This window comes from Aquarana catesbeiana, linkage group LG06 (assembly GCF_042186555.1).
Source record: "Aquarana catesbeiana isolate 2022-GZ linkage group LG06, ASM4218655v1, whole genome shotgun sequence".
Taxonomy (NCBI): Eukaryota; Metazoa; Chordata; class Amphibia; order Anura; family Ranidae; genus Aquarana; species Aquarana catesbeiana.
In genome coordinates this window covers 313,339,782-313,628,139 of record NC_133329.1, presented here as the reverse complement: position 1 = coordinate 313,628,139, position 288,358 = coordinate 313,339,782, and the positions used below count along the sequence as shown (strand labels likewise).

Sequence of the window (288,358 nt, the reverse complement as noted above, 5' to 3'; positions counted from 1 at the left end):
CATACTCACATTAACTCAACCCCACATTACTCTCCCGATTTTGCAAGCAGAACTAGATCATTTTCGTGCTCTCTCAGGGTATAAAATAAACGCATCAAAGTCAGAGGCTCTTCCAATCAATATTCCTCCCACGGAGGTCTCGCTATTAAAATCCAATTTTCCATTCACATGGAAAACGACTTCCCTGAAGTATCTAGGTACATTTATCACATCTAAATTCAATACTCTATACCAAGAAAACTTTCCACCACTGTTCCGATCTATAAGATCCTCACTGCTTCAATGGAAAAAACACCACATCTCCCTACTAGGTCGAATAGCCTTGATCAAAATGACTATCCTCCCGAGGCTTCTATACCTCTTCCAAACACTCCCCATACCAATCCCGACTGCCCAACTGAAAAAACTCCAATCCGACCTACTTCATTATACATGGAATTACAAAAGACACAGGGTTCCGAGATCGGTGCTGATGGCGTCCCGCAATGAGGGGGGATTAGCACTCCCTAATATTATTAAATATTATTACGCAGCTGAATTACGAGCAATAGCCTCATGGTATACCCACAAATCTTACAATAAATGGACAGAAATTGAAAAATTATGGCTTGCTCCCATACATCCAAACAATTTGCTGTGGAGCGCGAGTGCGGACATAGCCCCTGAACGTATGCTGGGTCCCATGTCCCATTTGAGACGGACGTGGCGCACTCTGGCTCCTAAACATGAACTCTCATCAGATAAATCGCTTCTGACCTCTTTCATCTGTAACCCCAAAGTGCCAGATAGTCTAACTTACCAAATGTCCCATCCCTGGAAGTCCCGGAATTTGTTCCACTTTGGGAACCTGGTGGACCCTAGGACTAGGAAACTATTGCCATTCGCCGAATTATAAAACAAACATGACCTCCCCGGGCATTTTATGGGTATTTACAAATTCGGCACTATGCACTTACTATAGCACCCACCCTGCAATTTTCACCACCATCCCCGTTTGAAACCACAATCCTGGCAGGTAACAGCCAGAAGGGGCTCATATCGAGCATATACAAGATCCTAAACGTCTTTTCTGGGGATGGTCAGGGTAAACACTTATATATGACTAAATGGGAAGGGATCCTCGGTGAGAAACTTTCTATCTCACAATGGCAGATCATATGGAATCAAACAGCAAAGAGCTCACTATGTTCTCTATACAAAGAAAACTCTTATAAAATCCTCTTGTTGTGGTACATGACTCCAGATGTTCTCCATGCCATTTTCCCCAATAGTTCCGATAGATGCTGGAGATGCCAGGGAGCAAGGGGCACCTTCATACATATATACTGGAACTGCCCACTGTTAACTCCTTACTCCTTACCAAAATTCTTCCTATTGGGCCTATCGCCACTTAAGCTTCCCACTCCATATAAGAAGCTGGTACACCACATACTAACGGCGGCTAGATGCCTTATAGCATTACACTGGAAACATTCTTCCCCCCTTCTGCTGAGGATCTATATGCTAGAATAAAAGATATAGAGGTGATGGAGAAGATGACGGCCAGACTACAAGATAGACTGGAGGCACATAACAGGGTCTGGGAGCTATGGCACCTCCGGGAGGATCCACCATGACCAGGTAACACCACCGTTGATATATCTACTATACCCCCCTCTACTTTCCTCTCTCTCTGCTACCCCCTTCTACTCTCCTATACTATGTAAACCTGTGACTTCTATAGTTACAGATAACTAAGTTATGGTTCTGCAACCACATTAAAGTTATAAACCTGCCAATAGATATACTAAATGACAGACGATGACACTCAATTGGCATTTTGCAAAGTTTTAATATTGGAACACAGCAATTTAATACCAGCATTGTATACAAATGTACCACTGTTACATTTACCATTTGTTAATGCATTATGTATTGCAAAATAATAAATAATAAATAATAATAAAAAACGTTATTTGAAAAAAAAAATGATAAAAAAAAATGAAGGGAACAGTTTAAAATATAATAAAAAAGCAAAATAAATCATTAAAAAAAAAAGAAAAAAAAGCATCCCTGTCAACCCCCCCCTCCCCCCGCAAATGCGTCAGTCTGGTGTCATATGTAAACAGCAATTGCACCATGCATGTGAGATATCACCGTGAAGGTCAGATCGAGGGCAGTAATTTTAGCGGTAGACCTCCTCTGTAAATCTAAAATGGTAACCTGTAAAGGCTTTTAAAGGCTTTTAAAAATGTATGTAGTTTGTCGCCGCTGGACGCTTGTGTGCAATTTTAAAGCATGCTGTGTTTTTTATCCATGTACTCGCCATAAGATCATCTTTTTTATTTCATCAAACATTTCTGCAATATAGTGTGTTTTAGTGCATTCAATTTAAAAAAAGTGTGTTTTTTCCAAAAAAATTTTGTTTAAAAAATCGCTGCGCAAATACTGTGTGAAAAAAAACATTGCAACACCCACCATTTTAATCTGTAGGGCCTTTGCTTTAAAAAAATATATAATGTTTGGGGGTTCAAAGTAATTTCCTTGCAAAAAAAAAAAATGTTTTTTTCATATAAACAAAAAGTGTCAGAAAGGGCTTTGTCTTCAAGTGGTTAGAAGAGTGGGTGATGTGTGACATAAGCTTCTAAATGTTGTGCATAAAGTGCCAGGACAGTTGACCCCCCCCCCCCCCCAAATGGCCCCTTTTTGGAAAGTAGACACCCCAAGCTATTTGCTGATAGGCATGTTGAGTCCATGGAATATTTTATATTTTGTCACAAGTTTCGGGAAAATTACACTTTTTTTTGCACAAAGTTGTCACTAAATGATATATTGTTCAAACACGGCATGGTTATATTGGTTATATGTGGAATTACACCCCAAAATGCATTCTGCTGCTTCTCCTGAGTATGGGGATACCACATGTGTGAGACTTTTTCGGAGCCTAGCTGCGTACAGAACCCGAAAACCAATTACCGCCTTCAGGATTTCAAAAGGTGTACATTTTTTACTTCACTCCTCACTACCTATCACAGTTTTGATAGCCATAAAATGCCAATATAGCACAAACCTCCCCCCCCCCAAATGACCCCATTTTGGAAAGTAGACACCCCAAGCTATTTGATGAGAGGCATGCGGGAGAATGAATTTTTTTTTTTGCACAAAGTTGTCACTAAATGATCTATTGCTCAAACAAGCCATGGGCATACGTGAAATTACACCCCAAAATACATTCTGCTGCTTCTCCTGAGTACGGGGATATCGTATGTGTGAGACTTTTTTGGAGCCTTGCAGTGTATAGGACCCCGAAAACCAATAACTGCCTTCAGGCTTTCTAAGGGCATAAAATGGTGATTTCACTTCCTCACTGCCTCATAGTTTCGGAGGCCCTGAAATGTCAAAATAGCACAAAACCCCCCCAAATGACCCCATTTTGGAAAGAAGACATTTCAAGCTTTTTACTGCGAGGCATGTTGTGTCCATGGAATATTTTATATTTTGCCACAGGTTTCAGGAAAATTACACTTTTTTTTTGCACAAAGTTGTCACTAAATGATATATTGTTCAAACATGGCATAATTATATGTGAAATTACACCCCAATATACATTCTGCTGCTTCTCCTGAGTACGGGGATACCACATGTGTGAGACTTTTTGGGAGCCTAGCCACGTACAGGACCCCAAAAACCAAATTGTAATTTTCCCGAAACTTGTGGCAAAATATAAAATATTCCATGGACTCAACATGCCTCTCATCAAATAGCTTGGGGTGTCTACTTTCCAAAATGGGGTCATGAGGGGGGGGGGTTGTGCTATCTTGGCATTTTATGGCCATCGAAACTGTGAAAGGTAGTGCCAAAAAGTCTCACACATGAGGTATCCCCATACTCAGGAGAATCAGCAGAATGTATTTTGGGGTATAATTCCACATATAGCCATGCAATGCTGAGCAATATATCATTTAGTGACAACTTTGTGTAATTTTGTTTTTTTTGTGTCCTTTTTCAATCACTTGTGACAAAAAAATAAAATATTCAATGGGCTCAACATGCCTCTAAGCAATTTCCTTGGGGTGTCTACTTTACAAAATGGGGTCATTGGGGGGGGGGGGGGGGGTTGTGCTGCCCTGCCATTTTAGCACCTCAAGATATGAGATAGGCAGTCATAAACTAAAAGCTGCATAAATTCCAGAAAATGTACCCTAGTTTGTAGATGCTATAACTTTTGCGCAAACCAATAAATATATGATTATTGACATTTTTTTTACCAAAGACATGTGGCTGAATACATTTTGGCCTAAATGTATGACTAAAATTGAGTTTATTACATTTTTTTAATAACAAAAAGTAGAAAATATAATTTTTTTTTTCAAAATTTCGTTTTTTTTTCCGTTTATATATTGCAAAAAATAAAAATCGCAGAGGCAATCAAATACCATCAAAAGAAAGCTCTATTTGTGGGAAAAAAGGATGCAAATTTCGTTTGGATACAACATTGCATGACCACGCAATTATTATTACCAGTTAAAGCAGCACAGTGCCAAATTGTAAAAAGTCCTCCGGTCATTGAGCTGCCAAATCCTCCGGGGCTGAAGTGGTTAAACACTTCCTGTTTTTGGGGTGAGGGGATATTTACCTTTTATCCTCTTGGATATAGTTTGCAGGAGCATCAATTCAGATTGATGTTGCATCTAAACGTGCACTCCTGTTTTGCTTGCGTCTATCTAGCAAGGTTCCTCTGTGGTATAAGAAAGGAAGCTGAGATTTCTGCAGTGTGTAAATGTGCTTTACTATACAAAGATGCTGTACATACAAAAACTATTACAATATTAGGAATACAATACAAGACTGACAGATATCTATAACAAGAAAAATGCCTAGCAAACTGAACAGCCTATGGTCTATAATAGTACAAATACGCTTAAAGGTTACTTATCTTCTGTTACTGTATGTTCGTGATTTCCATTGGCAATGATTCTCCTGGAGCATCAGGCAAGTTTCTTCTATCATGAGTGGCGTCAGATGTTATAGCATGATGGTGTGTGTCCCTAGCTTATGCCTGAATCCCCCTTTTATGTGCCAGGCTGTTTACCATAGTTACCAAACAACAGAAAACATACCTGTTTGCTGTAGCTGTGTAGACAATGGACTGTTGAAAACTGTATCTACGTACCCATTGTCTAATCTAGCCAACACCTGACAGTAATCTAACAGTCATTCTTTCAGTTTGAAAACCTCAAACAACTAAATCTCTTTCTTGTGTACTGTAGCTATAGAGACAATAGCCTGTTGAAAACTGTAACAATACAACAATACCCATTGTATCCAGCATTTGTTTGAGAAAGTCTGTCTCTGTGACACCAGAATGCTATGAGTCTTATAGAAAAATTATATTTGATATCAAACGCAACACATTCCGCCCTTGATTTTTCTCTCAGCCTACACACAGAAAATCTCTTCATTACTAAACTCATTCTAAACATTAATTTTCCTTGAATGCAACACCTCCCATTTCTGTCATTGAGAAGGTCTTTAACTTAAAAGTTCATTAGAAAGTCCATTCTAAAGTTCTTTAGAAACAAGTCCAGGATTGTAATACATCAAAGGCCTTGCTCTCCACAACTCTCGCGATCTTCTGTCATTCTTTCCATCATGTCCTATGGATCAAATCGGAGACAGCCTGTGGAGTGGAAAACAAAGCGGATTATCTGTTCCTTCTAATAATACATAAATAGTAGATCCAAGCCCTTCAGCTACAATCTCTCCTCTAAATGGCTTCTTGCCTGGATATCTGACTAACACTTTGCCCCCTACCTGTACCCACTTCTGACTCTCCCAAAGAACATCAATAGGGAGGAGAGGAAATATACTGATATTTCCCAGAAGATCACTGCTGTTTATTTTGGAAGATTTGCTGTTATGTAGCCTCACTTTCCACTCTTGCTGAGAAGTATCCACTAACCAGTCAGAGTCCCAGCCACTGTCTTGAAGCTCATCTGTCAATGCAAATGTAACTTCAAACCTTCCTGACAGATTCCCTCTCATTCCTAGATAGGCTTCAGCTTCGGATACATCACTCTTGGTTTCTATGTCATGGGAAGCAGTAACATGGTATCTGTTAAGCCCTGTTCTTTCAGGAACCTTACATAAATACTGAACTCTGCACTCCAGCTGTGGAATCTGTGCCCCAGCCCCTATCATCCTCTCATATGGTGTGCTTTTGGCTATTGGCCTAGAATTTAACAACATGACTGCCTGTGTGAGGACCCGATCCCACCCCCTTAGTGTATGTGTGGGTGTAAGTTTGCGTATCTGGTCCTTCAATAGCACATTGTATCTTTCAATCAAACCAGCTGCCTCTGGATGGTATGGGATGTGGCACAACCAGTATACTGCTGTACTGTTGATCCGGTGAAGTGTGAGCCGTTATCACTTTGGACTTGTTTGGGACAACCATAAGCAACGACACGTTTCTGGAGCAGTTGAAACGTTGTGGCTTGATCTGCACGTTTCCATGGATGAACAAGCATAAGTCCTGAATAGGTGTCCACTGCAGTGCAACAATATCTCAGTCTATTGTTTCCCCGGGGCAGGGGACTGATGAAGTAAATCTGCCAGATCTCTGCAGGCCTCTCACCCCTCTTAATCGACCCGGTGGAGTACTTTTGCAATGGCCATTGTCGCACTTCTCCACACACTGTACAGTTCCCTATTACAGTCTTTATCATGTCCATGGATATAGGCAATCCTCTCTGCTGTGCCCATTCATACGTTGCTTTCTGCCCCAAATGTCCAGATTGCTTGTTGGCCCAGTTGGCCAAGTTCATCAACACAGGATCAATTGGCACAACTGCCTTCACTTTGGCGATTTCATCTGCAACTCTGTTATAGTTCTCAAAGTCTGGGACTAGGGGCACATGTGCATCAACATGCCCCACTTTTATAGTGCGGGAGTGAGCTTCCTTCCACATGTAGTCCCAGACTTCCTTGCCTCCCCACACCACCTTTCCATGAATCATCCATTCATTGGACTTCCACGTGGGCATCCAAGTTGTCAGTCCTTCAAAAACCGCCCAGCTGTCAGTGTAGATAGTGACATGGGAATAAGGATCCTCCTGAAGAATCATCACCACAGCTTTCAACTCTGCATACTGACTGGACCCTCCAATTCCGGTCTCCTGCAGGACTGTGTCTGTACTTGGGTTGTAGGCTGTTGCTGTCCATTTACGTCCAGACGAGGTGACTATGGCTGAACCATCAGTGAACCACGCTGACTCCTTCATGTCTTCTGACAGAAACTCAAATGGTGGAGCCTCTTGAATGGGGGATGACTGCAGCACAGGAATTTCTTCTTCTGGCCGGGTGCTGGTAAAAATAACAAACCCTGCCAACTGTTTTGAAATGTCTCTAACATCCCCAGCTGCAATACCCCCTCTTTCTTGAAGGTACCACTTCCATTTCATCAGTGTCTGGTTCTGGGCTACAGCTGCCCTAGTGGTCAGTCCATTATCTCTCACCCATCCTGCTATTGGCAATGCAGTATGGATGGTGACTGTGTCCTTTCCTGTAATAGTCTCTACATGTTGAAGTGCTGTGTAGGCCCCAAACGGGTACTTCTCTAGGGGCGTGTATCTCTTCTGTGCCCCTGTCAGTTGTTTGGACCAAAATCCAATGGGTATTGCTCTCAGTCCTTTCTTTTCATTTGGCTGCCACAGACTCCAAGATATGGTACCATTCTGCTCCACTACATCCAGCTGAAATGGTACTCCTTGTCTCACGGGTCCTAATCCCTGATGCTGCAAAATAGCTTCTTTAGCAGCCAGGAATGCAGTCCGCTGCTCTGAACCCCATGAGAACTCAGTCTTTTTTCTGGTGACATTATATATAGGCCTCAGAATCAGTCCAAGATGTGGCATGAACGATCTCCAGAACCCCACAACTCCAATGAACTTCTGTGCCTCCTTTTTGGTAGTAGGGGGCGACAGCGCCTGGATAGTTTGCACAACTGTCTCTGGAATTTTCCTCTGCGGCCCAGTCCACATCATTCCCAGGAATTTCACTTCTGTGGCAGGTCCTTGGACTTTGTCTCTGTTGATAGCCCACCCTCTGTTCTCCAAGTGCTCTAACAGCGGGTGCAGTGCTTCAGTTACATCTTCTTTTGTCCCAGAGATCATGATGTCATCAATGTAATGAAACACAGCGACTTTCAAATTCAGGGTACTTAAATCTCGGGCAATCAGTCCATGACAAATTGTTGGAGAATGAAAATAGCCTTGCGGAAGGACAGTGTACTGACAGTGTACTGACAGTGTACTGATGGCCGTCCGACACCATAGCAAACTGGTCTTGACACTCTGGGTCTATTAAAATCAAAAAGAAAGCATTAGCCAGGTCTATCACAGCATGATATTCTCCTGCATTTTTAGCAATTTTGACAACAATTGAGATCATATCTGGTACAGCTGACTTCAATGGAGGTGCCACTTTGTTTAGACCTCTGTAATCCACAGTCATTCTATATGTCCCATCAGGTGTTTTTACTGGGAACACCCGAGACGAGAAAGGACTTACAGCAGGTCTAAGGATCCCTACTCTCAACAGTTCTTGAATAGTCTCCCCAATTTCTTTGTGGCCTCCAGGAAATCTGTACTGCTTGAGACAGACTGGCTTCTCTGGTGGAGGAATGTAGACAGGGGTCCATTTCGCATGACCTCTGACCACAGCCTTTACCGCCCTAACCAGATACGCTTTATCAGGATACCCGAATGTGAATGTACCTCTTTCAGTCTGAATTGACTGACCTTGAAGTACATCCATCCCAAGAATATTTTTGGGTAACTCTGATACCAAAACATTTGTCATAAATCCTGATCCCTTGCCAATAGCCAATTTCACCCGTATCCTAACTGCTGGTCTAGTTTGCCCTCCCAAACCTTCTACATAAATCAATTCTCCTTTGTGATGGGAAGGATTTCCTTGCAAAAGTGTAACTTTGGCTCCGCTATCAACTAAAGCCATTACATGTGTAGGAGAAGATGACTTCCCCCACCATACAGTGACAGGTGCATATGGGCGTCGGTCTCCTGCTGTCACTGCCCTCACGGCTATTACAGGAGACTCACCTTCCCTTCATAAAGGATAAGGAACCTCCCAATCCCCTTTTCTGATTCTCTCCCCAGGATAAAGGGATTTGGGTTTGGGTTCATGTTCAGTTTTGGGAATTGGTTTGGGGCTAACAGGAGGGGTCTGTTCTGTTTCCTCTAAGTCTAGGCTGATGTTATCTTCACTAGGAGTAGTGTTTCTAACCCTGACAGCTTTCCCTACTAAATGTTTGCACCTCTACAGCATTTCTGCAGTAGAAATCCCATCTATCTCATCTTTAGGTACTCCTGCCTTTAATAGGTCCACCCACATTTCTTTCCTAGAAATAACTAGCCTGGTTTTCTCTTCACCTCCTGTCTTCTCTACCCCATTCCCTTTCTTCTCTATTCTTTTCTGCTCGTATTCTTCCTGTCTGGCCTTGACCTTATCTACTGCCCTGACAGGTTTTGTTTTAGTCTCCTCTAGCTCCCCCAACTGGCTTAAAAGGGTTGTGGCTTCATGAATCTTGCTGTTTAATCCCAGGCCTCCCAACAAGGCTAATAATGGAGCCCTGAGATTAAATGGCGCAGACTTAGAGCACAGAGCAGATGTAAAGGGTTCCATATCTGGACCCATCCATTCTGGAAACGTATATTATCCGGTTATACAACCCATCTCACGTAACCTGGAAATACCCTCTCCTATGGCTCTCCATGAGTAGGTATTTTCCAGGTCAGTAGTACTAGCGTATACTCGGACTATTCCATCTCTCACGAGGTCTAACAGTGAAAAATTGACGCTAAACTCTCTGGCTTTTCGCATTGCCTGATGCAATTATGAATCATTGGTTAACACTCCCATAGTCACTGCTTCCTTATCTGACAAAACAACACTGTCCACCCCTTTATCCCATAAGCATAGGAGCCAGGTCAATAGGGGCTCCCCAGACCTTTGTTTGTTTGTATTGTTTTGCCAGCTCATGGAGTTCAGTTTGTGTAAACTCCCGTACTTCTTCAAATTCAACATCTCTGCATCTCAGCATCGATAATGCACCTCCCCATCTGCCATATCCTCTCTATCATGTTGCCGTTTCCTATGCTTAGCAATGAGAGGTCTGGCATACATTTTCTTTTGCACACACACACCATCATGCTGTAACATGTGATGCCACTCATGATAGAAGAAACTTGCCTGATGCTCTAGAAGAATCGTTGCCAATGACAACAGTACAGTAACAGAAGATAAGTAACCTTTAAGTGTATTTGTACTATTATAGACCATAGGCTGTTCAGTTTGCTAGGCATTTTGCTTGTTATAGATATCTGTCAGTCTTGTATTGTATTCCTAATATTGTAATAGTTTTTGTATGTACAGCATCTTTGTATAGTAAAGCACATTTACACATTGCAGAAATCTCAGCTTCCTTGCTTATACCACAGAGTAACCTTGCTAGATAGACGCAAGCAAAACAACTCCCAGCTCATTTTTCATCTATTAGAGTTTGAACCAATGTGCTTTTGCTACCCCTCTTTGCAGGTTAGTGCAGCAGTATTCAGGTTTTTTTTACCATCTCAAGTGTTGTTGGTAACACAGCTATATGGCTAGTGAAATGGAAACTCTGGTTCATCACTGATACACTTTCTTGATTTATTCCCATTAGGTGTGCTCTTTATTATAATCTACACCATATACGGTGACCAAGTCTAATATATGCTCCATATCAGTGAGGTGAAGTGGCTTTTCCTTTCTTGTTCTCCCCTTAGCCTGAACACATTCAACTATATAGGTATGCTTTTGTGGTGTGATCTTTCATATGTGGGCTGGATGGTTGGGCGGGGTTTTTTTTTTGTGTGTGTTGGATGGTCGGACGGGTGTTGTGTTTTTTTTTTCTTTCTTGCATGAGGACAATTGTGTGTGTGTGTATGTATGTGTATATATATATATATATATATATATATATATATATATATATATATATATATATATACACAGTCGGGCAAAAAAAGTATTTAGTCAGCCACCAATTGTGCAAGTTCTCCCACTTAAAAAGATGAGAGAGGCCTGTAATTGTCATCATAGGTATACCTCATTTATGAGAGACAAAATGTGGAAACAAATCCACACAATCACATTGTCTGATTTTTGAAAGAATTTATTTGCAATTCTCATCTTTTTAATTGGGAGAACTTGCACAATTGGTGGCTGACTAAATACTTTTTTGCCCAACTGTGTGTATATATATATATATATATATATATATATATATATATATATTCAAACTTTGGGTGGGTTACTGCCTTTTCTTTGTCCTTGCTGTAATGCCCCGTACACATGGTCGGATTTTCCGACGAAAAATGTGTGATAGGACCTTGTTGTCGGAAATTCCGACCGTGTGTAGGCTCCATCACACATTTTCCATCGGATTTTCTGACACACAAAGTTTGAGAGCATTCGATAAAATTTTCCGACAACAGAATCCGTTGTCGGAAATTCCGATTGTGTCTACACAAATCCGACGGACAAAGTGCCACGCATGCTCAGAATAAATAAAGAGATGAAAGCTATTGGCCACTGCCCTGTTTATAGTCCCGACGTACGTGTTTTACGTCACCGTGTTTAGAACGATCGGATTTTCCGACAACTTGTGACCGTGTGTATGCAAGACAAGTTTGAGCCAACATCCGTCGGAAAAAATCCTAGGATTTTGTTGTCGGAATGTCCGAACAAAGTCCGACCGTGTGTACGGGGCAGTAGACTGGAGTGGTGTCAAGGTGGACTCCCTGTTCTCCACTGATATCCATTAACATAAACGAAGGGACACATTTTCCAATGCAAATATATTTACTGAATCTTCAAATCATCAAAGTCGTCATGTACATCAATTGCAGCTACTGTATACAGTTGCGAGCATTCCTGCTCTTCCTCAGGCTGTATGGCTTTGTGTGAAAATTCTATGACCGATTCCCTCTTTTGTTCAAAAACTCTAGTACAAGTGGGTGTTACCCCACAGGTGTGTCCCATGCTTCCAAAATGAAAGACCCTGGGAGAAAAACATTAACCCCATATCAGTTCCAATTTGTTTCCTACCTAGGCAAACAGATGCCTGCACAAGCCAAATAGATTGAGAAAGAGATAAAACAAATTTTTCAACTCATAGTATCACAATCAAAACATCAATGATTCCATATAAACATATTTTCATTCATCATCTAGATAAAAATATCTTAAATGAAAAAAATCGCATACAGGTGCAATAGACATGTAGTCCACAAATTCCAATCAGGACTTCATAGGATTTTCATCCTTCTGATCAATTCCCACTTATTCCCACGTGTGAAGATGCGACTGTCTGAAAATAGAAAATGTAAAAAAGTCGCTAACTGGATCGTCATAAAAATAGGTACAAATCATAGTCCCTATTCATCCCATCTGGATAGAGGGATCGTAACCTGTTGATCTACCAAACCTCTCGTTGCTTAAGTCTCAATATTCTGTCACCCCCTCTTCTGTCTCGGGGAACCTTCTCAAGCACCATAAATCTTAAATCTGAATCCTGATGCCCTTTCTCCAAAAAATGTCTTGATACTGGCAGCCCTGGTTGTTTCAATCTAATGGTGCTGCGATGCTGTGCGATTCAGTCTTTAATCTTTTGGGTTGTTTCACCAACATACAACAGTTTGCATGGGCAGGTCAGAATATAGATCACATGGGAGGATTGGCATGTAAAAAATCCTTTAATCGCAACCTTATCTCCATTTTCAGGATGGACATACTGGTCACCTTTAAGTAAAAGCTTACATTGAATGCAACTCAAGCAGGGAAAGCACCCTTTCCTTTTCTTACCCAGAAATGTAATTTTAGATATGTTTTCCCTTGGTCTATATTCTGATCTCACCAATGCGTCTCGCAGCGATTTATTCCTTTTAAAGGCTTTAAATGGTGTTTGTTGAAAGACCTCAATCTGTGGATAGGAGCGTTTTAAAAGGGGCCAATGTTTCTTGATGACTCTAAAAACCTGCACGCTGTAACTGTGAAATTGCATCAAAAACGGTAATCGTCTCGTCTGTGGTCTATGTCTCACTGGAGCTGTACCTATCTCCTCCTGCTCTATCTTTTTTACTTCTTGTGAAATTATGTAATTGGGATATCCTCGTTCCTGAAACTTAGAACACATTTCTTTCATTCTTAAATTCCTCACGGTTTAATTACTAACTATTCTCCTGACCCGCCAAAGTTGGCTTCTTACAATGGAACGGAAGACATGGGGGGATGAAAGCTGTCAAACAATAGTAGCTGATTCCTATCAGTCGGCTTGATATACAAATCGGATTCCATCCGATTGTTATCAGTGTAAATCCTGGTATCCAAAAACGGAACCGATTTCCCCCCAATGTTGATTTTGAATTGGATCTCATGAGAAAAATCGTTCAGCATCACATCAAAGGCAAGTAGCGATTTGTAAGAAGCCAACTTTTGCGGGTCAGGAGAATAGTTAGTAATGAAACCGTGAGGAATTTAAGAATGAAAGAAACGTGTTGTAAGTTTCAGGAACGAGGATATCCCAATTACATTATTTCACAAGAAGTAAAAAAGATAGAGCAGGAGGAGATGGGTACAGCCCCAGTGAGACATAGACCACAGACGAGACGATTACCGTTTTTGATGCAATTTCACAGTTACAGCGTGCAGGTTTTTAGAGTCATCAAGAAACATTGACCCCTTTTAAAACGCTCCTATCCACAGATCTTGAGGTCTTTCAACAAACACCATTTAAAGCCTTTAGAAGGAATAAAATGCTGCGAGATGCATTGGTGAGATCAGAGTATAGACCAAGGGAAAACATATCTAAAATGACATTTCTGGGTAAGTAAAGGAAAGTGTGATTTCCCTGCTTGAGTTGCATTCAATGTAAGCTTTTACTTAAAGGTGACCAGTATGTCCATCCTGAAAATGGAGATAAGGTTGCGATTAAAGGATTTTTTACATGCCAATCCTCCTATGTGATCTATATTCTGACCTGCCCATGCAAATTGTTGTATGTTGGTGAAACAACCCAAAAGATTAAAGACCGAATCGCACAGCATCGCAGCACCATTAGATTGAAACAACCAGGGCTGCCAGTATCAAGACATTTTTTTGGAGAAAGGGCATCAGGATTCAGATTTAAGATTTATGGTGCTTGAGGAGGTTCCCCGAGACAGAAGAGGGGGTGACAGAATATTGAGACTTAAGCGAGAGCGAGAGGTTTGGTGGATCAACAGGTTACGATCCCTCTATCCAGATGGGATGAATAGGGACTATGATTTGTACCTATTTTTATGACGATCCAGTTAGCGACTTTTTTACATTTTCTATTTTCAGATAGTCGCATCTATTTTTATGATGATCCAGTTAGCGACTTTTTTACATTTTCTATTTTCAGACAGTCGCATCTTCACACGTGGGAATAAGTGGGAATTGATCAGAAGGATAAAAATCCTATCCTATGTATGCGATTTTTTTCATTTAAGATATTTTTATCTAGATGATGAATGAAAATATGTTTATATGGAATTATTGATGTTTTGATTGTGATACTATGAGTTGAAAAATTTGTTTTATCTCTTTCTCAATCTATTTGGCTTGTGCAGGCATCTGTTTGCCTAGGTAGGAAACAAATTGGAACTGATATGGGGTTAATGTTTTTCTCCCAGGGGCTTTCATTTTGGAAGCATGGGACACACCTGTGGGGTAACACCCACTTGTACTAGAGTTTTTGAACAAAAGAGGGAATCAGTCACAGAATTTTCACACAAAGTCATACAGCTTGAGGAAGAGCAGGGATGCTCGCAACTGTATACAGTAGCTGCAATTGATGTACATGACGACTTTGATGATTTGAAGATTCAGTAAATATATTTGCATTGGAAAACGTGTCCCTTTGTTTATATTAATATATATATATATATATATATATATATATATATATATATATATATATACCGTATTTATCGGCGTATAACACGCATCTTTTCCCCCTTAAAATAGGAGGTATATCGTGTTTGCGTGTTATACGCCGATATAGGCTGTCACTGAGAGGTAGGAGGGGACGAGCGCTGCCGAAATAGAGGCGGATCTCCTGTGTACTCGGCTTGCAGTCACACTCAGTCCCGTCCCCTGGACATCTCCTAGCATTGACATCCCGGCATTGGACCGGCGTTATGTCCATCATAGGATCTGGGCCAAGGGGCCAGACTGGGCGTGACGACGAGCTAAGTACACAGGAGATCAGGCTCTATTTCGGCAGCGCTCGTCCCCTCCTTCCCCTCGGTCAGCCTATATTTCAGCAAGGCTGCAGATGGACACTGATCAGGCTGCAGTGAGGAGCAATGCTGCAGGTGGGCACTGATCAAGCTACAGTGAGGAGCAATGATGCAGGTGGGCACTGATAAAGCTGCAGTGAGGAGCAATGCTGCAGGTGGGCACTGATAAAGCTGCAGTAAGGGCAATGCTGCAGGTGGGCACTGATCAAGCTGCAGTGAGGAGCAATGCTGCAGATGGGCACTAATCAGGCTGCAGTGAGGAACAAGGCTGCAGATGGGCACTGATTAGGCTGCAGATGGGCACAGATCAGGCTGCATTGATGCTCACTGACAATTATTTTGCTTCAAAGTGGTTTATTTAAAAAAAAAGTTATTTTTCCTGAAACTTCCCTCTTAAATTGGGGTACGTGTTATACGCCGGCGCGTGTTATACGCCGATAAATACGGTATATAAAATGTGTGTGTTCAATTGTATGTTAATAATGAAATGATTAATTATGTCTTGTTTGTACATAGATGTTTTGTGAATCACATATAGAGGATTAAGCCTTGAAGCGGTAATGACAACAAAACACGTTGGCAGATCCCGTACAAGTCATGTGATACCATATTCGATATATGTGCGATATGCTCTCTACATATATTTGGGCTTTAGTTGCCCCTTTTGTTTGTTTCTTTTTTATGAATATATATATATATATCTATATATATATATCTATATATATATATATAGATATATATATATAGATATATATATATATAGACTTTTTTTTATCTTTATGATAATGATTGGTGTATATATATGTTTTATACAACTTAACCATGAGGACTACCATTTAAAAGCCCATTTTCTACAATTTTGTTTTTGGTTTTGGCTATAGATTAAAATAGTTTATTTTGGTGCTACTGTATGTAAAATTTTAATAATTTTATTTTGTTCTTATTTTAACAGGCCAGTTCCAGTTCCAGATCCAAGCCCATAGGACAGATAACAATTATATATTTTTATTGTTTTTGTAAATGTTCGTATTCATATTTTTATAAATGTTTTGTTTTTCATGTTTTGTTAAATGTTCAACCTAATCAAAAAAACAAAACTGTTTGAAAGATGTAATACAGTGTTATGTATTGATTTTATTAACCACTTCAGCCCCGGACCATTTGGCTGCCAAATGACCGGGCCACTTTTGCGATTCAGCACTGCGTTGCGACGTGGCTCCCAAACAAAATTGACGTCCTTTTTTCCCACAAATAGAGCTTTCTTTTGATGGTATTTGATCACCTCTGCGGTTTTTATTTTTTGCGCTATAAACAAAAATAGACAATTAAAAAAACAAAAAAAGCAATATTTTGTACTTTTTGCTATAATAAATATCCCCAATTTTTTTAAAAAAAGCTAATTTTTTCTCAGTTTAGGCGTATACATATTCTTCTACATATTTTTGGTAAAAAAATCGCAATAAGCGTATATTGATTAGTTTGCGCAAAAGTTATAGCGTCTACAAAATAGGGGGCAGTTTTATTGCATTTTTATTATTAATTTTTTTTTTACTAGTTATGGCGACGATCTGCAATTTTTTTTTTTATCGTGACTGCGACATTATGGCGGACACATCGGACATTTTTGACACTATTTTGGGACCATTGTCATTTATACAGCGATCGATGCTATAAAAATGCATTGATTACTGTGTAAATGACACTGGTAGTGAAGGGGTTAACCACTAGAGGAAGGGGTTAAGTGTGTCCTAGGGAGTGATTCTAACTGTTAGGGGGCGTGGCTTACTGTGACACGTCACTGATCGCTGCACCCGATGAGAGGGAGCAGACGATCAGTGTTGTGTCACTAGGCAGAACAGGGAGATGCCTTGTTTAAGGCATCCCCCTGTTTTGCCGTTCTGAGACCCCATCACGGGACACCGGCTGACATCGAGTCCGCGGGTCCCGAGGGCAGGGTCAGGCCCCGCTAGGGGGCAGGTTCAAAGCAACGTATATATACGTTGCTTTGCCTGCCCGTGCCATTCTGCCAACGTAAATGTGCGTGAGGCATTCGTCAAGTGGTTAAAATATTTTGTAGCACACCCCCTAAGGAAGTAGAAAGGGATACCCCACCCTGCACAGCCAGGCACAGCACATTTTTCACAGCACACTTGAGCCAGGAAACAGTCCAGTTCTTTGTTTTTCATTTTATTGAGGGGAATAAACTTGGATGGGGATAGGGGTATTATGGGATGCCCACTTGACTTGAATAACTTCTTCAGGTACACCTAACTATATACAGTCTCTATGTACAATTTCTACACACACTCCTCTTCTGCCTCCTGCACAAACTTGCTTGCAGAACAAAAACCACAGATCCAGCTAGAACACTGTTTGGATGGGATCTGACAGATGTAGCAAAAGCCCATTACAGGCAGAGACCGTGGGCCACTTTGGTGTGCTAGACAAGTGTAGACAAAGTGCTCACTGGTTTCTGCTGTGCTCACACTTTCTCCCACGCATCCAGGAAGGATTCCTCCATGTGTTGTAGAGGGTCCCTCCAGTACTAGAGGCCAAAACCCGAGGTCACCCCCCCCCCCAGACTAGGGGAGTACCCTCATGGGTCCGCCGGCAGCCTCCTCAGCACTCCATCTCCAGCTTCCACCTGAACTCTGCTGCCCCTGCTGGGCTGAGTATTTATGTGGTGGCCTGCCCCTGCCAACCCATCCTGTTGGGGATTGGTCAGGGCTCTCATAAATACTCCAAGCAGCTTCTCCTAACCTTCCTCCCATTCTTCTGGGAGTTTTTCAAAAGTTCCATAAGTAGGTGGAGGTACCAGAGATGCTGCCTGCTGAGTCATCCAGCCTGTCACTCACCCTGACCCAGATTAAAAACATACAGGCCTGGCTGCCTGCCAAGCCTAAATTTATCTACACAACAGAAAAACAAAAAACTATTTACACTTCTAGGACACTAGAGGGTGCTACCGTTTTAATAAATGATTTTATTTAGATCGGTTTTGTCTTAAAGTGATTGTTAACCCACTCATTTAACTTTATAGAATCCTGTGTGTTTGGTAAAGCTGTGTGCTTCTATCTCTGTGATTAAAAAAAAGCAGTATATACCGTATTTCAGGGCGCTGTTTGACGCTGTTTGGCGCTGACGTGACCATCCCACTCTCTCCTCTCCCCGTCTGACAGCTGTAGTGTCAGGGCTGGGCTCAGCTGTCGGCTAATTGCCAGCTCCCATTTCTCTCCACAGCTACCCAGCTGTTTTTGATTCTGCTCGTTAGTCCTGCCTACTTAAAGTCGTCCAGCTCACTTGATCTCTGCCTTCACCTTTGTCAACATCACAGAGACTTTTCTCCTGTGTTCCTGTTGAAGACTTGCTTGGCTGACGTTCCTTCTGGCACCTGATCCTGCTTGCTGTACTACTACGTTTATCTCTGGCTCTCTGACATTTGCTTGGCTGACTACCCGATCCGGTTACTGAACTCTGGCTTGTTTTGACTACGCTTACTCTTTTTACCTTATTATTATTATTATAAAACAAGTGTGATTTAGCTAGACTTCTGTCTCGGTCTGATTCATGGTTCCTGATATTTAGCAGGCGGGGCCAAGATTTCCCCGCTGACGTCATTCGGGAGAGGAGGAGAGAGCTGGCTGGTCACGTGAGCTCCGAGTGGCGCACTGAAATACGGTATTTACTGCATTTTATTTTATAATTCACAGAGATGGGAGCACACAGCATTAGCAAACACACAGGATTCTATACTTTTTTTTAATGTTATTTCAACAGCAGGGAAGGGGGTGGGCAGAGAGCACTTGACAGAGCAGACAGGCAGGGAGGACAGAGGAGAGACAGGAGAGCTGCGGATGATGGAGGCATGTAAACTGACCATGGTGTCAGGGCTCAGCAGCCATGATATACCGTGGGCCGTTTACAGGGGGGAGGGGCAGAACCAGTCAGGATCGGCCAGGTATTTCAGCTGATACAGGGGGCCAAATGACATAGCACAAGCACTGTGCTGTATAACATGCTTTAAGGGAACAGGATTTTATTTTTATTGTTTTAAGGTAATAAACGCTTTAATGCACTATTCAATGAATTGAGGTAAATTTTCAGGGAAATTTAGGCCAAAAAAGCTGAACTAGAAATATTTGAATGGGAGATTTTTTTTCTACTTCAGCCACTTTGGCTTACATTTTGCAATTCTCTTACTTCACTTTCTAGTGAATAGACCCTATAAAAACTGACTTGCATAACTCATTGTTGTAGACTTGCGGGGCGCTTGCTATAGACTTGCAGAGCTGTTGCTATAGACTTGCGGGGCTCTTGCTATAGACTTGCAGAGTTTTTACTGTAGACTTGCAGAGCTCTTGCTGTAGACTCACCGCTGCAACTTTGCTCCTGCTAGACCAGTGGTTCTCAACTCCTGTCCTCAGGACCCCTCAACAGGCCAGATTTTAAAGTGATTGTAAAGGCTATTTTTTTTTTTTAAATAACAAACATATGATACTTACCTCCACTATGCAGCCCGGAACATCCTCTTCTGGGGTCCCTCGGCAGCTCTTGCGGCTCCTCCCCGCATCAGGTAACCCCCTAGGAGAAGCGCTCTCCCGGGGGGGTTACCTTGCGGGCGTGCTCCCAAGTCCAGCATTTGCATCCATAGACACGAATGCCGAACTCCGCCCCAAACCCCCGGCGCCTGCGTCATTGGATTTGATTGACAGCAGAGGGAGCCAATGGCTGCGCTGCTATCAATCTATTGTAGCGCTGACAGCTTTTGTTTCTAGTCATATGCGTTGTTGTAAAGGTAATAAGTTGATATAGTGCCATCTAGTGGCAAACTATAAGGGTACAATTACTTTATTTTTCATCATTTTGAGAAGTGACATGGAAGTGATTGTTTACTCCTGGACATTAACTATGACCTACCCACAATGCTCATGGACCAGAGGAGAACTGAACTGCATTGTGGGGAGGATATAAAAGGGCTGGGAGTGGCCATCTTAGGTCTCTTGTTCCGGGGACGCGTGGCCTGCCAGCAGAACTCTGTGGGTGTGTGTGTCCCACAGGGTTGCGGCCTACCTTGTGAAGGAGCGAAACAGCAGCAAGGATCCTGCCACTGATCACAGTGTGCTGGAGCAGCAGAAGTGATCCTTCCGGAGACCCGTGGAGGAGGTAACTGAGGACTCCTGGTCTTTAGTAAACGGGACAGCGTGATAGCGTGGTTGTGGCTCCATACGGACTGAGAACTGCTGAAACGGAGACATCCATCTGTTCGGATCCGGTGCAGTGAGAGGGTTAACGCCCCGAGAAGTTTGTTCAACACTACACACATTTAGAGCTGTTACAGAGTGTTCCTGGGACTGGTAGTCCCACGGAACAATTTAGTTGGAAAACATTACATTTACACAGACTTCAATATCCAGGGATTGATACTAGATGTCTGTCTCCTTCAAGTAAGAACACTCAATCAATTTGCCTGATTATAATTGCTTTTGTGCATCACCTTGCACTATACAATACTTCAGAAGAACTCTCTTGTGGATTACAAATACTGATTTATAGCTAGCTGAAGACTAAAGAAGACAGGACTATCTCTTCTATTGCAGGGCCCTGCATTTAGTCATAAAGGATAGTGACTTTACTGTTTAAAGCAGGGGGAGCTCCCGAGTATCTATATTGTGGGATATTCACATTCCTGTGTCTTTGCGCTTGCTACAGTGTGCTGGAGGTGGGAAAGTGTCCAGAGTTAAGACGATTTAACTTTGAACACTGGTCCCACCTGGAGACGCACCCATAAGGGGACTTTTCAGAAAAACTCTGTGTGTGAGGATATATCTATGTATATCTGTGTATGTGTACAAAGACTGTTGTGAATATTTACTGTACTGTCACACTACGTTGGTGTGATAGTGTAGTCACTGTAATAACTTTTATATATACATATCATTTCAGTAAAAGAAGTCACTTTGGTTATCACAGAAGTTTGTGTGCAGTGTTGTTTTTCTCCTGCAGGTGGAGCCACAAGCACCCAGGTAGAGGTGTATATATATATAAGTGTCATATATATATATATATATATATATATAGATTGTGAAGCTATAATTGCTATTAATGTCACTACAACACTGCACTACAATTGTGTCAAGGGGATTGAACAAGTTAAAGAGGGGTGAAGATATCAGAGAACAGGCCAGATCAAAATCAGCAGCTCCTAAAAGAGTTATTGCTACATGTGGGGGCTCGTCCGGGATTACTGTCTCTCTGAAGCCAAACAACCCCTTAAGAACACATTAATCGAGTGGTAAAAATGCTGTCCCCAGAACAAAGAGTTAAGGTGGTTGCCGTCAGACCCAATCATGAGACATTCTGCACTTACGCATTATTAGAATGGAGGAAGGGAGTTCTGGAAAATTTCAAGGGTACAAGTGTTGAACTTGCTGATAAGACCAAATTTTATCTGACCCACCCAGGGGAACAAGGGGAGAATATTACCACCCTCCCACAGATGGGATCAGCGGAAGTCAAGGTTCCATCACTGTCAGTCCCGGCTGCAATTGAACCAGAACTCTTCACAGCCCTGGGGAGCTTTGTGTCCCAATGTCAAAAAGGAAACCCAACATACTCAGGGACTGGGTATCGAAAACTGGGCATTTTCTCGGGCAGACGGACTGTACCCAAAGAGGAAGACACCTTTGAAGAGTGGTTGGAACAGGCCACGCAAGCTTTGGATGAGTGGGATATCCCTGAAACGCACAAAAAACAGCGGATTACTGAGGGTTTGAGAGGGCCTGCTTCCGAGGCTTTCCGAAATTTGAAGCTCAGCAAGCAGAACTGTGTAGCCCAAGACTACTTAGATATCCTGCAAGATATGTTCAGACGTACTGAAAAGGTTTCTGATTTATCAACTGGAACACACCTATCAAGAAGCAGGGGAGAAACTGTCAAAATATATGAGACGGTTGGACAAGGTCATTCACCAGATCTTGTTGAAGAAGGGGCTAGATCCTCGTGAGGTGCATAAAATTCAAGCCAAACAAGTTTTAAGAGGTGCCCAGCCTTTGGACCCCATCACGCTCCAGTTAAGAACTCGTCAAGACGGAGGCATATTGAAGTATCTCGACCTGATTCAGATTGTACGGGAAGAAGTCAGGACAGTTAGTGTGATGGATGATGATCCTCAGATTGAGCTCCTTAAGACTCAGGTGGCACAGTTAATGGAGATGATGGCTCTGCTGACCGCAAAATCCCCTATTCCACCCGACGTAAGAACTAAAAAAAAAATGAAAAGGTGTCAGACTTCACCCTTAGAAGGAAGTCTGGGCTCTGTTTCAACTGTGGAGGGACTGGACATTATGGAAAAGTGTGCCCAAGCCCAAGGGCAGCAGTACAACGCCAAAAGCCGGCAGAAAACTTCAAAGGGCCCCAGTGAAGGAGTCAACTGGGTGCCCTGTAACAGCCGCCAACTCCAACATAACCCAGGCCCACAAAGTTCTGAGGGTAAGAGAGGGAACGAAGTTGAGTAAGCGCCCATGGAAACAAGGAGACAAGATGCGCACTAGCAAGCAAATTAAGCCAAACACTCATGGTGGATTCCCTCCCAAGCTAGTAGGACCCTCTCCAATCATCCCAATCCAGGTGGAAGGAATCTATGCCAAAGCACTGCTGGATAACGGAGCCCAAGTGACTTTATTATACAAAGATTTCTATGCAAAGCATCTCAAACATCTGCCCCTGCAAAAGTTGGAAGAATTAGAGATATGGGGCCTGGGTACCCAGAACTTCCCTTAGGAAGGGTATATCCCTATCAAACTCACCTTTGACCCGAGTGTGGCTGGAAAGTCGGAGACTTTTGACACCTTGGCAGTAGTGTGTCCTCGGCCCCCTGGGGCTCACAGAAGTTCCCTTATCATCGGGACAAATACTGATCTGGTCAGAAGACTCCTGACACCGCTTGTATGAAAGGAAAGTGCCCCGGCCATGAAGGTACACCCCATGCTAACCCAAGTGTACAAGGATATAGTACATGAACAAAAGGCCCCACTGGAAGGGGTGGGAAAAATTTGCCGTTTAGACCGGGGTGAAGTGATATGCTTGAGGGCCTCTGTCAAGTTGAGTTGGAGAAAACCTGGTCCTTTTATTGTCTTGGAAATGGAAACTCGAGAAGAAGATGTCGGTCTGGAGATAATCCCAAAAGTGTTATCAACCAAGGCACTTAAGAGAAGCAGAGGGAGAGTCTTAGTCAGTGTTTGAAACATGACAGCTTTGCCTGTGAAGATACCAGCAAGGATGCTGCTTGGACAGGCAAATCAAGCGACCCCGGTCTCACCATGTGATGTCAAAAGAGGACCAGAGGGGGAGATTCCCATAGAAGACTTCTACCCGAAGAACACCTCCCTTACGCCTGTTTGGATGGAAAGGGTCAAAACCCAGCTCATGAGATGGAGAGAGGCTTTTTCAAGGAGTGAGTTTGAGTATGGGGTATGCCAAGAGTGCTGAGCACAAGATTCGGCTGGAGGAAGACAAACCTTTTCGAGAAAGGGTCAGGAAGATCCCATTTGGAGATCTTGAGGACCTCCGAGAACAGCTGGCTGAGCTGAAAAGGACTGGGATTAGCAGGGAGTCCAGGACAGGAGTCCATACGCCTCCCCGATAGTGGTAGTGAGGAAAAAGAATGGGTGGCTACGGCTGTGTATCGACTATAGGACCCTGAACCGACAGACCATTCCCGATCAATACACTACCCCACATATAGAAGATGCCTTACAGAGCCTGTCAGGGGCGAAGTGGTTCAGTGTATTAGACTTAAAGAGTGGTTATTACCAGATTCCCATGAGTCCTGAAGATAGGGAAAACACAGCCTTCATCACCCCCGTGGGGTTCTATGAATTTAACCGGATGCCACAAGGTCTGTCTGGGGCTCCGGCAATTTTTCAGCGGCTCATGGAAAAGATGGTAGGCGACATGAACTTGATTGAGGTCCTAGTATACTTAGATGATATCATAGTATTTGGCCGAACTCTTGAAGAGCATGAAGAGCGACTGGAAAAGGTCCTGAAGAGATTACATGATGAGGGCTAGAAACTTTCAATGGAGAAGTGTCAGTTCTATCAACCTTCGGTGAACTATTTGGGGCACATTGTGTCTGAAGAAGGGATAGCAACAGACCCCGAAAAGTTGGAAGCTGTTACCTCTTGGCCCAAGCCCACGAATTTGACTGAGCTCAGGTCATTTCTGGGATTCTGCTCCTACTATGAGAGGTTTGTGGAGGGGTTTGCAAAGATAGCTCAACCACTCACTGAACTATTGAAGAATCAAGAAGAGGCTGATGTGGATTCAGATAAACCTGGGAGGCGGAAAGAAGGGCCTAGAAAGAAGAAGGAGTCTATTCAGGATCAGTGGACTCCGCAATGTGAGGAGACATTCAGACAGTTGAAGTGGAGCCTTACTACTGCTCCAGTGTTAGCTTACGCGGATCCTACCAAGCCCTATGAACTGCACGTGGATGCCAGCCGAGATGGGCTCGGTGGAGTGCTCTACCAAGATCATAATGGACAATTAAGGCCCATTGTCTATGTGAGCCGAAGTCTATCCCCTGCTGAGAAGAACTACCCCACTCATAAACTTGAGTTTCTGGCCTTGAAGTGGGTCGTGGTGGACAAGTTGAGCGATTACCTGTATGGTGCGGAATTTGTGGTCAAAACAGACAACAACCCCCTCATATACTTGCTCACCACCGCAAAGTTGGATGCCACAGGCCATAGGTGGTTGGCTGCTCTTTCAGCATTTTCCTTCAGCCTGAAATACAGACCAGGAGCGGGTAACAGAGATGCAGATGCGCTGTCGAGAAGACCCCACAGTCCCCTGAGCTCCCAAGAGGATTGGACTCAGCTTGCCCCCGAAGGGGTAAGAGCCCTTTGTGAAGAAGCAGAGCGAGAGGAGAAGGGTGGAGCCAGAGCTGAAGAGGTCAGAGTGACTACAGCAGGGGTGCCCAGGTATTACTGTAATGTCTCTCAGATTGCAGCAGAAGGTCTACCTAAGTTATCAAGAAAAGACCTTAGGAGAAATCAACAGGAAGACCCACTCTGTAGCTTGATACTTGGAGAGTCAGCACCCCGATTTACTTCTAAAAAAGTGCTCGGAGGGAATCTCAGTTGTTGCATAAAGAGAGGAGTTGGTTGCAGTTGCAACAAGGGGTGGTCTACCGAAGGGGCCCCTCTGAAGATCTAAAGGAGAAGTGGCAACTGTTTCTGCCAGAGAAACACAGGAAGAAAGTGTTAATCGCCCTGCATGATTATCATGGCCATCTGGGGTCAGAAAGAACTCTTCAACTGATAAGGGATAGATTCTATTGGCCTTACATGAGGAAAGAAGTGGAGAGTTACTGTCACTCCTGCCATAGGTGTATCCAGAGAAAGACTTTGCCGCAACCAGCTGCCCCAATGGGTCATTTATCAAGCCAAGGTCCCATGGATTTAGTTTGGATAGATTTCCTGTGTTTAGAATCCGACTTGAGTGGACAAGGAAATATCTTGGTAGTCACCGACCATTTTACCAGGTATGCTCAGGCCTTCTCCACTAAAGATCAGAAAGCAGTCACAGTGGCGAAGACGCTAGTGGAAAAGTTTTTCGTCCATTATGGCTTACCACAGAGGATTCACTCAGATCAGGGGCGGGACTTTGAGAGTACGCTCATCAGGAGATTGTTGGATCTATTGGGAATTCAGAAGTCTAGAACTACACCTTATCACCCACAAGTAGATCCTCAGCCGGAGAGGTTTAATAGAACACTTCTTAATATGTTGGGGACACTGACCTCTGAGCAAAAGCCCAATTGGAGTAAGCATATCACTGCTTTGGTACATGCGTATAATAGCACCAAGAGTGACGTCACAGGATATTCACCTTATTGGTTGATGTTTGGGCGAGAGGCTAGATTACCAGTTGACCTGGCTTCCGGAACTTCTCTGGACCACACCTCAGAGACCTCTCATCGAGGATATACAAATAGGCTGCGGAAGAGTCTGAAGATTGCTTATGAGAAGGCTCGGGCTATGTCAAACAACAGAGGGAGTCGAAATAAGAGGAATTTTGACCTCAAAGTAAGGATTTAAGATCTACAACCTGGTGACCAAGTTCTATTAAGAAATTTGGGTATTCCTGGGAAACACAAGCTGGCTAATCGCTGGAGGTCACAGCCATACATTGTATGTAGACAGCTTCCAGGGCTTCCAGTATTTGAAATTAGACCAGAAGGAAATGCTGGACCAATTAAAACTTGGCATCAGAATCACCTTTTACCCCTCACTGATGCAGTCAGGATAAGGAGGAGGAGTTATCATCTACATCAGATGTTGCACGTCGGCCTGTAACTAGGTCTCAGTCTGGGTCTTTAACAACTGAAGATAATGAGGAGAGAGACATGGACATCAGCTGGTTGTGGTCGTCTGATACACCCGAAGCTGAAAGGAGTGTTTCATTACCGACAACCAGAGAAGATAGTGAGGCCCTTAGGCCAGAAGCTCCAGAGTTTGTACCACTGTCTGAACGGTCTGAAGAGTGTTCGTCTCTCACTGACTTGGAGGAACCAAGGTCTGTAATAGAAGAAAACAGTGTTTGCCCAGAAATAGAGGACACACCAAGAGATCAAAGAGGAAAGAGGAGCATTCGCCCACCCAAAAGACTAACATATGATACACTGGGCGAGTGTTTTGAAGTAGCTAAGGTCACCAGTAAAAGGAATGTTGATGAGCCTAGTTCCACCTCTGTCAATCTGGAAAAGGAGAGCCCTGTTTCACCCCTTGACACATCTGTATCTGATACCAAGGTGACAGTTGTGGGTACACAGAATAGTTTCCCAACACCTGAGAATTGGTGGGAGGCTCCTCTGTCGGTCCTGTGCACTCGTCTAGAGGCCAAAATGTGTAGCAGAAACAGGGTCTTGCATATCTTTGGGGACCAAAGATTTAAAGCGGGGGGGTATGTAGCGCTGACAACTTTTGTTTCTAGTCATATGTGTTGTTGTAAAGGTAATAAGTTGATATAGCACCATCTAGTGGCAAACTATAAGGGTACAATACTTTTATTTTTCATCATTTTGAGAAGTGACATGGAAGTGATTGATTGTTTACTCCTGGACATTAACTATGACCTACCCACAATGCTCATGGAGGAGAACTGAACTGCATTGTGGGGAGGATATAAAAGGGCTGGGAGCGGCCATCTTAGGTCTCTTGTTCCGGGGACGCGTGGCCTGCCAGCAGAACTCTGTGGGTGTGTGTGTCCCACAGGGTTGCGGCCTACCTTGTGAAGGAGCGGAATAGCAGCAAGGATCCTGCCATTGATCACAGTGTGCTGGAGCAGCAGAAGTGATCGTTCCGGAGACCCGTGGAGGAGGTAACCGAGGACTCCTGGTCGTTAGTAAACGGAACAGTGTGATAGCGTGGTTGTGGCTCCATATGGACTGAGAATTGCTGAAATGGAGACATCCATCTGTCTGGATCCGGTGCGGTGAGAGGGTTAACGCCTAGAAGTTTGTTCAACACTACACACATTTACCGCTGTTACAGAGTGTTGCTGGGGCTGATAGTCCCACGAAACAATTTAGTTGGAAAACATTACATTTACACAGACTTCAATATCCAGGGATTGATACTAGATGTCTGTCTCCTTCAAGTAAGAACACTCAATTTGCCTGATTATAATTACTTTTGTGCATCACCTTGCACTGCGCAATACTTCAAAAGAACTCTCTTGTGGATTACAAATACTGATTTATAGCTAGCCGAAGACTGAAGACGACAGGACTATCTCTTCTATTGCAGGGCCCTGCATTTAGTCATAAAGGATAGTGACTTTACTGTTTAAAGCAGGGGGAGCTCCCAAGTATCTATATTGTGGGATATTCACATTCCTGTGTCTTTGCACTTGCTACAGTGTGCTGGAGGTGGGAAAGTGTCCAGGGTTAAGACGATTTCACTTTGAACACTGGTCCTACCTGGAGACGCACACCTAAGGGGACTTTTCAGGAAAGCTCTGTGTGAGGATATATCTATGTATATCTGTGTATGTGTACAAAGACTGTTGTGAATATTTACTGTACTGTCACACTTTGTTGGTGTGATAGTGTAGTCACTGTAATAACTTTTATATATATATATATCATTTCAGTAAAAGAAGTCACTTTGGTTATCACAGAAGTTTGTGTGCAGTGTTGTTTTTCTCCTGCAGGTGGAGCCACAAGCACCCAGGTAGAGGTATATATATAAGTGTCATATATATATAGATTGCGAAGCTATAATTGCTATTAATGTCACTACAACACTGCACTACAATTGTGTCAAGGGGATTGAACAAGTTAAAGAGGGGTGAAGATATGAGAGAACCGATCAAAATCAGCAGCTCATAAAGGAGTTATTGCTACACTATCCAATCAAGAGCCGAGAACCCTGGGCAAAGGAAGAGCGCGTCTCCACCGGGTGAAATTCCAGGGCTCAGGTAAGTAAAACGGGGGACGGTCACTGACAGGTGTTTTTTCACCTTAATGCATAGGAGCTCTCCAGGAGAGAAGTGCAAGCGGACTATCTCGGTACACGTAAAAGAGGGTAAACAGCAGAAATGATAAACATGTATATAAAACACAATTTTATTATACAAAAAGTAAAGGGGGTATATAATACAAACTATATAAAAATATGCACAGATGACATGGAATTTCAACTAGTTTCGCAGGGAACCTGCTTCATCTGGAAATGTATCTGTGAATAAAATACAATACTTTAAAATATATATATTTTTTACACAGAGAAGGGGGATGAAAGGAGCAATACCAAAACATGCAAAAGAGAGGGAGGGTTTTTTTTTTGGGGGGGGGTAGAAAAGATTTGTAGACAGGTAAGGGGGCTGCTTACCCATGCTGAGGTGCAAACAGAGTTCAGGCCTGACCCCGCGGGGTCTCCCGCGGCGACTGGGGAAGACACATATAAGGCCGCAAGGAGACAAACGTCTGCATGAATGAAGAATGAAGGGGTATATATAAGTGTAACAAATACATTGTACGTCTATGATCCAAACAATGAGAGTGAGTGAGCAGAACACCAGAAAAGACCACGTAAGAGTGCAAAAAGGATCCAATACCAAGGGACCAGACTAGAGGGACAAAGAAAATGATGTGATAAGAAAGAAAAAAAAAAGGTGAGAAGGGCAAATGGTGATTGGCACTGAAGGAAAGTAGTAGGTAGTGGGTAGTGACGGTGAACAAAGTGAATAAATAAACAAAAAGTGCAAGAATGAAGGGAGAGTGTGGCAGGATGAATGTGTGTGAATCAACTAAAGGGGCAAAAATAGATGAGAGAGTGCGCCAAAAGCAAAAGGTAGAGCCGAAGGCAGGCCAAAGGACCAAGGTTCATGCAGGTGATGAAAATGAAAAATGAGACCAAAATATACCTGTGCCAGGTAATATAAATGAGAGAGGGTCCGGATATTATGTTTGTTGACCAGCAGATGGATAATGATCCGGAAGAGCCAATAAATGTATACTGGGGTACAGGCAATGTGCCTGTTAGGTATTCAGTATTTAACAATCCGAGTCAAGATCTAGGAAGTGAAATAAATAAAATAGGTATGGTATCCAAACTGTCACATCCGCCTCTCAGATCAAGTGAGTGCGGTGGGCAGATTACACAAGGGTAAGATAAAGAAACTTACTATAGATGGAGCTGGTCAGAGAGCCATCCGGATCCTATGCTGGCCTGTGAAGACTGCGGAATGGAGCCGCAGTATAAGTGTCTTCCAACCCGTGACGTCACGACAACGCTGATCTCGGCGTGGAGCGGCGTCACGGGGTCAAGGTGTGCACAGCATCTCAAAGGGCCAGGAGGATGCAGTGCCCACGCAGCAAGTGCGAGCAGCTGAAAACCTCCCAGTAAGGCCATAGCGATGCGCTCATGCAGGGGACTCCCGCGCAGTGGCCGAATAGAGATAGATAGGGCAGATAGGCTCGATAAGAGGCATGTACAAGTGGCGGGTCGGTTCCCACAAGGGAGAGGGAAGGGGGAGGGGGAAGATGTGGAGCCCATCTAGCCACCAGGGAACCTACCAGTCGCCGAGGAAGAAGTGGGGCCGGGAGTGGCCATATATGTCCGAAAGCACCCCAAACATGGGACAGGAGCCTGACATATATAAAAAGCAATATTATATGGCATAAATACATACAAACAAAATTGAAACAAAGAAAGTACAATATAAATGTGAACATGTCAGGAGGACAAAATCACCAAAAATATACATACAGATATAAAGACTAATACAGTTGATATAACAAGAGGATATAACCTCAATTAAAGGCCTATAGGTGAAGTAAACATGAACGCAAATTCCATAAGGATCCCTTATGGAGTACAAGGCAGGATACATAAATAAACAAAAAAACAAAAGCAAGAAAAAGCAGCATTGCCAAATGACACGAAGGGAGACGAACAGGGGACAGAGAGTCAGTGATCATGAGTTAAGAAAAGGTTTGGAGGAATTAACTTCATTCAAGCCTGGTGGGATAGTGGCGTAAAGCCTTTCTATCCACAGGGCTTCTCTTTGTAATAAAACTTTATCACGGTCACCCCCTCTGACATCGGGGGGTACCACTTCCAGGGCAAAAAATCCAACAGCTTTAGGATCATATTTGTGATATAAACCTATGTGGCTCCCGACAGTAGTAAGTTTACCGTTGGTGGAATAATATATATGATCACCAACTCTGTCTAAACTCCCTTATCGTCTTACCCACATAGAACGCTTTACAAGTACAAAGCATGAGGTAGACAATACCAGTAGTGCCGCACTGGGCAGATATGTGAGGGGTAAATATTTTATCATTAGGAAGCCTTATAGAAGAGCAAGAGAGTATCCAGGGACAGAAATGGCACTGACCACAAGGAGAGGTGCCGAAGGGTTGAAAAGGGCCACTAATATCAGGTTTATAGTGACTACTGGTTAAAACAGTGTCTAAGAGATTTAGCTCTCCAGAAAACCAGTTCGGGTGTCTCTCGTATATGGTGTTTCAATATATGATGGTCAGTGAGAAGATGCCAATGTTTTGAAATGATTTGCCTGAATTGTTCATGATGTGTTGAATACTGGGTAACGATTTTAACTGTATTGGTATTGACATTGTGTGCAACAGGATAAAGTAAAGAAGTTCTGGTGCGGCCACAGGCCTTGTTGAAGGCCTTTCTAAGGTTGGTCTGCGAGTAGCCCCTCAAAAGGAGCCTTTCACGTAAAAGGGCTGATTGGGTGTAGAAATCTTCATCCTGTGCGCAGTTGCGACGCAGTCGCAGATACTGTGCGTATGGGATACTGCGCACGAGAGGTTTGGGGTGGGCACTGGTAGCGTGCAACAAAGTAGTTCCCGCTGTAGGTTTGCGATATAAATTAGTCCCCAATGTCCCATCGGAGTTCTTAACAATTACTAGATCTAGAAAAGGGATTTGTAAGTTATCTGAGCTGACCGTAAAACGCAGGTTCATGGTGTTAATATTGATGGCCTCAATGAATTGGTTCAGTAAGGATGGTGGGCCGGTCCAGACTACAAACAAGTCATCGATAAATTTGAACCAACAAAAATCGATCGTCCGAAAAAATCTCTCTCCCAGGCTCCGAGAAACAAGTTTGCGTATGATGGGGCACATGAAGTGCCCATTGCCACGCCTTGTGTTTGTTTTGATCTTCAAAAATGAAGAAATTACGTGCAATAAATGTTAGCACTTGTAGGATGAACTCATTGAGAGGCCAAGATGTATCCTCTTGTTCCATGAGAAAAGATCTGGCAATCGCGACACGCGACGTGACATCATCATTAAGCGATCGGACAAAGGTGGCAATATAGTGATTATGTCACATGCCCAATACCAGACTATGTGCCACGAGGTACTGAACAACTCGACCTGGTACAAACCTATTTCACCTATTAGTATGACGGGCTTTATTAATGAATTTAGAGAACTCTGCACATGGGCTTTCTGGCAGGGCCTAATTGACAAAGATACCCTCAATTATTTGGTCCCCAAACATCCACATACTCCCACCTTTTACACACCACCCAAAACACACAAAAATCTCTCCCAGCCTCCGGGCAGACCCATTGTCTCTGGCATTGGGTCTTTAACAGACAATGCCAGCAATCGCGCGCGTGCACCCTGCGGGACCCTTGACCCCATGACGCCGCTCCACGCCGAGATCGGCGTTGTCATGACGTCACGGGGTTGGAAGACACTTATACTACGGCTCCATTCTGCAGTCTTCACAGGCCAGCGTGGGATACGGATGGCTCTCTGACCAGCTCCATCTATAGTAAGTTTCTTTATCTTACCCTTGTGTAATCTGCCCACCACACTCACTTGATCTGAGATGCGGATGTGACAGTTTGGTTACTGTACCTATTTTATTTATTTCACTTCCTAGATCTTGACCCGGATTGTTAAATACTGGATACCTAACAGGCACATTGCCTGTACCCCAGTATACATTTATTGGCTCTGCCGGATCATTATCCATCTGCTGGTCAACAAACATAATTCTATATCCGGACCCTCTCTCATTTATATTACCTGGCACAGGTATATTTTGGTCTCATTTTTCATTTTCATCACCTGCATGAACCTTGGTCCTTTGGCCTGCCTTAGGCTCTACCTTTCGCTTTTGGCGCACTCTCTCATCTATTTTTGCTCCTTTGCTTGATTCACACACATTCATCCTGCCACACTCTCCCTTCATTCTTGCACTTTTTGTTTATTTATTCACTTTGTTCACCGTCACTACCCAATCACCGTTTGGTTTCCCTGGTTGATTTTCCTTCGGTGCCAATCATCATTTGCCCTTCTCACCTTTTTTTTTTTCTTTCTCATCACATCATTTTCTTTGTCCCTCTAGTCTGGTCCCTTGGTATTGGATCCTTTTTGCACTCTTATGTGGTCTTTTCTGGTGTTCTGCTCACTCACTCTCATTGTTTGGATCATAGACATACAATGTATTTGTTACACTTATATATACCCCTTCATTCTTCATTCATGCAGACGTTTGTCTCCTTGCGGCCTTATATGTGTCTTCCCCAGTCGCCGCAGGAGACCCCGCCGGGTCAGGCCTGAACTCTGTTTGCACCTCAGCATGGGTAAGCAGCCCCCTTACCTGTCTACAAATCTTTTCTACCACCCCCCCCAAAAAAAACCCTCCCACTCTTTTTCATGTTTTGGTATTGCCCCTTTCATCCCCTTTCACTGTGTAAAAAATATATATATTTTAAAGTATTGTATTTTATTCACAGATACATTTCCAGATGAAGCGGGTTCCCCGCGAAACTAGTTGAAATTCCATGTCATCTGTGCATATTTTTATATAGTTTGTATTATATACCCCCTTGACTTTTTGTATAATAAAATTGTGTTTTATATACATGTTTATCATTTCTGCTGTTTACCCTCTTTTACTTGTACCGAGATAGTCCGCTTGCACTTCTCTCCTGGAGAGCTCGGAGTTGGGGTCCCTGCTCCCAATTTTTCTGTTTCAATTAAACTCGGATGATGGTACCTTTATACATTATTTCTTTTGATATGTGAGGCCAACAAATCCCTTTCATTTCCAAGGTGTGCCTTATGCAATCCTGCATATCCTGGCCTTTCATCAGTTTGTTATATCTTTCTAATCAAATACAGTTTATTGCTGAGATTAGCTCTTTTGTGCACCTTTTGTAATCCTTCCCACGTTTCTTTAGCAGTTTCCCACTTAAATGTATCTATAATTTGATCATCTTCTATGCTAAGAGATATTGGGGCTGATTTACTAAGACAAATGCGCTGCGCCGGTTCACACCTTAAAGAGGAAGTTAACCCTGATGGGTTTTACTTCCTCTTTTGCTTGCTGGAAAGCCTGCAACTAAAAAGCATACTAGCCCCATTATATGCCACTTACCTGCAAAAGAATCCAGCGATGTCCCCTGTGTAGGCAGCGTCCATCTTCTGGCCCCTCTTCCTTCCGGGCCTCGGATTCCAGCTCTGTGATTCGCCGGAGCCGCGTGACGTCACTCCCACGCATGCGCACGGAGCCGCGATTAACGGCACAGGCTAGGGAAGAAATGGCACTTAGTTTTGTTTCTTCCCCGCGCATGTGCCGTTGGAATTTTTGGCGGACTTCAAGTGAAATATCTCTTAAACGGCGCACGTTTAGGAGATATTTCCACTACCTATAGGTAAGCCTTATTCTAGGCTTATCTATAGGTAGAAGTCCAAAAAGTGGGTTTACAACCACTTTAATTGAAACATCATTGATTGAACGTGCGAACCGGCGCACGCAGACGCGCAATAACAATAATAAATATGTAAATTGCAACTGGTGCTAAGGTAACTGCGGTTTTCTCATTGATAATAGCGCACACCCAATACATTTGGTTAATTTCATCTCATTGGATGTGTCCTGTTAAGCAATTAGTAGGTGTTCTCAGTGAATTAACTCTTTTGATGCTAATCTCATTCCTATTACTTCTAATATATCTTTGAAATGTTTTTTTTTTCTATTTTTACCCAAATCTTTCAATACATTACAAAGAACAGAGAAGTGTTTCTAAACTCAATAAATTAATATTTTCCGATCTTGATCTTTAAAGGTGACCATACAATGCAATCAGTTAGATCTTAAAAAAATAGATTTAGTGCAAGAGCCTGTTTGATTTCCTATAATTTGAATTAATTGTTAAAGTGCGTCTTCCTATTTTGCCAAAATATCGAGTTGTACAGAGATTGGCCAATCAGATTGCATATTGCATGACCATCTTAAAGGGGTTGTAAAGCTTTGTGTTCTTTCACCTTAATACATCCTATGCATTAAGGTGAAAAAACACCTGTCAGTGATCGGCCCCCTAGTCCCCCCCGTTTTACTTACCTGAACCCTCGAACTTGTCCCATGGGAATGCGCCATCGCTCTCCTAGGGGGTTCTCGGTTGTTGATTGAATAGATTGATAGCAGCAATTGGCTCCCACTGCTTTCAATCAAATCCAATGACGCGCCCGCCGGGGGGGTCTATGGACGCCAAATGCTGGACTCGGGAGTGCGCCCGCAATGTAACTCCCGGGAGAGCGCTTCTCCCACGGGGTTATCTGATGCGGGGAGGAGCCGAGAGAGGCGTTGAGGGACCCCAGAAGAGCAGGTTCGGGGCCACTCTGTGCAAAACGAGCTGCACAGTGGAGGTAAGTATCATATGTTTGTTATTTGAAAAAGAAAATAATGAACCTTTAGTGTCCCTTTAAGTGCCAAATTTGAAACGTAGATGTGCCATGACCCACTTGTATTTTGCAAACATAGTTACATAGTTACATAGTTACATAGTTAGTAAGGTTGAATAAAGACACCAGTCCATCCAGTTCAACCTGAGTGAGTGTGTGTCTACAACCCTGACCCTGACCCTTGTCCCTAACCCTGTACATCGCACACTCACATCAGTCCCTACCCTCAATCCAAGGTCCCCATTCATATACTAGGGCCAATTTTGGACAGAAGCCAATTAACCTACCAAACGATATTTCTTGGGCATTATACAAGGCACATGAGAAACCACCTTGTTTCAAGACATGTTAGAGTGATCAGGAATCCTCAAACTATGGCTCTCCAGCTGTTGCAGAACTACACATCCCATGAGGCACTGTAAAACTCTGACATTCACAGACATGACCAGGCATGATGGGAATTGTAGTTCCTGAACAACTGGAGGGCCATAGTTTGAAGACCCCTGTGCTAGACCATTATTATGCCTCCAGAATTGGGAGTGAGTTATCTACCCAACTTCTCTCTGCTGGTGGACACAAGAACCTACATCAATAGATATATACTTGGGCAGCACAGTGGTGTTGCTGATTTGAATGCCTCCTGCTACACCATCTGCCTGGAGTTTGCATGTTCTCCCTGTGCCTAAGTGGGTTCCTCAGGGTACTCGTGATTCCTCCCACACTCTAATAACATGCTGATAGGTAAATCAGATCCTGTCTAAATTGGCCCTAATATGTCTGAATGTGTTAGGGACCCACACAAACACCACCCCATGTTAAAAAACTAAAAAATTATTTTCTTAATTTGCAAATAAGAATCATCTCTTTCTCAGAGAACAGTGAGCGGGGCATGGCGGTGAGAAGAAATTAGCAGCAGTACAAGCAACTTCCTGTAGGGACGTGATGACATTCCTGTGTGCTGTCCGCCGCTTCCGGGAACCAGATATGTGCCATGGGCACATACCTACGCACACACAGCACTAGTGTATCTCACATAGACAGCAGTCGCGCATCTAGATGCAGCAATCCATATTTTGATGTAAATTAATAGTAAAGCAGATGCAGATTTCCAGTGAAAGGCAACTGGTGTTTTATATTAAACAAGGTCTAAATGGGCCATTGACATGCATCACAGCTGAACTTAGGAATGTGTCTTTGCAAAGTTAAATTAAATTAAATCGTTTCTTATTTTTGCTTGGGGATAGAGTGCAGAGGGATTAGAAGTCTTGTCAGTTTTTGGGGATGTCTGCACCCCTGATAGGGTGAAGTCACCTCCCAAATTTTGCCATTTTCTCCTTCAAATTGATTCACTTCCTGTCACATAGCCAAACAGGAAGTGAGGGTAAAACCCTACCAATGCCTTTCCTTGGGGACACACAGGTCATTCTAAATAGTTTCCCCATTAGGTAAATTGCACTCTAGCATTTTGCTCTGTACACCCCAAATTAGGTATCTTAGGCTTTGGGGTTTATTTACTAAAGGAAAATCCACTTTGCACTACAAGTGCACTTGCTAGAGATCCGAGGTGGACATGCAAGTAATATAAAAAAACAGCATCTTTGCTTCTACATGATTGAATGATAAAATCACCAGTGCTTCCCCTCAGACTTACAGCGAGTACACTTGTATTGCAGAGTGGATTTGCCTTTAATAAACCCCAAAATACCTAATAATGTGGGGTGTACACAACAAAGTGCTAGACTGCCATTTGCCTAATGGGGACACTAGTTAGATTAACCTGTGTGTCCCCAAAGAAAGATATTGGTAGGGTTTTACCCTCACTTCCTGTTTGGCTATGTGACAGGAAGTGAAGCCAATTTTCAGAAAAGGGACACAAAGCCCAACCTAAAAAAAGACAAGCAAGGGTTCTATTACTCACTTGGTTTACCTCAAATGCCCACAATTAGAATAGGATTGTCTTGAGCTAGATTTTAGCTCAGTGCTCTAAATGAGTGGTTCTCAACCCTGTCCTCAAGTACCCTGACAGGCTATGATTGCAGGTTTTCCTTCATCTTGCCCAGGTGCTTTAAATCACAGTCAATGGCTTTGTATTTTGGGCAGCTATTTTAGCTAAGACATTCCCAAAACATGTTCTGTCGGGGGTACTTGAGGACTGAAGCTGGGAACCACTGCGCTAAAATGGAAAATTGAATACTTACCTCTCTGTAATTTTCCTGTCCTGATGCCCATCCATGGCAGCAAACGCACAGTCCATGCATATGCTACCATGAAGGCGCCAGGAAAGTAGCTTGTAGACAAATCACACCTTTTTTTGTTTTGTCATGCCAATAAGCCTAGTTAAGCTGCAGCTGGGAAATCTGTTGTATGAAAATTAACAAAACACATAAAAATTGTCTATAAATTTCAATGGTCAACAAAACAGGCAAGGAAAGCAAAAAAGCATTTATGTTAATTTGAGACACTAACAGAATATGGTTTTGAGGTCTGAACATTTTGCAAAAAGAAATTAACAGGAGTGCGCCCACAAACTGACGTCTATTAAGGATTTAAACATTAATTTGTCACAACATCTTGAGGAATATTTTGAAAAATAATACAGCACAGACAATTAAAGTGAAAACAACCTAAGTGAAAACAACCTACAAATGACAAACATTGACAACATCAAAAAAAATTCAGGGTAAAATATCCCCCCCACCCCAAAAAAAAATACAATAAAACAAATTAAAAAAAACTTGCTCTAAAACACATCTGTTTTGTAAAGACATAAGAAACAAAATACAAATAGAAAATACATGTGTTACAAACTCTATAAGGACACCCAAATGTACTCTCTTGCCAGACACGGGCACACTCTTGCCTCTTTACTAGGTAAGGTAAAGAATGCTATCTGCAAGCTTGATATAACATAGGTTTGTGTGCTAATGAGGCAAATGAAAACACATGCACAGTCCATGAAACACACAAAATGCAAGTTCACCCAATGTAGAGCCAGAATTTCAAAGTGGGTACACCTGTGAAGGATGTCCTTAAATTACCAAACCAAAAAACACACTTTCTGAGCATGCCTAGAAACATCCAAGTGCTGTTCACATACAAAAAGAATAAAAAAAAGCAAAGTCTCTGAGCATGCCCAGACCAACCCAAATGCAGCTAGCACAAAATAAGCCACCCCCCTGTCCAAAATTAACCGGCTCCCCACCGCACAACGATATACTTCGGCAGCATGGCACGGGTGGGCAAATGGGCGTACCTGTACGTCCATCCCTCCCCGCACTGGGGGGCGCGATCGCGCCCCCCCCCGTGCCCGCAGCGGTCAAATTCGTTAGAGGACCGATCAGTCCCCAGGGCCAGACCAATGATTTATGGTCTGGACCTGGTGATCGCTCCTAACGGATGGAAACCTTCCCCTGTCTGTGTAGGTGTAAACACAGGAGGAAGTGATGTCATCTCTCCTCGTGGAGTCTTTTCAATTCCAGTGAGAGGAGAGATAACATCTAACCGTGAGTTGCACCAACAGTACACTAACACCAGTACACACAGGTACACTTGCCACCCCCCTATCGCCCCCCCAGTTAACCCCTTCACTCCCTGTCACCGTGTCACCAATTGCAGTTTTCAGATTTTTCACTGATCACTGCATTGGTGTCATTTGTGACTTAAAAGTGTTGTGGCAGTTAGTAGTAGCCCCCGTTAGGCCTAAGTTACCCCCCCAACCCCTCTAATAAAGGTTTAACCCCTTGGTCGCCCCCCAGTTAACCCTTTCACCCTCTGTCGCCAGTGTCACTAATCGATCGCCGTATTTGTGTCACTGGTGGCGCTAGTTAGCCAGTTAGTTGATTAGTTTCACCGTCAGGTTTTTATAGCATCAGGTACTCCTGTATATACTACCTAATAAGAGTTTTAACCCCCTGATTGCCCCCTAGTTAACCATTTCACCCCCTGTCGCCAGTGTCACTAATCGATCCCCGTATTTGTGTCACGGGTGATGCTAGTTAGCCAGTTAGTTGATTAGTTTCACCGTCAGGTTTTTATAGCGTCAGGTACCCCCATATACTACCTAATAAAAGTTTTATCTCCCTGATTGCCCCCTAGTTAACCCTTTCACCCCCTGTCACCAGTGATCACCGTATTAGTGTTACAGGTGACGCTGGTTAGTTTGTTTTTTATAGCATCAGGGCACCCGCCCGATATTACCCAATAAAGGTTTAACCCCCTGATCGCCCAGCGGGTGATATCAGTTAGGTTTTAGCATCAGTCAGGGTCTGCGTCTCCCCAGGCAGCGTCAGATTAGTGCCAGTAGCGCTAACACCCACGCACGCACCATACACCTCCCTTAGTAGTATAGTGTCTGGACGGATCGATATCTGATCAGATCTATACTAGCGTCCCCAATAGTTTAGGGTTCCCAAAAACGCAGTGTTAATGGGATAAGCCCAGATATCTGCTAGCACCTGTGTTTAGCCCCTCCACCCAGCCCTATCCCACCCAAGCGCAGTATCAATCGATCGCTGTCACTTACAAAAACAGAAAACACATAACTGCAGAGTTTGCAGAGTCAGGCCTGATCCCTGCGAATGCTAACAGTTTTTTTTTGTAGCGTTTGAATCAGTTGCTGACAGTCAGGAGCTTTTTTCCTGTGAGTCTCACTAGTGTACCAGTAAATTTAGAGACCAAAATGTCAAATCGAAGGTACAATAGTGAAGAAGCCTACACGTTTCTCAGCATGACAGATAGTGAAGAGGAAGTCACTCATCTGTCAGATTCAAAATATGATCCTGTAGACAGCAGCGGCACCCTGACAGATAGCTCTGACGACGGAGTTGTGGTCCCTGCCAAGGTCAGGCGTACCCGACCCCGTTCTTCTGCTGTCGTTGAGGTGCAAGAACCACAGGGCTCTCATATGGAGCAGAGAGCCAGTACTAGTGCCGCTCATCCTTCTGGTGAACTGGCAAGCACCAGCAGCCTAGTACACCCTGGTTGTAGTCAAACCAGCACTGCAATAACACATGGTGACGTGGCGAGTCCCATAAGTGCAGTTCAAGCTGGTGAGATGGCTAGCACAACTAGTGTCCCGCAGCCACCAAGAAGACAAAGACAGGCCTGTCAAGCCCATAGTGTCCTTTCTGCTGCATTTGCCAATCCTAATTGCGAGCCCACCACTTCTGCAGCACCCGTAATTCCCCCATTCACTGGCCAACCCAGAATTCAGGTAGAAACAGTTGATTTTACGTCACTTGATTTTTATTTGCTGTTTTTCATGGAAGATCTCTATAGATCTATTGTGGACCAAACAATTTTTATGCTGGTCCATTCATCACCGCTAATCCCCATTTGACCCTTGCCAGAGATTGGAAACCTATTACGGTTTCCGAATTTAAGACCTTTCCCGGCATGTCCCTCCTCATGGACATAACTAAAAAGAGTGAATTGCGGTCATATTGGTCCACTGACCCATATCACCATATGCCCGTGTTCTCTGCCTCCATGACCAGGGCACGATACGAGCAGATCTTGCAGTTCATGCACTTCAGTGATAATCAACTCTGTCGTCCTCGGGGTGACCCTGGATACGATCGGCTCTACAAAATTCGGTCCCTCGTAAACCACTTCAACCCACAGTTTGCAGCCTTGTTTACTTCCCATCAAGTTGTCTGCATTGATGAGTCCCTGATTAAGTTTTCTGGCCGCTTGTCTTTCAAACCGTATCTTCCCAGCAAGTGTGCCAGATATGGGGTCAAGATCTATAAGATCTGTGACAGGGCCACAGGCTATACATAAAGTTTTATGGTTTACGAGGGAAGAGATAGTCACGTAGAGCCGGAGAACTGCCCAGACTACATAGGGAGCGCTGGTATGATTGTGTGGGACTTGGTATCACCCTTATTTGGAAAGGGGTACCACTTGTACGTGGACAATTATTACATGAGCGTGCCACTTTTTAGTCACCTTTTTGTTTATGGAATTGGTGCATGTGGCACCGTGCGATCTAATCGCTGGGGCTTCCCCCAACGGCTTCAAGAATCCTGACGGAAGGAGAGAGCCTGCTTGAAGTGTAATAATTTGTTAGCAGTGAAGTGGAGGGATTCACGGAATGTTTTCGTTCTGTCCTCCCTTCATGCAGATACAACAGTCCAAATTCCTACGGCGACTGGTGTTGTGGAGAAACCCCTCTGTGTCCACGAATACAACCTTAATATGGGAGGGATGGACCTCAACGACCAGTTGTTGGCGCCGTACCTAATTGCCCGTAAGGCCAGGCGCTGGTATAAAAAAGTGTCTGTATACTTATTTAAATTTTATATAAAAACATGTGCGCTTGCATTAAATGACATATCTCATTATATCAATGTTCATATATAAGATCATGAAGGAAAATGACTCCAAGTGAACAGTATCGCTATACTATACGGTATAGATAATGTGCAAAATCAATGCTAAGAATTCATATATATTGATTACAATAAAATTACAAGGAATTCAAAAATGAAAAAAACATACAATTCATAACACTAAATATAAATAAAAGTGCAGAGAATAGTATTCAGGCTCAGTCCAACCCAAAGTGAAAAATTGAAGATTTGGAATTGCTTAAAAAAAAATCAAAATCGCACAGGTAGAAAACGCATATCCACAGTTCATTCAATGCATCCCATATGAGTGCGGGGGAAAAGTAGAAGGACGTGAAGAGACTTCCAGCCACCAGTGGATCCAAGGGGTAATAAAAGATGTACCCTTACCAGACAAGTTGGACCTCCTTTATAGCAAGGTCGTATGGGCATGCAGATATGGCCCTCTGCAGGGACAGATGGATGACGAATCAGCCGGCATGCACCGCATACAGCAGGGAATAATTCCGGTACTTCAGCATTGAAAGAGGCACTCACTGTGGTTGACACAGTTTTGCGAACTTCACACAGTACTTCCTGCACATCAGCATCAACATCTTTTGGGTATCTGGTGAGTTGACTTTCTGTATCTTCAGGAGGTGCTGGGTTACTGATGTCCACACACAGCTCTGATGTTCCTCTTCTTTTCTCCCCTCCAGGCTATCCCCACTGGCTGGTGTCAGAGGACCGTTTATAGGCTAACTGCCATTAATTTAAACTCAATTTAATTCAATCTCAGAGAGCCTCAGAAAATTCCCACAATGCAGCTGTTAAATCAGAGGGAATGGTATATATAATAGCCTGGAATAAAAAAGCAAAATAAATATATAAATAATAAAAAAAAAATAGGCACCCCTGTCCCCCTGTGCTCACGCGCAAGCGTCGGTCGGTGGTCATATCTAAATAGCAATTGCACCATGCATATGAGGTATCACCACGAAGGTCAGATTGAGGGCAGTAATTGTAGCAGTAGAACTCCTCTGTAAATCTAAAATGGTAACCTGTAAAGGCTTTTAAAACTTTTAAAAATGTATGTAGTTTGTCGCCGCTGTACGTTTGTGAGCAATTTTAAAGCATGTCATGTTTGGTATCCATGTACTCAGCATAAGATCATCTTTTTTATTTAATTAAACATTTTGGCAATATAGTGTGTTTTAGTGCACTAAAATTTTAAAAAGTGTGTTTTTTCCCAAAAAATTGAAAAATCGCTGCGCAAATACTGTGTGAAAAAAAAATTGCAACACCCACCATTTTAATCTGTAGGACCTTTACTTTAAAAAAATATATAATGTTTGGGTGTTCAAAGTATTTTTCTTGCAAAAAAAAATATTTTTTCATGTAAACAAAAAGTGTCAGAAAGGGCTTTGTCTTCAAGTGGTTAGAAGAGTGGGTGACGTGTGACATAAGCTTCTAAATGTTGTGCATAAAATGCCAGGACAATTCAAAACCCCCCCAAATGACAATTTTTTGGAAAGTAGACACCCCAAGCTATTTGCTGATAGGCATGTTGAGTCCATGGAATATTTTATATTTTGCTACAAGTTTCGGGAAAATTACAAATTTTTTTTTTTTTTGCACAAAGTTGTCCGTAAATGATCTGTTGCTCAAACATGCCATGGGCATATGTGAAATTACACCCCAAAATACATTCTGCTGCTTCTCCTGAGTACAGGGATACCACATGTGTGAGACTTTTTGGGAGCTTAGCCGTGTACAGGACGCCGAAAACCAATCACCGCCTTTAGGCTTTCTAAGGGTGTAAATTTTTGATTTCACTTCCGCAATACCTATCACAGTTTCGGAGGTCCTGAAATGTCAAGATAGCACAAAACACCCACAAATGACCCCATTTTGGAAAGAAGACACTTCAAGCATTTTTCTGAGAAGCATGTTGTGTCCATGGAATATTTTATATTTTGCCACAAGTTCCGGGAAAATACAATTTTTTTAACATTTCTTTTACACAAAGTTGTCACTAAATGATACAGTCAGAAAGTGGGTATAGTTGACGCTACCTCAAGAACCTAAATATTAGGTATGTACAGGAATAAGTGTTGTAAGCTGATTAACTGATTACACTCTTGCACTTAATCATAGCAATAGGCATCCTAAAATCCCTTCCCCATAGGATTGTATTGATGTGGGGATAAGATAAGCTATATAAGTGTATCCACACTACTATAATAGCTAATTATGTGCAATATTAGGACCAATTCCACTATATGTATCAATATGCACTATAACGGTTAAGCACAGGCAAAAACCCAATAGAAAACCTGACGGCTATATCTCAATTAGTGCAATTTTCAAACATACCATGTACTTCATACATCCCCATACATAACCATCTACATAAACCGCACGGATGGTATGCATCAAGGGGTGGAAGTTGCCAGAAAACATTACTAATATTACACCTGGATCAGACTACATTAATCACAAGCCATATATACACCAATTTGGAAATGGAAATCGCATATCGCATTGCAGTACATAATATAGGACCTGCAACAGTTACATCTCAATAGAGTACAATAGTCCCATATAAAATCACTATGTCAGGTCAGGAACTCTCAGGAGTGACTTTGGTGCAGAAAAAGTTGTCTGGTGACTTTTGTGCTCCCCCTTCTGGTTGCCCACTCACCAGCTCCCGGAACCCCTGCAGGGGTAGTACGCCTGTAGTTTTTATAGATGGAACTCTCCGCTTTCTGCGATGGATGTCTCTGGTGTATCCTGATTGGTAGAGGTGTTGTGATACCCTCGTGCATCAAAAAATAAAAAGAGCTTCCATAGCGTGATAAAGTAAAAACAACGTTATTTTCCTTAAAAAACATGTATTAACAAAAACGATCCCAAAAACGTATGTATTCCTGCCCAGTTTGTCACTGGGACAGGATAACAACAGTTCCCGACAGATGCAGCAAGTTTAAAAAAACAGTTTAAAAAGGTCACTATATCCAGGGCATATGTCGAGCTGGGGGATATGACAGCTTTTATTTTTATCCTTGTTAATATATGTATTTGTGACACCTAGGGTTAGAGGGTTACTGATACATATTATGGGACAGAGTGTATGGTATTTAGAATAGGGTATCCATTTTAATACCTTAGGTGATAACTTGCCCAACTTCTCTCTTCATCCCCCTCTCTTTTGGAAGAGGTTATCCAGCCCACACACTATCCTTAACCACTGTAATCCTTCCATCCCCTAATTCTGATGCACATAGCACATTCCATATTACACTACACAGGTTACATGTCATATATCTATACAAGCCTTTGAGGCCTGTTTAATGGGTAATATGATGCACTTGGATGTATCACTGATACACACTTTATACCACAGAGGGTATTAAATATCTATAAGTTTACTTTAATTTAATTTAATTTCACCAATTTTCTAATAGTGAGGTGGAATACCTCATAATAGGCACAGGTAGTAGCCCTTATTTCACCCTTACATATATATATAGACACCTCATGTACAGTAAGAGCACAAATAGGATTTAATGTTGGAGATCCTATCACTACACAGATTGGTGATTCCTACAATTTAGCACATTTCTCATTATCTAGGGTATCCATTGGAATGGACTTTTGTAGGGATATGTGTGATTTATAATTTTGGATTAATTTAGAGGTCAGAGGTCCATATATGGTGGTCTTTATAAATAGTTATCCACCACGTATGGACCTATACTTACTTATTCTTCCCGCATGGCAGTAATCATGTGGGGTAATGGGAGATCTGGCCAGTTAGAATATGAGGAAGAATGTAATGCAGACGTTACAATAACCCCCCCTCTACTCTTTAGTCTCGTGATGGCCTTTTATTATGGCCAGATGTACCCCCTTATATTAGGTAATAATACATTTACATTCATATATCTTTAATATACTGGTATCTATGTAGTATTGTAGGGTGCCTACGAACGCCTTAAAATTGCTGGTACTAATATGTTATCTTCTATTTTGGAGTTTATTTTTAGTTATACAGGTGTATATTATGCTTTATCTAATATATGTGTTCAATTGCAATGGATGTCAACTTTAACTATATCCAGGTGTACCACGTTTTTACTCCTAACCACATTGTGAATAATGTTTGTCTGGGATATATGTTGTTCCACCTGTTGACCAGTAGGGGCAGCTCCCCTAATTGCATGCATTGCATATAAGTATCTCCCTTTATAATGTAGTGAAGAGCGATCCCATGTTTTTTATCTTAATTTTTTATCCTAATTTTTTTATATCCTTTTGTCCATATGGAAACACACACCTGGCACACATATTTCTATTTTGGACTGATGGGAAATTATCTTGTGGACTAAATATTTGACTAGTGGTCCCCTAGGAGATATACATGCAAACAATTGCTCGTATCCCGAGGGGCAGGACAAACATGGACGCTCACTCCCCATAAATTTCACAACACGGAGGAGTGTGGTACCGTCACTGAGGACGTCATGTGACGAAGCGCACACGACGAAACCACGCTCTGCACGTCACCTCCGGGCACACGAGAGGGTGGAACGCAATCTCAGCTTTCAGCTGTCATAGCCCCCAGCTTGACATATGCCCTGGATATAGTGACCTTTTTAAACTGTTTTTTTTAAACTTGCTGCATCTGTTGGGAACTGTTGTTATCCTGTCCCAGTGACAAACTGGGCAGGAATACATACGTTTTTGGGATCGTTTTTGTTAATACATGTTTTTTAAGGAAAATAAAGTTTTTTTACTTTATCACGCTATGGAAGCTCTTTTTATTTTTTGATGCACAAGGGTATCACAATACCTCTACCAATCAGGATACACCGGAGACATCTATCGCAGAAAGCGGAGAGTTCCATCTATAAAAACTACAGGCGTACTACCCCTGCAGGGGTTCCGGGAGCTGGTGAGTGGGCAACCAGAAGGGGGAGCACAAAAGTCACCAGACAACTGTTTCTGCACCAAAGTGAGAGTTCCTGACCTGACATAGTGATTTTATATGGGACTATTGTACTCTATTGAGATGTAACTGTTGCAGGTCCTATATTATGTACTGCAATGCGATATGCGATTTCCATTTCCAAATTGGTGTATATATGGCTTGTGATTAATGTAGTCTGATCCAGGTGTAATATTAGTAATGTTTTCTGAGCAACTTCCACCCCTTGATGCATACCATCCGTGCGGTTTATGTAGATGCTTATGTATGGGGATGTATGAAGTACATGGTGTGTTTGAAAATTGCACTAATTGAGATATAGCCGTCAGGTTTTCTATTGGGTTTTTGCCTGTGCTTAACCGTTATAGTGCATATTGATACATATAGTGGAATTGGTCCTAATATTGCACATAATTAGCTATTATAGTAGTGTGGATACACTTATATAGCTTATCTTATCCCCACATCAATACAATCCTATGGGGAAGGGATTTTAGGATGCCTATTGCAATGATTAAGTGCAAGAGTGTAATCAGTTAATCAGCTTACAACACTTATTCCTGTACATACCTAATATTTAGGTTCTTGAGGTAGCACCAACTATACCCACTTTCTGATATTTTATGTATGATTAGCAGGGCACCCAACGTGGGTACTCTGTGTAAGGGGGGCAGCAACCTGTGCTCTTTTGCCATATAGTCTTGTCCTAAAGCGCAGTTTTTATACACGAGAAATGATACAGTCAGGTCCATAAATATTGGGACATCGACACAATTCTAATCTTTTTGGCTCTATACACCACCACAATGGATTTGAGATAAAATGAACAAGGGGGTATTTATATCCAAATCAGGTGAACTGGTCATTGAGCAGCCAAATCCTCCGGGGTTGAAGTGGTTAAGCACATCATCCAGCATGCTACAAGATTACAGATGGGACAAACCCCCCCCCCCCCCGTCCAGGGGGGCAAACAAAGAGCCTAACATGGGCAAAAGTTATGCAACAAATACCATTGAAGTCTATGGGAACTGATTTGTTAATTTTGCTAGTCCCCACTTGGCTGGCTTATCTTCTAGTTATTGGCCTTAAAAGCTAGTAACTTGGGGGGGGGGGGGGGGCTTACTCTGCCTGTAAAGTGGTGCATCTGTAGTCCGCACTTGGCTGGCTTATCTTCTAGTTATTGGCCTTAAAATGGGTATGGGGGCCCAGGGCCCACCCTAAGGGACATATATCAATGTCACCAATTTGGGCAACCCCAAAAATGAAACAAAGAGAAGTGCCTTTAAATATGCAAAATTGATGAAAAGCTAGTAACTTGGGGGGGCTTATTCTGCCTGTAAAGTGGTGCATCTGTAGCATGTATCCAAAATGCTGCTTCAAAGATGTGTGGCTTTAGGAAAAGTTACAAATCTACATTGCAGCTGCAAGATAAAAAAGAAATAACCTGCCCCCCCCCCCCAATACATACAAGGTCATTTGGGTCTGTTAAGGCTTAAAAAGAGAACTCCCACGTGAAAAATCCCACCCTGAAGTAAAAAAATATTGTGCCCCTCCCAAACACTAACAAACATCTAGCCAAACACACAGCAAGCCAGCCCATGAAAGTCGCGTGTATGCTTGGGGGCAGGAGGGGCTCGGGCACCCCAAAAGTCAACTTCAGAGAGACAAGGGCCTCTTCCACACAACCCTAGGCTGGGGTTGTGGGGGGCTGCAGAGGGCTTTACGGAATGTGGAAAGCCCCTTTAAACTAGTGTGTACAAGGTGCTTTGTTGTTGATATTGGGCTGAGCCCAACATGCCCCAAAGGCAGCCAGCTATGTTGAGTGGAAGTGGCCTTGTATGGTTCAGAAGGGGGTTGGGCTATCGCTCTTCTTGCCCCTGGTGAAGGCAGCTCCCAGCCTTTGGAGAATGGAATGGAGTGTGGAGTTCCCCTTTAAAAGCAAAAGTTAGCCGAAATAAATCATATGCATTAGAAGGGGGAGACAAGAGCATTGTAGAATGGAGTGTGGAGTTCCCCTTTAAAAGCAAAAGCTAGCCCATGGAAATCCAAGGGGTTAGAGGGGGGAGACAAAAGCTAGCCCAAGGTAATTATATGCATTAGAGGGGGAAGGTTAAATACCCTTTTAGGAGGAGCTAGAGGAGCCAGAGTCTTTTTACATAATTTTAACAAGGAGTATAGACCTGGAGCTGAAGCGCAGCATAAGAGTAGGGCCGACATGATGGGGTTTTCCCTATAAGGCTATAGCAAGGTGGGGGTTGTTTAATAAATTGATACAGTTGGTAGGAGGGATAAGAATTAGGAGGGATATGATAAAAGGTACCCCATTGGAGGATAGTAGGGTGGGGCAGGGTGTGGCTGGGTGGTCCTAATGGGTTGCTAGGTGGGTGTTGGTCTTTCAGCATCACTTGGAATTTGTACAGCAACTGAGCAGATTCTCTGAGAAGATTCTCTGTGCCCTGCAGTGAACAGATTTAGGATGGAGGATCTTGAAAATATGCTGGCCACTATTCGCGCAGCGGCGGTTGCCAATGGACCGCAATGGCTGCTTGATCAACTTTCGGGACTTTTGCCGGGGTCGGGGCAGGTAATTGCTACACCTGCCCCTTCTCTTACATGCGCTAGGAGGTCACGGCCTCCTGAGCGTTTGAGCCCTGAATTGACCCCGAGGGGGTGTCGCCGCGCTGGGAGCCCAGTAATGGACCCTTCAGCTTCCGCGGCCAAGAGAACGCCTTCTCAGCAGGCTGGCGGGGCTGGGAGGAATCCCCTTCACAGGCGTGCCCCTGGGGGAAAAAGTGGGTTAGCCACCTGATCCCACCCCCCTTCTACAGATATGTGGGACAGTGCGGCTGGCTCTGCGGGTGCTTTGCCCGCCGTTAGAGCAGCCCTGCGTGGGAGAGGAAGATCGCCCAGTGCCGGCCTGATGCCTGGGACGGCCGGGACTGCCAGCAGGATAAGCGGAGGTACCAGGAGGGGAGCCTGCGCCGAGTATACTGCTCAGCGGGACCAGCGTGCCGCTTCTGTCACCACAACAAGGCAGAGAGCACAGCGGGGGAAGAGGAACGTAAAGGAGAACGGAGTGGTGGCCTCCAGTGATGTCATCGGCCGGCGCCTGTCACCGGGAAGATGTGCAGGAGGAGGCTGAGTGGTCGGAAGGTGAACTGACGTCATCGGAAGATAGAGAGGTGGGGGCGGATGACGGCTCGGTGAGAGGACCGGAGGATGAGCTACAGGGATCCGGAGCGACGGCTGCACGGTCTGGGCAGCCTGGTGAGTATAATCCCTATGTGTCTCCCTTGTCTGATGTTGTGTCGTCTTTGTCTGAGGTCGGTACAGGGATGTTGTTACAGGGGCAGGTGCAGGAAAAGGGAGGCTTGGTGGCAGAAGGAGGACAGCATTCTGTGGGGGGGGTGCTGTGACAGGGCTAAGGCAGGACACTGCTGTGAGGGAGGGAGCCTTCCAGGGCACCGCTGTGAGGGGGGTATCTTGACAGGGGTGCCTCAGGTGGTGCCGGAGCCGGAAACCGGGGTGAATAGTGTGGCCGGCTTGCTACAAGCATTTATGGCCGGTTTCAGCGAGGTGCTAGCTAGGTGCGACACGGGGACAGGTACGGCTGGGGTTGTTTCCCCAGCGTCAGCATGGTGGGCTGCGCTGTCTCCAGTAGTTTCATCAGGGGCTGTGGCCAGCCAGGGCTCGCCAGGGGGGCTAGCAAGAGGGGTGTCGGTAACGTCCCCTCAGGTGGGGGCGGGGCAAGTGGTAGTGGCTACGACCTCCGAAGTGGCATTGTCGCAGACTCCGGCAAAAGCGGCCGAGGAGGGAAAGAAGTCAACGGGGGACACCGAGGGAGTGCGTTTAGCGGACACCGCAAAATGCGAAGTCTATGTGTGCTTCGAGGGACCACTGGGATCTCATTTAAAACAGGAAGTGCGAGACCGGATTTGGAAAGGTGAGTACATGGAGATATTCTCCCTGTTACCTCTGGAAAAGTTCAACCTGGACAAGGTCAAGCCGGATGAGAGTAAGAAGGAGGAAGAGGAGAAGAGACGCTACCGGCTTATTCCCAGGACGTTTGGGAATTGGCTACAAGCGTTCAATATTCTTGCTAGCGTGATAGGCGAGTCTATCTCCAGACCAGTGCTCCACGCTGTTTTGCTATGCGGATGCTATTGGTGAGGCGCAGAGGGTGTATGGGGCAGTGTCATGGTTGCGTTACGATGAACAATTTCGTCAACGCAAGGCGCTCAGGCCATCGATTAGGTGGGACCACAAGGATATCAGCTTGTGGATGTAGTTGATGACCCAGGCAAGGGCGACCAACACTCCCTTTCAAAGGGGGGCTGATGGGGGAGCAGGAACCGCGTCACCATCAGCCGGAAAGCGGAAAGGTTTCTGTTTCTGTTCAATGAAGGGAACTGCAGATTCGGGGGATCATGTCGGTTCCGACATGAATGCTCGGGCTGCGGGGGATCTCATCTGCTCGCAAAATGCTTCAAGCAAAACAAGTCTGGTGAAGCTGGCAAGAGGGAGGACGCCGGTGAAGGTGGAAAAACTGGCTCCACTCCTAAGTAGGTATCCTGACCAAGCAGCGGCACGGCTTCTTTTACACGTTTTTTCTGTGGGTTTTGTGATCCCTTGCACTTTATCCTGTGTTCCTCCTGTCCCTGATAACTTATTGTCCGCACGACAACACCAATCGGTGGTGTTGGCGAAATTGGCTAAGGAAGTGGCCTTGGGTAGGATGGCGGGCCCTTTCGATGCACCCCCTTTAGCGGAGCTGGTTGTCTCTCCGTTGGGGGTGGTTCCCAAGAAGGAACCCAATTCATTTCGGTTGATCCACCATCGTTCATATCCGCAAGGTTTGTCGGTTAATGATGCCATTGACCGAGAGTTTTGTGCGGTCTCTTATGCATCTTTTGACAAGGCGGTTAGATGGGTTCACAAGTTCGGCAGGGGGGCTCTCTTGGCTAAGACAGATATTGAGTCGCCTTTCCGCCTTCTTCCGGTACATCCTGACAGCTTCCGTTTGTTGGGATGCATGTGGGAGGGTTATTATTTTGTCGATCTCTGCCTGCCCATGGGTTGTACCGTTTCTTTTTCAGTTTTCAAAACATTCAGCTCATTTTTGGAATGGGTGGTGAAGGACGTGTCCGGTTTGCATTCCATAATTCACTACCTGGACGATGGTGATTGGCCCTTCGGCGGGCAGGGGGTGCCATATTCTGCTGACCACTTTGAAATACGTTTTTGAGTTATTCGCCGTCCCTCTGGCGCAAGAAAAAAATGAAGGGCCGGTCACCACGCTAAAATTTCTGGGGATTGTGATTGACACGGTGCGTATGGAATGCCGGCTCCCCATTGACAAGGTGAGGACATGCGGGCAGCAGTGTCCTTTGCCCTCGGCAGCAGCAAGATTCGCTTGCGTTCATTGCAGTCTTTGTTGGGCAAGTAAAATTTTGCGTGCCGTATTATGCCCAAGGGCAGGATTTTCTGCAGGCATTTGGCTGCAGCCACATCGGGGGTCAAGGCATCGCACCATTTTGTGCGTTTGTCTAAGGCACACAAAGACGACTTACGGGTATGGCAGTTGTTCCTGGCACAGTATAATGGTAGGTCCTTGTGGATGAATGAGATGGTTTCTGCGTGCGACTTGGAGCTGTATACAGATGCGGCCGGGGCAGTAAGTTATGGAGCGATCTTTGGGAGTCAGTGGAGTGCTGGTACATGGCCAGACTCGTGGCGCAAGGCGGACTTGCTGGGCAATCTGGTGCTGTTGGAGCTATTTCCCATAGCGCTGGCGGTGCAAATTTGGCAGCAGGAATTCAGGAACAAACGGGTTCTTTTTCACTATGACTATCTGGGGGTCGTGCAGGCTATTAATAAAATTTCTGCATCTTCCCCCCCCCGGTAGTGCGTTTTCTTAGGCATTTAGTGCTTTTATGTTTGTGTCTGAATTGTTACGTTCGTGCTGTACATGTGCCAGGTGTGACCAATAATGTGGCTGATGCATTGTCTCGCTTACAGTGGGACAGATTCAGAGTGTTGGCGCCGGGAGCGGAGCAGCATGGCTGGCCTTGCCCGGACCACTTATGGGACATCACATTCGAACGGTAACAGGGCTAATTAGGGATTCAGTGTGCACTGCCACGTGGACCGCATATGAGAAGGTATGGGGGGAGTGGCTCGCACTCGAACAGGAGGTAGGAGGGTGTCCTAGCGAAGGTGACCGTTTGTGCTTGGTGCTAGAATTCATTGGCAGGAACTTGGAATTCGGAGTTTCCGTCTCCAAATTGGGTCAAAAACTGTCAGGCTTAGCATTTTGGTTTCAATTGTCGGGGGTTGGGGATGTCACTAAGCATGCGTTGGTAAAAAGGGTTTTACGGGGCTACAGATGGGGAAAGACCACACGGGATCCTCGCCGCCAGGTTTCCTTCAGCATGCTAGGTGCTATCACAGGTATCATGGGTGAGGTTTGCTCATCTCCTTATGAGGCTGCACTTTTTAGAACGGCATTTATATTGGCATTTTTTGGGGCATTTGGAGTTGGAGAATTAGTGTGCAGGTCAAAATGGGGAGGTGGTGGGTTGGACTGGGCTGATGTGGTGCTCAGGGGTGACGTGGTGTCCCTTTTCATTCGCAGGTCCAAAACTGACCAAGGTGCATGGGTTACTTTAGTAGCAGTACGGGGCTCGCCAGTGTGCCCTGTTCGGGCGGTTTGGGAATGGTTAGATATCAGGGGCACGGAACAAGGTCCTTTTCTTCAACATCGAAATGGGTCCGCGTTGTCTAGGTTTCAGTTTGGGGCAGTTTTTAAGAAGTGTCTCCTGGCTGCGGGTTTCTCGACGCAGATCTACTCCTCCCATTCGTTCAGAATTGGAGCGGCCACTGAAGCGGCCCGATGGGGGCCTAAAAGACAAGCTGGTGCGACAAATTGGTCGATAGGAGTCACAACGTTTCAAGCTGTGTGTGCGGCCTCACCTATTGTGAGATTGGGTAGGCTGTAGGAAGGCACTGGGAAGGTGGCAGAGAAGGGTGGTCAAATTTTACGTGTGTTTATGTTTCTTGTAGTTTTCGTTCATGTTTGTGGGTGTTCATTTGTTGGGTTCATGTTGTGGCGTTTTGGTGTTGGGGATTTGTGTTTATGTTTTGTGTTGCCTTACAGGTCCGGAATGTTTGGTGTGGATCCTGGGCCATTCTTACGTTTTCTGGGGGGCTAAGAGGGCGGAGGTTAGGGATGATGGTCGCCAGTTGGGCTTCTCCAGAGAACAGGTCAGGATCAGGTGGATCGGGGTCAAGGGCATGTTGTGGTCCAGGGTTCTTCCAGAAGTGCACCATTACGCCAGGCTAGACAGGCCCCCCGACGTGCTTCTGCTTCATGTGGGGGGAAATGATTTGGGGCTCCGGGCCTCCAGGGAATTATGCAGGGACATTAAATATGATTTATTAAGATTGCGTACCCTGTTCCCGGACACAATTGTAGTATGGTTGGACATGGTGGCTAGGGCCTCCTGGCGTTTAGCGGTATCTGTGGAGCGGATTAATTAAGCCAGGATCAAGATCAATAAAGCATTAGCAAAGTTCTTTGTCCGCAATGGAGGTTTCGCAATCCGTCACAGGGAATTGGAGCAGGATCCGTAGTTGTACTTGAGAGGGGACGGGGTTCATTTGAATGCGGTGGGGATTGATCTTTGGTTCCTGGGCTTACCAGACGGTATTCAAAGAGCTCTGTGGGTGTGGCGGGCCGCTCAGGCGTAAGGTTTCACGCCGGGCGTTTTGGCAGAGGTCATAGGGTTTTTGAAGGCGGGGATAGTTAATTTCTTTGGAAAAAGATGGGTTGGGCCCATCTCTGGTAGGGGTGTACCTGCCCTAATAAGGGCGGAAGTAATAGTTGGCTGTATCGGCTGGTGAATTTGCCTAAATTTGTCCCAGAGCTGGCGTAAAGCACGGCTGGGGGCCGTAATAGGCGATGTAGTGCCAGATACAGAGATTTGAGCAGTAAAGGGTGCCTTCAAAAATCTTATGCAGTTGTTCATTTCAGTTATTTCTTTTTATTAAAGTTGTTTGTTATGGTTTGTTTTTTGTGTAATAAAATAGGCTGCTATGGCCATTTTAAACCCAAAAATAAGTTGTCTGGCTTAATTATTGTAATATGGTAAGGTGGTAAGTGGGTAATGGGTGATGTCACATATTGGCAACGTAACATGCTAACATGACCTGTGTGCAATTATCCTTAAAAAAAATACATAAATACATAAATCTTCTAGATTGTAAGCTCTAACGAGCAGTGCCCTCTGATCCCTCCTGTATTGATTTGTATTGTAAGTGTACTGTCTGCCCTCATATTGTAAAGCGCTGCGCAAACTGTTGGCGCTATATAAATCCTGTATTATAATAATAATACATAAAGGTCAACTAGCATAAAAAAAAGTTGTCAAGTTTATAGGTGCGCCCGTTTAACCCACGCAATTGCATTTACGTTGCTTGACATTTACTAAGCTTTTGGCCGTGCAGTGAACAAACGCATTTGAATGAGCGCAGGAGCCGCTTGCGCATGCGCAGTGCTTACATTGATCTTGCGCAGTTCTAAACGTACTTGCAGGCACAGCAGGCTTGCTCGGAAAAAATTACTTTCTCATTCTATTTTGGGCATATTTGTTACTTGGGCAGTTGTTAATAAACATCCTCACATCACCCCACGTCACCCCATAATATTGGAACCTCCATCTTCTGTTAATATTGAATTGAAGATGCCGTGCGCCATGTCCATAGTGGCGTACAGATTGCATTCTCCCGTGTGGCGAGATCACTATAGTAAATGGGGGATTCGCGCTCTGTTCCCGACGCACCGTTTCGTAAATATGAAAATGTGCTCTGCGCCTCGATGTGCGCATCTACTGATGGCGCACAGCTTTTGTAAATCAGCCTCATTGTGCTGTGAGCTTTTTGGTCTTTATCCACTCATCTGAAGGATGTTCTGGCCTGACTTCATTTAGACCGGAGGTGTTTTTCAGGAGCTAAAGGGCTAAAAATAGCGCCTGTAAAGTGCCTGAAAAATGCCTTCCCTGTAGCCCAATTGCTTCCACACTGGATCGGTGCGCTTGCAGAACGTTAGATAAAGTCCTGCAAGCAGCATATTTGGAGCGGTTTAGGAGCGGTGTATACCGCTCCTCCACTGCCCCTACCCATTGAAATCAATGGGCACCACTGCCGAAGCACCTGAAAAGCGATTCGGCAACGGCACTTTTCAGGCGCATTTAACCCTTTCTTCGGCGACCAGCGGGGGTTGACAGCGTACCGAAAAGCGCAGCTAAAACTAACTTCGGAGACTGCCCTGCGGCCCAGTCTCCAAAGGGAGGGGATCATGCTCTTCATCAGTACGTCAAAGTACATGTTGGCATTCATGGTTCCCTCAGTGAACTGTAGCTCCCCAGTGCCGGCAGCACTCATGCAGCCCCAGACCATGACACTCCCACCACCATGCTTGACTGTAGGCAAGACACACTTGTCTTTGTACTTCTCACCTGGTTGCCCCCACACACGCTAGTAATCCATGTCCTTAGTCTGCTTGTCCTCAGCAAAATGTTTGTGGGCTTTCTTTTGCATCATCTTTAGAAGAGGCTTCATTCTGGGATGACAGCCAATTTGACCAATTTGATGAAGTGTGCGGCGTATGGTCTGAGCACCGACCGGCTGACCCCTTCAACCTCTGCAGCAATGCTGGAAGTACTCATACATCTATTTCCCAAAGAAAACGTCTGGATATGATGCTGAGCACGTGCACTCAACTTCTTTGGTCAACCATGGCGAGTCCTGTTCTGAGTGGAACCTGTCCTTTTAAACTGCTGTATGGTCTTGGCCACCGTGCTGCAGCTCAGTTTTAGGGTCTTGGTAATCTTCTTATAGCCTAGGCCATCTTTATGTAGAGCAACAATTCTTTTTTTCAGATCCTCAGAGTTCTTTGCCATGAGGTGCCATGTTGAACTTCCAGTGACCAGTATGAGAGAGTGAGAGCGATAACACCAAATTTAACACACCTGCTCCCCATTCACACCCGAGAACTTGTAACACTAATGAGCCACATGACACTGGGGAGGGAAAATGGCTAATTAGGACCAATTTGGACATTTTCACTTAGGGGTGTACTCACTTTTGTTGCCAACGGTTTAGACATTAATGGCTATGTGTTGAGTTATTTTGAGGGGACAGCAAATTTATACTGTTATACAAGCTGTACACTCACTACTTTACATTGCAGCAAAGTCTCATTGCTTCAGTGTTGTCACATGAAAAGATATGATAAATATTTACAAAAATCTGAGGGATGTACTCACTTTCATGAGATACTATACAAATACTAGATCCAATTTACCTACCAGCACCCTTTTTTTAGGGGGCCCCACACAGGTGCTCCAGTGTATACTATAGGGGTGTCTCCATCTGTGAAGCTTGTACAAAACAGGTAAGTATTCAAGCTTGCCAAAGTTACAAAATATTTCTTCATCTTGCAACTCTGCCAAAACAGACAATTGTACCCCACTTCCAAGCAATGTTTCATATTCCTATTTCTGCAATCAAATATCTGTGTGCTAAGTATACCTATTGAAATCCCTAATTTTGTTGGCTTTTTTTCCAGAAAGTTTTTTTGCACATTTTTAAATATATTCTCGAAAAGCCAAATTTTGAAGATGCACACAGTGTGTCAACATGTGCTATCTGCCATCACGGGAGATCAATGTCTGCGTTTTGTGGGTGCAACCCCTTCCTCAATAATAAAGTAGCTGAGAGGAAGGGGTTGCACCCACAAAACACATCCCTTGATCCCCCATGATGGCAGCTAGCACATGTTGACATTCAGCAATTTGTGTGCATCTTCAAAATTTGGCTTTTCCAGGGGTGACTTCACCCCATCTGTTGAACGCAATATCAAACACAGTTATAAATACTCATGTCTGATATTGCCTTAATTTCTACAAAAGTTGAACTTTGTAAGTTTCAGATTTGTGTATTTCTTGTTGGTTTTAAACATGCCTGTTTTACCTTAAACTGACATTTCTAGTTGTATTATTAATATCACCTACAAATATTTAATACAACAAACATGTTGGTTTGTTTTAAAAACCTTTTTTAAATGCACATGTGATTGTGCTTGTATAAAAAATCTTGATAATCAACAATGTGTGGCTTCTTTTTTCAATGCTCCTAAACTTTTTTGTGTGAAAATTTGTTTTCAGTGACAATGGGTGTTATTTCCTAAGGGCAAATCCACTTTGCACTACAAGTGCAGTTTCAGTGCAGTCTCAAGTGCACTTGGAGTGCAAAGTGTCTTTGCCTTTAGTAAATAACACACAACAGTGCTTTCACATTTTACACAATCACGCCATTTTCAGGACTGCCCAAATTTCAGTAATGGTCAGCTAAAAGAAATACAAGCAGTAAATGTAAGCAAATAATTTTTCTGTTAAAAATTTTTTTTTATTTAAAAAATGTCTCAGACATTGTCTGGCATATTGATGGCCCCCCTACCCTCAAAGTATTCCATGTATCTTAGACGGACCTCGCGGGCACTCAGGGGGGGCAAGCTAGGACGGCCAGCTTCAATCGCCGTCAGGGTTGGTTCATTAAGATTCATAACTCCGGCTTCAGGCCCAACTGAGCCAACATAGTTCACAGAATTTCTCCTTAAAAAGTTGTGGAGAACACAGCAAGCCAAGATGATGTGATTAAGTTTATACTCCGCCATGTGTATGGGTGTAAGAAATAGGCAGAACCGGCTGGCCATTATTCCAAACGTGTTCTCCACCACTCTTCTGGCTCTGGCCAGCCGGTAATTAAAAACCCTCTGGTCCGGGGTGAGGGTCCTCATAGGGAATGGCCACATAAGATGGTCCCCCAGCGCAAACGCTTCATCTGCAACGAAGACAAATGGGAGTCCCTCTGCATTGTCTTCTGGAGGTGGCAAGTCCAAGCTGCCATTCTGGAGATGCCTGTAGAACTCTGTGTGGGTGATGACTCCACCATCTGACATCCGGCCATTCTTCCCCACGTCCACATACAGGAACTCGTAAGTAGACGACACCACCGCCAACATAACAATACCATTTAACCCCTTGTAGTTGTAATACACACATCACAATTTTCTACATTTTAGGGGGTATTTAGGGTAAAGCACTGCTATGGAGCTGACAAAATACATAGTTAATTGAGTAGATGAGGTGGATATAGACCCAGGAGAGCATGTCGGGGAGGTTAGTGAAGGTAAATATGTATGAAGGACAAAAAAAACCCTAAAATTCCAGCATGTATGAGGACAAAGGGGACATTCACAGCATATTACAATCATGGTAATTAGGGAATGAGGAAAGAAAAACAATATATTAACAAACATTAAATACAATAAAATGTGATGTTAAAGTATAAATCTTACCTTCATATACTCCTTCTGCAGGACCTGGATGATGGCAGAATAGGTCTCTGGGATATGATCCCCAGAGCCTGGGGGGAGATGCCTGTCGAGAACTTGAGGTTCTGCAGGCTTCTCCCCGTCGCCAAGTACCGCAGGGTGGCGACTAGCCTCTGCTCCGGAGTGATGGCTTGCCTCATGCAGATATCCTGCCTGCTGATATAGGGGATCAGCAAAGCCAACAAGCGGTGAAATACGGGGTCTGTCATCTGGAGAAAGTTCCTGAAATCGTCAGGATAATTCTCACGTATCTCACGGAGCAAAAGCATGTGACAGAACTGGTCACGCTGAAGCAACCAATTCTTGGTCTATGAACTCCTCCCCACCCTCTTCATGGACTGGGCTTGTGTCAAAGTAAGGACCCCAACACCAAGCCCCCGCACAGCACGAACTCTACGAGGAGTACGTATACGCAACATGGCTAGAAAACGGTCAGCTGCTCAGAACGAAGTAACAGAACGCACTGAAGAACAGCAAGGCCTGTGAAGAGCGATCTGAAAATCAGTTACGAACGAACAAGAACACAATGACAAGTCAATGGGAACTCGCTGCACGCACTGAAGAACAGATACAAACCCACAAGCACAAACTGAACAGCAGAAATACGATCTGAAAACCACAAGTCTGAAAAAGCGTGAATCGTCTCTCACCAAACTTTTACTAACACGCGATTAGCAAAAAGAGCCCAAACGGTGCCACGCTTAGTACTGAACTGCCCTTTTATAGTCTCGTCGTACGTGGTGTAAGTGACCGCGTTCTTGGCGTTCGGAAATTCCGACAACTTTGTGCGACCATGTGTATGCAAAACAAGTTTGAGCCAACATCCGTCGGAAAAAATCCATGGATTTTGTTGTCGGAATGTCCGATCAATGTCCGATCATGTGTATGGGGCATTAGAATGCTAGAATGTGGAATTTTTTGATGTTTTGGTAAAATATATTTTTCTCTGTCACTTTCACTTGTTACTCTCCATCTCACAACCCAAACTCACACAGGTGTCTTTACAATCCACAAAAATACCATTGCTGATGCAAATTTAAAATGAATCACAATTTTTTTGTGCTGTTTATCATTTCCGAATAATCATAATTTGAGCCCAAAAAATGTGATCTGTGTACCAACATCAGAAATCAAGTAATTCCCAAAAATTTGAGGGTAATATCACTATTCACTACTAATATCACTATACACTCACCCACAAAAAAACACCAAATATCACAAAATAAATTAAGAAGAATAACTCTTAAGTAATGTAATTCCATCACCTATCCAAAGAAATGCAGTATTTATGTGTATTTATGTGTAGGAGGTTCTCACATGTGTCAGCTCTGTGGCTTAGAGGTTAGAACTTCTGCTTAGCATCCCTGAGCATCTGGGTTTGATTCCCAAACATGCTGCTTCATGTAGAGAAGTTGTCTCATCTCTCAGGTCCTAAAACTATGTCTAAATATAGTATTTATGAGTAGGAGGGTTCCACCACCATTGTAAATCTTGCCAGATACACTAGTCAAAAAATATTGGGATGCCTGCCTTTACACACACATTAACTTTAATGTCCAGCCCAGTCTTAGTCCATAGGGTTAAAAATTGATTGGGAGCTAGAACAGCTCCCGAGAAGGCTAGGAAGACTGTCCATAAGGTTTAGTGTGTCTATGGGAATGTTGGACCATTCTTTCAGAAGTGCATTTGTGAGGCCAGGCACCGATGTTGAACGAGAAGGCCTGGCTTAAGGGACCCCAAAGCACCTTCCCCATGTTGAGTGCATGTGGCCTTGTACGGTTTAGGAGGAGGGGGGAGCCACTCTCTCGTCCCCCCTCTTTTCCTGCGGCCTGCCAGGTTGCATGCTCAGAAAAGGGTCTGGTAAGGATTTTGGGGGGGACCCCCACACCATTTTTTTTTCAAATTTTGGCGCAGGGTTCCCCTTAATATCCATACCAGTATCGATTTTGGGGGGGACTCCTACGCCATTAAAAAAAAAAAAAACAGGCGTTTAAAAACATTTTTGCCAATTGACACATGTCCCCTGGGGCAGGACCCGGGTCCCCAAACACTTTTTATGGCTGGGATATAAGCCTTCAGTGAGAACTTTGGATTTTGCAGGTTCGAGCCCCATTGACTTCCACTATTCCCGCATATGTGATCTGACAGGCATTTTTTGCCCGCAATAGCCCTGCTTTCCATTTGCATTAGCGCTCAGTTTGTGAGAGTTGAAGTCTTAATTGTCCTATTTTCTGGGTCTGCATGATCATTTTTCGGCGCTATAGTAAATGACCCCCTAGGTAACTATGCAATATCAATGTTTAGGTTACAAAAAGATGGTCTTCTGATTATTTTATGTTATAGGTTACTGGACTGATGGCCAAAAAGCACCTCAGAGTTGGTGAAGTGTAAAATATTTGTGCTGCCCAGGCTGTGGTGGTTTATGTAAAAGACTACAATATAGATTTTTCATTTGCTGTGAGAAGACATGGGTATTTTAGGGGATGTGTTCTGTCTGCAGTGGAAGAACAGATTCAGAGAGTCAGCCAAAGCCAGTTTAAAGAAAAGAGTTTGCTATTTTTTTTTTTTTTTGTATTAGGTTTACTGTACCCACAAATGAGAAGATCCATAGGCTGGCTTCACATCTATCAGTTGCATTAACCAATGACAAAACAATAACATCGAGCTAACAAAGTTGCACAGAAATCTCAAAAAAATTTGTCACCCCTGACTTAGATCTCGTTGGCTCTGTACTAGTAATTTGGTAGTCCTAACACACTTCCTGTCCTAGGTCGACCCCAAAGATATAGTACAAACTACAACTATGCCCAGATGTCACATGTTCATAAATTTTGTTGTGTGAAACAAAGTTAATTGATAACTTTGTGAGTTTAATTAGATGTTTTTATGCAAGAGTGGTAGATAAAGGCAGATGAATGTAAACTGATTATGGTAACATTCACAGCAATCTTTCCGAGAAGTTCTACAGCATGGGATTATTTTCATTTTTTAGAATATGGCTGTTCTTTTTAGGAATATTTAACTTGGCAGATGGTGGTAAACTGCTAGTTGTCCCTATGGATGGCAGTCATTGGCTCAGTATGCGTCATGTGGTGGAAAGATTGGCACAGAAGGGGCATCAGGTTGTGATGGTGATGCCTGAAAGTAGTTTATCAATAAGTGGATCTGAACTTTACACAGTTAAAATTTACCCGGTGTTTGATGAAAATAAAGATATGAAGGCCCATTTACAAGAGTTTGGAAGAAAGCACTTTATTGATCCTCCATTCCCTGGTGCTGCCTATACAATGCTTAAAGACATGCAAGAATTGATCTTACTTTTCCACAAAGTTTGTGAGAGCCTGCTTAGCAACAAACATCTTATCAGTGACCTTCGAGAGGAGAAATTTGATGCTGTGCTCACCGATCCTGCATGGGTTTGTGGTTTGATTTTAGCAGAAGATTTAGGCATTCCTTATGTGGGTTTTCTAAGGGGATTGCCTTGTGCCTATGAATATGTAAGTGCACAGTGTGATAGTCCCCTTTCATATGTCCCTCGAATTTTCACTAAGAACTCGGATAGTATGACTTTTATTCAACGTGTGGAAAATGTATTGGTCAAACTTATAGAACCTTACTATTGTGACTTCCTGTTTCAGCCATTTGAGAGCCTTGCATCAAATTTCCTAAACAGAAAAGTTACTCTACTGGATCTCTACAGCAAATCTTCAATCTGGCTTCTGAGATATGACTTTATCTTTGAGTATCCAAGACCAATAATGCCCAATATGATCTTCGTAGGAGGAATAAATTGTGTCAAACAGAAGAGTCTACCTAAGGTAGGAGTCAACATTAGAAATGAGTTTTCTTGGTCAAAGCATGTGTATAAGAAAGGAAAGTTAAATTTAATAACAAACTAAAAGGTAGAAGTGTCAGTTGTATGTAAAGGAGGGAAAACCACACATATACATATAAAGCAATCCAAAATTAAAGTCGATTTAAAAACTCCTAAAAATTTAAATTATTTTCTAATACACTACCCCCCCCCCTCCTAGTTAGGGAATGCTTATAGTGATTGTAAAGTCTAAGTTTTTTTCTATAAAAATAACTAACATGTTATACTTACCTGCTCTGTGCTGTGGTTTTGCACAGGGCAGCCCAGATCATCCTCTTCCCGGGTACCTCTTCGGCTCTCCTGGCTCCTCCCTCCTGTCGAGTGTCCCCACAGCAAGCAGCTTGCTATGGGGGCATCCGAGCTGAGCAACAGCTCCCTGTGTCCATTCAGACACAGTGCCCCGGTTCGGCCCCACCCTCTCCCTCTCCTGATTGGCTAACTAACTTTAATTGACAGCAGTCGGAGCCACTGGCGCTACTGCTGTGTCTCAGCTACTCAATGGGGAGAGTCCTGGATGGCTGAGGCATTCGTGGACATCACTGGAAAGAGATGGGGCTCAGGTAAGTATTAGAGGGGCTGAGGGTGGCTGCTGCAACAGAAGTTTTTTGTCTTAATGCATAAAATGCATTAAGTTAAAAACTTTTTGCCTTTACAACCACTTTAAGGGCTAGGTCAATAATGTATTAGAAACACTCCTATAAGTTTTTTAATACATTTGCCTCTCTTAACCAGAGTTCTATCAAATTCTATGGTTCTGTATGGGTTCTGGGCCCTATCAGTTCAGCAGGGAGGCCTGGGCATCTGACAAACAGGCAAGAAGCCGGCTTCTCCTCCTTTCCCTCCTGGTGGCTTTCAGTTGCTGCATGGGGGGGGAAGTACAGGGGATTGGTTCTAGTAAAGGCACCCCCTGCCGCACTAATCAACCCCTCCTGTCAAGGATCACCTTCTCTAGGCTCCTCCTCCTGCTGGCTGCTGAGGGACACAGGAGATTGTTTCGGGATGAAAAGTAGGATGGGTCGGTAAACATGTCCTTTTCTGAATGAACACAGCGATTGATCGGTAGCCATCATTCACTGAATTTATTCATAACTGAAGCATAGTGAACTGTGTTTACTATCCAATAGTTTGTCAATGAACAAGAAGCCTTTGTATGGAGCGCCTTCTGTTCATTCATCTGCAGTGCAGCTGAGGCTGCAAAGAAAGTATTGGGGATCTATGTCCCCAATTCCTTTCTTGGTCTCAAAAGTGAGACATCATGGGTCTGTTTAGACTCCTGATATTTTACCAAAGCCCCGCTAAATAGTGTTGTGAAAAAATAAAAAAATAATTAAACATTTTAAAAAATGTTAAAACGATTAAGGACTCATTCACACAGGTTCTATGACCCATATAGTATGAATGAGCAGTTTGTTTGTGTGGCTGGAGCCAACTTTTATTCCATGTTGATGCAGTGGCTGTACAAACACAGCCACAGGTCCTAATTTGACGGATGTGCAGGTTTGGGTAAGTGTTCCCAAATACACACTGTGTTTGGGGTCGGAGACCTGCACTAGCCTGCCTCTCAAATAAGGACCTGCGGCTGTGTTCGTTCACCTGCTGTGTCCCTATAGCCTTCACCCAGCACTAGCCACATAAAAAAAACACAGACTCACACTACCAGACTGTTCAGGCCACAGTGCCAGTATGAATGAGTCCCAAGACCTCATCCACACACAGAGCTCTATTTATTAACTCAATACATTTTTATCTTTTAGGTTTAGCAGGAATTTTGTTAAGGATAGTTATGTTCACGTATGCTAATAATGATTTTGGAGTATTTTTTGTGCAGTCTCTGTGTGGAAGCGGAAGAGGAAGTGGCAGTTGTGGCAGGGCTTGCAGTTGTGGCTAGGGACTGCACATGTTCTTCCAGCTGGGCATTTTCCTCCTGCAGAGTCTTGATGGTTTGTGTGAGGGCCGCAAGGTGCTGACAGATCTTGTCCAAAGGATAGGACACATCTGTCTGATACTGTCACGCACCTTATATAGTAGAGTATAGTACAGTAGAGCCTGATGTGTAGAGGGAGGTCTCTCTTACAACCCTGGCTCAAGGACCACTGGTAGTGAGACATCAGGAATGTATCAGAGAGCCAGTACAGCAGATGGCGGCAGGAGCAGCAGACCCAGAACTTGGCAGACAACAGGCCGGCAGTTGATTGGGCTGGCAGGTGACTGGTTACAGGTGCAGAGTAGACTGGTGGCATGTGGCAAGTGGATGACCAGCAAGGACCAGGTAAGTAGCGTGCAGAGATGAACAGACGGATAGCAGGATGCATGGTCAGATGAGCCAGGTCAGCAACAGACGGTCAGATTCAGGTATGGAAAGCAGACAAGAGAATATCAGGATACAGGTAGAGCAACACTGGAGCAGGCAGATGAGCAGGAAGCAGAGCAGAGTTCAGAGACAAGCCAAGGTCAGGGCAGGTAGCGTTTAAGCATGGTCAGGGCAAGTCAGGTCAATCACAGGAGTCAGATGCAGGAACAGACGACACAGGAACACAGGGAGAGCTGTAGATCAGACAGCACTGACTAGTGCAACCGCTGCACTTAAAGTGGAGGTATGTGCAGCGGTACTGTAGCTGCTGACTTTTAACATCAGGACACTTACCTGTCCTGGAGTCCAGCAATGTCGGCACCGCAGCTGATGTTTCCATCGGCTGGTCGCGTGCTGCCGCCACCATTGCCTGGGAACCCGGCAGTGTAGCCTTTCGGCTTCACGCCTGGGCCCCTACTGCACAAGCGCGGAGCGCACTACATTCTCTCACTGGCCCGGCAGAAGGGGAGGGAGGAGGGGGTCCGAGCTTCTGACGTAATTCGCTGCGGCCCGCTCTCATGGAAGTGGGGACAGGGTACCTGTCAAAGACAGGTATCCACTCCCCCCTCCTCCACCCGAAAGGTGCCAAATGTGGCACTGGAGGGGGGAGGAATCAAATAAGTGGAAATTCTACTTTTGGGTGGAACGTCGCTTTAAATAGTCCATTTGGCGCCAGTGTTAGCAGCAAATGTTCACGCGCCCGCACATATGCGCATGGCCATGCACTGCAAAACGAGCACCCACAAGCTTGTGCCTGTGCATCTGTATGCACCTTGAACCTTCATTTGTACTATGTCTAGTGCCTTCCTGACAAACTGTTTAAAATGGTCACCTTTTATTCACCAACCCCCTTTCACTGCCTTCTAATTTGGACAGCTTGGTCTGCATGTAAATGTGGACAAATGTAAACTAGAACAAGAAGTAATATGCTGAATATATACAGTATCTCACGAAAGTGAGTACACCCCTCACATTTTTGTAAATATTTTATTATATCTTTTCATGTGACAACACTGGAGAAATGACATTTTGCTACAATGTAAAGTAGTGAGTGTACAGCTTGTATAACAGTGTAAATTTGCGGTCCCCTCAAAATAACTCAACACTCAGCCATTAATGTCTAAACCGATGGCAACAGAAGTGAGTACACCTAAGTGAAAATGTCCAAATTGGGCCCAAAGTGTCAATGTTTTGTGTGGCCACCATTATTTTCCAGCACTGCCTTAACCCTCTTGGGCATGGAGTTCACCAGAGCTTCACAGGTTGCCACTGGAGTCCTCTTCCACTCCTCCATGACAACGTCACAAAGCTGGTGGATGTTAGAGACCTTGCACTCCTCCACCTTCTATTTGAGGATACCCCACAGATGCTCAATAGGGTTTAGATCTGGAGACATACTTGGCTAGTCCATCACCTTTACCCTCAGCTTCTTTAGCAAGGCAGTGGTCGTCTTAGAGATGTGTTTGGGGTCGTTATCATGTTGGAATACTGCCCTGCAGCCCAGTCTCCAAAGGGAGGGAATCATGCTCTGCTTCAGTATGTCACAGTACATGTTGGCATTCATGGTTCCCTCTATTAGCTGTAGCTCCAGTCTTCAGTGCCGGAAGCACTCATGCAGCCCCAGACCATGACACTCTCACCACCATGCTTGACTGTAGGCAAGACACACTGTCAAGGAATTAGTAAACCAGACTGTGTGGACTGCACAGAAGAAACCAGAAACGTATATAAGTGAATAAAAATGGTGTTTATTTACATACATGACAGATAAGTGAACATAACAGTGCACAACCAACCACAAGAACCACAAACAACAAAACAGTATACACAATAAAATGGGAGACACCGGAACCGTAAACAGAAGCCAGGCCAAGGTCATACACCAGGAGATCAGCAGCATAGTTGCCAACATTGCAAAAAAAAAATTCGGGATACTTTTTTGCATGTAGGCGGAGCCTTGCTATAATTAGGGGGTGTGGTATTCTTTTGTAGGCGGGGCATACTGTAACAGAAAACTGTGTCGCACGAAGCGCACAGCCGCAAAAAAATGGGCGTGGTTTGAGTGGAATAGTGGGCGTGTCTTGAATGGCCATGGCTCGGAAGGGGTGTGGTATGAGATGAATGAGGGATGGAGGGAGAAAGAAAGAAAGAGGAAGAGAAAGAAAGAGAGAAAGAAAGAAAGAGAGAAAGAAAAAGGAGAGAAAGAAAGAGGGATGGAGTGACAGCAGGCCCAGATCCTACACAACAGTAGAAATATCTGTATTCCAGAAAGTTTAACAATCAGCAGATAAAGATACTCCAAACACCTGGTGTTAGCGCTTCAATCATCCCAACACCATGGTTGTTATGGTGTCAGGATGATTGAAGTGCATTATTTCTATTATTACATTGTAATATAGAATGAAATTATTTAACTCACTATAATGCTGAATCAGTGGAAGCCCTGAGCGTGTCACCTGCCACGTCGCCTGTCCCCCCTTACATCAGACATTGCAGCAGAGTCCCCCCTTACATCAGGCATTGCAGCGGAGTCCCCCCTTACATCAGGCATTGCCAGCAGAGTCCCCCCTTACACCAGGCATCCCCCAATAGAGCCCCTCCTTTCCTTACATCAGGCATTCCCAGCAGTGGAGCCTCTCTCCGCCACCATTACTAAAGATAATGGGACAAAATAGCCGGGTGGCTGCCAATAGCAATTGAGCTGCGGTGCCGCCCACCCCCGCCCCTTCCCACATCAGATTATAGACAGACGGCAGCGGGGCGGGAGGTGGGCGGTGCCAAAGCTCAAATTCTATAGGCAGCCACCCAGCCATTGCTAAACAGCAATTTGGTCTTCAGGAAAGTGGCGGCCGGTGGAGAAGGGGTGTGGTATGAGATGAATGAGGGATGGAGGGAGAAAGAAAGAAAGAAAGAGAGAAAGAAAGAAAGAGAGAAAGAAAAAGGAGAGAAAGAAAGAGGGATGGAGTGACAGCAGGCCCAGATCCTACACAACAGTAGAAATATCTGTATTCCAGAAAGTTTAACAATCAGCAGATAAAGATACTCCAAACACCTGGTGTTAGCGCTTCAATCATCCCGACACCATGGTTGTTATGGTGTCAGGATGATTGAAGTGCATTATTTCTATTATTACATTGTAATATAGAATGAAATTATTTAACTCACTATAATGCTGAATCAGTGGAAGCCCTGAGCGTGTCACCTGCCACGTCGCCTGCCACCAGATGCCATCAGGTGTCCCCAGCGGAGTCCCCCCTTACATCAGACATTGCCAGCGGAGTCCCCCCTTACATCAGACATTGCCAGCGGAGTCCCCCCTTACATCAGACATTGCCAGCGGAGTCCTCCCTTACATCAGACATTACAGCGGAGTCCCCCCTTACATCAGACATTGCAGCAGAGTCCCCCCTTACATTAGGCATTGCAGCGGAGTCCCCCCTTACAACAGGCATTGCCAGCAGAGTCCCCCCTTACACCAGGCATCCCCCAATAGAGCCCCTCCTTTCCTTACATCAGGCATTCCCAGCAGTGGAGCCTCTCTCCGCCACCATTACTAAAGATAATGGGACAAAATAGCCGGGTGGCTGCCAATAGCAATTGAGCTGCGGTGCCGCCCACCCCCGCCCCTTCCCACATCAGATTATAGACAGACGGCAGCGGGGGGGAGGTGGGTGGTGCCAAAGCTCAAATTCTATAGGCAGCCACCCAGCCATTGATAAACAGCAATTTGGTCTTCAGGAAAGTGGTGGCCGGTGGAGACATTGTCTCCGTCGGCCACAGACCTCTAGCGGCAGTGGCGGCGGTGAAAAAAAAAACAAAACAGTAAAATAAGAATTTCCCGGGACATTCCCGGGACATTCCCGGGATAAATGACTAAATCCTTGAAAAGGGTCTAAATCCCGGGAATGTCCCGGAAAATTCGTGATAGTTGGTAAGTATGCAGCAGATGGCAAGGACGGGAAACCAACAGGAACAGGGAGAGGATGGATGGATGGGATACAGGGCAGGGATCCAAGGCAACCAGGAACAGAAGTGACAGGACCAGGAAGGGCTCGGGATAGGGATTGGATCAGATCAGGGCAGGGCAGGGCAGATCAGGGCAGGGCAGGGCAGATGCAGGCTCAAGGTCAAAATAACAGGCAGCAAGGTCAGAATGAAGGGAGTGAGACACCAAGGCAAGCATGTGAGGGCTTGCCGGGTATTTATCAGCCTGCAGTAATTGTCCTCACGTTACACCTGAGCGCAGAAGGTGCTGTCTGCTCCATACTGCCAGAATACACCCGTTGGTGGACACTGGTACTACAGCCCAGGGATGCAACAGTGTCACCAGCAGGTGAATCCTCTTATTACAGGTCCTGGGTGATGGAAGACACCCGCTGGTGGACACTGGTACTGCGATCCAAAAGGCAGACAGTGCCAATGGGTGAACCTTTTCATGACACACACTTGTCTTTGTACTCCTCACTTGGTTGCCGCCACACACGCTTGACACCATGTGAACCAAATAAGTTTATCTTGGTCTCATCAAACCACAGGACATGGTTCCAGTAATCTGTGTCTTTTTTTTTTTAAAGGTATAATTTTATTGTTTATATACAAACAGGTACACAGATGCATATGTAGAATTATTGGAGCAAACAGCGCTCAATCATAAATGAAGTACAGTTACATAGTATCCAGTTATCGTACAGATTAATAGAGGAGTCTCATTGTTACCTTCTAAGTTCCATTATGATGACAAAGACTCAGCTAATATTTTTCAAGAACTCAAGGAGCAGGTGGTTTAGTGCGATCTTAACTCACTAACTAATTTTTTTTGGGCAACCTCTGGCCTCATACGTCAATTTGTATAAAGGTATAGCTTGATTGACTATAGTGAGCCAGAAGGCTATAGTAGGTGGGGATTGAGATTTCCAATGCATAGTGATCGTTTTCTTTGCATAGAACAGGATAATTCGAAACCGTCATCATCTATATATCCTAGCAAGCATCCCAAGGGGTTACAGATGTTAGGAAACTGAATGAGGGAGCTGATAAGGTCCGTGACCCCAACCAGAAATTCCTAATTGGCGGGCACTCCCAAATTAAATGGAAAAATGTGCCATCAGCCATGCCACATCAGGAACATGTTGCGGAGGGTAGTCTCTTTAATCTGTAGAGTAAACAAGGAGTAAAGTAGGATCTGTATAATAATTTGGTTTGAATAACTTTATGTCGGGAAGAGATGACAGACGATACCTGGTGGGGAAGCACTTCCTGCCAAACATCTTCCGTCAGCTCTGGTATGTCAGAGCGCCATTTATTTTCTGTGGTGCTAATCCTAGTTGTCGTAGTATGAAGAAGGGTTTTGTAGTACGTGGAAACGGGTTTGGTGTGAGAAGGGTCAAGCAATAAACGTTCGAGTGGGGAGGGTTGAATATTGATGTTTCGAAAGCCAAACTGTGTCACAGCGGTATGGCATATCTGCAGATATTGGAAATAGGCCGTAGGAGGAAGGCCATAGTCCCTGCGAAAGTCAGCAATAGATCAAAAAGTGTTCACTATAAATAAGTGAGAAATTAATCGAACCCCCCCGTTTGAGCCAGTACCCACTGTCTGTTCTGCAGAAGAGTTCTGGTAGACCTGGGTTTCCCCATAATGGAGCAGTGGGGTAATGTGTGGTATGTGTTTTGGATGGCAATAGCTTCGAAAGCGTAATTAACCATAGGGTCATGAAGAGAACTTTCGTACCCTCCCATCCCCTAATGGAGAGGTGATGTATTCGATTTTGGAGCGATTCATAGGAAGGGAGGATGGCTGCCCCTAATGCTGTAGCCGCATTGTTTTCCTCGGGATAGAACCACCAGTGTTCACAAACAAGCTGTGAGGCCACATAGTAAGTTTGGAGGCAAGGGAGGGCCAGTCCCCCCACCAAAATTGGTAATTGTAACATGTTTTTTGCTATACTAGATACCCCTCCCCCCCCCCCAAAAAATGTAATAAAGATTGTCTCGATTTCTTTGAATTTGCTTTTAGGGATGTATATTAGGGAGTTACTCAGAATATATAAAAAGGGTGGTAGAAAGATTGTTTTAAAAATGTTTATTCTACCCAACAGTGTCAGGGGAAGATTGGCCCAGATCTTAAGCGTAGTCCTCATTCTACTGATGAGTGGATCTAAGTTCATTTTGATGTATGAGGAGATGTATCTCAATACCTAAGTAGAGAAAAGTGAAATTGAGGTGGATTGGTCTAGCATAAACAACAAGGATTTGTCCCAGTTTACCTGGAAGCCAGAAAAGCGCCCAAAGCGCAGAATAACATCCAGTAGAGTAGGGAGTGACGACTGGGGGTCCACCAAATATATCAGCATGTCGTCCGCATATAAGGACACCTTTTCTTCCAGGCCCCCAATCCCCAGTCCCATCACCGCCACAATAGATCTGATCAGCGTTGCCAGTGGCTCTATCACCAATGCAAATAGTAGTGGCGACAGAGGGCACCCCTGCCTGGTGCCTCTGCGTATCATGAAGGGTTCAGAAATAGCTGTATTCAGTCTCAAGCTAGCTGTAGGTTTGTGATATAATATTTGAACCCATTTAATAAATGTGCTACCGAATCCAAATTTTGCCAAGACTTCCAATAGATATTGGCATTCGACCAAATCAAAGGCTTTCTGAGCATCCAGGGCTAAAACAGCCCTGGAGCCCATTGAGTCATGAGGGCCTGCATGTTGGTAAAGAGCCGTCATAAATTAATTGAAGTAGACCTTCCGGGGGATAAATCCCATCTGATCCGCTCCAATGACAGCAGTAATGACCGTATTTAATAATTTAATCTCTGGGCAAGTACTTTGGCTACAATTTTTATTTCCGAGTTAATTAGGGAAATCGGTCGGTATGATGCGCAGAGAAGATGGTCCTTGTAAGGTTTGGGGATAAGGACAATTAGTGCCTCAGACATAGAGAGCGGTAGCTGTCCTGTCTTCAGGGCATAGTTATATACCCTGAGTAGATGTGGGACCAGTAGCTCTCTAAATTGCGTATACCATTCTATAGGGAATCCGTCCAATCCTGGTGTCTTATTTCTAGCAAAGGACTTGACGGCATCTCCTATTACATCGGACGTTAAAGGGGCATCTAGCAATGAAACCTGAGAATCTAGCAATTTTGGAAGTGAGATATCCTGCAAATAATCGTCTAATTCCACAATAGTATAGTGGGCCCTGGTGGAGTAGAGAGTAGAGTAAAATGTAACGAAAGCCTCCACTACCTCCTTCGTCTGTTCCACTATTATGCCCTCAGAGTTCTTGATTCTAGGGATTGCATGGCTGATAGTCAGGCCTAGACAGGTAAGCTAGCAGGCGACTATTTTTGTCGCCACATTCGAAGAGTCGCTGATTTTGATACAACAGTTTTTTCTGGGTTCGTTCAAGTAATACCATGTCTAACTCTCTGGCCTTGTGTCGCCAGACAGTGTGTGTCTCGGGCACAGGGGATGCTGAGTAGGCAGCTTCCGCCACTCGAAGCTCCCCCTCCACATCCACTAGTCTGGAATGAGACGCCTTGCGGGCCTGCAAAGAGCCGTGCATGGTAGCCTTGAAGGCACCCCAGACCAAAGTGTAACTAAACCCAAAAATATGAATTTCATATATTGTAACAAACCGATGATTGGATGTGGTAATTGCATTTGTTTTCTTTTTTATACAGACCTTTATTCCTTTATTTTACCTGGAGATCAGCCAGTAATACACCTACTGTCTTAAAATGCTAGTAGAGGCTTATTTTTCACCTGTACCTACAGGTAAGCCTATAATAAGGCTTACCTGTAGGTACAGTAAATATCTCCTAAACTTGCACTGTTTAGGAAATAGTTACACTGCATGCACCCGGTGACGTCAGCAGCGCATGTGCTCTGAAGGGCTCTGAAGGGACGACACACCCGTGCCATCCCTTCAGAGCTCTGTTTCTTTCGACTGTGACTCCCATGCGCATGCGTTGGAGTGACGTCGTCGTGGCTCGGCCAAGCAGATGGCCGGAGCATGCGAACCTGGAAGGAAGACCTGGGTGAAGATGGAAGCCGTCAGCGGGGACAGCACGCCTCTGGTGGGCATCGGTCTAAGATAAGCATCTCACAATGTACTAATTATAAGCATTTAATAATGTGCTAGTACGCGATGCATACTAGAACATTATGTAATTGCTGACCAGCGCTGTGGTTGAACACATTGCGATTTTGTCAGCAGGTCCCGGCCAATGATTTATGGCTGAGACCTGCTGATCAGCTGTGTCCAATCAGAACACAGAGCCCTGTTTTTACTCCGGACTCTATACACAGAGCACCATCAGGCTGTTTCTTCTCCCCGCACAGCAGGGAGAAAAAACAGCCAGATCTTTCAGTAAAAGCAACACATATTACACACATTATACTTGATAGGCACACAGTTAACCCCTTGATTGCCCTAGATGTTACCCCCTTCCCAGCCAGTGTCATTAGTACAGTGACAATGTATTATCACAGATCACTATATTAGCGTCACTATTAATCTAAGTTAGTCAGTTAGTATACCTCCCAGTGAGGGTCTGTTAGCACCAGATTTTCCGCCACACTAACACAATCCCACTATAGGTTTCTGATCACCGCCATTGCCAGTATAGTGTCATATTTAACTGCATAAATTCCAGTACACTGTATTTACCATAGTTTGTAGACGCTATAAATTCCGCACAAACCAATTAACCGCTTGCCGACCAGCTCACACTGATATACGTCGGCAGAATGGCACTCCTGCGCAAACTGACGGTCCGCAAAAGCAGAACGAGGAAATGTAACCAAGGCATTTCCCTGTTTTGCCTAGTTACATGACAGGGTTCTTCTGTTCCCTGTCATCGGGAACAGTGATCTCTGTCATGTCATGTCTCTGTCATGTCAGTGGTAGCCCATCCCCCTACAGTTAGAACACGCTGAGGGAACACACTTAGCCCCTTGATTGCCCCCTAGTGTTTAACCCCTTCTGTGCCAGTGACATTTGCAGTGCCTTGCAAAAGTATTCACCCCCTTGGCTTTTTACCCATTTTGTTACATTACAGCCTTTAGTTCAATGTTTTTTTAATCTGAATTATATGTGATGGATCAAAACACAATAGTCTAAGTTGGTGAAGTAAAATTTGAAAAATATATACATAAAAAACTGATAATTGGCATGTGCGTATGTATTCACCCCCTTTGTTATGAAGCCCAAAAAGCTCTGGTGCAACCAATTACCTTCAGAAGTCACATAATTAGTGAAATGATGTCCACCTGTGCGCAATCTAAGTGTCACATGATCTGTCATTACATATACACACCTTTTTGAAAGGCCCCAGAGGCTGCAACACCTAAGAAAGAGGCACCAACCAAACACTGCCATGAAGACCAAGGACCTCTCCAAACAAGTAAGGGATAATGTTGTTGAGAAGTACAAGTCAGGGTCAGGTTATAAAAAAATATCCAAATCTTTGATGATCCCTAGGAGCACCATCAAATCTATCATAATCAAAAGGAAAGAACATGGCTCAACAGCAAACTTGGCAAGAGACGGCTGCACCCCAAAACTCACGGACTGGGTAAGGAGGGCATTAATCAGAGAGGCAGCACAGAGACCTAAGGTAACCCTGGAGGAGCTGCAGAGTTCCACAGCAGAGACTGGAGTATCTGTACATAGGACGACAATATGCCGTATGCTCCATAGAGTTGGGCTTTATGACAGAGTGGCCACAAGAAAGTCATTACTTTCAGCAAAAAACAAAATGGCACGTTTTGAGTTTGCGAAAAGGCATGTGGGAGACTCCCAAAATGTATGGAGGATGGTGCTCTGGTCTAATGAGACTAAAATTTAACTTTTTGGCCATCAAAGAAAACGCTATGTCTGGCGCAAACCCAACACATCACATTACCCAAAGAACACCATCTCCACAGTGAAACATGGTGCTGGCAGCATCATGTTGTGAGGATGTTTTTCAGCAGTCAGGACTGGGAAACTGGTCAAAGTTGAGGGAAAGATTGATGGTGCTAAATACAGGTATATTCTTGAGCAAAACCTGTACCACTCTGTGTGTGATTTGAGGCTAGGACGGAGGTTCACCTTCCAGCAGGACAATGACCCCAAACACACTGCTAAAGCAACACTTGAGTGGTTTAAGGGGAAACATGTAAATGTGTTGGAATGGCCCAGACCTCAATCCAATAGAAAATCTGTGGTCAGACTTAAAGATTGCTGTTCACAAGTGCAAACCATCCAACTTGAAAGAGCTGGAGCAGTTTTGCAAGAAGGAATGGGCAAAAATCCAAGTGGTAAGATGTGGCAAGCTCATAGAGACTTATCCAAAGCAACTTGGAGCTGTGATAGCCGCAAAAGGTAGCTCTACAAAGTATTGACTTTAGGGGGGTGAATAGTTATGCACATTGACTTTTTCTGTTTTGTCCTATTTGTTGTTTGCTTCACAATAAAAAAAAAAAAAAAAAACAACTTCAAAGTTGTGGGCATGTTCTGTAAATTAAATGATGCAAATCCTCAAACAATCCATGTTAATTCCAGGTTGTGAGGCAACAAACACGAAAAATGCCAAGGGGGTGAATACTTTTGCAAGGCACTGTATACAGTAGTCAGTGGCTATTTTTATTTCTGATCGCTGTATATATGTCAATGGTGCCAAAATAGGCCTAAACTGAGAAAGAAATGTGTTTTTTATATATTTTTTGGGGATATTTATTATAGCTAAAAGTAAAAAATATTGCTTTTTTTCAAAATTGTTGGCCTTTTTTTGTTTATAGCGCAAAAAAATAAAAACCGCAGAGGTGATCAAATACCACCAAAAGAAAGCTCTATTTGTGTTAAAAAAAGGATGTCAATTTTGTTTGGGTACAGCATTGCACGACCGTGCAATTGTCAGTTAAAGCGACACAGTGCCATATCGCAAAAAATGCTTCGGTCATTAAAGTGGTTGTAAACCCTTACAGATCACGCTGACCTACAGGTAAGCCTAGATTAAGGCTTACCTGTAGGTCCAAGAAATATCTCCTAAACCTACATGGTTTAGGAGATATTTGCAGAAAGACAGGCACCGTTGTCTACGCCGCGTGCGGCGCGCAGGCGCACAGAGCATGCCGCTGCTAACGGCGATATGCCGTTAGTGGCGGCTCCCGTGCGCATGCGCGTGAGTGACGTCATCACGGCTCCGGCCAATCACAGCCCTGGAGCCACGATACCCAAGAAGAAGATGGATGCTCTGTAGCAGAGGGGACAGCGGTGACTTCGCAGGCTCCTGTGTCAGGTAAGTGACACATAATGGGCTACTATGCGATGCATAGTAGCCCATTATGCTTTACCTTTGCAGGGAAACAAAGAGGAAGTAAACCCATTAGGGTTTACTTCCTCTTTAAGAGGGTAAAATCTTCTGGGGCTGAAGTGGTTAATATACACTTATTGGGATTTTTTTTAACCAAAGACATTTAGCAGAATACATTTTGGCCTAGATTTATGAAGCAATGTGATTTTTTTTATTTTTTTTTTTTTTATTTTCCTTTTCAAAATTTGTGGTCTTTGTTCATTTATATAATTAAAAACCCAGTGGTGATAAAATATCACCAAAAGAAAGCTCAATTTGAATGAAAAAAAATGATATCAATTTCATTTGCATACAGTGCTGCATGACTACGCAATTGGCAGGTAAAGTAGTGCAGTGCTGAATATCAAAAAATTGCCTGGTTATGAAGGGGGTAAAACCTTCCAGGGGCCAAGTGGTTAATTGTTGTTAATGACTTTTGTTGGGTACGCAGTAGTGAGGCCAAACAAGAATTAAAGTGATAACCCAAAAACAAAAATGTAATATATTGCAGCTTACCATTTCTTAGATATGGTGGCTGCATTCATGTTCTTTTTAAGGCTTTTTTTCAATTATTTTCACCTGGTGATTCTGTCAGTGGGTCTGTTATTTTTTAATTTTCTGTAAAAGTCCAAACTGTGCAGCAAAAGTGTCAGTTAGAGGGTTGGGACAAACCATTTACCACTGACGGATATTTACAATGGTCATTGTTTATTCAGTTATAAAACCTTTATCTCTAAAAAGTGTTAGCTGGAGCTTAGCTTTAATTTGTTAGTCAAGTCAATCTAAATCTGCTAGTGCAGCTAACACTACCATCTTCACAAAAAGACAGAGCTGCCATCTAAGGTCTCAGTTGCTCCTCTAATGGTGTGGAGACTCCTTAGGTTAGACAGTGTGTTATTGTGGGATCACCAGATGAAAGTAAAAGAATACATGCTAAATGAGGTGAAAGTAAGGGAATACATACTAAAAAAAAAAACTAAACTAATGTAGCCACCACATTTAGGATAAGTTCACCTTTTGGGAAAAAAATAATAAATGCACAAAGTTTTGCAAGAAAAAAATGTGCATTTATAATATTTCCCTAAGGGCTCTTTCACACGGAGGATCCGTATGTCCGTTTTTCATCCTTCTGTTTTCGGATGAAAAACAGACATACATGTATCCCTATGGAGCGTCGGATGTCAGCGGTGATATGTCCGCTGACATCTGACCCGTTCCGATCCGAAAAGTGTAACGGAGGAAAACCCTACTTTTCCATCCGTGATCGGATCGGGTGACGACGGACTCTACGGTCCGTCATCACCCGATCCCCCATAGGGGAGAGTGGCGCTCTGACAGGTCCGTCGCTGCACAATGTGCAGCGACGGACCTGTCATTTTCCTGCTCAGCGGGGATCGGTGGAGCGATCCCCGCTGAGCAAGCGGGTGTTCACGGGGTGGATCCGCCCCGTGTGGAAGAGCACTATAGAGCATGGAAAGCATTGTACACGTGATCAGTGGATAAGGGGTGCAATGCCAGACTCCTGCAGACAAGCCCAGCAGGGCTTATAAATGAACTGCAAGGCAGCTCAACAGCGACCTTGCAGTCCATTCAAAACTACAAGCCGAAATGACTGACGGTAGTTGTGGTTTGTGCACTCACAGGAAACTGTGAATGAATGAAGCAGCCATGTGGGCAGAGTCCTACATGATCACGTTATTTTCAAATAGTGACAGGAGGGAGAGGGAGAAGATACCCCGCTCGCTGTCATGGGCGGGAGGGGGAGAGGCTATAGCTGCAGCTGCTGAAACATGTTACATGTTCCACCCTAAATACCAGTGGAATATGTAACATGTTTCAAAAGTGAACTTATCCTTTAAAAAGGAATGTCGTGTATGGTATATTTTAACATAGTTACAGCTTGCACCAATGTAAATATATACTGTATATACTGTACAGTGGAACTTTGGATTATGAACATAATTCGTTCCAGAAGTATGCTTGTAATCCAAAGCACTCGTATACCAAAGCGAGTTTCCCCATAGAAGTCAATGGATACTCAGATAAATCGTTCCACAGTGACTTCTGTGGTATGCAGTACCGCATGTGGCCAGAGCTAGGGGGGCGCCAGAGATACTCGGAAACACTCGGAAACCGCTCGGAGCTGCTCAGATGCATTCGGAAACACTCAGAGAGGCTCAGTAACACTTGGGAACGGAGTGTTTCCAAGTGTTTCCGAGTGGCTCCGAGTCCATCCGAGTGCATTCGAGTGCATTCGAGCAGCTCCAAATGTCACCAGCCCCCGCACCTCTGGCAAAATGCGGTACTGCACACCGCAGAGACTTGAATCCTGCTCGTTTTGCGAGACAACGCTTGCAAACCGAGTCAGGATTTTAAAAAAATAATAGCTCGTATTGTGAAACGATTGTTAACCGCAATCCGAGGTTTTACTGTATATATATATATATATATTTACAGTATATACTATATACTATAATTGGCCAATTCCCCTGGAAGATGGAAGTCACTGAAGTAGACACTGCTACTCCAGTGATCGCCATTTGCTTTCAGGTTGCAGGCTGCTCAGCATGGATGCCACTGAGAAAATGCCAATGCCAATCAGAGAACACTGGACCAATGTAACTATGTAAAAATATACCATACCTGCAATTCATCTTTAAGGATTGGTAAACTGCAATATATTACACTTTTGTTTTTGGGTTTAATACCGCTTTAAGTATTTCTGCATTGGGCAAAACCGGTGGTTAGTTTCATCATTTCAAGTACCAGACCCATACTTGATTAGCTCCTGATATTTTAGATCTAAACACTGACGAGTCACAAACTAAACAACAGGTTAAACAGCAACTTTTCCTGACAAAATTCCAAGCTCCTCCACAAGATAAAGGGAAGCTATCAAGGTTACCAACATGATCTATTAAAGCATTTTGTGTTTTGTGGTTGATCATCTATAGCGATGTTGCCACGCAGCCTTGCTGTCTTTTTGTTCTTTTTGGGTGCTCTTAGTAAAGGCAATGGGGGCAGGCTGCTTGTTGTTCCTATGGATGGCAGTCACTGGCTCAGCATGCGTTCACTGGTAGCAAAGCTGGGTCAAAATGGCCATCATGTTGTGGTGGTCATGCCTGAAAGCAGTTTATCAATGAGAAAGTCTGATCTATACAATGTAAAGACATTCCCTGTCCCATACACCGCTGAAGAGATTGATGCAATACTTCAGAAAATGGGCAATGAACACTTTACTGCTCCCAATTATTTTCCTGGGACTGCTTTTACAATGCTCAACAGCATGATGGTTGTATTTAAGATGTTCTACACCATGTGTGAGAGAATGTTACTTAATGAAGACTTAATACGTGAACTTCAGGAAGAAAAGTTTGATGTTGTCCTTACCGATCCATTTTTACTGTGCGGAGTGATACTAGCGGAACATCTTGACCTGCCCTCTGTTAATTTCTTAAGAGGGTTGCCCTGTTCTTTGGACTATGTAAGTGCACAGTGTGAAACTCCACGTTCCTATGTACCAAGATTGTTCAGTAAGAATGAAGACAAGATGACCTTTATGGAACGTGTGAAAAATGTCATGATCAATGTGCTTGAACCATATTATTGTGGACCAATGTATGAACAATATGTGCAGCTGGCATCAAATATCCTCAAAAGAGAATTCACCCCTGTGCAATTTCTAAGTAGAAGCTCTGTATGGCTCTTGAGATATGATTTTGTTTTTGAGTATCCGAGACCTATAATGCCTAACATGGTATTCATTGGAGGCATCCATTGCAAGGAAGGGAAGGTTCTGCAAAAAGTAAGTGTACTTCAGATATTTTTATGTGTTTTTACATCACTGTTTCCAAAACTATAAGCATTTTTTTTTTGTTTTCGTTTTGGATAGAGTGGAGAGGGAATATTACAATAGTCAGGTTTTTACTGCTGTCTGTGCCCCCTGTAGGGAGATTCGCCCCCTCTATTTGTCCTATTTATCTGTCATGTACCTGGTGGAGATCAAGCTGAAGAGGGGAATTTTCCTTAATACCACTACTATAGCTGTCAGGTGGTTAATGGTATTCCAAAGAGCAAATGTCAAATTCACAGTAGAGCTATGCCCATTCCTACAACAATAGCCAGTCTCTTGATGACTTTCAATTGCAATTCGTTCTTTATTTCACTCCACTCAATATTTGTTCAGAATAAAATAATTTCTTTTTTTTAACAGAATAAAGGCAAATGGAATGATTAGCTGTAATGGCAAATTCTCAGGAGTTATTCTGTAATGGATATTGATCCCTCTCTGTCCCTTACATTAACCATTTTTGTCATAACCAATTGGCACATGATAAATGAAAACCAACAATTCTTATAGCCTGCAGTACATGATTATTATTATTTAAGTTTTGGTATCTTTCGGTACCTGACAGACCCAGCAATTAGTCTCCACCTGATATAAGCTGCTGGAAGGATACTTAGTCCCTCCTTTAGGTTTTCCCCATGTCCAAGTGTTTGTTCTCTGTGTCTTTTATGCCTGCTCCTGACCCAGTATGTCTTGTACCTGCCACCCTGTCACTGACCCAGCTGCCTTCAACCTTTCATCTTGTTCCTACTGTTTATACCTGTTACCATGATCCTGTTGTCTCTAATTCCTCCCCTTGTACCTGATCCCTGTCCTGGCCTCCTTCTTGACCCATTTCACATGTTCTACTGTACACCTCCCACCTGACTCAGCCCTACCAGATCTCTCCCCCTGATTGTATATAGTTAGTTAGATAATAAGGTTATGTTACACTAGGTTTCACTTATCACGTGTTCACTTTTACTTGTAAACGTTTGTAGTGTTGTATGGTTTTGTCACTTGCTGTGCTCCCAAAAAAATGTAGTTATAGCCTTTGTGCAGCTACACAGATGTGGTCACACCTGCTTACACCGATAAGAATACCCATAGGGTGGCTTGACATCTACAATGTATGTGTTGCATTAATGTGTAGTTAAACTCTAACAGTGAGTTAACAAAGTTGCACTGAATTCTCAAACCATGCCTGTGTTCTCTTTTGAGAGCTCTTTAGAGTTCTGTAGTTCTAACAGACTTCCTGTCCTATGTTGACCTTATTGTGTTACTTTACGAAAGGCAGATAGGCTGCTCACTTTGCAAGAGAATTTGCCCCAGAACCAAGTGAATGTGGTGAAATTTCACTTTACAAAGAATATCCAATCACCTGCAAGGAAAATAAAAGAAAAATATTGCTTGCACAATTGGATGATGGAAATCAGCAGAGCCTCATCTTAATTACTAAGCTCTGGGGTCAATTCTATTACAACTGCCCCTTGAAAAGTGAACAGCCTATTTGCCTTTAGTAAATCAACCCCCAGAGGTACAGTACAGTGATTGAGTAGTATTACCCTAGGGCAGAAAATGTGTTACTGGCAGGATCACCAGGTAAAGATAAAGAGAAAAAATCCTTCAAAAATATATTTAAAGGAGTTGTAAAGGCAGAAGTTTTGTTATATTAATGCATTCTATGCATTAAAATAAAAAAAACTTCTGTGTGTAGCAGTCCCCCCAGCACTACCTAATACTTACCTGTGTCCCCTCTCTGTCCAGCGATGTCCACGAGTCCCTCGGCCGTCCAGGACTCTCCCCCTTGATTGGCTGACACACAGCAGTGGCACCATTGGCTCCCATGGCTGTCAATCAAAGTTAGTTAGCCCATCAGGGGAGAGAGGGGGCAGGGCCGAATGGCAGCTCCATGTCTGAATGGACACAAGGAGCTGCAGCTCAGCTTGGGTGCTCCCATAGCAAGCTGCTTGCTGTGGGGGCACTCGACAGGAGGAAGGGGCCAGGAGCAGCGAAGAGGGACACGAGAAGAGGAGGATCTGGGCTGCCCTGTGCAAAACAATTTCACAGAACAGGTAAGTATGACATGTTTGTTATTTTTTTTTTTTTTAAACGAGACTTTACAATCACTTTAATTCAGCCACCACAGTTATACTTGTAAGTCAAAATATATCTAAAACGTTTTTCTTAAAGTTGAAATACAGCTATGGCCAAAAGTTTTGAGAATGACACAAATAAAAATTTTCATAAAGTCTGCTGCTTCAGTATATTTGAATCTTTTTGTCAGATGTTATGGTATACTGAAGTACAATTACAAGCATTTCATACGTAACAAAGGTTTTTATTGACAATGACATTAAAGTGTATGTAAACCCGATTCATGAAATTTGACCTGGGCACATACAGTGGGGATTTAAAGTATTCAGACCCCCTTACATTTTTCACTCTTTGTTATATTGTAGCCAATTGCTAAAATGATTTAAGTTCATTTTTTGTTCCTCATTAATGTACACACAGCACCCCATATTGACAGAAAAACACAGAATTGTTGACATTTTTGCAGATTTATTAAAAAAGAAACACTGAAATATCACATGGTCCTAAGTATTCAGACCCTTTGCTGTGACACTCATATATTTAACTCAGGTGCTGTCCATTTCTTCTGATCATCCTTGAGATGGTTCTACGTCTTCATTTGTGTCCAGCTGTGTTTGATTATACTGATTGGACTTGATTAGGAAAGCCACACACCTGTCTATATAAGACCTTACAGCTCACAGTGCATGTCAGAGCAAATGAGAATCATGAGGTCAAAGGAACTGACTGAAGAGCTCAGAGACAGAATTGTGGCAAGGCACAGATCTGGCCAAGGATACAAAAAAATTTCTGCTGCACTTAAGGTTCCTAAGAGCACAGTGGCCTCCATAATCCTTAAATGGAAGACGTTTGGGACGACCAAAACCCTTCCTAGAGCTGGCCTTCTGGCCAAACTGAGCTATTGGCTATTTACCTTCCAACAAGACAATGACCCTAAGCACACAGCTAAAATAACAAAGGAGTGGCTGCACAACAACTCCATGACTGTTCTTGAATGGCCCAGCCAGAGCCCTGACTTAAACCCAATTGAGCATCTCTGGAGAGACCAAAAAATGGCTGTCCACCAACGTTTACCATCCAACCTGACAGAACTGGAGTGGATCTGCAAGGAGGAATTGCAGAGGATCCCCAAATCCAGGTGTGAAAAACTTGTTTGCATCTTTCCCAAAAAGACTCATGGCTGTATTAGATCAAAAGGGTGCTTCTACTAAATACTTAGCAAAGGATCTGAATACTTAGGACCATGTGATATTTCAGTTTTTCTTTTTTAATAAATCTGCAAAAATGTCAACAATTCTGTGTTTTTCTGTCACTATGGGGTGCTGTGTGTACATTAATGAGGAAAAAAAATTAGCTTAAATGATTTTAGTAAATGGCTGCAATATAACAAAGAGTGAAAAATTTAAGGGGGTCTGAATACTTTCCGTCCCCACTGTATATCTGCAGTGTTTACTTATCTCTCTCCAAAGCACTAAGTCCAGTGATTTTCTGCTGCTCTGTTCTTCTATTATCAGCATGATAACTTCTGACAAGTTCTCCGACACATGAAATAAAAGCAGCTGAAAATTTGTAAATTTGTGTCGGGGAGGGTGCTATAAATATGTTAGCAGAGAGCTGGTCTATTCAAAGCACAGCTGTGCAAGTATCTTCCTTCCTCTGCTTATGTGGAGGGGGGGGGGGGTTCTTTCCTCCAATCTGCTGTCACACAGTGTAAGCCAAGACTCCCACTGCTCCCACTGCTGAAACAGGAAGAACAAAGTCTAACATGATGTTCACTTTCTAAAGAATATAGCAAGCTGAAGACAGCAGATATACATGTAAAACCTATATAGGGAGATTTGTTTCATCCCCGTGTATCATCTGAGGCTGTTCACTTCACTGGGTATATGTGAGGGTTTACATCCACTTTAAGTTTATGCAAAGAGTCAATATTTGCAGTGTTGACCCTTCTTTTTCAAGACATCTGCAATTTGCCGTGGCATACTGTCAATCAACTTCTGGGCCAGATCATGTCTGATGGCAGCCCATTCTTGCATAATCAATGCTTGGAGTTTGTCAGAATTTCTGGGGTTTTTTTTGTTCCCCCGCCTCTTGAGGATTGACCACATGTTCTCAATGGGGTTAAGGTCTGGGGAGTTTCCCGTCCATGGACCCAAAATTTTGATGTTATGTTTACCAAGTCACTTAGTTATTACTTTTGTCTTATGGCAAGGTGCTCCATCATACTGGAAAAGGCATTGTTTGTCACCAAACTGTTCTTGGATGGTTGGGAGAAGTTGCTCTCTGAGGATGTTTTTGCACCATTCTTTATTCATGGCTGTATTCTTATGCCCTGTACACACAACCGGACTTTCCAGCAGACTAGGTTCGACGGTCTTCCCGACGGACTTTCCAAACAAACGGTCTCGCACACACACTACTGGACTTTCCAGCAGAATAGGTCTGACGATCTTCCCAATGGACTTTCAACGGAGTTACGGCAGACTTCTGAACTAATGGACTTGTCCACACACGCACTAAAGTCCGTTCATTTTGAACGTGATGAGGTACGACAGGACTAGAAAAGGAAGTAAATCTTGCCGCTTTTATCGGCGAGATTAACACCTTGTGAGCCCCGTCGCAGAGCATACCAGGCCCTCAGGTCTGGTATGGATTTTAAGGGGAACCCCTTATGCCGAAAAAAACGGCGTGGGGGTCCCCCCAAAATCCATACCAGACCCTTATCCGAGCACGCAGCCCGGCCGGTCAGGAAAGGGGGTGGGGATGAGCGAGCGCCACCCCCCCTCCTGAACTGTACCAGGCCGCATGTCCTCAACATGGGGGGGTGGGTGCTTTGGGGAAGGGGGGCGCCCTGCCCCCCTTCCTCATCAACATCGGGACAAACGCCTCTTCCCAACAACCCTGGCCGTTGGTTGTCTGGGTCTGCGGGCGGGGGGCTTATCGGAATCCTGGAGCTCCCTTTAATAAGGGGGCCCCCAGATCCCGGCCCCCCGCCCTATGTGAATGAGTATGGGGTATATCGTACTCCTACCCATTCACCTGGGGAAAAAAGTGTCAATAAAAAACACACACTAGACAGGTTTTTAAAGTAATTTATTAGGCAGCTCCAGGGGTCTTCTTCCGACTTCGGGGGTCTCTTCTGACTTCTCCACTCTCTCCGGCCTCTTCTCCCAGTGTCCGGTTCTTCTCCCGCTCTCTGGCCTCTTCTCCCGGTCTCCGGCCTCTTCTCCAGGTCTCCGGTTTTTCTCTTCTGCTCTCCGGTTCTTTTGCCGGGCTCCTCCGCTATCTTCTGATCTTTTGTCGCTCTCTTGCCAGCGGTGGCCCGGTCTTCTCCATCGTCTTCTTCCCTGCTCTCTTCTTCCGATGTTGACACAACGCTCTCTCCCACTGTAATGCTTTGTTCACGGTGCGCAACGACATATATATAGGCGTGGGGCGTGGTCACCGGGTGATGTCACCCTTCTTGACACCAGGCCATCCTCAAAAAGTCTTCGCCTCACTGTGCGTGCTGATGCACTCAAACCTGCCTGCCGCCATTCCTGAACAAGCTCTGAACTGGTGGTTCCCTGATCCCACAGCTGAATCACCTGTAGGAGAGGGTCCTGGTGCTTGCTGGACTTTCTTGGACGCCCTGAAGCCTTCTTCACAAATGCAGTGGAAATTTTTTATGGGATTAAGTTCATTTTCATGGCAAAGGGGGATTTTGCAATGAATTGCAATTCATCTGATCACTCTTCATAACATTCTGGAGTATATGCAAATTGCCATCATAAAAACTGAGGCAGCAAATTTTGTGAAGATTTATATTTGTGTCATTCTCAAAACATTTGGCCATGGCTGTACACTTTAATTTAACAAATTTACATGGGGAAGAGCTAATACATAGGGTTATCTGAGATTTTCCTACTGCAAGCTTTAAATAACAAAGCCCTGCTAATACTACTAGTACAACAATATTTGCACATGAACAAATATTCACTTCTGATTAAGGCCAGGTTCACATATATGCAAATTGGATGCGGGTAAGTTCGCGTGACAGGCGAGTGTGACCGGCTCTCAATGTAGCCGGTTCACACAGGCATGGGGCGGCCGCGGCCCGCTTTCAAAAAGAGTCCTGTGGGTGTTTGGGTCCGATTCAGGTGCGAATTAAAAAAATCACACCTAAATCGCACCTGAATCAGTGAACAGACATGCATCGGACCCCAGGCATGAAACTGCAGCCACACATATACGAACCCAGCCTTAAAAAAGATTGTGCTGTGTTCTTGTTTACTATTAGAGATTTATTTTCCCATTTTGTAAGCTACATACCAATAAAATGTAATTAATGCTGGGTTCACACTATAAAAAAATCAGGCGAATGATCGTCTGGTTTTACAGCAAGTCGAACCCAAGGAAGATACTGATTATATGACAATTTTCGTTTGAAAAAGGCTTTTTTTTGTTTATATTAGATCGTTAGTGCTGTTAGAAAATTTTTAGAGCTCGTCCCTTCGGAAATTTTTGTTTGGAAAGTCTGAATCGGGTCGAAAGTTGTATACACGCTATACGGAGATCGAACAATCGTACAAAATTTTTCTTCCAATTTTTATTATAGTGTGCACCCAACTTAAAAGTAGTATCATCAGACTGCAGAGGCACAATTGATTCTGTAGTTTGTGTATGTTGTATATAGTTCAGGACATTTATGTTAGTGTACAAATGCAAAATTAGCAAATTGTACTTGGTTGCACATCATACTTCTAAAATGCTATTTGGCATGTTCCTACAAACTGCAAATATGCCCAAATGTCATGTGTTCTTGGATGTTATTTTGAGTGAGACAAAGTTCATTGAAAACATTGTGACTTTAATGCCGTGTTTTATATGCAAGTGTAGTAGATACATGCAGATGAATTTAAGGAGGAACTTATCTGTATCTGAGATCCACAAACTAAAAACGCCATTTAGTTCATTTTTAATATTTAAAGCAAACTCATCCATCAATCAATGTTTCTACCATGCTTTATTTTGTTGACAAATCGTGTTGAACCCTCTAATATTCTAGCTTTGGTTGAGTAAGGGCAGATGATACATGTAGCATTTAATTTCTGCCCTTAATCCATCTGCCCCTAGCTCAGACATGTAGGCAGGAGGAGATGCTGAGGTGAGAAATCCCCTCCTGTCCTCCTCCAGATGGAAAAATATATTATATATGGATTATATGAATGGATTATACATAGTCACTGTTGATTAAGAGAGTTTTGTTCCACTTTAAACTGATTGTGGTAACTTTCACATCATAATTTCTATGAAGTTCTGCAGCATGAGTTTGTTTTAATTCTGTAGGATATGGCTGATGTTTTTAAGAATTTTGTACTTTTGAGATGCTTGTAAACTGCTGTTAGGCTTCTGGGCAGCACACCTGCATTTGAACACACCAGCACTTCAGTAGCATCACAACACTGTGTTATTCACACAACACTACACTGTATTATATACACTGCACTACATGCATTATATACGCTGCACTACACTATTATATACGCAGCACTACACTGTGTTATATACACGGCATTACACTGTGTTATATACACTGCACTACACTGTGTTATATACACTGCACTACACTGTGCTATATACACCGCACTACACTGTGCTATATACACCACACTACACTGTGTTATATACACTGCACTACACTGTGTTATATACACTGCACTACACTGTGCTATATACACTGCACTACACTGTGCTATATACACCACACTACACTGTGTTATATACACCGCACTACACTGTGTTATATACACTGCACTACACTGTGCTATATACACCGCACTACACTGTGCTATATACACCACACTACACTGTGTTATATACATCGCACTACACTGTGTTATATACACTGCACTACACTGTGTTATATACACTGCACTACACTGTGCTATATACACCGCACTACACTGTGCTATATACACCACACTACACTGTGTTATATACACCGCACTACACTGTGTTATATACACTGCACTACACTGTGTTATATACACCGCACTACATTGTGTTATATACATCGCACTACACTGTGTTATATACACTGCACTACACTGTGTTATATACACTGCACTACACTGTGTTATATACACTGCACTACACTGTTATATACACTGCGCTACACTGTATTATATACACCGCACTACACTGTGCTATATAAACCACACTACACTGTGTTATATACACTACACTACACTGTATTATATACACTAATCTGACTGACCGCACAATACACTAACTAACCTGCCTAATCTCCACTAATACACAGCACTATACACGGCTGCCATGTAAGCAGCCTTATATAGTATGGGGGCATGGACTTAGCCCCTGAGCCATGATTGGGCAAAGGCACCCTGCCTTTGGCCAATCATGGCTCTCACAGTACATCGTTCTGTGATTGGCCAAAGCATACAGGTCAGGTGCTTGCTTTGGCCAATTAGCAGCAATCAATGCACTGCAATCTCTCACTTTGATTGGATGGCAGTTATTAGGGACACTGACTGGTAACAGTAAGTTTTAAAATGTTTTTTTACATTGCTTTTACATACTGTCACCCCAGCAGTACAGTGTCATCATAGCGACACTGCATTACTCTGTGGGAGGGTTATCAGGATTTTTTTTTAACCAGTTCCCTACCGTGCATTGTCATATGACGGCGGCAGGAACCCTTTGTCTTTCACCCGCAATTGCCCGTGAACACAGCAGGACCGTGGATCTGTGTGTGTAAACACACAGATCTACGTCCTGTCAGGTGAGAGGAGAACAATGGTGTGTTCCCAGTACAGAGGAACACCGATCGGTCTCCTCCCCTTGTGAGTCCCCGCCCCCTACAGTTAGAATCACTTTCTAGGAAACATAATTAACCCCTCGATCACCCCCTGGTGTTAACCTCTTCCCTGCCAGTCACATTTACACGGTAATCAGTGCATTTTTTATAGCACTGATCGCTGTATAAATGTGAATGGTCCCAAAATAGTGTCAAAAGTGTCCGAAGTGTCCGCAGCAGTCACAATAAAAATCGCAGATCGCCGCCATTACTAGTAAAAAAAAAAAATAACAATAAAAATGCCATAAATGTATCCCCTATTTTGTAGACGCTATAACTTTTGCGCAAACCAATCAATATACGCTTATTGCGATTTTTTATGTAGAAGAATACATATCATCCTAAACAGAGGAAAAAATTTGTTTTTGATTTTTTTTAATGGGATGTTTATTATAGCAAAAAGTAAAAAATATTGTGTTTTTTTCAAAATTGTCGGTTTTTTTGTTTATAGCACAAAAAATAAAAACCGCAGAGGTGATCAAATACCACCAAATGAAAGCTCTATTTGTGGGGAAAAAAAGTATCAAAATTTCATATGGGTACAGTGTTGCATGACCGCGCAATTGTCGTTCAAAAATGTAACAGTGCTGAAAGCTGAAAATTGGTCTGGGCGGGAAGGGGGTGAAAATGCCCTGTATTGAAGTGGTTAAACAGTGATTGTTTTACAGCCATGATGGCTGTAAAAACAATCATTTCTCACTCTCCCTGGCTGCATTCCTGCAGCCATTGAGAAATACTGTGATAGCTGTGATTGGTCACAGCTATCACATGGTACAGTGCTGCTGTGAGTGACCTTGTGCCACGTGATCTCTGTGACCGATCACAGAGATCACACAGTAATAAACTATGATGATGGGAAATGGCATTGCTTACTACTAGCTATGTGATCATTGATTGGCTACTACAGTTGTTACACAATAACATAATAAGGTACAATAACCAGTGTACTGGACAGTGGGCACAGGTTGCGCCGCTGCATGCTCCCAGGGATGGGATGTGGGGGATATATGGGTACAATTGCCTGTTTATGTACTATTGTTTTATATCCAATTTATTTCATATTAATTTTCAAGTTATTTTGCTTTAATATATAGCTAAACAACATGTGAAGATCAGCCTTATTTCAATTTCAGTTAAAATTATATTATACCATATATTGTACATCGAAGTCTTGAAGGCACCAATTTATGTACTGTACATCAATTTAACATTTTTTCCTATAAGACTAAAAAAATATAGATAAACTTTCTAAACTTAGTGTTCAAGTATTTTGCACAGTGATTTAATGAAAACTGTTAAAGATTAAATAACAAATGCTTAAAAGCAGCTTACATATCAGCTGGTTTTCAGAGGACATGGCCAAAATGTTTTACTATGTACAAGTCACGGCTGTCCTTATTTTCTTTTCTTTTGGATATGTAACATTTGTTGAGCCTGGTAACGTGCTTGTAGTACCTGTTGAAGACAGCCATTGGCTTAGCATGCGTGCAGTTATGGATGCGTTGGGGCAAAGAGGACACCAGATTTTTGTAGTAGCGCCAGACTTTAATATCCATATTCAAGCCTCTGAAGGTTATGAGATCAGATTCTACCCTGTGTCATATTCCCGTGAAGATCTACAGAGCCATTTTATCACTTTTTCAGCTGAATTTTTCACAGAAAGACCTCTTCTGCAGAAGATTCTGAAGATACATGAGAACATGAAACAAGGAGCAGCCCTAATGTTTGATACTTGTGTTAGACTATTGAACAACAAAGAGTTAATACGGACCTTAGAAGAGACCACTTTTGATGTTGTTTTCACAGATCCCGTGCTACCATGTGGCCAGATCCTTGCAGAGCATCTTGCAGTACCCTCGGTATACTTTTTGCGTTCCATATTCTGTCAGAAAGATGCAATATCTTCTCAGTGCCCAATACCACTGTCTTATGTACCACGGCAGTTATCAGGCCTTACTGATCATATGACTTTCCCTCAACGACTGCAGAACTTCTTTTTTGAAATAGTTTCACATTTTCTGTGTGATTTACTTTACTCTCCATACCAGCAACTGGCTTCTGAGTTCCTTCAAAGAGAGGTCAGTTTACACGAAATTTTAGGTCATGCAGCCATCTGGCTAATGAGACTTGATTTTGCTTTTGATTATCCAAAGCCGGTGATGCCCAATATGGTCTTTATAGGGGGAATTAACTGCGTTCAAAGAAAACCTCTAAATCAGGTGAGAATTCTAAGTATTTGAGGTGCTAGTATTTATTATGAATTTATACTGTATGTGTATTTGGTTACCAGGTCCCTGGACACATATCCTCTCCAGGCAAAGTCTTGGAGGCAACTACCCTTTTAGAAGAGCTCCTTGAATATTTATCTCCTTCCCTAGCACACAGTACTGGAATAAAGCATATAATTGTTTCTTCTATCTACTGGAGGACACCTGCTAGACAAAAGTTAATTCAGATTTTAGGGCAAATCCAACAAATGCAGAAAACAATAGCAACCAGAGCTCAGGTTGGCTATAAGCTTAGTAGTTTCCCACTAAATTTACCCTAGTGGCACTCTAACTTTGTCAAAGCTGCTCCACCTCTTTTCAGGCAATATTCTTCCTTTTGAAATCTCGGAAGGAGTGGTAGGGAAAGGAGTGGTAGTGAGGGGGAATGAGTTCCTGATTCAGTTGTTTTTAACTCCATTCACACTGCAAAGTCTATGTCGAGTAAATGCATGTGCATTGATGTGTGTTGGCATGCTGTGTTGAGTTGCATTTTTACATGAAAAGTTCACACATCCTGGAGCATGTAAAAGGGTCTATGGAATGGCTGAAATGTCAAACTTGTGCTGATTTGAGGCATGTTCCGATTCACTGGTAAGTGTTAACATGTCTTGCGTTATGCTGGGAAAAAGTGGAGCTTGCTATACTTTTTTCCACTGCAAACCATTGACATTCATTGAAAAAAATGTGTCACCGCATATGGTGTGAATGGACCCTTAATGTCAGCTTGAGCTGTTCTACTTTTAAACATCAGACTCTCTATAACAGGTGGTAAGAAGAGAATTGAAAACGTGTAAAGGGTCTTGAAGCACCATGTCCTTGCAGGTATTAACTGCGTATAAGCCATTTAACCACTTCAGCCCCGGAAGATTAGGCTGCTCAATGACCAGAGCACTTTTTACAATTTGGCACTGCGCTGCATTAACTGGTAATTTTGCCATGTTGTACCCAAACTAAATTTGCGTCCCTTTTTTCCCACAAATAGAGCTTTCTTTTGATGGTATTTGATTGCCTCTGCCATTTTTATTTTTTGCGATATAAACGGAAAATTACTGAACATGTAAAAAAAATTATATTTTCTACTTTTTGTTATAAGAAAAATCCAATAAACTCAATTTTAGTCATACATTTAGGCCAAAATGTATTCAGCCACATGTCTTTGGTAAAAAATGTCAATAAGCGTATATTTATTGATTTGCGCAAAAGTTATAGCGTCTACAAACTAGGGTGCATTTTCTGGAATTTAAGCAGCTTTTAGTTTATGACTGCCTATCTCATTTCTTGAGGTGCTAAAATGCCAGGGCAGTACAAACGCCCTCCCCCCCAAATTACCCCATTTTGGAAAGTAGACACCCCAAGGAAATTGCTGAGAGGCTTGTTGTTGAGCCCATTGAATATTTTATTTTTTTGTCAACGGTGATTGAAAAATGACAAAAAAAAAAAAAATTACACAAAGTTGTCACTAAATTATATATTTCTCAAACATGCCATGGGCATATGTGGAATTACACCTCAAAATACATTCTGCTGCTTCTCCTGAGTACAGGGATACCACGTGTGTGAAAGCAAAAATAAAAATTAAGTACAGCGCTACGTTTAGAAAAAAAGTGAAAAGCAGCCAACACACCTATAGACTCAAGGCAGAAAAAAACAAAAGAAGTGTGGCGCTTATTTAAGGGTATCTTGGCTGTGGACATTAGTCTCCATGGGTGGCTGTGAAGCAGATCCTGTAATGGATTTCTGCCATCCGAATACCTTGCCAGCCTTGTAGTCCCCGGTGTCACGGGAATACTTTTTTTGTTTTTTGTTTTTTTTGTTCCTTATCCTCCTTTATGAGATGTGCCTGCAAATTGGAGGACAGGGTATTATATTCAACTGAGTTTTTATGGGTAAGTAATTTATCCTTCAGTTCCTTAACCTCCTGATCCAAAACAGAGAGACGAATACGTTTCCTATTGATAAGGAAATCCAGGAACTTGATGCCAGCATCGTTGAAATAAGTAAACCAAGAGTCAAGATCTACTTCCCCTTGTTGGGGATAAACATCCCATCTAAGACTCTGTGGGATCATACCTTCTGTTACATATTGCTCCAAGAAGGCTAAATCCCATTACAAATGGAGTTCAGAGACCATGACATTTTTTAATCTCATGAATAACCCACCAATTTCTGTGTCGTTGGAGGTGGCAACAAATACACCCTCTGTATTGACTACTCTGGATGCACGATAATCAAAAATATCCATATTAAGTGAAATATTATACGCTGCAGCTATACTAGATGTCTAATGTATAGAAAGCAAAAATAAAAATTAAGTACAGCGCTACGTTTAGAAAAAAAGTGAAAAGCAGCCAACACACCTATAGACTCAAGGCAGAAAAAAAACATATCTGAGTGCGGATCCCCCTTACATCAGGGTCCCCAGAGAGTCCCCCTTACATCAGACTCTCCAGAGAGCCCCTTCCTTACATCAGGGTCCCCAGAGAGTCTCTTCCTTACATCAGGGTCCCCAGAGCGCCACCCCATACATCAGGGTCCCCAGAGAGCCTCTCCATACATTAGGGTCCCCAGAGAGCCTCCCCATACATCAGGGTCCCCAGAGAGCCTCCCTTACATCAGAGTCCCCAGAGAACCCCCCCATACATCAGGGTCCCCAGAGAGCCTCCCCATACATCAGGATCCCCAGAGAGCCTTACTTACATCAGGGTCCCCAAAGAGCCTCCCCATACATCAGGGTCCCCAGAGAGTCTCCTCATACATCAGGGTCCCCAGAGAGCCCCCCCCATACATCAGGGTCCCCAGAGAGCCTCCCTTACATCAGGGTTCCCAGAGAGCCACCCCATACATCAGGGTCCCCAGAGAGCCTCCCCATACATCAGGGTCCCCAGAGTGAGAGGGGGTGGATTAAAGGGGGTGGATGAGAGGGGGGTGAGGGAGGGTGAGAAAGGGTGAGAAGGAGGGGGTGGATGAGAGGGGGGTGAAAGAGAGAGAGGGGGTGGGAAAGAAGGACTCCCTAGCCCTGCCTGCAGTCCCTACTGTCCCAGTCCCTATCTGTGTGGGTAGGCGTGTGTGATTCACCTACCGAACATCCTCGGTCAGCCTGTTTGCTTCCTGTTCCATGACAGTGACAGCTGGGAGAGGAGCTTGGAGAAGGAGTGCAGGCTCTGGGAGGTGGTGAGGCCTTTTCTTCTCTCTCTCACTCCCTCCTGGACTCTTCCCGGCTGCCCAGGCCTCCCCCTCCCTGTTTGAAGCCGCTGTCCTGCACCCCACCACCATCGGACCAGCAGTGGGACGCTTCAGTCCAGGACCATGACAAGGGGGCTGGGCTCAACTCTTTAGGCCCCACGAGCACTAGCGCAGAGGACTAGGAAGTGGAGTCCTCCTCCGCTTTGAATGCTGGGCAGGGAGGGAGTTGTGGCTGTGACATCACTGGTTGCTAGATGCTAGGCGGCTCTAGCAACCAGTGGCCAAGGGTAGAGTCAGGTGGAGGTGGGGGCAGAGCCAGAGCAAGCGCTACCACGGCTCAGTGGCTGGTGCTTCTTTACATTGGGAAGAGTCTGGCATCAATTTGAGTTGTTGGAGGATTTGTAATACATATGTTTTTTGGACTATACAGAACTTTTTTGCACTTTGCTGGCACTTTATGCACTTTTATACATATATACTTTATTATTATTGTTATATAATACTTCACTTTAGGATTGATTATATTCATGTTGATTTTTGCACTTTACATAGTTATGCGATCAATTGCTGCACTATGTGATAATTGTTGATTGGGTGGTGCTGCAGGTGATTATTTTTATGGTTTCATAGGGTATTTTTTTATATCAACCATTCTGCTATCAGCCTCTTTTTACACAGCACAGACCTTATAGTAGGTATCTGGATTACAATAAGCACTTGTAGATGCATTTTGTAAAACTTACAAGTACTCACCTTTGCAGATATTTATTTTCTGAATTGCTGAAAGGTCAGTGCTTGGTCCACTCTTACATAGAGCCCATCTGTACATTCGTTATATTCTGTGGTCATGCCCACAGAAAGTTTAAATAATAAATCCAAAAGATGTTCTAGTAAGGGGAAACATATTTCTAGGCAAGTTATTTCTGGGAAAGTTCAAAACTAAACTTAGAAAGTACCGGTATTATTTTGCAGAAAGGGTAGTTGATGCTTGGAATAGACTTCCAGCAGAAGTAGCGAGTCAGTCATCAGTAAGGTAATTCAGACATGTTTGGGATAAGCATAAGTCTATATTCAGACAAAAAAAACGCTTTTGTTATCACTCTTCTATTTCAAAAATACCGTATTATCTTTTTATTAGAAATTACCTGCTTTATTTCCAGTTTATTAATATAATTTTTCAAGTTATTTGCTTTAATATATAGCTAAACAGCATGTGAAGATCAACCTTATCTCATTTCAGTTTAAATTATAATATACTGTATATTGTACATCTAAGCCTAGAAGGCCTGTGTTGCTTGCGTCTATCTAGCAAGGTTACTCTGTGGTATAAGCAAGGAAGCTGAGATTTCTGCAAGGTGTAAATGTGCTTTTACTATACAAAGATGCTGTACATACAAAACTATTACAATATTAAGAATACAATACAAGACTGACAGATATCTATAACAAGCAAAATGCCTAGCAAACTGAACAGCCTATGGTCTATAATAGTACAAATACACTTAAAGGTTACTTATTTTCTGTTATTGTATGTTCGTGATCTCCATTGACAACGATGCTTCTTGCACACCAGGCAGTGTTCTTGTATCATGAGTGGCGGCTTCTGATCTTCAAAGCATGATGGTGTGTGTGTGTGTGTCCTTACTCACCCCCTTTTATGTGTCAGGCTGTTTGCCATAGCTACAAAACAACAGAAAACATGCCTGTTTACTGTAGCTGTAGAAACAATGGACTGTTGAAAACTGCATCTACGTACCCATTGCCTAATCAGGCCAACACCTGACAGTAATCTAACAGTCATTCTTTCAGTTTGAGAGCTGAAAGGACCTCAAACAACTAAATCTCTTTCTTGTGTACTGTATCAATAGAGACAATAGCCTTTTGAAAACTGTAACAATACATTACAACAATGATATTTACCCCAATTATATAAAACAGCATTTGTTTAAGAAATCTACTCAAGACAAAAACTGACAATATCTCTATGACCAACCACTATTGTGTAATGTTATGTCCCATGTATCGTAAGTCTGATTAATAAAAAAAAATCATATTGTAACAAACGCAACACATTCCGCCCTAGATTTTTTTTCTCAGACTACACACAAAATCTCTTCATTACTAAACTCATTCTAAACATTAATTTTCCTTGAATGCAACACCTCCCATTTCTGTCACTGAGAAGGTGTTTCAGTCTAAAAAAGTTCATTAGAAAGTCCATTCTAAAGTTCTTTAGAAACAAGTGCAGGCTTGTAATACATCAAAGGCCTTGCTCTCCACAGCTCTTGCGATCTTCCGTCATTCTTTCCATCATGTAATCACTTTTCTCTGGTCTTCCTATGGATCAAATCGGAGACAGCCTTTGGAGTGGAAAACAAATAGGATTATCTGTTCCTTCTAATAATACATACATAGTAAATCCAGGCCCTTCAGCTAAAATCTCTCCTCTAAATGGCTTCTTGCCTGGATATCTGACTAACACTTTGCCCCCTGCCTGTACCCACTTCTGACCCTCCTAAAGAACATCAATAGTGAGGAGAGGAAATATATTGATATTTCCCAGAAGATCACTGCTGTTTATTTTGGAAGGATTGCTGTTATGTAGCCTCACTTTCCACTCTTCCTGAGAAGTATCCACTAACCAGTCAGAGTCCCAGCCACTGTCTTGAATCTCATCTGTCAATGCAAATGTAACTTCAAACCTTCCTGCCAGATTCCCTCTCATTCCTAGATAGGCATCAGCTTCAGATACATCACTCTTGGTTTCTATGTCATGGGAAGCAGTAACATGGTATCTGTTAAGCCCTGTTTTTTCAGGAACCTTACATAAATACTGAACTCTGCACTCCAGCTGTGGAATGTGTGCCCCAGCCCCTACCATCCTCTCATATGGTGTGCTTTTGGCTATTGGCCTAGAATTTAACAACATGACTGCCTGTGTGAGTACCCGATCCCACCACCTTAGTGTATGTGTGGGTGTAAGTTTGCGTATCTGGTCCTTCAATAGCACGTTGTATCTTTCAATCAAACCAGCTGCCTGTGGATGGTATGGGATGTGGCACAACCAGTACACTCCAGAATCTTTGTCCCACTGCTGTACTGTTGATCCGGTGAAGTGTGAGCGGTTATCACTTTGGACTTGTTTGGGACAACCATAAGCAACAACAAGTTTCTGGAGCAGTTGAAGCATTGCAGCTTGATCTGCACGTTTGCAAGGATGAACAAGCATAAGTCCTGAATAGGTGTCCACTGCAGTGCCACAATATCTCAGTCCATTGTTTCCCCGGGGCAGGGGACCGATGAAGTAAATCTGCCAGATCCCTGCAGGTCTCTCACCCCTCTTAATCAACCCGGTGGAGTACTTTTGCAATGGCCATTGTCGTACTTCTCCACACACTGTACAGTTCCCTATTACAGTCTTTATCATGTCCATGGATATAGGCAATCCTCTCTGCTGTGCCCATTCATATGTTGCTTTCTGCCCCAAATGTACAGATTGTTTGTGGGCCCAGTTGGCCAAGTTCATCAAGACAGGATCAATTGGCACAACTGCCTTCACTTTTGCGATTTCATCTGCAACTCTGTTATAGTTCTCAAAGTCTGGGACTAGGGGCACATGTGCATCAACATGCCCCACTTTTATGGTCTGGAGTGAGCTTCCTTCCAGATGTAGTCCCAGACTTCCTTGCCTCCCCACACCACCTTTCCATGAATCATCCATTCATTGGACTTCCAAGTGGGCATCCAAAAAACCGCCCAGCTGTCAGTGTAGATAGTGACATGGGAAGAAGGATCCTCCTGAAGAGTCATCATCACCACAGCTTTCAACTCTGCATACTGACTGGACCCTCCAATTCCGGTCTCCTGCAGGACTGTGTCTGTACTTGGGTTGTAGGCTGCTGCTGTCCATTCACGGCCAGACGAGGTGACTATGGCTGAACCATCAGTGAACCATGCTGACTGCTTCATGTCTTCTGACAGAGACTCAAAGGGTGGAGCCTCTTGAATGGGGGATGACTGCAGCACAGGAATTTCTTCTTCTGGCCGGGTGCTGGTAAAAGTCACAAGCCCAGCCAACTGTTTTGAAATGTCTCTAACATCCCCAGCTGCAATACCCCCTCTTTCTTGAAGGCACCACTTCAATTTCATCAGTGTCTGGTTCTGGGCTACAGCTGCCCTAGTGGTCAGTCCATTGTCTCACCCATCCTGCTATTGGCAATGCAGTATGGATGGTGACCGTGTTCTTTCCTGTAATGGTCTCTACATGTTGAAGTGCTGTGTAGGCCCCAAACGGGTACTTCTCTAGGGGCGTGTATCTCTTCTGTGCCCCTGTCAGTTGTTTGGACCAAAATCCAATGGGTATTGCTCTCAGCCCTTTCTTTTCATTTGGCTGCCACAGACTCCAAGATATGGTACCATTCTGCTCCACTACATCCAGCTGAAATGGTACTCCTTGTCTCATGGGTCCTAATCCCTGATGCTGCAAAATAGCTTCTTTAGCAGCCAGGAATGCAGTCCGCTGCTCTGAACCCCACGAGAACACAGTCTTTTTTCTGCTGACATTATATATAGGCCTCAGAATCAGTCCAAGATTGGGGATTAACGATCTCCAGAACCCCACAACTCCAATGAACTTCTGCGCCTTCTCTTTGGTAGTAGGGGGCGACAGAACCTGGATAGTTTGCACAACTGTCTCTGGAATTTTCCTCTGCGGCCCAGTCCACATCATTCCCAGGAATTTCACTTCCGTGGCAGGTCCTTGGACTTTGTCTTTGTCGATAGCCCACCCTCTGTTCTCCATGTGATGTATCAGCAGGTGCAGTGCTTCAGTTACATCTTCTTTTGTTCCAAAGATCATGATGTCATCAATGTAGTGGAACACAGCGACTTTCAAACTCAGGGTACTTAAATCTCGGGCAATCAGTCCATGACAAATCGTTGGAGAATGAACATAGTCTTCAGGAAGCATGGTGAAAGTGTACTGGCGGCCGTCCCACACTATAGCAAACTGGTCTTGACACTCTGAGTCTATCAAAATCGAGAGGAAAGCATTAGGCAGGTCTATCACAGCATGATATTCTCCTGCATCTTTAGCAATTTTCTCAACAATTGAGATCATATTTGGTACAGCTGACTTCAATGGAGGTGCCACTTTGTTTAGACCTCTGTAATCCACAGTCATTCTATATGTCCCATCGGGTTTCTTTACTGGGAACACCGGAGATGAGAAAAGACTTACAGCAGGTCTAAGGATCCCTACTCTCAAATATTCTTGAATGGTCTCCCCAATTTCTTTGTAGCCTCCAGGAAGTCTGTACTGCTTGAGACAGACTGGCTTCTCTGGTGGAGGAATGTAGACAGGGGACTATTTCGCATGACCTCTGACCACAGCCTTCACCGCCCTAACCAGATACGCTTTATCAGGATACCCAAATGTGAATGTACCTCTTTCAGTCTGAATTGACTGACCTTTAAGTACATCCATCCCAAGAATATTTTCGGGTAACTCTGATACCAAAACATTTGATCCCAAAACAATCCTGATCCCTTGCCTATAGCCAATTTCACCTGTATCCTAACTGCTAGTGTGGTTTGCCCTCCCAAACCTTCAACATAAATCAATTCTCCTTTGTGATGTGAAGGATTACCTTGCAAAAGTGTAACTTCAGCTCCGCTATCAACTAAAGCCATTACATGTGTAGGAGAAGATGACTTCCCCCACCATACAGTGACAGGTGCATATGGGCGTCGGTTTCCTGCTGTCACTGCCCTCACGGCTATTACAGGAGACTCACCTTCCTTTCATAAAGGATAAGGAACCTCCCAATCCCCATTTCTGATTCTCTCTAATTCCTCCCCAGGATAAAGGGATATGGGTTTGGGTTCATGTTCAGTTTTGGGAATTGGTTTGGGGCTAACAGGAGGGGTCTGTTCTGTTTCCTCTAAGTCTAGGCTGATGTTATCTTCACTAGGAGTAGTGTTTCTAACCCTGACAGTTTTCCCTACTAAATGTTTCCACCTCTTTCTGCTTTAGAAATCCCATCTGTCTCATCTTTAGGTACTCCTGCCTTTAATAGGTCCACCCACATTTGTTTCCTAGAAATAACTAGCCTGGTTTTCTCTTCACCTCCTGTCTTCTCTACCCCATTCCCTTTCTTCTCTGTTCTTTTCTGCTTGTATTCTTCCTGTTTGGCCTTGACCTTATCTACTGCCCTGACAGGTTTTGTTTTAATCTCCTCTAGCTCCCCCAACTGGCTTAAAAGGGTTGTGGCTTCATGAATCTTGCTGTTTAATGCCAGGCCTCCCAACAAGGACAATAATAGAGCCCTAAGATTAAAAGGCGCACACTTCATCAGCTTAGAGCGCAGAGCAGACGTAAAGGGTTCCATATCTGGACCCAATCCATTCTGGAAACTTATTTAATCCAGACTATTCCATCTCTCACGAGGTCTAACAGTGAAAAATTCACGCTAAACTCTCTGGCTTTTCGCATTGCCTGACGCAATTGTGGATCATGGGTTAACACTCCCATAGTCACTGCTTCCTTACCTGACAAAACAACACTGTCCGCCCCTTCATCCCATAAGCGTAAGAGCCAAATCACTAGGGGTTCCCCAGACCTTTGTTTGTATTGTTTTGCCAGCTCATAGAGTTCAGTTTGTGTAAACTCCCGTACTTCTTCAAATTCAACATCTCTGGGGTTGTGATAATGCACCTCCCCATCTGCCATATACTCTCTATCATGTTGCCGTTTCCTATGCTTAGTAATGAGAGGTCTGGCATACTTTTTCTTTCGCACTAGCAGATCATCATGCGAAATATCAAACTCTGTCTCCTCATCATCATTATCATTTGAGGAAAGCACATCCTCACAATCCCAATTTTGGGATGTGACAATGGCACGTACCCTGGCTTTACTAACAGGTTTACGGCCCTTCCTTTTCCTTAAGGCATTAATTGATTTGGTCATGAGGGCTGCACACCGGTCTTGTAAATCATCAGCCCGACTAGCAGTTGAACGCACACACTCTGAAGCAACTGCTAGCTGGTCTTTTAATACCTTAACTTCTGCCTCTGCCTTCTCCCTTCTTTGTGATTCAGTGTAAATAGCATTAAGGAAATACCAGCCCACTGTGGACACTGTCCTCTTCTCTTTTTTACTTAAATCCAACCTCTTAAGGCTAAAATCTGCAAAATGATCTGAGACTTTGACACCCCAAGTCAGCTTCAAGGGAGAAGCATACTTCACAAATTCTTTAGCAAGAGGCTCACACTCATTGTCTCTGGCCCAGATAAGTAAGCTGCACACTTCCTTCTGGCCACCAGAACCCTCTGCAGCCTTGCTTTTCCTAAACAGCTTACACAGCATTTTACCTAGCACAAGCTACACAACACAGTTGAATTATAGCACAGATCCCGGACGAGCCCCCACATGTTTTGCTTGCGTCTGTCTAGCAAGGTTACTCTGTGGTATAAGCAAGGAAGCTGAGATTTCTGCAAGGTGTAAATGTGCTTTTACTATACAAAGATGCTGTACATACAAAACTATTACAATATTAGGAATACAATACAAGACTGACAGATATCTATAACAAGCAAAATGCCTTGCAAACTGAACAGCCTATGGTCTATAATAGTACAAATACACTTAAAGGTTACTTATCTTCTGTTATTGTATGTTCGTGATCTCCATTGGCAACGATGCTTCTTGCACACCAGGCAGTGTTCTTGTATCATGAGTGGCGGCTTCTGATCTTCAAAGCATGATGGTGTGTGTGTGTGTGTGTGTGTCCCTACTCACCCCCTTATGTCAGGCTGTTTGCCATAGCTACAAAACAACAGAAAACATGCCTGTTTACTGTAGCTGTAGAAACAATGGACTGTTGAAAACTGCATCTACGTACCCATTGCCTAATCAGGCCAACACCTGACAGTAATCTAACAGTCATTCTTTCAGTTTGAGAGCTTGAGAGCTGAAAGGACCTCAAACAACTAAATCTCTTTCTCGTGTACTGTATCAATAGAGACAATAGCCTGTTGAAAACTGTAACAATACAATACAACAATGATATTTACCCCCATTGTATAAAACAGCATTTGTTTGAGAAATCTACTCAAGACAAAAACTGACAATATCTCTATGACCAACCACTATTGTGTAATGTTATGTCCCATGTATCGTAAGTCTGATTAATAAAAAAAAAAATCATATTGTAACAAACGCAACACAAGGCCCCAGGATATGTTCTGTGCATCAAGTTAACATTTTGCCAATACAAATATACACATGAACTGTTCAGGTTTATTACATAGTGATGTAATGAAGACTGTTAAACATTAAACAATAAATGCTCAAAAGCGGCTTACAGATAAGCTTCTTTCAGAAGAGACGGACAAAATGTTTCACTGTGTACAATTCACGTCTGTCCTTATATTATTTTCATTTGGATGTGTAAAGTTTGTTGAGCCTGGTAACGTGCTTGTAGTACCTATTGAAGGCAGCCATTGGCTTAGCATGCGTGCAGTTGTGGATTTGTTGAGGCAAAAAGGACACCAGATTTTTGTAGTAGCGCCAGACTTCAATATCCATATTCAAGCCTCTGAAGGTTATAAGATTAATTTCTACCCTGTGTCATATTCCCGTGAACATCTACAGAATCATTTTAAAAGTTTTTCAAGTGAGCTTTTTACAGAAAGACCTCTTCTGCAGAAGATTCTGAAAATCCATGAGGAATTGAAACAAGGAGCAGCCCTAATGCTTGATACTTGTGTCAGACTACTGAACAACAAAGAGTTAATACGGAGCTTGGAAGAGACCACTTTTGATGTTGTTTTCACAGATCCCCTGTTTCCATGTGGCCAGATCCTTGCAGAGCATCTGGCAGTACCCTCTGCTTACTTTTTGCGTTCCATACCTTGTCAGAAAGATGCAATATCTTCTCAGTGTCCAATACCACTTTCTTATATACCACGGCAGTTCTCAGGACTTACTGATCATATGACTTTCCCTCAAAGACTACAGAACATCTTTTTTGAAATAGCTTCACATTTTGTGTGTAATTTACTTTACTCTCCATACCAGCAACTGGCTTCTGAGTTCCTTCAAAGGGAGGTCAATTTACATGAAATGTTAGGTCATGCAGCCATCTGGCTAATGAGAATCGACTTTGCTTTTGATTATCCAAAGCCGGTGATGCCCAATATGGTCTTTATAGGAGGAATTAACTGTGTTCAAAGAAAACCTCTAAATCAGGTGAGGATTCTAAGCATTTGATGTGCTAGTATATATTTTGGAGTTATATGTGTAAGTAGCTACCAGGTCCCTGGACTCATATCCTCTCCAGGCAAAGTCTAGGAGGAAATGACCCTTTTTGAAGAGCTCCCTAACTATCCCCTTCCCTAGCACACAGAACTGGAATAAAACCTCTTAGTGATTGGACAGGGCGAAAAAATATATAGCATTGTTTCTTCTTCTATCTACTGGAGGACATCAGCTGGACAAAAGCAAACAATATTCAGAGTTTAGGACAAACCCAACAAATTGGCTTAGTAGTTTCCCACTATATTTACCCTAGTGGCACTCTAACTTTGCCAGAGCACCTCTTTTAAGGCAAGATTTCTCCATTTGAAACCTCAGAAGGAGTGGTAGGGAGAGGAGTGGGAGTGAGAGGGAATGAGTCCCTGATTAGATGTATTCAATTGTGTTTAAGGGTCCATTCACACTGCAAAGTGTATGATGAGTGTAGGTAAATGCACATGTGTTGATGTGTGTTGGCATGCTGCGTTGAGTTGCATGTTTAACAGGCTAATTTCTCCTAACTTATTGGAGCATGCAAAGGGTCTACGGAATGGCTGAAATGTCAAACTTGTGCTGGCCTGCTGATTTTCCTCTTCGTTGAGGCATGTTGTGCTGCGCTCGTAAGCGTTACCTTGCGTTACCTCCCATTACGGCGAAAAAAATTGACGCTTGCTTTACTTTTTTTCCACTGCAAACCAGTGCATATCAGCGCAATGCACCAGTCTGAGCTGCTCCCATTCACATACCTCATTTTTTACAGGTCCTTGCATTGATATGCATTGAACAAAATCTGTGAGTGCATCTGGTGTGAATGGATCCTTAATGTCAGCTTGAGCTTTTCAACTTACACAACTTACACACTGTAAACAACAAACTCTCCACAACAGGAGGAAGAAAATTAAAAATGTGTAAAGGGTGTTGAAGCACCATCTTCTTGCAAGTACTGTGTATAAACCATTTATAAACCATTTAGAATTAGAAATCTGTGCTTAGTGCCAGATACCAAATGTGAAATTGGACAGCTGCATTCACTCAATATTTGAAAGGAAATATTGATATAGCATGAGAGTCCATTCACACCAGATGTGTTGGGACTACATTGGGCGGCTATTCCAGTGCAGTCTCACCACACTCCCACTGCAAGACAAGACCAGGCAAAATGCCTTGTCTCCAATGTGCCTGTTTAGACCACTTTGTTGTGATGATGTGCAGAAAGTGTGTGCTGAAAATAAGTACTGTGTGCAGTAGTACCTTTTTCCAGTGGAGCAGCAGGGGTCATCGAACAGCGCCCGATCTTTGTGGGTTTTACTCTCGATCTTTGTGGGTTTTACTCTGGTGCATTCATGTATTTTAATGGACATTTATTTTGTGTTTTTACCAATAATTTGTTTCACACACTGAATGTGCACTTGTGAAATGTCTATTTGTCACTTGCATTGTGTTTCACAAGTACGATTTATGCAATACTGATGCACTACTGATTTGTTCATAAGAGATATTTGTTTTAGGGACAGCACAACACTTTTTAGTTTTATGATACATCAATATTTTTTAATAATATTAGTGACTGCGGCTGTCTAATTTTACATTTGTTAGTTTGCACTAAGTGCACATTTTTTCTTAAATTTTTTTTTGACAAATTGAATATACAGTTTCTTGCTGCTGATGCGTTAAATTATGGATATTTTTTAATATCGCAATAACAGAAAAATTGATGCAGAAAAACTTTTTGAACATCACAATGAGACCAATTGGATATCAGGGGTACCTTCATTTGGTTAAAAAAATATTATAGTGACTGAAATGCACACATGGATATTATGTTCCTTGAAAAATAAATTTCAGATGGAATGGTTTCTAGAAGCTTGAGGTGGAATGTTTTTTTCAAAAAAACAAGATAAAGAACTTAAAGTGGTTCTAAAGCCTTGTGTTTTTTATACCTGAAAGGGTAACTCCACTTTTGTAGGGGAAAAAATAGCAAATAATGAAAAAGTAATATAGCACATACAATTGCGACACAAGTCATATTGTAGTTGAATGTGATTAAAGATGACCTTTCCTTTTCAATCTGTAGCCGCTGTAAATTTCTGAGAATGCAATATGGCTACCCGGAGTTGTTCTATACACAGAATGTATACTGGACACACCCCAGAAACATAATTTCCTGCTTGTGTGATTGGCTCACCAATTTTCCCAGAAGTCTGCCTAAAATACAAATCAAATTTAGGCATCCCCTGCAACAAAAATGTCCTTTTTGAAGAGCTACTTTCAATAGGAACACGTCTAAAGGGATGCAGGCCCAGCAACTTTCCTCATTAGAGCCCTGCAGGTGCACAGCTGACAGTTAATTATGAAACCCCTCCCATTAGACCCACTCAGTACAGAGGCACAGAGAAACACACATGGATTTCTTCAGAATAACAAAAGGTAGGAATCTGCAACAAAGGTTGTTATAATCCTTGTAGTGTACATAGACCACCGAGAGGGGAATGTTTTTTTCTCAACAAAAGTGGAGTTACACTTTAGTGTATTCTATGCATTAAGGTAAAAATCCTGTGATCAGGACCCACCAAAAATACTTACCTGAGCCTGATTTCGATCCAGTGCTGTGCTTGAGAGAAGCAGTTTTCTCCACTCTCTCCCTCATAGGGCAGATTGATAGCAGCAGGAGCCATTGGCTCCCACTAATGTCAAGCAAATTCTGTGACGAAGGACCTGGGGGTGGGGCCAAGCTTCGCTGTCTGTGTCTATACATAGATATATATGGATTGGGATGGGGCCCACATGAGCTTGCTATGGGGGCACTCACAAAGGAGGAGGAGGAGCCAGGAGCGCCAGCAGGGGATCCCAAAAGAATAGGATCAGGGCTGTTCTGTGCAAAACCATTGCACAGAGCAGATAAGTATGGCAGGTTTTAATATTTTCATTTAAAAAAAATAAAGCTTTACAATCATTTTAAAGAATGGTTTCAATATACTGTAGATGAAGAAATTAATAACATTAAAGTGATACTAAACACACACACTGTTTCATTTACATTGTCCCTTCCTTTTCTGTATATGGATGATAGCACTGTAGTTATTTAAAAAAAAAAAAAAAATATATATATATATATATATATATATATATATATATATATATATATATATATATATATAATTTACAGCTGTCACATGACCCAGCTCTTTCCCAGCCTGTCTACAGTGAAACATAAGCAGGAGGAGCTTCTAGTCACAAAAAAAAGCCTTTAGAATGCAGAGTAAAAATAAATAATTAATAACAATAAACTGTTTTAAGTTGTCATACAAATATGCATGGGCTGCTCAGATATGATAGGGAGGAAATGTTCTGCATAGAAACTCACTGAAAACTATACATGTGCAGAGCTGCCAACACTGCTCTGCAAAATCCCTAGCTGAATTGAGGACATGGACAGAAGGGGGAGATAGATAACAGCAGGATAAACCAGGTTTTTTTGCAGAATACAGAAAACAAATCTCTAGTGACAGAGTGAGTATAAACAGCATGTAATACAGCATTTATTGATAGTTTTTTTATGATTTGGGTTTAGTGACACTTTAAAGCAGAAAAAAAAGTTTCCACCTGCAAGACAATATCATAATGTGCTAGTATGCGTCACATACTAGCACATTATGAAAGGCTTACCTTAAAATGAAGCCCTCCAGCGGCACGCTGTCACCACTGCAGAGGCTTCCATCTTCCCCTGGTCTTCCTTCTGGGTTCGCAGACTCCTGCCGTCTGACTGGATGGCGTCACTGCATGCGTGCAGGAGTCTCACCCATAGCACACAGCTCCAAAGGAACAGGACAGGCCTGTTCCTTCAGAGCACATGCACAAGTAAAGTCACCGACTGCTGCTCTCTAGAGAATCTCCTAAATAGTACACAAAAAAAAGGGTTTACTAAAACCTTAAGGTACAATTAGGTGGCAGGGGGATGTAGAAGCTGATTCAGGTCCCAGCAAAATAGAGAAAGTTGCTTCAGAATTGGAGCCGATAAAAAATTAAAAACAAAATTATATTGAACAGAGAAATGTTCCCTTTACTCCAATTCAGAAACATAAATACTCCCATAAAAATGTAATGATGGGGAGGGAGGGCACTGTAGATCCCCTAAGGGGAAGGGCGTTGTGGATCATAGGGATACTTTTATGTGGATGGAAAGAATAGCTTCCTCATCCAATTATAGCCCTATCCATTTAACTAACAGATTTGCTTTATTTCTGAATGAAATGTCAAGGGGAGAAATAGTGCCTGTATTTATTATACTAATGGGACCACAGAGTAGCAACACTGGAGATGACAGCAATCCCCTAGGGCAGAGGTTCTCAACCTGGGGGTCGGGACCCCCTCGGGGGTCAAATTACGATTTGCCAAGGGTCACCGAATCCTGGGCTGTTCCTGAAGCCCACGTGGCTCTCCCAGCCTTTTCGCGGCCACCCAGCAGGGCTGTCCCTGGAGCCTGTGGCCGCCCAGCTGGTCTGTTCCAGGAGCCCGCAGTCACCCACTTAGCCTGTTCGTAGCTGCCCATTCAGTTCACGGCATGGCTGGGGGGGCAGCAACTAGAGGTCAGCTGATTGGTGAGGAATGTGAAGTGGGAGGGGCTGGAGGAGACCCTATCGCCTGATTTCAGCATAGGTGTCACTGCTACGAGACACCGCAAAGTCAGACACAGTGAGTGACACTACCTGTGATTATAGTTGCCGTTAAAGTCCCCACTACAGTTCTCAGATCAGCAGATGACCTTGATCAAGAGCACCTAGGTTGGCAGATCAGAACTCCCCCCCAGCACTGCCACTCATCTCAACTCCCTGCCAGAACTGCCACTCATCCCATTACTCCCACCCACAAAGGATTACCAGAAGGAATAAAAATAGTGAATACATGGAAGGGAGAGGAAAAGAGGGGGAGGAATAAAGAAAAAGGGAGAGGAAAGAATAAGAGAAAGAACAAGAAAGATGGCTAGAGAGGGGGATGGGGGAAAAAAACAAGAAATTAGGACAGAGAGAGATAAAATGAGAAGAAAGAGAAAGAGTGGTACATCCTAAAATGTACCATAAGGAGTTTTAATATTGTATGAGTGGAAGGGACTCAGGGAGCGCTAAATGTCCGTGGGTTAGGGGGCGCAAAATACTTGTCTTGCCTTGGGTGCTGACAACCGACGCAACGAAAATAATTTTACTGTTAGGGGTCCCCACAACTTGGGAAATTTTATTAAGGGGTCACGGCACTAGAAGGTTGAGAACCACTGCCCTAGGGGAACACAGTATAAAAATAAGGCCTGGTCAAGTTCAAAGGAAAGGATAAGAAGAGAGGTAGCTGAGGAGGAAGAAGGAGCAAACATAAAAAAGAGGACTATGGTTTTGGTTCCGAATACGGGTAAAACACCCTAAGAAATAGGCACCACATCCCTGGACATGATTATAAGTTACAAAAGGAATAAAGGGATTTTAACGGTGCAGGCAAACTTGACATGAAAGAATTTTTTTTTTCTCTTAAAAAACAATTTTTTAATTCAAATCATTAAAAGACATACAGTTTGCACAAAATTCATGAAATTTCAATTTTGATAAAAACACGGTGGTCCAATGGGATATGAGTGTATATAAAGTTTGGGAGATGATATTTATTGCATACTAGTCCGACATGTTTCGCATTGTCGCTTTTTCAAGGGATATGCAAGCTGAAGGTGATATCATCCAACACTCCTATTGATTCTAGAGAAATACAAATTAACAAAAATGACATTGTGATTTACATGGGGAGACAAAGTAACACAATAATTGAACATAAAACAGGGTGGGGCGTGACCGGATGCTGGAGTGAGAGGCAGTGCTGGCGCCTCCCTCTGACCTGAAGCCTCCGTGACTATCCGCATCAGCTTCATGGCTTAAGCCCAGCCAGAAGCTCTTTCGCCGGCTGTATATATCGCTCAGCCGCCTGGCTCCTCTCACCCCGGCTCAGGCTGTATATTTCATCGGAGTCCACAAGACAGGTGCCGCCAGCGATCCCCCGGTGACCCCCCTCCCTGGAGCGGCGAGGAGAGTGTGTAACGCCGGCCGGGATCGGAGGGTTGCCGGGGCGACGGATCCGACGCTAGTGACCGTGACGGCGCCTATTAAACAGCGGCGGCAGCAATCAGTGGGGAACGTCCCAGCACTGCCCAGACAGTTTGGCAGCACTAAGGTATCGAGTGTTTTTTTTGATATAAGACTGTTTTACTTGTCTGGCCCTCTATTCTCCCTCTTCTTGAATAGCTGCTTGAAGCAGAGGGGGTCTATCTGGTGAGGAGAAAGCGGCTTGCCCCTGTGGGGGAGGGGGATGCTGGCTGGAGCTGGGAAACATAAATATTAACGTATATCCATGGCAGTGAAATAAAAGGGCCGATTATATCAAGTTACCCGCCAACTGCTGTACTAGGTGTAGTGCTAGGCTAGGTGCTAGCCCTGCTTGCAACCTAGTACGTGAAAGATACAACTGGGACTGTATTAACATCTCTGACCTGGGAAAGGGAAGGGAAAGATTAGTCTGATTGGCCACTAAAACCCCACAGGCATTTCCCTTTGGACTGCATATTAAGCCATGACTAGAAAAAAGGGAGAGGAGCCGCAGCAACAGGAGAACAGTAGCTCTCAAAGTACCCGCGCTTCAAAAGAAAAGGGAAATCAGACTGCAGCAGCAGCAGCGGCCAAGCTGGAAAAATTTGCGCACCCCTCTGCCTCTTCCCCATCCAAAAGTACCCTCCAACAGCAGGAGAAATCCTACGTGGGGGGCCTTGGGGACAGGAAGAGTCTAGGAAAAGGGTCGTCGGTATCACACACGACAAAAGCTACGAGTAATAAAAGCTTAGCGGGTGAACCCTCAGGAATGGCTACCAGCAACGCCGCCGAGCTAAATATATCCTTAACAGCGGAGCCGACATTGAAAGATGTTTTATGTGCCGTCAATTCCTGCAAAGCCTCCCTAAATGTATTATGCGACCAGTTGAAGGGGTTAAAGGAAGAGCTAAGTACAGTAAGCCAAGAATTACAAAGGACTGCTGCAAGAACAGCCACACTAGAGGTGAGGATGAGCCAGGCTGAAGACGATCTGTTCCCATTGAAGCAAGAGCTTAAGGCAATGAAAACGCAGATTGACCTGCATAAAGCCAAGATGGAGGAAATGGAAAATAGGTCTCGTAGGGGCAATGTGCGGGTGGTGGGCCTACCGGAGAGGTGCGAGGGTCCCCACCCCGAAGAGTTCATAGAGAAGTGGCTCAAGGGAATATTTGGAACCGAAACCTTTTCTCACCTTTTTTCTATCGAAAGAGCCCACAGAGTGCCAACTAGGCCCCCGCCATCAGGAGGACATCCCAGACCAATAATCATGAAACTCCTGAATTATAGAGACAAGGTTACATTGATGCGCAGGGCTAGAGAGAAAGGGGCTATTCTATACAACGGGGCGAAAATTTCATTCTTCCCTGATTATTCCCCAGACCTGCAGAAACGTAGGGCAGAATTTAGGGATATTAAGCATAAATTACGGGACTATAAAATTGAATATGCCCTGCTATATCCGGCACGCCTGCGCATCACTGCCCTAGGGGCTACCCACTTTTTTGATACAACAACAGGGGTAATAAAATGGCTTGAAGATAACAAAATGGCCCTGCAGAGCTAGGGGTCACATAGGACTTGCTGAATTTTTATGTTTCATTCTGCCTTTTTTTTTTTTTTTCTCTCGTTTTTTCTTTTTTTGGGGTTTGTTTGCAGCATATAGCGGATGGCACGGGGAGGGGAGGGTAAGAGGGGGGTGTGTTGGATGGAAGCACGGATGAAAGATGTGATTTCACCAGGTTTACATTTCTTGAATATCGCTCTGGTGTTTTGGAATTGGGTGGGGGGAGGGGGAGAGGGGGGGAGGAGTTTGGAAGTATGTTACAAAGCACTTGGTCAACATGTGAGTGAAATGGTTTTTTTTGAATGGTTGGAAGGGAATAAAATGGTCACACGCATAGCCCCTAGGGCTAGCCTAGTTAGGCAGGAGGGGGGGACACAGAGGGGAGTGGGGGGAAGGGGGTCAGGCCAGGCAAAAGCTGAGGGGGGGGAAGGGGGTAGGCTAAATAGAGGGGGGGGAGGGGGGCTCACAAAAAATAACGGGGTTAGATATTGCGGTGAACGAAAGGCACACGCACTCAAGAGGAGAGAGTCTGCAAAAATTAAGCACATTGGCACAGGTTGGACACGCTTGCAACTAGATAACACGGGAGGAGGGGAGGGAGTGGTTCCTGGATGCGGGGGCCCTTACCCCCTCACCCTATATTTTTTACTTATTTTTAACACAACCTTAGATATTATGGCAAGGTTTGTAGACACAAATGCACAAATGAATTGTTCTTATTCCCCGGGGGGTCAGCCATTCCCCCTGTTGTTTTTTCTTTTCTTTTTTTCCCTTTCTTTTTTTTTTTTTTTTTTTTCTTTCTTTTTGTATTTGTTTTTTTCTTTTTTAGCAGATGCCCTCTAAAACTTTAAAAATAGGCTCATGGAACATTAGGGGCATGAGCGATCCCGCTAAGAGAGCAGCTGTCTTTTCGATGATGGAAAACTATGGTGTGGGACTGGCTTGCCTGCAGGAAACTCACCTCACTAATGAGACGAAAATACATGCTCGGAGTAAGAAATTCCAAGAACAGTACCACTCGGTCCACACCTCCTACTCAAGAGGGGTGAGCATTTTGGTGGGGAGAGGTATTTCATTTTCCTGCAGGAAAGTCAGGATAGACCCGTTGGGAAGGTATGTTTTTCTGAGCTGTGTGGTAGAAAATAAACCTTTGGTGATAGCAAGTATTTACATCCCTCCTCCGTTTAAAACAGAGTGCATTTTGGAATTGTTAGAGTTTGTGGATGGTATGGTGGACATTCCCATAATAGCGGTAGGCGATTTTAATGCAGTTTTAGATAGTAGCATGGACCGATTCCCACCCGTGACCCACGTGGAAAGAGTACCAGAGGGGAGATTGGCCCAGCTGCTCGCTGAGATCGGATGGTGCGATTTCTGGAGATCTTATAATCCAAATACTCGGCAGTACTCTTGCCACTCAGGGTCACATTCCACTCTCTCGCGTATAGACATGGCAGTGGGTAATAGTGAAGCCATGCGAATAATAGGAAACATAGAGTATAGACCGAGGGGAATATCGGACCACTCTCCCCTGACTCTGACTCTAAACCTAAGCACTAGAACTAGTCGGAAGAGGTGGACAATAAATCCGTTATGGCTGGATCTGATCAGCAGTCCAACAGAAATCTCTTCTAAGTTAAAAGAGTTTATAACATTTAACACAGGTACAGCACCGGTGGGGGTGGTGTGGGATACCTTGAAAGCATATCTTAGGGGACTGCTGCACCAGCAGGTCGTCATGGTAAAAAAAATATCAAGGGATCGGGAGGTAAGGGCTAGCAGGGAAGTCATGGAAGCAGAAGCACAATATGTGGCAGACCCAACCCGAGAAAAACAGGAGACTTGGCTCAATAAACAACAAGAGTATAAAGAGGTAATTAATAGAAGAGTAGAAAATAAGAGACTTTTCCAGAAGCAAACTTACTTTGGGGAGGGAGAGAAAGTAGGCCGGATGCTTGCTCTCCTAACTAGGTCCAATCTATTCTCACCAGCCATCTCTTCAATTAAAACGTCAGCTGGAAATATTACATCTGACCCGACCGAGGTCTTAGAAACCTTCTCCACATTCTATCGAGACCTGTACAGGTCCTGTCAGGGCTTGAACCAGTGCGAGATGGACAGGTTCTTGGAAGGAATAGACCTGCCCACACTCTCGGAGACCGATAGAAGCGAGGTAGATTCCCCCTTGACCCTAGAGGAGTTACAAAAGGCAGTTGCGGAGATGTCAGGGCAGAAATCTCCGGGCCCGGATGGGCTACCATTGGAGATCTACAGGAAATATGGGGAGACTCTGCTCCCGGAACTTCTAAAAGTACTAGAGCAGGCGACCAGGGATGGTAGGCTGCCCCTATCAATGTCAGAGGCTGATATAATAGTAATTCCAAAGGAGGGGAAAGATCAATCGGAAGTTGCCTCATACAGACCGATATCGCTGTTGTGCACAGATGCCAAGATTATTGCAAGGGTGCTTGCATCTAGGCTAAATAAATGCATCGATAAACTGGTGCATCCGGACCAATCGGGGTTTATCCCCGGTAGGTCCACTAGTATAAACATTAGAAGGGCCTACCTGAACCTACAGGTACCAACAAAAAATGCGGAATCCAGAGCCATATTGTCTTTGGACGCCGCCAAGGCCTTTGACAGCCTGGAGTGGGAATACCTTTGGAGGGTGCTAGAGAAGTTTGGATTCGGCCCCGTATTTATCAGCTGGCTAAAAACCCTATACAACCATCCAAGGGCAAGGCTCATGATCAACGGCGAATATTCGGAATGCTTCTCCCTCGAAAGAGGGACAAGGCAGGGATGTCCCCTGTCCCCATTGCTGTTTGTTCTGGCTATGGAGCCATTGGCGGGAGCAGTGAGATCATCCACGGAAATACAGGGATTTCAAAGAAAAGAGAGAGAAGAGAGAATAGCGCTTTTTGCAGATGATGTTATATTTTTCCTGGGGGACACGACCTCTTCGTTGGAGAAAGTGGTGCACTTAGTAGAAGACTTTGGCAAGTTTTCAGGACTAGTTATCAACTGGGAGAAGTCATCGCTTCTACCGGTAGATCCACTGGCCAACTCCATTCCGATGTGTTTGCCCCACTTGAAGATCACAGAGAAAATGAAATACCTAGGTGTTGTGCTGGCTAAGGACCCCGGTATGTTTATTCAGGATAATTTGATCCCCCTCTTAACGAAATTCAAGAGGAAATGCGATATTTGGAGTAGACTCCCTTTGTCGGTGGCAGGTCGAGCCAATTTGATAAAAATGGTTTGGATGCCCCAGCTGTTATACTTACTTCACAACTCCCCAATTTGGATCGGAGAAAAGTGGTTTCAAAAAATCCAATCCCTCTTTAGGGAACTAATATGGAAAAAAGGGCAGGCTAGGATTGGCTTACGAAAGCTGCAGCGCCCTGACACAGAGGGGGGACTGGGGGTCCCTCAGCCATTTATCTACTTCTTGGCAGCCCAGCTGCAGCAGTTGGGCGGCTGTGCTGCCGAGGGTGGGGGAAACAGCAATATTAAAATCATTCTGCAGGGGAATCCGCACGCCTCATTAGTGGGAGCATTGGAGGCAGACTCGCTACAAGGAGAAATTCCAACATTTAAAATGATCACCAAGGTCTGGCAGACTACTAAAAAAATAATGGGGTACAAAGGTATATCAGAATATGTGCCACTATGGAATAATAAGCGACTGCATGAATTATCAACAGTAGAAAGGAACAGACTGTGGGAAAACTGTGGGGTAAGCCGGCTGATACAATTATACGAAGGGGACACTCCGAAACCCTTTGAGGACCTAAGACGCGAGTACGGGATGCCAAGCCAGGCGCTCTACAGCTACCTGCAGATCAGGCATGCTTTGAGTAAGCAGTTTGGTAGACAACCCCCAATATGGTGTGGGATCCCACTACTACAGACAATAATCAAATCAGAGACTACCAAGGGCTTAATCACAGTGGCATACACCCAATTAACAAAGAGAGGTAATACGAAGGCAGGTCTATTAGGGGGAAGGGGCAGATGGGCGGTAGATGTGGGGACGATAACAGACGAGCAATGGGAGAGAATTCTTGAGCTTGGTTCAGAGGTGTCAGTTTCTCCTTCACAAAAAGCCTCTCACCTGATGTTGCTACACAGATCCTATTACACACCAAAAAAGCTGTTTATGTTTGGCCGTAGAACCAACGACGAATGCCCTAGATGTAGAGGAACAGGTGACCTAATTCACATGGTTTGGAGATGTCCTAAACTAGTTAGGTATTGGACCGAGATTATAAAGAAAATAAATGCTACGTTTAGAGTGGACTTAGAACCTGATCCCAAAATCTGTGTGCTGGGTTATATCGGTAGAGAAATGAGGGACAGGAGCACGGCCATATCGATAGTAAGATGCCTGTTTCAGGCCAGAAAATTAATCGCTCAAGCATGGCAATCAAGCACACCTCCAACCCCGGAAGCCTGGGTTGGAACGGTTAACTCCACAATACAGAGCGAAAGGACTTTCTACATCAGGTTAGGCAACTATAACCTATTCATGAAACTATGGAACCCATGGGTTCAAGCAATGCCGCGCCCTCTATCAATAATACCTTAGTGCCGAGGGCAACAGCCTCCCTTCCAGGGTGGGGATGCTGTTCCATAGCTTATTGACAAGAAGTCAAGAGAGAATGTGAGAGGAGGAGGAGGGAAAACATAGATACTAGCTTAAGAGGAGGAGAGGAGGGAAGGGAGGAGAGAAAAAGGAAAAAGAAAGAAAAGAAAAGGTGTGTAATGGAATAACTGGGGTGGGTCACTGGGGGGAGGGGGTGGGGGAGGGATCACTAGTTCTAAAAGCATTAAATATAACCATGCATGTAAATAGCAAGAGTTTGTGTGGCTGAGATGTACAGCGTTTAGCGTGGGTGTTTCTTCTTTTTTTCTTCTCTTTCTTATATTACACTTTTATATAAATGCAACTCTATATATTGAATGCACAAATCTAATTAAGAAAAAAGTTTTAACGGCCACAATGATGTGACTTGGCAAGAGACAACCATGACTATCAATCTGAAAGATGTCTCTGATTAAAGTAACTGAAGTGGTTAAAAAAAAAAAAAAAAAAAAAAAAAAAGAACATAAAACAGCGCAGTGTCATCTCTGAAACAGCATTGATATAATGCTTACCCTCAAAATGACCCAAAAACCTTTTGTCACTCCCAGCGTGTACCAACCAAAACCGGGACAGCGATGAGGCCGGAAATGCAGCCACAGGGAACAGAAGGGTGGAGCTATATATGAATTATAAAATACAGTATGTCAAAAAGGAGACTATTTGGTGAGGAGGAGGTTTTATAGGGGAGTGGCATTTTGAATTTAGTTGGTACTAGTCTTAAGCTGCCCATACATGGATTGAAATCTGGTTGGTTCAGCAGTGACTTGCCAAGTTTTGATCTATGTGTGATTACTTTGTTTAACCGCTTCAGCCCCGGAAGATTTTACCCCCTTCCTGACCAGAGCACGTTTTGCGATTCGGCACTGCGTCGCTTTAACTGACAATTGCGCGGTTGTGCGACGTTGCACCCAAACAAAATTTACGTCTTTTTTTTTCCACAAGTAGAGCTTTCTTTTGGTGGTATTTGATCACCTCTGTGGTTTTTATTTTTTGCGCTATAAACAAAAAAAGAGCGTCAAGTTTGAAAAAAACGCATTATTTTTTACTTTTTGCTATAATAAATATCCCCCAAAAATACATAAAAGAAAAAATGTTTCCTCAGTTTAGGTCGATATGTATTCTTCTACATATTTTTGGTAAACAAAATCACAATAAGCGTATATTGATTGGTTTGCTCAAAAGTTATAGCGTCTACAAAATAGGGGATAGTTTTATGGCATTTTTATTATTAATTTTTTATTTTTTTTTTCCTTTTTAGTAATGGCGGCGATCTGCGATTTTTATCGGGACTGCGACATTATGGTGGACACATTGGACATTTTTGACACTATTTTTTGACCATTGTCATTTATACAGCTATCAGTGCTATAAAAATGCATTGATTACTGTGTAAATGTGACTGGTAATGAAGGGGTTAACCACTATGGGGCAAAGAAGGGGTTAAGTGTGTCCTAGGGAATAATTCTAACTGTGTGGGGGGGATGAGCTTCAAGTAACATAGTAGTGATCACTGCTCTCGATGATAGAGAGCAGTGATCTCTGTCATGACACAAGCCAGAACGTTGAAATGCCTTGTTTACATAGGCACTTCCCTGTTCTGAGGCTCCGTGACACGATCGTCGGGAGACCGGCAGACATCGAGTCCGCCAGTCCCGTGGGCACAGTCACACTGTACGCGGAGGCGCGCGCGTCTGCTATCCCCGGCTCCTAAAGGGAATGTACAGGTACGCCCATTTGCCCACCGCTGCCATTGTGCCAACGTATATCGGCAGTCGGCGGTCGTCAACTGGTTAAACAGAAGTCGTTCTACCAATTGATTTCTGTTCAACAGCCCTGTCGAATTTTAGCTGCTCGATCAGTGCCATCTGTGTATTCATATAAGTTTTCTGCTGGAAACATTGAGAGGGCACTTAAGGAGGTTTTCACTCCATTTCTGGAGATTTTATCTAGAAATTGACTCCCAAATTTAGATTGGTGGCTGACTTGCCCTCCATTGGATATCTCTGTGCTAAAGATCAAGGTACACAACATATTTCAAGAATGTATAAACTTTTCCTTACACATTCAGTCGGATTCCTTACTTTGTCCGGGAAAGGGAAAGAAAACTTAACATGGAATTCACTCCTAAACAACAGCAACACATATTACGACATTCTCATGTACAGTATCTCACATAAGTGAGTACACCCCTCACATTTTTGTAAATATTTTATTATATCTTTTCATGTGACAACACTGAAGAAATGACAGTTTGCTACAATGTAAAGTAGTGATAGTACAGCTTGTATAACAGTGTAAATTTGCTGTCCCCTCAAAATAACTCAACACACAGCCATTAATGACCAAACCGCTGGCAACAAAAGTGAGTACACCCCTAAGTGAAAATGTCCAAACTGGGCCCAATTAGCCATTTTCCCTCCCCGGTGTCATGTGACTCGTCAGTGTTACAAGGTCTCAAGTGTGAATGGGGAGCAGTTGTGTTAAATTTGGTGTTATCACTCTCACTCTCTCATACTGGTCACTGGAAATTCAACATGGCACCTCATGGCAAAGAACTCTCTGAGGATCTGAAAAAAAGAATTGTTGCTCTACATAAAGATGGCCTAGGCTATAAGAAGATTGCCAAGACCCTAAAACTTAGCTGCAGCATGGTGGCCAGGACCATACAGCGGTTTAACAGGACAGGTTCCAATCAGAACAGGCCTAGTCATGGTCGACCACAGAAGTTGAGTACACATCCTCAGCCTCAAATCAAGAGGTTGTCTTTGGGAAATAGACGTATGAATGCGGTTGAAGGGGTGGGGGAGTCAGCCTGTCAGTGCTTAGACAATACGCCGCACACTGCATCAAATTGGTCTGCATGGCTGTCATCCCAGAAGGAAGCCTCTACTAAAGATGATGCACAAGAAAGCCCACAAACAGTTTGCTGAAGACAAGCAGACTAAGGACATGGATTACTGGAACCATGTCCTGTGGTCTGATGAGACCAAGATAAACTTTTTTGGTTCAGAAGGTGTCAAGCGTGTGTGGCGGCAACCAGGTGAGGAGTACAAAGACAAGTGTGTCTTGCCTACATTCAAGCATGGTGGTGGGAGTGTCATGGTCTGGAGCTGCATGAATGCTGCCGGCAGTGGGGAGCTACAGTTCATTGAGGGAACCATGAATGCCAACATGTACTGCGACATATTGAAGCAGAGCATGATCCCCTCCCTTCAGAGACTAGGCCACAGGGCAGTATTCCAACATAACGACCCCAACACACCTCCAAGACGACCACTGCCTTGCTAAAAAAGCTGAGGGTAAAGATAATGGACAGGCCAAGCATGTCTCTAGACCTAAACCCTATTGAGCATCTACGGGGCATCCTCAAATGGAAGGTGGAGGAGCGCAAAGTCTCTAACATCCACCAGCTCCATGATGTCATCATGGAGGAGTGGAAGAGGACTCCAGTGGCAACCTGTGAAGCTCTGGTGAACTCCATGCCCAAGAGGGTTAAGGCAGTGCTGGAAAAAAATGGTGGCCACACAAAATATTGATACTTTGGGCCCAATTTGGACATTTTCACTTAGGGATGTACTCACTTTTTTTTGTCAGTGGTTTAGACATTAATGGCTTTGTGTTAAGTTATTTTGAGGGGACAGGAAATTTACACTGTTATACAAGCTGTACACTCACTACTTTACATTGTAGCAAAGTGTCATTTCTTCAGTGTTGTCACATGAAAAGATAGAAGAAAATATTTACAAAAATGTGAGGGCTCTATTCACTTTTGTGAGATACTGTATCTTCTATTAGCACCAAAACTCAATTGCTATAACATTGTGTCAAGATGGTATAAGTCTCCCTCCCGCTTAGCAAAATTCTTTCCAGGCATGAATTCTAATGCCGCATACACACGGTCGGAATTTCCGACAACAAATGTTCGATGTGAGCTTGTTGTCGGAAATTATGACCGCGTGTAAGCTCCATCGGACATTTTTTGTCGGAATTTCTGGTTCTCAAATTTTCCGACAACAAAATCCGTTGTCGTAAATTTCCGAGCGTGTGTAGACAATTCTGACGCACAAAATTCTACGCATGCTCTGAATCAAGTATGAGAGGGAAGCGCTCGGTCTGGTAAAACTAGCATTTGTAATGGAGATATCCATTCGTCATGCTGCAAAGTTTTTAATCTTTTAATGCAGCGCATTCTCTTCTTCTTTATAATGCTAGAATAATGAAGTTGTTTTGCTGCTGATATTCACACAGAGTTCTGACAAACTTATTTCTTTATTATTTCTCGTGATCTCATGAATAATCTTTATTATTTTTTTTTTGCCAGATCTCCAGAATAATGTTTATATTTTTTTTCTAGTGATCTACTTTTTTTTTTAATCAAGATCTCCTGATTTTTAATTTTTTTTCCAGTGATCTCCATAATATTTTTTTTTCGTTTTGTGTGTCAAGTTACCACAACACCATTATTATCTTATATTTTTTAACCTCAAGGAGATTGGTTGTTGTCCCTTGTTAATTTGCCATTGTCTTTTTGAAATGTACCTGCCTACTCAGAAACAAACTGTCCTTTTTGAACTAAAACACATAGTCAAGTATTTGTGATAAAAAAATAGACATTTATTAGGGGTCATAACAAAATAAAGAGGAAGGCAACGCTGGATAAACTGGTGAAATTGGCGAAGCCTTTGTACCTCAGGGCACACATCAATTATTTGACAGGCAAAATTGGTAGCCCGAGGAGTCCATTTAATAGGGAGTACAAGTGCAAGTGCACAAGTCCTCAATGGGGAGATAATGGTGTACAATCGTGAATTACAGAAGATCAAGGAAGACATCAATGATGTTGAAAAATGACTCAAAAACATCATTGATGTTTTAGGCAGAATCTAAAACACCCCAAAATTATTAAAGATTGATGTAAAATTTGTGATTTTTCAAACAATTTTAATGTAATTTGAATGCCAAATTTTGCCAAACATGTGCTATCTGCCATCATGCCATCATGGCGTTTTGTGGGTGCAACCTGTTCCTCGCAACTAAAGCAGATGAGAGGAACTGGTTGCACCCCTGAAACACGTCCATTTATCCCCCATGATGGGAGCTAGCACATGTTGACATTAGGCATGGGATCAGGAGAGAAATCCCCATTTTGACTCCCAATTTGTGTACATCTTCAAAATTTGGCTTTCACAGGGGTGAGATCACCCCATCTGATGAAGGCAAGATCAACACAGTTTGGACATACTAATGTCTCCTTTTGCCTTCACTTTGTCAAAGTTGAACTTTGTAAGTTCCTGAGTTGTGTATGTTTTATGGTTTTAAACATGCCTGTTTAACCCAAAAAAGGCTATATACTGTCAAACCTAAAAATGTTATACAACAAATATGTTGGTTTGTTCAAAAACCCTTTTCTAATGCACATGTGAATGTGCACGGAGTAAAATGTTTTATACTCAACAATGTGTGGCTTCTTCTTTCAATGCTCAATACCAGTTTTTGGAGTAAGTTGGTGTTTACAGTGACAATGGGGGTTATTTACTAAAGGCAAATCCACTTGGCACTACAAGTGCACTTTCAGTGCACTTTCAGTGCACTTTCAAGTGCACCTGTAGTGCAAAGTGGAATTTCCTTTAGTAAATAACCCCTACAGTGCTCTAAAATTTGCCCCCAATCAGGCCATTTTCGGGACTCAAAACAATTAATTCATGGTGCTGAAAAGGCTGATTATTTTTATAATTAATGCATTACCTACATTAACAACAAAAACAAGGTGTGTGTGTAGCAGACCCACAACATAAAATAGTTAGCTGAAGAAGAGATTGTCACCTCATATATCAAATAAATTCGGTTTGCACTATTGAAGAAAATGGCCAAAAAGAAAAGACCATTGGAGAACCTAGGAGACATAGGAGACAGCTAAAAGAAACACAAGCAGTAAATCAAATGAAATATGAGTTCAGTTTAAAATAAAAATGTATTTGAAAAATGTTTCTTAAACATTTGCTGGCATATCAATGGCCCCCCTACCCGCAAAGTATTCCATATATTTTTGATGGACTTTCGGGGGGCAAGCCAGGACGGCCAGCTTCAAGTGCCCTCAGGGTTTGTTCTTGAAATCCGGCCTCAGGCCCAACTGAGGCCACATAGTTCATAGCATTTCTCCTTACAAAGCTGTGTCGAATGCAGCATGCAAGTATTATATGGTTTAGTTTATATTCTGCCATGTTGATTGGCGTCAGGAATAGGTGGAACCAGCTGGCCATTATGCCGAAAACATTCTCCACCACTCTTCTGGCTCTGGCCAGCCGGTAGTTAAAAACCCTCTGGTCCGGGGTGAGGATCCTCATGGGGAATGGCCACATCAGGTGTTCGCCAAGCCCAAACGCTTCATCAATGACAAAGACGAACGGTAGACTAGCCACGTTGTCACTCTGGAGCTGTCCGTAGAACTCGGTCTGGGCGATGACACCATCTGACATCCGGCCATTCTTCCCCACATCCACATACAAAAACTCGTATGTCGCCGCCACCACTGCAAAATACATAATACTATTAAACCCCTTATAATTATAATAGTATGACCCGAGTTGGGGGGTGGGATGATGTGGACGTGTTTCCCATCAATTGCCCCTCCGCAATTGGGAAAGTCCCACCGCTAGGCAAATTGGGAAGCCGCAGTCTGCCATTCCTGTGGCGTTGAAGGAAACTGTGGAGTGCAACAAGAAAAAAAAAATTAGTACTTTTGCGCATAACGTTGCAAGCAGATTAGACAAAAACATTCTTGGCCAACATCAGTATAACATTGATTTTAAGGAGTATTTAAAGACAAAAGTATAAGGTCCACTTATCAGATTCCTCACCCCCTCTGAAGGCCCATTGTAAAAATTTTAGGGGGGGGTTATGATTTGGACAGGTAACCCTCTCCACTTCATTGAGAGCTGAATGCATAAATAATGTGTTTTACTTTGGCCAGTCCCTCCTTATTTACACTATTGGCAGCCCACTGGATAGGTAAGAAGTGTCATAATACAAAAATATGAATACACACTGTACAAATTGAAGCACATTTTTACATTCTGCAATTACCTATCAAGATAATAGGAGAACAAAACTTTAAACAATACCATTTGAAAGTATTCAGGCAGGCCCTTTTACTACATGCTTTGGTGAATTCATCCATAAATCTCACCACAAAAGAGGTAGATATAGTGTGTATAGGTTTGGCAAAGTCAGCAGATAGAATATTGGTATCGGTTGACTTAGGGATTGGGGGGTGGGGTTCCAAATGAGTTTGGGAGCCCAAAAAAAGCCTCTGGCACTATGCCTGAATTTAAGGACAACAATAACATTTAAACACATTTTAGGGGGTGTTTAGGGTAAAGCAGTACAATGGAGCTGACAAAATACATTGTTAAGTGACTAGGCTAGGTGTGTATGGGCCCAGGATAGCATGCTGGGGAGGTTAGTGAAGGCAAATATGCATGAAGGACAAAAAAGGTACTTTAAAAACTTCCAGCATGCACGAGGATAAAGAGGACGTTCACAGCATATTACAATCATGGTAATTAGGGAATGATGAAAGAAATACAATACATTAGCAAACATTAAATACATAGAATGTGATGTTAAAGGATAACACTTACCTTAACCACTTGACGACCACCTCACGCTGATGTACGTCAGCAGAATGGCACGGGCAGGCAAAATCACGTACCTGGTACGTGATTGCCTTCCCGCGGGCGGGGGTCCCCCTGGTGCCTGAGGTGGTCACCGTTGGTCTGGCAGCGATCAGAGATGAGGGGGAGGATGTGATGTCATCTCTTCTCGGCTCGGCAGTTTCCGTTCCGGCGCCGAGGAGAGAAGACATCTGAGTAAGTGCACAAACACACACACACAGTAGAACATACCAGGCACACTTTACACCCCCGATCCCCCCCCGATCGCCCCCCGATCACCCCCCAATCACCCCTCCCCCCGTCACACTGACACCAAGCAGTTTTTTTTTTCTGATTACTGCATGGTGTCATTTTGTGACAGTTAGAAGTGGTAGGGCAGTTAGTATTAGCCCCCTTTAGGTCTAGGGTACCCCCCTAACCCCTCCTAATAAAGTTTTAACCCCTTGATCACCCCCCGTCACCAGTGTCGCTAAGGCCCCTTTCACACTGGGGCGGTGGGGGCGTCGGCGGTACAACAGCGCTATTTTTAGCGCTGCTGTACCGTCGTTCTTGCAGCGGTATTCGGCCGCTAGCGGTTCGGTTTTAACCCCCGCTGGCGGCCGAAAAAGGGTTAAATCCGCTCGTACAGCGCGGCTATAGCCGCGGTATTACAGCAGTATAGCCGCGCTGTCCCATTGATTGCAATGGGCAGGAGCGGTTTAGGAGCGGTGAATACACCGCTCCTTCCCCGCTCCAAAGAAGCGGCTCACAGGACTTTTTTTACCGTCCTGCGAGCGCACCGCTTCAGTGTGAAAGCCCTCAGGCTTTCACACTGAACAAACAGCGGAGGCTGTTTAGGGGCGGTTTTCAGGCGGTATTTTTAGCGCAATACCGCCTGAAAACCACTCCAGTGTGAAAGGGGCCTAAGCGATCATTTTTCTGATCGCTGTATTAGTGTCACTGGTGACGCTAGTTAGGGAGGTAAATATTTAGGTTCGCCGTCAGCGTTTTATAGCGACAGGGACCCCCATATACTATCTAATAAATGTTTTAACCCCTTGATTGCCCCCTAGTTAACCCTTTCACCACTGATCACCGTATAACCGTTACGGGTGACGCTGGTTAGTTCGTTTATTTTTTATAGTGTCAGGGCACCCGCCGTTTATTACCTAATAAAGGTTTAGCCCCCTGATTGCCCGATGGTGATATGCATCGCCCCAGGCAGCATCAGATTAGCGCCAGTACCGCTAACACCCACGCACGCAGCATACGCCTCCCTTAGTGGTATAGTATCTGAACGCATCAATATCTGATCCGATCAGATCTATACTAGCGTCCCCAGCAGTTTAGGGTTCCCAAAAAACGCAGTGTTAGCGGGATCAGCCCAGATACCTGCTAGGACCTGCGTTTTGCCCCTCCGCCCGGCCCAGCCCAGCCCACACAAGTGCAGTATCGATCGATCACTGTCACTTACAAAACACTAAACGCATAACTGCAGCGTTCGCAGAGTCAGGCCTGATCCCTGCGATCGCTAACAGTTTTTTTGGTAGCATTTTGGTGAACTGGCAAGCGCCAGCGGCCTAGTACACCCCGGTCATAGTCAAACCAGCACTGCAGTAACACTTGGTGACGTGGCAAGTCCCATAAGTGCAGTTCAAGCTGGTGAGGTGGCAAGCACAAGTAGTGTCCCGCTGCCACCAAGAAGACAAACACAGGCCGTCGTGCCCATAATGCCCTTCCTGCTGCATTCGCCAATCCTAATTGGGAACCCACCACTTCTGCAGCGCCCGTACTTCCCCCATTCACATCCCCAACTAAATGCAGTCGGCTGCATGAGAGGCATTTTCTTTATGTCCTCCCGAGTACCCCTACCCAACGAACCCCCCAAAAAAGATGTTGTGTCTGCAGCAAGCGCGGATATAGGCGTGACACCCGCTATTATTGTCCCTCCTGTCCTGACAATCCTGATCTTTGCATTGGTGAATGTTTTGAACACTACCATGCATTAGTTGAGTATTAGCGTAGGGTACAGCATTGCACAGACTAGGCACACTTTCACAGGGTCTCCCAAGATTCCATCGCATTTTGAGAGACCCGAACCTGGAACCGGTTACCGTTATAAAAGTTACAGTTACAAAAACAGTGTAAAAAAAAAAAAAACCACAAAAAAAAATAAAATAAAAAAAAATAGTTGTCGTTTTATTGTTCTCTCTCTCTCTATTCTCTCTCTATTGTTCTGCTCTTTTTTACTGTATTCTATTCTGCAATGTTTTATTGTTATGTTTTATCATGTTTACTTTTCAGGTATTCAATTTTTTATACTTTACCGTTTACTGTGCTTTATTGTTAACCATTTTTTTGTCTTCAGGTACGCCATTCACGACTTTGAGTGGTTATACCAGAATGATGCCTGCAGGTTTAGGTATCATCTTGGTATCATTCTTTTCAGCCAGCGGTCGGCTTTCATGTAAAAGCAATCCTAGTGGCTAATTAGCCTCTAGACTGCTTTTACAAGCAGTGGGAGGGAATGCCCCCCCCCCCACGGTCTTCCGTGTTTTTCTCTGGCTCTCCTGTCTCAACAGGGAACCTGAGAATGCAGCCGGTGATTCAGCCAGCTGACCATAGAGTTGATCAGAGACCAGAGTGGCTACAAACATCTCTATGTCCTAAGAAACCAGAAGCTACGAGCATTTTATGACTTAGATTTCGCCGGATGTAAACAGCGCCATTGGGAAATTGGGAAAGCATTTTATCACACCGATCTTGGTGTGGTCAGATGCTTTTAGGGCAGAGGAAAGATCTAGGGTCTAATAGACCCCAATTTTTTCAAAAAAGAGTACCTGTCACTACCTATTGCTATCATAGGGGATATTTACATTCCCTGAGATAACAATAAAAATGATTTAAAAAAAAAATGAAAGGAACAGTTTAAAAATAAGACAAAAAAGCAAAAAAATAATAAAGAAAGAAAAAAAAAAAAAAAAAAGCACCCCTGTCCCCCCCTGCTCTCGCGCTAAGGCGAACGCAAGCGTCGGTCTGGCGTCAAATGTAAACAGCAATTGCACCATGCATGTGAGGTATCACCGCGAAGGTCAGATCGAGGGCAGTAAGTTTAGCAGTAGACCTCCTCTGTAAATCTAAAGTGGTAACCTGTAAAGGCTTTTAAAGGCTTTTAAAAATGTATTTATTTTGTTGCCACTGCACGTTTGTGCGCAATTTTAAAGCATGTCATATTTGGTATCCATGTACTTGGCCTAAGATCATCTTTTTTATTTCATCAAACATTTGGGCAATACAGTGTGTTTTAGTGCATTAAAATTTAAAAAAGTGTGTTTTTCCCCAAAAAATGCGTTTGAAAAATCGCTGCGCAAATACTGTGTGAAAAAAAAAAATGAAACCCACCATTTTAATCTGTAGGGCATTTGCTTTAAAAAAATATATAATGTTTGGGGGTTCAAAGTAATTTTCTTGCAAAAAAAAATAATTTTTTCATGTAAACAAAAAGTGTCAGAAGGGGCTTTGTCTTCAAGTGGTTAGAAGAGTGGGTGATGTGTGACATAAGCTTCTAAATGTTGTGCATAAAATGCCAGGACAGTTCAAAACCCCCCCAAATTACCCCGATTTGGAAAGTAGATACCCCAAGCTATTTGCTGAGAGGCATGTCGAGTCCATGGAATATTTTATATTGTGACACAAGTTGCGGGAAAGAGACAATTTTTTTTTTTGCACAAAGTTGTCACTAAATGATATATTGCTCAAACATGCCATGGGAATATGTGAAATTACACCCCAAAATGCATTCTGTTGCTTCTCCTGGGTACAGGGATACCACATGTGTGAGACTTTTTGGGAACCTAGCCGCGTACGGGACCCCAAAAACCAAGCACCGCCTTTAGGCTTTCTAAGTGCGTAAATTTTTGATTTCACTCTTCACTGCCTAAAATACTCACCATGCCTCTCAGCAAATAGCTTGGGGTGTCTACTTTCCAAAATGGGGTCATTTGGGGGGGGTTTGTGCCATCTGGGCATTCCATGGCCTCCGAAACTCTGATAGGCAGTGAAGAGTGAAATAAAAAATTTACACCCTTAGAAATCCTGAAGGCGGTGATTGGTTTTCGGGGCCCCGTACGCGGCTAGGCTCCCAAAAAGTCCCACAAATGTGGTATCCCCATACTCAGGAGAAGCAGCTAAACGTATTTTGGGGTACAATTCCACATATGCCCATGGCCTGTGTGAGCAATATATCATTTAGTGATAACTTTGTGCAAAAAAAAAAAAATTGTCACATTCCCGCAACTTGTGTCAAAATATAAAATATTCCATGGACTCAACATGCCTCAAATCAAATAGCTTGGGGTGTCTACTTTCCAAAATGGGGTCATTTGGGGGGGTTTTGTGCCATCTGGGCATTTTATGGCCTTCAAAACTGTGATAGGTAGTGAGGAGTAAAATAAAAAATTTACGCCCTTAGAAATCCTGAAGGCAGTGATTGGTTTTCGGGGCCCCGTACACGGCTAGGCTCCCAAAAAGTCCCACACATGTGGTATCCCCGTACTCAGGAGAAGCAGCTGAATGTATTTTGGGGTGCAATTCCACATATGCCCATGGCCTGTGTGAGCAATATATCATTTAGTGACAACTTTTTGTAATTTTTTTTTTGTCATTATTCAATCACTTGGAACAAAAAAAATTAATATTCAATGGGCTCAACATGCCTCTCAGCAATTTCCTTGGGGTGTCTACTTTCCAAAATGGGGTCATTTGGGGGGGTTTTAACACAAGATTAGTAGAAGGAGCCCAAAGGGTGGCGCACTTGGTATTGAACTTCCTTTTTCTAGTCCCGATGTAGGAGTATTGTCCCAGGCACAGTGGGAGAGAATTTTGGAGAAGGGACCCCTTCTATCAGTTTCCCCCCCACAGAAGATCTCGCACCTGATGCTGTTGAATAGAGCCTATTATACACCTAAACGTCTCTTTAAGTTTGGAAGAAGACCTAATGATAGTTGCCCCAGATGCCGGGGGACTGGGGATTTCAGGAAGAACACCACTCTGACAATTTTGAGATGTTTGTTTCAAGCTAGGAAAATGATTGCATCAAGGTGGCAATCAAAGGAACCCCCCACAGTAAAAGATTGGATTGCTACAGTAAATATAACTCTTTGTAGGGAAAGAATAGAGTACATTAAGAGAGGCAACCTCCAGGAATTTGACAGAATGTAGAGGCCATGGTTGGAAAAGATGGGCCGCCTTAATAGGGAACATAGAAAATAATGGAGCAATAGGCTTAATAATTGCTAATAGAAGTCTAGTGGTAAAAATTCCTTTTTTTTTTCTTTTTTTTCCCCTTTTTGGATTTGTATTTAAACCACGAGTATTTTGAGAGGAGAGGGGGGTGGTGGTAGGGGAGGTGGGAGGGAAGGGTGTAAAATGTAGGAACCACGTTATTTATTTAGTTTGTATAATACTTTTTTAGATATGTAGGCTCGCATATGAAAACTCTACTATACTTTACTTTAATTTAGACAACGCTTAATTATTTTCTTGTTTTCTGTCTGTCCAAAGTTTTTAAAGAGAGGGAAAAGAAAAAGAGAAAAGGAAAAAGAAAAGAAAGATAAATAAATTAAACAAAATAAATAAATAAATAAATAAATAATATGCAAGAAAGCAAATATAATAAAGTTGTAAGTATTTACCACAATGATGTGAAATCGTGAAGGAGACAGTAAAATGAACGTTTAACTGATTATGCTTCTTGATAGTGTTTGCTGAAGTGGTAAAATAAATAAATAAATAAATAAATGAGGCCAAAAGTTTAACTCCTAAGTTTTGGAAGCAGTCAATCCACTTGTTGGTAATATTTTTTCCAAATTGGATGAACTGGATCACCGCATGGATCAGTTTGCCATAGCGTTACAAACGCTCCTGAGTCGCACGGCTTACCTGGAATCTCCCACTGTGGCCGCCCCGGTACAACCTATGTTGCAGGCCGACCCTGCTGCTGCTCCAGTCTCTTTGCAGGCACTGCCTCAAGTATTACCTCTATAAGAGCCATGTCTGGTTCCGCTCCACTTCCCCATTAATTTGGGGGCGATCCAGTCCAATGCAGAGGGTTTCTCAACCAGGTTGGGATATACTTTGAGATGCTGCCCCAGGCGTTTCCCACGGACAGAAGCAAAGTAGGTTTCGTGATATCTTTGCTTTCTGAGAGAGCCTTGGCCTGGGCAAACCCTCTATGGGAGACGCAAAAACCTGTTGTCTTGAGCTACCCTGAGTTTGTGTCTTTGTTTAAAAGGGTATTTGACGTTCCGGCATCCTCCACTTCAGCTGCCAAGTGCCTCATGTCCATCAAACAGAGTACGAGAACTGTTGCTGACTACACCATTGAATTCTGTACACTGGCAGCAGACATTGCGTGGAACAATGAGGTCCTCGTGGCTGCTTTTTCTCATGGTCTCTTGGATACCATCAAGGATAAGATAGCAGCCCGAGATATACCCACTGAGATAGAGAGGTTGATCACGTTTGCCATCCTCTTTGACTCCAGACTCAGAGAAAGACTCTCTTTCAAGGAGCGCTTGCGGAAGCCTCCTGTACGTTTGTCTCTGAGCTTTGCGGTCCCACCCGTGCCTCCCTCACCTCCCATGTTTCCTGGTACGAAGTCGGTCAGTGAAGGTTAACCCTTGCACTTGGGTTTTACATGTCTCTCTGCGGATAAGAGAGCCTTTAGGAGGAGGGAGAGATTGTGCCTTTATTGTGGCCAGGCAGGTCACTTTTTGAAGTCTTGTCCTACCCGTCCAGGGAACGCCCAAACCTTGAGATCCTGTCATGGACAGACCTTAGGTGGAGTTGTTTCATTCCCAGTTATCCAGAAGGATAAGCCCCTGCTTTTGGTCACCCTTTCTTGGGCTGAGTTGTCCGTCGAGATACAGGCTCTAATCGACTCTTGGGCTGCAGGCATGTTCATTGATGCTGCCTTTGTATCGAAGGACTCAATTCCGCTGCAGCTGCGTGAGACTCCACTTGCCATTGAGGATCTTGACGGGAGACCTCTACAGCCTGCCCATGTGACTCATGAGACGGTTCCGTTGTCCATGGCCATAGGGGCTCTTTACCATGAGATATTCCAATTCCAAGTTATTTCCTCACCTAAGTTTCCACTGGTTATTGGTTATCCTTAGTTACAGAGGCACAACCCCCTTTTGATTGGCTCTGTGCTGAGGTTCTCTACTGGTCACCACAATGGAGTGAGACATGCTTCCAGGAGGTAGCCAAGGTCCTGTGCACCTCTTCACTCTCCTCCCTCCCGGAGGAGTACCTTGATTTTAGCAATGTCTTTGACAAAGGTCAAGCCGATAGTTTGCCTCCACACCGGTCGTATGATTGCTCAATTGACCTTCTCAATGGGGGGGGGTCGTTGAGGAGGGGGTACTGTCAGGGCTGGGCTCAGCCCTTCCTTCTCTGAGTTGGCCGCTCAGCTATCAGCTAATTGCCAGCTCCTATCTCTCCACAGTGACTCACCTGCTGATGATCCTGCTTGTCGGTCCTGCCTACTTAAGCTGTCCAGTCCAGATGATCTCAGCCTTCACCTTGGTCACATCTCTAGAGGCGCTCTCCTGTGTTCTGATTAAAAGACTTGCTTGGCTGACGTTCCTTCTGGCTCCCTGACATTTTGGCTTGTCTGACTATCAGTTCCGGTTCCTGAACTATGGCTATGTTTTGACTACGTTTACACTATTTACCTTTTTTATTATTATTAAACAAGTGTGATTTAACTGTACTTCTGTCTCAGTCTGATTCATGGTTTCTGATACTCTCGGACTCAACATCAGAATTTTCTCTCACTGAAGGTTGCTCAAAAGCCTCAGGTGCATGAGTATAATACCCTCAGGGTCAGGTATAATACCCTCACCTGGGTCAACAATTGCATCCCCAAAGGAATCCACAGGCTCAACAGGACACTCAGGTTCCTCACTTCAGTCCGTGGCCCAATCCTCAAGAGGAACGGTGGGGTCTTCTCCTACAGGACCGTCAGGATCCAGAGCTGTAGCCTCTACAGGGGCAAGTACTATTCTGTAGGAACCTCTTGGATAGGAGGAAGGTCTATAGTGTAGAAATCCTTCCAATCCAAGGGGGTAGCTGACAGAACAATCCCCACTCAGCACACAGGACCTTAGTAGGTTTCTATGAAGATGTTTCCTGTCAGCTTCGGGGCCTTCAGACACTGCATCATATATGGGGAATGGTGGGAACAGACGTTTTTCTACTCAATACGGGGTGATCTCCCACAGAGGCTCCAGTTTGCTTCCTCTTTCGAAATTTGGATTTTTCACTAACACCCTATTCTGCTCTCTCAATGAGACCTGCCAATACCCATTAGCCAAGACCAGAGTGGAGAAAAAACTGGTGCAACGATGCACAGATGAGCTCAAATGCTGGTTGGGACTTCATAATGCAGTGCTTGGGTACCACATAAATGTCAATGATGATCATGCGCTTTGGCAGTGGAATTAGGGCATTTCCCAGCCACGTACAAGTCCATGTGTTTCTTGGGACTGTAAATGATCCCTTAAAGACTGCTGCTGATGGCGAGTGCCAGGCTCCACCTCCATACTGACACAATCCTCTCCCTCCTCCTCCTCGCCCTCTTCCTGTGTGATCGGTGGGCACGCAGGAATGCTGTCTGGATAAAGGGGGCCTTGAGAGCTAAGGAAGTCCTCCTCTTCCTGCCTCTGTTCTGCCTCAAGTGCCCTGTCCATTATTCCATGCAGTGTGTGCTCCAACAGGTGGACAAGAGGGACAGTGTCACTGATGCATGCAGTGTCACTGCTCACCATCCTCGTGGCCTCCTCAAATGGTGACAGGACAGTGCATGCATCCCTGATCATGGCCCACTGACGTGGGGAAAAAAAACAAGCTCCCCTGACCCTGTCCTGGTGCCATAGTCGCACAGGTACTCATTGATGGCCCTCTGCTGCATGTGCAGGTGCTGCAGCATGGCCAACGTTGAGTTCCACCTGGTGGGCATGTCACAGATTAGGCGGTTCTTGGGCAGATTAAATTCCTTTTGGAGGTCTGCCAGCCGAGCACTGGCATTATATGACTGGCGGAAATGCACACAGACTTTCCTGGTCTGCCTCAGGACATCCTGTAAGCACGGGTACCTGCCCAAGAACACCAAGTTGTCCCTGTCGGAGGGCAGAGAGGAGGTTGGTGCCATTATCGCAAACCAATATTCCTGCCTTAAGTTGGTGTGGCATCAACCACCTCTAAACCTGCCCCTGCAGAGCTGACAGAACCTCTGTCCCCCAAGCACACCAGCTCAAGCACCGCATGGCATCTTTTGGCCTGCGTACTTGCGTAGCCCCTTGAACGCCTACGGAGCACCGCTGGTTCCAAGGACAAAGCACAGGAAGAGGCTATGGAGGAAGAAGGAGAGGGGGGGTGGAGGAGAGAGGTGTGTCAGAATCACTAGTAGTGGCATTTTGGAGGCCTGGTGGCGGAACAACCTCCAACACTACTGCACCTTGTCCTGCATCCTTCCCAGCTGCCAGAAGAGTCACCCAATGCGCCGTGAAACTTAGGTAACGTCCCTGTCCATGCCTGCTGGACCAATAGTCAGTGGTAATATGCACCTTACCGCCCTGTCCAGCGAGGCCAAGACATTGCCTTCCACATGCCGGTAGAGAGCCAGAATCGCCTTCCGTGAGAAAACGTGGCGTTTGGGAACCTGCCACTGAGGAACCACACATTCCACAAACTCACGGAAAGGGGCAGAGTCTACCAACTGAAAAGGTAGCAGTTGAAGTGCTAGCAATTTTGCCAAGCTAGCATTCAACCACTGGGCATGTGGATGGCTGGGAGCGAACTTCTTTTTGCGGTGCAGCAGCTGGGGCAGGGAAATTTGCCTGGTACAATCTGATGTCGGTGTACCGATAGCAGATTGCCCGCAAGTACTTGGCTGTGACACACCTAATTTTACACCTTCATTCCTCTCAGTGCAGGTCTCAGAGAGGACTGAAGGTATAGTGGGGTTGGAGATCCCAGCTGATGAGGAGTAAGAAGAGGTCCTCTTTGTTTTTTGGTGTGGGTCTTTTAGGTATGCTTGCCAACAAACTGCATGGCAGGTCAACATATGTCTGGTCAAGCATGTGGTGCCCAAGCGGGAGATGTTTTGGCCACGCGAGATACGCTTGAGACATATGTTGCGAATAGCAGCGGTGCCATCTGATGCACTTGTCTCAAAAAAGGCCCACACCAAAGAACTTTTGGAATAACGCGCAGAAACAGCAGCGCCCTGCACATGCGGAGCTCTGAGGTGTGATGCAGTCAGTGTGCTGCTCTTAGGCTGGCCCCTGGAGGGCATCCTACCTCATCGGTGATGTGCCTCCTCCTCCTCCTCCTCTCTCCTATCAGGCACCAGTCAGTGACCTCATCATCCCCTCCCTCTTCATCACTGGAGCAAACCTGGCAGTATGCTGCAGCAGGGGGAACATGACTGCCAGATTGCTGTCCTTCTTGGGCACCCCCTCTGTCTGTGCTCACGTAACTGCCTTCATCTAGCTCAGTATCATCATCAGAGCCTTCTAAACGCTGGGAAACCTCCTGGAGCATGTACCCAACACTGTGGTCAAACAGTTCGAGGGACTCCTCAGGAGGACATGGTGGGACTAGGGAAGGAGTCACTGATGCCATTGAGCCGAGGGAAGAGGCCGCGTTGGCAGCTGCTTTGCCAGACAAAGTACCCTGAGCATGGGTGAGAGAGGATGAGGAGGATGATGACGGCTTGGTCATCCACTCGACCAAGTCTTCCGCATGTTGCAGCTCCACACGGCCAGCTGCCGAAAAAAAGGCCAAGCGTGTCCCACGGCCACGTGCTGATGAGGATGCACCATGTCCAGGCCTGCTTGCCCTCTTTTATTGGCTTGTGACTGTCTGCCTCTCCTTGTTGGCCTTCCAGACATACTAATGGCCTGCAGTGAGATGTAGCTGCACTAAGCTGGGATATATACTGTATATATATGTATATACTGATACTGCAGCTAGCAAATTCAACTGCCTGCCTGTAGTATTATTAGTATGAAAACTCCACCAATCTTCTGCAGATAGCTTTAGCTGAACACTGTGCAGAGGTCGCACTACACTAACTTGTAGCTTTAGCTGAACACTGTGCAGAGGTTGCACTACACTAACGTTTAAATAATGTAGCTGCCTGCAGTAGAGATAGGATCAGGAAAACACCACCAACCTTCTACAGGTAGCTTTAGCTGAACACTGTGCAGAGGTCGCACTACACTAACGTGTAAATAATGTAGCTGCCTGCGGTAGTGATAGGATCAGGAAAACACCACCAACCTTCTACAGGTAGCTTTAGTTGAACACTGTACAGAGGTTGCAATACACTAACGTGTAAATAATGTAGCTGCCTGCAGTAGTGATAGGATCAGGAAAACACCACCAACCTTCTACAGGTAGCTTTAGCTGAACACTGTGCAAAGTACGCACTACACTAACTTGTAGCTTTAGCTGAACACTGTGCAGAGGTCGCACTACACTAATGTGTAAATAATGTAGCTGCCTGCGGTAGTGATAGGATCAAGAAAACAACACCAACCTTCTACAGGTAGCTTTAGCTGAACACTGTGCAGAGGTCGCACTACCCTAACGTGTAAATAATGTAGCTGCCTGCGGTAGTGATAGGATCAGGAAAACAACACCAACCTTCTACAGGTAGCTTTAGCTGAACACTGTACAGAGGTCGCACTACACTAACGTGTAAATAATGTAGCTGTCTGCAGTAGTGATAGGATCAGGAAAACAACACCAACCTTCTACAGGTAGCTTTAGCTGAACACTGTGCAGAGGTCGCACTACGCTAACTTGTAGCTTTAGCTGAACACTGTGCAGAGGTTGCACTACACTAACTTGTAGCTTTAGCTGAACACTGTGCAGAGGTCGCACTACACTAACGTGTAAATAATGTAGCTGCCTGCGGTAGTGATAGGATCAGGAAAACAACACCAACCTTCTACAGGTAGCTTTAGCTGAACACTGTGCAGAGGTCGCACTGCACTAACGTGTAAATAATGTAGCTGCCTGCAGTAGTGATAGGATCAGGAAAACAACACCAACCTTCTACAGGTAGCTTTAGCTGAACACTGTACAGAGGTCGCACTACACTAACTTGTAGCTTTAGCTGAACACCGTGCAGAGGTCGCACTACACTAACTTGGAGCTTTAGCTGAACACCGTGCAGAGGTCGCACTACACTAACTTGTAGCTTTAGCTGAACACTGTGCAGAGGTCGCACTACACTAACTTGGAGCTTTAACTGGACACTGTGCAGAGGTCACACTACACTAACTTGTAGCTTTAGCTGAACACTGTGCAGAGGTCACACTACACTAACTTGGAGCTTTAGCTGAACACTGTGCAGAGGTCGCACTACACTAACTTGGAGCTTTAGCTGAACACTGTGCAGAGGTCGCACTACACTAACTTGGAGCTTTAACTGGACACTGTGCAGAGGTCACACTACACTAACTTTAGCTTTAGCTGAACACTGTGCAGAGGTCACACTACACTAACTTGGAGCTTTAGCTGAACACTGTGCAGAGGTCGCACTACACTAACTTGGAGCTTTAGCTGAACACTGTGCAGAGGTCGCCCTACACTAACTTGGAGCTTTAGCTGAACACTGTGCAGAGGTCGCACTACACTAACTTGTATCTTTAGCTGATCACTGTGCAGAGGTTGCACTACACTAACTTGTAGCTTTAGCTGAACACTGTGCAGAGGTCGCACTACACTAAAAAATAATGTAGCTGCCTGTGGTAGTGATAGGATCAGAAAAATACCACCAATCTTCTACAGGTAGCTTTAGGTGCACACTGTGCAGAGGACGCACTACACTAACTGTAAATACTGTAGCTAATAAGACTAATAGGATCAGAAGAACACCAGCAATTTTCTTCAAATACTGTAACAACACCTGCCTGCCTGTCAGTAGGAAGATAATAACAGGAACGGATCTAGCTAAACTGAATACAGTGTATAGATATATATACAACACCTGGGATGCATATATATATACACAATACACTGTAAGTGCAGCTAACTGACTGCCTAATCTATCTAACTTAAATCAAATGACACTGTCTCTCTGTCTCTGTCTCTCAACGCCGGTACACACTACACAGGGCCAAAGTGCAGGCGGCCTTATATAGTGTGGGGCGTGTACTAAACCCCCTGAGCCATAATTGGTCAAAGCCACCCTGGCTTTGGCCAATTACAGCTCTCTGTACAGACGGCGCTGTGATTGGCCAAGCATGCGGGTCATAGTGCATGCTTGGTCAATCATCAGCCAGCAATGCACTGCGATGCCGCAGTGAATTATGGGCCATGACGCGCCACTTGAATTTGGCGCGAACGGCCCATATCGTTCGCAATTCGGCGAACGATCGAACAGACGATGTTCGAATCGAACATGGGTTCGACTCGAACACGAAGCTCATCCCTACTCTTGATACATTTTGAGTGCTGTTAGACCTCTTGAGTTAAAGGGTTTGTCTATCAGGTAAGCGGAAGTGTTTGATGGTGGTGGAATATTGAAGTACTTTGAATAGAAGCACTGCATCTATGTGTGTTTTACTCTGGTGCATTCATTGGTTTTTATGGACATGTATCTGGTGTTTTCACTAATGATTTGCTTCACACATTGAATGGGCACTTGTGGAATGTCTATTTGTCATTTTCATTGTTTTTTGCAAGTACAATTGATGCACTATTGATTTGCTTGTAAGAGGTATTTGTTTTAAAGGAACAGCGCAACACTTTTCAGTTTTAAGATATGTATATAAATACATATAAATTTATATGGAATATTTTATATTTTCCCACTTATAATTCTTATTCTTGGGGTATCCTTAGTCTAAAAAACATTTAAGCTAGAACAATTCACTTAATACAAATATTGTAGTAAACCTAATAAGTAACCTATTACAGAAAGAGATATTATTAATTCCGATTGCTCCCATCGCCTTTTATCTTCTTGGCAGTTTTTCATGAACTATAATTCCAGGAAAAAAAAAAACTGCCTAACAAAAACAAATCAGCATTTTTACAACATTTGAAAGTGTATGTTTAGTATTAAAATGAGATTCTCTTGCATTAGAAAAACATAAAAACACACTATATTAGCCATTATTTTAGTTGGTAAAAACACTGTTAAAGCTTGCTTTCAAAATAGAAAACACAAAAATGTTCTGCTTGCCGTTTCAGTGAACCTACATAATATTTTTTCTTAAAATTTTACAAAAATCTGTGTATAAACATAGAAAAAAAAAAAGCAGCTGGGGTTACAAAATCAGCCAATTATAATTTTGTAACACCTTGCTCAAATATTTTTAACAATTAAAAAACACATAAAGTATTGAATAGTTGTATGGCTTGAACTGCTTTGAGGGTACATAATGGCCTTATAGCAGCTCATGGATATTTTTGATATACGGAAATCTGTTTATTTTGATATTTTATGATATGTTGGTTCGAATCCCAACCACAACACTACCTGCCTGGAGTTTGCATGTTCTCCCTGTGCCTGCGTGGGTCTCCTCGAGTTTCTCCAGGCACTCCGGTTTCCTCCCACATTCCAAAGACATGCCGATAAGTTATTGGCTCCTGTCTGAATTGGCCCTAGTATATGTATGTATGAATCCTGGAGGGCAGGGACCGATGTGAATGTACAATATATATGTAAAAGAGCTGAGTAAATTGATGGCGCTATAAGTACCTGTAATAAATAAATAACAATGTAATTTGTACATCATTACACTGCTGTGCTACATACCTGTGAAATGTTTTCTCTTTTCCTACATTTTTTTCTTATAAAAACGTGGAACATTTTCTTACTTAAAGGATAACTCCACTTTTGTGGGGAAAAACAAAATAGCAAATAAAGAAAAAATAATATAGCATATATAATTACGACACTAATCATATTGTGATTGAATGTTGTTAAAAATGACCTTTCCTTTTCAATCTGAAGCCACTGTAATTTTCTGAGAATGCATTGCAAAATGGCTACATGGAGTTGTTCTGTACACAGAGTGTGTGCTGACCACTCCCCAGAAACATAATTCCCTGCTTATGTGATTGGCTCATCAATTTTCCCAGAAGTCTGCTTAAGATACAAGTCAGATTTCAGGCATTCCCTACAACAAAAATGTCATTTTTGGAGAGATACTTTCAATAAAAGCACATCTAAAGGGATGCAGGCCCAGCAGATTTCCTCATTAGTGCCCTGCAGCTGCACACCTGACAGTTAATTATGAAACCACTCCCATTAGACCCACTCAGTACAGAGGCACAGACTGACACACATGGATTACTTCAGAATAACAAGAGGTAGGAATCTGCAACAAAGGTTAGTATAATCCTTGCAATGTACATAGATCACCCAGAGGGGAATGTTTATAGATCACCCAGAGGGGAATGTTTTTTTCTCAACAAAAGTGGAGTTACGCTTTGAATAAACAGTTATGTAAAAAAACACAATAGGTTAAAATAAGTAAATAAGAAATCCCCTTTGTACATAGTTGAGTCGCTTAGCCTTGTTTCCATGTTCTATGCATGAAAACATAGGAACTGTGGTGCAGAAAAATGGCAGCAGGTGCTCTGGACTGATTAGTCAAATTTTGAATTATTTGGCTGTAGCAAAAGGCAGTTTTGGGGGAAGGGGGGGAAGGAGAGTGATACAATAATAAGTGTCTGTAAGCAGTTTGGGGGGAGGAGAGCGGTACAACAATGAGTGTCTGCAGGCAACAGTGAAGCATGATGGAGGTTCCTTGCAAAGTTTGGGGCTGCATTTTTGCAAATGGAGTTGGAGATTTGGTCAGGATCAATGGTGTCCTCAATGCTACAAAATACAAACAGATACTTATTCATCATGCCATAGCATCAGGGAGACATGTAATGGGCCCCAGATTTATTTGGCGGTAGGACAATGACCCCAGCCATGCAGCCAATGTCATTAAGAACTATCTTCAGTGTAAAGAAGAACAGGGAGTCCTGGAAGTGATGGTTTGGCTCCCATAGAGCCCTGATCTCAACATTATCGAGTCTATCTAGGATTACAGGAAGTACCAAAAGATTTGAGACAGCCTACATCCACAGAAGATCTGTAGTAAATTCTCCAAGATGTTTGGAACAACTTACCTCCTGAGTTCTTTCCAAACCTGTGTGCAAGTGTACCTAGAAGAAATAATGAAGTGATCCTGTTTTGAAGGCAAAGGGTGGTCACACCTGATTTTGATTTGGATTTCACTCCTGTTCATTTACTTTCCATTTTGAAAGCATTCTTAATTTACTGCTTTTTTCACACCTGCCTAAGACTTTTGCACAGTACTGTATAAAAGTGCATAAAGTGCCAGTAAAAAGTGCTGCATCAGTGTTAGAAACCAGAGAGGAAAGCACTGTGGATGGATGCACAGGCTTCCCTGGATGACAGTAAGAGCCCATTCACACAGGGGCAACTTTGGATCCGACTTCAAGTTGCCCCAAGTCGCCCCCTAGTCGCCTCAAGTCACGCTACATGAAAAAATCAATGTAAGTGAATGGATTCGTCTTAATGCACACTACTGCAGTCGCTCCGATTTCAGAAAAGGTTCGCAACGGTTCACACTAGGGGCGGCAAGACTTGCAGGTCGCCTCACCGAGGCAACCTGCACACGACTGCCTGGGCGACTTGCAAAATGACTTCTGTATAGAAGTCTATGCAAGTCGCCCCAAGTCGCCCCCAAAGTAGTACAGGAACCTTTTTCTAAGTCGGAGCGACTTGCGTCGCTCCCCTTAGAACGGTTCCATTGTACAGAACGGGACGCTACTTGTCAGGCGACTAGGTCGCCTGACAAGTCGTCCTAGTGTGAACCGAGCCTGTACTACTTCAATCGGACTTGAAGGCAACTTGTACCCACTGATTTCAATGGAAGTTGTCTCCAAGTCTGATCACTGTTCATACTGAGGCAACTTTACAGGAAGCAGAAAGGAAACAGAAAGTAATTTCCTCCACTAAACAGCCAGCCCCCTCCTTCTCACACACAGCTGATAAGCTCTGATTGGCCACTTGTAAAGTTCCCTGTCCTGCATGCGACTTCAAGTTGTGTTGTAAGTTGCCCCAAGTCGTGCTGTGATTCATACTCAAGTCGTGTCCAAGTTGCCTACCAAAGTTGCGCTGGAAGTCGTGTTGCCCCTGTGTGAATGGGCTCTTATCGATGATGACATGTTAAGTTTGCCACACATTTTGCAGTACATTTGGACTGACTGAGCTTTGGCGCTCAAAAAACCCCACCGATAGATGTTACTTGCACCTCTCGATGTCTCATCACTCATCAGCCAGGATAGATTTAGCTTTTGGCAATTCAGCCCTGTTACTATTTATACAAGGGATTGAATATTTGGTTGGGGGCATATCTGATCATAATCCTCTTTCTCTCTCCTTGGCCTTCCCTTTGGGGAAGAGGTCAGGGGGCTGGAGTCTTTCTCCTGGCTGGTTGCAAAATGATCAGGTATCCTCTCATTTACTGGACTCGATTTCCCCTACTAGAATTATAGTGTCAATCGAAAAAGCTTTCAAATCGATCGATTGGCAGTATATGCTTAAAGTTCTAGAGAGGATGGGCTTCGGCATGGTCTTCCGACAATGGATCTCTCTTCTGTATAGTAATCCTAGGGTGGCGATTCGGTTGGGCATCTCTACTTCCACTTTCTTCTCAGTGAATAGAGGTATTAGGCAGGGTTGCCCTCTGTCCCTCTTCCTCTTTGCTCTTATGATGGAGCCACTGGCAGTTGCACTTAGATCATCACGGGAGGTTGAGGCTATCAGAGTAGGAAACATTGATGAAGGTCTAGCACTTTATGCGGACGACTTGTTGCTGTTCCTAAAACACCCGGGAGAGTCGCTGAAAGCGGCACTACTTTCTCGGGTTTGAAGGTTAACTGGAACAAGTCATCTATCTTGCCTTTAGACCCAGGGGCGAGGGAGGTAGCTGACCCTGACTTACCATTGCGGTGGGTTTGGCAGAGGCTTCCTTTGTCTCTGATAGTAAAGGATAAACCTACTTAAGATGAAAATTCTCCCGGTTATATTATATTTTTTGAGACATGCCCCCTCATGGATTCCTAAATCCTATTTCAAAAAATTGGATGGCATCACAAGTTCATTTCTATGGTCCCCTAAACCACCCAGGATAGGGCTGAAGGTACTGCAGGAGCCATGGGGACAGAAAGGTTTAGCCTTGCCAGATTGGAATCTGTATTGAAATACTATTTAGCAAGTCAAATGGTGTTTGCTCACCACTGGTTAATTTCAGATGATGGGGACTCGGCTACGGTATTAGAGGCGGCTCACTTGGGGTCGTATGAGTCCTTACGATTGGCCATTCATACAGGTACTAAGTCGGATCTTCCCCTTACGTTGTCTATGAAAGCCACCATCAAAGCTTGGGACGAAGCGGTCAGGATAGCTTGTCCCAATCATCTGGACTTCTCTCCCTTAACTCCCTTGTGAATGAATCCCAGACTGCCTCACTTTTATACTTTTGCAGATCCCATAGTGTGGGTGATTAAAGGAATCAAACTACGTAAGGATCTCACAAGAGATGGGGAATTTGATCAGCTCAAGCACAGACATGACCTTCCCAATTCGTATTATTTCAGGTTCCTACAGCTGCATCATGTTTTTCAGGTCCAGTTTAGGGACAGAAGCATTGAGTCCTTTCCTTCAGATTTAGAAAACCTGCTTATGTCTGAGGAACTTCCTAAAACACAATCTGTCACATACAAAGAGTTATTTCAAAAGCGACTGTTGGCAGTGACTAAATGTAGGGAACGTTGGGAGGCAGGGCCGATCCTGGCCGGGGTGCACGGGGTGCACCGCGTCCCAGCGCTGTAATGTGCCTGCAAAAGAGGGGCGCCGCTGCCGAAACTGACTGCACTGGTTGCTCACTTGGCTTGCTAGAATCGCCGGCCACCCGGCCGGCGTCTAGCTAGCAACCAGTCACGTCAGTGAGAGACCGCAGCCGCCCCAGCATTCATTGCACGCAGCCTCTGCGGCTAGTGGGCAAGCTCCGCCCACCTCTGCCATGTTCTTCAGACAGCATGGCTAAGAGAGGGAGCGGAGCGGATGGAGCGTGTCTGAAGAGAGAGCGCTGCTGCTGCTGTGCCTTGCTGTGACTGTCTCCAGTCTCCAGTCCCTGCACTGCACCAGGCCGGTCAAGGAGGTAGGTGACAAAGTTGTGCCCATTTAAAGCAGCCACTGTGCCCATCAAACGCCCACTGTGCCCATCAAAAGCTGCCACTGCCCATCAACCACAGCCACTGTGCCCATCAAACGCTGCCACTGTGCCCATCAAACGCTGCCACTGTGCCCATCAAACGCTACCACTGTGCCCATCAAACACAGTCACTGTGCCATAAAACACAGCCACTGTTCCCACCAAACACAGTCTGAGTCACAGTGCCATCAAATGCTGCCACTGTGCCCATCAAACGCAGCCACTGTGCCACCAAACGCAGCCACTGTGCCCATCAAACGCAGCCACTGTGCCCATCAAATGCAGCCACTGTGCCCATCAAACGCAGCCACTGTGCCATCAAACGCAGCCACTGTGCCATCAAACGCAGCCAATGTGCCCATCAAACGCGGCCACTGTGCCCCACCTAAAAGCAGCCACTGTGCCCATTAAAAGCAGCCATTGTGCCCATAAAACGCTGCCACTGTGCCATAAAACGCAGCCACTGTGCCATCAAACGCTGCCACTGTGCCCATCAAACGCAGCTACTGTGCCCATTAAAAGCAGCTACTGTGCCCATCAAACATAGCCACTGTGCCCATCAAATGCAGCCACTGTGCCCAATAAAAGCAGCTACTGTGCCCATCAAACGTAGCTACTGTGCCCATCAAACACAGCTACTGTGCCCCACCTAAAAGCAGCCACTGTGCCCATCAAACGCAGCCACTGTGCCCATCAAACGCAGCCACTGTGCCCATTAAAAGCAGCTACTGTGCCCATCAAACACAGCCACTGTGCTCATTAAAAGCAGCTACTGTGCCCATCAAACACAGCCACTGTTCCCATCAAACGCAGTCACTGTGCCATCAAATGCTGCCACTGTGCCCATCAAACGCTGCCACTGTGACCATCAAACGCAGGCACTGTGCCCATCAAACGCAGCCACTGTGCCCATCAAAAGCAGCCAGTCTCTGACCATCTCCTGTAGTATTTCTGCAGTCTCTGATCATCTCTTGTACTATGTATGCAGGCTCTGACCATCTCTTGTACAATGTATGCAGGCTCTGACCATCTCTTGTACTATGTATGCAGACTCCAACCATCTTTTGTACTATGTATGGAGTCTTTGACCATCTCTTGTACTATGTATGCAGTCTCTGACCATCTCTTGTACTATGTATGCAGTCTCTGACCATCTCTTGTACTATGTCTGCAGTCTCTGACCATCTTCTGTAGTATGTCTGCAGTCTCTGACCATCTCTTGTATCATGTCTACAGTCAGTGACCATCTTCTGTAGTAGAGGACATAAAGGGGGGGGGTTTAAATGGTAATCCTAAGAAACAATCAAGGGAGATCAGCCACGGTATATGAATGAATTAATAGAAGCTTTATTGGTGAAGTTACTTCACCTTTTAACCCCCCCCCCATGTCCTAGGCTGCATGCTTTCTGGGAGATAAACCGCCCTAAGGGTGAATCGGTGGGTCAGTTTACCTTTATGGTTCACTAACCAATAATGTAGGATTCCTTTTTTGCCTTTTCCATCTTCTGTAGTATGTCTGCAGTCTCTGACCATCACTTGTAGTTTGTCTGCAGTCTCTGACCATCTTTTGTAGTATGGCTGCAGTCTCCCACCACTTCTTGTGTATCATATCTGCAGTCTCTGACAATCTTCTGTAGTATGTCTGCAGTCTCTGACCATCTCTTGTATCATGTCTGCAGTCGATGACCATCTCCTGTACTATGTCTGCAGTCTCTGACCATCTCTTGTATCATAACTGCAGACTCTGACCATCTTCTGTAGCATGTTTGCAGTCCCTGACTATTTCTTGTATCATGTTTGCAGTCCCTGACTATTTCTTGTATCATGTTTGCAGTCCCTGACTATTTCTTGTATCATGTTTGCAGTCCCTGACTATTTCTTGTATCATGTTTGCAGTCTCTGACCATTTCTTGTATCATGTTTGCAGTCCCTGACTATTTCTTGTATCATGTCTACAGTCTCTGACCATCTTATGTATCATGCCTGCAGTCTCTGACCATCTTATGTATCATGTCTGCAGTCTCTGACCATCTCTTGTATCATGTCTGCAGTCTCTGATCATCTCTTGTACTATGTCTGCAGTCTCTGACCATTTCTTGCATCATATCTGCAGTCTCTAACCATCTCATGTAGTATGTTTGCAGTCTCTGACCATTTCTTGTATCATCTCTGCAGCCTCTGACCATCTTCTGTAGCATGTCTGCAGTCTCTGACCATCTCTTGTACTATTTATGCAGTCTCTGACCATCTCTTGTACTATTTATGCAGTCTCTGACCATCTCTTATACTATGTCTGCAGTCTCTGACCATCTCTTGTATCATGTCTGCAGTCTCTGACCATCTCTTGTACTATGTCTTCAGTCTCTGACCATTATCATGTCTGAAATATCTGACCATCACTTGTACTATGTTTGCAGTCTCTGACCATCTCTTGTACTATGTCTGCAGTCTCTGACCATCTCTTGTATCATGTCTGCAGTCTCTGACCATCTCTTGTACTATGTCTGCAGTCTCTGACCATTTCTTGTATCATGTCTGAAATCTCTGACCATCTCTTGTACTATGTTTGCAGTCTCTGACTATGTCTTGTATCATAACTGCAGCCTCTGACCTTCTTCTGTAGCATGTTTGCAGTCCCTGACTATTTCTTGTATCATGTTTGCAGTCTCTGACCATTTCTTGTATCATGTCTGCAGTCTCTGACCATCTTATGTATCATGTCTGCAGTCTCTGACCATCTCTTGTATTATGTCTGCAGTCTCTGACCATCTCTTGTACTATGTCTGCAGTCTCTGACCATCTCTTGTACTATGTCAGCAGTCTCTGGCCATTTCTTGTATCATATCTGCAGTCTCTAACCATCTTATGTAGTATGTTTGCAGTCTCTGACAATTTCTTGTATCATATCATCTTCTGTAGTATGTCTGCAGTCTCTGACCATCTCTTGTACTATTTATGCAGTCTCTGACCATCTCTTATACTATGTCTGCAGTCTCTGACCATCTCTTGTACTATGCCTGCAGTCTCTGACCATCTCTTGTACTATGTCTGCAGTCTCTGATCATCTCTTGTACTATGTCTGCAGTCTCTGACCATCTCTTGTATTATGTCTGCAGTCTCTGACCATCTCTTGTATCATGTCTGCAGTCTCTAACCATTTCTTGTATCATGTCTGCAGTCTCTAACCATTTCTTGTATCATGTCTGCAGTCTCTAACCATTTCTTGTATCATGTCTGCAGTCTCTAACCATTTCTTGTATCATGTCTGCAGTCTCTAACCATTTCTTGTATCATGTCTGCAGTCTCTGACCATCTCTTGTACTATGTCTTCAGTCTCTGACCATTTCTTGTATCATGTCTGAAGTCTCTGACCATCTCTTGTCCTATGTTTGCGGTCTCTGACCATCTCCTGTATTATGTCTGCAGTCTCTGACTATCTTGTTCTCTTTATTGTTAAGAGATCATGGGAGGATCCCAGGTTAACAAAGACTCCTTAGGGGAGCACATCTGTGTTTGAGTCGTTGCCATAGAAACATTTGCAAAGGGGAGGAGTTAGTAAGATGACCACACCCCCGTGGGGGTGCCCAAAATATTTCTGCACCCAGGCGTCTGTGACCCTAGGATCGGCCCTGTTGGGAGGCAGAAATATCTGACATCCAGGGGAAGAGTGGGATTACATTTGAGATCACCCCTTTCAGCATCTGGTCTCTGCAAGAGATAGACTGATGCACTTTAAGTTTTTGCATAAAATTTATTATACACCAGCTAGGCTGGCTGCAATTTATCCATCTGTCCCGGTGGACTGTTGGAGGTGTTCCTTCTCACTGGCGGCTGCTGACCACATCTTCTGGAGGTGCCCGCAGATCCAAAAGTTCTGGACTGAGGTTACCTCCTGCATTGCAGAGGTCCTAGTGGTGCCAATTCCATTGACAATCAGGGTGTGTCTTCGGGGTCTGGTGGAGGAGGTGGTTCCATCACGGGCACATAGAACTCTGATTAATATCCTACTATTCTATGATAGGAAGGCCATTTTGTTACACTGGAGGAAATTGGAGGCCCCTAGCTTGCCCTTCTGGAAAGGGCTTGTGAATTCAATGATGCCATATTATAAGGCAACTTGCTTATCAAGAGGATGTGGGAAGAAATTGGATAAAGTGTGGCAGACATGGTATAACTCTGATTTAACAGTGGGGTAAAAAGGATTGAAGAAATCAACAGTTTTTGAGTTTTCATCCCCTCAATACACTGGTTAGAGGTTGGAGATACTTAACGTCCTGCATATACTGGGGTTGAAAATGCATCTGTGGTTTTTCAGCTGCAATAGATGATAGAGTTTATTGTGGGAGGTGAATGAGATACCCACAAACAATCCTCAAAGGTTTTATATCAAGTTTTATATATTAGGTGCACTTTTCTTTGGATGATTATGACATATGGGAGCATGAGAGTACTGAGCTTTGGGATGTTGGAGGGTGTGGGAGGGGGGCACTGGGATTGTTCTCTGAATTTTAAGTCAGAGTTTATGTTAGTTAGATTGACTGTCATATGTAACTTGTTGGGCCATGCTTAGCCGTGTGAGTGACTTCTAAAATGTTATAAAAAGAAATTTTCCAAAAAAAATTACAAAATAATAAATCCAAAATCTGATATTCTAGTAAGGGGAAACATATTTCTAGGAGAGTTATTTAGAAAAGTTCAAAACTAACCTTAGAAAGTACTATTTTGCAGAAAGAGTAGTTGATGCTTGGAATAGATTTCCAGCAGAAGTAGCAAGTCAGCCAACATGAAGTGAATTCAGACATGCTTGGGATAAGCATAAATCTATATTCAGACAAAAAAATTGTTAAAAAAAAAATGGGGCAGTCTCGATGGACTACATGGTCTTTTTCTTTCGTCACGCTTCTATTTCAAATATAAAATCTTTTTACTCAAAATGATCTGCTTTATATCCAATTTATTAATATTATTTTTCAAGTTCTTTGCTTTAATATATAGCTAAACAACATGTGAAGATCAGAATTATTTTTATTTCAGTTTAAATGATAATATACTGTATATTGTACATCAAAGTCTTGAAGCCTTGGGATATGACCTGTGCATAAAGTTAACATTGTTGCCCTTTAAGACCAATACAAATATACAAATGAACTTTCTAAACTCTATGTTCGGGTTTATTACATAGTGACGTAATGAAGACTGTTAAACATTAAATAAAAAATGCTCAAAAGCAGTTTACAGATAAGCTTCTTTCAGAAGACACGGACAAAATGTTTCACTATGTACAAGTCACAGCTGTCCTTATATTATTTTCTTTCGGATATGTAACGTTTGTTGAGCCTGGTAACGTGCTTGTAGTACCTATTGAAGGCAGCCATTGGCTTAGCATGCGTGCAGTTGTGGATTTGTTGAGGCAAAAAGGGCACCAGATTTTTGTAGTAGCGCCAGACTTCAATATCCATATTCAAGCCTCTGAAGGTTATAAGATCAAGTTCTACCCTGTGTCATATTCCCGTGAAGATCTTCAGAGTCATTTTAAAAGTTTTTCAGCTGAAATTTTTACAAACAGACCTCTTCTGCAGAAGATTCTGAAAATCCATGAGGAGATGAAACAAGGAACAGCCCTAATGTTTGATACTTGTGTTAGACTACTGAACAACAAAGAGTTAATACGGACCTTGGAAGAGACGACTTTTGATGTTGTTTTCACAGATCCCATGCTTCCATGTGGCCAGATCCTTGCAGAGCATTTGGCAATACCCTCTGTGTACTTTTTGCGTTCCATACCCTGTCAGAAAGATGCAATATCTTCTCAGTGTCCAACACCACTTTCTTATGTACCACGGCAGTTATCAGGCCTTACTGATCATATGGCTTTCCCTCAAAGACTACAGAACATCTTTTTTGAAATAGTTTCACATTTTCTGTGTAATTTACTTTACTCTCCATACCAGCAACTGGCTTCTGAGTTCCTTCAAAGGGAGGTCAATTTACATGAAATGTTAGGTCATGCAGCCATCTGGCTAATGAGAATCGACTTTGCTTTTGATTATCCAAAGCCAGTGATGCCCAATATGGTTTTTATAGGAGGAATTAACTGTGTTCAAAGAAAGCCTCTAAATCAGGTGAGGATTCTAAGCATTTGATGTTCTAGTATATATTATGTGTATATATATATATATATATATATATATATATATATATATATATATATATATATATGTGTGTGGGTGTGGTTACCGGGTTCCTGGAGTCACATCCTCTCAAGGCAAAGTCTTGAAGGCAATGACCTTTTTAGAAGGGCTCTCTGAATACTTATGTCCTTCCCTAGCACACAGTAGACTTGTGCACAACGGAAAATTTAGTTTAGTTTAGTTTCCTAGTCATTGGTAAAATACATAATTTCATTCTCCTATATTCGTTATGTTACGTTAATTTGTTTTCGGATAATTCGTTATTTCTGTAGAGTGCCGATGTTCGTTATACTGAATCTCGAATCATGTTGAATTCATTCATTATATCTACTATAATTTCTTTCGTATTAGTTGAAATTCGATATTTATGTATGTATATATATTCGTGATAATGATTCGTAGTTTGAAAAGTCATTTGTTTATTGAATCTTTTAACACACACAATGACAATATCTCTTCTCCTCTGCTCAAATACAATACAACACACTTCTCACTCAATTCTCAGGAATGCACTTTGCCAGTAATCCAATAATGAATCATGTCGAATTCATTAGTTATATCCGCTATAATTTCTTTCGTATTAGTTGAAACTCGTTACATTTTTTTATTTTTTTAAATTCGGCCGAATTTCGATTTGTTATGAAACAAATTGCACATGTCTAGCACACAGTACTGGAAACAAATCTCATGGTGATTAGCCACAAAATAAATCTTCATAACTCATAACATTATTTCTTCTTTTTCTGTCTACTGGAGGACACTTGCTAGCAACAGGCAAAAGCAAACAATATTCTGAGTTTAGGGCAAACCCAATGAATGCAGAAAACAATACCAATCAGAGCTCAGGCTGGCATTTAGCTTAGCAGCCTCTTACTAAATTTGCTATAATGGCACTCCAACTTTGGCAGAGCAGCTACATCTCCTTTCTGGTAAGATTTCTCCTTTTGAAACATCTGAACACATAGTAGGGAGAGGAGTGGGAGTGAGTTGGAATGAGTCACTGTGTAAACTTATTTAGTTATATTTAAGGGTCCATTCACACTTGTCCAAAAGTGTACACTGAGCGCAGGTAAACACATGTGCATTGATGTGTATTGGTACGCTGCATTGCAGTGCATTTTAACATGCACTTTTCTGCCCACTTTCTGGAACATAAAAAGGGTCTACGGAATGGCTGAAATGCCAAACTTGTGCTGGCCTACTGTTTTTTCCATTCGTTGAGACAAATTGCTCTGCACTGGCAAGCGTTACCATGTGTTGCCTTGCATCACGCTAAAATAAAGTTATGCTTGCTGTACTTTTTTCCACTGCAAACCAGTGCATATCAGAGCAATGCACCAGTATGAGCTGCTCCCATTCACATACCTTATTTTTTACAGGTCCTTGCATTGAAAAAATGTATGAATGGACCTCTAAGGTCAGCTTGAGCTATTCAACTTTCTGCAACAGGGCATAACAAGAGAATTGAAAACATATAAAGGGTCTTGAAGCAAGATCTGCCTGCTGGTATATACTGCATATAAACCATCTAAATAAAAATCTGCACCTAGTGCCAACTACCAAATATGAATTTAGACAGCCGCATTCACTAAATATTTCAATGTAAATATTGATATACCATGAGGGTCCTTTCACACCAGGTGTGGTGGGACTGCGTTGGGCGGCTATTCTAGCGCAGTCCCACCACAAGACAGAACAAGGCAGAAAAGACAAACTTGTGTTGGCCTGCTGTGTCTCCTGTGCATTGAAACATATTGCGCCAACAAGCAATATCACGCTTTGCTTCACGTTTCACTGAAAAGAAGTAGGGCTTGCTCTACTTTTTTCCACTGCAAACAAGTACATATCAGTGCAACGCACCAGTGTGACCTGCTCCCTTTCACATATCTTATTTTTTACAGGTCCTTGCATTGCCAACGCATCTGGTGTGAATGATTACTTAAAGTAGTAGTAAACCTAAAGACAAAAACATATTAAATTGCAGCTTATCAGTGCTTAGTTGTGGTGGTTGGATTAGATTTATTTTTATTAAGCTTTTTTCCTTTTATTTTATTCTTTATTTAAGCATAGCATTCAGCAAAGCAATACAAAGCGGCCAGCACATATTACATTACCAGGTAACATTGTCCTGAGTGGGAACCAGTCAATAGAGGAAAAAAGATAGGTAAGGGACATCCATCATAACAGGACATGTTTGTATACAGGAAAATAATAATAATAATTTAAAAAAAGGGAAAAAACAACATATGTCTCAGTAAATACAATAGGCTGTATGACCCAGCAAAGAGCTGCCAGAAATTAGTAAAAAATGTTGCATTCCACCATATTTTGTTTGTTTTACAAGAGACAGCAATACATATGCATTAGGCACACAAAGCCTCCGGCACTCAACTCCCGCCCCATCAGCAGAGCAGTGCAGGGAAGTGTCACTGAGACACTAATGCATTCCAATTTCAGAATCTCCCACATCGCACCTGCACTGAGGGGGAGGCACTGTGCCGCCACACATTGTAATAGATGGGAAACATTGTTTGGTTCTCTAACTTTGTTGAAGCTGCGATCGTCAGCTTTTGTGATGGAGAAGAGATTGGGTGCAGTTCTGCTAGGGGGGGAGTCCCTGTTTCCACGAGGAGGAGGACTGTCTTGGCTACTGCTAAACCCAATCACAGACCTGCTAGCCCCGTCCACCATCTGGAGGAAGATGACTCGCTTGGTTGCCACTACCAATCTCAGAAAGAAGGGATTTCACTGTGATTGAGAAAACCACAATCAGGTGACAGTTTGTGGAATTACTGTTGAGCTTTTGGGAACTTTGTTGAAATTATTCCTGAACCTTTGCGTCACTTACTACTGAACCCTGGCACTCTGTGTCCCTTTAAGCCACAGCCAGTATTCAGCGCAATGAAAATCACAACCAACCACTTTTTCTCAGCTGCGGGGGCCAAACTTATGATCCTGCACACAGGACCACTGCTTTCATTGCCCCTGACCTGAGCTCATCAATGTGCTTCCATTCCAGATGCTTATATGTGACATCACATACATCACATACAAGCACGTGGGCTGGATGCAAGAGTTGGATCAGCAGGATGCATGTGCCAGAGCAGGTAGATGTGTCTCATCTCTGCTTCCTTTCACCATTCTGCATATCATGCATATCATAGATGAGAAGAGGGTACAGCGGTGGAACAGATGAGCAGGAGGGTACAGCTGTGGAAAAATAAGCAGGAGGGGTTCAGAGGTGGAACAGAAGAGCAGGAGGGTACAGCGGTGGGGCAGATATGCAGGGAGGTACAGTGGTGAAAGAGATGAGAAGGGGGTTTAGCAGTGGGACAGAAGGGCGGAGGGGTACAGTGATGGGCCAGATGAGCAGGGGGGTTCAGTGTTGGGTTAGATGAGCAGGGGAGTTCAGTGTTGAGGCAGAAAAGTAGGGGAGTAGAGCAGTGGGGCAGATGTGAAAGGAGGTGTATTGGTGGGGCCGATGAGCAGGGGTTACAGTGGTGGGGCAGAAGAGCAGGGGGAACAGTGGTGGGGCAGAAGAGCAGGGGGAACAGTGGTGGGGCAGAAAAGCAGGGGGGTACAGAGGTGAGACAGATGTGCAGGAGGTACATTGGTGGGGCAGATGAGAAAGCGGGTTACAGTGGTGGGGCAGATGAGGAGATGGGTTCAGTGTTAGTACATATGAGAAGGTGATTCAGTAGTGAGACAGAAGAGCATGGGAATACAGCAGTGGAGCAGATGTGCTGGGAGGTACAGTGGTGGGGCAGATGAGAAAAGGGGTACATTGATGGGGAAGATGAGCAGGGGGGTTACAGTGGTGGAACAGAAGAGCAAGGGGGTACAGTGGTGGGGCAGATGTGCAGGAGGTACAGTGGTGGGAGGGATGAGAAGGGGGTTCAGCGGTGGGACGAAAACGCAGGGGGGGTACAGTGATGGGGCAGATGATCAGGGGGTTACAGTGGTGGGACAGATGAGCAGGGGGGGTTCAGTGTTGGGTCAGATGAGAAGGGGGTTACAGCGGTGGGAAAGATGAGCAGGGGGTTCAGTGTTGGGGCAGAGGAGAAAGGAGGTACATTGGTGGGACAGATGAGCAGGGGGTTACAGAGGTGGGGCAGATGTGTAGAGGAGTGCAGAGGAGAAAGGAGGTACATCGGTGGAACACATGAACAGGGTGTGACAGTGGTGGGGCAGAAGAGCAGGGGGAACAGAGGTGGGGCAGATGAACAGGAGGTACAGTCGTGGGGCAGATGAGAAAGGGGGTTACAGTGATGGGGCAGATGAGCAGATAGGTTCAGTGTTAGGACAGATGAGAAGATAGTTCAGTGGTGGAGCAGATGTGCAAGGAGGTACAGTGGTGGGGCAGATGAGAAAGGGGGAACATTGGTGGGGCAGATGAGCAGGAGGTTACAGTGGTGGGACAGAAGAGCAGTGTGGTACCGTGGTGGGGCAGATGAGCAGGGGGGTACAGAGGTGGGGCAGATGTACAGGGTAGTACAGTGGTGGGGCACATGTGCAGGGGGGTACAGTTGTGGGGCAGATGAGCAGGGAGTACAGTGTTGGGGCAGATGTGCAGGGTAGTACAGTGGTGGGGCAGATGTGCAGGGTAGTATGGTGGTGGGGCAGATGTACCGTGGTGGGGCAGATATGCAGGGGGTTACAGTGGTGGGGAAGATGTGCAGGGGGCTACAGTGGTGGGGCAGATGAGCAGGGGGGTACAGTGGTGAAACGGAATTGCAGGGGGGGCAGTGATCTGAGGTGTGAAGGTGAATGAATTGGGGCTCATCTGAAGTGTGGATTTGCAGGAATTGGGGCTGATCTGAGGCGTGAGAGTGCAGGATGTTAATTTCTCACTACTAAAGTAGTTTACAGCATTTACTTTATTAAAAAAATACTTTTTGTGATTGAGAGTGTGAAGTTGACATTTTTTTGTTATAAAATCGGCACGCTCAATTTCTTTGAAAACATTTTTTGGCACACTGTGCTCAAAAGGTTGCCTACCCCTGCATTAGTACATATAACACAGAAAGAAGTAGTAGGCCGAGATGTGAACTAGTGGCTGGGTTAGGAAAGTAGGGGTTGAGGGAAATTAGAGAAAAAAAAAAGAGAAAGACAGGAGAGGAGAAGAGGAAGGTGGGAGGGAGGGAGATCTACCCTCTTGTGGATTTTCGGCACATAATATATAGAATCTGATACTAGATAGTCAGATTCATTCTTGCTCAGTATTGAGTTGAAAAATGAAAAAGAAAGTGGACAGAAATACACTATTGATCAAAAAAGATAAAAAAGAAGAAAACCATACCGATGTGGCCTATATTACTGGGTTTAACACACAATACCAGTCTATAGAACACATCATCAGAAAATACTGGCCTATCCTAAAAGAAGATAGGGTTCTATCTAAAATCTTACCAAAGAAACCTAGATTTGTGTACAGAAGAGCTCCTACTCTTATGCCCCGTACACACGGTCGGACTTTGTTCGGACATTTCGACAACAAAATCCTAGGTTTTTTTCCGACGGATGTTGGCTCAAACTTGTCTTGCATATACACGGTCACACAAAGTTGTCAGAAAATCCGATCATTCTGAACGCAGTGATGTAAAACACGTACGTCGGGACTATAAACGCGGCAGTGGCCAATAGCTTTCATCTCTTTATTTATTCTGAGCATGCGTGGCACTTTGTCCGTCGGATTTGTGTACACACGATCGGAATTTCCGACAATGGATTTTGTGTGTCGGAAAATCCGATGGAAAATGTGATGGAGCCTACACACAGTCGGAATTTCTGACAACAAGGTCCTATCACACATTTTCCCTCGGAAAATCCGACCGTGTGTACGGGGCATTAGAAACCATCTAGTCCATAATGTAATCCACCCCCCAAAACCTGTCAAAATATTCTCAGAAATGAAGGGATTCTACAGATGCTAAAAATGTCTTCCATGTAGAGTGAGCAAGAAGCAACCGTGGAAGAGAGAGTCATTTAAATCTAGGGTCTTTAATAAGGGATACCAAATAAGGGAGCTTATAACATGCAATAGCACCCATGTCACCTACGTTATTGAATGTCCGTGTCACCTCCAGTATGTAGGTAGGACCACTCGGCCCCTATGTGTGAGAATCAGGAAACACATTAACAACATAAGGAAGGGGTTCCCAAAACATAGCATTTCCAGACATTTCAAGGAAGTATATCACAGGGACCCGACAGGACTGATATTTTATGGAATAGACCATATTAAAGACCACGGGGGGGGGGGCAATAAGAAAATTCTGGTTTCACAGAATGAGACTAAGTGGATATATAGATTGGGGTCTCTGGCGCCTGGGGGCCCCAATCTCGATATAGACCTCAATTGCTTTATATCCAACTTCTAAATATGAATTCCACTAGTTTCTAACCAACACCTATTAGTTTATTGTTTTCTTCTGTAGGAAATAAATAGATATAACAGAGCCTACTTTCTACAACCATGAGCCAAACCCTATAAATGATAAAGAGGGGTGTATGAAAAGATTGGAGGACTAAATTAGGGCATCTAGTCACAACACACATAGGGGGATTGGTTGCTGCGTACTTTCATGTGGAACATGCACCTAGGAGGGGCGTTGTACAAATAATAACTATTCATCAATGAGATACATGTGTATGAACATCAATGAGATATGTATGCACATATGCTTTTTATGGATGCTGTACATATGACAGCAGTAAGAGAGCCATCAACCAAAAAGATACATGAAATACTTGTGTGTATATATACATATTTCCCTTTTTTCCCCCCACAAAAGTTGCAAATTTACCTTATGTAGGGCATTAGTATATTGCGGGCCTTGCCTGAAAAATGTCTGTGTGGCAATAATAAATACAAGCATGTGCCGCTTAGCTGTCTAGCATGGCCAATGCATATAGAATTATAACAACAGGACTAATAATAACAACACTCTTTCCTTTTAATCTGGGTATACTATGATTTTAGAACGATTTGAATTTGAAAAGTTTTACTTAGTAGTATCTGGATTGTAATGGAGAGCGCAATTGCAGGGTGTAAATACAGAATCTGACCACCGGGGGCGCAGGGCCCCTAGCATACACAGATCTCTATGGAGAGTAGACTATTTGAGGCGATACGGCGGAATGTTCCTCTCCGGTATCTGTGGAGCTTTGTGTGGGACGTGTAGGATAATTAGATACAGGGGGTGTGTAAAACTAAATATCCCAATTTGTGAACCCGCCTACGGGGGCTGGACCCCGCAAGACCACTCACTATAACTGACGTGAGGTGCACCAGGTTGGTACCGCCTCAGATGCCGTCCTATGACAAAACGCGTAAGGCGGGGCTTGGTACGCACTCACATCATTTTCGGTTGCGGAGCTCCGGTTAGTGGAACTCACGCCGGATCCAAGCTCCTGTATTGCAACCAAGCTGTGCTAGTTTACACACTTGACTGCATCAAGGGGTTGGTGTTTTTTAAATTTTTTAAATATTTTAATCTCAATAAAACCATCCGGATTTACACGTTTACGAAGTACCCATCTTTTTTGTCCATGAGGATAATCTGTGGTTTACCACAGAGGAGGCAACTACTATAATCTAATCTATCGGGAACAGCTTATACCTGGAGGAGTACAAAGATCTGGATACCCCATCACGTGTGGAGCTAAGGAGGAGGTGAATGCCCTGAGAACTGCCACTACACTCACTGCATGCGATTTACCCCTGCAGGGGTGCTGGGATCTGGTGAGTGGGGAACTGAAGGGGAGCACAGAAGTCACCTAAGCTGTTACATAGGCACGACTCACTTTTGGACAAGCACAAGTCACTTCAAACCTTGCCACTTTTTGTACCACTAAAAGACTGAACTTATATCAACCACCATTTTTATATGTTTTTTATATGTTTTTTAGGTGTTTTTTCTATGTCTTTTTCTATGGAAAATTCTTTATAATAGAATTATGTTGCAAGTTGCTGAGAAAAATTGTTTAGGATAAAATCTAAACACAATTGCTGATTGGGCGTGAACACCCATTATTACACTAAGCACATTCACTTTATATTGCAGGCTGACACACCAGCTTGCAGTTAGTGTCACCTTTAGGGATTTTCTTATTTGTATTTTACTAATACACTATATATATATATATATATATATATATATATATATATATATATATATATATATATATATATATATATATATATATATATATATATAATATATATATATATATATATATTTGTTTTGTATAAACCTGTCTCAAAAACAAAGTGAGAACACCCGCCATAACGTTTATCTTGTGTGGGAACAACCACACTACTCAGCACCCACCACTTAAAAGAGTGATTCACTGTTTACGGTTTACCCTCAGGTGATGGCAGTATCTTTTCACCTATTTTTTCACTAATTTATTGCACATTCACCTGGGAAGAGTGATCCATTGGAGGAGCACTCTTCAGGTGAGGGGCAGCGCCCTCACCCCTATTTGTTATACATGTAGCACCCTCTACCATAGGTAGGTGCTAGAGTGAGGATTTTGTAAGGGAAACTGTCAGTGCAGGTAAAGTTGGGCAGGCCTATGCTTCAGGCTAGGCCTGCTTGTTTTGATCTGGGGGACAGGGAGTGGTTAGTGCAGCAGTGGGTGTGACCACCTGTGCTTTACTTCTGAGGCACCCCCCCTGCTTCCAGGAAGAATGATCTGGAAGAGGGGCAGGGCCTGGAACTGGAGTGGCAGGCAGCTCATACGAGGAGCTCTGACCAATCCCCAACTGGAATTGGCAGGGGGCAGGCCTCCCATATAAGCTGGGGTAACAGCCCACTAGGGGAGGAGTTGTAGGCAGCAGCAGGGGCCCCATCCCCATCTGGGGGAGGGGTGTGAGGCCTAGCGAAGGAGCCCGGGAGAGCTGTGAGGGAGCTTTATCTTTACATGGTTATGGATGAAGTGTTCTAGAACAGAGGGGCTGGAGAAGCTGCCGGAATGTATGTCCAGTTAAAACTCTCCATCATGGACTCGGGGCAGGAGAAGGTCGGTGAATGGACCACAGTGGAGTTCTGGATGAGGCACGCCAGGGGAGCTGGGTGCAAGCCAGAGGAGAGACTGTGTGGAGATAGTGTCAAATCGCTGCGGCCTGAGGGAGCGCAGGATTTGCAAGCCACACTAGCTGGGAGCAGTAGTCCACCAATCAGCACATGCTACTAAATGATTAGGCCGCCGGGGAGAGGTACTGCAGACCTCTGACCTAGTAACAGTGCAAACAATTCTAGCCAGCAACGGAGACTGTTCAGTGTGGTCTCTTTTGTCAAAAGAGGAGGACAGAAAGAGTAATAATCTACAGTGGGCGTTTGTGCAGGAGGGTGGAAGTCCTGAGAGCAACAGTCTGCAGGAGATACGCAGAGGAGGAGAAAAAGTCTGCATGGTGTTATGCAGGGGAAGCGCCTGTAGATATTACCTGTACATCAGTGCTTCACAGCTCAACCTTTTGTTCTAATTCATAAATATGACGGCAAAACAATTGTTCAATGGGCATCCCATATTTCCTCTCCCCCAACCAAGTTATATTCCCCAATAAACAAAACAAAAAAAAAACAACGTAAAATGACTGTTCATTGTCTCAGAAGGGATATATGGAGGTCTGGTAGCAGGGTGACATGGTGGATGTTAGTTACTAGTAGCAACCAAGCGCTACATACACTTTTACTTTTGGTACTCCGGTTGGAGCCCCTTGGGGGAGACAGCAGCCTAACTTACACCTAAGCATGGAATTTAACAAATATTATTACCTCTACTAGTTTGTGTTACACACATACTGTACATGAGGTTCTGTGGCGTTGCTCCAGTGTATCAGTGCTGGTTGATCCACATAAGGAATCTTTGTTCAGTTTATTGCTTTTTGGATTCTGTCTTTTTGTGTGTTTTTGTGCACCTTTTTTGGAATGCACACTGAAGGAGGTTTATAACATCTCTGGACTATTAGGTAAGGAAGGTTTTTATGGGCCTTGGCTGCCCCCCCCCTCCATGTACCTATTTGGTGTGTGTGTGTGTGTTTGGGGGTGTCTTTAATGTGAAAACATCTAAACTTTGGCTCACCATGTGGTTGGGTTAGCCCTGAGGAAGGGGGCTTGTCCCCCGAAACGTGTAAGCCTCTCAACTGTGTGGCATTGTTTTTTTTTAATATTTGTGAGTATGATATTGTTTTTGCTTTTAATAAAAGGTTATGATGGTAATGCGCTAGGCATTTGTGCCCTCCTGTGTGTGTTTTTTTCACTGTTTAGGAGATATTCACATGTTTTTCAGACGGTCACGTCACCAGCATATGTGCACTGCGCTCTGAAGGGATGGCATACTCAGTATGCCATTCTTTTCAGAGCGCTGTGCTGCAATCGCATGTGCAGGAGTGACATCATTGTGGCTTGGCTATTCGAATGGCTGGAGCCCGCAAACCCAGGAGGAAAACTGGTTGAAGATCGAAGCCCTGTGATCTGTGTCAGTGTGCTGCTGGAGGGCTTTGTTTTACAGGTAATATTGGCTAGTATGCAATGCATACTAGCACATTATGCCATTATCTTGCAGGGGGGGCGGAACTTTTAATTTTTTTCAGGATACACTACCGCTTTAACAGAGTGGTGGTAAGGGGGTACAGTAATGTAAAAGTGTTACAAGGGGGTGCCATAGTATAAGAGAAGTTCAGTGGTAGAATATAGCTGCAAAGGGTTGCAATGCTGAACAGTAGTAGAAGAGGAGTACAGGGGTTATAGTGGAGGGTACAGTTGTGGAAGAAGTGTACAGAGGCAAGCAGTGGTGTGAGAGGAATGCAGAGGTAAGCAGTAATGGAAGATGGGTGCAAAAATGAGCAGTGGTGGACAAGCAGTGCAACAGAAGGAAAGAGTTGGACAGCCTAGGGAGATAGGAGGCTAGACTGTGCTCTGAGTACCTTGCTGCGGCAACAGTGGCAAGGAGGACTCTTAATGGCTGGGTAGGCTAGGAGGACCTAATTGGCTGCTGGCCACACTTAACCCTACCCACTACTCAGGAAAAAAGCAGAAACCCATGTGGAATACAGAGGGAGTCTGCTGAGAACTGCAGGGGAAGTTGAGCTGCCTGGGGGGGTGATCCCAGACTGTGCTGCCTGGAGCCCAGAGAGGGCTTTGGACTGTCTGTTCCTAAACTGTGCTGCAGGAGGAAAGCTGCAAGAGGACTTTACTACTGAGAGCTTATGCAGAGAGAGTGACTGGTCACTATGAATATTGTGCTACTATGTTTAGAGGCAGCTGCTTTTTCCAGTGCTGGATGAGTGAGCCTCATAGATACATGCTGCTGCAGTGGAGACTGTCTGCTGAGAGAGGGCTATGTACTGCATGTACAGTACTACACTTCTCTTGCAGTTGAATCCAGTGTTTCAGTTATCCAAAGCTTGAGAGGGAGGACCCTTTTGCTGGCCACCGAGGGACCTCTTGGGACAAAAACAGAGTTATCAGTGGTGAAAAGCCTTTTGTCATCATTTTAGTTACATTCCTGCTTAAAGGGACAACACTATCCATTTCTGGGGCCACCCGGGATCTGTTCTGTGGAGTGTTTCTCTTTTCTTGTTATGTCTTAGTTTATGAATATGTAAATGAGATTTTATATGAGGGTGAAATATTTACTTGTGTTTAGAATTAAAAGAAGAAAAGAAATAAAAACAGTTTATTCCTAGAGTTCAACTTTAAAGAGAACTTGTGCTTTGACAATGTAGGGCAAAGCAACAGATTCACTCTAATGCCCTGTACACGCAATAGGATTTTCCAACAACAAAATCCATGTTTTTTTTCCGATGGATGTTGGCTCAAACTTGTCTTGTATGCACACGAAAATTGGTTGAAAATTCCCAACGTCAAGAACGCGGTGACGTACAACACGTATGACGAGCTGAGAAAAATGAAGTTCAATAGCCAGTGCGGCTTTTCTGCTTGATTCCGAGCATGTGTGGAACTTTGTGCGTTGGAATTGTGTACACACGATCGGAATTTACGACAATGGATTTTGTTGTTGGAAAATTTGGAAACCAGCTCTCAAATTTTGTGTGACGGAAATTCCGATGGAAAATGTCCGATGGAGCCTACACACGGTCGGAATTTCCGACAACAAGCTCCCATAGAACATTTTCCGTCGGAAAATCCTATCGTGTGTACAGGGCATTATTTTGGTGAACCTGGTCCCCACAATTACTTGTATTTACCTTCTATTCATCTGCTGGGCTGAGGAAAGTAAACGCTTTCTCTGCTCCATGTGACAGGACTGGGTGCCTGAGTAGGCAATTATAGAGCACTAGCTCAATTACGTGGAAGAACAGGGAGTAAAAGACATGCATAAGACCTATGTAAAACGCGTCAATAACTACTGGTGTTGATTCCTTTTATTGGCTAGATTAACAGCTTGCGGGCAGCCACTTTGTGCCAGATCACGTACCTAGTACATGATCTGACACTTCCGGGTCTAAGGCACGCGTGCGCACTGCCGGCGACCCGCTCCCGCTGTAATTGGACACATTGGGAGCCAATCAGAGGGTCCGGCGGATGTGATGTCCGCCAGGACCCGCTGATCGTTCAGGAGACAGGCACAACTGAGGTCTGCCTATGTAAACAAGGTAGATTGCCATCCTGTGAGAGGGGAAAATGGACATCTTGTGTTTCTGCTAAGCAGGAACAAGGATCTTTACCTTCCCCCAGTCAAAGCACCTCCCCCACAGTTAGTAAGCACTCCCTAGGAGCACATTTAACCCTTTGATTGCCCCTGATGTTAACCCCTTCCCTGCCAGTGTCATTAGTACAGTGACTGTGCATATTTTTTTTAGCACTGATCACTGTATTAGAGTCACTGGTCCCCAAAACGTGTCTAAAGTCACAGTTACAGTGCCTTGCAAAAGTATTCACCTGCCTTGGCATTTTTTGTGTTTTGTTGCCTCACAACCTGTAATTAACATAGATTGTTTGAGGATTTGCATCATTTAATTTACAGAACACGTGAAGCAACCAACAAATAGGACAAAATAACAGAAAAAGTCAATGTTCATAACTATTCACCCCCCTAAAATCAATACTTTGTAGAGCCACCTTTTGCGGCTATCACAGCTCCAAGTCGCTTTGGATAAGTCTCTATGAGCTTGCCACATCTTACCACTGGGATTTTTGTCCATTCACCCTTGCAAAACTGCTCCTTCAAGTTGGATGGTTTGCGCTTGTGAACAGCAAACTTTAAGTCTGACCACAGATTTTCTATTAGATTGAGGTCTGGGCTTTGACTAGGCCATTCCATTACATTTACATGTTTCCCCTTAAACCACTCAAGTGTTGCTTTAGCAGTGTGTTTGGGGTCATTGTCCTACTGGAAGTTGAACCTCCATCCTAGCCTCAAATCACACACAGAGTAGTACAGGTTTGGCTCAAGAATATCCCTGTATTTAGCACCATCCATCTTTCCCTCAACTCTGACCAGTTTCCCATTCCCGACTGCTGAAAAACATCCCCACAGCATGATGCTTCCACCACCATGTTTTCACAGTAGGGATGGTGTTCTTTGGGTGATGTGATGTGTTGAGTTTGCGCCAGACAGAGCGTTTAGCATTTTCTTTTATGGCCAAAAAGTTCAGCTTTAGTCTCATCAGACTAGAGCACCTTCCTCCATACATTTTGGGAGTCTCCCACATGCCTTTTCACAAACTCAAAACTTGACATTTTGTTTTTTGCTGAAAGTAATGGCTTTCTTCTGGCCATCTGCCATAAAGCCCAACTCTATGGAGCGTACGGCTTATTGTCGTCCTATGTACAGATACTCCAGTCTCTGCTGTGGAACTCTGCAGCTCCTCCAGGGTTACCTTAGGTCTCTGTGCTGCCTCTCTGACTAATGCCCTCCTTGCCCGCTCCGTGAGTTTTGGTGCGCGGCCGTCTCTTGGCAGGTTTGCTGTTGTGCCATGTTCTTTCCATTTGGTTATGATAGATTTGATGGTGCTCCTAGGGATCATCAAAGATTTGGATATTTTTTTAAAACCTAACCCTGACTTGTACTTCTCAACAACATTGTCCCTTACTTGTTTGGGGAGTTCCTTGGTCTTCATGGCAGTGATTGGTTAGTGGTGCCTCTTGCTTAGGTGTTGCAGCATCTGGGGCCTTTCACAAAGGTGTGTATATGTAATGACAGATCATGTGACACTTAGGCTCCATTCACACTAGCGCGTTTTTTGATGCATTTTGCATTTTGAAGAAATGCATGGGAATTTTTTAACATGGTTTCCTATGGAACATGTTCACATCAATGCCTTTTTGTATCTCTGCATTTTTGGAAAGGGTCAGGGACTTTTTTTCATGCAAAATGCAGCGTTTTGCATGTAATACAATTCAATGGACAAGCATCAAAAACGCATGTGCACCGTTTTTGCAGCGTTTTTACAGCGTTTTTGATGCGTTTTTGCCGTTTGTTTTTTTTTTTTTTTTTTTTTTTTTTATTTTTTTTAAGACTGTAAAAAAACTGTAAAAAAAAAAAAAAAAAACGCAAATCGCAGCAAAAACGCCGCAAAAACGCTGCTCAAAAACGTGGCAAGCATGAAAAAAAAAACTCCAAAAACGCTCAAAAGCAACATGCATAGGTGTGAATCGAGCCTTAGATTGCGCACAGGTGGACATCATTTCACTAATTATGTAACTTCTGAAGGTAATTGGTTGCACCAGAGCTTTTTATGGGCTTCATAACAAAAGGGGTGAATACATACGCACATGACAATTATCAGTTTTTTATTTCTGAAAAATAGTTTTATGTATATATTTTTATAATTTTACTTCACCAACTTAGACTATTGTGTTCTGATCCATCACATATAATTCAGATTAAAAAAACATTGAACTAAAGGCTGTAATGTAACAAAATAGGTAAAAAGCCAAGGGAGAAGATACTTTTGCAAGGCACTGTAGGTGCCTGATTTGTCCACAGCAATATCACAGTCCCGCTATAAGTCGCTGATCGCTGCCATTACTAGTAAAAAATAAATAAATATATCCCATAGTTTGTAGATGCTATAACTTTTGTGCAAACCAATCAAAATACGCTTATTGGGATTTTCTTTACCAAAAATATGTAGCAGAATACATATTGGCCTAAACTGATGAAGACATTTTTTTAAAAAAAATGTATTGGATATGTTTTATAGCAGAAAGTAAAAAATATTGTTTTTACTTTAAAAATTGCCTGCCTTATTTTGTTTATAGCGCAAAAAATAAAAACGGCACAAGTGGTCAAATACCACCAAAAGAAAGCTCTATTTGTGGGAAAAAACAGACAAACATTTTATTTGGGTACAGCGTCGCATGACCGCGCAATTGTCAGTTAAAATAAACCTTCCGGGGCTGATGTGGTAAATAAAATCTTATATGTTTTATTTTTGAGACATCGTGGTGCTGGATTTTTTTCTCTGTGATTGGACGTTTGGATGCCTGAGTACTGGGGCATAGCATATGAGTCTATATCCCATCCTGCTTATCATTAAGGGCTTATTTCGTGGTAAATAATCAAATAAATTTCACGCAATATTAATGAGATGTGAATCAACATATATAAAATCCGTGAAAAAAACGAACAAAATTGTGACAATTAGGATAATGGTCAATAGGGGTACTGCTGCAGGGATAACTATCTCTGTATTGCAGCATATAGCTATGGCTACTATCTTATAATTACAGTGATATATATTTAAACATTACCGTGAATGAAAAACATGAATTCCTGTAGCCATTAATAGTTAGTAATAGGTGCCTGAGTAGATGAAGACACGTGACGGTGTCGTAACGCGTAGGGATTGGCTGGAGCGGTACACAGTTTTGAAGCACAAGTGAGAGGGCACTGAGAACGCCAGACCTTTTTTACATTACTCTGCCTTTTTTTAATGCATTAAATGTAAGAGCATTACTTAAAATAAATACCCCCCCTCCGATTTTAAAACTTTATTACGCTAGTGGAGCCTTCTTTTCTCCCCCTCCCCTATTTGTTTTATCTCCTCCACCGCTGACAGAACTAGATCGGAGATACATAGAAAGAACGATGGAGGAATAATAACAAAGAAAGCGAGGATCCCAGTGACAACCTCTACATTCAAAACCTATAATCACTTAATGCCTGTTGACTATAATTTGAAGGTGAGGGTCCTGTGAGACCATATTAGGAGACACCACCAGCAGGGACACATATCTACCACACTCTATGTGCCAGAATTGAATAAAAGAACTTTACAGACAGTTTTATGTCGCTACCCATCTATCTCCCCTAAGAACTTTCATTGCTAATGTTTGCACTAAAATTCAGCACTGAAGTGGATTTTCTTTCACCATTCTTTTTGATATTATGTTTGATATTCTATGGAAATATTTATTGCATTGTTTGCACATATCACCTATTACTAACTATTAATGGCTACAGGAATTCATGTTTTTCATTCACGGTAATGTTTAAATATATATCACTGTAATTATAAGATAGTAGCCATAGCTATATGCTGCAATACAGAGATATTTATCCCTGCAGCAGTACCCCTATTGACCATTATCCTAATTGTCACAATTTTGTTCGTTTTTTTCACTGATTTTATATATGTTGATTCACATCTCATTAATATTGCGCGAAATTTATTTGATTATTTACTATACTAAGTGTTGGTGTGAACACCCTCATTTTGCTGCAATATTGTCACTTATCTGTTATGTGATTTAATTTCACTTTAAAATAGCCCAGTTATCACTGTTATTTGCATTTTATCATCCGACGAGCGCGAAGGACACCTTTGTTTTAATTTATTTCGGGGTAGTAGCACTATTTCAATAGATGCATGGAGTAAAACACATGGGGGCTGATTTACTACTTACTTGTGGAGACCTGGGGGTTTATTTACTAAAGGCAAATCCACTTTGCACTACAAGTGCACTGCAGTCACTTTGGATCTAAAGGGAAGATCAGAAATGAGGGGAAGCTCTGCTGATTTTATCATCCAATCATGTGCAAGCAAAAATTTTGTTTTTTATTTTCCGTGCATGTCCCCTTCAGATCTACAGCGACTGCACTTCCAAGTGAACTTGCAGTGCAAAGTGGATTTGCCTTTAGTAAATAAACCCCTAGGTCTCCACACCCAGAAGTACCAGGTATTAATCTTTGCTCCTGGCGCTTGAACTGAGTGGAGTGTAAACATGAGTGAATGCTGCTGGGGGGCTGCAATAAAAATTTACCGGTTGCATTGCCCTGCTGTCCTTACTCTTTATTTTTCATTATAAAATATGTAACAGAAAGCACAATTTAAACAAAGAAATTCAAGAGGTTTGCAGAACGCCTGAATAAGGAATTTCCTACATTTCTAACCTTACCTTTACCTGTATTCAGTTTTGAATATCACTCAATGTTTACACTTTACCAGAACACTGGGCTCTCACCTGCTTTATCTTTTTAAAATGTTATTTATTATGAATAATTCTAATAGCTACTATACATTAGTTATCACATTTTATGATAAGGCTGACAAATTGTTGTTATAGAAGGGAGTGTCCAGCACTTGAGTCATTGTGATAGACACAGGCTATTTAAATTATTTGACTCACTGAAAACCAGATTAATAAGAATCTATTTCTGAGGTGGGTTCTTAGAGAGTGCAGACTACTCACTCAGACATGGCGGCCATTATTCTTTCACTGACATTCATCTGGATTGTTGTCATTCTGGGTCTTCCCACCTTGGCAGAGAGTGGAAATGTACTGGTAATTGCTCAAGATACCGATACGTGGCTTGACATGCGCACTATGGTGGATAAAATCCAACAAAACGGACATGAGATAGTGTTGGTGATACCTAGGAACATGATGGACATGGGCTCATTTGAAGGAATAACAGTGAAGATGTACAGTGCCCCTCTCCTTAAGTCTGGGCTCAGTATAAATCTGGAACCTATATCAGGTCAATCTCTGATGGACAGCTTGCTAAGTGCTATTAATACAGAATATAAGAGGATGAAGTATACTGCATCAGTTTTATCTTGTACCTGTCTGGATCTCCTGGCTGACCAGGAGTTGCTTAGTTTCTTGGAAAAAAGACGTTTTGATGTTTCAGTCATGGATCCTTTTTTTCCCTGTGGTCCAATCCTTGCAAAACATCTCCAGCTCCGATCCATTTATTTTCTACCCTCACTTCCCTGTGGCTGGGATAAAAAGGCTGCAAATTGCCCAAATTCAGATCACTCTAACCTAGGTAACAATCAGGAGGATATTTTCCAGCGAATGAGGAATGTTCTGTTTCACATTTTAGAAACCTTAGCCTGCCAGCAAATTGAGACTGAATACAACAGACTGGCCTCCAAGTTCCTACATAGAGATGTGAAGTTACTTGAAATATTTAGTCAGGCTGAACTTTGGTTATACAAATATGATTTTGTACTAGAGTCTGCTAAACCTTTAATGCCAAATATGTTGTTTATCGGGGGTCATAGCTGTCCAGAGAAGAAAAGAGCAAACCCGGTAAGTGTACTTAGTGTGTTCAAGCTCAACAGTCTAAAAAAATGTGTTGAGAGTTGTTGACCAGATACAGAGTGTGCAATGTACAAATTTAAAGAATGTGGTCTTCTAGTGTTCTTTGTAATAATGTGCCTTTTAGTGGGAATTTAAGCATTGTTTTTATGTGAAATACCAATAATTGCAAATAAGCCTGGAGTGAATCTGTGGTAAACCAGAAATCAAACGGTAACCTGTTAAATAACAGTATACACATTTTCTAAAAACATATGATCGGTGAATGGGGGACAGGGGGATGATGGATAGCTCCGCCCACTACATTAAAGTGTTACTAAACCCACAACAGTAAAATCAGTTTGTATATGCAGTAAAGCATGCTTGTTATACTCACTGTGGAACCTAAGGGGTTAATCCTCTGCCTTGTGTAAAAAGGTTGTTTGATCCTGTGTTGTCTGATCCTCCCCTTCTTCCACAGTCCCCAAACCATCTCCTGATTGAACAGAACCTTGGGGACAAACTACACATGCTCGGTTTGATGTGTGTTGCTAGAGAGTTTTTATTTTCTTTTAGAGAGTGCATGTGATCAGCACAAGGCCAATCAGCACTGTCCAGACAGAGGGTCAGGGCTCCTGCAGCCTAATAGGACAGTCACGGTAGAATGAAAACTCCTCCTACAAGCTTTAACCAGACACTGATAGAAGTCACAAGACTGCTTTAACTGCTAATGGGAAAAGATATTCAGCAGTTTATATTTATTAAACTATTGCATTTCCATGTTCTTTGTACTGTGGGAGACCAGATATAGTAAATGCAGGGTCCTGGGTTAAGTAACACTTTAATAGACCCTGTGTAATTCATAGAAGCTGTAGTATGGCTCTTTTAATGAGAACTCCTGACAGCCTTAGAACTGTATAAACTCCTGCAACACTGGAATATTATGTCAATCAAGGATGGCTAACCATGAGGACTAGATATAAAAGGGCTTAGGCCACCCAGACCAGCATAAACAGTAGCAATAACACCCAAAAATGTGATAGTGGGTGGCAGTGAGGTTTTATCTAACAATACCGAAGCTTGCCAGTGTGCTAGTGATGACAGTAGTAGTCCTAAATCAGATGGGTAAGCACAGTTATATTAGAATTAACATCAACAAAGGTAGAGGAATCTAGGGGGGGACCTGTGAGACTAATGGTAGGGGCAGTCCGTTTAGTTAGTCTTCTGCCAGCTTACATTGGGGCACTTTAACTGAGCATTGTTGCACTTGTGATAATCCTTCAACCCTGTGAGTAGTAATATGACAAGAAGTGCAGCTCAATTCAGTGCAAGTAGAAGTGGGTCGAAGGTAAGAACAAAGATTTGGTATGACTACAGCCCTGGGTTCGTAGTGGTGTAGGCTTGAGTGCGGCAAGGAGCCTGAGGCTAAAACTCATGATATTACACCAAGAGACATTTTGTTGTAAGAAGGTGAGCACCACAGCAACCTACTGAGTAGTGTTTATGGAGAACTTATAACCCTTATTAAAGCAATTGTAAAGTATTTTTTAATGAAAATAACACACAGGTTTATATTTACCAGCTCTATTCAATGGTATTGCACAAAGTGGTCCCCAACCTCCTCCTCTGATGTCCCCCACTGGCGCTCTTCACTCCTCCTCTTCCTATGGTGGCACACCTGCAGGCTCGCTCCAGAACCGGATTGTGTGCATTTATAGACACACACAGGACGCTCAGCCCTGTTCCCTTCTCAAAGGATTTGATTGACATCAGCAGGAGCCAATGGCTCCCAATGCTGCCTCTGTCCTGTGAATGCAGGGATAGAGAGGAGGAGAGAACTGCTACATATGGGCACAGCAATTGATCTAGTGAGGACTCAGGTAAGTATTTAAAAGGGCGGGGGGGGGGGGGTGATACAAATGCTGGTACATTTTTTCTTAATTCAGGGAGTGCATTAAGTTAAAAAATGTGTAGCCATTGAAACCATTATGTACTGGCAGTTTTAGCACACCGTTAGGACCTACTATTCCAAAATGTTTCCAACTGTAATGAATTAATGAAAAATAATGTTTGTAAAGATAATTTTTCAGAGAGCCTGAAAAATTATATGAAAACCATTGCAGTGACTTATTACTTACTAGGGATGGAGGTACTATATGTAATGACATGTGCGAGAAGCACAGCCAATACAGAAATGTGTATTTTAGTAGCTGGCTTAGGTCATGAGTGGGTGTGGGTCTGTAGATGACAGATCTGATAGTGGAGTGGTTGAGAAATTTGCACCGTCTATGGCCGGCTTTAGTCTGAGTGCTGCTGCTGTGCAAGAGATTAGTAGAGGCTAATATAAAGACAAATTCAAGTACTTACACTAGTTGCAGTTAACATACATTAAAGCTGAACTCCAGCATTACCGTCAGGCTTGAACAGTTGTACAGGCTCCTCTCTTGTATTACAATTGTGTACTCTGTAGTGCACACTGAGTTGCAGCAAGCCAGAAGCAGCAAATCGGATAAAGCCTTCCTCATGGCTGGAGGGCATCTAACATCTTGCCCTTTCTTCCCCAGCCCTAAAGGAGAAGTATGGCAAAGCCATACTTCTCCTGTAGGTCACAGGAGTGCAGTTTGTTCTGCATTCCTGTGACCCATTTTCAGCCGACAGCAGACTAAAGTCCACTGGTGGCTGACGCCACTCAGTTGGTCCAGGTTCAGGAAAGATCGGGCGGGATACACCCAGATGCATGGATGGGGACCTGACTCAGCCTCTCAGTGAGCCACTGAGAGCCTGAGCCAGCCCCTCCACAGCCCAGCACTCCCGTGAGCGCTGGAGGGGAGAGCAGAGAGTTGGTGACTGACAGTCATGGAGGAACCAGGGAACCAGGAAAGGAAAAATGTCAGCTGTAACATCAGTTTTCATGAATTTTGTTAATGCCATAACCTCTGTTTTTAAATCTGCCTGGAGGTCAGCTATGTCTGTTGAAAGCTTCCAATTCCATGAATTAATTTATCTCCACTGCAAATGGTAACTTTTTATGCTCACCTCAAAATACAGCTCAATAAAACTCACAGTTATTACCAGCCTGAGGTTTAGGGAGCAATAATAAATGTGGTAATGGTTTGTGAACTGAGTTTTGAAAATGTTAGAAAATAATTAAATCAAATTGTTTTGTGCAATATTGCCATAAGTGCATAAAACATTAATTTGTGTTCATACAAAAAAAAAATATTACATAAGGATTCATATACCGAATGTGTTATGCTTTTCTGAACTAAGCTTTGGAAATGTAATACAGTAGAACCTTGGAATACGAGCATAATCCGTTCCAGGAGAATGCTTGTAATACAAAGCACTCGCATATCAAAGCAAGTTTCCCCATAGAAGTCAATGGAAACGAAGATAATTTGTTCAGCATTGACTTCTATTGCATGCAACACCGCATGTGGCCAAAGGTGGGGGGAGAGCCTCTGAAAAATTTGGGGACAGCTCGGTTGAACTCGGAAACCCTCAGGAAAGGCTCTGAAACACTTGGGAACTGAGTATTTCCGAGTGATTCTGAGTATTTCCAAATGGCTCTGAACCATTCCGAGTGTCACCGGCGCCGCCGCACCTCTGGCCAAATGCGGTACTGCACACCCCGTTGGCTTGAATCCTGCTCGTTTTGTGAGACAATACTTGCAAACCGAGTCAGGATTTAAAAAAAAAAAAATTGCTCGTCTTTCAAATCGCTCATTAACCGCGTTACTCGTAAACCAAGGTTCCACTGTATACACATTAAGTTATGTTCCTGTAATAGTCTGTTTACTAAGCAACATACCATACTTGCATATTTCAGCTTTTAGAACAGTATATATTGTGATTGGCTGTAAGTGGCATAATCCAGGCTTTTGCTAATTAGTTCTTGCTAAAATATTTATTGTCCCATTTTTTTACAAAATAAATTTTAAGACAAACTTTTAAAAATCTTGGATGGAGTAGGGAATGGTAAAATTTTGTCACATTTCTCTATTTCTGTTCTGTCATCTATTTCACACTAGGGAAATGTTTTGTTACTTGTTGCACAGTAAACACAACAGCAAGTGAGAGGAAATGTCTCAAAAGTGAAAAAATATCAAATGGCCTTATTGGAAGATTTCCCCTCTATTCCTCTTTTGACGGAAATCAAAATTTTGAATATTCCTTCAATTTCTGTCCAAGTGACAGTGGTCACCAACACAAGCAGAAAGGGATTTTCCCTAATGGCAGCAATAAAGCCTGACAGGGGCTCTACCCCCTCACCACTGTATCCAAAAGATGTTTTGACTTTAGATACACTATACTTATGTGTTTGCTTTAACAAATCCTTACCGCTCATTCTGCACAGCCTTACCCCTGTGTGTCAGCGTTCTTTGTGCACAAAGTGTTCAAATATTTGTGCCATAAACATTCACCTGACATTCTGTTATCTAAGTCTCAAGGTCATTTGCTTTTGATTTTTTTTTTGTGCCATACAATGTGTATTCAAAGTTCATTTCTGAAAAGGATTTCAGCTCAGACTACAGTAACATTCATTCTGTGGAGCCTCTGGATCTAGCCATGGGGACCTGGGTCACGTGCTTCAGTTTTATTGGAATTCTTCTTTTCTCCACAGCATTTAGACTAAGTGAAAGTGGCAAATTGCTTGTTATACCACAAGATGGAAGTCCTTGGCTCGCCATGAGTAGCGTGGTTGAGAAGTTGTCCCAAAGAGGTCACCAAATTGTTATGGTAGTCCCTGAAGTACATTTGTACATAAATAAGATGGATAATGTCACAGTGAGAACTTTTACTGTACCCTTTAACAAAGAGTTTATGAAATCGATGGTAAAGGAGACTGGTCATGATATATTTCAATTCCGGCCTGTTCTGCAGGATGTGAAGTTTATGTATGATAGAATAGTAAACATAACCAGTTTTGTAGTTACTCAGTGTGAGTACATACTGCGAAATGACTCCCTTATCAAGTATTTGGAAGACTACAAGTTTGATGCTATGCTGAATGACCCCGTCTACCCATGTGGAGAAATCATTGCTGAACATCTTTCTATACCGTCCGTGTCTTTCATAAGGGGGGCTTTCTTCGGTGCAGACCTGGAAGCAACACAGTCTCCAGTTCCAGCTTCTTATGTTCCCAGATTCTTTACTGTGTACACCGATCATATGGAGTTTAGCCAGAGAGCGAAAAACTTTATAATAAGTTATATCGACCAGATTGTATGCCGCTTATTCTATGCACCCTATGCCCGTTTAGCTTCAGACTACTTGCAAAAGGATTTCACAGTTATGGATCTTTTCAGTAGAGCTTCCATTTGGCTTCTAAGATATGAGTTTGTATTTGAATTTCCTAGACCTATTATGCCAAACATGATCTTTATAGGAGGCATCAATTGTGTTCGAAGAAACCCTCTGACTCAAGTAGGTGCAATGCTTGCTACCGCTTTAAAGTCTGTGTTTCTATGTTTTTTTAACAATTGTGTTATTATTTGTTGTCAGTAAATAACAGGGATGAATTTCTCAACCAGCACACTAGGCCTTTGTGAATTAAGGTGCAACTCAAGCCAATTTTTTAAATATAATTTTGATTAGAGTGAGGAACAGTTACAGCCCCTGTAAACTTTTTTTTTACAGTTGTCTATGTTCCCATGCAGAAAGTTCTCCTCACTTCCTGTATTTTTAACGAACAAGAACGTTCAAAACCATCCTCTTTATTATTTACTGAGGGACAATTACTTTTCCTCAAAAAGTTGAATGCCTTTCTCGGTTTGCCCATGCATTATAGTTTGGAGAGTAAGTTCAAATTTGAAGTAATCTAAATCGTTTTTCTCTTACTACCTACTTTCTCAACTTTGTACAAATGCATATTTAACAATTTAGCTTTCAACTGCAAGACTGACAGATATAGTGAAACATTTGTTATCTGAAAAAGTTCAACAAAAAAGCAAAGTTCATTTGTGATAGCTGATAAGGAATTAGAGTGGATTACCAAGTGCATATAAGTGCATACAGTGCTGTGTAAAGTGTTTTGAATGAACTTCTTGGCAGACATGAGTTTTTGCAACGTTCTTAGATTTCTTTTTTTTTTAGTGACATTTAGACTGAATGAAGGTGGAAAGCTGCTAGTTGTACCGCAAGATGGAAGCCATTGGCTCAGCATGCGAGACTTGGTGGAGGAGCTGTCCCACAGAGGTCATGAGAGTGTTGTGGTTGTCCCGGATGTTAACTTTCACTTTAAGAATTTAGACCAATTCACTGTGAGAACTTTTTCTGCTCCCTACACCATAGAATATGTGGAATCAATGATGAAAGACTATGCGAATACAGTGTTTGAAGAGAGGACAGACTTACAGAAAGCAATGTATATGTATGATAGGTTGGTGAATATGAGAACATCTTATGTAGCAGCATGTCAGAACCTTCTTTACAATGAAACTCTTATCAATGATTTGGAAACATTCAAGTTTGATGCTATGTTGACTGATCCGATTTTACCATGTGGAGAGATATTAGCAGAACATTTATCTATTCCAACTGTGTTCTTCATGAGAGGGGCTTTTTTTGAGGTTGACCAGGAAGCAACCCAGTCTCCCAGCCCACTTTCCTATGTGCCACGATTCTTCACTGGGTACACTGACCACATGACCTTCAAAGAAAGAGTAAAAAACTTTCTGTTGAGATATGCTGAGCTGATTATGTCCCGAATTTTCTATGCTCCTTTTGCCCAACTGGCATCAAATTTTCTGCACAGGGAGGTCACAGTTCTGGACCTTTTTAGTCGGGCTTCAATCTGGTTATTAAGATATGACTTTGTCTTTGAATTTCCAAGACCTTTAATGCCAAGCATGGTATTTATTGGAGGAATCAACTGTGCCAAGAAGAAGCATCTAAACCAGGTAGAAATTATTGGTGTTAAAAATATTTGAGTGAAAAGAAATGCATGCAATCCAGCATGCTAAGTTGTGAATGGGCCTTAATTAAAGACCAGCAATGAATTTAACAGAAAAAAAAAAGATATTGGTGTTGAATTGCTACTTGTATCTCTTAACCTAAAGATGTGAATCGGCCTGCAAGTTTGCATTTTATTTTGGAGTTATAGAAAATCATATAGCCAAATCTTGTAAATATAAATAATTTAGTAGCAGATCACCTCACAAGCAAAACATCTTCATAAAAGACAAAAGACCTCAAAGTTTCTTCTTATTGGGGTTGAAAGGGGCTGTTCACATACTACTCTGTTATTTTCTATTCTATTCTAATCTATTCTTTTCTATTTTATTAAAATTCAAATTTATTTTATTTGAAATTCGAATTTCACAAGATGGTTATATTCTTTCAATTTTATTGTATTCTTTTTTAATCTATTCTTTTCTATTCATTTTTTTCTATTCCATTCCCTTATTTTCCATTCTATTTTACTCTCTTTGGAAATTGGAAAACAAATCGAAAACTTTTCGAATTCCAAAACTTTTCTAATTTGAAAATTAATCGAATTCGAAAACTATGCAAAATTGATTCTAAAACTATTCAAATCGTTTTGAATTCAAAATTGCGTCCGAATTTTTTTTTCATTATTTCGGATTTGTTTAAATTTGGTACTATTTTTAATTCGAAAATTCGGATACTTCCGAATTTCCGAAAACTGAAAATTCATCCGAATTTCAATTCGGATTGAAACGAACTGCACATGTCTAGCTGGTTAGAAGAAACCAGGACGGATATGTAAATGAGATTTTATATGAGGGTGAAATATTTACTTGTGCTTAAAATTAAAAGAAGAAAATAAATAAAAACAGTTTATTCCTAGAGTTCAACTTTAAAGAGAACTTGTGCTTTGACAATGTAGGGCAAAGCAACAGATTCACTCTAATTCTGGTGAACCTGGTCCCCACAATTACTTGTATTTACCTTCTATTCATCTGCTGGATTGAGAAAAGGAAACTCTCTCTGCTCCATGTGACAGGACTGGTTGCCTGAGTAGGCAATTATAGAGCACTAGCTTGATTACGTGGAAGAAAAGGGAGTAAAACACATGACTGAGACCTATGTAAGAGGCTAAAACGCGTCAATAACTACTGGTATTGATTCCTTATATTGGATGGATTAACCAAAAAGTTGAATGCCTTTCTCGGTTTGCCCATGCATTATAGTTTGGAGAGAAATTTCAAATCTGAAGTAATCTAAATCGTTTTTCTCTTACTACCTACTTTCTCAACTTTGTACAAATGCATATGTAACAATTTAGCTTTCAACTGCAAGACCGACAGATATTGTGAAACATTTGTTATCTGAAAAAGTTCAACAAAAAAGCAAAGTTCGTTTTGTGATAGCTGATAAGGAATTAGAGTGGATTACAAAGTGCATATATGTGCATACAGTGCTGTGTAAAGAGTTTTGAATGAACCTCTTGTCAGACATGAATTTTTGCAACGTTCTTAGATTTCTTTTTTTTTTGGTGACATTTAGACTGAATGAAGGTGGAAAGCTGCTAGTTGTACCGCAAGATGGAAGCCATTGGCTCAGCATGCGAGACTTGGTTGGAGGAGCTGTCCCACAGAGGTCATGAGAGTGTTGTGGTTGTCCCGGATGTTAACTTTCACTTTAAGAATTTAGACCAATTCACAGTGAGAACTTTTTCTGCTCCCTACACCATAGAATATATGGCATCAATGATAAAAGACTATACTGATACGGTGTTTGGAGAGAGGACAGGCTTACAGAAAGCAATGTATATGTATGATAGGATGGTGAATATGAGAAATTCTTGTGTAGCAGCATGTCAGAACCTTCTTTACAATGAAACTCTGATCAATGATTTGGAAACATTCAAGTTTGATGCTATGTTGACTGATCCGGTGTCCATGTGGAGAGATATTAGCAGAACTTTTATCTATTCCAACTGTGTTCTTCATGAGAGGGGCTTTATTTGGGATTGACCAGGAAGCAACCCAGTCTCCCAGCCCACTTTCCTATGTGCCACGATTCTTCACTGGGTACACTGACCACATGACCTTCAAAGAAACAGTAAAAAACTTTCTGTTGAGATATGCTGAGCTGATTATGTCCCACATTTTCTATGCTCCTTTCGCCCAACTGGCATCACATTTTCTGCACAGGGAGGTCACAGCTGTGGACCTTTTTAGTCGGGCTTCAATCTGGCTATTAAGATATGACTTTGTCTTTGAATTTCCAAGACCTTTAATGCCAAGCATGGTATTTATTGGAGGAATCAACTGTGAAAAAAAGAAGCATCTAAACCAGGTAGATATTGTTGGTGTTAAAAATATTTGAATGAAAAAAAAATGCATGCAATCCAGCATGACAAGTTGTGAATGGGCCTTAATTAAAGACCAGCACTGAATTTAACAGAAAAAAAGCTATTGGTGTTGAATTGCTACTTGTATCACTTAACTTAAAGATGTGAACTGGCCTGCAAGTTTTATTTTGGAGTTATAGAAAACCATATAGCCAAATCTTGCAAATATAAATAATTTAGTAGCAGATCACCTCAGAAGCAAAACATCTCCATAGGAGAAAAAAGACCTCAAAGTTTCTTCTTATTGGGGTTGATTTGCTTAAAGGTAAATAGGCTGTTCACTTTGCAAGGGAATTTGCCCCAGAGCCTAGTGAATGAGTTGAAGCTCTGCTTCCTTCATTGAATCATGTGCAAGGAAAAATGCTATTTTTTTTTATTTTCCATACCAGGCACTTTCCCTCCTACCTGCCCAGGACAATTTTTAGCTTTCAGCGCTGTCGTACTTTGAATGACAATTGCGCGGTCATGCAACACTGTACCCAAACAATTTTTATAATTTTCTTCGCACAAATAGAGCTTCCTTTTGGTGGTATTTGATCACCTCTGCGGTTTTCAATTTTTGCGCTATAAACGAAAAATACCGTCAATTAAAAAAAAAAAAACTGATGGGCACTGATAGGCGGTACTGATAGGCGGCAATGATAAAAATTGTGAATGTGTCTCTCGCGCTACTGAGAGTAATGATAAAAAGTAAATCTAATACAGAACTTCAAGTGATAAATCAATAATTGCAGCAAAACCTCAAAGTCTATCACTAAACACTAGAAAGTGGTAAAAATAAATAAAGTGGTCTTGCACAAAAATTGTCACTGAATAACTCTGTGATACAATGTACACACTTAATGTTATTGAATTAATACCTGAATAGGTGAAAAATAACAATATGAAGAATCAATGTGCAAAAATTGCCATGAAAACAGATATAAATAAATAAAGAAATTATAAATATCAAATATCAAAAGTAAAATGCGGCACTGATAGGCAGAACTGATGGGCACTGATAGGCAGCACTTATGGGCACTGATAGGTGGCACTGGATAGGCAGCACTGATAAGGGAGATTGGTTTTCAGCGTTAACTGAGGAAAGCCGTTTACCAGAACTTCGCTGGTTCACGTTGTGATCAGCTGTGATTGGTCACAGCTGATCACGTGGTAAGAAGCCTCTGTCAGAGGCTTCATACCACGATCGGAGTTGTGGTGTGTCAGAATGACACACCGCACCTCCGATCACTGTGCTGCGGGCGCACGCCGGCTGTGATATCCTGATCACACCATATCACGTCTGGTCAGGATATCACAACCACTTTGCCATCGTCATTCTGCTATATGGCGGGTGGCAAGTGGTTAAACTCTGGGACTAACTTCCATGCAAAGTGAACAGCCTATTTGCCTTTAGTAATTCAACTCCCTTGTGTTGTATGAGGATTGCAGACATGCTCTAAACCAGTGTCAAAATCAATAACCAGTTTGTGCTGAAAAGAATACCAGAAGGCACCCACCTACGAGCAGCATTAGAAAAACTTTAACGATAAAAAGACAATAAATAACTCGCAAAGGTAGCAAATATGGCACCTGTCATAAGCATATCACGGTACAGACCCCATGTGGATGCATGGCAGATCATTCCAATCCAGGAAACAGCCTCACTGCAGCTGGCTGGGTATAGACATGTGCAGAACTAAAAAAATAGTTTTGTTTTGTTTTGTTTCAATTCGTTGTTTGCATAAATTCGTTTAGTTAAATTAGTTTAATACTTTTAATTCGCTTTCGGAATTAGTTTAATTTATTTGTATTCAAATCGATTCAAATTTTTGCAATTTGAATTCAAATAGTTTTTAAATCCATTTCAAATAGTTTTTGAATTCAAATAGTTTTCAAATTCGAATAGTTTTCCAATGTGAAAAATTTTCTCATTCGGAAAGTTTTCCAATTCGGAAAGTTTCTATTTTGAAAAGTTTTCCAATTTCCAAAGAGAATACAATAGAAAAGAAGATAAAGGAATAGAATAGAAAAAAAATGAATAGAAAAGAATATAACAGAAAATAAAAGAATAGAATATAATAGAGTAAAACAGAACAAAATAGAACAGAAAATAAAATCACAGAATAGAATACAATTGAATAGAAACAAACAGAATAGAATACAATAGAATAAAAAATGAATAGAATAAAATAGAAAGAATATAACCATCTTCTGAAATTCGAATAGAAAAGAATAGAATACAAAACAATATAATTCAAAAAACAATAGAATAGAAACAATATAACCATTTCCCAAAATTAAAATCAATTCAAATTTGAATAGAATAGAAAATAATAAATTAGACTAGAATAGAAAATACTATAATAGTATAGAAAAACAACAGAATAGAATAGAAAGAATATAACCATCTTTCTGTTCTAATCTATTCTTTTCTATTCTATTCAAATTAGAATTGATTCTCTTCGAATTTTGGGAAATGGTTATATTCTTTCTATTGTATTGTATTGTATTGTAATGATATTCTTTTCTATTGTATTATTTTCTATTATATTCTATTCTTTTCTATTAAAATTTAAAATGTATTCTATTCAAAATTTGAATTTAAGAAGATGGTTATATTTATTCTATTCTATTCTGTTTTTTTTTGTATACTATTCTGTTATTTTCAATTCTATTCTAATCTATTCTTTTCTATTCTATTCTTTCCTATTCAAAATTCAAATTTCAGAAGATGGTTCTATTCCTTCTATTCTTTTCTGATGTTTTTTTCTACACTACTCTGTTATTTTCTATTCTATTCTATTCTATTCTATTCTAATCTATTCTTTTCTATTTTATTAAAATTCAAATTTATTTTATTTGAAATTCGAATTTCACAAGATGGTTATATTCTTTCTATTTTATTGTATTCTTTTTTTATTCTTTTCTTTTTTATTCAAATTTTTCTATTCTATTCCCTTATTTTCTATTCTATTTTACTCTCTTTGGAAATTGGAAAACAAATCGAAAACTTTTCGAATTCCAAAACTTTTCTAATTTTAAAAATTAATCGAATTTGAAAACTAGGCGAAATTGATTCTAAAACTATTCAAATCGTTTTGAATTCAAATTGCGTCCAAATTTTTTTTTCATTATTTCGGATTTGTTTAAATTTGGTACTATTGTAATTCGAAAATTCGGATACTTCCGAATTTCCGAAAACTGAAAATTCATCCGAATTTCAATTCAGATTGAAACGAACTGCACATGTCTAGCTGGTTAGAAGAAACCAGGACGGATATGTAAATGAGATTTTATTTGAGGGTGAAATATTTACTTGTGTTTAGAATTAAAAGAAGAAAATAAATAAAAACTGTCCCCACAATTACTTGTATTTACCTTCTATTCATCTGCTGGATTGAGAAAAGGAAACTCTCTCTGCTCCATGTGACAGGTCCGGGTGCCTGAGTAGGCAATTATAGAGCACTAGCTCGATTACGTGGAAGAAAAGGGAGTAAAACACATGACTAAGACCTATGTAAGAGGCTAAAACGCGTCAATAACTACTGGTGTTGATTTCTTATATTGGATGGATTAAACGCTTGCGGGCAGCCACTTTGTGCCAGATCACGTACCTAGTACATGATCTGACACTTCCGGGTCCGAGGCACGCGATGTCCGCCAGTACCCGCCGATCGTTAGGGAGACAGGCACAACTTAGGTCTGCCTATGTAAACAAGGTAGATTGCCATCCTGTGAGAGGGGAAAATGGACATCTTGTGTTTCTACTAAGCAGGAACACGGATCTTTATCTTCCCCCAGTCAAAGCACCTCCCCCACAGTTATTAAGCACTCCCTAGGAACACATTTAACCCCTTCCCTGCAAATGTCATTAGTACAGTGACAGTGCATATTTTTTTTAGCACTGATCACTGTATTAGTGTCACTGGTCCCCAAAACATGTCAAAAGTCACAGTTAGGTGTCTCATTTGTTCGTCGCAATATCGCAGTACCGCTATAAGTCGCTGATCGCCACCATTACTAGTAAAAAAATAAATAAATAAATACATACATTCCATAGTTTGTAGACGCTATAACTTTTGCGCAAACCAATCAATATACGCTTATTGGGATTTTCTTTACCAAAAATATGTAGCGGCATACATATTAGCCTATACCGATGAAGTCATTTTTTTTTTTAAATGTATTGGGTATGTTTTATAGCAGAAAATAAAAAATATTGTTTTTTCTTTAAAAATTGCCTGCTTTATTTTGTTTATAGAGCAGAAAATAAAAAAAACGAGGAGGTGATCAAATACCACCAAAAGAAAGCTCTATTTGTGGGAAAAAACGGACAAACATTTTATTTAGGTACAGCGTCGCATGACCACGCAATTGTCAGTTAAAATAAACCTTCCGGGGCTGAAGTGGTAAATAAAATCTTATATGGTTTATTTTGGAAACATCGTGGTGCTGGATTTTTTTCTCTTTGATTGGACGTTTGGATGCCTGAGTACTGGGGCTATCCAAGCACATGAGTCTATATCCCATCCTGCTTATCATTAAGGGCTTATTTCTTGGTAGTAGCACTATTTTAATAGATGCATATAGTAAAACATATGGGGGCTGATTTACTACTTACTTGTGGAGACCTGGGGGTTTATTTACTAAAGGCAAATCCACTTTGCACTACAAGTGTACTGCAGTCGCTTTAGATCTGAGGGGAAGATCTGAAAGGAGGGGAAGCTCTGCTGATTTTATCATCCAATCATGTGCAAGCAAAAATTTTGTTTTTTATTTTCCTTGCATGTCCCCCTCAGATCTACAGCGACTGCACTTCCAAGTGCACTTGTAGTGCAAAGTGGATTTACCTTTAGTAAATAAACCCCTAGGTCTCCACACCCAGAAGTACCAGGTATTAATCTTCGCTCCTGGCGCTTGAACTGAATGGAGTGTAAACATGAGTGAATGCTGCTGGGGGGCTGCAATAAAAATTTATCAGTTGCATTGCCCTGCTGTCTTTACTGTTTATTTTTCATTATAAAATATGTAACAGAAAGCACAATTTAAACAAAGAAATTCAAGAGGTTTGCAAAATGCTTGAATAAGGAATGTCCTAAGTTTCTAACCTTACCTTTACCTGTATTCAGTTTTGAATATCACTCAATGTTTACACTTTACCAGAACACTGGGCTCTCACCTGCTTTATCTTTTTAAAATGTTATTTATTATGAATAATTCTAATAGCTACTATACATTAGTTATCACATTTTATGATAAGGCTGAAAAATTGTTGTTATAGAAGGGAGTGTCCAGCACTTGAATCATTGTGATATACACAGGCTATTTAAATTATTTGACTCACTGAAAAACAAATTTATAAGAATCTATTTCTGAGGTGTGTTCTCAGAGAGTGCAGACTACTCATTCAGACATGGCGGCCATTATTCTTTCTTTTACAAAGCTTTTATTGATAGAAAAATGAGTACAACAGACATATGCAACAATGTGATGGTTACATTGGACAGAATATGAAGGGAGGATCCCCGCCGAGGGATGCTACATTAGTGGTACATTATTCATCAGTACAAAAATGTAGAAAAAATAAGAATATATATAAAGACAAAGAACAATTACATATCATAGCAAAAATGTAATCAATGTCCCAAAATATGTTATTTATTGGGTGTATATGTAGAGTAAATAATAAAGGAGGAAGAAACAACATAAAAGGGCCCATCTACTCTTATATCAACCGCCAAATAATTAGAAATAAAAGAAATAAAAATAAGAATGTGGTCTAGTTTATTAATTTTTTGTTGACTCGTATCACTGTAACCATCATAAGTGAATCGACTCCTTAATAACAAGAGTCACAAAGGAGATTACATTAAAAGACAAAAATGGTAGAGAGTAAGTTGGCAGCAGAGAATAGGGGGGAATCAAAGAGAAAAAGAGAAAAGAAACAAAGGGGAAAGGCAGAAAAGAGGGAGGAGTCCATTCTATGGGGGGGTGGTGCATCCGGAGGCCTCTAGATTGACAAAAGCAGGTTATCAAACCTGGAGGGTTGGTTGTATGATATCCATGGTTGCCAGACTCTAGGAAATTTACTGTGCGTGTCAGAAGCCAGGGACGTTAGTTTCTCATTTATCATTATATCGTTCATTCGATTTTTCACTGCTTCAACACTGAATACAGGGGTTTTCCAGGACCGTGCAGTGGTCAACTTAGTTGCATTAAAAAGGTGTAGGGCCAATTGACACTCTGGGCGAAGAAGTTCCAGGATTGATCTGCATAAAACGCTTCATATGGATCTCTCTTCAGATTAGAGTGGAGCATATTGAGTAAAAGGGTATAAACCCTGACCCAAAGTCTACAAACCTTGGGACATGTCCACCAGATGTGAGCCATGGTGCCTTTTAGCGAGCAACCCTGGAAACAATGAGAAGGATAGGAAGGGATAAAACGAGCTAGCCTAGCAGACGTGTAGTACCATCTATAGAAGACCTTGTATGCATTTTCTAAAGTAAGAACATTTCTAGAGGTCTTTGTAAGGGATATCGTCATAATCTGCCAGTCCTCTGGGTCCAACTGTTTACCGAGGTGTTCCTCCCATTGGAGGTGATATGATCTCACTGGGGGTTTCCTACTAGAGATGACGGAGGCGTAAAGTAGGGATATGACCCCCGGGGAGTGAGGGGTAGCCCTGCATATTCTTTCAAAGGGAGTCAAGGTGTATGGGGTGGGTTGAGCCCGTATAAGTTGTTGAAGGAAATGTTTGATTTGAAGGTAACTATAATGTTCTCGTAGGGGTATATCGTGAGAAGATATAAGCATTTCAAACGTGAGTATCCTCATTGGGGTGAACAGAGAATGGACATCTGTGAATCCACTATCCGCCCACCATGAGAATTGTTTAGGGTTATCACAGCTGGAGGGGGACAGCGGGCAGTGAATAAGGTGCAATAGAGGTAGATGGGAAGAAAATAGGCCTGTCGAATACTTAAGAGTCCCATAGGCGTAGAGAGTGAGCCATACATGGCCCCAACCCATGGGGGCACTTCAATGGTGGGAGCCAGGGTACAGAAGATATGGGTATAGGGTGTGATTCGGCCAGATCAATAGTGGCCCACAGCGGCATTTGATAGGTGTCATGGAGGCTGGTTAATGGAGCAATGCTCGCTGCCATATAGTATGCCTGAAGATTGGGGACTGAAAGGCCCCCATTGATCCGCCGGGCATACATAATCCGCTTGTTAATTCGGGGGCAAAAAGAACCCCATATAAATTTCAAAATTTTGCATTGATGGATTCTTAATATGTAAGAGGGGATTGGAACAGGTAATACTCGAAAAAAAATACAGCAGTTTAGGGAGGTAAGTCATACGGACAGCTGAGATCCTGCCAAACCAAGACAAAGGGAAATGGAACCAGGAGGATAACATTATAGTGAGTTTTCGAAAGAGAGGGGGAAAATTAGCCTGATAAAGGCCATCATATTTAGGAGTGAGACGTATGCCTAAATAGGGTAGTGAAGGAAGCCATTGAAATGGGAAATTTTCTTTTAAAGAGGTCAGTTCTGAAGGAGAAAGATTTACAGACATTGCCTTAGATTTTGTAGGGTTAACCTGTAAACCCGAAAGAGACGCAAAGGCCTCTAATAGGGAAAACAGGTTAGGCAGTGAGATTCTAGAAGATGTCATAGTCAATAGGATGTCATCTGCAAATAAGAAGATCTTGTGATTAGAGCCCACCACTTTAATACCTTTTTTGTGAACGAATCACCTCAGCCAGCAGTTTCATCGCCAGGACGAACAGGAGTGGCGAAAGTGGACAACCTTGTCGGGTGCCCCTACGGATAGGAAAAATAGAGGATTTAAACCCGTAGTATTTAATTTTAGCTTGAGGGGTGTCGTACAATGCTGCCAACCAACGCAAAAACGAAGTACCAAAGCCATAGTGGCGGAGTACTGTCATGAGGTATGGCCAGGACAAGGTGTCAAAGGCCTTGTTCACATCCAGCGACAAAAGCATAGTTTCTAGGGAACGCTTATGGGCGACATGCTGTAATTGAATAATTCTCCTGATAGCATTCCCTGCCTGTCTCATTGGCACAAAACCCACTTGGTCCTTTTTGATTAAGCGGGGAAGGAACTAATTTAATCGATTGGCCAAGATTTTGGTAAGGATCTTCATATCAACATTAATTAAAGATATGGGCCAGAAGTTGGCCCATGAGGTATGGCCACGGTCAGGCTTCGGCAACATCACAATATTAGATGTTAGAAGATCTGATGAAAAATTCTGGCCATTTTTGACGGAATTATACATAGCCGTCAAGGGGGCGGCTAACCTCCACCAGTTTTCTATAGTAAAGTGCCATGAAGCCGTCTGGACCTGGCCTCTTCCCTATTTTTAATTCTTTAATACATTGTCGAACTTCCGCTTCCTGAATATCACGGTCCATAAGGTCCACCTGTGTCTCAGATATTGTAGGTAGGGAAATGTGTTGGAGGAAATCCAACCTATCCCGTTCAGTCGTAAGGTTTGGGCTGAGTATAGAGTAGTGAGTCTATGGCGGAACTCGTCCAATATACGGATCAGGTTACTGGTAAGCACATTATGTCGAGTGCGTAAAGTAATAGGGGTGGGTTTGGAATTAAATGTACGTAATCTCTTGGCCAGCATCGCATTTGGTTTGTTAGCTTTAATGTACCAATGCTGACGAGACCAGCGCAAAGTGCGTTCTGCCTGGTCTGTGAGACATAAGTCTAATTCTGTGTGAGCGGGGTCCAAAAGTCTACGATTTACTGGTGTGGGGGATTGTTTCAAAGCTGCTGAAATAGAGTCCAGTCGGGATTCCAATGTCGTCCGTAATTTTTGCCTTTCTTTTTTGCGTTTTGATGCTATCTGAATGATATGCCCTCTGAGCACAGCCTTATAGGCCCTCCAGAGGGTTAATGGTGATGAGACAGAGGTGGAGTTGAGATGAAAATATTCAACTGAAGTGTTTAATAAGTCCTCGTGAATATCTTGTAGAGATAATAGCGAGTCATTCATGATTCAGGAGCAATGTTGGGGGTTATGTACTAGAGACCGGAACACTACCAGGAGGGGGTCGTGGTCCGTCCAGGGGGCCACTATGATGGACAATGATTCTATTAAAGGGAGATGTTTTCTAAGCATTATTACATGATCAATTCTAGAGTGTGAATGGTGAGGGTGGGAGTAGTATGTATAGTCTTTACTCAACGGGTGTAATTCCCGCCATGGATCCACCAGATCATGACAACGCAGGGAATGTGAAAATGTTTTCGCTGCAGAGGATGCGGCTACTCTTTCAGAGGGGTATTTATCCAATACAGGGTCCAAGGCCACATTTGAGTCTCCCGCCAACAACAGGGTCCCCCTTTGGTGTGATGTCAACAGAGAGCAAACGTGTGACAAAAAGGGTCCAGGTTAGAATTGGGAGCATAATAGGTTAGTATGGTTACCTCTGCATCTTGAATACTGCCTACAAGCAGGAGATATCTACCTTCAGGGTCAGCTATCTGTCTATCACACCGAAAAGGGACCGACTTGCGAAAAGCTATTAAAACTCATGGTCGGGCCATTGGCTGAAAACACTTGGGGGTATTGGGCGGCAAAATATTTAGGGCAAGAGGTGGAGGAAAAATGAGTTTCCTGTAAGCATACAACATCAATATGTTGTTTTTTAAGGTATTTAAATACTTTTACTCTTTTTTGTGGCAAATTTCAGCCATTATTCTTTGCGGCCATTATTCTTTCACTGACATTCATCTGGATTGTTGTCATTCTGGGTTTTCCCACCTTGGCAATCGCTCAAGATACCGATACGTGGCTTGACATGCTCACTATGGTGGATAAAATCCAATAAAACGGACATGAGATAGTGTTGGTGATACCTAGGAACATGATGGACATGGGCTCATTTGAAGGAATAACAGAGAAGATGTACAGTGCCCCTCTCCTTAAGTCTGGGCTCAGTATAAATCTGGAACCTATATCAAGTCAATCTCTGATGGACAGCTTATTAAGTGCTATTAGTACAGAATATAGTATTCATCTTGTGTTGTTTGGGGTGTTTCGCTTTAGCTCTTTGCGGGCGGTACATACCCGCGGGTACTTGGCGGTGTCCGCTATCCCGGGAGCCCAGTTGCTCGTGTCTGCGGGCGAATAGTGCTCTGATAGCCGAGTTAGTAACGGCCGGCGGCGCGGAGTGCAGGGACTAGGCAGCCATATCCCGTGATCGCGCGCATGCGCCCCGGCGGCCATTATTGTTTCACTGACATTCATCTGGATTGTTGTCATTCTGGGTTTTCCCACCTTGGCAGAGAGTGGAAATGTACTGGTAATCGCTCAAGATACCGATACGTGGCTTGACATGCGCATTATGGTGGATAAAATCCAATAAAACGGACATGAGCTAGTGTTGGTGATACCTAGGAACATGATGGACATGGGCTCATTTGAAGGAATAACAGTGAAGATGTACAATGCCCCTCTCCTTAAGTCTGGGCTCAGTATAAATCTGGAACCTATATCAGGTCAATCTCTGATGGACAGCTTGCTTAGTGCTATTAGTACAGAATATAAGAGGATGAAGTAAACTGCATCAGTTTTATCTTGTACCCGTCTGGATCTCCTGGCTGACCAGGAGTTGCTTAGTTTCTTGGAAAAAAGAAGTTTTGATGTTTCAGTCATGGATACTTTTTTTTCCCTGTGGTCCAATCCTTGCAAAACATCTCCAGCTCTGATCCATTTATTTTCTACCCTCACTTCCCTGTGGCTGGGAAGGCTGTAAATTGCCCAAATTCAGATCACTCTGACCTAAGAAACAATCAGGAGGATATTTTCCAGCGAATGAGGAATGTTCTGTTTCACATTTTAGAAACCTTAGCCTGCCAGCAAATTGATACTGAATATAACAGACTGGCCTCCAAGTTCCTACATAGAGATGTGAAGTTACTTGAAATATTTAGTCAGGCTGAACTTTGGTTATACAAATATGATTTTGTACTAGAGTCTGTTAAACCTTTAATGCCAAATATGTTGTTTATTGGGGGTCATAGCTGTCCAGAGAAGAAAAGAGCAAACCTGGTAAGTGTACTTAGTGTGTTCAAGCTCAACAGTCTAAAAAAAATGTTGAGAGTTGTTGACCAGATACAGAGTGTGCAATGTACAAATTTAAAGAATGTGCTAATCTGCTAGTGTTCTTTGTGATAATGTGCCTTTTAGTGGGGATTTAAGCATTATGTTTTTCTGTGAAATACCAATAATTGCAAATAAGCCTGGAGTGAATCTGTGGTAAAGCAGAAATCAAACTGAAACCTGTCAAATGACAGTATACAAATTTTCTAAAAACACACGATCGGTGAATGGGGGACAGGGGGATCATTGATAGCTCCGCCCACTACAGGTGTAGGTCATAGAACAGATCCCTAGATCTCTCTCGATGGCCAAATGTTTTAAAAAGCTACGTGCGAGAGAGACCTATTGGATCTACACTTTAGATACCCTCTCACCAGGGGGTATCAATGAATGCATAGAACTGGCTACTATCCTTTAATCATTAACTTTTATCCTTTTATACCTATGCATCACACTAACCATATGTCCTTCTATAAGTAATAATTTTAGAGTTTTTTTATTTAATTTTAAATTTCATATTATCATTATTGCTATCATTTCTATACCATGATAAAAATAGGGAAGGTGGGAATGTGAGGGCAGTTGCTGAGGCTGACCAATACACATAAACACCTAAGGAAGTTGAATGGACTATCTCAGTACTGATACAATTACACAATTATTATGATAAAATGCAAATTTTATTTTATAACAACATACAAAAGGTATTAAAAATGATATATATAATATACACCACATATAACTAACTAATAATGGGTTCCCCCGTAAGTTTCTGTTAGGGTGGGGTATAGAAAATTCCTCTACCGGTTTCGCGGTGTAAACCGCTTCTTCAGGAGAATAGAAGGTCTATAAGGCCCCTTTCACACTGGGGCGGTTTGCAGTCGCTATTGCGCTAATAATAGCGCCTGCAGGCTGGTGAGATGAGTATCTCATGTATTAAAGACCTATCGGGACAGCTGATCCATACACCAGAAGGGATAAATGGCTGTTTTGCGGAATTCTATGAATCCCTCTACAGCTCCAGGGTAGACTATGGAAGAGAAGATCTAGTAGCATACTTAAATGATATTGATATCCCAACCCTTACAGCTATGTACCGCGACAAGCTCGACGCCCCAATTACGTCTCTGGAAATACTCCAGGCACTTAAATCAATGCAGACAGGGAAAACACCGGGTACTGATGGCATCCCAGTGGAGTTTTACAAACAGTACGCAACAGAACTAGTTGATAAATTACAGGACCTCTTCTCTGCGTCGGGGCGTCTTGAAAAACTCCCGGACACAATGAGCGAAGCGATTATAGTGGTGATCCCTAAGCCAGGGAAGGACCCCAAGTTATGCTCCTCGTATCGCCCCATATCCCTTCTAAACGTTGATGCAAAGGTGCTGGCGAAAGTGTTGGCCAACAGACTTAATTTGGTCATTACTGCCCTCATCCACAGGGATCAAACAGGCTTTATGCCCGGAAGGGGAACTGACATTAATATCAGACGCCTTTATACCCACATATATAGAGCAGATGAGGCGACTAAAGGAATGGTGGCCTCACTCGACGCGGAGAAGGCTTTTGACTCCGTCGAGTGGGGTTACCTATGGGAGGTGCTCTCGAGATTCGGGTTTGGCCCGGGTTTTACGAACTGGCTCCGCATGTTATATCATGGCCCCTCCGTACCCCCTACGTACCAACGGATGCCTATCGGGGAAGTTTAGACTGTTTCGTGGCACGCAACAGGGATGTCCTCTCTCCCAGGGTCTATTTGCTCTGGCGATGGAGCTCCTGGCTATATTGCTGAGGGATGATCCGGGTGTGAAGGGTCTCCAGGTAGGTCCAATTGAGGAGAAATTATCGTTATACGTGGACGATGCTCTGCTCTATTTAGCGGATGCGTCGTCCTCTTTACAGACTGCACTGGACCTGATTAACCGATTTGGTGGGTACTCGGGGATATGCATTAATTGGGACAAGTCGGTTCTTTTCCTGCTCCACCCCTCGACCCCTAGGGTGCCACACCCGCAGCTCAAATGGGTAGATGACTTCAAATATTTGGGGATCCAGGTTAGTGGCAAAGTCCAAGACTACATGGATAACAATTTGCGACCACTCATGACACAGCTTACGGCTAGATGTGCTGCTTGGCGTTCCCTTCCATTGACCCCTGTTGGCAGAGTCAATTTGCTAAAAATGATCTTTCTTCCCAAGTATCTCTACTTCTTCCATAATACACCCATACACATCCCTAGGACTTTCTTTCGAAGGTTGGAGAGTCTGCTGATACATTTTGTCTGGGCCGGGAGGCCACCTAGGGTGGCCAAGCAGATTTTATATCTCCCACTTTCGGGGGGGGGGGTTGGCGCTACCGAATTTTCAAATCTACTATTGGGCAGCTGTTCTGGTCACGATTCGGTGGTGGTTCTCCCAGCCCATACAGAATCCGGCGGTCACTCTGGAGGCAGCTATTTTGGGTTCCTATGCGGCCCTGAGCAATCTCCCGTTCCGTGGACTTAGAGCCAGCCCGTCCATGACAACGCTGATGCGAACTACCGTGAAGGTATGGCAGGAGGCCAGGAAAATATATGGGAAGCCCAATCTCATCTCACCCCACATGCCCCTATGGGGTAACCCTATGCTCCCCCACTTTTACAGCATACCGGACCCCTCGCTTTGGGCAAAAAAGGGAATTCTCACATTAAAACATATAGTCAAAGAGGGTAGACTTATGTCTTTCCAAGCCCTGAGGCAATCCTTTGCTATTCCACCCTCCTTCCAATTCAGGTACTGGCAGCTGAAACACGCCTTTGAAGCTCTGTTCCCTGCCCCCCACATTCTGGAACCAGACTCCATTGAACGGCTCTTGACTTCCAGTGTGATGGGGAAGCCCCTCTCAACATTATATCTTTACCTTACAGTGGAGTATGATGCCAAATTAACCAAAACCTGGGAAAAGTGGAGGATCGATATTCCCTCTTTGAACGAGGAGGAATGGAAGGAGTGTTTAATCTCCTACATTCCCTCCATGATAGCTGCAATAGATAGGTTCCTACACAGAGCGTATTTCACCCCACAGAGACTGGCGCGCATTTACCATCAAAGAGACCCCAACTGTCAGAGATGTAGGCAGGAGGAGGGTACTTTCTGGCACATGGTCTGGTCCTGTCCCAAACTTCACCCCTTCTGGTCAACAGTGGCCTCCACATTGAGCAAGGTCATAGGCTCACACTTGCCGGTGGATCCCCAGGTACTACTGCTTAGTCATTTGGAGGAAGTGGAGGGAGATAGATATAGTAAACTGTGTCTAACCTTTGCATTATACTATGCCAGGCGTGAAATCTTATGGAAACTAGTGGAGCCTCCTATTCTGGCCTCGTGGAGACGGTCGGTGAATACGGCACTCCCCCTTTATAGACTGATGTATGAAAGTAGGCAATACCCAGGAAAGTTTGATAAAATCTGGTCCTCTTGGGTGGACGCCTCCGGGGATCCTGAACCCCCATCCCCATAACCAAGAAGTGAAACATATTAGAGGACATCCTACATCTCATGTTCATTCTTCTGATGCTCCCCCCCCCCCATCCCCTTCCTTCCCCCTCCCTCATCCCCTTCCTTCCCCCTCCCTCGGTCCCCTCCCGCCTCCCCCCCTCTTCCCCCGCCCCCCCTGCCATCCCTACTAGGTTTGACTGTATATTGGTTACCTACTTTATTCTACCTGAGAGGTTATTACGCTTTAATGCCATAAGGAGTATTGTTGGGTGAAATTTCTGACGTTTGCATAACTGGAATATCTGCTAAATAGTGGCTTTTGTCTGAAGGCAGATCCTGTTGTCACTATTCTCATCGCATTGACTGTACTAATTTATTGTATTGTAATGCTGATTTGTTCAATAAAATCTTCTGTTAAAAAATAATAGCGCCTGCAAACCGACCCGAAACAGCCGCTGCTGTCTCTCCTGTGTGAAAGCCCCTGCGGTGTGCTAGCAGGACAGGAAAAAAAGTCCTGCTAGCAGCATCTTCGGAGCGGGGAAGGAGCAGTGTATACACCGCTCCTTCCCCACTCCTGCCCATTGAAATCAGCCTCTGCAGAGGCGCTTTGCGGTGGTTTTTAACCCTTTCTCGACTGCTAGAGGGGGTAAAACCGCCCCGCTAGCTGCCGAATACCGACGGTAAAGCACTTTACTGCCGACGCCGCCCCCGCCCCAGTGTGAAAGGTGCCTTAAGAAAACAGTACATTAAAAAGGAGACAATACAGTAAAATACAGTAATTGCAAAGCGTAATATATGTTACAATCAGTGTTAATACAAGAAAGCCTGCTCACCCGAATGGACCAAAAAATGACTAGCGACAGGATTTCACAATTTCCCCCCCGCAGCAGACAAGGGGGATTGTAAGTGACTATCTCTAATTAAAGGTAATAATGATCAAAGTCAATATGGATGGTAAACGTGTGGATTCTAAGGAGTGGTAAGGTGCAGTGGTAGAAAAATCGGAATGGTGTCCATGTGTGTGAGAAGGAAGAAAGGGGGAGGAAGAGAAAAGGGGAGGGGAAGGGGGGGAAGGGGAAAGGAGGGAAGGGGAGCAAAAAAGGGGGGAAAAGAAGGGGGGAAAAAAAGGGGGGATAAGGAAAAAAAGGGAGGGAAATGGGAAAAGGAAAAAGAAAAAAGAAAGGAGACAGAAAGGGCAAAGGGAAAAGGGAGGGGGGGAGGAGGGAGTTGGAAGAGGTGGGGGGAGAGATGAGGAAAGGAGAAAGGAGGGAAGGGAGATGGAAAGGAGAGGACCCTGAAGGGGTACAGAAAAGAGGGAGAAAGGGGAGGGGAGGAATAGAAGGGAATAATAAAAAGGGGGAATCTCCCTTTTTTTCCCCTTTCTCCCTGTTTTCTGTCCCCCTTCAGGGTCCTCTCCTTTCCATCTCCCCCTCTTTCTCCTTTCTCCCCACCCCTTTTCCCTTTGCCCTTTCTGTCTCCTTTCTTTGTTCTTTTTCCTTTTCCCATTTCCCTCCCTTTTTTTTCCTTATCCCCCTCCCCCCCTTCTTTTCCCCCCTTTTTTGCTCCCCTTCCCTCCTTTCTCCTCCCCCCTTTTCTCCCCCCCCCTTCTTCCTTCTCACACACATAGACACCATTCCAGTTTTTCTACCGCTGCACCGTACCATTCCTTAGAATCCACACGTTTACCATCAATATTGACTTTGATCATTATTATTAATTAGAGATGGTCACTTACAATCCCCCTTGTCCGCCGCGGGGGAAAATTGTGGGATCCTGTCGCTAGTCGTTTTTGGTCCATTCGGGTGAGCAGGCTTTCTTGTATTAACACTGATTGTAATATATATTACGCTTTGCAATTACTGTATTTTATTGTATTGTCTCCTTTTTAACGTATTGTTTTCTTTATAGACCTTCTATCCTCCTGAAGAAGCGGTTTACACCGCGAAACCGGTAGAGGAATTTTCTATACCCCACCCTAACAGAAACTTTACGGGGGAACCCGTTATTAGTTAGTTATATGTGGTGTATATTATATATATATATATATATATATATATATATATATAATTTTTAATACCTTTTGTATGTTGTTATATAATAACATTTGCATTTTATCATAATAATTGTGTCATTGTATCAGTACCAAGATAGTCCATTCAACTTCCTTAGGTGTTTATGTGTATTAGTCAGCCTCAGCAACTGCCCTCACATTCCCACCTTCCCTATTTTTATACGTCAACTTGGATGATGGTACTTTTATACTGTATACCATTGAATAATATGTGAGGCTATACTCAAGATCTAAATAGAGAAGGCAGTACAGCGCATAGGAAATCTTAAATAAAATAAAACAATCAATAAATGTCCATAAAAAGATTAAATCCAATTCAAGTCCAGCAATTCCTTCAGTGATAATCGTGACATGCAATAGCTGATTGTGTGACTGTAGTGACATGGACCTCCACCTTCGGTAGCACAAGCCGCTCACCTCTACAGATGGACCCCTGAGTTAATCAGTCAGGTCAAATCAGCAGTTCCCTCACAGGGATAAAAGCAGGGAGTGGTGTATGCAGATCCCAGTCAAACTTCAGCAATAGATACTCTTGCAGTCATGACATGTAAAATATATAAAGGAGATCTAGTGCTCTCTGTAGATCGCTAAAAATGGTTTATTTATAAACAAGTAAAATCACTTACAAGCATCGCACTGTACCCCAGTGCAAAGGACAACAGCATATGTGAAAGGATGATCCACATCGGTTGGACGAGCGGAGCGCGGATGACGTCACGATCCAGACACGTGGGAGGTGCCGTATGCGTTACGTCCCTAAAGGGGGCGGGACTTTCTCAGCGGCAACGGCTGGCTGTGACTACACCCGCTTATATGCATATCAGGGAGAGGACAAAGCCAATCCCCGTCAAAGCGTACCTATCTCCATGGTAACACAGGGAGAGATACTAGACAGCGCAATGTAAGTAAACAGGAAACACTGCAGCTGCCCGCTTAACATTGCTTAATCAGAGACTGACCGTTTTAAAGAGCTTTAGCACGAACATAATAGAAAAAATATATATATAAAAAATTTATATAAAAAATATTTTAATAAAAAAATTAATTAATTAATTGTCATCCCGCGCTCTGGACGGCCATCCTAGAAGTCATCCATAATTCATCATACATAAAATATGTAAATTACATAAATCCCTAAAAATCAAACCCTGAAATGAAATAAAATACCGCAAGCAAGGAGGGGAGGAGGAGGGCCAGAAAAAAATGATAAATGATTTGACAGTTAACTGCTAGCGATCCGAAATAAAGCAATTAACGTCAAATTCAGCGTTCAAGCCCCCAGGGATGAGAACCTTGGTCTCATGAATCCAATGGGATTCCCTGCGACTTAATTGACGTAAAAAATTGCCCCCTCTCCAATGTTTTTTTACTCTCTCAATACCCCAAAAACTCAATCCTCTGGGGTTTTGACCATGCACTAATTTAAAGTGTTTGGAGACATTGTGTGTCTTTAATCCCTTCTTGATGTTGTTGACATGTTCTCCTAAACGCACATGTAGGGGGCGGGAGGTCCTTCCTATGTATTGAAGACCACATTCACATTGGAGCATGTATACGACCCCTACCATTGTGCAAGTGATCAGTTGGTCAATTTTATATTCTTTACCAGTGGATGTGGCCCTAAAATTCTTGCGTTTTTTATTATTGCATTTAGAATGCCTGCAGGCTGTGCATCGCCCACAGGCATAGAAACCTGAGAGGAAAGAGAACAATCGGTTTTCAGATTGTATAGGAGGATCAACCACATGTTATTTAATGACCTGGATAAAATGAAGGTTAGAAAATCAACAGACCCACTACCTATCCGGCAGGGCATGAAATCTTTAGAAAAAAGAAATGACATCGTCATTCGCCCTGCGGATAAAGGGGGAGGTCTGGTGATTCTGGATAAATCTAAATATCTGGGTGAACTGCATAGATTGTTGGAGGATCGAGACACTTATCAAATTTTGAACAAAGATCCTATGTTAATCTACAAAGATGAACTTCACTGGCTAATAGAGGAGGGGAAAAGTGAGAATATTCTCACTAAGAAAGAGGCTTCCTATTTGGATCCCTTTTTCTGCAGAACCCCTATCATTTACTGCCTCCCAAAAATTCATAAGGATATGATCAACCCTCCTGGGAGGCCTATAGTAAATGGTATCGATTCCATCTCCTCTAGGTTAGGCCAATATATAGATTACTTTCTTCAGCCCCTGGTAAGCAAAACAGATGCTTTTCTTAAAGACACCAAGCACATCATTCAAACTATTGAATCAACCAGATGTTCTCCCTCTTGTATTATGGTTACGGCCGATGTAGGGTCCTTATATACCATCATTGGACATGAGGACGCTATATCCTCAGTCCAATGGGCCTTATCTCTATATTCTGATCTTCCTGAGGCACATAAAAAGTTCCTTTTGAAATGTTTGAAGTTTTGTTTGGCCAAAAATTATTTTTGGTTCAATCGTCAATTCTTTCTTCAAAAAAGGGGTGTTGCAATGGGCGCCCGTTTTGCTCCCAGTGTGGCCAATCTCTTTATGGCCCACTGGGAGGAAGACGTGGTGTTCAAGCATCGCCCCCCTGAACTTGTCTGTTACAAAAGGTACATAGACGACCTCGTTATGATCTGGGAGGGTGATCAACTGGGTCTTGATACCTTTGTACAGAAACTGGATAGTAACACCAAAAATATCCAGTTATCCTGGGTTTACAGCAAAGAAAAGATAGTCTTTCTGGATCTAGAAATCCTGAAAGAGAGTGAAGGATTTAGATTGTGTAATTACCTGAAACCTACGGATCGTAATTCCTACATCCCCCTGGGAAGTTGCCATCACAAATCTTGGCTTTGCAACATTCCCAGGGGGCAATTTGTTAGACTTAGACGTAATTGCACGCATGCCAGTGATTTTGTTGATCAATCTGCGCTGCTTACGTCCAGATTCGTGGAGAAAGGCTATAATATACACAATTTGAACAGTGAAGTTGAGAAGGTTTTGGCGATGGATAGGGCCTCTTTGATTGCTGATAAAATCAAAGAAACTAGCCCTGATGTTTCCAGTTTCAAAATGGTGCTCAACTATAATGTTCAACATAAACAGTTTGAAAGATTAGTTTCAAAAAATTGATCAATCCTGAAACAGGATCGTGTGCTGGGTCCCCTGCTGCCACCACGTCCGATGTTCCTCTATAAGAAAGCTCCATCTCTGCGTGATCGATTAGCCCCAGGAGTGGTTGATCCTCCTATACAATCTGAAAACCGATTGTTCTCTTTCCTCTCAGGTTTCTATGCCTGTGGGCGATGCACAGCCTGCAGGCATTCTAAATGCAATAATAAAAAACGCAAGAATTTTAGGGCCACATCCACTGGTAAAGAATATAAAATTGACCAACTGATCACTTGCACAACGGTAGGGGTCGTATACATGCTCCAATGTAAGTGTGGTTTTCAATACATAGGAAGGACCTCCCGCCCCCTACATGTGCGTTTAGGAGAACATGTCAACAACATCAAGAAGGGATTAAAGACACACAATGTCTCCAAACACTTTAAATTAGTGCATGGTCAAAACCCCAGAGGATTGAGTTTTTGGGGTATTGAGAGAGTAAAAAAACATTGGAGAGGGGGCAATTTTTTACGTCAATTAAGTCGCAGGGAATCCCATTGGATTCATGAGACCAAGGTTCTCATCCCTGGGGGCTTGAACGTTGAATTTGACGTTAATTGCTTTATTTCGGATCGCTAGCAGTTAACTGTCAAATCATTTATCATTTTTTCTGGCCCTCCTCCTCCCCTCCTTGCTTGCGGTGTTTTATTTCATTTCAGGGTTTGATTTTTAGGAATTTATGTAATTTACATATTTTATGTATGATGAATTATGGATGACTTCTAGGATGGCCGTCCAGAGCGCAGGATGACAATTAATTAATTAATTTTTTTATTAAAATATTTTTTATATAAATTTTTTATACATATCTTTTTTATATATATTTTTTCTATTATGTTCGTGCTAAAGCTCTTTAAAACGGTCAGTCTCTGATTAAGCAATGTTAAGCGGGCAGCTGCAGTGTTTCCTGTTTACTTACATTGCGCTGTCTAGTATCTCTCCCTGTGTTACCATGGAGATAGGTACGCTTTGACGGGGATTGGCTTTGTCCTCTCCCTGATATGCATATAAGCGGGTGTAGTCACAGCCAGCCGTTGCCGCTGAGGAAGTCCCGCCCCCTTTAGGGACGTAACGCGTACGGCACCTCCCACGTGTCTGGATCGTGACGTCACCTGCGCTCCGCTCGTCCATGCGATGTGGATCATCCTTTCACATATGCTGTTGTCCTTTGCACTGGGGTACAGTGCGATGCTTGTAAGTGATTTTACTTGTTTATAAATAAACCATTTTTAGCGATCTACAGAGAGCACTAGATCTCCTTTATATATTTTACATGTCATGACTGCAAGAGTATCTATTGCTGAAGTTTGACCGGGGTCTGCATACACCACTCCCTGCTTTTATCCCTGTGAGGGAACTGCTGATTTGACCTGACTGATTAACTCAGGGGTCCATCTGTAGAGGTGAGCGGCTTGTGCTACCGAAGGTGGAGGTCCATGTCACTACAGTCACACAATCAGCTATTGCATGTCACGATTATCACTGAAGGAATTGCTGGACTTGAATTGGATTTAATCTTTTTATGGACATTTATTGATTGTTTTATTTTATTTAAGATTTCCCATGCGCTGTACTGCCTTCTCTATTTATGCCTTTTGGGATTTGATACATTTTTCCCTCAGTACTACAGCTGCTTATAGTTAGGTTGTATGGTTCGGGCTGGTCGACTTTGTATACTCAAGATCTGATTCTATACCACGATACCTAATTTTATATGTAATTTTTCAGCATCTATATTACATCCAACCAATGTTTTATATACACATTCTTCAGGTTGGTCTCCTCATCTTATTTAATGGGGGTGGCGGGTACTTGTAAGCATGGCTGAACCTCCCCATTCCTCTTCATTTTCCTTTTTTCCACCCCCGTTCCCTAACTAACCCCCCTCTTTTTGACACCCCTCCCGCCTCCCCCTCTTACCCTTCTTTCTGTCTCCCCCCCATTCCCTTCTTACCTCCCACCTTCTTTCCTCCCCCCCGCCCCTTCTTTCTGTCCCCCCCTCTCCCCCTCCCATAACCCCTTTTTCTCCCCCCCACTTCATGCTTCCCTTGAAGCAATCCACACATGTTCTCTACCCTTCATATGACTGCCAGGTATACCTCCACATACATACTATATGTGCTTCATATGTGTATGTATGTATGCAATTTTGAGGGGTAAACACTTATCAATATCCTAACAATAGCCTGCACGCAGGTATTTACTAATACGTGCGTGCGCGTATTAACTTCATATCAACCCTTTTTTTCACCATTCCTATCCCCCATCTGCCCACATTACCACAATTCGAATTCTTCAATTTGTCCACACCACTTCAATCCGGTACATCTATCTACACATTTTCCTTTATTATTATTTAATAGTAACAATTCCCCTACTCATTCTCATCTATGTGCACAGCAGTGACCAGTCACATAAAACCCCCACCTCCTCTCCCTTTTATTTCCCTCTTCCTCCTATATATGTACATAGTCACATATTTTTCTACTTACTGCACTCTTAAATCCGGTTTATTTAAGTTTTTTTAGCCTGTGATCGTTTCCTAATAGGTTTTTTACTATGTTGTTATTATGTTTTTATTTATGTCTTAATTCTGTAATTTATCTAATACATCGTTGCACCTTCCATATTCCGTGGGTTTGGTCTGATGCGGTGTATCCAATCACGGTGCATTCTATATACTAGCCACTCCTTCCCTTTATATCCCACTTGACCATGTCCCTGTCAATCAGCTTTGAAGAAAGAGCGCGGCCGTCATGTCATTCACGGCCTGTACGCTCAGGAAACGCGTTGCATCCCAGTGACGTCATCTCCCTTCGCCTGGATACTAGCTTGCGCTTCAAGTCTCGTGTTGATGTACACTCCACCGCGGCCGGCCGAGTTCCATCTAGCGGTGTACGAGAAGAAAACACAGCCTACATCCACAGGATAACAAGGGACTGACTCCACTGATGACATCCCCATTGTTTGGGATGATACAATGCCTGTTTTTAACTGCTAAAATGTGAGTTGCCATTTCACCATTCTATACTTTATATTAAAATCTGTACAAAATCTGCACCCAGAGGCACCTCTTCTCCCTCTTTTGTTTTCTCAGTGTACTGGGAACATGGTTTCTGTTCCCCCTGGATGGCTGCCATGAGCGTGGATGATCTCCCCTCCTAATAACCCCCCCTTTTTTTCTTCCCTCCCCTTCCTACTTATATTATTATTCCGTTTGACCCATGGACTTCCTTTAATACAATCATATAGGTTGTGGACTTGGGATTTCATTGCGTGCATATATTATTATGTCTACATAGCACATTTACTAAATATTCAAGGGATATAGATTGTTTGTTTTAGTTTTTGTACCTTCTTCTTGTATGGACCAGATGTACAGTGCTGCTGATCCCAGCAATCTCCTCTCTGCCCCCAGGCTTTCTCGGGTGGCCTTGTTTCCTCATTCTCCTGCTTGCTTTAACAGGTCTGGATGCTTAGACCCCCCAGCCCCAAGTGAGCAGACTTTCCCAGGCAATTCAATAAAAAAAAACCCTTAGGTTCCTCCTGCTTATACAGAGTCTTGTGGGATCAATTTTCCAGAGAGCTGATGAGTCCATACAGGGTTGTGGCCTCAAACTACAATTCCCAGAGTTCCAGGCATGCCACATAGAGGTCTATTAGTTCACCTGACCTGCTGGCCGGAAGAGAGCTGTGTAGTTCAACACCAACAGCACAAAATGGGAAGTAAATAAAGAGCAGTGTGTCCATCTCCATATTATCATAGTCCAACATTTGGCTACACTCATATACACTTATATTTGAATTCCCTGCCCCTTGCTGTGTAAGGTTGGGGAGAAGCTGTTCTAGATTTTGTGTCTGAAAAGAGAGTAGCCATATAAAAGATGAAGAAGGGGAGCTCTTCCCCTTGCGGTAGACACCATGAGGCTAAAGCCCATGATGTTGCACCAAGAGACATTTTGTTGTAAGTAAGTGAGCACCACAGCAACGCCTCCTGAGTAGTGTTTAGGGAGAACTTATATTCCTTATCAAAGCAATTGTAACGATTTTTTTTAATGAAAACAACAGACAAGTTTATATTTACCAGCTCTATGCAATGGAATTGCACAGAGTGGTTCCCAACCTCTTCCTCTGATGTCCCCCACCGGCACTCTTGACTCCTCCTCTTCTTGTTGTGCCACCACAGGAAGCCACTTCCTATGGTGGCACACCTGAAGGCTCCCTCCAGAGCCGGATTGTGTGCATTTATAGACACACACAGGGCGCTTAGCCCTGTTCCCTACTCAAAGGATTTGATTGACATCAGCAGGAGCCAATGGCTCCCAATGCTGCCTCTGTCCTGTGAATGCAGGGAAAGAGAGGAGAGAACAGCTACATATGGGCACAGCAATTGATCGAGTGAGGACTCAGGTAAGTATTTAAAAGGGCAGAGGGGCGATACAAATGCTGGTGCATTTTTTCTTAATGCAGGGAATGCATTAAGTTGAAAAATGTGTACCCTTTGTAACCACTATGTTCTGGCAGTTTTACCACACTGTTTGGACCTACTATTCCAAAATGTTTCCAACTGTAATGAATACAGAGAAAAAGAATGTTTGTAAAGATAATTTTCAGAAAGCCTGAAAAATTCTATGAAAACCATTGCAATGACTATTACTTATTACTGATAGTGGAGTGGTTTTATTGATGCAGTCACTAGGGTATTTGGGATACTGCAATGTGATCCCTATAAAAAGCACAGGGTTTGCCTAAGGACTAGACCTGAAACCTCTGAGGATTTTCAAAGCCCTGAGAATGCTAAGTATGTAAGTGTTGTTTACAACAAGACCTTAGGAAGAGAAGTTGCAGTGAACCTGTTCACATGTACAGAGCCGGTGGGATGGGATTGGGCCATGGTGCTCCACCCCTTCAAAGATCTAATGCAGGCACCTGGGTTGGAAACTGGCCTAAAAACCTAGCCCCTGGGTGGCCTGTCCTTCAGGCAGTCACAATGGTGAACTCCCCTGCCCCCTCACCGGGAGAATACAATGTCTCATCAGGGGGGATTCCCCTGTCAGCACTGTCTGTGGAAAGAAATTTGCACCGTCTATGGCTGGCTTTAGTCTGAGTGCTGCTGCTGTGCAAGAGATTAGTAGAGGCCAATATAAAGACAAGTACTTACACTAGTTGTAGTTAACATACATTAAAGCTGAACTCCAGCATTACCATCAGGCTTGAACAGTTGTACAGGCTCCTTAACTGTATTAAAATTGTGTACTCTGATTGTAGTGCACACTGAGTTTCAGCAAGCCAGAAGAAGCATATCAGATAAAGGCTTCCTCATGGCTGGAGGACATCTAACATCTTGCCCTTTCTTCCCCAGCCCTAAAGGAGAAGTATGGCAAAGCCATACTTCTCCTGTAGGTCACAGGAGTGCAGTTTGTTCTGCATTCCTGTGACCCATTTTCAGCGGACAGCAGACTAAAGTCCACTGGCGGCTGACGCCACTCAGTTGGTCCAGGTTCGGGAAATATCAATCAGGATACACCCAAATGCCTGGACGGGGACCTGACTCACCCTCTCAGCGAGCCACTGAGAGCCTGAGCCAGCACCCCCACAGCCCAGCACACCCGTGAGCGCTGGAGGAGAGAGCAGAGAACCGGTGACTGACAGTCATGGAGGAACCAGGGAACCAGGAAAGGCAAAATGTCATCAGTTTTCATGAATTTTGTAAATGCCATAACCTCTATTTTTAAATTTGCCTGGAGGTCAGCTATATCTGTTGAAAGCTTCAAATTCCCATTAATTAATTTATCTCCACTGCAAATGGTAACTTTTTATGCTCACCTCAAAATACAGCTCAAAAAAACTCAGTTATTACCAGCCTGAGGTTTAGGTAGCAATAATAAATGTGGTAATGGTTTGTTAACTGAGTTTTGAAAATGTTAGAAAATCATAATGTTAGAATATAATTAAATGATTTTCTTTTGTGCAATATTGCCATAAGTGCATAAAACATTAATATGTGTTCATACAAAAAACTAATATTTCACAAGGATTCATATACTGAATGTGTAAGTGCCGGTTCACACAGGGGCGGCATGACTTGCAGGCCGACTCACAGAGGCAACCTGCATACGACTTCAGCGGCGACTTGCAAAACGACTTCTGTATAGTTAATGCAAGTCGCCCCAAAAATAGTACAGGAACCTTTTTCTAAGTCGGAGCGACTTGCGTCGCTCCTATTAGAACGGTTCCGTAGTACAGAACGGGACGCGACTTGTCAGGCGGCTAGGTCGCCTGACAAGTCGCCCCTGTGTGAACCGGGGCTTATGCTTTTCTGAACTAAGCTTTGGAAATGTAATATACATATTAAGTTATGTTCCTGTAATAGTCTGTTTACTAAGCAACATGCCATACTTACATATTTCAGCTTTTATGTGATTGGTGGCTGTAAGTGGCATAATTCAGGCTTTTCCTAATTAGTTCTTGCTAACATATGAGGTTTATTTCCCATTTTTTTACAAAATAAATTTTAAGCCAAATTTTTAATAAGCTTGAATGGAGTAAGGAATGGTAAAATTTTATCAAATTTCTCTATTTCTGTTCTGTCATCTATTTCACACTAGGGAAATGTTTTGTTACTTGTTGCACAGTAAACACAACAGCAAGTGAGAGGAAATGTCTCAAAAGTGAAAAAATATCAAGATTTCCACTCTATTCCTCTTTTGGCAGAAATCAAAATTTTGAATATTCCTTCAATTTTTGTCCAAGTGACAGTGGTCACCAAGACAAACAGAAAGGGATTTTCCCTAATGGCAGCAATAAAGCCTGACAGGGACTCTACCCCTCACCACTGTATGCAAAAGATGTTTTTACTTTAGATACACTATACTTATGTGTTTGCTTTAACAAGTCCTTACCACTCATTCTGCACAGCCTTACCCCTGCGTGTCAGCGTTCTTTGTGCACAAAGTGTTAAAATATTTGTGCCATAAAAATTCACCTGGCATTCTCTTATCTAAGTCTCTAGGTCATTTGCTTTTGATTTCTTTTTTGTGCCATACAATGTGTATTCAAAGTTCATTTCTGAAAAGGATTTCAGCTCAGACTACAGTAACATTCATTCTGTGGAGCCTCTGGATCTAGCCATGGGGACCTGGGTCACGTGCTTCAGTTTTATTGGAATTCTTCTTTTCTCCACAGCATTTAGACTAAGTGAAAGTGGCAAATTGCTTGTTATACCACAAGATGGAAGACTTTGGCTCGCCATGAGTAGCGTGATTGAGAAGTTGTCCCAAAGAGGTCACCAGATTGTTATGGTAGTCTATGAAGTACATTTGTAGATAAATTAGATGGATAATGTCACAGTGAGAACTTTTACTGTACCCTTTAACAAAGACTTTATGGAATCGATGGTAAAGGAGACTGGTCATGATATATTTCAATATCCTGTTCTGCAGGATGTGAAGTTTATGTATGATAGAATAGTAAACATAACCAGTTTTGTAGTTACTCAGTGTGAGTACTTACTGCAAAATGACTCCCTTATCAAGTATTTGGAAGACTACAAGTTTGATGCTATGCTGAATGACCCCGTCTACCCATGTGGAGAAATCATTGCTGAACATCTTTCTATACCGTCTGTGTCTTTCATAAGGGGGGCTTTCTTCGGTGCAGACCTGGAAGCAACACAGTCTCCAGTTCCAGCTTCTTATGTTCCCAGATTCTTTACTGTGTACACCGATCATATGGAGTTTAGCCAGAGAGTGAAAAACTTTATAATAAGTTATATCGATCAGATTGTATGCTGCTTATTCTATGCACCCTATGCCCGTTTAGCTTCAGACTACTTGCAAAAGGATGTCACAGTTATGGATCTTTTCAGTAGAGCTTCCATTTGGCTTCTAAGATATGACTTTGTATTTGAATTTCCTAGACCTATTATGCCAAACATGATCTTTATAGGAGGCATCAATTGTGTTCGAAGAAACCCTCTGACTCAAGTAGGTGCAATGCTTGCTAGTGCCTTTAAAGTCTGTGTTTCTATGTTTTTTTAACTGTTGTGTTATTATTTGTTGTCAGTAAATAAGAGGGATGAATTTCCCAACCAGCATACCAGGCCTTTGTGAATTAAGGTGCAACTCAAGCCAATTTTTTAAATATAATTTTGAGGAACAGTTACAGCCCCTGTAAACTTTTTTTTTTTTACAGTTGTCTATGTTCCCATGCTGAAAGTTCTCCTCGCTTCCTGTATTTTTAACAATTGTTAAACCAGTAAACAAGAACATTCAAAACCATCCTCTTTATTATTTACTGAGGGACAATTACTTTTCCTCAAAAAGTTGAATGCCTTTTTCGGTTTGCCCATGCATTAAAGTTTGGAGAGAAAGTTCAAATATGAAGTAATCTAAATCGTTTTTCTCTTACTACCTACTTTCTCAACTTTGTACAAATGCATATGAAACAATTTAGCTTTCAACTGCAAGACTGACAGATATTGTGAAACATTTGTTATCTGAAAAAGTTCAACAAAAAAGCAAAGTTAATTTTGTGTAAACTGTAGGTAAACAGGTCAAAAACACCGCCCAAGCCTGCACTACCACCTCTGCGCTTGACTAAATATGATGACCCTATTGGAGCTGCCACTTAAAATATAAATTATGTGTAAACTGAATCCACCCCTAAAATGTGAAGATGAATAGTGGCGCTTTCCCCCCTTGTTGTGGGAGTGAGACAGGCACTCCCGCACACCCAGATGTTGTAAAGTGAGCTGGAAGTGCACTGAATTTAAAAGGCTGTGTATATAGGAAGAGTTTAAAGTGCACAAGCAAGGTAACCTCCCCTATTACTATAACATGTGAAAACCATATATGCACACCTTGATAAAATGTGACATTCTAACACAGGTGAAACACAAAAAATATTAATATTATATACAAATAAAAATGATGAAAACAACAGTATGACTGAACTGTGAAATGAATAGATTGAATATAATACACCCCGTGACAGTTGTGTTAAGCTGGTATATTAGTACCAGCATAAAAGACCGGACTGAGAGGAAAAAAACTAATGTGAATAAATTGATGACTCAAAAACAAAAAAAAGCAAAAAAGCAAAAAGCAAAATGAACAGTCCACATAAATCGTGAAGACATGCCAAGAGATTCCAAAAGAGAGGGTGTCTCCAATCCACTCAGCTGTGATTCAAAAACATCCACCACACCCCGTGACGTGATTCCACTCCCTTCTAAAGTTCAAACTCACCAGCTATTAAGTCCTCCCACTCTTGTATTTGGCCGGACAGAGCCTCAACCCACTCTCATGGGGGTTAGCATGCGATCATAAATAGTGCCACTATTCATCTTCACATTTTAGGGGTGGATTCCGTTTACACAAAGTTCATTTTGTGATAGCTGATGAGGAATTAGAGTGGATTACGAAGTGCATATAAGTGCATACAGTGCTGTGTAAAGAGTTTTGAATGAACTTCTTGGAAGACATGAGTTTTTGCAACGTTCTTAGAATTCTTTTTTTTCTGGTGACATTTAGACTGAATGAAGGTGGAAAGCTGCTAGTTGTACCACAAGATGGAAGCCATTGGCTCAGCATGCGAGACTTGGTGGAGGAGCTGTCCCACAGAGGTCATGAGAGTGTTGTGGTTGTCCCGGATGTTAACTTTCACCTTAAGAATTTAGACCAATTCACTGTGAGAACTTTTACTGCTCCCTACACCATAGAATATATGGAATCAATGATAAAAGACTATGCGAATACAGTGTTTGAAGAGAGGACAGACTTACAGAAAGCAATGTATATATATGATAGGATGGTGAATGTGAGAAATTCTTGTGTAGCAGCATGTCAGAACCTTCTTTACAATGAAACTCTTATCAATGATTTGGAAACATTCAAGTTTGATGCTATGTTGACTGATCCGATTTTCCCATGTGGAGAGATATTAGCAGAACATTTATCTATTCCAACTGTGTTCTTCATGAGAGGGGCTTTTTTTGAGGTTGACCAGGAAGCAACCCAGTCTCCCAGCCCACTTTCCTATGTGCCACGATTCTTCACTGGGTACACTGACCACATGACCTTCAAAGAAAGAGTAAAAAACTTTCTGTTGAGATATGCTGAGCTGATTATGTCCCGAATTTTCTATGCTCCTTTTGCCCAACTGGCATCAAATTTTCTGCACAGGGAGGTCACAGTTCTGGACCTTTTTAGTCGGGCTTCAATCTGGCTATTAAGATATGACTTTGTCTTTGAATTTCCAAGACCTTTAATGCCAAGCATGGTATTTATTGGAGGAATCAACTGTGCCAAGAAGAAGCATCTAAACCAGGTAGAAATTATTGGTGTTAAAAATATTTGAATGAAAAAAAAATGCATGCAATCCAGCATGCCAAGTTGTGAATGGGCCTTAATTAAAGACCAGCAATGAACCGTCAGCATGAACCGAGGAAAGCTGTTTATCGGCACTTCCTGGTTCACGCTGTGATCAGCTGTGATTGGTCACAGCTGATCACGTGGTAAGAAGCCTCTGTCAGAGGCTTCATACCGCGATTGGAGTTGCGGTGTGTCAGACTGACACACCGCACCTCCGATCGCCATGCTGCACGGTCCTGCGGATGCGTTCCGGCTCTGATATCCTGATCACATCATATGACGTCTGGTCAGGATATCACAACCACTTTGCCATCGTCATTCTGCTATATGGCGGGTGGCAAGTGGTTAAACTCTGGGACTAACTCCCATGCAAAGTGAACAGCTTATTTGCCTTTAGTAATTCAACTCTCTTGTGTTGTATGAGGATTGCAGACATGCTCTAAACCAGTGTCAAAATCAATAACCAGTTTGTGCTAAAAAGAATACCAGAAGGTACCCACCTACGTGCAGCATTAGAAAAACTTTAACGATAAAAAGACAATAAATAACTCGCAAAGGTAGCAAATATGGCACCTGTCATAAGCATATCACGGTACAGACCCCCGTGGATGTATGGCAGATCACTCCAATCCAGGAAACAGCCTCACTGCAGCTGGCTGGGTATAGATATGTGCAGAACTAAAAAAATAGTTTTGTTTTGTTTCGATTTGTTGTTTGCATAAATTTGTTTAGTTAAATTAGTTTAATACTTTTAATTCGCTTTCGGAATTAGTTTAATTTATTTGTATTCAAATCGATTCAAATTTTTGCAAATTGAATTCAAATAGTTTTCAAATCTATTTCAAATAGTTTTCGAATTCAAATAGTTTTCAAATTCAAATAGTTTTCCAATTTTAAAAATGTTCTCATTCAAAAGGTTTTCCAATTCGTAAAGTTTCTAATTTGAAAAGTTTTCCAATTTTCAAAGAGAATACAATAGAAAAGAAGATAAAGGAATAGAATAGAAAAAAATGAATAGAAAAGAATATAACAGAAAATAAAAGAATAGAATATAATAGAGTAAAACAGAACAAAATAGAACAGAAAATAAAATCACAGAATAGAATACAATTGAATAGAAACAAATAGAATAGAATACAATAGAATAAAAAATGAATAGAATAAAATAGTAAGAATATAACCATCTTCTGCAATTCAAATAGAAAAGAATAGAATACAAAACAATATAATTAAAAAAACAATAGAATAGAATAGAAACAATATAACCATTTCCCAAAATTCAAATAGAATCAATTCAAATTTGAATAGAATAGAAAATAATAAATTAGAATAGAATAGAAAATAATATAATAGTATAGAAAAACAACAGAATAAAATAGAAAGAATATAACCATCTTCCTGTTCTAATCTATTCTTTTCTATTCTATTCAAATTAGAATTGATTCTCTTCGAATTTTGGGAAATGGTTATATTCTTTCTATTGTATTGTATTGTATTGTAATGATATTCTTTTCTATTGTATTATTTTCTATTATATTCTATTCTTTTCTATTAAAATTAAAATTTACTTTATTCAAAATTTGAATTTCAGAAGATGGTTATATTTATTCTATTCTATTCTGTTGTTTTTTTCTATACTATTTTGTTATTTTCAATTCTATTCTAATCTATTCTTTTCTATTCTATTCTTTCCTATTCAAAATTCAAATTTCAGAAGATGGTTCTATTCATTCTATTCTTTTCTGATGTTTTTTTCTATACTACTCTGTTATTTTCTATTTTATTATATTCTAATCTATTCTTTTCTATTTTATTAAAATTCAAATTTATTTTATTTGAAATTAGAATTTCACAAGATGGTTATATTCTTTCTATTTTATTGCATTCTTTTTTTATTCTTTTCTTTTCTATTCCCTTATTTTCTATTCTATTTTACTCTCTTTGGAAATTGGAAAACAAATCGAAAACTTTTCGAATTCCAAAACTTTTCTAATTTGATAATTAATCGAATTTGAAAACTATGCAAAATTGATTCTAAAACTATTCAAATTGTTTTGAATTCAAATTGCGTCCAAATTTTTTTTTCATTATTTTGGATTTGTTTAAATTCGGTACTAAATTTCCGAAAACTGAAAATTCATCCGAATTTCAATTAGAATTGAAACGAACTGCACATGTCTAGCTGGTTAGAACAAACCAGGACGGATATGTAAATGAGATTTTATAGGAGGGTGAAATATTTACTTGTGTTTAGAATTAAAAGAAGAAAATAAACAAAAACAGTTTATTCCTAGAGTTCAACTTTAAAGAGAACTTGTGCCTTGACAATGTAGGGCAAAGCAACAGATTCACTCTAATGCCCTGTACACACGGTCGGACATTGATCGGACATTCGGACAACAAAATCCATGGATTCTTTCCGACGGATGTTGGCTCAAACTTGTCTTGCATACACACGGTCACAGAGAGTTGTCAGAAAATCCAATCGTTCTGAACGCGGTGACGTAAAACACGTACGTCGGGACTATACACGGGGCAGTAGCCAATAAATTTCATCTCTTAATTTATTCTGAGCATGCGTGGCACTTTGTGCGTCGGATTTGTGTACACACGATTGGAATTTCTGACAACGGATTTTGTTGTCGGAAAATTTTATAGCAAGCTCTCAAACTTTGTGTGTCGGAAATTTCTATGGAAAATGTGTGATGGAGCCTACACACGGTCGGAATTTCCGACAACAAGGTCCTATCACACATTTTCCATCGGAAAATCCTATCGTGTGTACAGGGCATTATTCTGGTGAACCTGGTCCCCACAATTACTTGTATTTACCTTCTATTCATCTGCTGGATTGAGAAAAGGAAACTCTCTCTGCTCCATGTGACAGGACTGGGTGCCTGAGTAGGCAATTATAGAGCACTAGCTCGATTACGTGGAAGAAAAGGGAGTAAAACACATGACTAAGACCTATGTAAGAGGCTAAAATGCGTCAATAACTACTGGTGTTGATTTCTTATATTGGATGGATTAAACGCTTGCGGGCAGCCACTTTGTGCCAGATCACGTACCTAGTACATGATCTGACACTTCCGAGTCCGAGGCACGCGATGTCCGCCAGTACCCGCCGATCGTTAGGGAGACAGGCACAACTGAGGTCTGCCTACGTAAACAAGGTAGATTGCCATCCTGTGAGAGGGGAAAATGGACATCTTGTGTTTCTACTAAGCAGGAACACGGATCTTTATCTTCCCCCAGTCAAAGCACCTCCCCCACAGTTAGTAAGCACTCCCTAGGAACACACTTAACCCTTTGATCGCCCCTGATGTTAACCCCTTCCCTGCAAATGTCATTAGTACAGTGACAGTGCATATTTTTTTTAGCACTGATCACTGTATTAGTGTCACTGGTCCGCAAAACATGTCAAAAGTCAGTTAAGTGTCTCATTTGTTCGCAGCAATATCGCAGTACCGCTATAAGTCGCTGATCACCACCATTACTAGTAAAAAATAAATAAACAAATAAATACATTCCATAGTTTGTAGACACCATAACTTTTGCGCAAACCAATCAATATACGCTTATTGGGAGTTTCTTTACCAAAAATATGTAGCGGCATACATATTGGCCTAAACTGATGAAGACATTTTTTTTTTAAATGTATTGGGTATGTTTTATAGCAGAAAATAAAAAATATTGTTTTTTCTTTAAAAATTGCCTGCTTTATTTTGTTTATAGAGCAGAAAATAAAAAAACACAGATGATCAAATACCACCAAAAGAAAGCTCTATTTGTGGGAAAAAACGGACAAACATTTTATTTAGGTACAGTGTCGCATGACCACGCAATTGTCAGTTAAAATAAACCTTCCGGGGCTGAAGTGGTAAATAAAATCTTATATGGTTTATTTTTGAAAAATCGTGGTGCTGGATTTTTTTCTCTTTGATTGGACGTTTGGATGCCTGAGTACTGGGGCTATCCAAGCACATGAGTCTATATCCCATCCTGCTTATTATTAAGGGCTTATTTCGGGGTAGTAGCACTATTTCAATAGATGCATGGAGTAAAACACATGGGGGCTGATTTACTACTTACTTGTGGAGACCTGGGGGTTTATTTACTAAAGGCAAATCCACTTTGCACTACAAGTGTACTGCAGTCGCTTTAGATCTGAGGGGAAGATCTGAAGGAGGGGATCTGCTGATTTTATCATCCAATCATGTGCAAGCAAAAATTTTGTTTTTTATTTTCCTTGCATGTCCCCCTCAGATCTACAGCGACTGCACTTCCAAGTGCACTTGTAGTGCAAAGTGGATTTGCCTTTAGTAAATAAACCCCTAGGTCTCCACACCCAGAAGTACCAGGTATTAATCTTCACTCCTGGCGCTTGAACTGAATGGAGTGTAAACATGAGTGAATGCTGCTGGGGGGCTGCAATAAAAATTTATCAGTTGCATTGCCCTGCTGTCTTTACTGTTTATTTTTCATTATAATATATGTAACAGAAAGCACAATTTAAACAAAGAAATTCAAGAGGTTTGCAAAACGCTTGAATAAGGAATGTCCTAAGTTTCTAACCTTACCTTTACCTGTATTCAGTTTTGAATATCACTCAATGTTTACACTTTACCAGAACACTGGGCTCTCACCTGCTTTATCTTTTTAAAATGTTATTTATTGTGAATAATTCTAATAGCTACTATACATTAGTTATCACATTTTATGATAAGGCTGAAAAATTGTTGTTATAGAAGGGAGTGTCCAGCACTTGAATCATTGTGATATACACAGGCTATTTAAATTATTTGACTCACTGAAAAACAAATTTATAAGAATCTATTTCTGAGGTGTGTTCTCAGAGAGTGCAGACTACTCATTCAGACATGGCGGTCATTATTCTTTCTTTTACAAAGCTTTTATTGATAGAAAAATGAGTACAACAGACATATGCAACAATGTGATGGTTACATTGGACAGAATTAGGGATGAGCTTCGAGTTCGAGTCGAACTCATGTTCGACTCGAACATTGGCTGTTCGCAAGTTCACCGAACAGCGAACAATTTGGGGTGTTCGCGGCAAATTCGAATGCCGCGGAACACCCTTTAAAAGTCTATGGGAGAAATCAAAAGTGCTAATTTTAAAGGCTAATATGCAAGTTATTGTCATAAAAAGTGTTTGGGGACCTGGGTCCTGCCCCAGGGGACATGGATCAATGCAAAAAAAAGTTTTAAAAACGGCCGTTTTTTCAGGAGCAGTGATTTTAATAATGCTTAAAGTCAATCAATAAAAGTGTAATATCCCTTTAAATTTCGTACCTGGGGGGTGTCTATAGTGTGCCTGTAAAGGGGCGCATGTTTCCTGTGTTTAGAACAGTCTGACAGCAAAATGACATTTTGAAGGAAAAAACTCATTTAAAACTACTCGCGGCTATTGCATTGCCGACAATACACATAGAAGTTCATTGATAAAAACGGCATAGGAATTCCCCAAAGGGGAACCCCAAACCAAAATTAAAAAAAAAAAATGACGTGGGAGTCCCCCTAAATTCCATACCAGGCCCTTCAGGTCTGGTATGGATATTAAGGGGAACCCCGGCCAAAATTAAAAAAAAAAAATGACGTGGGGTTCCCCCTAAATTCCATACCAGACCCTTCAGGTCTGGTATGGATTTTAAGGGGAACCCCGCGCCAAAAAAAAAAAAAAAAAAACGGCGTGGGGTCCCCCCAAAAATCCATACCAGACCCTTATCCGAGCACGCAACCTGGCAGGCCGCAGGAAAAGAGGGGGGGACGAGAGTGCGCCCCCCCTCCTGAACCGTACCAGGCCACATGCCCTCAACATTGGGAGGGTGCTTTGGGGTAGCCCCCCTCTGACGCACGGTGACTTGACGGGACTTCCCTGTGACGTCACGGGGAATGCCACAGGGAAGTCCCGTCAAGTCACTGTGCGTCAGAGGGGGGCGGGGTCACCGGGTGGCCCCGCCCCCCGTTATTTAAGAACTGTCAGACGAGGAGCGCCGTCACACAGAGGGAGCCTCCCTCCATGCCAGCATGGATTGCGGAGCGGCCCGGAGAAGAAAATGAAGAAGAGAAGAAGAGAAGAAAAGAAGAAGAGAAGAGCGGGAGCCTCCCCCCCATGCCATGGGTGCGGAGCGGCCCGAGGAGAAGAAGACAGAAGACGCCGCGGAGGAGATGCTGGACGAGAACGCCGGAGGAAGAACCAGAAGAGCCAGAAGAACCAGAAGAACCAGAAGATGAAGGAAGATAGAAGAAAGAAGAAGCATTTAAATAAAGGAATTGTCAAAAACTGTCTCTTGTCATTTTTAACATTTTTGACACTTTCTTCGTGAAATGGTAGGGGTACTTATGTACCCCCTTACCATTTCACACAGGGGGGGGGGGCCGGGATCTGGGGGTCACCTTGTTAAAGGGGGCTTCCAGATTCCGATAAGCCCCCCGCCCGCAGACCCCCACAACCACCGGCCAGGGTTGTGGGGATGAGGCCCTTGTCCTCATCAACATGGGGACAAGGTGTTTTGGGGGGCTACCCCAAAGCACCCTCCCAATGTTGAGGGCATGTGGCCTGGTACGGTTCAGGAGGGAGGGGGGGCCGCACTCTCGTCCCCCCCTCTTTTCCTGCGGCCTGCCAGGTTGCGTGCTCGGATAAGGGTCTGGTATGGATTTTTGGGGGGACCCCACGCCGTTTTTTTTTTTTTTTTTTGGCGCGGGGTTCCCCTTAATATCCATACCAGACCTGAAGGGCCTGGTATGGAATTTAGGAGGACTCCCACGTCATTTTTTTTTTAATTTTGGTTCGGGGTTTCCCTTTGGGGAATTCCCATGCCGTTTTTATCAATGAACTTCTATGTGTATTGTCGGCATTGCAATAGCCGCGAGTAGTTTTCAATGAGTTTTTTCCTTCAAAATGTCATTTTGCTGTCAGACTGTTCTAAACACAGGAAACATGCGCCCCTTTACAGGCATACTATAGACACCCCCCAGGTACGAAATTTAAAGGGATATTACACTTTTATTGTTTGACTTTAAGCATTATTAAAATCACTGCTCCTGAAAAAACGGCCGTTTTTAAAACTTTTTTTTGCATTGATCCATGTCCCCTGGGGCAGGACCCAGGTCCCCAAACACTTTTTATGACAATAACTTTCATATAAGCCTTTAAAATTAGCACTTTTGATTATTCATGTTCGTGTCCCATAGACTTTAACGGTGTTCGCATGTTCGAACGAACTTTTTTCCTGTTCGCATGTTCTGGTGCGAACCGAACAGGGGGGTGTTCGGCTCATCCCTAGACAGAATATGAAGGGAGGATCCCCGCCGAGGGATGCTACATTAGTGGTACATTATTCATCAGTACAAAAATGTAGAAAAAATAAGAATATATATAAAGACAAAGAACAATTACATTGTATCATAGCAAACATGTAATCAATGTCCCAAAATATGTTATTTATTGGGTGTATAGGTAGAGTAAATAATAAAAGAGGAAGAAACAACATAAAAGGGCGCATCTACTCTTATATCAACCGCCAGATAATTAGAAATAAAAGAAATAAAAATAAGAATGTGGTCTAGTTTATTAATTTTTTGTTGACTCGTATCACTGTAACCATCATAAGTGAATTGACTCCTTAATAACAAGAGTCACAAAGGAGATTACATTAAAAGACAAAAATGGTAGAGAGTAAGTTGGCAGCAGAGAATAGGGGGGAATCAAAGAGAAAAAGAGAAAAGAAACAAAGGGGAAAGGCAGAAAATAGGGAGGAGTCCATTCTATGGGGGGGGGGGGGGGGCGCATCCGGAGGCCTCTAGATTGACAAAAGCAGGTTATCGAACCTGGAGGGTTGGTTGTATGATATCCATGGTTGCCAGACTCTAAGAAATTTACTGTGCGTGTCAGAAGCCAGGGACGTTAGTTTCTCATTTCTCATTATATCGTTCATTCGATTTTTCTCTGTTTCAACACTGAGTACAGGGGTTTTCCAGGACCGCGCAATGGTCAACTTAGTTGCATTAAAAAGGTGTAGGGCCAATTGACGTTCTGGGCAAAGAAGTTCCAGGATTGGTCTGCATAGAAGGGCTTCATATGGACCTCTCTTCAGATTAGAGTGGAGCATATTGCATAAAAGGGTATAAACCCTGACCCTAAGTCTACAAACCTTGGGACATGTCCACCAAATGTGAACCATGGTGCCTTCAAGCGAGCAACCCTGGAAACAATGAGAAGGATAGGAAGGGATAAAACAAGCTAGCCTAGCAGGCGTGTAGTACCATCTATAGAAGACCTTGTATGCATTTTCTAAAGTAAGAACATTTCTAGAGGTCTTTGTAAGGGATATCGTCATAATCTGCCAGTCCTCTGGGTCCAACTGTTTACCGAGGTGTTCCTCCCATTGGAGGTGATATGATCTCACTGGGGGTTTCCTACTAGAGATGACGGAGGAGTAAAGTAGGGATATGACCCCCGGGGAGTGAGGGGTAGCCCTGCATATTCTTTCAAAGGGAGTCAAGGTGTATGGGGTGGGTTGAGCCCGTATAAGTTGTTGAAGGAAATGTTTGATTTGAAGGTAACTATAATGTTCTCGTAGGGGTATATCATGAGAAGATCTAAGCATTTCAAACGTGAGTATCCTCATTGGGGTGAACAGAGAATGGACATCTGTGAATCCACTATCCACCCACCACGAGAATTGTTTAGGGTTATCACAGCTGGGGGGGACAGCGGGCAGTGAATAAGGCGCAATAGAGGTAGATGGGAAGATAATAGGCCTGTTGAATACTTAACAGAGTCCCATAGGCGTAGAGAGTGAGCCATACATGGCCCCAACCCATGGGGGCACTTCAATGGTGGGAGCCAGGGTACAGAAGATATGGGTATAGGGTGCGATTCGACCAGATCAATAGTGGCCCACAGCGGCATTTGATAGGTGTCAAGGAGGCGGGTTAATGGAGCAATGCTCGCTGCCGTATAGTATGCCTGAAGATTGGGGACTGAAAGACCGCCATTGATCCGCCAGGCATACATAATCCGCTTGTTAATTCGGGGGCGAATAGAACCCCATATAAATTTCAAAATTTTGCGTTGATGGATTCTTAATATGTAAGAGGGGATTAGAACAGGTAATACTCGAAAAAAATACAGCAGTTTAGGGAGGTAAGTCATACAGACAGCTGAGATCCTGCCAAACCAAGACAAAGGGAAATGGGACCAGGAGGATAACATTATAGTGAGTTTCCGAAAGAGAGGGGGAAAATTAGCCTGATATAGACCATCATATTTAGGAGTGAGACGTATGCCTAAATAGGGTGGTGAAGGAAGCCATTGAAATGGGAAATTTTCTTTTAAAGAGGTCAGTTCTGAAGGAGAAAGATTTACAGACATTGCCTTAGATTTTGTAGGGTTAACCTGTAAACCCGAAAGAGACGCAAAGGTCTCTAATAGGGAAAACAGGTTAGGCAGTGAGATTCTAGAAGATGTCATAGTCAATAGGATGTCATCTGCAAATAAGAAGATCTTGTGATTAGAGCCCACCACTTTAATACCTTTTATATCTGGATGTGAACGAATCGCCTCAGCCAGCAGTTCCATCGCCAGGACGAACAGGAGTGGCGAAAGTGGACAACCTTGTCGGGTGCCCCTACGGATAGGAAAAATAGAGGATTTAAACCCATAGTATTTAATTTTAGCTTGAGGGGTGTCGTACAATGCTGCCAACCAACGCAAAAACGAAGTACCAAAGCCATAGTGGCGGAGTACTGTCATGAGGTATGGCCAGGACAAGGTGTCAAAGGCCTTGTTCACATCCAGCGACAAAAGCATAGTTTCTAGGGAACGCTTATGGGCGATATGCTGTAATTGAATAATTCTCCTGATAGCATCCCCTGCCTGTCTCATTGGCACAAAACCCACTTGGTCCTTTTTGATTAAGCGGGGAAGGAACGAATTTAATCGATTGGCTGAGATTTTGGTAAGGATCTTCATATCAACATTAATTAAAGATATGGGCCGGAAGTTGGCCCATGAGGTATGGTCACGGTCAGGCTTCGGCAACATCACAATATTAGATGTTTGAAGATCTGATGAAAAATTCTGGCCATTTTTGGTGGAATTATACATAGCCGTCAAGGGGGCGGCTAACCTCCACCAGTTTTCTATGGTAAAGTGCAGTGAAGCCGTCTGGACCTGGCCTCTTCCCTATTTTTAATTCTTTAATACATTCTCGAACTTCCGCTTCCTGAATATCACGGTCTATAAGGTCCACCTGTGTCTCGGATATGGTAGGCAGGGTTTTGATGCTATCTGAATGATATGCCCTCTGAGCACAGCCTTATAGGCCCCCCAGAGGGTTACTGGTGATGAGACAGAGGTGGAGTTGAGATGAAAATTTTCAACTGAAGTGTTTAATAAGTCCTCGTGAATATCTTGTAGAGATAATAGCGAGTCATTCATGATCCAGGAGCAATGTTGGGGGTTATGCACTAGAGACACACTACCAGGAGAGGGTCGTGGTCCGTCCAGGGGGCCGCTATGATGGACACTGATTCTATTAAAGGGAGATGTTTTCTAAGCATTATTACATGATCAATTCTAGAGTGTGAATGGTGAGGGTGGGAGTAGTATTTATAGTCTTTACTCAACAGGTGTAATTCCCGCCGTAGATCCACCAGATCATGACAACGCAGGGAATGTGAAAATGTTTTTGCTGCAGAGGATGCGGCTACTCTTTCAGAGGGGTATTTATCCAATACAGGGTCCAAGGCCACATTTGAGTCTCCCGCCAACAACAGGGTCCCCCTTTAGTGTGATGTCAACAGAGAGCAAACGTGTGACAAAAAGGGTCCCGGGTTAGAATTGGGAGCATAATAGGTCAGTATGGTTGAAAATATAAAGCCTTTGCGCTACTATACTATAATAGTGGATGAGGTAAATGGTGAATAATTAACTTAACGTGATCAAATCCTAAAAGTGCCTATAGTGCATAAAGTGTAATCACACAATTGAACAATAATCGCCTGCAGCAGAACCTGAAGTGTATGACAATCCACTCTCAATAATAATTATAAAGTGATTCCGCGCTACAGTGTATATAAAAAGCATATAAAATATGCACTCAATACCATAAATAAAGTGTCAAAGCTTATAAAATAATGGAAAACAGTGTAAACAATTGTGCACAATAAAAAATATATTCATAAAAAGCCAGGGCCAATGATTTAGAGTAATATTAGTCTCTTGACCCCTTTATCCAAAAAGAAAAAGAAAAATTGTCCACAAGAGGGGCAAAAATTGTAAAGAGGGGATTGCAATGCATGAAAGATGGACAAGGAGGGGTTAAAAAGTCCCACAAATTATGGTCACAGAGCTCTCACCTTCATAAACTGCTTGAAATCGCATAAAATGGTGACCTAAGGTCCGTTGTCTGATGTTATTTCAACTTCTGCCACCAGGAGGCCCTCCATGCCAGCATATGTAAAATTGCAATTATCAGAAGTGTCAGCTTATAACCATGAATAAAAGTATCATCCGCTATGTTAATGTCTACCACCAGGGGGTCCTCTACTTCATCCACTCGATCTCCCAGATATCGCTGCAGACCAAAGTCTTCTTGTAACCTCGTATCCTCCGCAGAGTGGGGGGGGAGAGGGATGGCAGCAAACAGGGGTGGGAAAGAGAGAAAAAGCCCCAATAGTGTAGTATGGTTAAAGTACACAAGCTTTATTAAAAGGTTAAAAATGGACTCTTACACTTATAAATAAGGAAATAAGCATAAACAGTTGCTAAGGTGTCTGAACGCCGCTCTCACATCACTTCCTGGTATCGCTCAGTCTCCAGCCACTCCCTACGCGTTACGTCATCACGTGACTTCTTCAAGAAGTCACGTGATGACGTAACGCGTAGCGAGTGGCCATCTGTATTTAATACCTTGAGATTGCAGGACCTGAAGATAAGGTTTTAAGTTCCTTCTTTTTGCAATCGTGACCGGGGATAGATCCGCGAACAACTGAAGAGAATGATTTTGAAAGGAGAGATCCGAGCGTTCCCTTGCTGCTTGCAAAAGTCTCTCTTTAGTGGGGTAAAAATGTAGCTTTATAATAACATCCCGTGGTGGGCCCTCCATGGGTTTAGGAGCAAGGGACCTGTGGATGCGGTCGAACTCCAGGCGCTCCAGGGGGATCTCAGGGGCCACCTCCTGGAAGAAGGCCGTGGCCGTGCCCTGCAAGTCAGTTATGACCTCAGGAATACCACGGGTTCTAAGATTGTCCTTGCGGGCCCTATTTTCATAATCCTCTAATTTGTCACGCAGGACCTCCAGCTCAGCATTGAGTTTATCGACTTCTTCTTCATGGCCTTCTAGCACTGTAGTGGTTAAGTCCATTCTCTGTTCTAGCTGATTTGTGCGGTGACCTAGCTCTTTAAGGCCTCGCATGAGGTCAGAGGAGAGCTTGCGTGAGGCTGTAGAGATCTCATCTCGCACTATGGAGCGGAACTTGTTCAGCATGTCCTCTGAAGCATGCTGCTCAGGGCTTACCAGATCTGAAGGGAACTGCTGCAGACTGTTGGATAGAGAAGCTGGGCCTGCTGCAGAGAGCCTCATCAGGCTCAGGAGGTTCGGGCGCCATCTTGCTCTTCCCCAGTGTAGTATTCATCTTGTGTTGTTTGGGGTGTTTCGCTTTAGCTCTTTGCGGGCGGTACATACCCGCGGGTACTTGGCGGTGTCCGCTATCCCGGGAGCCCAGTTGCTCATGTCTGCGGGCGAATAGTGCTCTGATAGCCGAGTTAGTAATGGCCGGCGGTGCGGAGTGCAGGGACTAGGCAGCCATATCCCGCAATCGCGCGCATGCGCCCCGGCGGCCATTATTCTTTCACTGACATTCATCTGGATTGTTGTCATTCTAGGTTTTCCCACCTTGGCAGAGAGTGGAAATGTACTGGTAATCGCTCAAGATACCGATACGTGGCTTGAAATGCGCATTATGGTGGATAAAATCCAATAAAACGGACATGAGATAGTGTTGGTGATACCTAGGAACATGATGGACATGGGCTCATTTGAAGGAATAACAGTGAAGATGTACAATGCCCCTCTCCTTAAGTCTGGGCTCAGTATAAATCTGGAACCTATATCAGGTCAATCTCTGATGGACAGTTTGCTAAGTGCTATTAGTACAGAATATAAGAGGATGAAGTAAACCGCATCAGTTTTATCTTGTACCTGTCTGGATCTCCTGGCTGACCAGGAGTTGCTTAGTTTCTTGGAAAAAAAGACGTTTTGATGTTTCAGTCATGGATCCTTTTTTCCCTGTGGTCCAATCCTTGCAAAACATCTCCAGCTCTGATCCATTTATTTTCTACCCTCACTTCCCTGTGTTTGGGATAAAAAGGCTGTAAATTGCCCAAATTCAGATCACTCTGACCTAGGAAACAATCAGGAGGATATTTTCCAGCGAATGAGGAATGTTCTGTTTCACATTTTAGAAACCTTAGCCTGCCAGCAAATTGATACTGAATATAACAGACTGGCCTCCAAGTTCCTACATAGAGATGTGAAGTTACTTGAAATATTTAGTCAGGCTGAACTTTGGTTATACAAATATGATTTTGTACTAGAGTCTGTTAAACCTTTAATGCCAAATATGTTGTTTATCGGGTGTCATAGCTGTCCAGAGAAGAAAAGAGCAAAACTGGTAAGTGTACTTATGCCCCGTACACACGGTCGGACTTTGTTCGGACATTCCGACAACAAAATCCTAGGATTTTTTCCAACGGATGTTGGCTCAAACTTGTCTTGCATACACACGGTCACACAAAGTTGTCGGATAATCCGATCGTTCTGAACGCGGTGACGTAAAACACGTACGTTGGGACTATAAACGGGGCAGTGGCCAATAGCTTTCATCTCTTTATTTATTCTGAGCATGCGTGGCACTTTGTCCGTCGGATTTGTGTACACACGATCGGAATTTCCGCCAACGGATTTTGTTGTCGGAAAATTTTATATCCTGCTCTCAAACTTTGTGTGTCGGAAAATCCGATGGAAAATGTGTGATGGAGCCTACACACGGTCGGAATTTCCGACAACAAGGTCCTATCACACATTTTCCGTCGGAAAATCCGACCGTGTGTACGGGGCATATGTGTGTTCAAGCTCAACAGTCTAAAAAAATGTGTTGAGAGTTGTTGACCAGATACAGAGTGTGCAATGTACAAATTTAAAGAATGTAGTAATCTGCTAGTGTTCTTTGTGATAATGTGCCTTTTAGTGGGGATTTAAGCATTATGTTTTTCTGTAAAATACCAATAATTGCAAATAAGCCTGGAGTGAATCTGTGGTAAACCAGAAATCAAACTGAAACCTGTCAAATGACAGTATACAAATTTTCTAAAAACACACAATCGGTGAATGGGGGACAGGGGGATCATTGATAGCCCCGCCCACTACAGGTGTAGGTCATAGAACAGATCCCTAGATCTCTCTCGATGGCCGAATGTTTTAAAAAGCTATGTGCGAGAGAGACCTATTGGATCTACACTTTAGATACCCTCTCACCAGGGGGTATCAATGAATGCATAGAACTGGCTACTATCCATTAATCATTAACTTTTATCCTTTTATACCTATGCATCACACTAACCATATGTCCTTCTATAAGTAATAATTTTAGAGTTTTTTATTTAAATTTAAATTTCATATTATCATTATTGCTATCATTTCTATACCATGATAAAAATAAAAGTACCATCATCCAAGTTGATGTATAAAAATAGGGAAGGTGGGAATGTGAGGGCAGTTGCTGAGGCTGACCAATACACATAAACACCTAAGGAAGTTGAATGGACTATCTCGGTACTGATACAATGACACAATTATTATGATAAAATGCAAATTTTATTTTATAACAACATACAAAAGGTATTAAAAATTATATATATAATATACACCACATATAACTAACTAATAACGGGTTCCCCCGTAAGTTTCTGTTAGGGTGGGGTATAGAAATTTTCTCTACCGGTTTCGCGGTGTAAACCGCTTCTTCAGGAGAATAGAAGTTCTATAAGGCCCCTTTCACACTGGGGCGGTTTGCAGGTGCTATTGCGCTAATAATAGCGCCTGCGAACCGACCCGAAACAGCCGCTGCTGTCTGTCCTGTGTGAAAGCCCCTGCGGTGCGCTAGCAGGACAGCAAAAAAAAGTCCTGCTAGCAGCATCTTCGGAGCGGGGAAGGAGCGGTGTATACACCGCTCCTTCCCCGCTCCTGCCCATTGAAATCAGCCTCTGCAGAGGCGCTTTGCAGTGGTTTTTAACCCTTTCTCGGCCGCTAGAGGGGGGTAAAACCGCCCCGCTAGCTGCCGAATACCAACAGTAAAGCGCTTTACCGCCGACGCCGCCCCCGCCCCAGTGTGAGAGGTGCCTTAAGAAAACAGTACATTAAAAAGGAGACAATACAATAAAATACAGTAATTGCAAAGCGTAATATATGTTACAATCAGTGTTAATACAAGAAAGCCTGCTCACCCGAATGGACCAAAAAATGACTAGCGACAGGATCCCACAATTTCCCCCCCCGCAGCGGACAAGGGGGATTGTAAGTGACTATCTCTAATTAAAGGTAATAATGATCAAAGTCAATATGGATGGTAAACGTGTGGATTCTAAGGAGTGGTAAGGTGCAGTGGTAGAAAAACCGGAATGGTGTCCATGTGTGTGAGAAGGAAGAAAGGGGGAGGAAGAGAAAAGGGGAGGGGAAGCGGGGAAGGGGAAAGGAGGGAAGGGGAGCAAAAAAGGGGGGAAAAGAAGGGGGGAAAAAAAGGGAGGGAAATGGGAAAAGGAAAAAGAAAAAAGAAAGGAGACAGAAAGGGCAAAGGGAAAAGGGGGGGGGGAGGGAGTTGGAAGAGGTGGGGGGGGAGAGATGGAAAGGAGAGGACCCTGAAGGGGTACAGAAAAGAGGGAGAAAGGGGAGGGGAGGAATAGAGGGGAATATTAAAAAGGGGGAATCTCCCCCTTTTTCCCCTTTCTCCCTGTTTTCTGTCCCCCTTCAGGGTCCTCGCCTTTCCATCTTCCCCCATCTCCCCCCCCCTTCCAACTCCCTCCTCCCCCCCTCCCTCCCTTTGCCCTTTGCCCTTTCTGTCTCCTTTCTTTGTTCTTTTTCCTTTTCCCATTTCCCTCCCTTTTTTTTCCTTATCCCCCTTCCCTCCCTTCTTTTCCCGCCTTTTTTGCTCCCCTTCCCTCCTTTCTCCTCCCCCCTTTTCTCCCCCCCCTTTCTTCCTTCTCACACACATAGACACCATTCCAGTTTTTCTACCACTGCACCTTACCATTCCTTATAATCCACACGTTTACCATCAATATTGACTTTGATCATTATTACCTTTAATTAGAGATGGTCACTTACAATCCCCCTTGTCCGCCACGGGGGAAAATTGTGGGATCCTGTCGCAAGTCATTTTTTGGTCCATTCGGGTGAGCAGGCTTTCTTGTATTAACACTGATTGTAATATATATTACGCTTTGCAATTACTGTATTTTATTGTATTGTCTCCTTTTTAATGTATTGTTTTCTTTATAGACCTTCTATCCTCCTGAAGAAGTGGTTTACACCGCGAAACCGGTAGAGGAATTTTCTATACCCCACCCTAACAGAAACTTTACGGGGGGGACCCGTTATTAGTTAGTTATATGTGGTGTATATTATATATATATATATATATATATATATATATATATATATATATATATATATATATATATATATATATATATATATATATATATATATATATATATATATATATATAATTTTTAATACCTTTTGTATGTTGTTATATAATAAATTTTGCATTATATCATAATAATTGTGTCATTGTATCAGTACCGAGATAGTCCATTCAACTTCCTTAGGTGTTTATGTGTATTGGTCAGCCTCAGCAACTGCCCTCACATTCCCTATTTTTATACGTCAACTTGGATGATGGTACTTTTATACTGTATACTATTGAATAATATGTGAGGCTATACTCAAGATTTGATTCTATACCACGATACCTAATTTTATATGTAATTTTTCAGCATCTATATTACATCCAACCAATGTTTTATATACACATTCTTCAGGTTGGTCTCCTCATCTTCTTATTTAATGGGGGTGGCGGGTACTTGTAAGCATGGCTGAACCTCCCCATTCCTCTTCATTTTCCTTTTTTCCACCCCGTTCCCTAACTAACCCCCCTCTTTTTGACACCCCTCCCCCTCTTCCCCTTCTATCTGTCCCCCCCCCCCATTCCCTTCTTACCTCCCACCTTCTTTCCCCCCCGCCCCTTTTTTCTGCCCCCCTCTCCCCCTCCCATAACCCCTTCTCCCCCCCCCACTTCATGCTTCCCTTGAAGCAATCCACACATATTCTCTACCCTTCATATGACTGCCAGGTATACCTCCACATACATACTATATGTGCTTCATATGTGTATGTATGTATGCAATTTTGAGGGGTAAACACTTATCAATATCCTAACATTAGCCTGCATGCAGGTATTTACTAATACGTGCGTGCGCGTATTAACTTCATATCCCCCCTTTTTTTCACCATTCCTATCCCCCATCTGCCCACATTACCACAATTCGAATTCTTCAATTTGTCCACACCACTTCAATCCGGTACATCTATCTACACATTTTCCTTTATTATTATTTAATAGTAACAATTCCCCTACTCATTCTCATCTATGTGCACAGCAGTGACCAGTCACATAAAACCCCCACCTCCTCTCCCTTTTGTTTCCCTCTTCCTCCTATATATGTACATAGTCACATATTTTTCTACTTACTGCACGCTTAAATCCAGTTTATTTAAGTTTTTTTAGCCTGTGATCGTTTCCTAATATGTTTTTTAATTTGTTGTTATTATGTTTTTATTTATGTAATAATTCTGTAATTTATCTAATACATCGTTGCCCCTTTCATATTCCGTGGGTTTGGTCTGATGCGGTGTATCCAATCACAGTGCATTCTATATACTAGCCACTCCCTCCCCTTATATCCCACTTGACTATGTCCCTGTCAATCAGCTTTGAAGAAAGAGCTGGGCCGTCGTGTCATTCACGGCCTGTACGCTCAGGAAACGTGTTGCATCCCAGTGACGTCATCTCCCTTCGCCTGGATACTAGCTTGCGCTTCAAGCCTCGTGTTGATGTACACTCCACCGCGGCCGGCCGAGTTCCATCTAGCAGTGTACGAGAAGAAAACATAGCCTACATCCACAGGATAACAAGGGACTGACTCCACTGATGACATCCCCGTTATTTGGGATGATACAATGCCTGTTTTTAACTGCTAAAATGTGAGTTGCCATTTCACCATTCTATACTTTATATTAAAATCTGTACAAAATCTGCACCCAGAGGCACCTCTTCTCCCTCTTTTGTTTTCTCAGTGTACTGGGAACATGGTTTCTGTTCCCCCTGGATGGCTGCCATGAGCGTGGATGATCTCCCCTCCTAATAACCCCCCCTTTTTTTTCTTCCCTCCCCTTCCTACTTATATTATTATTCCGTTTGACCCATGGACTTCCTTTAATACAATCATATAGGTTGTGAACTTGGGATTTCATTGCGTGCATATATTATTATGCCTACATTGCACATTTACTAAATATTCAAGGGATATAGATTGTTTTAGTTTTTGCGCCTTCTACTTGTATGGAGCAGATGTACAGTGCTGCTGATCCCAGCAATCTCCTCTCTGCCCCCCAGGCTTTCTCGGGTGGCCTTGTTTCCTCATCCTCCTGCTTGCTTTAACAGGTTTGGATGCTTAGACCCCCCAGCCCCAAGTGAGCAGACTTTCCCAGGCGATTCAATAAAAAAAACCCTTGGCCTCTTTCACACGGACTGTCCGTTCAGGTCCGCCTGTCAGCTTTTTAGGCGGACCTGAACGGACGCTCCATAGACCTCTATGGAGCGTCGGATGTCAGCGGTGACATGTCCGCTGACATCCGACCCGCTTCGATCCGAAAAAGTGTAACGGAGGAAAAACCTACTTTTCCATCCGTGATCGGATCGGGTGACGACGGACTCTGCGGTCCATCGACACCCGATCCCCCATAGGGGAGAGCGGCACTCTGACAGGTCCATCGCTGCACAGTGTGCAGAGACAGACCTGTCATCTGCCTGCTCAGCGGGGATCCACGGAGCAATCCCCGCTGAGCAAGCGGATGTTCACGGGGCGGATCATCACTGATCCGCCCCATGTGAAAGAGCCCTTAGGCTCCTCCTGCTCATACAGAGTCTTGTGGGATCAATTTTCCAGAGAGCTGATGAGTCCATACAGGGTTGTGGCCTCAAACTACAACTCCCAGAGTTCCAGGCATGCCACATTGAGGTCTATTAGTTCACCTGACCTGCTGGCCGGAGGAGAGCTGTGTAGTTCAACACCAACAGCACAAAATGGGAAGTAAATAAAGAGCAGTGTGTCCATCTCCATATTATCATAGTCCAACATCTGACTACACTCATATACACTCATATTTTCATTCCCTGCCCCTTGCTGTGTAAGGTTGGGGAGAAGCTGTTCTAGATTTTGTGTCTGAAAAGAGATTAGCCATGTAAAAGATGAAGAAGGGGAGCTCTTCCCCTTGGGGTAGACACCATGAGGCTAAAGCCCATGATATTGCACCAAGAGACATTTTGTTGTAAGTAAGTGAGCACCACAGCAACGCCTCCTGAGTAGTGTTTAGGGAGAACTTATATTCCTTATCAAAGCAATTGTAATGATTTTTTTAATGAAAATAACAGACAAGTTTATATTTACCAGCTCTATGCAATGGAATTGCACAGAGTGGTTCCCAACCTCTTCCTCTAATGTCCCCCACCGGCGCTCTTGACTCCTCCTCTTCTCGTTGTGCCACCATAGGAAGCCACTTCCTATGGTGGCACACCTGAAGGCTCGCTCCAGAGCCGGATTGTGTGCATTTATAGACACACACAGGGCGCTTAGCCCTGTTCCCTACTCAAAGGATTTGATTGACATCAGCAGGAGCCAATGGCTCCCAATGCTGCCTCTGTCCTGTGAATGCAGGGAAAGAGAGGAGAGAACAGCTACATATGGGCACAGCAATTGATCGAGTGAGGACTCAGGTAAGTATCTAAAAGGGCGGGGGGGGCAATACAAATGCTGGTGCATTTTTTCTTAATGCAGGGAATGCATTAAGTTGAAAAATGTGTACCCTTTGTAACCACTATGTTCTGGCAGTTTTACCACACTGTTTGGACCTACTATTCCAAAATGTTTCCAACTGTAATGAATACAGAGAAAAAGAATGTTTGTAAAGATAATTTTCAGAAATCCTGAAAAATTCTATGAAAACCATTGCAATGGCTTATTACTTACTAGGGATGGAGGTACTGTATGTAATGACATGTGCGAGAAGCACAGCCAATACAGAAATGTGTATTTTAGTAGCTGGCTTGGGTCAAGAGTGGGTGGGGGTCTGTAGATGACAGATCTGATAGTGGAGTGGTTGACAGGTTTCATTGATGCAGTCACTAGGATATTTGGGATACTGAAATGTGATCCCTATAAAAATGAGAATGCCAAGTATGTAAGTGTTGTTTACAACAAGACCTTAGGAAGAGAAGTTGCAGTGAACCTGTTCACATGTACAGAGCCGGTGGGATGGGATTGGGCCATGGTGCTCCACCCTTGCAAAGATCTAATGCAGGCACCTGGGTTGGAAACTGGCCTAAAAACCTAGCCCCTGGGTGGCCTGTCCTTCAGGCAGTCACAATGGTGAACTCCCCCGCCCCCTCACCGAGAGAATACAATGTCTCAGCAGGGGGGATTCCCCTATCAGCACTGTCTGTGGAAAGAAATTTGCACCGTCTATGGCCGGCTTTAGTCTGAGTGCTGCTGCTGTGCAAGAGATTAGTAGAGGCTAATATAAAGACAAATTCAAGTACTTACACTAGTTGCAGTTAACATACATTAAAGCTGAACTCCAGCATTACCTTCAGACTTGAACAGTTGTACAGGCGCCTCTCCTGTATTAAAAATGTGTACTTTGATTGTAGCGCACACTAAGTTTCAGCAAGCCAGAAGCAGCAAATCAGATAAAGCCTTGCTCATGGATGGAGGACATCTTACATCTTGCTCTTTCTTCCCCAGCCCTAAAGGAGAAGTATGGCAAAGCCATACTTCTGTAGGTCACAGGAGTGCAGTTTGTTCTGCATTCCTGTGACCCATTTTCAGCCGACGGCAGACGCCACTCAGTTGGTCCAGGTTTGGGAAAGATCGGTCGGGATACACCCAGATGCCTGGACGGGGACCTGGCTCAGCTTCTTATCTAGCCACTGAGAGCCTGAGCCAGGCCCTCCACAGCCCAGCACTCCCGTGAGCGCTGGAGGGGAGAGCAGAGAGCCGGTGACTGACAGTCATGAAGGAACCAGGAAAGGCAAAATGTCAGCTGTAACTTCAGTTTTCATGAATTTTGTTAATGCCATAACCTCTGTTTTTAAATCTGCCTGGAGGTCAGCTATGTCTGTTGAAAGCTTCCAATTCCCATTAATTAATTTATCTCAACTGCAAATGTTAACTGTTTATGTTCACCTCAAAATACAGCTCAAAAAAATTCACAGTTATTACCAGCCTGAGGTTTAGGTAGCAATAATAAATGTGGTAATGGTTTGTTAACTGAGTTTTGAAAATGTTAGAAAATCATAATGTTAGAATATAATTAAATGATTTTCTTACATAAGGATTCATATACCGAATGTGTTATGCTTTTCTGAACTAAGCTTTGGAAATGTAATATACACATTAAGTTATGTTCCTGTAAGGCGCCTTTCACACAGACGGCTATTCTGCCGCAGTTAAAAGCATGTTTTTTTTTCTGTGAAATTCAAGACTCCAGGTACTGCGATCAGTTGCATTTGTACAGTGCGATTAGCTGCGTTTACACGCGGTTGCATTTAGCTGCAGTTTGCCATTTCCATAGCAACCTTACAGGGTACCGACTCATACTGAACGGGGATCCGACTTGGATCCCCGCCAATGCCAGGCACCGTTTGGTATGATACGCCAAATTTTAAATAAAAAACCGGCATGGGTTCCCCTCCAAGAGCATACCAGGCCCTTCGGTCTGGTATGGATTCTAAGGGGAACCCCTAGGCCAAAAAAACGGCGTGGGGGTCCCCCTCAAAATCCTTACCAGACCCTTATCCGAGCACGCAGCCCGGTCGGTCAGGAAAGGGGGTGGGGATGAGCGAGCGCCCACCTCCTGAACCGTAGCAGGCCGCATGCCCTCAACATGGGGGGGTTGGTGCTTTGGGGCAAGGGGGCACCCTGCGGGCCCCCACCCCAAAGCACCTCGTCCCCATGTTGATATGTTGATGAGGACAAGGGCCTCTTCCCGACAACCCTGGCCGTTGGTTGTCGGGGTCTGCGAGCGGGGGGGGCTTATCGGAATCCGGGAGCCCCCTTTAATAAGGGGGCCCCCAGATCCCGGCCCCCCCACCCTATGTGAATGAGTATGGGGTATATCGTACCCCTACCCATTCACCGGGGGAAAAAAGTGTCAATAAAAAAAAACACAGTAGACAGGCTTTTAAAGTGATTTATTATGCAGCTCTGGGGGTCTTCTTCCGACTTTGGTGGTCTTCTTCCGACTTTGGGGGTCTCTCAGGCCTCTTCTCCCTCTCTCCGGGGTCGTCTCCACACCCTCTGGTTCTTCTCCGGTGCCTTCTTCCTTCTGCCGGGCTCCCCCTTATGAAGTCACAGTCCCAGGGCATGATGGGACTGTGACGACATAAGGGGCGGGGTCACCAGGTGACATCACCCAGTGGCCACGCCCCATGCCTATATAATTTGTTGCGGACCTCGCTCACGGCATTACAGCGAGAGGGAGCATCGTGTCAACATCTCAGGAAGAGAAGAGGGAAGAAGACGTCTCAGAAGACCGGGCTCCTCCGCTAGCAAAAGAGCAGCAAAAGAGCAGAAGATATCGGAGGAGCCCGGAGGAGGAGGAGCCCCCCCCGGCCAGGGTTGTCGGGAAGAGGCCCTTGTCTTCATCAACATGGGGACGAGGTGCTTTGGGGTGGGGGGCCTGCAGGGCACTCCCCTTGCCCCAAAGCACCAACCCCCCCATGTGGAGGGCATGCGGCCTGCTACGGTTCAGGAGGGGGGGGTGCTCGCTCTGCCCCACCCCCTTTCCTGACCGACCGGGCTGCGTGCTTGGATAAGGGTCAGGTATAGATTTTGAGGGGGACCCCCACGTAGGTTTTTTATTTAAAATTTGGTGTGGAGTTCCCCCTAAAGTTTAATACCAAACAGTGCCTGGCATTGGCGGGGATCCAAGTTGGATCCCCGTGCTTGGCGCTCATTGGGAAAACGAAATAACATTTTTGCTTTCCCAAAGAGGGAGCCAGCTCCGCGCTGCTATCCGCAGCTGACACAGTGCACTGTGATTACCTGCGGTTATGTGCGGATAGCTGTACTAAATCGCTCCTGGACGCGGTCAATTCTATTTTTTCTATCAGCACCAAACTGCATGTAATGAAAACGCAGCTAAACGTAGTGTGTGAATGGGGCCATAGGAAAACATTGTGTGCGTTAGCTGCGGTAGAAAGCACAGCTAAAAGCACAATTTTATCCGTCCGTGTGAAAGGGGCCTAATAGTTTGTTTACTAAGCAACATACCATACTTACATATTTCAGCTTTTAGAACAGAATAATGTGACTGGTGGCTGCAAGTGGCATAATCCAGGCCAATTTTCCTAATTAGTTCTTGCTAACATATGAGGTTTATTGTCCCGTTTTTTTACAAAATAAATTTTAAGCCAAACTTTTAAAAATCTTGGATGGAGTAGGGAATGGTAAAATTTTGTCAAATTTCTCTATTTCTGTTCTGTCATCTATTTCACACTAGGGAAATGTTTTGTTACTTGTTGCACAGTAAACACAACAGCAAGTGAGAGGAAATGTCTCAAAAGTGAAAAAATATCAAATGGCCGTATTGGAAGATTTCCCCTCTATTCCTCTTTTGGCGGAAAATTTTGAATATTCCTTCAATTTCTTTCCAAGTGACAGTGGTCACCAAGACAAACAGAAAGGGATTTTCCCTAATGGCAGCAATAAAGCCTGACAGGGGCTCTACCCCCTCACCACTGTATCCAAAAGATGTTTTGACTTTAGATACACTATACTTATGTGTTTGCTTTAACAAATCCTTACCACTCATTCTGCACAGCCTTACCCCTGTGTGTCAGTGTTCTTTGTGCACAAAGTGTTGAAATATTTGTGCCATAAACATTCACCTGACATTCTGTTATCTAAGTCTCAAGGTCATTTGCTTTTGATTTTTTTTTTGTGCCATACAATGTGTATTCAAAGTTCATTTCTGAAAAGGATTTTAGCTCAGGCTACAGTAACATTCATTCTGTGGAACCTCTGGATCTAGCCATGGGGACCTGGGTCATGTGCTTCAGTTCTGTTGGAATTCTTCTTTTCTTCACAGCATTTAGACTAAGTGAAAGTGGCAAATTGTTTGTTATACCACAAGATGGAAGTCTTTGGCTCGCCATGAGTAGCGTGGTTGAGAAGTTGTCCCAAAGAGGTCACCAGATTGTTATGGTAGTCCCTGAAGTACATTTGTACATAAATAAGATGGATAATGTCAGGGAGAACTTTTACTGTACCCTTTAACAAAGAGTTTATGGAATCGATGGTAAAGGAGACTGGTCATGATATATTTCAATTCCAGCCTGTTCTGTGGGATGTGAAGTTTATGTATGATAGAATAGTAAACATAACCAGTTTTGTAGTTACTCAGTGTGAGTACTTACTGCGAAATGACTCCCTTATCAAGTATTTGGAAGACTACAAGTTTGATGCTATGCTGAATGACCCCGTCTACCCATGTGGAGAAATCATTGCTGAACATCTTTCTATACCGTCTGTGTCTTTCATAAGGGGGGCTTTCTTCAGTGCAGACCTGGAAGCAACACAGTCTCCAGTTCCAGCTTCTTATGTTCCCAGATTCTTTACTGTGTACACCGATCATATGGAGTTTAGCCAGAGAGCGAAAAACGTTATAATAAGTTATATCGACCAGATTGTATGCCGCTTATTCTATGCACCCTATGCCCGTTTAGCTTCAGACTACTTGCAAAAGGATGTCACAGTTATGGATCTTTTCAGTAGAGCTTCCATTTGGCTTCTAAGATAACATGATCTTTATAGGAGGCATCAATTGTGTTCGAAGAAACCCTCTGACTCAAGTAGGTGCAATGCTTGCTACTGCCTTTAAAGTCTGTATTTCTTTGTTTTTTTAACTGTTGTGTTATTATTTGTTGTCAGTAAATAACAGGGATGAATTTCTCAACCAGCACACTAGGCCTTTGTGAATTAAGGTGCAACTCAAGCCAATTTTTTAAATATAATTTTGATTAGAGTGAGGAACAGTTACAGCCCCTGTAAACTTTTTTTTTACAGTTGTCTATGTTCCCATGCAGAAAGTTCTCCTCACTTCCTGTATTTTTAACAATTGTTAAACCAGTAAACAAGAATATTCAAAACCATCCTCTTTATTATTTACTGAGAGACAATTACATTTCCTCAAAAAGTTGAATGCCTTTCTCGGTTTGCCCATAAATTATAGTTTGGAGAGAAAGTTCAAATATGAAGTATTCTAAATCGTTTTTCTCTTACTACCTACTTTCTCAACTTTGTAGAAATGCATATTTAACAATTTAACTTTCAACTGCAAGACTGACAGCTATAGTGAAACATTTGTTATCTGAAAAAGTTCAACAAAAAAGCAAAGTTCATTTGTGATAGCTGATAAGGAATTAGAGTGGATTACCAAGTGCATATGTGTGCATACAGTGCTGTGTAAAGAGTTTTGAATGAACCTCTTGGCAGACATGAGTTTTTGCAACGTTCTTAGATTTCTTTTTTTTTTGGTGACATTTAGACTGAATGAAGGTGGAAAGCTGCTAGTTGTACCGCAAGATGGAAGCCATTGGCTCAGCATGCGAGACTTGGTGGAGGAGCTGTCCCACAGAGGTCATGAGAGTGTTGTGGTTGTCCCGGATGTTAACTTTCACTTTAAGAATTTAGACCAATTCACTGTGAGAACTTTTTCTGCTCCCTACACCATAGAATATATGGAATCAATGATAAAAGACATTGCCGATGCAGTGTTTGAAGAGAGGACAGGCTTACAGAAAGCAATGTATATGTATGATAGGTTGGTGAATATGAGAAATTCTTGTGTAGCAGCATGTCAGAACCTTCTTTACAATGAAACTCTTATCAATGATTTGGAAACATTCAAGTTTGATGCTATGTTGACTGACCCTGTTTTCCCATGTGGAGAGATATTAGCAGAACATTTATCTATTCCAACTGTGTTCTTCATGAGAGGGGCTTTTTTTGAGGTTGACCAGGAAGCAACCCAATCTCCCAGCCCACTTTCCTATGTGCCACGATTCTTCACTGGGTACACTGACCACATGACCTTCAAAGAAAGAGTAAAAAACTTTCTGTTGAGATATGCTGAGCTGATTATGTCCCACATTTTCTATGCTCCTTTTGCCCAACTGGCATCACATTTTCTGCACAGGGAGGTCACAGTTCTGGACCTTTTTAGTCGGGCTTCAATCTGGTTATTAAGATATGACTTTGTCTTTGAATTTCCAAGACCTTTAATGCCAAGCATGGTATTTATTGGAGGAATCAACTGTGCCAAGAAGAAGCATCTAAACCAGGTAGAAATTATTGGTGTTAATAATATTTGAGTGAAAAGAAATGCATGCAATCCAGCATGCCAAGTTGTGAATGGGCCTTAATTAAAGACCAGCAATGAATTTAACAGAAAAAAAAGATATTGGTGTTGAATTGCTACTTGTATCTCTTATCTATTGTGCCGGGATCCATATTATTTTACCCAATGTGACAGTACTTATTGTGCTTTCCATCTTGACCCATCTCTTTTCCTTATTATTTTTTGCCCATTCTCTTATTCGTGACAGTATAATTGCGTTATAATAATTTCTAAGATCACCCCCCTCACGCCTTATCCTTAACTAACTGTGTCAACTTTATTCGTGATTTTTTCCTTCTCCATATAAACCTTAAGAACATTGTTTGTACTGTTTTAAAAAAAAACTGAAATTCGAATTTCACAACATGGTTATATTCTTTCTATTTTATTCTATTCTTTTTTTATTCTATTCTTTTCTATTCAATTTTTTTTCTATTCTATTCCCCTATTTTCTATTGTATTTTACTCTCTTTGGAAATTGGAAAACAAATCAAAAACATTTTCAAATTCCAAAACTTTTCAAATATGAAAACTATTCGAGATTGAAAACTATGTGAAATTGATTCTAAAACTATTCAAATCGTTTTGAATTCAAATTGTGTCCGAATTTTTTTTTCATTATTTCAGATTCATTTAAACTTGGTACTGTTGTAATTCGAAAATTCGGATACATCCGAATTTCTGAAAACTGAAAATTCATCCGAATTTCAATTTGGAATGAAACAAACTACACATGTCTAGCTGGTTAGAAGAAACCAGGACGCGGGCTCAGAACCACGGAGATCCCTGGCTTCCTGGTCCTTGGTTCTGAGCCTGCTTCCTGTTTTTTTGCACCTGGCCAGTGGCAGTGAGGCTGTTTCCTAAAATGCAGTGATCTACTATCCATCCACATGAGGTCTGTCCAGGGATGTGCGTATGACAGGCCCCATATTTTGCTGCCTTTGTAAAAAGTTTATTGTAATTTTATCATGAAAGTCTTTCTTAAGCAGGCCATAGATGATATTGTTTTCTGTCCTTCCACCAGGAGTAGGAAGAAAAGGAAATTGTCCAATTCCCCCATCAACACAGTCAGTGTTGATGGGGGAATCTCTCCTGCCGAGCTATTCTTCTGTGGAGGCAGAACACAATGATCACTGATAGCGGCTATAGCTGCTGGCAGTAATCACATACAATAAAATATGACAGGCTGGTTGTACTGAAGTTGATCAATGGATCAAGCTGGGATGAAAGCAAATTTGTGGCATTGCTCTTGTGTTAAATATAGAGATTTCTAAAAAAAAGTCACTATAGGCAGGGTAGATTAGACTAGAAAAGGACTTTTCCTAATACACAGTTCTTCAACATCAAAACATGCACTGAAGAGAATGCTATCCCAGCTGGCTATGAGTGCTATGAATACTGGTCTGCGAGACCACAGGCTCTCCAGGATTGCTCAGCCTTGTAGATTGCAGCACCTCACTGCACAGGTCCACATTCTGACCTCTCAATAGGAGCCCACCTAATTACTGGAATGGGACCTCCTGTCTCTTGGCTTGGGGCACCCCTGACCCCTGACTGAGACCTCCTGTCTCCAATATGGGAGCCCTGAGCTATCCTCAGGCTTGGTAAATACAAACCCCGTATACCTGTATATTCACACAGGATGCAGGTATCCAGCAAAGCCTGGACACAGATTGAAGATTCCGTCCAACCCAAGACACTTTGAAACCTTCAAGCTCCAGTCCTCGAGCTGGGATTACAAAACCCAGAGAAAACCAAAAACACGGCTTTCTCTGCTCAGAAACAATAGTCTGGCACTTCGCATTAAAGGAGAAGTACAGCCAAAGCTCGTTTGGCTGCACTTCTCCTGTGGATCACAGGAGTGCAGTTCATTCTGCACTCCTGTGACCCGTTTTCAGCTGACAGCAGTCTGAAGCCGACTGTCGGTTGATGTCACAGACCTGGTCCAAGCTCGGGCAAGATCGTGATAATGAAGTCGGGATCCACCCACATGCCTGAACCGGCACCCGCACCCTGAGCCAGCCGCTCCCGCCCCCTCCATAGCCCAACGCTCCAGTGAGTGAGGAGGGGGGGGGGGGGCAGAGCAGAGAGCAGTGATGGACAGCCACCAGCTCTCTGCTCAGAGTTCCCTGAGAATCGAGCAATCAGCTGTGTTAGATCGCTCGGTTCTCAGTGTTGGATCCGGCGGGAGACAGGTGCAGCACCGGACCAATGCTGCATCCACCTAGGTAAGTATGATTCTAAAATTTTTAAAAAGTCCATACTTTTCTTTTAAGCCTTAATGCAGTTGTATATAAAAAGACATGCTATACAAAGAACACAAGGCTTGAAAACATAAATACACATTGATAATATTATGTCTTTCAACCTGATCTTTTAGTTATTTTAACATGTATTTCTAAAAAAAAAATCTATAGATAGAATGTATAGACTCTACATTCATCTTTCATCTAAAAAATCTTTCCCTAAATGGTATATTGTACCTGCTATTGCTCAACAGTGTCACCTTTATCTCAGATGACAGGAACTGCTAAGTCATGGAAGTTAGGAATGTACTGATAATAGCAATTTATTGCGAAACCTAGTTGACCCTATTAGTTTTAACTATATATGTCACATGAGGGTCTGACCTTACACCATACTTTGGTGTTTATCTCTAAACTGAAATATTGATACATGCTAGACTCTTTGTGCTCTTTTCACACGGTTATGCATTATCAGGGCTTTTTTTTCTCAGAGAATAGGTGCAGGAACTCCCCCCTTCTGAGTCACCCCTTGTCTCTGCCCCCTACCCACCACTGACCACCGTCCCTTGATTCCACCCCCTACCGACCTACCAGTACTGCCCCTTTTAGAGACTACAGAACCAAGTATCGTTTTGTGGTGCTAAATCATTTGTATGAAACATGTTGATGATAAAAAGAAGAGCAGTAAATTAGACTCCCTGCAGTCAGCAACAATAGAATCCAAGCAATAGATCCCCACACAAAAATAGACTCCCCCAGCAACAATGGACTCCACCCCAACAATAATAGATTCCCTGCAGCAACAGTGAACCACCCAGAACAAAATATCACACTCAGTAACAAAATATCCACCCAAGCAATATTAGACCCCCCAGCAGCAACAACAGATCTCCCAGCAGCCAGCAACATAAGACCCCCCCAGCAACAATAGATTCCCCATCAGCAACAATAGACCCTCACACAAAATCAGATCCCCACCAGTGACAATAGGTCCCCCAGCAGACAACATCAATAGACCCTCCAGCACACCCCACACCCCATGCTATTACATATATTCAGTGCTGGAGGTGCCGGAACTGCGTTCCCCCGCGTTCCCACTGAAAAAAAGCCCTGTGTGTTATCATGTGCATTTGAACAGCATTTATCATCATTTTTTGCATGTTTTTAGTGCATGCAAATATGCACAAACTGTCTTAAAAGTAGTCAAAGTGCATTAACAGATTTATGCATTCATGCAGTGTGGTTTGGTACTTCCACTAACTCCAACTTGGCAATCAGTTGCCAACTGTCCCGGATTTGCTGGGACAGTCACACTTAACTAAGCTGTCCCGGGCTGGCCGTGTCCTCTCCTGCCTCCCCCTGTACTGTGACCTCATGCCCCCCCTACTGTGTCCTCTTGCTCCGTCCCCATATCATGCCTTCCTGACCCCAGTATTGTGCCCTCCTGACCCCCCCATACTGTGTTCTCCTGACCCCAGTATTGTGCCCTGCTGCCCCCCTGTAATGTGCCCTCCTGCCTCCCCCTGTACTGTGCCCTCCTTCCCTCCATGTACTGTGCCCTCTTGCCCCCCTACATTTCCCTGCTGATAGCTGTACTCTGCTTATGCCCTGTCCTCTGCCCTACTGACCCCTCTCAATTTCCATGTCCTCTGCCCTGCCTTGCGGACCCCTGGTCCTCTGCCCTGCTGACCCCCAGTTCTCTGCCCTGCTGACCCTCAGTCCACTTCCCTGCTGACTCCTGTCCTCTGCCCTACTGACCCCCTGTCCTCTGCCCTATGGATCCCCTGTCCTCTGCCCTACTGCCCCTCTCCTCTACTCTACTCAACTTACCCCTTGTCCTCTGTCCTACTGACCCCTGTCCTCCACTCTATTGACCCCCTGTTCTCTGTCCTGTTAGCCTTGTCCTCTCCCCTACTACCCTAAATACTACTGACCTGTGTACACTGCCTTACATCCTACTGACTTCTGTACACTGCCCTACATACCTACTGACCTCTGTGCACTGCCCTACCTATTACTGACCACTGTACACTGCCCTACTTGCTACTAACCTCTGTACACTGCCCTACCTAATACTGACCCCTTAATACTTCCCTACATATTCTGAGGACCTCTGTAGACTCCTCTACATCCTACTGAGGTGATTTGGTAACTGGTCGTGGGCCACAATAAAATGGTTCAGAATGTGACAGGGAGGCCACAAGGGCCCCCTGGAGCATGTGTTTCAAGTGTTTTTTTTTTTTTTTTTTTTTTGAGGAAGGGAAGAAGGGAAGAAGAAGGCTGGAATGGAAAAAGGGGGAGAGAAAGAGTGTGAGGAAAAGGTGGGAGGGGGAAGGAGAAGATAGCAAAAAGGAGAAGGGAAACCCCCTTCACTTTTTTTTTTTCCCTAAAAAGAGGGAGGGGGAGGATGTTTTTTTTTTTTTTTTTTTTTTGCGGAAGGAGTAAAGCAGGGGAGAAGAAGGCGGGGAAGGGAAAAGGGGATAGGTAAGAAGTAAATAAGAGGAGAATAAGAAGGGAAAAGGAGAAATGAGAAGGGAAGAATGAAGGGAGGGGGGAAGGGAAGTAAAATTAGGGAATTAGGGATAGGCAAAAGGGGAGGGGAAGGGAAAAGGGGAGGGGAAGAGAAGAGGAAAGGGGGGGTTTATGGGTTTTTTTGGGGGGTTTTTTGTTTGTTTTTTGAGGAAGGGAGGCAGGGGAGAAGAAGGAGGGGAAGGGAAAAAGGGATATGAAAGACAGGAATAAGGGAAGCAGATGGAGGGAAAGGGAAAAATGGGAGGGGAAGGATGTTTTTTTGGTTTTTTTTTTGCGGAAGGAAAGCAGGGTAGAAGAAGGCGGGGAAGGGAAAAGGGGATAGGAAAGAAGGAAATAAGGGGAGAAGAAGGAGGGAAAGGGAAAAAAGGGATATGAAAGACAGAAATAAGTGAAGAAGATGGAGGGAAAAATGGGAGGGGAAGAATGATGGGAGAGGGGGAAGTGAAGGGAAATTAGCGATAGTCAAAAGGGGAGCGTAAGGGAAAAGAAGAGGGGAAGAGAAGAGGGAAGGAGGGGGGAAGAATTTTTGCCTTTTTTTGAGGAAGGGAAGAAGGGGAGAAGGAGGGAAGGAGAATTAGAGAGAAAGGGGGACAGGGGAAGGGGAATAAAAAAGAGGAAGTGGAGAAGGTGGATGAAGGAACTATAGGAGCACTTCTCTGTTGTTCTAATGCACTACCACAGTTGGAGGGCCGTCGTTGTCATCGCTGTGATTTTGGTCGTCTTCTGCCATTCCAGGTGTGTGTCCCTCCTCCATCTCTGAAGATAGATTTTTATTCTTGCGCTTCAGCTGTAAGTACTTAAAGAGGAACTGCGTCTGCTCACATAATTTGTAATAAGAACATCTTTGCTATTCTGAAGCTTCTCTCCAACCACTTTGCATATTACTTTATATATTCTGTGATTCTGTACTTGCCAAATATGCTGCAGAAATCTCCCTCCACCGAGTCTGGTTGCATCCATTTTAACTGTGGGCAGCTGAAACTGCTGCCTGTTCACTTCCTGGATTTACACAGACACACAGAGGCACGCCTCCAGCTCTGCAGCCCTGCAGCTCTCCTTGGCCCTCTTATGACTCATCCCCCCTCCCTTCCTGGCAAACTCTTACGAGAGTGAGAGAGAGAGCTGTGCATGATGTCATAAGCCTAGGCTAATGACCAGACAAGAAACGGGAAGTGGGCTGTATAAGGTATTTACTGGCAGAAAAAAATGTTTTACTATCCAAAAGGTAAAATAACAAGGGTAGAAGATTTCATACCTGGTGGAAAGGTCTGATTGTTTTGGAGGTGATCTTGCATTGATCACACCACCATTGGCCTGTAATGACTGATCATCATTTAGATGGCTGGGGGAAAGGCCAGAACGTTTTGGAGGTGATTTTGCATGAAGCACCCCACCACTGGCCTGTAATGAATGATCCTGCTTTGGATGGCTGTTAGAAAGGCCAGATCGTTTTGGAGATGATTTTGCATGGAGTATACCACCACTGGCCTGTAATGAATGATCCTCCTTTGGATGGCTGCTGAAAAGGCCAAATCCTTTTGGAGGTGATTTTGCATGGAGCACACCATCATTGGTCCATAAAGAATGATCCTTTTTTGCATGGTCATTGGAAAGGCCAATCCTATGCATTAAGGTGAAAAAACTTCGGACACTGACCGCCCCCCCAGCCCCCCCCCCGTTTTACTCACCTGAGCCTGTTCGCTCCCTCGGCTGGACTCGGGAGCGCGCCCGCAAGGTAACCCCCAGGGAGAGCGCTTCTCCCAGGGGGTTTACCGATGCGAGGAGGAGCCGCGAGCGCCGCCTGGGGACCCCATATTTTGCTGCCTTTGTAAAATGTTTATTGTAATTTTATCACGAAAGTCTTTCTTAAGCAGGCCATAGATAATATCATTTTCTGTCCTTCCACCACAAGTAGGAAGAAAATAAAATTGTTCAATTCCCCCATCAACACAGTCAGTGTTGATGTGGGAATCTCTTTTGCTGAGCTATTCTTCTGTGCCGGCAGAACACAATGATCACTGATAACGATCCTGATCACTGATCCGACAGGCTGGTTGTACTGAAGTTGATCAATGGATCAAGCTGGGATGAAAGCAAATTTGTGGCATTTCTCCTGTGTTAAATATAGAGATTTCTAAAAAAAAAAGTCACTAGAGGCAGGGTAGATTAGACCAGAAAATGACTTTTCCTAATACACAGTTCTTCAACTTCAAAACATGCACTGAAGAGTATGCTATCCCAGCTGGCTACACTTCCACAGTACCAGTGCTATGAATACTGGTCTGCAAGACCACAGGCTCTTCAGGATTGCTCAGCCTTGTAGATTGCAGCACCTCACTGCACAGGTCCACACTCTGACCTCTCAATAGGAGCCTACCTGATTACTGGAATGGGACCTCCTGTCTCTTGGCTTGGGGCACCCCTGACCCCTGACTGAGACCTTCTGTCTCCAATATGGGGGCCCTGAGCTATCCTCAGGCTTGGTATATACGAACCCTGTATACCTGTATATTCACACAGGATGCAGGTATCCAGCAATACCGTACACAGGATTGAAGAGTCTGTCCATCCCAAGATACTTTGGGACCTTCAAGCTCCAGTCCTTGAGCCGGGATTACAAAACCCAGAAAAAAACAAAAACACAGCTTTCTCTGCTCAGAAACAATAGTCTGGCACTTCGCATTAAAGGAGAAGTACACCCAAAGCTCGTTTGGCTGCACTTCTTCTGTGGATCACAGGAGTGCAGTTCATTCTGCACTGCTGTGACCCTTTTCAGCTGACAGCGGGCTGAAGTTCACTGTCGGCTGATGTCACAGACTGGGTCCAAGCTCGGGCAAGATTGTGACAATGAAGTCGGGATCCACCCACATGCCTGGACCGGCACCCGCACCCTGAGCCAGCCGCTCCCGCCCCCTCCATAGCCCAGCGCTCCAGTGAGCGAGGAGGGGGGGCAGAGCAGAGAGCAGTGAGTGACAGCCACCAGCTCTCTGCTCAGAGTTCCCTGAGAATCGAGCAATCGGCGGTGTTAGATCGCTCGGTTCTCAGTGTTGGAGCCGGCGGAAGACAGGTGCAGCATCAGATCCATGCTGCATCCACCTAGGTAAGTATAATTCTAAAATTTAAAAAAGTCCATACTTCTCTTTTAAGCCTTAATGCAGTTGTATATAAAAAGACATGCTATACAAAGAACACAAGGCTTGAAAACATAAATACACATTGATAATATTATGTCTTTCGACCTGATCTATTAGTTATTTTAACATGTATTTCTAAAAAAAAAATCTATAGATAGAATGTATAGACTCTACATTCATCTTTCATCTCAAAAATCTTTCCCTAAATGGTATATTGTACCTGCCATTACTCACCAGTGTCACCTTTGTCTCAGATGACAGGAACTGCTAAGTCATGGAAGTTAGGAGTGTACTGATTTTTATTGAGCAATTTATTGAGAAACCTAGTTGACCCTATTAGTTTTTAACTATATATGTCACGTGAGGTTCTGACCTTACACCATACTTTGGTGTTTATCTCTAAACTGAAATATTGATATATGCAAGACTCTTCCTGCTCTTTTCACACAGTTATGCGTTATCATATGCATTTGAACAGCATTTATCATAATTTTTTGCATGTTTTTAGTGCATACAAATATGCACAAACTGTCTTAAAAGTAGTCAAAATGCATTAACAGATTTATGCATTCATGTAGTGTGAATTGGTCCTTCCACTAACTCCAACTTGGCAACCAGTTGCCAACTGTCCCGGATTTGCTGGGACAGTCACACTTTTTACTAAGCTGTAATGAATGATCCCCATTTGGATGGCTGGGGAAAAGACCAGATAGTTTTGGAGGTGATTTTGCATGGAGCACACCACCACTGACCTGCAATGAATGATCCTCCTTTGGATGGCTGCTGAAAAGGCCAGATCCTTTTGGAGGTGATTTTGCATGGAGCACACCATAATTGGTCCATAAAAAATGATCCTTTTTTGCATGGTCGTTGGAAAGGCCAAATCCTTCTGGAGAGAAGGATAAACGGACCCCTGGTGTCTCACAGACAGAGAAAGGAATTAAGGACACAGGTTCTTCAATTCCTTTCTCTGCAGCCTCAGCTGAATTAATAGGAAGTGCTCTGTGCAGAGCAGCTTCCCATTCATTCACAAACTGAACCATAGTAAACAACACAGTTTACTATTTAATAAACAGAGTGAGTGATCAGTACAGATCACTCACGCTGTTCATTCAGAAAAAGAAGGGACCGGTAAATGACATATTTACTGGCCCCTTCCCCCCGCTCTCTATCCTGACACATACTGCAGCAGTCAGCAGGAGAGGCGAGAGGGGGGAGCTGGCAGCACTGTGGAGGAGGGAAAAGACGGGGGGGGCCCAGGCAGCAGGAGGAGAGAGAGGAGGGGTGGAGGGACAGCATTTACTAGAACCAGTTGCTGTATTTTCCTCCTGCAGCCACTGGATCTGGCTTTCAGCAGCTGCAAGAGGAAAATACAGCCAATCGGTTCTAGCAAATGCCGCCCCCCGCCGACCCTCCTATGCAGGTCTGACTTCAAGGCAGCAAGGTAGCAGGCTGAATCCCTTGGGCCTGGATCCTGATTACCCTGCGATCAGCGGCAGTGCGGGCTCACAGAGCAGCAGGTGGTGCGAATGTAGCTCAGCAGTTAAGCCAGGTCAGTCCAGCCCGATCCAACCTCTCAAATCCCAGCTAGTGTCTGCACTGCAGACAATTTGGTGCCCCCCTCAAGTTGGCACCCGGGGCATGTGCCCCCTTAGTTACAGCCCTGGGCACACCAAGCACTCTGTACCTACTCTGTGACTTTCGACACAATCTTCCCAGCTGCAAAGCTAAGCCTAGTACACTACTCTGCCTCTAGTGGGAGCTGATTAAAAAATTCATGACACTTCCATTTCTACCTATGTAATGTGTGTGACTGCACTTACTGCTTTGCAAATCAGAGGACACTATTGCTTAGGAATGCGTTTTGGGGAAACAATACCCTTCTTCAACCTGACAATAGTACAGTCTAGGCGGCATATAAAGTACTAACAATGCACACATAGGCTTTTAGAGGAGTTCAGAGGCAGAAAAAAAAACCTCATTGCCAGTGCATCCAGGAGCAGAGGTGATTTGGTGGAAAAAACTCTTGATTTGCGTAAACACGTGTAAACACATCTAAATGCTGTGAGAACCGAGCGATGGGAGGTGTTCGATCACTTGGATCTCAGTGTAGAAGCACTGGGGGATAGATGCGGCATCGGACCGATGCTGCATCCACCTAGTTAAGTATGAATCCAAAAAAAAAAAAACATACTTCTCTTTTAATGTAAAATAAGAGCAACACTATTTCATTTGTAAGTTGAATAACTATTCAAAAATGAGCACACTGTTAAAAATACTTTCGTATATAGACAGTGAATATTAACAATATATATATATATATATATATATATATATATATATATATATATATATATATATATATATATATATATATATATATAGGAAAGTAATCAATATGCTCTGTTTCATTTACAAACCAATTACCAGCTATGAAGTAAAAATTCCCAAATTGACATTGTTAAAAAAAAATCCTGGCATGAGTGTCCATAGCCGGACGTATGCCCTGGCAGTTGTCAGTGATGGGGGTCATTGGTGATTGGTGGGGCTTGAGGGAGTAACACTGGTACTCACTGGGGGATGATCAATGGTGCTTAGTGATGGGCATAGCTCCCAATTGTCCCTGATTTTGAGGGACTGTCCCTGATTTGGAACAAAGTCCCTCTGTCCTTCTCTCCTCCTCATTTGTCCTTCTTTTTGGTCTGATCTACAGTATGTAGTTCTATATAAAATACGTTATTTATCTTTCAAATAGTGTTTCCTAGTGCTAAACCTTTCATCCAAATTGTAAATTGTTGCATTTGTAAAATTCAAAAGCCATAATGGCTGGAAAGAATAGTATTGTTAAAAAGACACTGGGTTTAACTTATATTTTTTTTGTTTCATTCTCCTTTAAGGGGGCATGGTGGGAGTGTGTCCTATGACTATATACGTTTGCTAATAAGTGTCCCTCATTCCCATCTCAAAAAGTTGGGAGGTTTGTGTTTAGCTGATTTATGTGGAAAGTTCAGATGAGCTTTAATTGCACACGTATTTGCCTTGAAATCAATGAAAGCCCATGTTGGTGATTGTCAACGTGTGTCAATGCACATCTACACGTATTGACGTGTAATTCAAATTGTCCAGGGTGAGGTGCGGGGTTTTTCAGGGTAGATTCTAATAGGTGAAGAGTATTTGGTATCAAAAGGAGATAAAGGAGATACACATGTTTTACCTATCGTACTCATCATTTGCTTAAAGGGGTTTTAAACCCTCGTGTTTTTTCACCTTAATGCATCCTATAACCCCCCCCCCCCCCCCGTTTTACTCACCTGAGCCCGCTTGTTCCCTCGGCGGAGATGCGCTCTTCCTCTCTGCCCGGGGTTCTCGGCTCTTGATTGGATAGATTGATAGCAGCTCAGCCATTGGCTCCTGCTGCTGTCAATCAAATCAAATGATGCAGGCGCGAGTCCGGCATTCTGTGTCTATGCACGCAAATGCTGGACTCGGGAGCGTGCCCGCAAGGTAACCCCCAGGGAGAGCACTTCTCCCAGGGGGTTTACCAATGCGAGGAGGAGCCGCGAGCGCTGCCGGTGGACCCCAGAAGACGAGGTTCGGGTCCACACTGTGCAAAACGAACTGCACAGTGGAGGTAAGTATGATATGTTTGGTATTTAAAAAAAAAAAAAAAAAAAGATTTACCATCACTTTAATCCAAGTGACAGTTACTTTTAGCTCTTGTAAAAAATAACAGGCAAGTAATGACTGTTATTGCTTAGTTCACTATTTTTATATATATATATATATATAAAATTTATATATTTTTATATTATAAGAACCTTTTTTTTTTTTCGACTGGCAATTGCGCTATGTTTTTTATCAAAAAGGGGAAAGCAGTTCTCTTGTTTTAACACTGTATGTTTGGTGCTCCGACTACCATGCATACAGTGCTGTGGCAGGTAGTCTAAATTATGATGTCAGAATGTAGAAATAGATTACAGACCTTCAAATAAAAATGTTCTTCCATTGTTTTGTCCAAATTTTCTCCAGTTATATGCCATGTACTAATAAAATACCATTTATTATTTTTATGATGTGAAGGCAAGGCTGAAGACATGGTGATGTTCCGTTTTGAAACAAATCAATCCTTGACTTGATGAACATCCCTATTAATATACTATTCTGTTATCATGGATATACATATGTACTTTTGTACCAATTTTTCCAGATTCATGTATACCATTATGCAAATAACTTGTACTGAGACCATTTTCTATAATAAAAACCATTTGTAAACCAAAAAAAGACATTGTATAGGTCAAATTGGACAAATGTCTGCATAATGCCTATATACTCCCAGGCTGTAAAAAGGGGAGAGGAATCTGGGTGTGTGAAGCTGGAGAGATTTGGGAGGGGACGGAGAAGGGACAGGGGATCTTTTCCTGGAAAATGTTACCTATTGAGAAATATTGAGAAGTTGCTGCTTCTTGCCTTTACTAGTGCAATGAGGAAAAGTTCTGCATATTTTGCTACGCTCCCTAAGGCTGCCTTTATACAGACTTGCCTGCACTCAAATCTGATTTGTTGACAGTGCTGTCTCTTGATCTTTACTGAACCCTATGCCTTTAATGTTTAGTATAGTTTAGTGCAGAGTTCAGTTAAACAAGGAGGAGACAGAAGAGCACAGTAAGTACAGATAACAAATGTATAGATAACAGGCCAGGGTGACTTTAGTAATGAGGGTCTGCTGCAGCTCTCTAAAAGGCAATATAATACACTAAGGTGCACTCATTCCTGTGCATTGAAGTAACACACATTTTAATGCATGATAGCGCAACAGTGTGAACAAGCCCTTAAAGTTCCTCAAAGAGATGGTGCTTTGCACAGCTGAAAGCATGTTCCTATTTTTCATAACCAGGGAAGTTGCTTAATGATACTTATGTCCTCTGAACTCCTTTTTGTTTTAATCCGAGTTCGGTATCACTGTTTTAGCAGTACAGTGTTCACCTGTACGTTACAAAATCCTGCTTGTTACAATTTTCTCTAAGGTTTTTTATTAAAGCGGAGGTCCGCCAATTTTTTTTTTTAAAGTCAGCAGCTACAAATACTGCAGCTGCTGACTTTTAAAATAAGGACACCTACCTGTCCAGGGCGCCTGCGATGTCCTCACCCGAAGCCGATCTGTCCCTCGCTCCTCGGATGCTGCCACCACCATTTTCGGTAAGGAAATCAGGACGTGAAGCCTTGTGGCTTCACTTCCTGGTTCCCAACTTGCGCATGCGCAATCCAAATGGTACCTGCTGTCTCTGGGACCCGTGTGTCTCCCAGCAGACAGCGCGGGGGGGACAGGAAGAGGCGTAGACTCCCGCGGGAGTCTATGCCCAGAAGTGGGTGGAAATACCTGTCTTATACAGGTATCTGCACCCACCCCCCCTCCCCCCTGAAAGGTGCCAAATGTGACACCGGATGGGGGGGAGGGTTCCAAAAAGCGGAAGTTCCATTTTTGTGTGGAACTCCGCTTTAATGTCGATCGTGGGATAGCTAGTAGCAGTTGACCATATTCAGCTCAACTTGTTCTGTAATGTTGAGGATGTTTAACGGATTATCCAAGCCGCATTTCTGCCTCTGCTTTCTGCGGTTGACCTGCAATTCCAGAAAGCACACCTTCCATAGAAATCAATGGCAGAGCATGTTAAACACATGTTAAAATGTTAATGCACAGCGTTGCACAGAGAAATACTCCCTGACTTGCAAATGCACATTAAAGTGTAAAAAAAAAAAAGATATGCCTTAGAGCAGAGGTCTCCAAAATACAGCCCTTAGGCAACATCTGGCACTCTATGGGATTTGACTGATTTAGGTCAGCAACTCAGCAGAGGCTACCGATGGTCTCTGGTTCCGATGGGGACCTTAATGTGAGGGGGAATCTGATAGGGAACCTGGTGTAAGGGAAACTCTGATGGGGACCCTAATGTAAGAGGGACTCTATTTGGCACCCTCATGTAACGGTGGACTCTGATGGGGACCTTGTTGTAAGATGGTCTCTGATGGGTACCCTAGTGCAAGGGGGGACTTTTATGGGGATCCTGATGTAAGGAGGAACTCCGATAAGGACCCTGATGTAAGGGGGAAGTACAATGGGGACCCTGGTGTAAGGGGGACTCCAATGGGGCCCCCGATGTAAGGGGGGGATTTTGATGGGGACCCTGATGTAAGGGGGTACTGCTAAGGCCAAGTTCGATGTAAGAAAAGCTCTGAATGGGGACACCAGTGTATAGGGGAACTCTGATCAGAACCCTAATGTAAGGGGAAACTTTGATATGGGCCCTAATGTAAGAGGGACTCTGATGTAAAGGGGACTCTAATCAGGGCCTGGATGTAAGTGGGACCCTAATATTAATATTTGGCTATCTATTACTTGTAAATTATACATTGCAGCCCTCATACTGAGAAGTTTAGAGACCCCTGCTTTAAAGCCGTGTTTTTTTTTGAGTCTCCCCCTTTAAGAAACTATGGACCCCCTCCCCAGAAATATTCACATAAACACAACTTTGCATGCAGTGAGTACTGTATATGTACTTTATTTGACTGAAATGTGATTGCCTCATACATGCTTGACATACACAAAGTTTTAAGTAAACAATCTTAACAAAAAGTGGTTTTGATCACTTTTTGTTTCACATTAGATTTGCTCTTCATAAGGATACTTTATAAGGATACTCGTGTATAAGCCGAGTTTCTCAACACATTTTTTTGTGCTGAAAGTGCCCCCCTCGGCTTATACTCGAGTCAAGGACTTTTCTGGTGCAAAGAATGACATTTTCTGAACCGACTTTGGGGCCCTGTATCTCAGGACTACTTGGTGCTAGGAACCCCAAATTTGGTGTTCAAAGCTGGGGTTCCTAGCACCAAGTGGCCCCAAAGTCGGTTCAGAGAATGTCATTCTCTGCTGCAGAAAAGTGCTTGACATTTTCCAAACCAAATTTGGGGCCCTGTATCTTGGGGCCACTTGGTGCTAGGAACCCCAGCTTTGCACACCAAATTTGGGGTTCCTTGCACCAAGTGGCCCCGAGATACGGGGCCCCACAATCAGTCAACTGTGTCCATCTGCAGCAATGTCATTTCGGGACCCTTTGGGTCCAGAGACCCCAAATTTTGGCTGCAGCTAGGGGGCATCTAGGAACCCTTAACTAGCGAGTTTGAAGTTCGGGGGACCTATGGCTGCAAATGGGCACAGTGAGGCTGCAAATGGGCATTGTTGATCCTCTTTTCCACTTACAGTAGCTGCGCATTTCTCACCCTAGGCTTATACTCGAGTCAATAAGTTTTCCCAATTTTTTTTTTCAAACACTGTAGCTGCTGACTTTTAATAAGGACACTTACCTGTCGGAGCCCGCGATGTCGGCCCCCTGAGGCTAATCCGTCAATCGGATCGGGTGCCGGCGCCGCCATCTTAACGAAGGGAAACAGGCTGTGGAGCCTTGCAGCTTTACTTCCCATTTCCTACTGCGCATGTGCGAGTCACGCAGCGCTTTGTGAATGGCCCTGTTGATTTCTGGGACACACACATGTCCCAGAAGACAACGGGGCAGCTCGGCAAAGAGGAGGAAGTGAAGGAACAGCGCCACGGAATGTGAAGAGGCAGATTAGGAAGACTGCCCAGCAACAGGGGTTTCTGGTAAGTAAAAAAACATTTTTTTTTTCACATTTTTTTTATATATTTTTTTGAGAATATTATGTAATTTTTTATTTTAGGGTGGACCTCCGCTTTAATGTTTTTAGGAGAAAGTTCTTATCTTTATTCAGCAGTTCCGACAATCTGAGTCCCAAAGTCAATATATATACAGATACACCGGGCATTAACCGCAGCACAAAGATTACTCCGCCGAGACTATTTGATGATTTTCGGGCTCAGGCGGAGTAATCCTTGTGCTGCTGATCCCAGCAATTGCATTACCCGGTGTATCTGTATAAAAGTGGACATCGGGACTCAGATTCGATTGTCAGAACTGCTGAATAAAGATAGGAACTTACTTCTAATAACATTAACTAGTCATGTTCCTCCACCAGCTGAGCAGATGGAGCACAGAAAACACAGTGCAGTCTGGATCATGTGTCCAGGTACCATGCGGAAGGAGACCTGGACACATGATTCTGTCTGAGTGAATCCCATACAGGTGGCAACCCTACGCCGCGGAGAGGAGGGGGAGAGTAGCTAGGCTTCGGGCGGCCGCATCGCTGGACCGTGGGACAGGTTAATGTCTGTTTTTTAAAACTCAGCAGCTACACTTTTGGTAGCTGCTGACTTTTAATAAACTGAAAAAGAAGTGGAACTCCGCTTTAAGGTTTTTTTTCTTTATTTTCACCTGGTTAGCCAGCCAGGAACACACTTCCTAGGGCGGCTCCATTCTTTGGAGGAGCAACAGAGCCACCCTTAGACAGCAGCATTGTCAATATGGGGAGAGGGTATTATAAGATGTACTAAAAGATTTAGGCTGGGTTCACACTGGAACACACAGCGGCTCACAGCAGGAGTCCAGTGCGTCTCCTTTCACCGTTTCAGGTCCGATTTCAGCCCGAATGTTGGGCTGAATTTGGACCTGAAACGGATCAAAAGACGCACAGAGATACTCTGCAATTCGCACCGGAGCCGCTGTGGAGATGTGTGAACTGGCTCCATAGAGAGCCGGTCACAATCTCCTGCTATGCGAAATGGATGCGGGGAAACCCACATCCAATTTGCATAGGTGTAAACCCAGCCTCAGATGGCATTTAAAATTATTACAAATCAATGCCAAATTCAGCTAACACTTTTTAAGCAGTTACAGCAATATTTTTTTTTTTTTCCAATATACAAACAAAAAGGAGACAATACGCCCTACTCCAATCCTCCTATCTCAGCGCTAAAGGATATTCGGTATATGAAGATGGAAAATAATGATTGTAATAAACCGCAGTGATTTAACCTGATGTCACCATATTCTGAGTGAGATATCTCTCAGCAGCCACTAATAAAAAATAGAAATATAAATATGGATGAATGAATGTACTATATGAAACAGCAATTAACCCATCAAAGCAGCGCTATTTTCAGTCCTCAATGCTGACTGATAAAACAAAGTCTTTGTAAATGCAAGCAAAACACATGCAGGCAGGTAAATTCCAACAAAGACACAGCGGTAGGAGCTCGGTCTGGATTCCCTTATATGAATAGTAGATCTGATGGGTGCACCTTTCACCATCTATTGGGACACCTTGTGCTGCACACACCCCATAGGGGTTCAAACTCACCGGAGCCAGGAGGTTAACAAGCCTTGGATCAAATCCTCTCTCTGTTTACTCCCGAAGTCCTCCAGGGTTGATGATCAGATAACAGCAACAATGTCCACATGTAAAAAAGAGTCCCCGAATAGTCCAGTACCGTTTTGATAATTTATTGTAAGTCACAAATCAGAGAAAAAAAAAAAAAAAACGAATAAAGTAAATACACTGTAAAAATCAGTGGGCGCAGTTCCTTACAAAGGATAGCCTTCTAGCTTTCAGTTGGTTGGTAATAGTGGATAACTCAAACTGCTTCTCTCAAAGCACAAGGGTACTGGTTGCAGACTGGATGGATGTTACACACTCACAGCTGATCAGTCCTTCATTCCACTAGTATACAACTACAAGCTTGGAGCGCACTGCGTGTCACGAGACACGAGAGGGAGGAAGTGCGGATCAGCTGTGCCTGGCTGACACGCAGTGCGCTCCAAGCTTGTAGTTGTATACTAGTGGAATGAAGGACTGATCAGCTGTGAGTGTGTAACATCCATCCAGTCTGCAACCAGTACCCTTGTGCTTTGAGAGAAGCAGTTTGAGTTATCCACTATTACCAACCAACTGAAAGCTAGAAGGCTATCCTTTGTAAGGAACTGCGCCCACTGATTTTTACAGTGTATTTACTTTATTCGTTTTTTTTTTTCTCTGATTTGTGACTTACAATAAATTATCAAAACGGTACTGGACTATTCGGGGTCTCTTTTTTACATGTGGATATTGTTGCTGTTATCTGATCATCAACCCTGGAGGACTTCGGGAGTAAACAGAGAGAGGATTTGATCCAAGGCTTGTTAACCTCCTGGCTCCGGTGAGTTTGAACCCCTATGGGGTGTGTGCAGCACAAGGTGTCCCAATAGATGGTGAAAGGTGCACCCATCAGATCTACTATTCATATAAGGGAATCCAGACCGAGCTCCTACCGCTGTGTCTTTGTTGGAATTTACCTGCCTGCATGTGTTTTGCTTGCATTTACAAAGACTTTGTTTTATCAGTCAGCATTGAGGACTGAAAATAGCGCTGCTTTGATGGGTTAGTTGCTGTTTCATATAGTACATTCATTCATCCATATTTATATATCTTTTTTTTTTTTTATTTTGGTTTTACATACCGTATTTATCGGCGTATAACACGCATTTTTTTCCCCTTAAAATCAGGGGAAAATCGCGGGTGCGTGTTATACGCCGATCCCCTGCGATCCTGAGCTTCGAAATCGCCGACCGCGATTTGAAAATGGCGCCGCCGGCGCCGAAATACACAGCGCTGGTCCTCGGCTCTTCTCAGCCACTTTCGGCTTCACTCGAGAGCCACCCGAACCTAGCTCAGTGTACTTGGCTAGGTTCGGATAGCTCCGCTCACAGTCACGCCCATCCCGGGCGGGACTACGAGTGGAGCCGAAAGTGAACAAGAGCCGCCGAGAAGAGCCGAGGACCGGCTCTGTGTATTTCGGCGCCGGCGGCGCCATTTTCAAATCGCGGTCGGCGATTTTGAAGCTCAGGATCGCAGGGGATCACAGGATTTTCAAACTGCGAGCTGCAAGGCTGCACTGGGGCAAGGCTGCACTGGGGTAAGGCTGCACTGGGGCAAGGCTGCACTGGGGCAAGGCTGCACTGGGGCAAGGCTGCACTGGGATAAGGCTGCAAAGGACACTGGGGAAGGCTGCACTGACATGGCTGCACTGGGGCAAGGCTGCACTGAGAAGGCTGCAATGATGGGCATTTAAATGTAAGTTTTTTTCCCTTAAACTTCCCTCCTAAAAGTTTTTTTCCCTTAAAATTCCCTCCTAAACTTGGGGTGCGTGTTATACGCCGGTAAATACAGTAATTAAAAGAAAAAAACATTGTAAGCACCCTATAAGTGTTATATGGTTTGTCCCAACCCTGTGTTCATTCATCCAGTGGGGCACTCTAATACAGGAGGTGTGTTACTGGCCAGATCACCATGTAAAAAAGCCTAAAAATAAGAAAGCTAATGCAGCCACCACATCTAATGATCTAACGCTTTAAGATTGTTATATTGCAATACATTACATTTTGTTTTTGCATTTATTACTGCATAGGTTAGGTAAAGCTGTAGCAAAGTAAATGAACCTACATGTTGACTATAAAAAGCAGGTCCCAAAGTACTGGGTCATGTTATACACAGCTATGCTAGCAGGTTTGGTGAGGGGTGGTTATAATGTATATATAGATTTAAACTGGCATTGTTAAAAGCAAAACTTTGCTCAGAACATTTCAGTATTGTGAAGATTCATACTGGGTGCAAAATTGCCTTATGTTTACTATTTATTTTTAACCTGCTTTAGGCAGAAAACTTACCTTACATAGTAAGACCTGATTTGCATTAGTAGTTATAGTTTGTTACACTATGTTCGTATTAGGGTGTGCTAATCACATGTCCAAGTCACTGTGTTTTTGTTTTTTGGAATTTTGAAAACATCTTCGAAGCATTTTTACAAGAGTTTTAAGGCATTTTTCTGTCATTTTCTATCACTTCCAATTTTGTACATACCATAAACGGTATTTAAATTTTTTATTTAATGCATTTTATTACAGGTGAAAATTGAGAAATCGCAGGTTTTGTCTGAAGTTTAAATATCCCTGCAGATCAAAGAACCTTAAACACTGCCTTGTTGCTACTAGTACAAGCCTTCATTCCTGGATTATTGTACCAAGGAAGCTGCGGTTGTTGACTGAGTTGTGAATATACTGCAATTATGCAGATTCACATGTTTCTCTCTTTGACGATAGGAATCTTTTTTGTTTTGGTAACCATTAAACAGGCTGAAAGTGGAAAACTGTTAGTGATACCTCAAGAAGGAAGTCATTGGCTCAGTATGCGTGGTATGGTGGAGAAGTTGTCTCACAAAGGACATCAGGTTGTTGTGGTTGTTCCTGAACCTAATATTTTCCTTAATGATTTGGGCTTTCCAGTGCAATCCTATAATTTGCCTTTCAGCAAAGAATTTATGGAAGCTCAGGTAAAACAAGTGAGCAAAGAAGTGTTTGAATATAAAACAGTGCCTCAAAAGTTAAAGACATTGTATGAGAGAGTTACAAATTCAGCTAACTGGCTATTGACTTCCTGCAAGCTTTTTCTGCAGAATGAAACACTTATCAAATATTTGGAAGAAGACAACTTTGATGTTCTACTGAGTGACCCGGCTGTTCCATGTGGTCAGATTGTAGCTGAGCACCTCTCTATTCCATCTGTGAACTTCATGCGTGGGACTCCTTTTGGCATGGATGAAGAAGCTTCTCAATCACCAAGCCCACCTTCTTATATACCTAGATTGTTCACAACCTACACTGACCATATGAACTTCAGCCAGAGGGTGAAGAATGTTTTAGTCCGATTGTTTGACTATGTACTATGTCATATGCTTTATTCCCCCTACGCTCAGGTTGCCTCAGAGTTTCTGAAAAGAGATGTGACATCTGTAGATCTTTTCAGCCGAGCTTCTATATGGCTTCTGAGATATGACTTTATTTTTGAGTACCCAAGGCCTATAATGCCAAACATGGTTTTTATAGGTGGCATCAATTGTGTCAAGAGGAAGCCATTAAACCAGGTAGAAAAATTTTATTATATGACTTGTCTATCTGTAATCAGCAGGGTCTACCTTGGTGGTTGTCGATTTATGGGCTAAAGGGGGCCTCAAATGTGGCCTCTGACATTACCAAAAGGCTCCACATAATGTTCAATATATGTAATGCTTAACAGGACTGTCAGAAACTGAAGACCTAATAGAGATGAGGGTCAGAGAGTGTGGAAATGCTACATTTTTGGCTTGGGATATGCTGCAGAAGACAATATGAAAATGGAAAGATGTTACATGAGGCTAGTAGAGATTAATGGTATTACCCTAATCAACGTTCCCACTACAAACTGCTGAGATCCGAGCCGCACATCATACACCAAAGGGCCAAGAGTTGGGCACCAGGGGTCTAACTGCTAGAGAAACTGGGGCTGTAGCCTTATGAGTTTGTGGAAGTACTATATGGAGCACAACACGCTGTAGAATCCAGCTTTGAAATTTAAAGTGGAGTTCCACCCAAAAGTGGAACTTCCACTCATTAGATTCCTCCCCCCCTCCGGTGACACAGTTGGCACCTTTCAGGGGGGAGGGGGGTACAGATACCTGTATATTACAGGTATCTGTACCCACTTCCGGCGTAGATAGCCGCAGAATCTGCGGGTATTTACGCCACATCCTGTTCCCCCCCCCGCTGCCTGCTGGGAAACACACGGGTCCCAGAGGCAGCAGGGACCATTCGTATTGCGCTGCGCGACTCGCGCATGCGCAGTAGGGAACCGGGAAGTGAAGCCGCACGGCTTCACTTCCTGATTCCCTTACCGAAGATGGAGGCGGCAGCACCCGAGGACGGAGAGACGCTTCGGCCTCGGGTGCCGACATCGCGGGCGCCCTGGACAGGTAAGTGTCCATGTTTTAAAAGTCAGCAGCTGCAGTATTTGTAGCTGCTGACTTTTAAAAAATTTTTTTTCGGTGCCGCTCCGCTTTAAGTGGAATGTTACTAAACAAATACAAATTTGCAAACAGGCAGTTTTTTAATACAGAAGAGGCAAACTATGACTCCTTTTGTATTAAAGTATTCTTACCTGCCTGTTTCCAATTTTGGCACCTGGCAAGATGGATGAATTAAGGAGTGATGTCATGTAAGGTTAGCCATTCAAAATAGTCGAAGATCAAAACCTGGAAGAAGACTGACACTGTCAGCAGCCAAAGGGGGAGCCACAGGACACTGAATTGTCGTAGTGGAGGCGAGTATAGTTCTGCTTTAGGAAAAACATTAGAATCACCAGGCTGTGATATACTACATGGTGGTATGTGTTACATAACAACAAAGCAATTGGTTAGCTGCAAGACTTGGCCATTGTTGTTACCTGACTGCCTCAAATTTTGCCATGTGGAGAGATGTTTGCAAAATATTGGGCACCTTTGTCTATATATCTTTTAAATGACTTTCTAACCACACAGTGTCCAAGTCCTTTCTCTTTTATGTTGCTTGCTATTTTAAAACAGTCCTTTACTGCATACATTTTCCCTTAAAGTGATTGTAAAGCCCCCCTTTTTGTTTTTAGTCAAAAATAACAAACATGTTATACTTACCTGCTCTGTGTAGTGGTTTTGCACAGAGCAGCCCAGATCCTCCTCTTCTTCGGTCCCTGTTTGGCTCTCCTGGCCCCTCCCTCCTGTTGAGTGCCCCCACAGCAAGCAGCTTGCTATGGTGGCACCAGAGCCAAGCCACAGCTCCCTGTGTCCATTCAGACATGGAGCTGTGATGTTAAATCTTTCGAGTGAGAAAACACTTTCTAATGTCTTTTCTGCCCACTGTGCTTATCTCTCACTTACCTTGTCCATGGCAGCTTTCATTCTTTACCACTCAGAACAAATTAAAATAAAAATGCTTTCTGAGCTGACTTCCTGTATCATCATGTGACCTTCCAGGAACCTTCATATACCATTATGCACTACCTTACTGCATCACCTCCCCCTTTTCTATTTCTTCCTTTAACCGCTTGCTGACCGCTGCATGTTCTTATACGTCGGCAGAATGGCACGACTGCGCAAATGGGTGTACCTGTACATTCCTTTGAATTTGCCACCGTGTCATCGGCGGCACGCCCGCGCTCCCGCCGTGAGCTCCGTGAGTAGGATTGTGGGTCCCGCGGACTCGATGTCCGCGGGGATACCCGCAATCGTCTCACGGAGAGGAAGAACGGGGAAATGCTAATGTAAACATGCATCTCCCCATTCTGCCTAGTGACACTGTCACTGATTATAGCTCCCTGTGATCAGGAGCAGAGATGAGTGATATGTCACACACAGCCCCCCCCCCACAGTTAGAATCACTCCCTAGGACACACTTAACCCCTCCCTAGCCCCCTAGTGTTTAACCCCTTCACTGCCAGTGTCATTTTTACAATAATCAGTGCAATTTTATAGCACTGATCGCTGTAAAAATGATAATGGTCCCAAAAATGTGTCAAAATTGTCCGATGTGTCTGCCATAATGTCGCAGTCACGATAAATATCGCAGATTGCAGCCATTACTAGTAAAAAAAAAGTATTAATAAAAATGCCATAAAACTATCCCATATTTTGTAGACACTATAACTTTTGTGCAAACCAATCAATAAACGCTTATTGCGATTTTTTTTTTTTTTTTTTTTACCAAAAATATGTAGAAGAATTCGTATCGGCCTAAACTGAGGAAAAAAATTGTTGTTTTATATATTTTTTGGGGATATTTATTATAGCAAAAAGTAAAAAATAATGTGTTTTTTTGAAAATTGTCACTTTTGTATTTTTGTTTATAGCGCAAAAAATAAAAACCGCAGAGGTGATCAAATACCACCAAAAGAAAGCTCTATTTGTGGGAAAAAAAGGACGTCAATTTTGTTTGGGAGCCACGTCCCAAGACCATACAATTGTCAGTTAACGCGACGCAAAATCTTTGGGCAGCAAAATGGTCCTGAAGTGGTTAAGGTGGCCATACACAGTTCAATCTGATTTCACGATCTCCTTTAAATCTATCATCAGCTATGTAATGCAAGGGCCTTCCTGATTTGATAAAAATAGAATGGATTTTTCAGGTGGATCCTCTTATTCCATAGTTTTGGTAAATCAAAAGGAAATTATACAGAGATTGTACAATCAGATTGCATAATGTATAGCCAGCTTTATACCAGTATGTGGGAGGGAGACATTGAGTTATCAATGTTCTTGTAATCCAGGTCCAATTCGGGGGGGGGGTTAAAACCCAAACTTCTTTTAAGGTAAAAAAAAACTTCTGCCTTTAGAACCTCTTTAGTGGTGTATTGGAACATAGGGAAGTTGCAATTTAGAAAAAGAAAGGTAAGCGTAGTCTTTAAAGGATACAAGGATTTGCTTTTAAACTAATGTATAAAAACAATAAATACCTAGCTTCTAATATTTTGCAGAAAATGCTGACCATAGCAGTTTGATAGGGCACACATCTGTTTGCTATATCAGTTCAGTAAGGCCATCATGCTGGGTATGATCTTTATAAACAAGATTTATTTCAGCTGAGTACACAATGAAATAAGGAGACTGTGATTCTTCAGCATTTGTACGATGGGGCCATAGTATGAAGTTGTTTGACCTTTGTGCTGGCAATAATAGACATCTAATGTTGTAAGCAGTAATAGCATAGAACTTATAAAATAAAAATTTCTTTCATGGAGAGCCATTTTAAATGTAGATTATTTACATCACCTTGCTCCAGTACTTTGGTCTTTCCATATTGATGCTATGTGGATGATTATAGTACAATGATTACAGAATAGATGTTTATATGTGTTTTTATAAAATAATAATAAGCCCCCCCCCCCCAAAAAAAAAGAAAAAAAAATGGAAATATATAATACAAATAGTATGTATTTGGGTCTCCATTCAACCTCTTGACTTAAAATAGAAATGGTGCTTACTTTTAAAGGCAAACATTTGTGCCAGGCAAAAAAGGAAGGAAAATAGTATAAAATAATTAAGCTGACTATTTAAATGACTATGATATACTGTACCTTTAATGAGCTTGGTAAAGAGTAGACATCCGGTTACTTTAAAAATCACTAAAGCTTTATACCTATGCATTTTTTTTTTTTTTTTTTTTAGTTAACCTAAATTAAACTTGTAGAAGACTTGTGTTAGACAGTATAACCAGGCAGGTTACAGCAAGTAGGCCAAAACAAACCAAAAAGCCCTCAAATAAAATGAATTTAAAATGAGCTTATTGTCTTTGAAATTTTTGTAGAACTGATGGCATATAAATATATTCTATTTGAAAAAAGCAAAGATGTATGTCAGTGCAGTATATTGATAGAGTGAAATCAGTGATTAGTTTTACTTGCCTGAATCTAACCTATCCTGACTTATTGCTCCCAAGTCCTCCTCCATAAACATCATGTGTCAGGCTAATAATGCAGAAACAGTAATAGGCAAGTTGTGCATCACTTTACGCAGTATCTATATTATTACCTACCAGATTGCTAATTCTGTATTTTTTTTTTTTTAATTTATAGAGAGTTGCTACCTCTTCCGTTACCCTAATGAATTACATTAGTATTTAGGATATGTAGGTTGAAGGGAGATATGTGGGATAGTATCTATCTTATATGTCTAGAGGAATTAGTAACTTAAGTTGCTAATGGATGAGTTTAATAATAATTGAAATGGCTTATAATTTATGGGGAATTTTTTTTTTTTAGAATCCATTATATAGCTTATGTCCTTCTTTTTTTTTTTTTTTTTTTTTTTTTTAAAAGCGGGGGTCCAACTATCTATCGTTTTTTTTTTTTTTAGTTCATTCACAAACTTTTCTTCTCAGCATTACATACTCACATATTGTGTGTAATATGTGCACCTGTGTCAGATTTCGTTGGAAAGAATAACTTATGTTATTCACTGCAGGCAGTTTCCATCTTCATTGTGGGCATTTGAAGCCCACAAGCATTTATTTCCTGGATGTGGTGAATGCTGTGCTCCCAGCATTCACCGCTCGATCCCGCACATGCTCAGTGGCATCCTGGGAAGCCTGAGACTAGCTCCCAGGAGTCTGGGAGAGGCTAGAAACACACCTACTCCCACGGGAGGAGAACCAGGAAGTGCAAAGAAGAATAGAAAAATAAAAGGTAATTACGGCGATTTAAATTTTTTTAAACGGCATGTCAGCATCTAGGCAAGGAAGAGAATACATACAGATATTGTTCAAAATTTGGGTGGAACCCCGCTTTAAAGTATTTATGAAATAAGCAATTTATACTCATCCTCATCTTAGCGCTTGGGGGTATTGTGTCCCCCAAATGCCTTCTGCACTTAAATGTTTCATAGTGTTTTTGAATTCTGCACTTTGTACGCAATGCACTGCTGATTTTCGGCGTATTGGGCACATATTACACTTGCGATTTTTTTATTTCGTGTGTTACACATGTTAGAATTATGTACATTATGCCCAGTGCACTATTAATCAACTGTACTCGGGGATCTCTGGGTACTTGAGATAAGTTGTATCTTGTGTGAAGGATATTATTGGTTCCCGTACTGTGTATATAATCCACTCTTACGTTTTGTGTATTATATTTATCATGTTTTAGATTAGGGTATTCTGAGAAGAGCTCCCATTTGGTTTAGTGATTTGAGGGTTGATATTTTCTGATTTGTGCACTTGGTGTATTGTTCACTTCGGAGTCTGTTTTTATTATTTTTCAATACATACACACACATATTATATATATATATATATATATATATATATATATATATATATATATATATATATATATATATATATATATATATATATATATATATATATATATATATATATATATATATATATACACACATATATATATATATATATATATATATATATATATATATACATGTTTTCTGGGATTAAAGTATAAAGGTTGGTCTTTAATAAGTCATATTATATAGTTACGAATTCAATTTAAAGTTGAGGTGTTTGGATTGGCTGGGTTTGAGTTTTTTTTTTTATTAGAGTCAGTTAATCCTTTATACTACACATTAAATAGCAACAGGAAGAATAGAAGTTGGAAGGGCTTCTTAGTTGAGGGGCTCCTCCTCCTGCTTTTTTTTTCTTCTTCCCTTTCCCTTTTTTTTTAAATTATTTTTTCCCCTTTTTCCTCTTTTTTGTTATTGTCGAATAAAAATATTTTGAGATTTTTATATCAATTTTTATTAATATGTGTATGTCAATAATGGATATTTACTATGGTTGTTAAGTATTTTTTTTCTGTTACTTAAATCTCAATAAAAAATTAATAATAAAAAAAAAACTACCAGATTGGCATGCACAGTTTGCTGCTAGGGCATTCAGGATTGATATATATTGCTCTGCCCATTAGCCATAAAGTGTGTGTCAGGGCAAAATAAAAAAAAAAAAACAATGTACTACATCTCTGCAATAAACGCACATTTCTTCTTGACCCAACAAGAAAAAATACCAGTTGTGGTACAGAAAAATACAGTTTTGTTATACCAGAAGTCCTGTTGTGGGTTGACAGCATTTTATCGGCTAAGTTGTGTCAGCCATGTCCAGTTTTCTTTTGCTCAACTATTCAAAGTCTCAAGATAACAACTAGGTGGGCTAATTAGACTCCTTGAGATAACATTGAATATGCACAGGACAGAACGCGCAGGTATAGCAAAACACACAGTAAACAAGTAAAACTAGAGAGTATATATTTGCAGTGAAAACCTGGCAAGGGGTCTAAGCCGACTCTATGAAAAGGAAAAAAAAATGTACCTGGACATTCACTTTAACAGACCTTATGGTAGCAAATAGTACTAAGTCATTGTTGGGGTTTACATACATTTTACTTAAGAAATGTTAGTTCCTCATTGCACTAGCAGTACAAATGAGGCTATAGCAGATGTGTTATTAGTGGAGGTTTCCATTTAATATTAGGTATCAGTAAAAAATATTTTTTAATTTCTTGAACAATTTCTTGTATGATCACATTTTATTTTACTTAAGAAATATTGTTTCATCTTTAATTTTTGTCTATCTTTAGGACTTTGAGAAGCTCGTAAACAGTTCTGGGGATCATGGCTTTGTGGTTTTCTCACTTGGATCTATGGTATCAGAAATCCCTATACATAAGGCTATGGATATAGCAGAGGCTTTAAGATCTATTCCTCAAACGGTAAGTGTTTCTTCCTAGTCTTTAAAATATAAATGTGGTATTGCAGTTATTGGTAAAGTCAGCTAGACTAATCACCTGCTGGCTTCTTATATCTTTGAGGACTTCCAAGGTAGTCCTCCATTACTCTCCATCACCGCCATCATTTCCCAATCACTCTACAGCCTTACTCTTCAGGCAATTACACATTGTTTCCTAATGTCCCTATTGCATGGTCAAGGATATAATAATTTAGCAGATTACAGAGCAACTTCGCTCCAGCAATATTGGGGTCCCCCCCACCTATTCTGCACCATGCATACTTTTCTCATGTGTGTGCAGATGTGCCAATAGGGAGGGGGAAGGGGGTTGCACCATGTGTGCGCATGGGTCTGGCAGAGCATGATGTCACATGTGCGCATGTATGGAATTTCACAGTGCACAGGTGCTCCTCAGCAACACATTTCCACGTCACACATCCCAGGAGGTAGCTAGGGGTGAACGTCCTTCTCGCCGAAGTGCGGAAGGAGCAAGTGCTGGGCTGCAGTATTGAAATGGTTAAAAACTTTGTAGAAGTAAGGGGACAATCACTAATCATGGAGGAGGGAGGGGGAGCAATCAGAAGGGAAAAGCAGTTATATGGGTAGATGTCTGCTTTAAGGTTTAAATCTTTTATAACAGCTACAGGGTTGCATACCTGATAACTCAGATGTATCACTAAAGTACTTAAAAGACATGACATTCTGTTGCATGGTTTAATCCTCCAGCATCTATCTAAATCTGAAATGTTAGTTTGGATGGAATGACCTCTTAATAGCCCTGGGCACAATTACATACGTTAAAATGCTGGTAAGCTTATAGCTATGCCACACAGCTTCTCCAGACTTCTAGGTGGTGTGGACAGGAGGTGTTCCAACTTTTGCTGCAATAACAAGACTACTGATATTGAAAGTGCTCTCGTGCTACTATGGATAGTGAATAAAATATATAACGAAGATAAATAGTAGTAATATGTGCAGCAAAATTTATAGTGTAACACAAAACACTCAGTAGTAAAAATTGATAAAATAATTTCGCACAAATATTAATCAAAATATATTTCCAAAGTAAAATTTTCCAGAAAGTGTTAATGGTGACTGAAATATAATAAAACAAATGTGTGTAGTGAATTAGATTAAAATATTGTATTAATTTAAAATGGTGTCTTAGTGTGTATATTCAATATGATTTAGTGGAGATATAACTAGGTATATATATCCAAGTGAAATTTAAATAAACATGCACTTTGAATAGCATATATGAAAAATAAGCGGATAGGTAAATATGAAAAATAAAAAATAAAAATGAAATCGTAATCAGGAAGTCCAGAGTCCTTGTAATCAATGAAGAATAATAAAATTCAATAATAGCATCAATTATTTGCCCTCGTAGTCTTATTGCAGCTTGTTTAACTCTTACCTCAATGCTAGTTATAGCTTGCAGTGACCACTAGGGGGATCTCCCGTCTTTCCTGGTTCTAATGTATAATTCCTCTGATGCATCTGTCTTTTTTTCACAGGTAGCAGTAATTCACTTCAGTGCTAGTTGTGGCATGTAGTCACCACTAGAGGGATCTCCCGAGGCTTCTAGATAAGGGATGTGCTTCCTCTGTTTATGTATTGTATCCGTCTTCCTTCCCGGAACTTCACTCGTCCAATCACCTAGTGAGGGCGGTACCTCAATGCAGGGGGGACAAGGGGGAGGAAAGAGGGATCTCCAATCGTGAAATATGTCAGGTTAAAAAATATATTTATTAAAAAACGGCATAGACTCTTACAAATTATAAGTACAGATGTTACAGGGAACAAATTAGGCGTTGTTCCTCGCCTTTTCACATCACTTCCGGTCACGGCTCTATCCGGCCAATCCCTTGATTATGAAGATAGCTTCATTATACAGAATATTATAATGTATTTCGTACAGTTTAGAAATTATTAAACTTCAAAAGTCATGTATAGCATAAACATGGAAAATGCTGTGAAATATCTGTCTAATATATGGAGCCCCTTAATTTTCTTTACAAAAAGGATCTATGATATTCACATAAAGAAAGTGAAAAATTCTGTTTTTGTGTTAAAATATCATATTAATAAAATTATGTGTCTATGCAAGATTCAGTTGATTTGTGCAACAATACTATGGGGAAATTATAAAATTATCCCTTGTTGTGGGACTGTGCCCACATAGCAAGGGATAATTGCTTGTTTAAAGCCCAGTAAATAAAGCAACAAATAAATAAAATCTGCTTTTCTGTGTTCCTTAAAGTAAAACTAAAAATAAAACTTTTTTCAAGTTTTGTATAGAGGGGAGAGGGTTTGGAACACCTGTCAGTTTTTTTCTACTGCTGCCTGTGTCCCCATTGGGGAGCGTTATCTTTTCTATTTAAAATTTTTTACCATTTTCACTGAAAGTTAAAGTAAAAGAAAATACCCAATGTTTGCTTGTTACAAGAACAGGAATAGAGGGGAAATCATCCAAGAGGGACACTAGTTCAGGTGACCCTGGTGACAACCAAGGATTTCCTCTCACTTCCTGTTTTGGCTATGGGACAGGAAGTGAAGGGAATTCCCCCAATGGGACACAGATGACAAAAACTGATATAAGCCCCCCTTAGTTTATTCAAAACCAAAACAGTTTTGCTTTTTAGTTCTACTTGAAGTGAATTGAAAAAATGTTTTTGATCTTTTAAAAAAAGAAATGAGTGTATGTTAATGAAAGTACAGCCCGTATTGTACGTAAAGAGCCTATTCAGTTTCTATCCATTCAGGCTGGCCGTTGCACCACATAGTTGTTGGTAGATTGTACAAATTAGATTGTAATGTACTGTATACAATCAGGTTTAGGGCCCATTTATATCTTCGTAATCTGCAAACAGACAGTAGGCAGTTTTCCCTACAATTCTCATTAGATTACAAACTGAGATGCCATTCATTTTGAAAATCAGCCCAACCTCAACAATGCATATGCATGTGAACTGTCTGTGGAATATGTTGTGGTGTGTTAAAAATAATAATAGCAGGTCTTATTTTTCGTGCTTTGAGTTGTGTTACTAGTCCTTTAAACTTAATTTAAGTTTAAAGGACTAATTAAATTGAATGCCTTAATGTAGTGCATCCTACTTGAAATGCATTGCATTAACCTTTGTCTATTATTGTAGTGCATTATAGGAATGGGTCTTCAGAGTTTTCTGTTACTGGAAATGAAAATGAATTACGTTTAAAGTATAACTAAAATCAAAACTTTTTTTATTAGTTTTGGATAGAGTGGGGAGGGGATTAGAACACCTTTCAGTTTTTATTGCTGTCTGTGCCCCCGTTAAGGAGATCCACCCTCTCTATTTGTCCTGTTTATCGTTATCATTGAAAATGAAAGTTAAAGAAAAGCCCACATTTTGGATTTTCCTAGGAAAAGTAATAGATGGGAAATCTTCTAATGGGGACACTAGTTCTGGTAACCCGGTGGTCCCTAAGAAATTCCTTTAATTTGCAGGGATTTCCTCTCACTTCCAGTTTGCCTATGGGACAGGAAGTGAAGGAGAATCTCTGCAGTGGGACAGAGATGGCGAAAAAAAATCTAACAGGGATTATAACCTTCCCTTTCTCTATCCAAAAGGTTTTAGCCCAAATGCTGCTTTAAATATAGTAGATGTAAATTATAACACCATATCATTACCATATTATTTCTCTATATGGATAAATCACTCATTTATTGTGTTCTCCTTTCAGGTTATATGGAGGTATACAGGACCAGTGCCTTCAAATCTAGGTGAAAATACCCACCTAGTGAAATGGCTACCACAGAATGATCTGTTGGGTACGTTTTTGATATGCTTTGAAGTAATTACTACACTTTACAAAAAGGTGTGCACTTTGTCTCTTGAAATATGTTTTTTGGACGAAGTTGGTTACTACCTTCCTCCATTCAGTACCAATATTTTTTAATTTTCTTCCATTTAATACCAAAACTAAACTAACCGAGTTTAGAGAAAACCCGTAGTTCTCTCCATAATGCTAACACAAACTTCAACTGCTTTGGTTCCTCTCTTTTTACATCCCATGCCTCTCTACTGGTCCAAAGTGATAGGTAGCCTCATGGCCCAATAGAGAGGCACTTGAGGCTTGGTGCTGGCCTAGTAGCTTAAGTTAGTATTTTTATAACATAGATATTGATGACATGTTCTTTTGTCATATAGACATACTCTCTTCATATAGAAGTCATTGCAGAGTCTGAACTTTACATATGTACCTCTCCAGGCCTAATGGTGACCTCCAGAGTAAGGGACAGCCAACATCCTTCTGTATAGAGTGGGTTACGAGGCATGGTGGTGTAAGATAGATTCATGGGCGCCAGACACTTCTTGAATGCAAAGAGATTTATGGTCTCTTAAACAGAACTGTGGGAGAGAGGTTTAGGGCCAGGACACCCTTTAGTAGTTGCAATGTTAATTTGGCAGACTCAGAGACTTCTATAGGTAGATAGCCATGCAGGAAAAGGCATCCAGCAAGATACCACTTCAGCAGGACTGCTGTCTCCTATAGCAACAATTTTGAAACCGTTTCTAACAAAGATTGTAATGAACTTATTCACTTCTTCAACAATCTCCTATTGTAGATCTTCACTCAGCTGAGCTCCCAGTCTTTCACTAGACTTGCTGATCCACTGCCACTGGATCCCCTGAGCTCTTCCAATCTTCTCATTCGGTATTTTCCTCAAGCGTCACCCCGCGTCCCTGCTGGATCCCTAGCTTGGTACTCACTGATACTCCTCAAGCGTCACCCCACTAGCCTGCTTGGTCCCTGGCTTGACACACAATACTGCTCTGCAAGCGTCACCTCCACTGGCTGGGTCCCTGGCTTGTCATCTGCTGAAGTTTCCCAATTTTTCACCATCCCTGGTTGGTGAGAATACTGCTCTGGTACTTGCTTCAGTCACTCACAGTGGCCCCTAGTAATAAAGTGGATGGTCCCTTAGTAGGGACAGCTTCCCTTCTACCTCCGACCGGCAGAACCGTCACTTTTGGTTAGACTGTAAGCCGCAATCCCAAACCTACGCTGCTCTCTCGCTTCTAGGATAGGCCCTCAGACAGCCTAGCAGCCAGATGTCCCCAGGATAGGCCTCAGACTCTGGCCTAGCAGCCTGAGGCAGCACAACACACGTCCACCCAGACAACCATCCAGGTGGCACAGAACCTTGATCACCTGACCTCACCCAAATAAATAGGCTCTCCCAGCAGGCCAAGGGACCTAAGAAAATCCCTGCCCATTGGCTGAGACACCCCATTTATTCCTAATCTGTCTTTGCAGTGCCCTTGTCTTATCTAATGCCACCAGATACCTGGCCATCTAGTGACAGAAGAGAAGAATTAGGGTCAAGTCAATTGACCTCCTATCAATTAGCCAAGCCAACTATCACTTGGCAAATAAATTTACTAGCAACCCTGCCTAAACATTAGGGTGCTACACATAGGCTGAAAGAGATACCACTTATTAGATTTATGAAGTAATTCGATTTTTTTTTGTTTGGATATGTTTTATAGCAGAAAGTTAAAAAAAAAACGTTTTTTTTTTTTTTCATTTTTTTTTTTTTTTATATTTATATCTCAAAAAGTAAACTTCCCAGTGGTGATCAAATGCCACCAAAAGAAAGCTCTATTTGTGTGAAAAAAGTGATATAAATTTAGTTTGGGTACAGTGTTGCATGACCGCACAATTACCAGGTAAACTGATGCAGTGCCAAATAGCAAAGAATGGCTGGTCATGAAAGGGGGTAAAATCTTCAGGAGCTCAAATGGTTAAAGATGGCTGCTGCATTCATACACAAGCAACAACAAAAGAAGCAGAAAAGTTCCTCAGCAACCACGTTTTGTACTTTTTTTTTTTTCAGCTCATCCAAAGGCCCGTGCCTTTATCACTCATGCGGGTTCACATGGAATCTATGAAGGTATTTGTAATGCAGTCCCCATGGTCATGTTACCACTCTTTGGTGACCAAATGGACAACGCTAAGAGGATTGAGTCTCGAGGAGGGGGAATCACACTGAATGTCTTAGACCTGATACCTGAAGATCTTAGCAATGCTCTGACATCTGTTATAAACAATTCAAGGTATGAATGAAAAAATGACATTTGCTCCATTTCTATCTTCATAGTCTGCAGTAATGAAATCAGACTGGATTCAAGAAAGTAAAGCAGATTGTAAGCACAGGTTTATTGAGGGAAAAAAAATGATGAACTAGCTAAAAAACATTGGTATCCATTTAGGTGTTTAGGAGTTTAAAGCTCAGCCAAACTATTAGTGCAAATCAACTAGATAAATTCCAGATGCATCAAAACAAAAAGTGTTCAAAATCTTAGGATTCATGCACACTGGTCATTTAGCCCAGGTGCATTAGATCCCAACATTTTAGTGCAGGTAGAAGGCATAGGTGCATTGTCCAGCCCTGCTGCCAGCAACCTGTAAAAGTCTGAGAGGCTGAAATGTGCTGCGGCTGGACAGTGCACTGTGGTACTAACGTTTAGGGCAGTATATGCGCCCAAGGACAAATGCCTGAAACACAGACTGCTTGCAGAGAACCAGAAGACCAGTGCTCTGAGCTGAAGCAATGGTCTCTCTGCACAGGATTGACATGCCCCTTGCTAAGTCAGGGCTTTAGCTCTGAAAAAAATAAACCTCCTTTAACTGCTGATTGGAGAACTCTAGCTCTACCTCAGCAGGGCGCGTGTTGACCAGCTATGTAAAGGAAATATAAATATTTGGTGGTTAGATGTGGACCCAGGTCCATATATAGAAACAATGGGGTTTATTTACTAAAGGCAAATAGGCTGTTTACTTTGCAAGGAAATTAGCCTCAATGTTTGGTGAATGTGGTGCAGTCTCACTTAGCAAAGAATACCCAATCATGTGCAAGGGGAAAAAAAACCTGCATATTTGCTTGCACATGATTGGATGATGGAAGTCAGCAGAGTTTCACCTCTTTCACTAAACTCTTGGGCAAATTCCCTTGCAAAATAAACGATTTGCCTTTAGCAAATCAACCCTACTGTAGTGCAATATGTAATGTTGTTATTATAGTGATGTAATAAAAACCACTAGATGTCGATGGGCTTAGATCAGAAAACACAACACTCTTTTGACATCAGTTTAAAATTCCTCTGAGATCATCCAGAATTCTTTGCAGATATATTTGAACTACAGTTGATCTGCTTTAAATTATAGTTTTGCCCGTTTTGCAGGTAAAAAAATGTGAATTAATTTTTTTCTTAGGAGCCTGTAAAAAATTGTACCCGCGATCAGCAGATCACGGATGCAATGTTACGCTCCTGCAGACTGTCAGCGTAGCTGTCTTCCTGTACTTTCAATATGGGCAGGCAGGTACTTCAGTCCAGGAAGAATCAATGAACTATGAGGATGCTCACGAACGCCCTCGTGGTTCATTGAGAACTACAGGCTGTCAACCGCAAAGGCTGTCCGAACCGGTAGTCTATTCATTCACAGAACTCCATGAATAAATGATGTGTGGGCGGAGCCCCACACGGCCACACTTTTTTCAAATTGTGACAGAGGGTACGGGGAGAAGATTTCCGGCCTGCTGTAAAAAGGAAGGGGGAACGGAGAAAGAGCTGCAGGAGCAAGAACATGTTACATATTCCACCCTAAAACCGGGTGAAACATGTAACATGTTCCCGAAGGTGAACTTATACTCTAATGCCGCGTACACACGGTCGGACTTTTCGTCTACAAAAGTCCAACGGACGCCGACGGACTAAAGCTGGCTGGTAATCCGATCGTGTGTGGGCTTCTCCGGACTTTCGGCAGACTTTTTCAGCCTCAAATCCGACGGACTTTAGATTTGAAACATGCTTCAAATCTTTACGTCGTAACTACGACGGACCCCGAAATCCGCTCGTCTGTGCGCTAGTCCGACGGACAAAAACCCATGCTAGGGCAGCTATTGGCTACTGGCTATGAACTTCCTTATTTTAGTCCGGTGTACGTCATCACGTACGAATCCGTCGGACTTTTGTGTGGTCGTGTGTAGGCAAGTCCGTTCGTTAGAAAGTCTGCTGCAAGTCCGCCGAAAGTCCGCAGGAAGTCTGTCGGACAGGCTGTCGGACTTTTGTAGACGAAAAGTCCGACCGTGTGTACGCGGCATAAGTTACATTTTCATTCCCGTAGACTGGTAGTGGGAGAAAACAGTTCTGAAGCAAAAAAGACTGTTGACACAGGCCCATAAAGTGCCAAATGGCCAGCAGAATAACCAGTAGCGTGCTGTTCTCTGATTAGCTGCTAGGATGTTGTTGTTAGTCCCTTGCTCCCCACTAAGGACCCAGCCTAAATACCTAAAGGGATCCACTTCAACCAAAAATTAGAACTCGCTTTTTGGTGTGTTTGCTTTTTATTACTATTATTTCATGTTTAACCTCTTTGTGCCTGCCCTAAGCCCGAAAGATGGCTACAGCGCGGGCCTCAATTGGCATCCATGTACGTCCTCCCATGCATGAGCTGCCTACGGACCCCCTACAGGGTGTGCACGGCGTGCTCTGTGATCAGCGAGTCAATGAGACTTGGCTGATTATAGATCGGAGTAAGGGCCAATCCCGACCCCTTACCACGTGATCAGCTGTCAGCCAATGACAGCTGATTATGTAATGTAAACAGAGACGGTAATTGGCTTCTTTTTTTTCCTCAGGAAAAAAATACCCGATCACCGGCTTATGACACAGGGACATCGGTCCCGAACACAGAGAGCCACCGCCGCCTCATCTGTGCCCACCAGTGGCACCTATCAATGCCCACCAGTGGCAATTTATTAATGCCCACCAGTGGCACCAATCAGTGCCTCATCATCAGTGCTGCCTAATGCCTATCAGTGTCACCTACCAGTACCTATCAGTGCCACCTTATCAGTGCCCATCAGTGCAGCCTCATCAACACACACATCAGCGAAGGAGCAAAATTACTTGTTTGCAAAATTGTATAACAAACTATGAAACTGTTTTTTTTTTTCCCAAAAATGTTGGTTTTTTTTTGTTTAGCAAAAAAAAAAAAAAAAACCCAGTAGTGATTAAATACCACCAAAAGAGAGCTCTATTTGTGTGAAAAAAATGATAAAAATTTCATTCAGGTACTGCTTTGCATGACCATGCAATTGTCATTCAAAGTACGACAGTGCTGAAAGCTGAAAATTGGCCTGGGCAGGAAGGGGGTTTAAGTGCCCAGTAGGCAAGTGGTTAAAATTCCTGAACTAGTTCTGGCTAAGAGGATGTTGTACAACCGTTTTCGGGTTTGTTCGTATGGACTGTAGCCAGAAACTAAACATTAGATAAGAAAAGTAAACCTGGTTTTATTTTAGCTTCTTCTACTTATCTGTAGTAAAACTGCAAGACTCTGTGACAACTCATGTTTCTTATTTCTTTAGTTACAAAGAAAACATTCAGCGGCTTTCTGATCTGCATCTTGACCGGCCCATCCACCCTCTGGACCTGGCAGTGCACTGGGTAGAGTTTGTCATGAGACACAAAGGAGCTCCTCACTTGCGCCCAGCTGCCCATGACTTGAACTGGATTCAGTATCACTCCATAGATGTATTTGCCTTCCTATTTGCCGTCTTGGTCACTTCACTTTTCATAAGTATTAAATGCTGTGCCTTCACCCTTAGATGCTGCTGTAGACGAAAGTCTTCTAAAGGAAAGTCCAAGTCCAAAAAAGAATAGAGAACACATTTTTTTAGAGTAACAAAATGAGGGGCATTCAAATTCAGTTCATAGTACATTTTTAAAAATTGTAGTTATATGTTCCATATGTTGTAATTGGTATGGGGGTGACATATTTATGATTTAGTGACATATTTCAAATTAATAGCATTTCCAGGTCCTGCATTAGACTCTAAATGCTAGTAGATCTACAGCGTTCTCTCTCTCCCTCTCTTTTCTATCTATCTATCTATCTATCTATCTATCTATCTATCTATCTATCTATCTATCTATCTATCTATCTATCTATATCTGTGTTCACCAACTATCTACAGTATTTCAGGAGATCATCACAGTAAATTGCCAAAAGAAAATGGAAGTGACCGATATGGGGATGGATTGTATATGTCTTTTTTGGTTTAAATAAATGCATAAATCTTGTAATACGTGGTGGTTTGTGATTTCTTGATTATTAACCCTCAACTCAAGCCTGTCATTTTCCACTGTTTAAAAGAACACTGCCTGACATTACCGTTGCTCCCATCCAGTTTCAAGACCTGATATGTGTGTTACAGGGAGTGGTTATAAAAGCACAGCTCGAGACTTAAAGTGGTTTTAAAGCTTTTTTTTATTGTATGAAAATAACAAATATGTCTATACTTACCTGATATGTGCAATTCTTGTACAGAGCAGCCATGATCCTCTTCTTCTGGAGTCCCCCGCCGGCGCTCCAGACTCCTCTTCATTGGGTGCCCCCACGGAAAGCGGCTTTCCGTGGGGGCACCAGCAGGTGCTCGTGCCTGAGTCCTGCTGCTGCATCCATTGACACAGGCAGCGAGACTTGGCCCCGCCCACCACTCCTATGTCACAGGATTTGATTGACAGCAGCGGGCTCCTGCTGCTATCAGCGACTGGAGCCGCTGTGCTCGTGCACATCCCTGCATCGGATCGGGCTCAGGTAAGCAAAAAGGCTGCAGCAAAGAAGGTTTATCACCTTAATGCATAGAATGTCCTTCAGCAAAAATTCACTCCAATGGTCTTCTCTCAGATCCTATTTGGATCCATAATGGCGCTCGGCAAGGGTGCCCCCTCTCTCTATTACTATATACTTACCATGAAGCACCTCGCAATAGCTTTACGTCAGAACACCGGCATTCAGGGCATCCCAGTTGGACAACGTCAATACAAGCTCTCACTCTATGCGGATGACCTTCTGCTCCATGTTACCAACCCAATGTCTCTCTTCAGTCCATTTGAGGACTTTGGGACAGCTCCAGACTCCATACTTTATAAGTGATCACATTCCCTCGGTTCTCAGCTGAATAAGAGCTGGGAGGAGGAGAAGCAGCAGCACACCGAGCTTCCCAGTGAATGGCTGTGCAGCGGGGGCATGTCAGGACAAGTCTGATCACTGGAAGACAGCACACTGAGTTCCCAGCACAGCTAGAGAACTGACCACATTGTGTTCTCCTGCTTAGTGTGGTCATTTTTTAATAGGAAAGCAGAGGGACTGGCAGGAACACCAGGGATTTCACATAAAGGAGGCAATACAAAGTGAACAGGATAGTTTCACATACTAGTACATGGTACAGCGGCCACGTATTAGGAATATGAAATGTTGGGGTAACAAATGCTTTAAAGTGGTTGTAAAGTCTCCACAATAAACTCTCATGATAGGTTCTCCCTTTGAGGCAATAGTAATGGCAGTGTTTTTTTTTTCCAGCAATATAATCTCTAAATACCTTTTAACAGCAGTGCATCTGTGCAGTCTTGGGTCTTAGGGGCTGTACACACAGGCAGAATATCGAGCGGCATAGGCCGGTTCAACAGAAACCAGCAAACATTCGGCCCGTGTGTATGGTAGCCGGTCCAACATAAGCTGGACGTTCGGATGGCTTATGTCGAAGGGGCATGACTGAAAAAGGTCTGCCGATCAGCATCCAATCAGCACTCTCAGCCAATGGCTGAGAGTGCGGACCAGCGTGTTCTGGTGGGGGTGGCTGTCCCGCTGTAAGAACACAATAGCTCAGTAGGGGACATTGTGTAGTTAGTACAGCAGCTCCTCCCAGGCTCTGGGTTGAACAAAGAAAATAAAATGAATAGTGTGTACCAGGCTTTACTCCCAAACAGAGGGACTCCAGCGGGAGGAGCTCACATTCCTCTGCTGTTTTAGTTTCAGGAGAGGCGGGGAGAGGATCGGCTTCACACAGACCGTGGAAATGAAAGAGATGCTTCAGAGAGAGCAGGATGATTGAAAGACGTAAACTGACCACACCATCATGGATTGGCAGCCATGATTGGGGGGGGGGGTCATAGAAACAGACAGGATCAACCAGGTATTATACTACTGAAAAGAAAAGGATAAATAACATTGCAAAAAAATACATGCAAAAAAAATTAAGAAGGGATCAAAGGAAGGAAGGATCTATTGATCAAAGGATGTAAGGAACGATTGAAGGACTGATCAATAGATCAACTTGAAGAATTGGTCAATCGATTGATGGAAGGCTTGGTCGATCAATCGCTGGAAGGATCGATCATAGGAAAGATCAGTCGATCACAGGAAAGATCAGTTGATCAAAGAAAGGATCAGTCAGTCGATCAAAGGAAGGATTGGCCGATAGATCAGAGGATGGATCGGCTAATCGAAGAAAGGATTGGCCCATCGATCGAAGACAGAATCTGCTGATCGATGGAAGGATTGGTTAATTGACTGTATGTGTTGCGTTTGTTAAATATTTATGATTTTTAAAAAAAATTAATCAGACATAACTGTACTTGGGGAAATCTGTTTAGTAGTTTGTCACAGAAACAGAAAATCAGGTTGTGTTTGAGTGGATACTTCTCAAACAAATGCCTTGGTAGTACAGGCTGTCCTCAAACAATGGGAACTGTTGACAGCTGGAGCAGTCTGTTGTTAAGGTAAACAAGTTTGTAACTGTTGTTTGGTAACTATGGTAAACAACCTGACATATAAAAGGTTGTCAGGCAAAAGCTGGACAGGACTTATCATGGCTTAAACACCATGGACAGTCTGTAACCAGTCAGAAGATACCTAAAGACACTTTCGCCTGATCTCCAGCAACTGCTTAAGTAGCCTGAGTCCTTGTTGTCAATGGAGATCACAAACACACAGTAACCAGAGTTAAGAAACTTTTAAGCGTGCTTCTACTGTTACAGACCATAGTTTCTGCTTATTTGCTAGACATCTTGCTTGATATATCTGTCAGTCTTGTATTGTATTCCTAATATTGTAATAGTTTTGTATGTACAGTGTTTTTGTATAGTAAAAGCACATTTACACACTGCAGAGGTCTCAGCTTCCTTGCTTATACCACAAAGTAACCTTGCTAGATAGACGCAATCAAAACACTGATGGATCAACTATTGCTATACAGTGACATTGATCATTTGACATCAAGGCTATGTTCCTTCGATCAATTGACCGATTCTTCCTTTGATCAATTGATGAAAGGAACTTAGCCTTGATAATCGAATGATCAACGTCACTGTATAGCAATAATGAATAAAAACTTTGCAGAAGTAATTAGTTTATAAATGTATTTTGAAACCTTAGTTAAATTAAATATCGTTTTTTAAATTGTTTCAAAAGACTGCCATGCAGGAAAACTGTCCTGGTAGCTGTTGTCTCCAAAGATGGTAAACTCTGGGAGACACTGCAGCTTTAACAAAGAGGAGGGGAGGAACAGTTGCAAGGGAATAATAACTCAATGAAAGCAGCAAGAAAGTGGAGGGGCGGGAGCAGATGGCTTCACACACACTAAGGAAATGATAGAAAAGGAGGGAGGTGGGGTTGGGAAGATGCAGAGACTCTGAGGAGAGAGCAGGATGATGGAGGGACAAAAACTGACCACACTATCATGAATCAGCAGCCATGATAAGCGTGATCAGATTACAGAGGGGAACACAGAAGCAGGCAGGATCAACCAGGTATTGTGCAACATGGAAAGGGATAAATGACACTAAAGAAGCACTGTGCTGTATATCGTGCCTTAAAGGGACAGGAGCATGGTTTTTTTTTTAGGGTTACAACCACTTTAACTATAAACCTCTCTTACATACAGTCCATATTTATCTCAAATTATATGATAAACTGAACATTTTATGGTTCGGTCGTATGAATGTAGTTAAAATGGACATCTTGCTAAAATGACTGTATAACTTACAAGCTATTTCTGCCCCTCCCTCTCTGGGATTCTATCTCTCAATCAGCAAGGCCATCCATGCTTTTATTTGGTGACACAAAAAATCCAGGATCAGGTGCACTATCTTGTCTTTGCCTAAGAATAGAGGAAGGGTTACCATGACTCAGATTTTGCTATACTTCCGGGCTACATCTTTGATAAGGGTGATGGGCTGGTACCACATAAATCTACAAAATTATGGATCCACATAGAAAATTACCTTATTGCCCAGATCTCACCACCTTGCCCTGGACGGATCCTGCCCATAGGCCCCAGAAAGATCATTTGCCTAAAATTACCATTGTGACTTTACAAGTGTGGGATGACTATCTAAGTAAAGGCCTACTCTCCTTGAGACCAAGCCCTTTGACTCCATTGTTTGGTAATGCTTCCTTTTCCTAATGCTTAATGGTACTAAATTTCTCTCTTGGCGAAGAGGAGATAACCCTCTATCATGCCACACCTTTAGTGGTAAGAATCTTGTTCCCCTTTCTCCGATAATCTCAATCTGTCATAACCCTTTAAGGACCTGACTAGAATATACTCAACTAAAAAATTGTGTAAGACTCTTTTAATAGACCTCATACAGACTATGAGTCAGTACTCTCTAAGTCCACTAGGCCTGAACACTCGCTTCCTCAGATGTACCAAATTTTGGTGAAAGAGTCTTATCCCCTTTTCTTTCAAAATGAGAACAGGACTTAAATATATCTGCAGATGATATGGAATGGGCCAAATACTGACACTCTTTTTTAAAATGTCTGTTTCTCCCCATGCTCAAGAACACAATTACAGTATCGCTGTCCTGCAATCTTGCATAAAATTGCCCCATTCATCACTGACACTTGTTGGTGATGTTTACAGGCTCCTGGCAATATGACCCACATTTGGGGAACTTGGCCAAATAATATTGCTTTTTGGGATACTGTAAGATACTGCATTTGTACGATGAGCCCTTGGGTGATAAATTCTCAAATTAACTTCAAATTACAATTTTGTCTACGCTACCAGGCTCCTATAAACAAATCAAGAAAAGCTTGGTCAGGCAGATTGCAAAATGGGCTTGTGAAATTAATACAATTGACTATACGCCAAATAGTACAGTGCCTTGAAAAAATATTCATACCCCTTGAAATTTTTCACATTTTGTCAAGTTACAACAAAAAACGTAAATGTATTTTATTGGGATTTTATGTGATAGACCAACACAAAATGGCACATAATTGTGAAGTGGAAGGAAAATGATAAATGGTTTTCAAAATTTTTTACGGCTTTCTTTCAACAATGGCTTTCTTCTTGCCACTCTTCCATAAAGGCCAGATTTGTGGAGTGCCCGACTAATAGTTGTCCTGACAGATTCTCCCACCTGGGCTGTGGATCTCTGCAACTCCTTCAGAGTTACCACTGGCTTTTTTTTTGGCTGCTTCTCTAATTAATGCTCTCCTTGCCCAGCCTATCAGTTTAGGTGGACAGCCATGTCTTGGTAGGTTTGCAGTTGTGCCATACTCTTTCCATTTTTGGACGATCGATTGAACAGTGCTCTGTAAGATGTTCAAAGCTTGGGATATTTTTTTGTAACCTAACCCTGCTTTAAACTTCTCCACAACTTTATCCTTGACCTGTCTGGTGTGGTTCTTGGCCTTCATGATGCTGTGTGTTCACTAAGGTTCTCCTACAAACTTCTGAGAAGCAGCCAAGAGTAACTCTGGAGGAGCTACAGAGATCTACAGCTCAGGTGGGAGAATCTGTTCACAGGACAACTGTTAGTTGTGTACTCCAAAAATCTGGCCTTTATGGAAGAGCGGCAAGAAGAACGCCATTGTTGAAAGAAAGCCATAAGAAGTCCCATTTACCGTTTGTAAGAAGCCATGTGGGGGACACAGCAAACATGTGAAAGAAGGTGCTTTGATCAGAAGAAACCAAAATTGAACTTTTTGGCCTAAAAGCAAAACGCTATGTGAGGTGGAAAACTAACCCTGCACATCACCCTGAACACACCATCCCCACCGTGAAACATGGTGGTGGCAGCATCATGTTGTAGGGATGCTTTTCTTCAGCAGGAACAGGGAAGCTGGTTAGAGTTGATGGGAAGATGGATGGAGCCAAATACAGGGCAATCTTAGAAGAAAATATGTTAGACTGGGACGGAGGTTCACGTTCCAGCAGGACGGCGACCCTAAACATACAGCCAGAGCTACAATGGAATGGTTTAGATCAAAGCATATTCATGTGTTAGAATGGCCCAGTCAAAGTCCAGACCTGAATCCAATTGGAAATCTGTGGTAAGACTTTAAAATTTCTGTTCACAGACACTCTCCATCCAATCTGACAGAGCTATTTTGCAAAGAAGAATAGGCAAAAATGTCACTCTCTAGATGTGCAAACCTGGTAGAGACCCAAAAAGACTTGCCGTTTTAATTGTAGCGAAAGGTGGTTCTACAAAGTATTGACTCTTTTCAGATATTTATTTGTAAGGAAATTTGCAAACCATTTATCATTTTTCTTCCACTTCACAATTATGTGCCACTTTGTGTTGGTCTATCACATAACATCCTAACAAAATACATTTACGTTTTTGATTGTAACATGACAAAATGTGGAAAATTTCAAGGGGTATGAATACTTTTTTCAAGGCACTGTACAGTGGGCAAAATAAGTATTAACCGCTTCCCGACCGCCCACTGTATATTGACGTCCTGTTTTTTTAAAGATGGATATCTCGGTAACGGCAGCAGCTGCTGCCACAACCGAGGTGTCCATCTTTAGGGCCGGCGATTCTGTACACGATAACGGTGGTCTCTGCGGCGGGTTCGCCGCGAGATCACCGTTATCGGCGGCGGGAGAGGTGCCACCCCCCCTCCCGCCGCTCTCCCGCGCCCTCCGCCGCTTACCGGAGCCGTCGGTAGCGGCGGAGGAGATCGGGACCTGTCACTGCTGAGGTACTGAGACGAGTGAGGCCAAGATGGCCCCCACCCGTCTCTATACCATGTGACGGCCGGAGCGACGTCATTACGACGGCTCCGCCCACTTCTCTTAAAGGCACAATTTTTTTTGTGTCATTTTTTTGAACGACTTTTTTTTTTTTTTTTTTTGCATTTTAGTCTAAATATGAGATCTGAGGACTTTTTGACCTCAGATCTCATATTTAAGAGGACCTGTCATGCTTTTTTCTATTACAAGGGATGTTTACATTCCTTGTAATAGGAATAAAAGTGATCCAAATTTTTTTTTTTTTAAAAAACAGTGAAAAAATAAATAAAATAAAGTAAAATAAATAATAAAAAAAAAAAAAAAAATTTTTAAAGCGCCCTGTCCCGACGAGCTCGCGCGCAGAAGCGAACGCATACGTGAGTAGCGCCCGCATATGAAAATGGTGGTCAAACCACACATGTGAGGTATCACCACGACCGGTAGAGTGAGAGCAATAATTCTAGCCCTAGACCTCCTCTGTAACGCAAAACATGCAATCTGTAGAATTTTTTAAACGTCACCTATGGAGATTTTTAAGGGTAAAAGTTTGACGCCATTCCACGAGCGGGCGCAATTTTAAAGCGTGACATGATGGGTATCAATTTACTTGGCGTAACATTATATTTCACAATATAAAAAAAAATTGGGCTAACTTTACTGTTGTCTTCTTTTTTTTTTTTCAAAAAAGTGAATTTTTTCCAAAAAAAGTGCGCTTAGAAGACCGCTGCGCAAATACGGTGCAAAAAAAAGTATTGCAATGACCGCTATTTTATTCTCTAGGGTGTTAGAAAAAAAACAATATATAATGTTTGGGGGTTCTAAGTCATTTTCTAGCAAAAAAACCTGTTTTAAACTCTTAAACACCTAAAATCCAAAACGAGGCTGGTTTTGAAGTGGTTAAACATGTCATTACTGTCATTACTAACAAAGGATTGTGTTCAAAGTATTTAATACATTTCAGTTAGCGTGTTCAATACTTTTTCCCTGTGTCATTCCATTTTATTACACATAACTTCATTTCTGAACTTATATGTTTTGGTTTCTTTTTGTATTTATGGATTACACGGGTTGTTACCGACGTGGTGAAAATTTCATGTTACTAGCACCTTTAGAAACATATTTACTTTGAAAAATGGTGACGTGTTCAACGCTTATTTTATCCACTGTATATTAAATGCGCTTGTGCTTTAACCACTTGCCGACCAGCCGCTGTCATTATACTGCAGCAGGTCGGCACGATCCTGCAGACCGTCGTAGCTGTACGTCGGCCCTTTAAATGGCTATAGCAGGCACGCGCCTGCTGCACGGTGGGGGAGTCGATGAGCAAGGCCGGCGGTCGCGATGACCACCGGCCATGCGTGAGCGTGTGAACGAGAGCCAGAACAGGGACATGTGTGTGTAAACATGCAAATCCCTATTTTGTGAGGAGAGGAGAGACAGATCGTCTGCTCCTACTAGCTAGGAACAACAATATGTCTCCTCCTCTAGTCTGTTCCATCCCCCCACTGTTAGAAACACAAACGAGAGAACTCATTTAACCCCTTAATAGCCCCCTAGTGTTAACCCCTTTCCTGCCAGTGACATTTATACAGTAATCAGTGCATTTTTATAGCACTGATCACTGTATAAATGTCAGTGGTCCCAAAAATGTGTCAAAAGTGTCCGAACTGTCCGCCGCAATATCGCAGTACCGCTAAAAATAGCTGATCACCGCCATTACTAGTAAAAAAAAAAATAATAAAAACGCCATAAATATATCCCATAGTTTGTAGACGCTATAAGCTGCAACCACACTATGACATTTCTATCATAGTAACCAAGTAATATATGAACACTGTGTTATGCTATAATAAATTATCAAAAAAGAAAGGAAATGTGAACAACCAAAAATGTACTAAAGTCCCATCACTTGCTTACAAAAACCACGTGGTGGACAATAAAAAGTAAGTGTCCAGAAGTGTGTTTCCACGCAAGAGAATCTCTACCATCAGATGAAGGCTTACCAGTGAAACGTGACTTTTATATTATAGAAAAAACATGTATCGCATATGATGATAATATTCAGTAACAGGTAAAACCTCCAATTGCTCCCATTAGAATCCTCAAATGGCTGCAAGTAAAAGGACCCCCAGAATGTTTTCGAACTCCAAATATGCTAAGAGAAGAAAAAAAACAAAGGCCCTACATAGTGTAGGATCCAAGGTTTAAAATTGATTAACATACAAAAATGCACACAATTAAAACATAGATAACCGTGCAGCATAAAAAATTCCAGGAAGAGGGATGTTGTCACCTATGACGAAACCCGTAGGACGTAGGGCTGAGCTACATGCTGATGTCATTGCGCAACCAGAAGTTGGTTCTGGAAGGGAATTTATGCTGACTGTAACATAAACACCATAAATGCTCTAGGTGCTTTTAAGGTGCAGTTAGGCCTGATTCACACCTATGCAGGTTGCAGTTTGCATATTCCAGGTGCATTTTGCATTTCTCAATACATACTTTTGATCCATTGAAGTCTATGGAACCAAAAACCAGAAAAAAGTCCCTGGCCCTTTCCTTAAAATGCACAGATGTGAACTACATCCATAGGAAACCATGTTAAATGGGCTGTAGTGTGTTTCTGCAAAACTGAAAATGCACAAAAAAATGCATAGGTGTGAACCAGGCCTAATAGAGCATTACCATTAAAACCAATGGAGGTGGTTGACAGGTGTAGCTGCTTCATTAAAGCGACATGCTGCTTAATGTTAAACATGACACAATTCTACTGCTCCTGTGTGAACAGCAGAATGTGGTACCATTGTAATAATCATGGCAGGCCTTGAAGAATAGTTTAGAATGCTTTAAAAATGCTGAATCAATACTGCATAAACACATGGTATTGACAAATGCATGAATGCGCCCCAAAGGTACTTCTCAAAATGCACCGTAAACGTGACAAAAACGCAGCAGAAATGCATATGTGTTTAACTGAGCAGTGTGAAAGCAACCTAAGTATGATGTGTCCGGGTTCCTTGTGAAAAAAAAAGTATGATGTGTCCATTGTGCTGACTCAATAACAACAATATCAGAGAGGAGGATGCTGTCAAAGGTATGTTCAATCTCCGACAACTCCTGGATGGAAGGAGTTGTCCAAGATTGAACATACCCTTGACAGCATCCTCCTCTCTGACACTGTTGTTATTGAGTCAGCACAATGGACACGTCATACGTAGGCTGCTTTCACCCTGCTCCATTGCAAAAACACAGTAAAAAGAGATATGCATTTCTGCTGTGTTTTTGCCGTGTTTCCGGTGCGTTTTGCACCTGTGAAAAAGGACATGTGACTCAAAAGGTGCACCAAAAACGCAAACGTGGGTGCGTTTTTGATGCATGTTTGGCGAGTTTTAGATGCATTTTCTATTCATTTCAATGAGGAGGTGTTTTTTTTTTTTCCGCACCACACTAGCACCAAAAATGCAGCATGCAGGACTTTTAAAAAGGCAACTGTCCCGCAAGTGACTGGTGTAAATAGTGCCATAGGATTTAATGGTCATGCATTTTTCTTCTGCTTTTGGTAAGGCAAAAACTGCAGAAAAACTGATCAATGTGCAAGGGCCCTTAATGTAAATGATGTCCCTTGTGCCAATTTTTCTGTTCTTTAATTTAGGCTAAACATAGGCTTTAAAACATAACAATATTCCCAGGGGAAATGGGATCATTGAACACCACTGATATTTTTCCCTCATATAGCATGAGATACTATTCCCTCATACTACACAGTAGGTAGAATATACTGTACATAAAGCAGCTGTTATTCATTTGAAAAACCACAGAAATATAGAAAGTTTATGCTAGAAATTTCCTTTCATGAACCTATATTAAAAGAAACTGTAAAAGTCCAGAACTTAGCCCCCAGGCACACTCTTTCTTCTTATTTCCATATACCTGACTATAGTGGTGTATTTGGGTTTTGTGCTGCCCTAGGCCTGACTAAACTCATGCACCCCCTAATTTAAATATGACCCACCCCTTCCTGTCGATGCCACACCCCTTCCTGTTTAAGACCCACCCTGTCATCTGTAAACCACTCCCCTTCCTCTTTAGGATCCACCTTTTCCTCTTAGAGCTCCACCTCTTCCTCTCTGTACATTAGGCCTAGGTTCACATTAGGGCGGAATTGAAATCGTGCAAGTTCAGCTGAACTCGCACGATTTCAAACCAGCAATGGAGTCCGACTTCGGGGGCCATTTGACAGACATCTGTGTGGGTTCATGCATAGATATCTATTCAAATCGCCTCCAAAGTCGCCAAAAGTAGTACAGGAACTACTTTGGGAATCGGTGCAGTGCTGCAAAGTCGGTGTCACACTGATTCGAACTGTGCCATTGCCAGCAATAGCTGCCGATTTGACATGCCAAATTGGCCCAATGTGAACGTGGGCTTAAAGTGGGTACCAAGTGCAGCTTCATCAGTGCAGCCTCACCAGTGCCCATCAGTGCAGCCTCACCAGTGTCCATCAATGCAGCCTCACCAGTGTCCATCAATGCAGCCTCACCAGTGCCCAAACAGGTGGTCAGGAGGCAGCATATCGCTGCATCCACTGCCTGTCAATTGCCTCTGAAAAGAAATCTGTGGGAATTGCTTTTCAGGGGCGTGGCAGTCTTTTTCAATCAGAGCAGCGGGGGGGGGGGGGGGGGGCATTAGTGTAATTGTCTAGGAAGAGGTGATGTTTAAACTTACTAACCAATTTTCCAGTACTCTGATTTGCCACCTATCCTTCACACCTTAACATACACACAGAAAGTGTGTCTGTATGTGCATCAGGGGGTGGAGTATGGACACAGCTGATGGGGCAGGCACAGAGGCATTGGATTGGATAAATCATAAGGAGGCGTGGTAAAATTATTGGCCTTTTCAGCAAACTGCGTTCACTCAGAATAAAGACATGGAGACAAAAAAAATTAAAAATAAATAAATATCCGTCAGTCTTAAATGTAGTTAGCAGGATGGACAATAAAATCCAGACTGATCTATAATGAGAAATGACACTTTTCTTCATATGTCAGAAGGTAGCATGAACCATACAGGTAGTTATGAAAGGTTAACCAATATATACAAGCAGGTTTTAAATTCCATTTATACCAGAAGCATCAGCCTGCAGATGTTGAGCTGTAAATAGTCAGGCTGTATTCACACCTGAGGGTTTTCAGCTTGTAAAACGCCATCAAAAACACCTGAAAAACGCCCAACAAGCAAAATCCCATTTATTTAAATGGCCCCTGTTCACATCTGACCATTTTGTCGCCTGTAGCAAAACGCCTGAGGCTGCATTCACACCTGAGCGTATCACTTTCAGGCAGAAAGTCGTGCTATATTTGCTGCCATTTCTGGTGTGATTTTGTACAGGTTAAAAGGCCCCAAATGTAAAAGAATGAAAAACGCCTGTACAGGCAGTGCCCGAGTTACGAGCGAGCTAGGGACTGTAGGTTTGTTCTTAAGTCGAATTTTTTTCGTATGTCGAAACAGTACCTTTTTAAGTGTAACTCCAGATAGGCGCTTCTGGCTGTGCAATGTGGGGTGTTCTGGGTGCTTCTGGACATGCAGTCCTGTATGTGGGGCGTGCAGTACATATAGTACTGCAGTGTGGGATGTGTCCCGTTCTGTAAGATGGCTACTCAGCGATTTCTGGTGTTCTAACGATAGGAGTCGTTCGCAAGTCGATGTTCGTAACTCGGGGACTGCCTGTAATCTACCAAAAAAGAAGCTCCTGTACTTTTTTGAGCAACGGGCGTTTTCCTTTAGGTGACAGAACGGTCAGGCTGAGAGCCCAAAAACGCCTGGGTGTGAACGGAGCCTGAGCTTGAAAAGTACATGAACTTTTTTATAGGCAGATTACAGGCATTTTTCTGCTGTTTACCTTGGTGACCTTTTGACCTGTACAAAATCGCGGCAAAAACGCAACAAAAATCGATGTAAAAACAAGTAACTTTCTGCCTGAAAAAATACTCTCAGGTGTGAATGCAGCCTTAACCATTTAGGTAAGCAGCACTGTACACGTGTTCAGTAAGCCTAGGTTCACACTGATGCGATGCAGGAACCAGCGCGATTCCAGCGCCTTTCCAGCATCGCATCTCTCCCACAGGAAGTTCACACTACCTTCTGCGAACCGCTGCGGGTGTCAATACATTGTTAATGACACCCCCAGATCCGTTCACAGATCGCAATGCTAACTTTGAACTCGCACAGGAATCGGATCGCATAGGTGAGAACACCCATGCGATCTGATTCTAGTGCAGGGAAAAACAAGTCCCTGCACTTTTTTTCTGTGCCAATCCAATGCGCGTTCAGCCATACAATTGTGAGGCTGAACTCGCATCTCACAGACATCGCATGTGATCGGCACCACAGGTGCAGGTGTGAATCACATTCGATGTCTGTGATCACACTGGTGTGAACCTGGGCTGAAGCGGAGAAGAAAAGCACAGTTGCACAGTTCTCCCCTAGCAAGGACACAGAGGGTTAATTACTAGACAGTCCCCTGCTGAAGCCACAATAGGAAGGCTCTATGTGCACTTAGGGTCACAGGAAGAGAAATTGACCAGCTCTCTCTCTGCTCTCCCGACTGTGTGGAGGGGGAGGGGGGAACTGTCACCACTAAGGGTGAGCTCAGGCGTGTTCGCATACGGCATGTGCAGAGCCCGCCAGAAAGTCTGCACTGCACATCGCTAATTACAGACAGTGAGACATTTCCGTTCTCTGCAGCTGCCCATCAAGACAATGTCTCACTGCTTGTGATTAGCACTCCGCAGTGCCAACTTCCTGGTGGGCTCTGCCCTTGCCATATGCGAACATGTCTGAGCTCATCCTTAGTCACCACACACTCTATGAGAGAGATACTCTCTGAACTCTGCAGCCAGAAACCCCGGTGTTCTGTCAAATTCTCAGTGAATGTGCTGACTTGGGAGCTGGGGGGGGTCCCTAGGCCTGGGCCTTGTTGGCTTAGGCCAAGACACAACAGCACTGCCTGACTACGTTCAACAGGCAGGATCCCATCCTTTCTAATTGTCTCTGTTCACACTTGTATGCTCAGTCGCTCTATGCTTATAAAAGGGTTTCAATGGGAGTGCCTGTAAATGTATTTTTGCTTGTGCTTTTACATATGAAGAATTGCCCTCTTCCTATAGAACTGCTCTCCTCCACTTGACCAGCCAAGGAAAAAAAAAAACTCCTGAAGCTTGATACACGTGCAAAAACATTTGTAAAGTGCCTGCAATATAGCTGGAAAATGGCTGCAAAAAACGCTTATAAATCACCACGAATGGGGAAATAAAGGGGGAAGCCATCTTTGGCCCCCTTTCCTCATAGGATTGTGGCATCGGCACTTAGGAATCAATCTGAAGGGTTCTCAGGTAATTTTAAAGCTGATTGGCTATTTAGGGTCATGTGATTCAAGGGGTTATAGAAGGTTAATAGATTGGTTAGAGATTGGTCAGTTAGGGTCAGGTGTCATAGAAGATTCTGGAAGGCTAGCAACTTAAGTAGGGATTGGTCAGTTAAGGTCAGGTGTTTTAGAAGGTTCTAGAAGGTCAAGAGGTCAGTCAGGATTGGCTAGTAAAGGTTATATGACCTTTTAGAATATTCCAGAAGGCTTTTATGGCCTATTTAAGGAAGCTGTTCAGTCAGGGATTTTGCCAGTCACCAGAGAAAATACAACACAAAGAGCTCAGGCAAGAGAAGCTATTAATACTGCTGGATCCTGTATTTTTCTCTGGCGGCATGAAGACCCTGGTTCGACAGCTCCTGGAGCGAGTGGAGGCGGCTGGAGGAGAAGATTGGATCCGGAATTGCCTTGCCTTACCTGCGGGTCAAGATACTGAAGAGGCTGGGAGAAGACCGGAGTCAGCGTCGAGAGCAAGTGGAGAAGTCGGAGTGCGACAGCGGCCATATCTGGTCGCTGAAGATGAAGTGTTTCCGGCACCTGTAGTTCCGGAGGTCGAGAGGCAAGAAGACGTCATGCAAGCTGAAGAAGAGGGGCGTAGAGCGAGCAAGAGGAAGCGCCTTCCGAGGAGGAGCTTCAGTCCGGCTCCGCCCACGAGCGACATGGAACGGAGAGAGAGGTCAGCTTCCTCTTCGGATAGTCGGCGCGCATGCGCAACTGCATCGAATGGAAAAGGAGATGGGCGGAGCTCTCAGGTGATGTCAGCGTCTATAGTACGGTCGCCTAGACAACCAAGACGGCCCGATACTCAGTCGGAGCTCCTCTCTAACGGCGGGGAAACACTCGGGGAACATAGCTTATTTCCTCCTCCTGTTCCAGCAGCTGGCAATCCAATACCAGTGCAGTGTGCTTCACCAATGGCGGCTCCTGGAGTCAGTTATATTATAGGTAATGATGGTGAGTGTACACCTTTATCCCAACTCTCTGAATTATCTTCATCTTTACAACAATTGATTACATTTATGTGTGCACAATCTTTTTCTCAAGCAGGGATGTCTGGAGGTGCAGATAATAGTGCAGCAGGGGTTTGGTCAGCTGTTATGGCGGAACCAAGGCCTATACCTCAGACGTCTGTTGTTCTCTCACAAGATGCTGGCAGCAGCTCAGTGGGCATTGTACCTGAGAAAGGATTTAGAGAATGCATGCCTTGTTTTCTTTCTCCTCTGGGTTTTCATTTACCTTCGTCTTTAAGGGAGAAAATCTGGAAGGAGGAATTTATAGATTT

General features: G+C 42.8%; 3 protein-coding genes and 3 pseudogenes across 9 annotated transcripts; 5 read left to right on the top strand and 1 right to left on the bottom strand.

Annotated features, from left to right (window-relative positions):
* Positions 1 to 4,178: 4,178 nt before the first annotated feature.
* LOC141146894 (uncharacterized) lies at positions 4,179 to 29,827 on the bottom strand. Its single transcript, XM_073633673.1, has 3 exons — positions 29,796 to 29,827; positions 29,261 to 29,355; positions 4,179 to 8,339 (listed from the first exon to the last, which is right to left on the bottom strand). Exon 3 carries the CDS (start codon positions 8,151 to 8,153, stop codon positions 6,324 to 6,326), a length of 1,830 nt encoding a protein of 609 aa, XP_073489774.1. The 5' UTR covers positions 8,154 to 8,339; positions 29,261 to 29,355; positions 29,796 to 29,827; the 3' UTR covers positions 4,179 to 6,323.
* A 32,489-nt stretch (positions 29,828 to 62,316) lies between these two features.
* Positions 62,317 to 63,286, top strand: LOC141148072 (UDP-glucuronosyltransferase 1A6-like). The gene has a single exon (XM_073635224.1). It carries the CDS (start codon positions 62,357 to 62,359, stop codon positions 63,284 to 63,286), a length of 930 nt encoding a protein of 309 aa, XP_073491325.1. The 5' UTR covers positions 62,317 to 62,356.
* A 16,589-nt stretch (positions 63,287 to 79,875) lies between these two features.
* On the top strand, positions 79,876 to 272,919 carry LOC141146890 (UDP-glucuronosyltransferase 1A1-like). Of its 7 annotated transcripts, XM_073633668.1 has the most exons (6): positions 247,305 to 247,427; positions 254,612 to 255,627; positions 262,638 to 262,769; positions 266,510 to 266,597; positions 268,668 to 268,887; positions 272,202 to 272,919. In XM_073633668.1, exons 2-6 carry the CDS (start codon positions 254,773 to 254,775, stop codon positions 272,494 to 272,496), a joined length of 1,590 nt encoding a protein of 529 aa, XP_073489769.1. In that variant the 5' UTR covers positions 247,305 to 247,427; positions 254,612 to 254,772; the 3' UTR covers positions 272,497 to 272,919. The 7 variants fall into 7 exon arrangements, with proteins under 7 accessions (XP_073489771.1, XP_073489768.1, XP_073489767.1 ...); XM_073633670.1 differs by lacking the exons at positions 247,305 to 247,427; positions 254,612 to 255,627 and adding an exon at positions 79,876 to 80,761; XM_073633667.1 differs by lacking the exons at positions 247,305 to 247,427; positions 254,612 to 255,627 and adding an exon at positions 103,552 to 104,444.
* Positions 88,880 to 95,684, top strand: LOC141146892 (UDP-glucuronosyltransferase 1A1 pseudogene; annotated as a pseudogene).
* On the top strand, positions 170,457 to 174,728 carry LOC141146891 (UDP-glucuronosyltransferase 1A1 pseudogene; annotated as a pseudogene).
* On the top strand, positions 175,403 to 207,326 carry LOC141146893 (UDP-glucuronosyltransferase 1A5-like; annotated as a pseudogene).
* Positions 272,920 to 288,358: the final 15,439 nt, after the last annotated feature.

Bases quoted from the DNA above. Each gene is read 5' to 3' on its own strand.
- LOC141146894 (XM_073633673.1), bottom strand. From the start codon at position 8,153: ATGATCTCTGGGACAAAAGAAGATGTAACTGAAGCACTGCACCCGCTG.
- LOC141148072 (XM_073635224.1), top strand. From the start codon at position 62,357: ATGGGATTATTTTCATTTTTTAGAATATGGCTGTTCTTTTTAGGAATA.
- LOC141146890 (XM_073633667.1), top strand. From the start codon at position 103,590: ATGTTTCACTGTGTACAATTCACGTCTGTCCTTATATTATTTTCATTT. The intron at 104,445-262,637 runs GTGAGGATTCTA...GTCTATCTTTAG, and splicing joins AAAGAAAACCTCTAAATCAG to GACTTTGAGAAGCTCGTAAA. The intron at 266,598-268,667 runs GTACGTTTTTGA...TTTTTTTTTCAG, and splicing joins ACCACAGAATGATCTGTTGG to CTCATCCAAAGGCCCGTGCC.